Here is a 275,506-nt window from a genome sequence, read left to right as displayed (position 1 = left end):
ATAAGCAGATTTGCACCTCCCACATCACACTCTCCCCAGGGCATATGCACACTGAGTGAAATGGTGGGCAGTCCACGCACTTCCCTTAAATTGCATTTCTCTTTGTTTCTGTTTTGCCCAAGCACATGTAGTTGAATTCCTGTTTGTTGAGTGTGTATGATGCGATTCCACCACACCCCTGTATGAATGAACATTCACCAAAGGCTACCTATACCGAATATATATATATATATTTATTTGTTTGTTTGTTTTTAAACACAGAGCTCTGAAAAATGCTAGTCTGAGCTATATGTGACTGAATCAGTGCAATATCTATAAAGATTAAGCAATTCCTCTTTGAGAATGTATGTAAGATGGAAACCATGTATGTGGATCTCAATGCTCCCTGCTTCACATTTTTGACTGTGTGTAAAAATTAATTATTGGTGTTTAAAAAGTAAAAACTGGGTGTGTTTTTGGAATGTTTTCCTCCTACACTCATGTATTACTTCTCTTAACAATAGAGGCTGTACCAAGTAGTATTGTGATCTTTTTTCCTTCCAATTATATTTTATATTTTGATAAATAATACTTAAAAGAGGTTTGATTCCTGAAGGCACGCCAATGTGTTTGTTGCCTTCTGGCTAAAATGCATACAAGCACCCATGGGGTTAGGTTGACACATATGTCCCAAAATTTATTTCAGATAATCTATGGACTTCTAATTTATTATTATTTATAGTAATAATTGTGGACAATAATGAACAGGTTTTAAAAAAAACTTGTAAACCTTTTCTTTCAGGCCAGTTTTGGAAATGAAGCCTTGAATTTGAAGCCTGTCGTATAAACAGCTGCTGTTGATGGCACTTAAGCAATTGCCTTATATCAGGTTTTGTGATGCCTCTTTCAAAGACTGTTAACTTGTATCTCTCTTGTGTGATTTGTGTCCTTGGTTGGACATGCCATGATGCCAACACATGTACATGCTGTGTCTTTTTATTGAACAACTCAAGGACTGAACTGTCTCTTGAGGAAGGAAATGAGGAGGATGACAGACAAACCATAAAAGATAGACCATGAGAAGGCATGAACTTCCACTCTGCAAATATTGCAATAGGAAAAGATCACTTTGCACAGTTGGTGACTGCTGGTCCAACATGGGGGGCCCTAACTGAAGTGATTAAAAGACTAATGTTGACTATTCCAGTTCAAAGAATGGAATAGAATGTTACCATAGAAAAAGAGTAAATGTTCATATTTTCTTAATTAGATAATATATTGTGTTTGGACTTGTTTGTATTATAATAAATTCTAATATGGTACACCCTTGGTGTCCAGTATATGCATATATGTTCAAGCATTTGCAGAACTCTGATGAAGAATTTTTAAACCAGCATCTTACATATACTTTGTGCTGGTGCCGGACTGAGACCTAAGTCCCACCTGCCTCTTGGTTAGCTGGACATCTCAGAATTTAAGACCGCTGAGCTCTGCTTCCTATATTAGTGATTTCCTAATATAATTTACCTGATGCTTAATTAGGTAGCTTACTGGGTATAAATCTGAATTCTCTTCTGACTCCATCCTCGATATGTCTTTGAGACAGTGATGGCTGTAATCCTAAGTGGAACTCTAACCTAAAGGCTAAGAGCTTGGGCTTTTCCCCCCACGACTTATTTATAACTAGAAGTTTATACCTTTGGATTACCTTCACCCATTTTTCCCACCCCTTCACCCCTCATCTTCAGCAACCCCCAGTCTGTTCTCTGTATCAATGAGCTTGATTTTCTGTTTTGTTTTTTAAATTCCACTTATAAGTGAAATCATGCAGTATTTGTCTCTCTCTGTCTGGCTCATTTCACTTAGCATAACTCATTTCACTTAGCATGGACCTCAAGGTCCATCCATGTTGTTGCAAATGGTAAGATTTCATTCTTTTTTATAGCTAAATAGCATTCGTGTGTGTGTGTGTGTGTGTGTGTGTGTGTGTGTGTGTGTGTGTGTACCACATCTTTTTCCATTAATCCATCAGTGGACACAGGTTGTTTCCATATCTTGTGAAAGCTTGACTTTAAAATCAGACAGTCCTGGGTTTATGTCCCAGCTCCACCATTTACTAGATGTATTGAACAAGTCTCTAAAGATATTTCAAAGTCTGTCCTCAGGTAGAAAATTAAACAAAAGTTAATTTTTTCCAGCTGTCTCAAAATAAGTAGAAGCTCTTACAGTCAGGAAACCAAGGTTTTACATCAGGGCAAGCTATAACTTTGCAGACTCTGCCACTTCCTAGTTGTGTGCCCTTCAGAAATGCTCTCAGTCTCTCTGAGTCTCAAGTTCCTCTCCATAAAACAGGGCTAACCATAGTACCAATACATACATTATGGGGTGATTATTAATAGCAGAACTAAAAATAGCCTCCTATTGTACTTAATTTTACAGATAAGGATGCTGGGCCAATGAGATTAATGATTTTGTCCAGAGTAGAACCCAGGTCATCAAAGACTGCATCCTTTCCACTCTACCGCATTACCTTCTCTGCAAGATTCTGATTCATCTCCCCCAAAAGATCACATTATTTTTGTGCCCATTTTAGAGTTGAGTATATTGCATAGTTTTCCTACTCTTCAAGCCCAGGTCACACAAACATGGGATATAACAGAATCATAATTAAAATACTTGGTTTGACCTTTCCCTGTGAGGTAGAATTTTTTTAATTGACTATATCTCAAATCCTAACCACAGCTCTCAAACTAGCTATGCATTTCCCACACAAACCACCATCATTTCTGACAGCCACCCACAAACTCTTGTCATAGTCTATCTTTGCATCAACCTGGAGAATGAAGGTAACTTATAAGTTGGGAGGGAAGTACAGAAAAGCAAAGAATTGGCTGAGAAGGTTGCTGAGAATTTGCAAACACAAGCTGTTAGGCATGGCCACAGCATCCTCATTAATTTTGTTCACCAACTCAGGGAGGTAGGATAAAAGTGAGTTGATGAAGGTTGAACTGTTAAATAATAATCCTTTTATTAGTGCACTCAGCTAAATGTGGTGGCTCAGCCTCTGTGGAGGGTGTGTAATTAATCCACGCACTTGCCAGACACAACAAGGAGGGTAAGAGGCTTGTGTCTACTGGGATAAAAAGACACCGTGAATTTCCTGGGTTTATTGGGAGAATGTGTCATTGTCATGCCAGAAAAAGAAAAAGAAAACTTTTCTGGTTAAAAAGTTGCACAACAGGGCCAGAGGGAAGAATGATGGCTTCTCATCAATTCTCTGCATGAGGCGTTGCCATGTCTGTGGAGCTCAGCTACCTAGTGAATGCCAGTGTATTTCTCTCCACTGGAGATAGAACACTTAGCAAGTTAAGACTTAAACTGTAGTGTGAGGGATCCAGACCAAACCTACAGAAAGACTCTTCATAGTGATGTCTCTCTTAACTCCACATGCAATTTTCTGTGGGAATTCTTAGCATCTGCTTCTCTGGATATATTTCCAAATAGATTGTATATCAGACAGAGTCTTAGAGGGAAGTAAATCTCACTCAAATGGTTTCAGTGAAAAGCCTTTAAACAAGAGAGTGTTAAAAATGGTCTGAGCAAGATTAAGGGAACCAACAAAAGCTCTCAAGGCATCTAGGAACTAGAAATAACAGGAAGCCTCACCTCCCTAGGCCTGAAGGAGTGACAAGAGGAAACAGTGTTACTGCAGCTCAACGTGGGCTGTGCTTTGGAGGAGAGGCCTCCCAGAAAGCACAGACATGACGCCAGAGAGGAAGAGGAGGTACCCAGCCTCTCTCTCTCTTCCTTCCCTCTAACAACATGCTGATGTCCCCACTGGCGAGCTCACATAGAGGTCAGCCAGGAAGAGCGTAGGTGATGCAGTCCACAGTGGCCAGACCCCAAGGCACAAAACTTTAAGTGAGACAGGAAGCAACTGCAGAATAACCAGCAAAGGTTACAATCTGATTTTACTATCATTGAATGCTGGAGAGGATCTCACAGATTATTTTACTCAAATATCATAAAAATAAATTTAAGTCCCAAGAGTTCCCCTTGCTCAAGGTCAGACAACTTCCATGTACGTAGATCCTCTCTCCAATGATTTTCTAGCACATTCCCAGAAACATACAGTACAGACCATCACAAGTTTGCTTTCCAAACCTTCCTTTATGGTTAAAAATTTCTTTTATTAATCCCAGTAACAACCAGATTGCCAACTCAAACATGTCTAACAATAGAAAAGAAGAGGGTTAAGAGAGTGGGCACTCATTTAACAACCACACTATCCCAGGCACTCCAATGGTCATTTGTGTATTTGACAAATAAATGTTGAAATATCCTACGTGCCAAGATCTATTCTAAGCATAGTAATTCATTCATCCATGAACGAATCAGATAGAGCCCCTGTCCTTGTGGTACTTACATTCTAGTAGGAGAGACAATACACAAGGAAGAAAATAAGATAATTTCAGGTAGTGGTAAGTGCTAGGAAACAAATAATAGTAAATGACTGGGGTTGGATAGAAAGAACATTAATTCAGTCACTCAGAGAACGTCTTTTTGAGCATGTGACAATAGAAACTGGAACCCAAATTTTAAAAAGACAGCCATCAAGAGAACTCCAGGCAAAGGAAAGAGAAAGCACAAAGGCCTTGAAGTGGGAATAACCTCGAGTGCTCCTGGAACAAACAGAGGACTAGTACTGCTGAAGCACGGTGATGCAGGGAAAGAATGGCACTGAACAAGGCAGGGAGGGGCGGGCAGAAGAAACGTCATACGGGGCCTGAGGGCCCTGGTGAGGAACTTGGTGGGAGGCCACTGAAGAATTTTAAGTAAAAAATCGATGTGACCTTCTTACTTCATTTAATCATCACAACAATTCATGAAAAGGAATGTTCTTACCTCCATTTTTTCAGATGAGAAAACTTAAGTCCCATGGGGATTAAATTAAGCTTCCTCAAGGTCACTGTGAGTAATTTATGACTTGGCATTTGAGCCCAGTCCTATCTGGTTCCAAGAGCCACTGCATCAGGCCACTCTGACATGTTTTCCTTAACATCCCACACACTCTCTCCTGAATTAGCAGCTTGTTCCCATTAGCCTTTTCATCATATAAGGTTGATATTTAGGCTAAATCTACTCTGTAGTTCCAGTAATGAGGACTCAGAAATCATCAGGTCATAATATATGGTTCTACTTCATGACCTATTTCATGTGTTTGATGAAATCTGGCAGAGTGTCAGCCCCACAAGACTGCAGATGAAATAATTTAGACTCTACTAGCAGGTAAGGCAAAAAGGCATTTACTTTTTAGAACTTTCCTGCACAACTCTCAACAGTAATTCCAATGTTACTGTTTTGCAAATGCTCTTAGACACAGATTTCAGCTACTGGTCTTGCTCCAGCTTAGGTGCTGGCCCTCCAGAACAATTGACTGTGCTTCTGTCCAAGGTGCTGAAACCACTTGGCCACGACTTTGATTTGAGGAAGAAAGCAATTTCTTTATTATTTAAGAAAAATTTTATGTAGCTACATATTCCCCCCTCATTAAAAAGGAATTGGACAGCATTATTTACTTTATGAAACTAACACAGGATTTCTTACAGAAACAAGTTCCACTGGGGCCCTGCTCCCCAAATCATGGTCCACCAATCAGCAGCATCTCATTGGCATCATAAGGGAGTTTGTAAAGAATGTCACAGGCCACCCTAGCCTGCTGAACAAGAATCTGGACGTTAACAAGATCCCCAAGTGATTCATACACACATTAAACTGTGAGAAGCACTGTACTGCTGCACTTTAAAACAAAGGTTTCACACCCTTGGAAAGCTTTTGAAAATCCCAACACTCAAGATGAAATCCAGACAGCAGTATTTTTTAAAGTCCTTCAGAAGATTCCAGTGTGAAGCCAAAATGGGAAAACCACTGATTTTTTTAAGGAAAACTTTATATCAATACCATAAATGAAAAACCAGTATCAACCTGCCACAAATAGAAACCACTTTTTTAAGAAGACCAAAGATCATCAATAATTCTTGCCTTATACAACTGTCTGATATCTACTCTCTTTTTGTTTAAAAAAAAAAAGAAAAAATAGGGGTTAAGGGCCTACTATCACCCTACTGAGAATTTCTCCTTAACATAATCAGAAGGATTGATAGCAAATTAGAAAAGAAAAAATTTTTTCACAATGTGCTTCAATGTTATCAAAGCCAAGCCTTGTGTCATCTAAGGCCACTCACATACCTCTTGTTACAAGCACTATATTTTGGGAAACATTGATCTATTAAATAGGAAGCCTTCAACAGCTTCTTTAGTGATTCCCAACTTTAGTTGCAGTTTAGACTCAGCTGGAATTTTCTAAACCTACATCCAGACTCTACTTCTGTATTAATTAAATCAGAACCTCTGTGAATAGGCCCAAGGCATCAGAATTTTCTAAAACATTCCCAGGTGATTCTGATACAGGATTGAGGACCATCTGTCTACTTGGTAACACTTGGTTGGCTGTAGAAACTGAGAAATTACAATACTGTTTTCCCAAATAATTTGTCATTTGACAATTTCCCTAATTCAGATGCTCCACAATTAGTTGAGTAACACAGTGAATGAAGGTTTCACTTCTCACTGTTGAAGATTATGGGGCTGACAAATAATACCTATCTATTCCCTCACTCTGAGTGTGGAACTAGTTGAGAAACAGATTTAAGAAATGGACTGGTGGGGATCAATTACCAGCTCTATTACTGGAAGGGTGGGTTGGATAACCTCCATTGAACAGAAGGCCAATGGACTTCCTACCCAGTAAGTTTAGGTCTTGGCTCAAGCACCGATGAGAGAGCCTGCAGTTCCAGACTGGCAGAGAAACAGTTACCCAGAGAGCTGCAAGCAGAATTTCTGTCTGCCAAATAGAGTCCTATGAGAGAGAACAATTAAAGTGGACTTCTAGACCTTCCTTTGGAAGCCATACCTGGACTGCAACTCAGCTAGGGTTCCTGAATGGAAGATGGGAGCATAGGAAGAATTCCTCCATTTGGAGGCCTGAGAAATAGAGAGGGACGGGGGCTTCCTCACATATACTGTGTTCCTTCTTCGAGTCCTACAAACCAGTCAAGGCCTTTCTTCTTCATTGGGGTTGGAGTGAAAGAGAAGGGTTGAAAGCAGTTACCTTCCGAATATTTCTGAGAGTATGATTGAGTTCCTAAATTAGGGACTAAGAGAACAACCAGAAAAAGAGAATGGTTTCCCTACACTCACCTCCTCATGACCTAGGGAATTTTACAAATGTAGCTCTGGGAATTTCACAACCCACAAAGAGACAGTCAGGTGTGCTGTACAGTTAAAATAAAGAAAAGGCAAGAAAAGATCCTCCTGATCCTCTTGGGGCCTCAGTGTCCTCAAATTAGGGCTACTGAGTGCCTCCAAAGGTATAATTCTATCTTCAGGATCGACCTATCTCTCATAGCTGGCACACAGTTCTCTAAAAGCTCTAACATCAAAAATAATTTTAATCGATTTTAATTAAAATAAGGATATCAAACAGCACTTTTAGGAGGGAACAAAGGTGATGCCAAAATCAGACACCTTCACAGCATTGAAATTCCCAAAGGCAGGTGTCCTATGTGCAGGGATGCAGGTCATGTGGCTCTGTATTCAAATCCTGATGCCACCACCTTCTTGCTGAGTGACATCCCAGTCTCTGAGCTACTGTTGCATCATATGCAAGATGGGGACATCAAAAGTGGGTGGTGGGTAAGAGTCCATCCATAGGTGACTGGATAAAGAAGATGTTGTACATATACACAATGGAGTATTATTCAGCCATAAAAAAAAAGAAATCCTGCCATTTGCAACAACATGGATAGATCTAGAGGGTATTATGCTCAGTGAAATTAGCCAGGTAGAGAAAGACAAATACCATATGATTTCACTTTTTGGGGAGTATAAAAACAAAGCAAAACAGAAAGAACAAAACAGCTGTAGAGTTACAGACACTAAGAAGGGACTAATGATTACCAAAGGGGTGGGGTTGGGGCAGGTACAGAGAGAAGGTGAAGGGGATAAGGGGCACAGTAATTCACCATCACAATGTAAGTTGGTCACAGGGACAGTAGTACAGCATGGAGAATATAGTCAATGATTCTGTAACATCTTACTACATTGACAGATACTAACTGTTCTAGAGGAGGTGAAGATATAATAATACAGGCAACTGTTAAACCACTGTGTGGTGTCTTTGAAACTAACATAAGATTGTATATCAACAACACTTTAATTTTTAAAAAGAGGGGGTGGTGGGAACTATTTATTATATTTTAAAGTTTCTGGAACATATCAGTATTAAAATTTTTATTATCATTCTATAGTTTCCTGCATTACATATCTCAGGACCTCCCTGGGAAACTGGGTTACATTTACAATGACAAGGCCACTCCCAGGAAGAAATGGTTTAGCTATGTCATATTTCAGCTCCCTCTCTTTTCCAAAGTACAGAAAGCATATAATTCATTGCAGTCACTCAATAACAGTTTCTGAAAAAGACAGAACATCAAGGATTTGGAAGACTAGAGGCAGGCCATCAATCACTCCATAGTCAATTTCAATACCATGAAATGTGGCCTCCAGTTTTAGCCAAATTCTTTCCCTCAGTTTGCATCTACTGCTAATCTCCACAGCAGAACTGCCACCTTCAGGGTGATAGGATGGCAGCTGCAAAAAGGCCACTTGCCCATCTCATTAGGGTTGTTATCAGTTGGCTCCAGTGATGAGAAAAATGGAAATAGTCCTACTAGTGGGTGAGGGTTGATGCAGGTGACCTATCCCCAGGATGTTAGGTATGTCTCCAGGGCTCTGAGAGAGGACACCAATATTCCTCAGCTGGAGACAAGGGCCTCTTGTTATTGTAAATTAATCTTGTAAATATCTGATTTTTAAGAGGCTGTGAGACTCTTAGTGGATATGACTCCCTATGCTATATGTATGTGCCTCTTAGTGGATCTTATTGTTGGGGCATGGTGATGTGTTCTGACATTGCTGTCCCAGGGAGGTCTGCAAGGGAAAGGCCACAACTGTGAGGGGAAAGGACAGGGTCTTCCCCGTGAATGAAGTCATCTGTGCATCTGTCAACCAGGGAAAAAGCAGGTCATCAGACAGGGGAAAAAGAAATGGGCCTGGAAAGTGAGAGGGTTCAGCTTCTTTTCATCTTGACTTGGACAGTCTAGATGTCTACAGTAGTTTTCCTGGAGAGGAGACGCTAATGGTGGGGCTCAAAGAAGGAAAAAGACCGGGATGAGCCATTTTTCCTGAGATCTCTATTAATGAGATAGGTTCTACTTCAAATTTCACTATTTCCTTAAGGTTCTCTTTGCTGATTTCCTCCCACAGTCCCAGACCTTTAGCAAAATCCTATTTAAATATTCCATCTTGTCTTGGTGGAACTGAAATGTTAAATAAGTGTGTACACCCAACCAAGGCCAACATGGTTATAGAAGTGGGAACCCCCTTCCAAACAGAAAGTGGGTTAGGACCAGACTTGTGATGACAGACAGCCTGGGGAGGCAGCAATACCCCCAGGGGATTAACTTCTCCCTTCACTTTTACATATGCTGCTGGGGTTATACAAGGCTCTAACTGATGCTATATTGTCCCACAGCCCAGAAAAGGCTGAAATGTGTAATAATCCAATTTGTTCCTACCTCACCATCCTGTGGATAAAGAGCTACACTGAAAATGTTCTCTTAATCATAATGTCCCCAGAGTTTTGTATCTTGCCTCTGTGTGATCACAGAGATCTCTCTTCAATATTTCAAGCAGTTTCTGCAGTCATTTCCATGTTCTTAGTCTGCCACGACTGTATCCACATCGAGTCCTCCCTGTTCTTCCTCTCTTGTCCCAGGTCCTCCTTGTCGATGTCTAAGAACTTCGGGGGTCCTCACTGTTACCATCACTGACAGAGACCACTATGGAAAAGCCAGTGAGGAGCCAGAGCAGGGCCACATTCCAAACAGAAGTGGGGAACAGTTCCTCTACTAGGTCAAGTCACCTTGGCATACACTTGGGAAAACATCATGAAGGTTCTGATTATGAATAGACAGTTCATGGAAGAGGAAAAACAGATGGCTAATAAAAATAAAAACGGATGTTCACTGAAAATCAGGAATGTGAACATTAAAACATCAATGATTTCCGTGCTTATAATTGGCAATAATCAAAAGACATAGACAACCTCAAGTGTTGGGTGGATATGGAAAAAGATAAAGACCTTCGGTGAAAATGAAAACAGATACAACCAGTTTGAAGAGAAATTGAACAACATCTAGAAAAATCAGTGATGCATTACCTTACAACCAATTTTACTTCAGGTGTACACTTTAGGAATAAAAAAAATCTCACACATGTGCCTGGAGACATGGGCACAATGTTTAGTGACTCAACTGTCGCATTAGCAACAACTGAAAGTAACCTCTATGTCCATCAACAGGAGAGTGAATAAGTAAATAGAATACTATGTCACTAAGCAAATGAATGAACTAAAGCTACAGGGATCAACAAGGAGAAGCTTCAAAAGGGACTGTTCAAAGCTGACATCTATGTACAACATGATGCCATTTATATAAAATGTGTATACATGCATGCAAGCATTAGTAGAAATAGTACCAAATACGAATGGGGATGCTAAATTTCAAATTTTTGATGGTGAATACTTCTTAGACAAGAGGAAGAAAATAAGAAGGGGACAAACACAAAAGGATCTGCAATGCTACTGACATGTTTCATTACTTTAGGGAACTCTGAAACAAACAAGGCAAATGTCAAAGTATTACATAGATGAGTGTCCTTTTTGCTATTTTGATGACTTTCTGTGCATTTGCTATATTTTTTAATACTGTGGAAAATGCATTCTAAATTAATCCCCACTGAGGTCCTTACAGTCTCCTCCCTATGAATGCAGGGAGAACCTGTGACCTGATTCTAACCAATAGAATATGACAATGGTGATAGGATGTCATGTTTGTGATTGCATTTTGTTGTATAAGACTCTGCCTTAGCAGACTAGAGTGAGAGAGACTTTTCTGGCTTTGACATGTAAGTGCCATGCTGTGAGAGAGTCATATGGCAAGGAACCGTGGGTGGGCCTCTAGAACCTAAATGCCATCTCCCAGTGACACTCATAAGAAGGATGGGCCCTCAGTCATACAGCCACAAGGAAATATTTCTGGCAGCAACTTGACTGGGCTTGAGACTGAAATTTTCCCCAGTTAAGACTCCCAAAGAGAACAATGCCCAGCCAATTCCCTGATTACACCTCAGACTCTAGCAGAGGACCCAGGTAAACTATACCTGCACCCCTGATGCACAGAAACTGAGATCATAAAGGTGTGTTGTTTTAAGCCACTAAATTTGTGGTAACTTGTTAAATGGCAGAAAACTAATGCAAATAAAATACCCATGAAAATAATGTAGGGATTAAAGATGGCAGCGTGAGAGGTGAGACAGAGACCTCCTCCTAAAACCACATGTAATACAAAAATATAACTAATACAACTAATCCTGAAAGACCAATAGGAAAGAAGGTTGCACCAGATGGCATACACCTGGAGGAAAGAACAGACCTCACGGAACAGGGAAACGTACCAAAGCCATAACCTGGCAGGACCAAGCCCTTCCCCCACCCCAGCTCACCGAGAGGAGGAAGAGAAACAGAGTAGTGAGGGAATGGATGCCTGGACTGCTGAACACCTAGCTCTGGAGATCTGCTCTGGGAGGATGAACCTACATTGCATAGTGCTCTGGTGGTTAGTGGGATTGGAAAGCTAAGACAGGCGGAATACCTGGAGAGACTGAGATTCCAGCTACTTGTGGAAAACAGGGATTCACATCCAGCTGATCTGGGCAGGCAGTCTGGGAGACTTCCTAAAAGTGAGAGGGCTGCTAAAGGAGAAAGGATTGCACAGAGCTTAATACTCAGGAGAAAGGACAGGGAGAAAAAATTGTCTGGGTGCACTCTGCCCAGCAGGTTGAGAACTTAAAAGATCTTCCCCATGGCTGGCTACACAGCTCCAAGGCCCCCCACCATTATATACAGCCTTCTAACACCTTCCTCAGGGCTGGCCCACACTTGGCTCGCAAACGCAGCTCCAAGGCCCCCACCATGATACGCAGCCTGCTAACACCTTCCTCCCAGCTGGCCCACACTTGGCTCACAAACTGGCAGCCCCTGCCCTGGAGTCACATCAGCCAGAGGGAAGCTCCTCCTATGGCAGCTACAAACACAAAGCATAAAGGCTTACACCTGTGTGTTCAGCCCACTGGTTCTGGCAGTGGAGACAGGCATAGAAGCCTGGAAGCAGGAAACACCTCTTTCCTCCCCCCAGGCACCAGCACTACTCCCCTGTGACACCTCACTCCAGGAGCTGAGCAGCCCCAAAGACTAGAGCTTCTGAGCACTAAAGTGCACCACATACAAATATGAAACATCAAAGGAACCTGACTCAAAGCAAAATCTCAATACCAGAAGAAGGATTGAGTGAGACTGAACTAATAAATTTCCTAAAAGAGATTTCAAAATAAAAGTATAAACATACTCATGGAGGTACAGAAAAATATTCAAGAACTCAGGAATGAATTTAGGACAGAGATCCAATCATTGAGGAACACAATGGAGGGTACTAAAAGCAAATTCAATATGGTGAAGGAGACAATAAATGAAATAGAAATTAGGGAAGAGGAATACAAAGAAGCTGAGGCACACAGAGGAAAAAGGATCTCTAGGAATGAAAGAATACTGAGAGAACTGTGTGACCAAACCAAACAGAACAATTTTCATGTTATAGGGGTACCAGAAGAAGAAAAGAGAAAAAAAGGGAGAGAAAATGTCTTTGCATGAGTAATTGCTGAGAACTTCCCCAAACTGGGGAAGGAGATAGTCTCTCAGGCCATGGAGGTGCAAAGATCTCCTAACACAAGGGGGCCAAGGAGGACAACATCAAGATATATAATAATTAAAATGGCAAAGATCAAGGATAAGGACAGACTATTAAAAGCCACCAGAGAGAGAAATAAGATCACATACAAAGGAAAACCCATCAGGCTATCATCAGACTTCTCGGAAGAAACCCTACAGGCCAGAAGAGAGTAGCATGATGTATTTAATACAAAGAAACAGAAGGGCCTCGAACCAAGAATACTCTGTCTGGCAAGAATACCATTTAAATTTGAAGGAGGGATTAAACAATTTCCAGACAAGCAAAAGCTGAGAGAATTTAGCTCCGACAAACTATCTCTAGAGTGTATTTTGGAGGGACTGCTATAGATGGAAGTATTCCTGCAGTTAAATAGTTGTCACCAGAGGTAATAAAAAGGGAAAGACAAAGAGTACAGAACATGATACCTAATACATAAAGAATGGAGGAGGAAGAAAAGGAGGGGGGAAAAAAGAACGTTTAGACTGTGTTTGTAATAGCATACTAAGTGAGTTAAGTTAGACTCTTAGATAGTAAGGAACACACACATGAACCTTTGATAACCATGAATCTAAAGCCTGCACTGGCAATAAGTACATATCTATCAATAATCACTCTAAATGTAAATGGTCTGAATGCACCAATCAAAAGACATAGAGTCACTGAAAGGATAAAAAAACAAGACCCTACTATATGCTGCCTACAAGAGACTCACTTCAAACCCAAAGACATACACAGACTAAAAGTGAAGGGATGGAAAAGATATTTCATGCAACTAATAAGGAGAAAAGAGCAGGTGTTTTAGTACTTGTATCAGACAAAATAGACTTCAAAACAAAGAAAGTCACAAGAGACAAAGAAGGACATTACATAATGATAACAGGATAAATCCAACAAAAGGATATAACCATTACAAATATCTATGCACCCAACACAGGAGCACCAACATAGGTGAAATGAATACTAACAGAATTAAAAGGAGAAATAGAATTTAATGCATTCATTCTAGGAGACTTTGACACTCCACTCACTCCAAAGGACAGATCAACCAGACAGAAATAAGTAAGGAGACAGAGGCATTGAACAACACATTAGAACAGATGGATCTAACAGACATCTACAGAACTCTACACCCAAAAGCAACAGGATACACATTCTTCTCAAGTGCACATGGAACATTTTCCAGAATAGACAACATAACAAGGCCACAAAAAGAGCCTCAGTAAATTCAAAAAGATTGAAATTGTACCAACCAACTTCTCAGATCACAAGGGTATAAAACTAGAAATAAATTGTACAAAGAAAACAAAAAGGCTCACAAACACATGGAGGTTTAACAACATGCTCCTAAATAATCAATGGATCAATGACCAAATAAAAACAGAGATCAAGCAATATATGGAGATGAATGACAACAATAATTCAACACTGCAAAATCTGTGCGATGCAGCAAAGGCCGTGCCAAAAGGAAAGTATATTGCAATACAGGCCTACATCAGAACAGAAGAACAATCCCATCTGAACAGTCTAAACTCACAATTAATGAAACTAGAAAAAGAAAAAACAAATGAGGCCCAGTCAGTAGAAGGAGGGACATAATAAAGATTAGAGCAGAAATAAATGAAATCAAGAAGAAGAAAACAACAGAAAGAATCAATGAAAGCAGGAGCTGGTTCTTCAAGAAAATAAACGAAATAAGATAAATGCCTAATCAGACTTATCAAAAAAAAAAGAGAGTCTACACACATAAACAGAATCAGAAATGAGAAAGGAAAAATCACTACAGACACCACAGAAATACAAAGAATTATTAGAGAATACTATGAAAAATTATATACTAACAAACTGAATAACCTAGAAGAAATGGACAACTTTCTAGAAAAATACAATCTTCCAAGGCTGACCCACAAAGAAACAGAAAATCTAAACAGACCAATTACTAGCAATGAAATCGAATTGGTAATCAAAAAACTACCTAAGAACAAAACTCCTGGACCAGATGGCTTCACCACTGAATTTTATCAAACATTTAGTGAAGACCTAATACCCTTTCTCCTTAAAGTAAAGTAGAAGAGAAGGGAATACTTCCAGACTCATTCTATGAGACCAGCATCACCCTAATACCAAAACCAGGCAAAGACACCACAAAAAAGAAAATTACAGACCAATATCCCTGATGAACACAGATGCAAAAATACTCAACAAAATATTAGCAAACCGAATTCAAAAATACATCAAGAGGATCATACACAATGATCAAGTGGGATTCATCTCAGGGATGCAAGGATGGTACAATATTTGAAAATCCATCAACATCATCTACCACATCAACAAAAAGAAGGACCAAAACCACATGATCATCTCCATAGATGTTGAAAAAGTATTCAGTAAAATTCAATATCCATTCATGACAAAAACTCTCAACAAAATGGGTATAGAGGGCAAGTACCTCAACATAATAAAGGCCATATATGACAAACCCACAATCAACATCATACTTAACAGCAAGAAGCCGAAAGCCTTTCCTTTAAGATTGGGAACAAGACAAGGATACCCACTCTCTGTACTTCTATTCAACATAGTCTGGAGGTCTTCGCCACAGCAATCAGACCACACAAAGAAATAAAAGGCATCCAAATTGGTAAAGAAGAAGTTAAACTGTCACCGTTTGCAGATGACATGATATTGTACATTTAAAAACCCTAAAGAATCCATTACCAAACTACTAGATATAATATCTGAATTCTGCAAAGTTGGAGGATACAAAATTAATACACAGAAATTTGTTGCATTCCTATACACTAATGATGAACTAGCAGAAAGAGAAATCAGGAAAACAATTCCATTCACAACTGCATCAAAAAAAACAAAATACCTAGGAATAAACCTAATGAAGGAAATGAAAGACCCTTACACTGAAAATTACAAGACACTCATGAGAGAAATTGAAGAAGATACCAATAAATGGAAACACATCCCGTGCTTATGGATAGGAAGAATTAATATTGTCACAATGGCCATCCTGCCTAAAACATCTACAGATTCAGTGCAATCCCTACCAAAATAGCAACAGCATTCTTCAACGAACTAGAGAAAATACTTCTAAAATTCATATGGAACCACAAAAGACCCCAAATAGTCAAAGCAATCCTGAGAAGGAAGAATAAAGCAGGGGAGATTACACTCCCCTACTTCAAGCTCTACTACAAAGCCACAGTAATCAAGACAATTTGGTACTGGCACAAGAACAGACCCACAGACTAATGGAACAGACTAAAGAGCCCAGATATAAACCCACCCCTATATGGTCAATATACAATAAAGGAGCCATGGACATACAATGGGGAAATGACAGCCTCTTCAATAGATGGTGTTGGCAAAACTGGACAGCTACATGCAAGACAATGAAACTGGATTATTGTCTATCACCATACACAAAAGTAAACTCAAAATGGATCAAAGACCTGAATGTAAGTCATGAAACCATAAAACTCTTAGAAAATAACACAGGCAAAAATCTCCTGAATATAAACATGAGCACTTTTTTCTAAATGCACCTCCTTGAGTAAGGGAAACAAAAGCAAAAATTAACAAATAGGACTACATCAAACTAAAAATCTACTGTACTGCAAAGGACACCATCAACAGAACAAAAAGACATCCTACAGTATGGGAGAATATATTTGTAAACAACATATCTGACAAGGGGTTAACATCCAAAATATATAAGGAACTCACACACTTCAACACCCAAAAAGCAAATAACCTGATTAAAAAATAGGTGGAGGATATGGACAGACACTTCTCCAAAGAAGAAATTCAGATGGCCAACAGGCACATGAAAAGATGCTCCACATCACTAATTATCAGGGAAGTGCAAACAAAAACCACAATGAGGTATCACCTCACACCAGTTAGGATAGATAGTATTGAAAAGACTAAGAACAACAAATGCTAGTGAGGATGTGGAGAAAGGGGAACCCTCCTACATCACTGGTGGGAATGTAAGCTAGTTCAACCACTGTGGAAAGCAGTATGGAGGTTCCTCAAAAAACTAAAAATAGAAATATCATTTGACCCAAAAATTCCACTCCTAGGAATTTACCCAAAGAATATAATTTCTCAGATTCAGACATATGCATGCCTATGTTTATTGCAGCACTATTTACAATAGCTAAGATATGGAAGCAACCTAAGTGTCCATCAATAGATGAATGGATAAAGAAGATATGGTACATATACACAATGGAATACTATTCAGCCATAAGAAAGAAACAAATTCTACAATTTGCAACAACATGGATGGAGCTGGAGGATATTATGCTCAGTGAAATCAGCTAGGCAGAGAAAGACAAGTACCAAATGATTTCCTTCATTTGTGGAGTATAATAACAAAGCAAAACTGAAGGAACAAAACAACAACAGACTCACAGACTCCAAGAAGGGACCAGTGGTTGCCAAGGGGAGGGGTGGGAGAGGGTGGGCGGGATGGGGGGAGAAGGGCATTGAGGGGTATTATGATTGGCCCACATTGTGTGGGGCGATCATCGGGAAGACAGTATAGCACAGAGAGGGCAGGTGGTGACTCTAGCATTTTACTACACTGATGGGCGATATGGGGTATGGGGGGGCATGATAGTGTGGGTAAATGTAGTAACCACATTGTTTTTTCATGTGAAGGCTTCATAAGAGTGTATATCAATAATACCTGAATTTAAAAAAAGAAAAAAGAGAAAAGAAAAGAATGTAGGGAACAATGTTTACATAGACAAATCTATTAATGGATGTCAAATCAAAGAGAGAGGTGTTCAGTCTGCTTAAAGATAGAGGAGCGATGTCAACCCTATAGAAAAGGTGATCAAATGTGGTAAGTAAGTGGAATCTGAGCAGCCTGGGTTTAATTGTGGTTTCAGACACTTACCAACTAGGAGGGCTCAGCCTCACTGAGACTGTGTTCTCATCAGTAATGTGGGATTGACAGTAACAGTAACTTTGTGGAGTAGTTAGGAGTTTTAAATGACACTGGACACATAAAGTGCTCAACTCTGACCCAGCACAGGCTAAGTCCTTGAGACATGCAACTATTATATTGAAGGAGGAGGCAAGACCCACCAGTAGGAATGAAAAACATTAGTTTCCCTCTTCCCAGCAAAGCCCTGTGAATCCTGAAGGGGTTAACCCAAGACATGTGTGCACACACGCACGCACACGCACATCTCCATGCACTGCCCTGTGACTCCTCTCCCAAGGCAGGAATGGAGATGGAGTCTGCCAACTGTGCAGCCCTAATTACATTTTCTTCCTGAAAGAGGGTCTGGTGCAGAACACCTGTGGTCCAGAGCTACGTGACAGCAAGGCTGTCGTGCAGGCTGTGGTGACACAGACAGCGTGCAAATTTGAAGGCTCTGGGACTTGAGACACAGCCAGACCTGGAAGATCCTGAGGCACCCTCCCAATTGCTGCTCCCACCCCAGAAATGGAACTTCCCACACGAGGCTGGGGGCAGTTTGGAATTTGGCAACTAATCTCCTTCTCAAGGGCCCTCAGGATTTAGGGGCAGGGAAAGAGGGGTCCAGACATTTTCCTGATGCCCAGGGAGGCAGAATACTTAGCATGGTGCTGAGGACAGAGGGATTTAAAAAGCAGGAGCCAGGCCCAAAATCAAGGTCTGACGTCACTAGCAGGTGCCACGTGCTCTCTGAGAACTAATTTCCTCAGCTGTAAGCCCAAGATGGTAACATTTGGAAGAGTGGACAAATGATGTATCTAAAGTACTTGGGTAATACCTGGCACCTAGGAGGTGCCTGATAAACTGTAGCCCTTATAATTAAAATGATTTGTTCATTTGAGGGCAAACATTTATTGAGTGCTTACCATGTGTCAGGTACAGTCCCAGCTCGGAAGACATGGGTAAACCATTAAAACAAAGTCTCTGCCCTTGCAGAGCTTACAGTCTGGTTGGAGAGTAAGAAAGTAAACATGCAAACCAGCTAGATAAATTTAGCACAGGATAAGTGCTCTGCAGGAAATAACAGGATGACAGGACAGAGGGCTGAGGGTGCAAAGCCCTACTTTAAAGTCAAGCTGGTCAGGGAAGTCATATTGGCAACTATGGGAAGATGAAGAGTGGCAAAGGTAACAGCAGGTGCAAAGGCCCTGTGATGGCTTCTTAGTCACGGTGCGGAGAAGTGGCAAGGAAGGTTTCATAAACCATAGCTACCATCATTCATGCAGGTTCAAAAGAACTGGGTCAGGTTTTCAGCCGTTCCAAGGCTCCAAAGCCAAGAGCAGAAGGGGTAGATCAACACTGCATAAAAGGTGGATTAAGACTGCTTCATTCACTCTACATATTTACTGAACATCCTCCATGAACCAGGAAGTAGGCTGCCTACTGGGAGATAGACAGGCAAACTGGGATGGCTGTTACCCTTTGTGCCTGTGACCACCCTGTGCCCCAAGCTCCAAACTCCAAGTCTGGAAGACAGAAAGTGCTCAGAAAATATTTGTTGAGAGAGGCAACAAATAATATTTATGAAGCTCTTTCCTGGCTCCTCTATACTATTAACATATTAACTCACAACAAATCTACCATTAGGTCCTATCACTATCCCCATTTTACAGAAAGGGAAAGTAAAGATCAGAGTGATCAACTAATTTGCCCAGAATCACACAGCTATTAAGTGGCAGAGCTATTAACAGCCTGGTTCTATGTTCCATGCTCTGACCCACCAGCAGGGTACTGGTTTGCCTGGAGCTGTCCCAGTTTTAGGGCTGAAAGTCTCAGGTTCTTGGAAACACCTCAGTTCTGGGAAAACCAAGACAATTGGTTATTTTACCCAGTACTGCCTTTCTAACAGAGCACACTGTCAGGAAGTAACATGAATTCTAACATGATGAGGTAAGTACAATAATAAATACACGTATTTATGCATATGCAATAAATGGACCAGCCTAGTTGGGGACACAGGTAATTCAACTACCAAACACAATTAACTAACAAATTTAGAATTGTCAGAAACTATGAAAGAAACCAACAGGGTACTAAGGGAATCAAGGAAAGCCTCCTTGATTTGAACAATGACCAGCAGTTAGCCAGGTAAGTTAGGCAGGTGAGCATTCCAGGCAGAGGGAGTTGTGCAAGCAAAGGCCCTGAGGCAGGAAAATTCTCAGCATGTACCAGGGACTTCCAGAAGATGTAAGTGACTGGAGCAAAGTGATCAAGCCGATGAAAGGCATGAAGGAGAGCTGGCAAGGGGGCAGGAGTCAGATCATTGAGGGCTGTGTAGGCCTTGGCAAAGAACTTGGATTTCATTCTAAGTATAAAGGGAAAAGCCATGGGAGATTTAGTTAGAATACATAGTCAAGTGCTGGATGCAGGATGAATTGGAGATGAGCAACAGTGGCTGCAGGTGAAAAGGCAGCTACACTGGCCCAGGCAAGAGATGATGTGGGCCTGCACTAGGCTGGTGAGTGTGGACACAGTCAAGTGGGTGCAACAGAGAATTATTTGGGGGAAAGTTGAATCCACCTATTTTTAAAGATTACTTTCAGAGGAAGAACTTTACAAATGACACCACCATCCACACAGTTTCTTAAGCCAGAAACCCAAGACTTATCTTTTTCTTGAGCAGTGGCTCTCCATTAATCAGGAATTAATCACTGCTCACAGTCCCCTATGGCCCTGACTTCGATAGAAAAATCAAACCATTTCCTCAATATTGATCTTCCTTCCCTCCTGTAATGGGTTGAATTATGTCTTCCAAAAATATATGTTCAAATCCTAAACCCCAGAACCTGTGAAATGTGACACTGTTTGAAAATATGACCTGTGCAGATGTAATCAGGACATAAATTAGGATTAAGTTATACTGGATTAGGATGGGCCCTAAATCCAGTGACTGGCATCCTTCTAAGAGACACAGACACAGCCAATATCATGTGACTATGGACAAGGCAGAGATGCCCTTACAAGCGCAGGAAAGTGCGTAACCACCATTAGCCAGAAGAGATTTCCCTTTCACCCTCTTAGTTTGAAAACTGGCCCCAGAACACAGAGAGCAGGGGGAAACAGAAGAAAGAGGCAGGACACTCCAGATGGGCAGGTGGCAGGGTTAATAAGCAAGGGAACTTACTGACGAGGCTTGTCTTGGGCAGCCGAAGATGGATCTTCAAAGTTTATAGGGAAGCCTCAGTGGGGGTCCAGTCACATAGCCAATCCAGACAGTCTCAGCACCACATTGCTCTCTCAAAGCTGTGTCCTTGAAACAGCTCCTACTGTGGGAATAGAGGGCAGAAGGTACCCCACAGTCAGGGGAAGGGGGAGGAGTCTCCAGTTGCTTGGGACCAGCTCTCAGGTCAACCCAAGGTCATATCCCCTCCAGGATCTTCTCCTTCTCTTTCCCAGGATTCCAACTCCCAACGTCCCAATCAGCTTTTTTACAACACTGGGACCTTAAATCATGGCAGCTGGCACCCTCCTCATTTGCAAAACTTTTGCAGAAGTCTCCACGTCTCATCCTGCTCTCCCACCTTGTCTGCCAGCCTCGGAGCCAGCAGAGGTGGGGACACCCGCTCATCCATCTCTTCGCTTGGCCCTTCTGCCTAATTTCTAGCTCAGCTGCAGCCTCGAGGGGGCCCTGGGGCCAGGATGCTGCCCTCATGGAGGCCGCTCCTATGCAGCTCGCTGTCCCTCCTCTGCCTAGGCACGCTCTACACAGCTATTCAGACAGACACATCAGACCATCCCTCAAACACCAAAAATCAGGAATTTGGAGGGCTCCCCATATTCACACAGCAGTCCATACACATCCAACAGATGGGCCACCCATCCCCACAGAGAAGTCAGGGCCTATGCGACTTCACCCCCAGAAGCCTCTTTCCCAAGGCCTATTTCTTCAGTCTCTTGGCTGGCTCACTAACTGCTGGTTCAAAACCTGGACCCTGGACCCAGAGGGCAGGGAGAGACCACAGAAAGAGAAAAGTCACTTCAGATTGGCAGATGGCAGGGTTAATAAGCCAGGGAACTTATACAGGGCTTGTCATGGGTAGCCACAAGACAAGTGGATCTCCATACCGGCAAACCAGAATCCTAGAGGTTTCTAAAGAGGCTTCAATGGGGTTCAGTCCTGTACACCATCCAAATGGTCTCAACAACATCTTACTCTCCCAAGGCTTCTTGAAATGGCTTCCAGTACAGGAAGAGTGGGTGAAGTGTACATTTCAAGGACAGGGGAGGGTGTGTAGGTCCTCCAATTGTCTGGGACCAGCTCATGGGTCACTGGTGCTCAAGTCCTCTCAGTGACCTCCTTCAACACCCTCCAGAGATCAGAAGGGGCATCCCTTCCCCAGACATGAAATGTTAAGAAACTGAGGCAGAGAAAAGTTCTCATTAGGTATCTCACTGTCTCTCAAGGAAGTGATAGGATATACTATAATAGCTGCTGTTCGTTAGAGTCAGGGTCCAGTAAACTACAGCCAAATTCAGCTGGCTGCCTGTTTTTGAAAATAGTGTTCTTGGCACACAGCCAAGGGAGATGTTGTTTAAGGGTATAAACTTGCAATTAGAAGATACATTAAGTCCTGGAGATCTAATGCACAGCTTGGTGATTACAGTCAACAATGCTGTATTATAAACTTAGAAGTTGCTAAGAGACTAGATCTTAGTTGTTCTCACCACAAAAAAGAAATGATAATTATGTGATGTGGTAGAGGTGTTAGCTAGTGCTACAGTGCTAATCATATTGGAATACATAAAGGCATCAAATCAACACCTTGTATACCTTAAACTTATACCATGTTATATATCAATTATGTCTCAATAATATATATACGTGTGTGTGTGTGTGTGTGTGTGTGTGTGTGTGTGTGTGTGTGTATAAAGTAAATAGAAAAGTCCTTTCCCTCTGTCTCCAGAGTCAACCACATTTAACAGTTTCTCATTGGGCCTTCAAATCATTTTCTACACATAAATATCCTTTAAATACACACCCACTGTGCAAATGGTGGTGTACTATACCTGCTGACCTACATTTGCATTTTTCACAGAATATGTCCTAGATATTTTTCTATGTCAGCACAATATGAGGATGACCTCGTTGTTTTTCATCACTGCAAAATATTCAATAGTAGGAAGGTACCGTAATTTATTGCTGGACTTTCAGTAACTTTCAGTATTTTACTCTCCAAATGAATGCCACAATGAACATTCTTTTATAGATAAATTTTGATACATAGGATAGACTGGTTTTCTTCATGACCTTCATTCAATGGCATTCAGGCAAGAGCTAATATGACACCTGATATAAGCCAGGCACAATGTTAGTGTTATCCAGAGGTGAATAATCCATGATGCCCACCCTCAAAGAGGGCACAGCGTCATCCAGTGATGTGGATGCTGCTGAATTTAATGACATCTACCACGGGCCATTCACCATATAATGATATTTACATGCATCATCTCTCCCAGTCTTCACAACAGAAGCACCCTATGAAGCAGGTGTTCCTACCAGCCCCACTTTACAGACTAGACTGAAGCTCAGAGAGGTCAAATAACTTGCCTGAGGACACACAACTAATGATAGATTGAACTGGAATTTAAACCCAGGCTCTTAGTCACCTGCCTATACTCAAGAGACAGGATGAAAATTAGTGCAAGTGAGAATTCAGAGGGAAAAGGGGCTCAAATGGAGGAAACAGGGAAAGCTCCATGAACAAGGGACAGCTTAGTGACATCAGAAAGAACATGCTTCTTCCAACTGACAATGAAGGCGAGGAAACTCCAAGCAAAGAGAGCATCATGCACAAAGCCATGGAGCTGTGAAGCCATGGAATTTCTGGGAACGAATTTATGTAATTCAGCATAATTTGGGTTGAGAGAAAGGAGATGAGGCTGGAGAGACATGGCAGAATCTCAGATGTTTCTTACTCTATCTGGGGTGTCTGAACTTCACTCTAAGTTACAAGGAGCAACTGAAAGTCTTTGAAAGCAGGAAAATCAAGATCAAAGCTGCATTTTGAAAAGAGCATACTGGCTGTGGCACAGAAGACCAGGGGATGATATCGACAGGGAGACTGATTAGGAAGAGGCTGCCAAAGTGCTCCAAGACACATTTGGAGAGCTTGCCCTTCGCCATATAATAAAAGACAGCAGGGTGGAACCGAGGGCAGGACACACCAATCCAACAAGACCAGGAGCTCAGAAGCTCCTAAAAATGCCAAAGGCAGACTCAGTGCCTGTTTTTCCTTAGGATGCCGTGAAAGCTGATGGCTCACTGCCCAGTAGGGGAACCCGACTTAGCCCTGGGCCATTTCACTCCATGCCCAGAAAGCTTCCAGCAGCTGAGATGTCCTCAAGTCGCCCTGTCCTGCTGAGAGGAAGACATCTTGAGCAGTGGCCTGTCCACTTCCACCACCCCCTCAGCTGACAGCAAGAGGCTGTAGCCTGCAGAGAGCCAAGCCATGTGGTCACAGGATCGTGAGTCATCCCAGCTGGTTCCAGCTATTTTCCCCAGGTGGCAGAGGAGCCAGCGGAAGTGTTCTAGGGAGGCCAGGCAGGAGACAAGTGGCCAGCCTGCCAGGGGCTGCCAGGTGTGGCCATGGCCGATGGGCAGGATATATACCTACAGCCACCCTGCTGACCTTGGGAAGAGGCAGAGAGCTGCTGGGAAGGCCTCACTCACTTCCACAAGGCAGATCAGCTACAAGGTCTGGGTCTGAGACTCAGTGCCAAAGGACACTGACCAGGGCAGGAGCTTAAAGCACATGGGAATTGTGTCAGAGGTTGAAGTTGGCAAATAAAACAGCTAACTCTTTTTTTTTTGGTACCATTAATGTACAATTACATGAGCAACATTGTAGTTACTAGATTCCCCCCATTATCAAGTCCCCACTACATACCCCATTACAGTCACTGTCCATCAGCATAGTAAAATGCTGTAGAGTCACTACTTGTCTTCTCTGTGCTATACTGCCTTCCCCGTGCCCCCCCCCTACATTATGTGTGCTGATCCTAATGCCCCTTAATCCCCTTATTCCTCCGTTTCCCCCCACTCTCCCCAGTCCCTTTCCCTTTGGTAACTGTTAGTCCATTCCTGGGTTCTGTGAGTCTGCTGCTGTTTTTGTTCCTTCAGTTTTTGCTTTGTTCTTATACTCCACAGATGAGTGAAATCATTTGGTACTTGTCTTTCTCTGTCTGGCTTATTTCACTGAGCATAATACCCTCTAGCTCCATCCATGTTGTTGCAAATGGTAGGATTTGTTTTCTTATGGCTGAATAATATTCCATTGTGTATATGTACCACATCTTCTTTATCCATTCATCTACTGATGGACACTTAGGTTGCTTCCATTTCTTGGCTATTGTAAAGAGTGCTGCGATAAACATAGGGGTGCATATGTCTTTTTGAAACTGGGCTCCTGCATTCTTAGGGTAAATTCCTAGGAGTGGAATTTCTGGGTCAAATTGTATTTCTATTTTTAGTTTTTTGAGGAACCTCCATACTGTTTTCCACAATGGTTGAACTAGTTTACATTCCCACTAGCAGTATAGGAGGGTTCCCCTTTCTCCACATCCTCGCCAACATTTGTTGTTATTTGGCTTTTGGATGGTGGCCGTCCTAACATGTGAGGTGATATCTCATTCTGGTTTTAATTTGCATTTCTCTGATGATTAGCGATGTGGAGCATCTTTTCATGTGCCTATTGGCCATCTGAATTTCTTCTTTGGAGAAGTGTCAAAACAGCTAACTCCTTATTAAGCCCAGACGACTCAAGGTCTAGGAGCTGTGCTAAGCCCTTTATGTCATCATCATGTCTGTTAAAATATTTTATACCTATTATTTTATTGAATCTACTACAACAGGGGTCAGCCAAATTTGGCTTGTGGCTTCTCTTTGTATGACCCATGAATGGTTTTTACATTTTTAAAGGGTTTTAAGAAAAAGAAACAAAGAAAGCTATGTAATAGAGACCATTGTGCCCCACAAAACCTAAGATATTTACTATCTGGCCCTTTACTGAATACGTGTGCCAACTCCTGCACTAGAATATAAGCTCAAGGAGGGCAAGGAGAGAGAGAGAGAGTGTGTGTGTGTCTATTCCACTTCTGTATTCCCCAGTGCCTAAAAGAGGTCTTAGCACATAGTAAATGCTCAATAAATATTTGTCAAGTGAATGAATTAATGTATGCATGAATGAATGAATTTTTATTATCACCCAATGAGACAGATACTATGATGAGCCCCATTTTACTGAGGAGTAAACTGAGGCTCACAGTGATGAAACAACTTGCCCTAGTCATAAAGCTGGAAAGTCCCTGGGCTGTGACTCAAACTAAGGCAGTTTTTAATCTAAGGCTTGGGTTTTTAACTGCAGCAAAAAGGCCCAGGATCCTAAACCAAGCAGCTGGTCTATGTCTTGTAGTACTACAGCTCTTAAACTTCCCTGTGCACAAAACCATCTGAGACACTCGTGAAAATTCATGTTTCCAAACCCTACAGCCTTGTGACTCTGACTCCATAAATCAAAGCAGGGCCCAGGAATTTATGGACAGAAAATGAGATGGCTAACAGGGGCAAGGGACACTGAGGTGAAGAATAGGAGGAAATACAAATTTGCGATGTGTGCTGCACAATATAGACCCTGTTCCTCATCTCTCTACTGCTTTTTTGGTAAATGATTTGTGTTTCATAAGGACCTAGTGGGGCAGGCTCTCAAGAATGGGACACAGGGTGGCCTATGGCCTCCAGAGAAGACTTATTACATATGGGTTACAAAAATAACTACTGTAAGAATGAGCTCTGTTAATAATTTGAAAGAAAAATGAGAAGAACCCAATTGGATTTAGGTAGATTTAGGAGGCAGAAACAGTTGCCTAATTTTCTATCTTTCTGACTATCCTTTTTCAATCCACTTCTTCTCTGCCTACCTATTAAGTGGCTATGCCTTTTGAGTTCTTTCATTTCCTTCTACTCGTATTACATAAGAAAAAAACAAAGATTTTCGGGGGCTGGATCAAGAGCAGGCTGGAAGTCAGAAGCACAAGCTGAAGCCCATGCCAGTTCCCATTGCTTCTTGCCTTGGACCTCACCATGGAGGCGAACACACACACCTGCCCAGGAGAAGGAAAGACAGAGTAGGAACTGGGCAAGGGAGCCAGCTGCACACCTGGGCACTGCCTCACACCAAGGAGGTGACCCAGGAGATAAGCAGTAATGTGGGTAAGCCACAAAGTGTCTGCTGCTTCACTCCAGCCCTGCACATCCCCAACAATAATCGCTCTGTTGGCTTATCTTCCCAGGAAATATGGAGGGAGGATTCTGAGAAATGTAGGTCAGCCTACCCAGTAGACACATTACAAAACCACCACAGCCCCTTTAAGAAGTTCTTCTCATTTTGGGAGTTTGGATGGGAGAGTACTTGAGCTTTATGAAATGGAAAAAATAGCACCACCTCTTAAAGGATAATGTTTCTAAAACAGGCAAAATAGTGACTCTCATACAAATATAAACACATGTCAAGGATTTTATTAATTCATTCATTAATGAGAGAACCAGAAATATATTATAATTGGTTCAAAGGAGAAGTCAAACAATAGACACATATTGGGAATCGGGATTCCAGAAAGGAATTTGCTTAATGGATGCCATACAATAGTCAACAGCATTCTACTGGACATAATTCATTTGCATTTCTATGGTCAAGAATTATTTGCATTACCTGTTTTTTGCAACTTGCAAGAGTTGCAAAATAGCTCAAAGACGATGAAAGGTAAAGATAGCCCAGAAGGGGGTACTAGATAGATCATCTTTTTTGCTTATCCTAAGTCTTTGATAATGTCCCTGACAACATTTGTTAAGTGCTTACTTAACTGCTGCAAGCAAGTGGCAAGCATTAACTCATATAAACCTACCAACATGCCATGATGTTGTTCAGCTCACAATTTACAAGTGGAGAAACCAAAGTACAAAGAGTTGGAGTAACTCACCCAAGGTCAAACAACTAGTAAACATCAGAACTGAGATTCAGACCTGGCTGTCCCACCCCAGACTTGAACATTCTGCTATACTGTACTTAACAGGAGAGTATTTTATCACAGACTTGTTTAAAATCTCAGATGCTTAATGGGGAATCTGGTTGGGTTTCTGCAGAAAGGTGTATAATATGAACCACTTTCTCCACATCTATGAAATTGTCAAGAAAAAATGACATTGTTGTTCATGTACTGAGTAGTTGAATCTATCTGGGGGTGTACAGGGAACACAGGCCCCACTGGATGCCCCAGGAAGCTTCACAGAACTGGGGTGAAGATTCATGAGTTTCAATATCTAAAGCAGCTGGCCCAAAGCAAGCATTAAGTAAGAAGGGAGAATGGGAAGACAGGAAAACAGAAAGAGACCAGATGTAGGAACCAGACCTCCTAGGAAGTTATCTGTGGAGAAACATGAAGCAAAGGAAAACTCCCAGGTGACCTTCACAGTGGATACCCCTTCAGAGCAGACACCAGCCATCTTGTACTCTCCTGAATTTCACCCCAAGACCCAGCAAAAGACTTAACCCAGGGTTTACTTGAATTTTTTTTAAAAACATGGCTACTGTTAAAAAACAAAATTCAACTGTGTAAACTTAAAGATCTAGTTGGCTTTATTCAACAATTCATGAATCAAGCAGCATCCCCTCCAGCAGATGGAAAAGAGCTCTGAGAGGCTGGGCAAAATGGAAGACTTTTATGGCAGAGGGAGATGGAGCAAGGAAGTTTCTAGCAAACACTGGGTTGTTTCAGCCAGGGCCACCTTCCTTTGGGGAAGGCAGAGGTGTATTAGGCAGATTACCTGGACAGCTAATTCCAGATTGACTTGTTCAAGATTACGCTTCTGAGAGAGGCTGAAACTACAATTAGGTTAGGTAATAAGTCTTGGTTTGCTGACATGGGACTTAGCACAAGTGACTCCATTTTGGGGGTTGTTATTTCTTTTTTTTAAACACCATTTCCAAGAACACTTATAAACAAAGGGATTAAACTAAATGCATTAGAAATTCTGTTTGTATGGAGCTAGAAGGGGATGAAATAAAGGAGAATTAACTAATTGACAATAAAAAAGGGGTTTTTTGTCCAAATAAATTATGATAATCTGTTAGCAAGAAGGAGGATGAATAACTCAATCCATGGCTGCTGGGATCCAGAAAGAACAAAGACAGGGAGGAAGGAAAGAGGGAAGAAAAGGAGGTGAAGAAGGGAGGGAGGCTGATTGGTTGGTGAATAAATGACAAATTTCACCAAAAATGAGGCCTGGCTGCAGAGAGGGCTAGGGTAGGAGAGTTCTTGAAATGTTAAAGTCAGATAAGAGTTGGCCAAGGATAATGATAAACTGCCACCATCAGCTGCCTCAAAAGAAAGCAACTGAGTGTCTGGGGGACAGAAAAAAAAGGGAGGCTTGTCAATGAGAACCTTTCCATACCTTTTGAATTCTGAACCACATGGAAATGTTTCCCATTCAAATATAAAACATACATTCTTTTTAAGTTGGCCAGGCTAGTCATTTAGGGGAAGAGAATTTCCAAACAAATACATTCCCTTCTTTGCAAACACTTGGGAAATTCTATTTTCTTTCCTTGTGAAGAACCCAAAAGTCAGTGTTTGCCCCCTTCTCTGACTGAGAAGTAATTAATTGAGAGTTCAGTCCTTTAACTGAGAGGTAGTAGCTGTCCTGCTGCATGAAACCATTCCAGCTGAAAGCTGCACAGACCAAGGAGCTCCCAATCCCATCAGCTTTAACCTGAATGGATTGTTCAGTGCCCAACCTCCATAACCCTACATGATGAAACTCTTCTCCTCCAAAGCCCATCAAGTTCAAAATCCAAAACAGTCTCCAGCAAGAGCCTCTTTTCTTTCATCTAAGAAGGAGTTTATGAATGTTGTTTTCTCACTGGTGTTCAAAAGTTCAGAGAAGCAAGCAAGGCCTCCTCCCAATGAGCTCACCTTCCCTCTGGCTTAGCACTTGAGTTCCTCCTCCTTGTTACTGATCCCTCACCACAAGTGAATTGACTCTGCCCACAACAGCTAACAATGATCTGATGGTTTGTTTGCCTGCTCCAGGAATTCAATTTGAGGAGTGTGTTCAGACTAAGGAAGCTTGCATCATCCTGACCACTCAGGATGTTAGGTTATTATTGGAGGTCAGATACCAGCTGCTTCTCCTGAGACAAATAGGCAGACAGCACATTGTCCTCCTGCCTTGCTTTCTGTCTCTATAGTGTAAAAACGTCAGAGTGAGTCCAGCCTCACCCCTACCGCATTCCCAAGAAGACCCTTCCCTTACAAATATCTGTCCTGTGCCCAGGTGTCATGGTGTCTGCAAGTCTATCATTTAAGAGTAATTGTCCACTGGTGGCTGTCTGCCACAGATAAATCCCAAACCTTAACCAAGCTCATGGGGGTCTGATCCTGCTGAATAATAATTACAACCATTACCATTTATTGAGCATCTACTGTATGCCAGGTTTTCACACATATTATCCTGAATTCTCATAATAACTCTGAAAGTTAAGTTAATCATTATTATTGTGCATTTGAGAAAACTGCAATTCAGAGATGCAACAAAATTTACCCACAGTCACACAGCCAGTACCTTAAAGATCTGGGACTTAATCTATGTCTGACCCAAAGTCCATGTCCTTTCCATTGACACAATGCCTGATTACTCAGTTCCTTGTCTCTCTTGCCCTCACCCTCCTTCTAAAACAGGGAACACCTGGCTGTTTCAGTCAGGGTCTTGAATACTAGCTGCTATAACAAACATCCCCAAAATCTCAGTGGCTTAACAAACAAAGGTTCATGTCTTACACACATTACAGTGTGTAAGTGTTGAGAAGCTCTCCTGAGAAACTTTTTCAAGGGTTCTGACTCATTCCATTTTGTGGTACCATAAGCTTCAAAATGTGTACACACACATACACACACTACTCCCTTCACCTACCTCCATCTCCTCATCCTTCAGCTCTCGTTGTCAGCATCACTCCCACAGTGAAGTCCTCCAGTGGCTAGAGCCTAATTAGTCATAAGCACAGTGAAGGAAGGGGATACAGTCTAGGCCTTGTATGGAGATTTTAGCACCCTCCTTCTAGAAATGAATGACAAAATGAATCACCATTGGAGGCCACCTTACCCCTACAATGAGGCCAACTCCAGGAGGGCAAAGCAGAGAGATGCAGAGTCTGGGTCCTCATGACATCACTGATCAATCCTTGCTTAAAGCCCACCCTACATGAGGACTTTCAACTTTGAGTGATTGTTTATTCCTAAGCAAGTTTTAATCAATATTTTCTACCATTACAGCTAAAAAAACAGCCTACATCTATTCTAATTTTCAACACACTAATATTTGTGCTGGTTTAATTGCCTGCTGCCTCCAGATTTCCCCTCTAGATTATGTATTCCATGATGGCAGACTGTGTTCTTCACCTCAGACTTCCCAGGGCCTAGCAAAGTAACTGGCTCCTAGTAGGTGCTCAGGAAGTATTTGTGAATGAATGGATAACATCCTCTAGCTTCAAGAATGGGAGAGAAGGGAGTGGGCTTCCAACCAGCAGTGGGACATAACCCTCCCCATCCCAACGATGCTTCAGCCTCTATTAAATATTGTTTCTAACATACCTTAAGGGTGGCTGAAAACTGCAATTATGTTGTAGTTATGTGTATAGCAGACAAGTTAAAACTGACTGTTATTCCAGCTATGCCTCAATGAACCTCTGCGCAAACCTCTTCTAGCACTACACATGAAAGTTCAGCTTTCAGACTCTGAGGATTAACCCTATGATTCCACAAAGGCCATCCACAATTTGAATACAGTCTTCCCAACTGTCTTACATATTGTTGTGTAACCAACTACCCCAAAATTTAGCAGCTTTGAACAGCAAACATTCATTATTTCACAATTTTGAAGATCAGGAATATGGACAGGCTTAGGTTTGTGGTTCTGGCTCAAGGTCTCTGGTGAGATTACAGCCAAGTCATTGATTGCAGCTGCTTCTAAAGGGCTGGAGGATTCATTTCCAGGTTCAGTTACCTGAACTGTTGGCCATAGGGCTGCTCACCACTTGCCTTACCCTAGAGTGAATGATACAGGAGAGAGAAAGCACATGAATCCAAATGAGAGAAGCTACAGTCTTTTTGTAACCTTATCATTCTATTTATCAGAAGTTAGAGACACCAAACCTGTTCACACTCAAGGGGAGGGAGCTTAAGCTCTCTGTCTTGATGAGGGGAGTATCAAAGAATTTGTGGACATATTTTAAAGCTACAGGAACACTGAATCATTTCTCTCCCCACTGAATACTAGTATTCTGGGATAAGAGACCCACAGTTAACAACCTAAGTGCCCATCAGTAGATGAATGGATAAAGATGTGGTACATATACACAATGGAATATTATTCAACCATAAGAAGAAAACAAATCCTACCATTTGCAACAGCATGGATGGAGCTAGAGAGTATTATGCTCAGTGAAATAAGCCAGGCAGAGAAAGACAAGTACCAAATGATTTCACTCATCTGTGGAGTATAAGAACAAAGAAAAACTAAAGGAACAAAACAGCAGCAGAATCACAGAACCCAAAAATGGACTAACAGTTACCAAAGGGAAAGGAACTGGGGAGGATGGGTGGGAAGGGAGGGACAAGGGGAAAAAGGGGCATTATGATCAGCACACATAATGTAGAGTGGGGCACGGAGAAGGTAGTATAGCACAGAGAAGACAAGTAGTGACTCTATAGTATCTTACTACATGGATGGACAGTGACTGCAATGGGGTATGTGGTGGAGACTTGATAATAGGAGAAATCTAGTAACCACAATGTTGCTCATGTGATTATATATTAATGATACCGCAAAAAAAAAGAGAGCCACAGTTTAGGAAGCATTATGAGTGCTGCATCATCACCATCATCATCACCGTCATCACCATCATCACCATCACTGTCATCACCGTCATCATCACCATCATCATCATCATCACCGTCATCACTGTCATCATCACCATCATCACCATCATCATCATCACCATCATCACCATCATCGCTGTCATCACCATCATTATCCCCATCACTGTCATCATCATCATCACCATCACCATCGTCACCATCGTCACCATCATCATCACTGTCATCACCATCACCATCATCATCACTGTCATCACTGTCATCAACATCATCACTGTCATCACCGTCATCATCACCATCACCATCATCATCATCACCATCATCATCATCACCGTCATCACTGTCATCATCACCATCAACACAACAGAATGCCTATATTTTCATTGCTACCATTTTCTAAGCCATGTGTCAGGCAAATGCTTTATGTGCATTTAATCGCCCACAACACTATTAGGCAGGTATTATTATTATTACTCCCACTTATACTTCAGGAAATGAAGATTTGGGGCAGTAAAGTGACTTACTCAATACTGAACTGATAGTAAATGGGTAAACCAGGTTTTGGACCCAAATCTATCTGCAGTTTGAATTACCCACTACTCTGCACTGCCTCCCATTGGCCAGTAAAGGAAACTCCACCTGTTCCAGCAACCAGGTCAAATTCCCAAAGCCAACTGTCCCCCTATGGGGAATTTTTTTTTAATTTAAAGAAAAAACTTTTGAAATCAGAGTTTAATTAAGTCCAAATCAGACAATGGAAGGGTAGGTAGTTACAATATACAGAGCATTGATGCAAATGAATATGAAGAATCTAAGCACATCCCCAGTGAATACAAATGTATGCTGACGTACACAAATATATGCAAATCGTATGCCCATCTCTGTAAATGACCACGTCTTGAAAAACAAAGTTCGTGGGGAGGAGTCAGCTTTTCAGAAGGCAATACCCCCTGGTTTTGACTTCATTTGGTATAGGTGTCACCACTGGGCAAGAGGAAAATACCTCTAGAGTGAACTTTAAGAAAAGCTGTACAGGGGGTGTCATCCAGATCTTTGTAGTTCAGTCACCTGAGACGACGGAGACCAGGTTTATTCAGTTCCCAGTGAGCTGCCAGATTCAACAAATTAGTAAAAATCAGTAAGGAAAAATCCTGTTTGCAAACAAGTGCCCATTTTCTTGGCCCAAAGGTAAATTAGCAAAAGCTGAATTGGAAATCTATCTTTCCAGTGCAATCATTCTCAAACTTCGGTGTGCATTAGAATCACCAAGGATCCTTACTTAAAGCAGACATCCCTGTACCAGCTCTCAGACCTCCTGAGTCAGTGTTTGGAGGTGGGAAATGTACATTTTTCGAACACATCCCTGATTATTATGAATCAGGAAGGGCAGAGGATGCTTTTTTAGAAAACTGGCATTTTCAAAACAAGGGTTTGATAGCAGACCTAGATTTGAATCTCAGCCTGATGTTTACTGACTGTGGGACCTTGGCTTGTTGACAAGGTGTCACAGTCTCAGTACCCTCATTTGTAAAAAAGAGCTAAATTTATTCTCCATCTCAAAGGATTGCTGTAACAACTAAACAAGATAATTCATTTAAAGGGCTTGGCACAATGCCTGACACACTGTAAAAACTCAGTAAATATTTGGTATAATTATGATGATCACTCCTGATGAAAGGAGGGAATCGGAGTATCTTTCATCCAGTGTCCAGGCCGGCTCATAAAACAGGGACTTGAACTATTACTAGGTGAATAAGCTTTTACCTGTCTTTCCACCTCTCACTGACTCTTCGCCCCTGGGAGCCAGAGCAATGATCTGATTGGTTAACTGACAAGAGTCTGAGTGCCACTGGTTTACTGTTCCCTTTTTGTATGCCTGTCTCCTCTTCGTCCCCTTCTCTTCTTCCATTTCCTCTCTCTCCTGTCCTCCTTCACTCCCCACAAGAGGGTCTTAAGTTCAAGACCAGAAGAGAACCAGGAAGCTGACTAGGTCCGCAGATCCAAGTCATGTTCTCCAATCCGGATTAGCCAGCAACAGGCTTATTTTTTTCTCTGTCTCACTCCTGGGTCTCTTTTACTTCTCAATCGGTCCAAAATCCATAGGGCAAATGGGGCAACCATCTGCCTGACACCCCACTGCCTAGTGTGTGCCTCCTGGGTGCCTGTCCTCAGCCCACAGTGGGTATGTCCCTTGATATCCTTTGTCTAACTTGGCAATTTCCCACTGAGGCCAGTTATTCAGTCACAATTAACCATGGCAACCATACTCATGCACTAATTTCATGGCTGTCAAGATTTCCCCTCATGGAACATCCTTTATTTGCTTGAATTATGGCTTTTTTCCCATCAATTCTTAATCAAGAGGATTTGTGTGTGCAAAATCAACAAACAGAAAACAGCCACTATAAATGACATCTCAGAAGGAGCACCCCAGACTCAGCCCATTAACAATTAACAATTGGGTTTTGAAGAAGCTTCCAAACGAGCTTAATGCATGTTTATAAACAATGCTACTGCCCAACCAGCTCCTGTGAAGATCTCAGCTGCATCTGTGAGGTGCAGACTACGTGCTGAGCATTCTGAGTGACACTTTACATGCATTCCCTATGGCACCTAATCCTCACAACAACCCCATCTGCAGGTGAGAACACTGAGACTTGGGAGGATCACTGAAGGCAGTGCCCACGGCCACACACCCAGGTGTCACAGGGCTAGGATTCGAACTTAGACCTCTTGCCTCCAAAGTCCTCTTTTCTTTCCACCACACCGGGATGCCTCTTTGGAACTCTCTCATCATGTGCCCTTTGTATTTGAGAATATGTCAAGCCAAACCGCAGGACTAAATGGCCTGTTTTAATGCTTAAACTCAAACAGTAATCCCCACATCCACATCCTGGCTTTTCCTCTTGCTGGCTGTGTGATCTTAGGCAAATCACTTAAACTCTGAGTGATGCCCACTTTCTAATATTCACTCCTTACGTAAACTCCTCCCTTTGAGTGTGAATGGGACCAGTGAGTTGCTTCTAATCAAGAACACAACAGTGATGGGATGTCACTTCCACGATTAGGTTACAAAAGACTAGGACTCCTATTTGGCTTGTAGACTCTCTATTACCTTCTCACCTTGCACATTTTGATAAGGCAAAGAAGTGCCATGTTGGAGAGGCCCATGTGGCAATAGACAAGAACGGAGGCCCTCACTCCAACATGAGAAAGTAAATCCAACCATCAGCCATGAAAGTTTGAAAGCAGATCCTTCCCCGTCTGAGCCTGGAACCCAGGAAGCCCCACCGACACCCTGACTGCAGCCTGGGAAGGGATCCCTGGGAGAGCTCTGGCTGAATTCCTGATCCACCAAAACTGCACAGCAATAAATGTTTGTTCCTCTAAGTCGCTCAATTTTGTGGTAGTTTATTAAGCAGCCATAGAGAACAAATGCACCATGCAATCATTCATTCTAACATTTACTGAGCCCCTGTGACTTACCCAGGCACAATGTGAAGACTAGGAATACAGAAAGAATGGCCTGTATCCTCAGGTTGCTAAGTCAGGGCAGGATCAGACATGCATATAAATGAGAGCAAGATACACAGCCCAGAAGAAATGATGTACTATCTGCGCATGAGGATGCAGGGTCAATATGCACCACCACATCCTTTGTCAAAATGTAAATCCTACATGTTAAAAATGTAAGTTTTGAATTAGAATTGACAGGTAAAATTTAGTTTAAAATAAAAGAGATGGGAAAAATCTAAATGTGTCCATCATCAGAGAAATGACCCCCCCCAAAAAAACCCTAAAACACAATTATATTTGCAACCCATGAAATCCATGAAGTGTTTCAAAGTCATTAAAGATGAGGAAAAGTCTGTATCTACTGACATGGTAAAAATTCCAAGACATTGAAATTACAATTACATTGCTGGTTGAAACTGAAGGAAAAAAAAAAGCAATGTAAGAAAGAACTATTGAATATGATGCCATTTGTATTTTAAAAATAATCCACTCTAAACACACATAGATGTACACACACCCAAATGGCATTTATTTTCAATGAATATGTAAACATGTATGTAGAATGTTATGTACAACATAATGGTTAAAGGCAAGCCTCTCGACTCCCCTTCTGGTTATGCCATTTACTGGTTTTGCAACCTTGGGAACATTTCTGAAATCCTTTGAGCCTCAGTTTCTTCATCTGAGGGATGAAGGGATTATAAAATGGGATTGTTGTGATGATTAAATGAACTACTATAAGGCTGGTACATACTCAGTGCTCAATGAGTGTTCACTAGTATCAATATTAACACAATTATTATTATTACTCTTAACTAGTATTCATCTGGAAAGATAGACACAAAAATAAAAGCAATGATTGTCTTGAGAAGGTTACTGGGGATAGAAAGAAGGACAAAGGGGTCTTTAGACCTATCTGTAATTTTTTACAAGGACAATGTTTCAGGTATTGTGTAACCAACAACTGACATCAGTAAATAAATAGCCAAGCAGCAGAGTGACACAGTATGAGATTCTCAGGTATTGTGGAGCACAAAGCAGGAAGCAGTCTGTTTTCTCAAAGGTGGGGGGGATGTTGTCAAGGCAGGCTTCCTGAAACCTGACTTACTTCAGAGTCACCCCTCCCGCTGCTATTTTCTCTATGTATACATTTTCCTCTTTGTCATACTTGTCTAAAGAAGCAGACAAGGAGGCCCTCCTGGAGTCACCCACAGATTGATGGAGGTCCCCCTGACAGGCTGGGGAAGAGGTTCAGAGACTCCTTCCAAAGCTCCCCAGGGGCCCAGTGGGTTGGCTGGGCCAGTTGCCAGCCTAGACTGTCTGGGCCTTCCGGACACCCAGATAGTTCTTCCGGACACACTGACATGTCCACTAATAAACTCATAATAACCAGCAGTCTTCGGATTCAAGGATGTTCCTGCTGACTGCTGCCAGAACCTGTGTCTCGGAGGGGGTTGGCTAGTAATGGCAGAATCCTTCTGCCTTCCCTCTCATCTGCTCTGATCTGCCAGGTCCCTAGTTTGTGGACCAGAGAGGTAACCCACTGAGGGGCTTCAGAGTGGTCCCCCAACACCTTGGGGATCAAATCACAACTGGGATTTCATTAACTCTGCATCTTAACCAACTAGCTAAATGCCTCCTGTGAACCATGCTTCTCCTTTGGAAGCAACATTCACCCTCAAGAAGCGGTTAACCAGACCAATAAACGTAGGAGGGAGCAGAGTAGAAACATTTATCAACAGTCTCCTAATTACTTGCCTATTTTCCTTCCCATTTCATTTCCCCAAAAGCCTATTTTTTAAAAAATTTTACTACCCAGTAGTCTTATAATATCTTCACTATTATTAATCATTTTCTGGATGAGAAAAGTGAGGGTCAGAGGGGTTCTGTGACTTTCTGAATACTACACAGCTTAGAAGCTAATGAATTTGGTCCTTGTCACATTCTTATGTTCATTTTACAGATAAGGAAACTAAGGCTTGGGGGGTTAGGCTTTCCCAGGGAGGGGCCTGTGGCTGAGAAGTGATGTAGGCATTATTTATGAACTCAAGGATAGAGTTCTTTCCCCTCATCGGATACACGGAGAAGCAGCGCCTCATCCTCTTCGTCATTCACTTGGAGGCTTGGTTCAGACTTTCCCTAAACCACCCCCACCCCCACACATCACACTCCTCCTTGAAAGCTGGTCCTGGATTCATCCACAGCAGAATCGAACTGGGGCTCAATTACATATGTTAAAATGCATATTCCTGGGCTCTGTCCCTCGTCTTTGAATCAAATGCTCTCACCACAACATCAGGAGTCTGCATTTACACAAACACTTCTAAAAGAGTCTTATGCACACTGAAGCTTGAGACCCTAAAGCCTGGTACATCTTGATCCATGAAGGACACCAGCTTTTGAAAGAGTACTGTTTTACATTAGTGGTCCAAATCTTAAAATCCATCATCATTTTACATTTATAAAGTTCATTTATACCTTAATCAGAGGTCTAAAGCTGGCAGTCTTGAATCTTTCTTAGCAGCTCTTTATCCTCGCCACCCCCACTCCTTACCCAGGGTTTCGAAAAGAATCTGATGAAGGCCCTAAAGACAAACTCCCTGGCTCTGGGTTCAAATCCTGGGTCCTCCGGTCTCCAGCTGTGCCACTTACATACTCTGGGTCTCAGTTTCAACTGCCAAATGGAGTAATGACAGTGAACATACTTCACAGGTATGTGAGAGTATTAGACATGCTCATTGAGAGAGAGCTTAGAAAAGAGTATCTGACATAAATACTCAATAAGGGTTCACTATCCATGTTAAAATGTAGATTTCTAGATTTCCTTGCTCTTCCGTTGGCAACACTTAGCTGGATCCAGGTGCTGTCTGCCCACTTTGCACTTAGGGTGCTATCACCCACACTGTGCTTGGTCACCTGGCCGTCCCTCCTGGGGGTTCTTCAGCCAGCCCTGCAGGCCTCTGTGTTGGTGACACTGAGGGCTTAACTAAAAGTGCCTGTCCTCCACTGCTCCTCCCAGGAACCAGGGGTTTCAACACTCATCCCACAGCACCAGCCCGAGCCACACTCAGCCATTGACTCAGCACCCACATTCCTGGGGACGGACTTGGAGCAAGAGGCTCCTTTAAGCCCTGCAAGAAAACCCCTGCTTTCCTGTCCAGCCCCATGGCTCACTCTCTCCTTCTTCAGCTTCAACTCCAGCAGGATTCAAGGCCTCAGCGCTACTGTACCATCCCTGTTCCAGGTCGGTACAGGCTTAGCAGGAGTTGCAGGGACGGTCCTTCTAGATCTGTTCCCCTGGCCAACTCACCCTCTCTCCATTCTTAGCTTAAATGTCATTTTCCCCAGAAGGCCGCCTTGTCCAGCAGAGGTTGGGTTAGCTGTCCCCTGTGTGTTCCCACAGTCCCCTCAACTCCCTGCTTTCCCAGAATTTACCAAACTGAGTTTGAATTACCTATTTATTGTGTCTCCCTTATAGACTAAGAGATCTCCAAGACCAGCATCTGTGTCTTCTTCACCACTGAATCCTCAGCACCTAACAAAATACTTAGCACATAGCTGACGTTCAATAAGTATTCGTTGAATGGGTGACTAAAAAGAGGGATTCTACTGATGTTCAGGAAGAGGGACCAGAATTCTGTTTATAAAAGAAGGAAAGAGAGAGACAAAACAAACATTTACTAAACACCTACTATACGTGAAATTTCACAACCACCTTATGAAGCTGGCATTATAAGCACTTTTGCAAATCAGAAACTGAGGCTCCAAAAGGTTAAGAGATTTGTTCAAGGCTCTCGAGCAAAAGCAGGGGTCAGTAAAGTTTTTCTGTAAAGGGCTAGTTCACGGATATTTTAGGCTCATGGGCCATATGGTCTCTATTACAACTACTCACGTCGGCCACTGCTGTGCAAAAGCTACAAGGTGAAAACAAAGGGGCTTGATTTGTTCCAATAAAATTTTATTTACAAAACAGGCAATGGGGAACCATGAGGCCATAATTTGTGAACTCCTGAGCTAGGTATTGATCTAAGAAAGATTTGAAGCCATGTTTGTTCTTCAAACCTTTCATATAAAAAGTTGGAGAAAATAGCAGAAATGAGGAAGATTCAGGAAAGGGTGTTTGCCTGGGGAAAGGCCAGAGCAAATTTAGTCCATTTGGTCATGTAAGCTTACATCATTTATTCCTCAAGTAAACATTCAATGAGTACCTACTGTGTGCTGAGACTTTGCTAAGTATTCAGGGGACCCACACATGAAAGGCCAATTTGTGGTCTCTCTTAGCCTGTAAATGAAACGATATGTATGTACTTTCCTTTAGTCGTTAAATATTTATGGAGCACCTACTATGCACTGGGGATAAAACAACAGCAGTGAACAAAGCAAGGCTTGGTCTGCTGCTCTTGGGCAGATTACAGCCCAGCTGCAGAAAGGAACATAAAATAATAATCACACAGATAAATATTTAATTGCAAATTAGGATAAATGCCACAAAGGAAAAGAACATGATGCTATGAAAGAGAATAACAAGGGAAAATCCATTTAGGTTAAGGGGCTAGGGGCTGGTCAGGGAAGAACTCTCTGGAAGAATGGAAAATGCCCCAAAACTGAGAGAGCAAAAGGTAGAGACAGTTCAAAAAGCAGTTAGTTAGGAGAGGCTTCTGGAAGGCTGTGACATCTGAACACTATATGGAAGGATGAGTAGGACTTGGAAGTGCAGGAACTAGGCCCCCATGTGCAGCTGTATAGACTGTGCACTGCAGAGGTCCAGGGGATAACATCATATAGACACAGTGGGAAGGGCACCCCCTGTGGTTGTGCAGTTTTACAACTGCATGCAACAACGTGTGCTGGGATGGGGAGAGAAAGCATTCCTGATGAAGGGAACAGGGAGCAAGGTGATGGTCAGGAGCCCCTGAATTTGCCAGGACCAGGGACAAATGGCCCTGGCTTAAATGCTTCATGCTCTGTATTCTGCCTCCTCCTCCTCCTCCTCCTCCTCCTCAGGCAGCAATCACGGGGCATTCTCAGGCCTCCTCAGCAGCTGTGATGAATGCCCTCTTGTTGCCTGTATCGATTCCCCCAGTGAGGCCCTTGCCTGGTTCCTCATCAACCCTCCTTCTGGCTGCAGTGTGTTAAGTGGGCACTCAGGCCCATACTTATTACTGTAGTTTAATGAGCTGGTAGCAAAAACTTGCTGATATAAAATTCATATTTATTGAATTTGATTGTCCCCGAGCCTGCTCCTGCAGGTCTAACCTGCTTGTCCTGGTGGCTGGGACCACTCTGGATTATTGTTACAGTTTTATTGATGGGCAGCCCATTTGCTCATTTCTTTGGTTGGGAAGTCACCCACATACACACACATGCACACACACACACACACACACACCAATCTATGCTGATTGAGTATAACAGGGTTTTGTGCCTGCCAACTCTCTGAGTAAGAGACAGAGTAGGGATCCAAATTCACATACCTTTCAGGACCAGGCTAAATGAGGGAATTGTGCTGGATAACACGTAGGGGTGATGAATTTGAGCACAGGAACTATCTTCTAAAGGGGATGGCCCTACCAAGCCTATATCCATTGCTGCCATGTGCAAATGGGACCCCAGTGTGAACAGATCTTCAATGTTTCAGGAAGTTGGATAAAGAAGGTTTGGGTGTGTGCAAAATCTCTCAATTTTAAATAACTTCAGTTAATCATTAAGAATGTTTTTATGCTCAGTGAAATAAGCCAGGCAGAGAATGACAAGTACCAAATGATTTCAGTCATCTGTGGAGTATAAAAACAAAGCAAAAAAAAACTGAAGAAACAAAACAGCAGCAGACTCACAGAATCCAAGAATGGACTAACAGTTGCCAAAGGGAAAGGGACTGGGGAGGGGGTGGTTGGAAGGGAGGGAGAAGGGGAATAAGGGGCATGACGATCATTACACATGATGTAGGGGGTGGGGCACAGGGAGGGCAGTACAGCACACAGAGAAGACAAGTAGTGATTCTATAGCATCTTACTACACTGATGGACAGTGACTGTAATGGGGTATGTGGTGGGGACTTGATAATGGGGGGCACCTAGTAACCACAATGTTGCTTATGTAAGTGTATATAAATGATACCAAAACAAAAAGAAAATAATGTTTTTAACACTTGTGTGAGCCAAAAATTTACCACTAGAGGTCAAATCCAAGCCTTGGCCCACCAATTTTCAATTTCTGAGGAAGAGGAAGCTGAAAGTCTGAAAATAATACTGCTTCTACCGGTGGAAACCACAGGTACTCTGACCTGAAAGAAACCAACTTGTGCAAAGTAGTAGGAATTAGGTCTGTCTGACTTCAAAGGCTGTTTTTGTAACTACTGAGTTCACTACAAGATCCACCCCCTTGTGTGCCCTTGAGCATGTCCTTCACCTGCTGAGCTCAGATACCTCATCTGTGAATTAGAGAGAATCCCACCTGCTTTGCAGGGTTGCCATGTGAAATTAAGATAACCCTTTGAGATTGGGCATGACCAGGTGGCTTGCCTTGAGCAATGAAACATGAGCACAATGATGTCTATCACTTTGAGAAAGAATCTTCAAGAGCCAATGCACAATTTGCTATATGTCCTTTCCTAGATTGTGACCACATGTCACTATGAAGCCTCCATCACCCTAGGTCCCTCAGTAACAATGAGGAGCAGACTTTCCTGATGACCTCCAGGAGACACACAGCATTAGTCAAAAAATAAGTTCTTGTGGGACCATTGAATATTTGGGGGATTTTGTTACTGCAGCAAAACCTACCTTATCCTGACTGGTGTGTATCTCAAAAAGTCATTTTAAGAGTTAAATAAGTAAGTAAATAAATACACAAAGAACACTGCCTGCCAACAACAGTAAGCCCTTGCATTAATCATCTTTGCTGTATATCCAATAACCCCAAAATTTCAGAGACTTACATTCCCAGAAGTTTACCTCCTGGTCTCATGATGAAGGGTGGCCCCTATCTGGAACAAGCCCTGAGATGTGCTGTTCTTGTGGCAGAGGGAAAAGAACAAGGGAGCTGGCAGATGCAGGGAACAGCTTTAAAGCTTTGGGTCAGACACATCCACTTTCATGTCATTGGCCAAAGAAAATCACATGGTCAAGCCCAATGTCAACAGGGCAGGCATGCTGTCCTCCCCTTGGGAGGCATATCAAGCATGTGGCTTTGGGCAGTAATGTATAATCCTCTTTTTGGCAAAAATAATTGGGGAAAAATATAAAATCAACCACAGCCCTCAGTAAAAGTTAGCTCTTATGTGGCAGAAAGGATCAAGAAGGAGATGTTTGGGCTTTTAGGGGTGAAGACAATATATATGGAAGGACGGAGAGGATGGGTTGGCATCTGTCCCTGAATGATGCCTTGGAGACAGGGCTGCAGGCATTAACCAAAGGAGCCAGTTTCAAACTGGGTCTCGGTCCAAAGATCCAAGCACAGTTTCAGATTAAATATGTTGCAGAGTAACTGAGAAATATCTTCTCCTCTCATTGTGACCAGGATACAGCAGGAATGGACTCAGATGCAGTGCTATTTCAACACCACCTTGAGGATTTGTGTTTTGTGGGAGGGGAGCAACAGTTCCATGACCTGGGGCTGCCATAGAGGTATCAGCCCAGAGGCCACAGTCAATGTGCTGCTCTCCTGCCTTGTCAGTGAGCCAAGATCAGCCAGAAGACACTGAGTGGCAGCCCAGAGGACTGGTCAGGATACCCCGAGATTCAGGAACATTGGGAGAGGACTCAGGGAAAGGCCCACTGGGGCTCTGCTCTAGGCAAGTAAAGAGCCATGAGCCAGCACAAGCTGAACTGTTACAGCAAATAAGGCCCCAAAAGCTGCTGAGCTCTGTAAAATCAGCTCATTAATAAAGGGAAAGGTATACATAAATGAAAAAATTTGCTCTGGGCAGGAAAATACAGAGAACATCACTTGACACGCGTAAGGCTTTCCTCGCTCGCCTTGGCAGGCCTGCGGGATGGGGCATGCTGCCAAAGGTCAGGCCAGGGCTGCAGCTGGGACTGCTGGCTGGGGTCAGACGGGGTGAGGAAAGAAGTAAAGGGATGGTGACTTTCCCCTGATGGAGCCCTCTGGAGGTAGCCCATGATAAGGAGATGAGTAACTCAGATCTGGAAATGAGGGTTAAGATCATTATTCAGTAACAATTATTAAAACGATTTTAAAAGCTTGTTATTAAGTTGAACCATATGAAATTGCTGTTATCTGATCACTTCTGACCTCTAAGAACAGCAATTTCATACAGTTCAACCTGACACATGCCAGGCATTATGCTAAGCACTTAACATGTATCATTCAGTACTCATTCCGGCCCTTTGAGGTGGGTCCCATTATTATCTCCATTTTATAGAGCAGGAGTCTGAGACCAGCAAGGTCAAATTATTTTCTCAAAATAAAAAAATTATAGATCTAAGATATAAACTCAGGGGGATGTGAATTCAGGGCCTAGCCCCTTAACCACTAGACCCTGGCTACTCAGGTAGGTCTGTGAACCAGCAGCAATTGCATCTCTGGGAGCCTGTTTAAAATGCAGTCTCATTTGCACACCCATGTCCAGAGCAGCATTTTTCACAATAACCAAAAGATAGAAAAAATCCAAATGTCCATCAACAGATGACTGTATAAACAAAAGTGATATATCCATACAATGGAATATTACTCCTCCTTGAAAAGGAAGAAATTCTGACACATGCTGCCATCTCGATGAACCTTGAAAGCACTATGCCAAGTGAAATAAGTCAGACACAAAGAGAAAAATACTGAGTCCACATACATGAGGTACTTAGAGCAGTCAAATTCCTAGAGACAGAAAGTAGAATGGTGGTCTGCAGGGATGGGGAGGACAGGAGATGGAGAGTTGTTTAATGTCATTTAATGCAAATTTCAGTTTTGGAGGATGAAAAGTTCTGAAGATGGTGGTGATGGCTGTACAACAATGTGAATATACTTACGGCCTTGAACTGTACACCTACAGATGGTAAATTTTATGTTATGTGTATTTAACTACAGTAAAATAATAATAATTTCTCCCCCCAAAAAAGCTGTATTGGGCCACACCTAAGACTAATGCAGGCCTTGCCTTTTTAACAAGATGCCCAGGTACACATGTGCACATTAAAGTTTGAGGGGCACTGCCACTAGAATATTCTGCCACAGATGCACAGAAGCACTTGCAGGGAGGCTGTGGGAATAACAGGGACACAAACAGCACAAGGTCGACCTCATGCAGAAAATAAGGGGAGGAGCTCTGAGCATCACCTCCCCTCAGCAGGCCTCCTCCCACCCTCAGGAACCGATTTCGGTCAACACTCTTCCCAGGTTGGCCCCGCCCTGGGGAAAGTGCTTGTGACTAATGGGGTCTTGGCATGCCAGCCATCAGCTGCGACAACAGCACTCACCTCCCTACCATGTTTAGCTTGGCTGTTTGGAGCCCCTTGGCTGCCAACAGAAATCACTGTGGTGCCTCTGAGCTCTGCTACAGATGAAATTAATTCCTCCTGAGCTGAGGGAGCCGGACGGGCAGGGGGCACTCACAGGGCTGGTGGAGCAAACTGCTTTGGCAGCAGCTGTTCCATTTGGGGGGACTAATGAGACTCGAGGAAAAACCTGCCGAGGGATGCCAAATACTTGTTTGCTTGCGGAGCTGATACAGCCTTGGCCAAATTGGACAGTGATGCAAGTATGTCCATCATTTTTTGTTCAATTTTGCAGCTCTGTCTTGCTTTTCAGAAGAAGGATTAAAACTTTATCTGTCCCCAGGCTACCCCTCGATTCAACAAAGATTCAGGGGAGACCTTACAATGTTGGGTATTACTAAAGATTATTTCTCTGGACCCCCTACTGACTCCCCAGCCACCAAGCCCTGACCTTCTCTCTTCCAAATTGTTGGGCTCTGTGCTGCCTTTTGTAGCCAATGCATCTCTCTTGGCAGTTAGTATAAAAAGTAAAAGCCACAAACCCAGGTGAGCAAAAATACAATCTTGATTTCCTTCTAACTGAATGTTGTGATTTTTCCAGAGCCCCCACTCTATCTGGCTGCAGTAAACCTAATCCTGTACAACTGAGGATAAACATGGACAATTCAGGAAGAACTCGGCAAATTCAAGGCTTCATTGGTTATTTCATGGTCTAGTCCCTCTGCCTTCTCCTTGAAATGACATCAGATTTCTGGGAGGCTCTCACAGCATCATGGCACTGGTGGAAGAACTATCTGGTCCTTGGGCAGCCCTTTAGTATCCACTGAGAAATAATTTGTCTTATCTTGTCATTATTCAACATCATTCCTCCTTGCTGACATCAGGGACTTCCTAAAGCCTTCTGGTCTCTAATCAATGATGGCCATTCCCTCCCATTCCCACTGCAAGACCCAGTGCCCCAACCATGATGACCTTGGGTGACCTTGGGTACAAAGGACTGTATTCTCTTCTACCAGCTAGGGATGATGAAAACTCAGTGAGCCTGCCTCTGACCCATCTGCTCAGACAACACTCACAGCCACTTCTTAGCCCCATTCCAAGCTGGGCTGGGCAGGAGCTTCTCTATGCTGCTTGACAGCTAAGTCTCAGATCCCCTCTGCTCCTGGACCTATCTAGAGTTTATTCAGTCTCTTGCCCCTTGAGACTCAGTTGGAGAGGAAGCAGAAGACAAAGCCCCTTGTAAAAAATACTTGTAGCAGATCAGCTTTCCAAAGATGGCAACAATAAAGTCTCTCATCCCACATCTCTTCTTACAGTGTGACCTTTCCATTCCATCTATTGAGTAGTGGTGTCTATGTTCCCTTCCCTTGAACCTCAGAAGAAAGTTAGGAGTGCCCCGACCAATAGAGAAGGCAGAAGCAATGTTATGTGACTTCCAATGTTAGACCATTTAAATGCCATGCATTTCTACCTTCCTCTCTTGGGACAGTTGCTCTTGGGAACCCAGACCCCACGCAATGAAAAGTCCAAGCACCCAGTGAAGAGGCCTGTGAAAGGAATGAAGATCCCTGGGCATTGTCCCATCCAAGCTCCCCACCAATAGCCAGCACCAACCTGCCAGCTATATGCATGAACTACCTGGAAAATGGATCCTCCTGACCGCCCCCAAGCCTGAAGCCCCCAAGCCATCCCAGCTCTGGAGCCTCCAACATCGAACTCTGACCTAACTGCAGAGCAGTGAACAAAACTGATGAGTGCTGTTGTTCTAAGCCACTAAGTTTGGGGATGATTTGTTAGATCGCAATAAATAACTGATAAAATACTTATCAGAACCTAATTCTCTTGTTTCTCCCTCCCAGGAAGATTTTTATCACTTCTGTAATGATAAAACTGCCTCTTCATCTGCCCTTCCCAATTTTTTTATTATGGCATAAACTTTATACCCTAAGCTCTTCAGGACTTCAGCTTTTGAAACCATAAAACACCTGACTCCTATACAGCAAGAGCCTTGGCTTTCAAAATTACTGTTAGGTGCCAGGAGTTTCAAAAGCCTGTTTTGAAACTCAAAAGCTGAGCATTGTCTTTTTTCCTTCCGTGCATTCCAGCTCTTACAGCCTTGCCCTGAGGGGACAGTATACTGCAGTCTGAGGTAGGCAAGACAATGATACAAGGCACTTCCAGGAGTGGTGAAATGTGCTGAATAGTTATTTTATACTCATGTAATTTTTACCAAGGCAGATGCAAATATCCAGTGCACAAGATCATTCCAGTCCTTTATTTTCCTTAAGTCAACATAAATCCACCTCTGGGTCCCCATCCTACTGTAGTAGCAGGCAAGTAGATGCCAGTCATTCTCAGAACACCTTCCCAGAGCACGGCAGCCCACTACCCTGATGGTGATATGAAAATCCTGAGGTCTTACTCAGCCCAAGCTCCTCAGGTAGTACTAGTGGTTTGGCCCCTGCTATCACTGCTGAGATGTACACTGTTTAAGTCAGTCAGCAAAGATTTTTGTGAAAGGCTACATAGTAAATATTTTTTATTTTGTGGAACACATAGTCACTGTTGCAAGTACTCAGCTCTCTCCTTTTGTTGCAAAAGCAACTACAGGCTGGATAAATGAGTGGTTGTGGCTGTGTTCCAATAAAACTATTCACACAAATAGGCTGCAGGCCTTAGTCCGCTGACCCAGGGTCTAAGCCAACATAGTCCCTTGAATTCCTGTGTTTCTCTGACTATACCCCAGACAGAGGCATAGAAGTCTTTGCCAAGGCTGGAAACCCTGATTCTTGGGATTCAGAATCCCAGATGAATTGTGCATCTACAAGGTGTTGCTTTGGAGTGAGATGCAGGGAACCAAGAGTATTAGGATTCTCCACAGAAACAGAATCAACAGGCTATATAGAGATATACTAGATATATATTTAATAGGATATAGGAAGATATTTACTAGAAAGATTGGTTTATGAGATTATGCAGGCTGAGGAATCCCATGACCTGCCTGCTATCTGCAAGCTGGAGACCCAGGAAAGCCAGTCTAAACCCAAAGGCCAGCAATCCAAGAGCGCTGATGTCCAGGGAGAGAAAACCAATGTCTCAACTCAAGCAGCGAGCAAATTCCCCCTCCTCCACTCTGTGTTTTACTCAGGCCCTCAATGGATTTATTGATGCCCCCCTGCATTGGTAAGGATGCTCTTCTGTATTCAGCCAAACAGTTCAGGTGTTCATCTCTTCCAGAAACACCCACACAGGTACACCCAGACATAATGTTTTCCCCGCTATCTGAGCATCCCTTAGCCCAGTCACGCTGACACATAAAATTGACCACCATGCCAACTAATCAAATGACCTACCAACCTTCAACCTTCCCATGACTCTAGGGTCATGTCTTTCCTCTGACCTAGCCCTCCACTGGCCTCCCTTCCTCCTTATATCTTCTGTGAGTTTAGGCATTTTATAAAAGACAGGAAGAACCACTGACTCTAATCAGATACTTCTTTCAATCCTGTAAACACCCCCAAGGGTTAGGAAATGCAATGTCTAGCAATCTGTTTGAAACAGGAAAAGGGAAACACTGAAGGTACAATGAACACGAATTAACATACCAATACATTATCCTGCCAGATACTGTATTCCACTTATCTCTTTAGTTGACTTTGTTACACACACTGTGAGCTTTTGGAGGGCAGAGACCAAATCTTACCCAATGCTGTCATTCAGCTCAGTCCTGGCACATCCTTTAAGTGCTCCATAAATATTTCTTGAATTAAATAAAGGGATTTGTAGTGGTTGAATTCCCAAAGTCATTCTCAATAGCTTATTTAACACTGAAGTAACTGAAGTCCTCCATATTTGCAATTTTTTAAGTGATAGAAAGCAATTCTGGTGAATGCCAGTAATTAAAATATTAAATGAGACAGTCTTAGGTTAGTGGCAGATGCCCTGCACACAGTAGGATGAGCATCAGTGAGGAAGATGGAAAGCAAGTTTCATTCACAAGATGACAGAGAAATCAAGAGAGGTATTTATATAGACAACCCTGGCCCCTTCAATGGCTTCTGAGGTTAACAGGATGGTTCTCCATGATATTGCTGAAGGCAAATTCTGGCACGCCAAGACCCCCACCCCTTAAGATCCAATCACCAACAACCAGATGGTCACCCACCCCTTAAGATCCAATCACCAACGCAGAACATACCCTACCCCTACTCCTTAAAAACGCACTTCCTCACCCACAAGCTGCTGCTCCCTCTGTCTGGGGGCAGCCATTTTCTCCTTCAGATAATAAAAAGCTCTTGCATGGGCCCGTATCTCCAGAGTCGTTCTGGGGTAAGGAGGGTCACTGCAAGATACCCTTTCAATTGCTACTGCCAGTTCAAAACTAGAATTCTTTATAGAACTCACAGAAACCAAGTATAGAATGGTGGTGCCAAGGGTAGAGGCTGGCTGAAATGAGGAGACGCCAGTCACAGGGCCCAAGCCTTCATTATACAATGAATAAGCTCTGGGGAGCTCATCTGCAGCATGCTGACTACAGTTAATAATACAATGTTCTGTACTCAAAATTTGCTAAGAGAATAATCTTAAGCATTCCCGCCACACACACACACACACACACACACACACACACACATGAAAGGTAACCTGATCATGGTAATCATTTCACAAAGTATACATATGTCAAATCATTACGTTTATACTTTAAATACATACAATTTTGTCAATTACATCTCAATAAAGCTGAAGCAAAAATTTTTAAACTAGATCTTTTCCTTCACCTTAATACGGACATATCACCCAAACTACTCTGTCGTTTTGTTTATGACCCTTCGGGGATTTTAGCGGAAATGGAGAGAATAAAAGGAAAGAAAGGAAGAGATGTGCCTAAAGTGGATGAGTTGGGAAAAGAGAGGTGGTTAAAGGAGCACTTGTGTGCTGTGGGCATGAGTGGAATTCCTGAAGTAAAACAAAGACTGGTTTTCAAAGACAGAGGCCAAGGCTGCCCCTTGCCGCTGGGCCCAGATCTCAGCCCTGTCACATACTCTGCCAAAGTATTTATGTCCCTAAGCCAGTTGCTGTCATCTCTTGCTTGAGCTGTTTCAGCAGCCTCTTTATCAGTCTCTCTGCTTTCACTCTTGCCCTCCACTCTCCAAGTATCAGCCAGAGTGATATCTTAAAAAGCAAAATTAGATGTTTAAAACTTCCCAGTGACCCCCTATTACAATTAGAATAAAAATGAACATCTTTACCATGGCCCCTGGGTCCCCAGATTACCTGGACCCTGATCACATCTTTGCCACTCTGCCATTTTTTTCTGTCCTCAGATTATGCCAGGTTAGTTCCCACCTCAAGGCTTTTTCCTGAGTCAGACTTGATCCTGGACCTTACTTGACTCCCATGGGACACATCTCTGGCCCAATAAAGCTCCTATGGTTCTGCTGGCCAATGGTCTCTACATTAACTTAGTACCTTTCCCTGAGGACCCTGGAGGACCCACTGGAAGACAGCGTCCTTAGGAATAGGGACTCATCTGGGAACCAGTGATCCTGCAACAAGCTGAGTCATTAGTACCTTCGCCCTGAGCTACTCGGCAATTCCAATCACCACACCTGCACCTTGGCTTTCATGAGGCATGTACCTCCCACCTCCTCTGACTCCTGAGTATATTCGTAACACTGATGCGTGTCAAACCTTTCAGCACCACTCAGTTAGAAAGGAGGGAAGGCAAGAAGTTGGATTGTGGGACAAGGGGCTGCAGTAAACCAAGGAAAGATGAAATTACAGATGCTGTCCTCAGAATTATTTCTCCTGGGCTCCAGAAAAGGTCTGTCAGCTTGTCCTGCCAAGCTCTTTGCACCACCTGGGCATAAACATTTTCCAGGGAGGGGAAGGTGAAGCTGAGAGAGAGAGACCCCTGCAATGATGGTCCAGGGAATGCACTATTTGACCTTTGCCCTTTGGTTACCTCTACTCCAATCTGTGAGCCCAAGAAATGAGCATTGGTGGCTGTCTGCCCAGTCCCTTTTCTTCTTCCAAAAACAACAATCTCATCTTTTCAGAACAATCTCCCCCCAGTTGTTAAAAACTAGACAAAAGGCCCCAAATGGAGTTGCTTATGCTAAGCCCCACAAAACCAAACTCAGACTTAGCTACAGTTCCAGCTCCCAAAGAAAAGGAATCTTAAGCCAGTCCATCAGGAATGGCCTGATCAGCACTGGTTAGGCCATCTGCCTCACAGGCCCTGGAGGAGAGTAACTTGCAATAAGCAACCAGCCTTTTTGTCTGGTACAACTTTCTTGTTCCTGCCTCTTCCACCTAGAAAAGCCCTCATTTTGTACAGCTCCTCAGAGCTCCTTTCTATCTGCTAGATGGTATGAATGTTGCCCAATTCATGAATCACTGAATAAAACCAATAAGATCTTTAAAATTTACTCAGTTTAATTTTGTTTTTTAACACCTTAAAACTCATTCTTTTCATGAGACCATAAAGCCATAGTCTCCAAAGTTTTTTACTGCACACCCCATTAATAAAATGTTTTTGAGCATGCACCCCCAGTACCAACATACATGTATATATAGATCATATTTATGACTTATTATATGGAAATATGAGATGATTATATAACATCCATGGGGGGAGGAGTGTTTAAGGATGAATGAAAAATAAAGAGAAAGAAAAGTCTAAGGGATGTCTCTACTTACAAGTCCATTGCCCTAAACAATGAAGATCTCCAAAAGAGAATCTGAATAAGTTATTTATGAAAAACAATATTCCCCAAGGGGATTCATAATTACCTAATATTCGATGAATAACCTACACAAATCAGCATCTCCTTAAATCTCTAGCTCCCGATACACCACTCCTGCAAGTTCATGTATCCTTAAGGACCCAATAGTTTGGCAGCTGCAGCTCTGTCCCGGGACCACATTAGAAATGCAGAACCTTAGGCCCCATTCAGATGTGTGGAATCAGCATCTTCAGGTGAAAGAGAGATCCAGATGCATCTTGACAAGTGTCTTGACTGACCTAACACATGGCTTCCCCAAATTCCCTAACTGTAAGAATCAACCCTGATGTGTGAACAAATTTACAGTCCCCATACAGCTTTCCTGAACCAGAACCTTCTGTGGAGGAGCTGAGGATCTGTATTTTTATGAGACAGCTACTTCTCAGACCACCCAAGTTGGGAACAGCTGCCTTTAGGGGGTCTAGCTACAATGAAGCCTCTTCCTTTTTCAGAATCAAGAGCCTAAAGGTGCAGGTAAGTAGGTATCAAGCCAGTCAGGCAAAAAGTACCGTCTTACCTGTGCACACACCTGGCAAAGCCTAAGGCTACAAGGTGGGAGACTCGGATGGTGAGGTGTGGATACCCTCAAACCTCGGCATCTACTGCAGCCTCGCTTCAGTGATTACCTTCATTTCCACAGGGGGAAAAGGTTGTTTTTTCTTGTAATCGCTGACTAGTAGAACATAAAATGGATATGATATGAGTTTTATGTAAAGTATCTGCCCTATCTTAAAGGTAATGAAATCACAAATAGGGGCTTGAAAGGAAAATGGAATAAATTATTCACAAGGGAAACATCAGCTTCAGAAATCTGAACTGGGATCTGTGATTGAGTGGGCTGGATCAGTGAGTCTGTGCTGTTCGTTTGCTCTAATTGGATACACTGTATCTTCCTTGGACACACTGCTATTTAGACTAAAATAATTCAAGTGGATAAAGTAAACTCCAAGTAAGCCACAGTCTGAAATAGCGCTCAACCACCGCTGTGCTGAAAAACTTCAGGATTTCCCACTAGTGAGCTTTGGGGTTTGGGGAAATGTTTCCTCTGAACAATTTCTTGCTTGGTTTCTTCTCTCAGTTTTACTGAGCAGTAGCATCCCCATTTGACAAAAAAGAAAAAATGAGGAAAGGTTAAACATCTGGAAATCATAATAGTAACCATTTACTGGGTGCCTGCTATATGCCAGGCATTGTGCTATTGCGTGCAGAAGATACTATTACCACCCCCACCCCCATTTTAACTACTGAAGCTCAGACAGGGTAAGTAACTTGCCCAAGGTCATGAGGCTGGCAAGTGGCAGAGCCAGAACTGGAATCCACATTTGCTGATCCCAAAGTTTGGATTTTTAGCCCTTACGTTATGCTGCCTCCTTGTCCCCAAACCCCTACACCTGGAAATGCCAAATGCTATCCTTGCATGATGACAGCTCTCTGGAAGCCCTCCCTGCAATCAGCAAGGATGTACTGAGTGTTTGCTATATGAGCACAGTGCCAACTGCTGGGTACCCCTACCTCCACCCTCAAAGTGTTCACAGCGTAGATGGGGAGATACATAAACACATGAGTAAATTAATGTGTATGTAGGCTATAAGTATCACTTAAACGCTAAGGCACAAAAAAGGCAGACAACGCTTTCAACTGGGGGATTGAGACAGCTTGGTGGAAAAGATAAGCCTGCAAAATGAGAACATGAGAGCTGGGTAGAACACAGACTACATTTAGCAATCAACTATGCCAAAGTCTGGGCCTCACAAGAGCTCAAGAGGCTCTTTGTGCTATAATATCTGGGTAGAGGAGCAGCAGTGACCATGGCTAACAAGTCCACTGTAGAGGGTAACTACTGTTTTGTCTCCCCCAGAGCTCTCTCTTTCCGTGGTAACTGGTCCTTCCCAAGCTCTATCCATAACATTTCCAAGAGAGCTCCAAGTTCGCTGACCTCAAACCACAACTGATTGGTGGGATGGGCACTTGGCCCAAGCTGGGTCAGTCGGAGGCCCAGAGGTGGTGGCCTCTCTCTAGCTGAAGTGACCATGATTTGAGAAAGTCAACACTTGCGACCGCCATGTTTCCTACCATATGGAGAAAACTCGTCCATCATGACAGAAGGAAGCTAACACTTAGAGAGAAGCAGAAAACAGGAGAACAATGGTTCTGCTTCCATGGTTTATCAGGCCCATGATAAACTGTTTAGCTACCTGTGGCCATGTAACCCTTGCCTGGATTCTTATTGACAGACCCCTTATTGATCCTTTATTGGCCCAGGCAACTTTGAGTTGCATTCCCATCAGTTTCAACCAGACCAATACATTTGTGCTTCTTAGTTTTGAATCAATTGGTACCAATTCTGGATTCTTTTGTTCCCTATAAATTTGAATCCATTCTCAATCTGTTGAGTATCTAACATGTGTCAGACCAAGCTGTAACTAGGCCGAGTGATTGAGACTTGCCCCAGGGCACTGAAACTTAGCTTTGAATATCAATAGATTGAGAGAGCCTTGGAAAAATGGGTGAGGCTGTCAAACTTGGGGAAAAAAATACCCTTGATGATGGTATTGTCAGTCAAATATGAAGGGAAGGATGTCACATCATGCTGTTGCTTAATTTTGGTGGAAAAATAAGTGCAAAAAAAGGTGACTCATTTTTTATTATCCTGAGATTCAGTGTAGAGTTTAGTATAACCCAAATTATAATAAATATTTCAAATGTAATTCAAAACTCAGCTTTTCCAATTTTATAACTCCATCTTTCCATTTTGCTCTTCTTTTTTGCCCCCAGTGCCTGCGAAGAAATCTTGGTCCCCTTTTAAAGAAGATTCACTTTCAGTGGGCTGACCCTAGCACACATTATCTTTGGATAACAAGGACTTCCTGGAGTTAAAATAAGCTGTTGCCAGATGGTGCACGATGGGAACATTCGGGGTCTGCTCCTCAGAACAAATGATGAGTGCAGCCAATGCTAGTGGACCCTGGGGGTAAGTCCTGCCCTCATAGAGCTCTCAGTCTGACTGGAAGATTTAAACCCCTTCAATTCAAATGACTCCTTCTGTGGCCAAAGCTAGTGAGAGAGGAAGAGATCCTCTCAGGCCTCCCACCGTGTCATTCATCCTTTCTCTGCCCTCCTCCACAAGTCCCCAAGCCTAGCAGATGCCCTCACAAATAAGAGGGCCATATAGCAGGACATGCTGGGAGCTCCTAGCATGCCATGGGGAGGCATATAGATACCTTCCTCTAGAATAGGAATCTGCAAACTTTGTCTGTAACGGGACAGATAATAAATATTTTAGACTTTGCAGGCCATCTGGTCTCTGCTGCATCTGTCCAACTCTGCTATTGCAGCACAAATGCAGTCACAGACAGACAACAGAGAAAGGAATTGTGTGGCTGTGTGCCAATAAAACTTTATTTACAAAAACAGAGTTGGTCCTTGGGCCATAGTTTGCTGACCTTGTTGTAGGTCATTTTAGAGACAGGGGTGTGTTTGCCCTAGAACAATTTGTCACTGAGAGGCTCCTGCCCTTCCCCCTGCTCACAGTGGTGCCAACCCCTGCAAGGGTGTGTTTCCCAGGCTTCTGAATCAGTTAGCAGCAGGCCTGGGTTGGCAGGACACTGGATGGTGGGAGGGAGAGCAAAGCCAGGATATTTCTCCTGTCCTGCACCCCAGATTTGGTCAGCCTCTCTGGCAGTAGCTCTGACTTCCCCAAGAATCCAGCCCCCATGGGATATATATATGCCACAGGCAGTTCAAGTTTCTTCTAGAAGACCCTAGCCCTGGGCCCTGTAACCCCTACTTCCTTTCTTTGTCTTTCCAGCCCTGCCAGCGCTGGTGGCTTTCCACTTTGGGCTACATCACAGTCCTCTGCTTGGCTCCCCCAGCTCTCCCTTCTCATGTGCTCCCAACCACCTGTATACATCAATTTCCCCAGTTTAAAAAAGATAGAGTCATTTCTTCTTTTCTTTTTTCGTGATTGGCCCCTGGCTGATCCAGGAGGCAATGATTATACCTTTGCTCTCCAAAAGCAAACTGTGCTGAGAAACATTGCTGGCTGAGCCCGAGTGGGTTTAAGGATGATATCCTTTCCTGGCTCTGTTGGAAGAAATTATAAGTTTAGCAGGGAAAGTACTTCACTTTGAGAGTGAATCTTTCCGCAGTGCTTGACCTGAGCTGATGGATGGTGTGTGCGTGGAAAGCTGCACTGTTCGGCTGCCATGGAAGGGACTCAGTAAAGCGGTGGGAAGGGAGAGGAGGGGTGGGTGGGATACCCTATCCATGGGAGACTGCATGGACACCTCACCACAGGCAAGTTCTGTTCAATGCAGTAACTATGATAATAAATAGTATCTATGGTATATGATAAAAAATAGTAACTATGATAATGCCATGTGCCTTGCACTATAATTATTAAAATGAAAACAAATACAGGGAAAGCTAAGAGCTTTGCATACTTATCTGGTGTTTTCCAAACTTGCTTATTAAAATTACCCATTCCTATAGCCCACCCCTGATTTTTTGACGCAGATAAAGCTGAGAAGCTCTGTTTTGATCAACAGCAGAGTGATCCACTGACGAGGTAAGTTAGGAGCAACCTGTACCATCTCATTTCATTTTACATCATACTTATGAAATAAATGCTCTTATCCCCAGTTTATAAATGAGGAAACACAGGTACGGAAAGGCACAGGGGCTTCAGAAGGGCCACACAGCTAGGAAATGGCAGGGCTTGACTCAAATCCTGGGCTGTTTGGCTCCAGAGCCAAGAGTACAAGTCCTAGTTCATCCACCACCTTGGATGAGCCATTTGCTTTTCACACATCCTACCCTCATGACAGCCCTGTGGGGTAGGGCTTATCCTAGAAACAGCTAGGAAGCAAACAGGGATTTGAATCTGCTCCATGCAGCCTCCTGCCCATGCTCTTGCCCAAACTACTTTTGGTCTCTGCATACACTGCTTCTCTACACTTTCAGGTCAAATCTGGCATCTATGGGAACATGTCCTATAAACGAAATCACACAGTTTGTGTCTTTTCTGTCTGGCTTCTTTCATTTAGCATCCAGCTTTTGGGATTTGTGCATGTTGTAGCATGTGTCAGCAGTTCATCCCTTTTCCTTGCTGAGTAATTGTCCAGGGCCCCTCCCTCTCTGGGTCTAGATCCTGGGGCAGGAGATGAAGCAAACACAAATGAGAGGATGTATGTCAGGTGCTAAATCTTAGCCCTGCCGCATGCACAGTCATATCCAATCCTCAGAAGCCCAGGAAGGAAGCTCTATCGGGCATCTCATTTCACAAACGAGGAAACAGAGGCTTAATCTTTAAGCCACTTACCCAGGGTCACACAGCTGGGGCTGAAACATGGGCAGACTAGCTCCTGAGCCCACTCTAAGGTAGGATGCCTTGGGAAAGGGGATGCAGGGCCAGGCCAAGTGCTCCAGAACACCATGCTAAAAAAGGGAAACTGAGGCCACTCTTCAGGCTCCCTCCATGTCTGTCTTTGTTGTGGTTCTGAGCCTCTCATAAAATCTCTCCCAAATAATCTGGGCTCATCTCAGCCACACTACTGAGGGTTTTAGGATAAGGGCCTCCTGGGTAGCCATGCAAAAGAAATGAATACAACACATCCACACAAAGACTTCAAGTGAATGTGTGTAGCAGCATTATTCATACCGACCAAGACATGGAAATGATGGAAATGCCCATCAAGTGGTAAATAGATAAACTAAGTCACACAATGGAAAACTACTCAGAATAAAAAGGAACAAACTGCTGACACATGCCACAACATGTGGCAATCCAAAAAGCATGATGTTAAGTGAAAGAAGCCAGATGCAGGAAAGGCACATACTGTGTGATATTATATGAAATGTCCAAAAAGGGCAGATCTATGGTGACTGAAGACATATCAGTGGTAGCTGGAGCTGGAGGTGAGGATGAGGATTAACTGGAAATGAACATGAAAGATCTTTCTAGGATGGTAAAAACTATCTAAAACTGAATTGTCTTAAATTATTTTAAATTCTAAATTTATTAAAAATTATTGAATTGTATACTTAAAATGGGCAAACTTTACAGTATATCGATGATGCCTCAATAAAACCCTTTTTAAAAAACAAGCAAGAAGAATCAGTGAACTAGACTGCATATTAGGTATAGTCTTGCTCTCTGCAGCAGATTGCCTCTGTGCAGACCCTCAGTGGTCCACCTCCTGGTATTACGACATGGGGTTATAATGTTGAGCAGTCAGCCAAGTTCTTGCTGAAAAGGGAGCATCTGAGTAAAGAGTGAAGGAGGTGATGGCAGGAGCCTGGCTAAAATCTGCAGACAGCCTTCCCAGCAGAGGAAATAGCAAGTGCAAAGGCCCTGGGGTAGAGCAGGATTGGAGTGTTCAGGACCATCAAGGAGGCTGGACTGGAAAGAGGACAGGGTGACAAGAGGTGGTTCCAGAGAGGCAGTGGGAGGCCAGCTCACACTGGCCTGGTGGGTGAGACAGCAGTTGCTACAGGGTGCTGAGAAGGGCAGCAAGCAGGTGCTGGGTGAAGCACCACCATGGGAAACCCTGGAGTTCTCCTGCTCCATTCCACCTCTCACTCCTGCTGGGAAGGACAGCAGGAAAGAATGGCCGAAGTCCAGACAACGAGCTGAGGTCAGGCAGACAGGGCTTGTGCTGGACCACACACTTCCAGAGGTGGCCTCAGTTGCCTTGGCAACAGGGGCTTCCAAAAGCCTCCCCAGGGAGGCAGCAGGCTGGCTCATTTCTTGTAATCCAGCAGAATGAGAACATAAAGAAATCAATTTATTGGCACAAACAGTCCTCCAGGCTCCCACTCTCACTCTCCCTAGAATTTGTTCAGTGCAGAGCTCACCAGATCTCAGTGTGGAGTGGACTGGTGAGTTACCTGTGTAGGAATGGGCCTCTCGTGAAAGAGACTGAGTGGTATTCTGATACTTTGTGGAGTACAGAACCACGGCTATGCGGTGATATCTGCCACCTGCTGGCTGTATGACCTCAGGCAAGTCACTTAACCTCCCAGAGCCCCACACGCCTCAGTCCAGTTTGGTAGGATTAAAGAAGCTGAAGCATGCCTTGTGCCCACTGCCTCCTCCCATGTAGGACAGAGACCCCTGTGTGCCCGAGATCCTGACCCCTCCCTTTTTCCTGAACCATCTTCCTCATTTCCTTCAAATCTTTTCTCAAATGTCACCTCCTCAGTGAGGCTTACCCTGCACTCCCATTATAAACTGCAGCTTCTGGAGTATCCAAACGGCCTATCAAATGTGGAAAAGAAGCTCAACTTCAATAGTGACTAGGGACATGCAGAATAAAACCATAAGGTGCATTGCCTCTTTGCAGCCAAGCTTCTCAGAAATAGCCCTTCGTGAAGAGCGCCTGTGATAGCCAAGGTTGCCCAAAGCTCCTGAGTCAAGTTTGAACCCAGTTTACATTCTGCCTTCCTTTATCCCCATGTGGTACCGTAAGATACAAGCTCTACAAATGCTTCTCAAGGAATCTCTTCCCAAGGCCAAAGTGAAAGCATGTAAGGTCATAAGCAACGCATTTGGGACCTTCCAAAATCTCTCCTGCTCAAGCCCACGCCACACGCACCCCTGCCCGGGCACATGCACGCACACACACACACAGAGTTCTCAGCCCTGCATGAAGGTGAATGTCTCTGGCTGGGGCTGACACCCCAGATATCCTCCAGCGGGCTGTACCCTCCACCAGACACCTCCAGTGGAGCTTCATAAACCTCCATTGCTGCTATCTGGTTGGGTCTCGCCAGACAGCTCTTCATTAACACTCACACAGTGGGCTGGCCTCCGCTGGGGGCTCTCTGCCTCTGAGCCCCACTTTCTTAGCTTGTGACCCTCAAAATCTCACTTAGCTCTTCATCCAGTTGCTCACAATGGATGACACAGGGCACACATAAACCCCAGGACTGAAGGCAACCTGTCACTCAGCAGCACACCCCATCAGGCCCAGGACAGGTACAGAGTGAACTCCAGAAATGGACCCAATCCAAGCCCCTCTGCCTCAGTTTCTCTGTACGAAAGTGGGACTAATGATAGTGCTTGCCTCAGAGAGCCACAGTGAAGATTAGATGAGATCATGCATCTAGCACAATACCCTGCACAAAGTAGGTGCTCAATAAACTGAAGTCCTGATATTTATATTCTTAGAGGGCCTGGTCTGCATCACTTACACTTTCTCACAGGGTACCAGCCAAGGCTAAAGGCACCCGTGGGCAGCAAAGCCCCTCCACCTTAGCAAAAAGGGCTCCCACCAGGTTCAAATGCAGTATTATGTACCAACTGGACTGCATGGGGTTGAGCACTAGTCATTGTTTTACTACTATTGCTATGACTTTTAACTTTTATTATGCACACTTGACTAGTACTGTTCTTATCACTCTATGTATATTAACCCACTTTATCAACAAACAACCCTATGAGGTGAGTATTGTTTATTTTATTTTTTAATATTACCACAATCTTCCCCATTTACAGATATGGAACTGGAAACACAAATAGCTTAACTTGTCTATGGTATATGACAGAGCACGGATTTGAACCCAGGCAGTCTGACTTTCAAACTGTGTTCTTAAAGCCATACTCACTATTATGATCACTTTTATACACTCTACTTACCTCACTAGGTTGGGCAAGAATCAAATAGGACATAGTAAAATCATCACCTGGATGTTCAGTTGAAAAATTGGAAAGTCAGAATTTAAGGCAAAACTCATGCATAATCCAAAATTCATCTTGAAAAATCCCTTATGTCATCCACAAAGTAAGCATGGTTCTGAGTAGTGCTCTACTACTTCTCCCAGCCAGTTTTTCCTCCCACATCAAAACAAAATGCTGATCCTTCAGTGAAACATCCTAAAAAATACCTGGTTGGGGACTTTTGCTGGGTGACATTTTGGTCAAGGTTGCATGGTTTAATTCCCAACAAATTAAATAGGTGAGTGATGTGGTCCCACCATAATGTGTGTGGATATGCTATACAAAACAGTCAGGCATCACTCCCTGTGTTTTACATGTATGGATATACTTAATCCTCCCAACAGCCAGAAGAGCCAGGTACTGCTGTTATCATTCTCATCTTACAGATGGGGAAACTGAGGCCTGGGGTTTCAAGCAGTTGCCTGACATCACCCAACTGGACTTGACCCCAAATTCTCTGGTACCAGGGGTCATGTGCCATGCCATCTCTCCAAGGATCCTAAGGCAGGGTGATTATAACTCTCCTCTCCTCCCTCCCTGCCCCCAGCCAGCTTTCTCCACGATCCAGCTGCCTCCAAAGAGCCTGTCGGTCTCTGGGAAGAAACAGTCTTGTTGAATCCCTTCTGAAAGCTAATTCAGCCATTTACTCTCAATTTGTAGCGGATGCTGTCGTCTCTCAGATTTCAAAGAAGATGAATGCATGGGTCAAATTGAATTAAAAAATTTAATTGAATAAGACAGAACCAGACAGCTTGATGGAAGACTTTGATCCGATAAAGGGAGAGTGGATATGCGTGCTCCTGAGGCCGGGGTGTGATGGGGAACTGTCTGGACCTCGTCTAGCCTCTTCTCATCTGCAGGAAAACCAGTTATGCCAATTACGGGTGACACTGCCCCAGGGTGATATGGGGAAGACTGTTCCAAGGCCTCTTCCAGATTACCATGTCCTAAATAGGCTGACAGCACGCCCACCTTCCTGTCCGTCACTGCCTCCAGACCAACCCAACTCTGAGCTCCTGAAAGGCAGGGACCTTGTCTCAGACCTCACAGGACCCCTGTGTCCTGGCCACAAGAACCATACAAATGAGGTATTAAGAGAGAAAGAGAGAGAGAGAGCGAGAGAGAGTGAGCAATGCATTAAACCAGTGGCCTACAGGGAGATCTGACCCACAGATTAGTTTCATATACACAATGGTTTGCTTTCTAATTATGAAATTTCCCACTTTAAAATCTGCATCTGCAGCTTCTCTTTAAACACTGCTGCTCAAAGTGAGGCCCACAGACCAGCAGCACCAGCACTAGCTGGGAGTTTGTCAGAAATGCAGAATCTCATGTCCCACTCTAGACATTCCAGATCAGAATTCACATTTTAATATTAAAGTTTGAGAAGGACTTGCTTTAAGACAATGGTTCTCATCACTGGCTGCACATCAGAATCACCTGAAGAAGTTTTTAAAAATCCTGATACTCAAGTCACACTCCATCCCTTTCATTCAGGATCTGTGGGAGTGGGACTCAGGCATCAGCATTTTTTAAAGCTCCCAGATGATTCCTGTAAGTGGCCAAGGTTGAGAACCAATAGATCAAAGTCATAGTATCTGGCAGCACTGGATTCCCTATTGCCAAATGGCAAGAAGTGGCAGGGACCAAAGGGCTGTTCTCCAACCCAACATGGCCTCAGCATGCATGTTTACAACCTGCCGGGTGCCACCTGCCTATGGTCCCCAAATTACAGGCTGAAAGTCCCTGAAGCTCTCCTCCCAGAATCTTGTCCCTACATTCTCCATCTCCCGCTCTTTTAGGGGGCCCTTAGCAAGAAGCATCCAAGCAATTTCTAATAAAGTAGATGTGCATGTAATAGATGCCCCAGCGATTCCACTCTTCAGTTTACACCCAACATAAATGAATACACATGTCCACAGAAAGACCTGCATGAGAACATTCGTGATAGCGTTATTCATAATGGCCAAAACTGGAAACAATCTAAACGACCATCCACAGAAGAAAGGATAAACAGTTATACATCCATCCAATGGAACACATCTTGGCAATAAAAAAACAAACTATTGATCCATGCAAAACATCGATGAATCTCAAAAACCTTATGATGAGAGGAAGAAGTCAAACACAAACGCCTACATGTATATGATTTCATTTCTATGAAATTCTTTTAAAATGCAAAACAAAGATATGATGATAGAAATTAGAATAATGGTTGCCTGTGAGATGAGAAGGGACACTGACTGGCAAGAGTCATGAGACAACTTTCTAGAATAATGTGAATGTTCTATATCTCGATCTGGGTGGTGGTTAGATGGGGGTATATATTTGTCAGAACTCATCGAACTGTACTATTGAAATCTGTGCATTTTACTCTATGTAAAATTTGCCTCATTACATTTTTAACTACAAATTTTTTTTAAAAAGCTGTCAAGAGGAAGTGTGGGCTGGTGGAATGTGTGTGAGTTTAGGAAATGGAGTCTTGACTCCTTTACTTTCAACCTGAGAGATTTCAGGCAAGGGAGGCAGGAATCAGGCCTATAAAAATGAGAACAGATGGCCAACAGGCACATGAAAAGATGCTCCACATAGCTAATCATCAGGGAAATGTAAATCAAAACCACAATGAGGCATAACCTCACACCAATCAGAACCGCCACTATCTAAAAGACAAGAAAAAACAAGTGTTGGTGAGGATATGGAGAAAAGGGAACCCTCCTTCACTGTTGGTGGGAATGTAAATTGATGTAAATGTTATGGAAAGCAGTATGGAGTTTCCTCAAAAAACTAAAAATAGAAATACAATACAACCCCGTAATTCACTTCTAAAAATTTACCTGAAAACGAAATTTCTGATTAAAAAAGATATATGCACCACTATGTTTATTGCCACATTATTTACAATAGCCAAGATATGGAAGCAACCAAGGGGTCCATCAGTAGATGAATGGATAAAGGAGATGTGGTACATATACACAATGGAATATTTTTCAACCATGAAAAAAGAAAGAAATCCTGCCATTTGCAACAACATGGATGGAGCTAGAGGGTATTATGCTCAATGAAATGAGCCAGGCAGAGAAAGACAAACACCATATGATTTCACTTATATGTGTAATCTAAAAACACAAAACAGCAATAGACTCACAGACAGTGGTGATTACCATGGGGGAGTGGAGGGAATGGGTGGGAGAGGAGGATAAAGAGGTACATGATTTCAATCGTAATGTAAATTAGTCATGGGAATTAAAGTATAGCATAGAGAATATAGTCAGTAGTTCTGTAACATATATGTTGACAAATAGTAACTACACTAGTTTGCGTGAACATTTAATAATATATATAACTGTCAAATCACTATGTTGTATACTTGAAAACAATCTAATATTGTATATCAACTATACTTCAATTAAAAAAGTGAGAACAATAACACTCTGGTAAACACAGTTGCTTAGTTACCCAATTCCTCTTTCTCCCTTGCTGATTCTGAGTAATGAGAGATGAAAACCAAATATTCACTTTCGCAGCCTTCACTGGAGCTATGAGTGGCCATATGACCAAATATCATAATATGTAGATAGATGTCTGGGAGAGATTTTGCATTTCTGATTAAAAGGTGAAGGGGCTCAAGAAGTACAATCTTCCAGTTATAAAATAAGTTAACTCAGAGGGATGGAAAGTACAGCATAGAGAATACAGTCAATAATGTTGTAATAACTTTGTAGGTGACCAATGGTAACTATACTTATTGTTGTGACCATTTTGTAGTGTATATAAATGTTGAATCACTAGGTTGTACACCTGAAACGAACATAATATTATATCCACTATACTTTAATTTAAAAATAAATAAACAAAAGGAACAATTGTAGCTGGTGCCATTCTTCCTTCTCTGTACTTTTTGCTTAAAAAGAGATAATGCCTGGAGCAGGGGCAGCCCTATTTTGACCATGAGGCAATAAGCAGTTAAAAAAAGCCAAGGATACTCAGAGATACTGGCCCTGACACTGCTGAGTTTTTAAACCAACATCAGCAGCTACCACCTCCAGAATTCTTCTTCTGTGGGAGAAATAACCCTGTTTATGCTACTGTAAATCAGGCTCCAACTTTCTTGCAGTCAAAAGCATCCCTAACTACCCACCACCAGGGACTGGCAGAAGAAATAAGTGAGATAATCTTGGCGAAATCACAAAACTATGTACCAGACACACATTTGGTGCTCCGTACATGTAAGTTCTCTCATCCCAAACCCCTTTGCAGGAGGAATCCAGACTGCCAGGCAGTGAAAACAGTATAATGGGTTGAGATGGATATTTTTTCCCCTAATTAGTGAACAAGTAATATAGGCATGTGTGGTAGCCAGAATAATGTCTCCCTCCCAAAGATGTTCACATCCTAGTTCCCAAAATCTCTTTAATGGCAAAGGAGGATTAGTATTGCAGATGGAAATAAACAACTAAATAAACAATGGAAATAAATAAATAAACAACAAGGTTGCTAAACAACTGAATGTGAAATGGGGAGATGATCCTGGATTATCTGGGAGAGTCCACTGTAATCACAAGGGTCCTTAAGCGTGAAAGAGGGAGGCTGGAAAGTGAGTATCAGAGGGATACAATGTGAGAGAGAGCCTACTGGGCATTGCTGGTTGGAAAACAGAAGGGGCCATGAGCCAAGTAATGTGGGCAAAGCTGGAAAAGGCAAGGCAACAACTCTCTCCTAGATTCTCCACAAGGACACAACCCTGCTGCTACCCTGAGTTTAGCTCAGTGAGACCCATTTCAGACTTCTGACTTGCAGAACTGTAAAATAATAAAGCTGAGTAATCTTACATCACTAAGTTTGTGGTCATGTTACAGTAGCCATAGGAAACTAACGCAGCGTGATCGGGAGGCTGAAGTGAACACAGCAAACAACCCCTTCTCCCAGCCAGATTAAAGACCTTCAAACGTTCCAGCCAGAAAATCATGTTAAGTCTTGATCTGGCTAGTGGCATATGCAAATGTAAATGTATGTAAATTTTCTGTACATTATATGTGTATTATACATCAATTAAAAAGTCAAAAAGGTGCAGTGAATGTCAGGACCATACCTTTTCAGAAAAATCCCCTTAAGTGCAGCCTAGTCAGCAGGCTGGAAGAGGGCAGGGTGCTGCCTGTAGCAGAGGCCGTAGGGACTTGGAGCAGAAGCTAGCTCAATTAGGAAGCTCCCACCCTCTGACTGTGCTCTCTTGGCAAGACACATCTGTCAGTCTTGCTCTAACATCTTTCCACAAGCGTGTCGCCACTCTTACCTAGGATGATTCTGCAGCTCCATGTGCCCAGTAAAATCTTTATCTGCACCTTTTGTCCCGGAGTAATTATTAAATGTGTCCAGATTTGGACAACACATCATATAGCTACCCACCTTGAACAAATTGTTGGAAAAGTAGTATTTGCAGAGAATGTAGCCAGGGGAAGAAATCACTGCCCTCACTACACCCATGCAAAGCTTCTTACTGAGTTATAGCCAACAGAGGCACAAGAAATCTCCCTCACTGTCTGGGTCTGACCACACTCACACCCTCTGCCCCACTGACCACACCAGCCCCATCAGCACAAGCATGAGCTCAGATCAGCCAGCTGGGGATGTGGGTCTATAAAACCTCACTCACGTCCTGCTCCTGGCCCAAACCAAACTGCCCACTCCATCCTCCCTGGGCAAAATCCATGTGCTTAAAAGCATCACGTGGGACTCATTCAAGGTAATTAAAAACCTGTTTGATGTCATAAACTGGCCCCATTCCCTGGATCTTTCCCCAACCTTGGGACTTTAATAAAAGGCAGACAAATTTGGTCTCCACTTATATTTGGGCTGAAATTTTTTTCTCAAGCTGGCTAAATGACTTCCTGCTTTCTCAGGATCAAAAAAAACAGTCTATTTTGTGTTCAGTGACTCTGGAGTCCCTGTGAAAGTCACCTTGCAGGAGTGGTCTCATGAATTCAGCCCAGTGAGGGCTGGTTTCCCAGTGGTGGAAGTGTGATTAGACTCTGGTCTGTGGCTCAGCCAAAATACACAACAAAGTCCCATTAGGCTCAACTGACAGCCAGCATCGACAACCAGACATACTGGGGGATGAACTGTCAGATGACTCCAGGCCTCAGCCTTCCAGTCTTCCAGCTGAGCACACACACATCATAGAATGGGAACAGTCCATCCCACTATGCCCTGTGTGAAATTCTGGCCTGCAGAAACTGTGACAGATAGTAAACACTACTGTTATTTAAGCTGCCGTGCTCTGGGGTAATTTGTTATGCAGCAGATGGTAACTTATGCAGAAAGAACCTAAATGATGCCATCACATGCAGTATGCAGATAAAATCCTATGAAAGGAGTGGGATTGGTATTCTCTGAGGTTATACAGCCACCTCTGGACCAATCACTGAATCGAGGAGAAAGCTATACTGATTGGCCCAGCCAATGGCCAAACCAGGACACCATGATGGACAAGTCCACTTGGAGGAGGGACAGAGGGATCGTTTCAAGACAATAATGTTGACAGACAAAATCAATGTCAAATACAGTGACCTCATTACTTGTCGATCCCCCACTCCTGCCTTTCCTGCTCAGTTAGTGTAGTGGTATCTAACTGATATAGAAACGATTAGCCCAGTACTATTAAAGCTATCTCCACCGATGGTTCCTACAGGTAACTGCTAGGACCACGGATGCCAATGCTATTGTCAAGGTCAGTCTTTGGTGGAAGCTGGAAGTCTCAACCCACTGACACCCTGAGCTACCATCTTATGGCCATTTTATTTCACTTCTGGTCTTAGGAATCAAGTGTTGCTCTGGATGGGATATGACAGAGCCTGGGCTGTACCATTAAATCACTCAACTTCTGTTCTAATTGCTGTGGTGGAAACTAACACATGCTCCTCAGTAATCCTTTTACTTAAAAAAAGTGGTTCTCAACCTTGGATGCGTATTAGAATTACCTGGGGATCTTTTACAAACAATACAGATGCCCACGCTCCAATCCAAGCCAATTATATTAGATTCCCAAGGAGGGAGGCTGAGTATTTGTATTTTTTGATGCTTCTATGTAAGCTTCCAGAGTCACAGGCAGAGTTGAGATCACAGGTTTGGAGTGGATCACTTTCAGTCCCTGAAGGTCAGTGAGGCCATTCTCACGGCCATGCAGCTACCTCCCTGTCACCACTAAGAGCAGGTTCTGTCAGCTCGCCTTCCAAATGTCTCCAGTTTCTGTCCATTTCAATCCAGCTTCATCAGCACAACTCCTCACAAGCCACCATCATCACTTGCCTGGACCACTCTGGAAACTTCCTAATTAGCCATCCCCTTTTCTCTCTCACCCTACTCCCCACTTCCATTTTTGCCTCCTTGCAATGCTTCTTCACACAGTGGCCAGAGTGACCCTTTTAAAATAAATAAGGCAATGTCAAGCCCTTGCTTAAAAACCATCAATGACTTCCAGCAGACTTAAAACCCAAACTCCTTACCCAGACACCCCCACAGGGATATACATGGTCTCCTCCTTGCTCCCCTCTCCAGTCCCACCTCCTGACGTGCCCCTGATCACTAACCTCCAGTTATGTTAGACCAGCCCTATCCAACAGAACTCTGTGATTATGGAAGTGTCCTGTATCCACACTATCCAACATGGGACCACGTCCCCAGACACATGTGGCTATTGAGCACTTCAAATATGGATAGAATAAGGAACTAAACGTTCTATGTAATTTTCATTCATTTAAACTTAAATAGCCACATGTGGATATCAGCTACCATACTGAACAGTGCAGTACCTGGATTTCCAGCATGCCAAGTTCTTTAGCCACTCAGGATTTTAGAAAAATTCTCTCTGCTTGAAAGTGGACATGAGAGGGAAGTGGTTCCCCAAAGGAAAACCAAGGGGAGATATTTCCAGACAAGGGATGATATAGATGTAAAAAGCAACAGGTATCCACCTCCATGAGGGAGAAATCAGGGATGACTCAGAGCAAATGATAGGGAATGGTGAGGGGACAGTACAAAATTCAGAGTACAAGTTAGAGCAGTGCTCAAATGTGAATATGCTAATGTATAAGACGGAAACACAAGTTGCAGAGAAATAAATACATTTTGGGTCCATTGACCAAAGTTCAAAATCGACACAAATTAGCAACACATTATTTATAGCTACAAACATATTAACAAACATATTAGGCAAAACCAAAGAAAACCAATAGAATGATAAACACAAATTTTGTAACAGCAGTGACTTCTGCAGGAAGAGAGGAGGAGAAAGGACCAGGGAGGGAGAGTGTAGTCCACCCTGGGCACAGGTAATACGGGATTCATTTCTGTAGAGAAATTTAAAACAACTTGGAAATCAGTCGGTCTATTTTTTACTTTCACCAAGCTCTAGCAATTTGAACAGTGTCAGTGATAAAATAATCCTCCCCTATGGACGGCAAGGGACGGAGGCGGGGGAGAAGAAAGGGGGCCTTACAATTAGCATGCATAATGTGGTGGGAGGCACGGGGAGGGCTGTGCAACACAGAGAAGACAAGTAGTGACTCTACAGCATCTTACTACGCTGATGGACAGTGACTAATGGGGTATGTGGGGGGGGGACTTGGTGAACGGGGGAGTCTAGTAAACATAATGTTCCTCGTGTAATTATAGATTAATGATACCAAAATAAAAATAATGATAATAACAATAATCCTCCCCTAAAAAAAGCTTTTGTTGACTTAGGTTCTAAAAATTGCTAAAATTACTAGATATATACATACACATATGTGTAAATGTGCAAACTCAAAATTGTGCTATTTTGTTGATTATCCTTTGTGCCAGTTATCAATTTTTTTGTCCATCGGCTCCAAATTTATCCCTCTCTGACCTGCTTTCAGTTACTGGAGCTGTACCCTGTAAACATTTCTCCTTTGCCAACTTGTGTAATGTTAGGTTATGTCAGTATAGGGCACTGGAGGGATGCTGCAAAAGAAAGTGACTTCTTGAGAGGAGCCAAGATGGCGGCGTGCGTAGGGCAGCAGAAATCTCCTCCCACAACGATATATATTTTTGAAAATACAACAAATACAACTATTTCTAAAAGAGAAACCAGAGGTTACAGTACAACAGCCAGGCTACATCCACATCTGAGAGAACACAGCATCTCATGAAGGGGGTAAGATAGAAGCGGTGGCCCGACGGGACCCGAGTGCTCCCCTGACCCCAGCTCACCAGCGGAAGGAGAGGATTTGGACTGGGGAGGGTGTGGGAGCCCAGGACTGCTAAATACCCAGCCCCAGTGATCTGCACTGGGATTGCAGACACACATTGCATGGTGTGCTGGATATTAGGGAAACAGAAAAGTAAAATCTGTGAGCGGGTCCCCGCAGCTGGTTCCCCTGAGATAAAAGAAAAGCAAGTTCTTTTTGAAAGTCTTAAAGGGACAGGGGCTTCACAGCTGGACGGAATCGTCCCGGCACACTCGGCCCAGCAGGCTGGGAATTCTGAGGAGCTTCAGGCACCCGAGCCACCTGGGAGGCAGCACAGCTTTGAAGTCCCTCGTGACGATAAACAGCCTGCGGTTCATTCCCCCTCCAGAACGACCCGCTACAGTGGCCAAGCAGCCTGAGAGCATCTGTGCCCACAGTAGCCACCCAGAGCCTCCTCCCATCACGCAGCCACCCGGGTCAGTCCCGGGGCGGCCGCCAGCAAGCGGCTGCCCAGAGCAGACAAAGGAAGTTGTGGCAGAGCGCAAAGGGGTGCCGTTCTCTCAGGAGAGCATGCCGGGTACACCTGCCACACCCTGCAGGGCTCTGGATGACCCTGAGGACTGCTCTCGGTGTGTGGGTTACCGACAGAGTCAGCGGAGAGGGGCAGGGCGACCAGCAAGCAGGAAAGGACTTTGTTCTCCCAGCTGATACATGCACCACCTGCCTATGACTACCTCTGTCACCACAAAAAGGCAGAAGAATTTGGTCCAGTCCAGAATCACCCAGACAACCCCTGAGAGAGGACCTGGGGAGATAGATACAACTAGTCTTCCTGAAAAAGAATTCAAAACAAAAGTCATAACCATGCTGGTGAACCTGCAGAGAAGCATGCAAGAGCTAAAGGATCAAGTTACGATGGAGAATACAGAAATAAAACAATCTCTGGAAGGACTTAAGAGCAGACTGGATGAGGTGCAAGAGACCATTAATGGAACAGAAATCAGAGAACAGAAATACAGAGAAGCTGAGGCAGAGAGAGATAAAAGGATCTCCAGGAATGAAACAATATTAAGAGAACTGTGTGACCAATCCAAATGCAGCAATATTCACATTATACAGGAACCAGAAGAAGAAGAGATAGAAAAAGGGATAGAAAGTGTCTTTGAAGAAATAATTGCTGAAAACTTCCCCAAACTGGGGGAGGAAATAGTCTCTCAGACCATGGAAGCCCGCAGATCTCCCAACACAAGGGACCCAAGGAGGACAACACCAAGACATATAATAATTAAAATGGCAAAGATCAAAGACAAGAACAGAGTATTAAAGGCAGCCAGAGAGAGAAAAAAAGGTCACCTACAAAGGAAAACCCATCAGGCTATCATCAGACTTCTCAGCAGAAATGTTACAGGTCAGAAGAGAATGGCATGATATATTTAATGCAATGAAACAGAAGGGCCTTGAACCAAGAACACTGTATCCAGGACAATAATTATTTAAATATGAAGGAGGGATTAAACAATTCCCAGACAAGCAAAAGTTGAGGGAATTTGCCACCCACAAACCACCTCTACAGGATATTTTAAAGGGACTGCCCTAGATGGAAGCACTCCTAAGGTGAAATAGACGTCACTAGAGAAAATAAAATCACAGCAAAGAAAGCAGACCAACCAAATACTAACTAAAGGCAAAAAATAAAATCAGCTACTCACAAAAGCATTGAAAGGAAACACAAAAGAGTACAGAATAAAACACCTAACATATAAAGAATGGAGGAGGAGGAATAAGAACGGAGAGAAATAAAGAATCATCAGACTGTGTTTATAATAGCTTAATAAGCGAGTTAAGTTATACGGTTAGATAGTAGAAAATCTACCCTTGAACCTTTGGTAACGATGAATCTAAAGCCTGCAATGGCAATAAGTACATATCTTTCAATAATCACCCTAAATGTAAATAGACTGAATGCACCAATTAAAAGACACAGAGTAATAGAATGGATAAAAAAGCAAGACCCCCTAAACTATGTTTTCTACCTTTATCTTGCATCTACCTACCACTTCAGCATTTTATTAAAAATAATAATAATAATAATAATAATAATAATAATAATAATAAAGGGAGAAATGTGGGATCCACATATAAATCAAGTATAAAAATCAAATGAATATTCATATTTGACCTGATTGTTTATAGTTCACAATGCGTGATCAAAACTGAAAGTTTCTGTGATGACTGCCCTTGTACTGTTCACCATGTAAGAACTTATTCACTATGTAAGAATTTGTTCACCATGTAAGAACTTGTTCGTTATGCTTCAGAAGATTGGAGACTGACGAGAATTAGGCTTGGGGTGGATTAATGATTGTGCATTGATCATTGACTCCCCTATACAGAATTTTATTGTTGTTAACAACCATTTGATCAATAAATATGAGAGATGCCCTCTCAAAAAAAAAAAAAAAGCAAGACCCATCTATATGCTGCTTACAAGAGACTCACCTCAAACCCAAAGACATACACAGACTAAAAGTCAAGGGATGGAAAAAGATATTTCATGCAAACAATAGGGAGAAAAAAGCAGGTGTTGCAGTACTTGTATCAGACAAAATAGACTTCAAGACAAAGAAAGTAACAAGAGATAAAGAAGGACATTACGTAATGATAAAGGGCTCAGTCCAACAAGAGGATATAACCATTATAAATATATATGCACCCAATACAGGAGCACCAACATATGTGAAAGAAATAGTAATAGAATTAAAGGAGGAAATAGAATGCAATGCATTCATTTTAGGAGACTTCAACACACCACTCATTCCAAAGGACAGATCCACCAGACAGAAAATAAGTAAGGACACAGAGGCACTGAACAACACACTAGAAGAGATGGACCTAACAGACATCTACAGAACTCTACATCCAAAAGCAGCAGGATACACATTCTTCTCAAGGGCACATGGAACATTTTCCAGAATAGACCACATACTAGGCCAAAAAAAAGAGCCTCAGTCAATTTAAAAAGATTGAAATTGTACCAACCAACTTCTTAGACCACAAAGGTATAAAACTACAAATAAATTGTATGAAGAAAACAAAAAGGCTCACAAACACATGGAGGCTTAACAACATGCTCGTATATAATCAATGCATCAATGACCAAATTAAAATAGAGATCAAGCAATATATGGAGACAAATGACAACAACAGCATAAAGCCCCAATTTCTGTGGGACGCAACAAAGGCAGTTCTAAGAGGAAAGTATATACTAATCCAGGCCTTTTTAAAAAAGAAAGAACAATCCCAAATGAATAGTCTAAAGTCACAAATATTGAAACGTGAAAAAGAAGAACAAATGAGGCCCAAAGTCAGCAGAAGGAGGGACATAATGAAGATCAGAGAAAAAATAAATAAAATTGAGAAGAATAAACAATATAAAAAAATCAATGAAACCAAGACCTGGTTCTTTGAGAAAATAAACAAAATAGATAAATCCCTAGCCGAACTTATTAAAAGAAAAAGAGAATGTATACACATCAACAGAATCAGAAATGAGAAAGGAAAAATCACGATGGACCCCACAGAAATACAAAGAATTATCAGAGAATACTATGAAAATCTGTATGCTAACAAGCTGGAAAACCTAGAAGAAATGGACAACTTCCTAGAAAAATACAACCTTCCAAGACTGACCAAGGAAGAAACAGAAAATCTAAACAGACCAATTACCAGCAAAGAAATTGAATCAGTAATCAAAAAACTAACTAAGAATAAAACCCCCGGGCCAGATGGATTCACCTCTGAATTTTATCAGAAATATAGAGAAGACATAATACCGATTCTCCTTAAAGTTTTTTAAAAAAAATAGAAGAGGAGGGAATACTTCCAAACTCATTCTATGAAGCCAGGATCTAATACCAAAACCAGGCAAAGACCCCACCAAAAAAGAAAATTACAGACCAACATCCCTGATGGACATAGATGCAAAAATACTCAACAAAATATTAGCAAACCAAATTCAAAAATACATCAAGAGGATCATACACCATGATTAAGTGGGATTCATCTCAGGGATGCAAGGATGGTACAACATTCAAAAATCCATCAACATCATCCACCACATCAACAAAAAGGACAAAAACCACATGATCTTCTCCATAGGTGCTGAAAAACCATTAGACAAAATTCAACATCCATTCATGATAAAAACTCTCAACAAAATGGGTAGAGAGGGCAAGTAACTCAACATAATAAAGGCCATATATGACAAACCTACAGCCAACATCATACTTAACAGCGAGAAGCTCAAAGCTTTTCCTCTAAGCTTGGAAACAAGACAGGGATGCCCACTCTCTCCACTATTATTCAACATAGTACTGGAGATCCTAGCCATGGCAATCAGACAAAACAAAGAAATACAAGGCATCCAGATAGGTAAAGAAGAAGTCAAACTGTCATTATTTGCAGATGACATGATATTGTACATAAAAACCCCAAAAGACTCCACTCTAAAACTACTAGAACAAATATCTGAATTCAGCAAAGTTGCAGGATACAAAATGAACACACAGAAATCTGTGACATTCCTATATAATAACGATGAACTAGCAGAAAGAGAAAAATCAGGAAAACAATTCCATTCACAATTGCATCAAAAAGAAATACCTAGGAATAAACCTAACTGAGGAAGTGAAAGATCTATACCCTGAAAACTACAAGACACTCTTAAGGGACATTAAAGAGGACATTAACAAATGAAAACTCATCCCATGCTCTTGGCTAGGAAGATTTAATATTGACAAAATGGCCATCCTGCCTAAAGCAATCTACAGATTCCATGCAATCCCTATCAAAATACCAAGAGCATTCTTCAATGAACTGGAACAAATAGTTCTAAAATTCATATGGAACCACAAAAGATCCTGAATAGCCAAAGCAATCACGAGAAGGAAGAATAAAGCAGGGGGATCTCGCTTCCCAACTTCAAGCTCTACTACAAAGCCACAGTACTCAAGACAATTTGGTACAGGCACAAGAACAGACCCACAGACCAGTGGAACAGAATAGAGAGTCCAGATATTAACCAATCATATATGGTCAATTAATATACGATAAAGGAGCCATGGACATACAATGGGGAAATGACAGCCTCTTCAACAGCTGGTGTTGGCAAAACTGGACAGCTACATGTAAGAGAATGAAACTGGATCATTGTCTAACCCCATACACAAAAGTAAATTCAAAATGGATTAAAGACCTGAATGTAAGTCATGAAACCATAAAACTCTTAGAAAAAGCCATAGGAAAAACCTCTTGGACATAAACATGAGCAACTTCTTCATGAACATAATCTCCCTGGGCAAGGAAAACAAAAGCAAAAATGAACAAGTGGGTCTACATCAAGCTGAAAAGCTTCTGTACAGCAAAGGGCACCACCAATAGAATAAAAAGCCATTCTACAGTATGGGAGAATATATTCATAAGCGACAGATCCAATAAAGGGTTGACATCCAAAATACATAAAGAGCTCACGCACCTCAACAAACAAAAAGAAAATAATCTAATTAAAAAATGGGCACAAGATCTGAACAGACACTTCTCCAAAGAAGAAATTCAGATAGCCAACAGACACATGAAAAGATGCTCCACATGGCTAGTTATCAGAGAAATGCAAATTAAAACCACAATGAGATATTACCTCACACCAGTAAGGATCACCACCATCCAAAAGACAAACAACAACAAATGTTGGTGAGGTTGCGGAGAAACGGGAACCCTCCTGCACTGCTGGTGGGAATGTAAACTAGTTCAACCATTCTGGAAAACAGTATGGAGGTTCCTCAAAAAACTCAAAATAGAAATACCATTTGACCCAGGAACTCCACTCCTAGGAATTTACCCTAAGAATGCAGCAGCCCAGTTTGAAAAAGACAGATGCACCCCTATGTTTATCGCAGCACTCTTTACAATAGCCAAGAAATGGAAGCAACCTAAGTGTCCATCAGTAGATGAATGGATAAAGAAGATGTGGTACATATACACAATGGAATATTATTCAGCCGTAAGAAGAAAACAAATCCTACCATTTGCAACAACATGGATGGAATTAGAGGGTATTATGCTCAGTGAAATAAGCCAGGTGGAGAAAGACAAGTATCAAATGATTTCACTCATCTGTGGAGTATAAGAACAAAGAAAAAAACTGAAGGAGCAAAACAGCAGCAGACTCACAGAACCCAAGAATGGACTAACAGTTACCAAAGGGAAAGGGACTGGGGAGGATGCGTGGGAAGAGAGGGATAAAGGGGGGCGGTGAAAGAAAGGGGGCATTATGATTAGCATGTATAATGGGGTGGGTCACGGGGAGGGCTGTACAACACAGAGAAGACAAGTAGTGATTCTATAGCATCTTACTACGCTGATGGACAGTGACTGTAATGGGGTATGTGGGGGGGGATTTGGTGATGGGGGGAGTCTAGTAAGCATAATGTTCCTCATGTAATTGTAGATTAATGATACCAAAATTTAAAAAATACAAAAATAAAAAATAAAGGAAATTATTTCTGTTTCTAATTGCAATGTTTTTCCTCCTGCTCCTATGGCCTGGCAGCCATCAGGTGGCTTTGCAGAGTTTCAACATCTGCCCAAGGAGAGGCTTTCTAGTGAGTTTCACAGCCATCCCAATAGATTGTTCTCTGGCCTGCAGTACTTCAGTGAACTTCACCTTTACACCAGGAACCACAGCTCTTCCTTTCCCACAAGGTCTAAGTCTCAGCCTCGGGGAGGCAGCATCTTCCAATCTGTTCCTTCCTTGGTGGGGCAGGCAGACTTTTCAGATGGCTTCCAAGGATGTCTCCTGGTGTACATGCCCTATATAACCCCGAGGACTGAGAACATGAGGAATTCTAATTCTGTGATGAGATGTTTTATGGCATAGTTGACTTTAAGAAAGAGAGATTATCTGGGTGAGCCTGACCTAATTACATGAGTCTTTATGTCCGGTTCCAGAGGTCAGACACAGGAAAAGGGAGAGATTCAAAGCTTGAAGGGTTTGATGTTCCACTGCTGGCATGAAGATAGAGGGGACCACATGGCAAGGCATGTGGTTGGCAGCTAGGAGTTGAGGGCTGCCCCCAGCAAACAGCCATCAGGAAATGAAGACCTCAGTCCTACAACCACAAGGAACTAAACTCTGACAACAAGAATGAGCTTGGAAGCCAATTTTTCCCCAGAGCCTCTGTATAAGAACTCAGTCCAGCTGACATCTTGATTTCATCTTGTCATAGACCCTGAGCAAAGAAAGGCTAATGTACAGAACTATGAGCTAATGAGGTGGGGGATGGGGGGAGAGTTAATGTTAATATTTTTTACTGTGGTAAATTACACATAAAATTTACCACTTTAACCATTTTTATGTGGCATTGTGTACATTCACATCATTGTGCAACCACCACCCCATCTCCAGAATTCTATTCATCAGCCCAAAATGAAACTCTGTATTCATTAAATAATAAATCCCCATGCCTTCTCCCCTAGCTGCTGGCAACCAATATTCTACTTTCTGTCTTTGTGAACTTGACTATTCTAGGTACCTCATATAAGTGGTATCACATAGTATTTGTCCTTCTGTGACTGGCTCATTTCACTTAGCACGTTTTCAGGGTTGAATCATATGTCAGAATTTCCTTCCTTTTAAGGCTAAAGAATATTCCATTACATAGACGTACCACATGTCTTTATCCATTCATTCATCAATGGACACTTGGGTTGCTTCCACCTTTTGGCTATGGTGAATAATGCTGCTATGAACACAGGTGTACAAATATCTCTTCAAGTCCCTGTTTTCAATTATGTTCGGCAGATACCCAGAAATAGAACTCCTGGATCATATGGCAAGTCTGTGTTTACTTTTTTGAGGAACTACCATACTGTTTTCCATAACAGCTAAATAGGTATTGTTTTAAAATGGTAAATTCGTGCTAATCTGTTGCTCAGCAATAGAAAACTAATACACTTGAGTAGTCTCTCTCAGCCCTAGAGACAGTAACTGCTTCCTACATCTGGTAGTTCCATACTGTTAAGACTTTTCTTTACCTCTCTTGGTAGCTAATCCCCTCTACTAGTTAATAATTCTTTATAAAATTTTCCCTATTCAAGTTACTGGTGAGGTTTGTGTCTCCTGAGAGGTAACCTGATGGATAGAATCTTTAATAAACTTTGCATTCTACATGGAAGTTAATCTGCAGAACTAGTGACACACTAAGCTCTTGACACACACAGCAGATTCACTGACATCTACTCGTTTTCAATCGTGAATTCATAACAGTTTGAATTTGTTTGGGTTTGTTTGGGGCACAATTCCTGTCTCCAACCCCCATGATGCTACATATCTTTGTGTTTAAATAGTATGTTGGAAATAAAAACAGCATAGTGATCTAAAGAAAAAGAAAGAGAACATGAGTTTCATAATTTCTGTCACTCTATTTGGCCACTTGAAGTTTTTGTGTTTAAAATGTAAGATAGTGGAAAGGTATGAACTACAAGGTGCAAATTTCTTTGGTAGGTCCAAATTTTTATTCACGTATTAAATATTCTGAATATGTTTAAAATAGAAATTAATACTTTTAAAATTGTTTATCTTAAATTGAAGTGTGAATCAAGAAAATAATGATTACTTCTGAACATTAAAATAGTCCTTGCTGAAAACAATTATTTTGTATAAAAGAGGGAGGTATTAAAAAATAACCTACCCTTGGTATAAATTCTAGGTGTACTTCTGAAGAGTACACTCAGCAAGGTAACATTAGGTTTGTACTTATTATATTGTTATAAATATTACTTTGTCTTTATTCAATATATTAAAACAATTTTAAATCAAACAACACAAAAAAATATATAGACTAGGTTCAAATCTGTCTTCTAAATTCCCTTATCTAATCTTGTCTTTCCTAACTTAATTTCCTTCAACCTTTCTGTACAGACTTTGTTTCAGGCTTTGCTCTTAAGATAAAACAGCAATACTTGGATTTCACATTTCCTAAACTTTCCTTTTCTTGGCTGCTTCTTCTAAAATAAAAATGATCGAAGCACTGAATTCCCCCAAAGAGAAAGAGAAGGCAACTTGAGGGACCTTTTCCTTCACAGAGTTTCTGGCCATGGTTCCTTTGACCTAGACTCTCCCTTCCCAAATCTGTCCTCTAAGACCTCTGTGCCTTTCTGAAGACCCAGCTGTCTGTCAAAACCACCCCCTCCTCCCCGTCCTCAGGCCACGAACCCCAGAGCAGGCACACAGAGACACTGATTCCCAAACCGAATGCCCACTATTGACTGGCTACCATGGCAACGAGACTGAGCCACATTAGCCCCTGAGCTGTTCCATCTGCAAGCCCTACTAGATTCCCCAGCAAGGAGGGTTATTGATTATTGATTCTCTCCCTTCATGACTCTCCTCCTTCCTGACACTGCTGCATAATTACTCCAGAGCAATACTGAGCAGGAGAGGGCCCCTGGATCACCGATGCCCGTCAGCCATAAAGGAGGGAGCACATCTGAATCAGCAAGGGTGCTCTTTCGCGCCCTGCCCCACTGCACTAGAATCCCCAGGCTGAGAGCTGCATTCAAGTACTGTAAAGCAGTCCCACCAGGTGATCTTCACATGCAAGGCCAGTGAGGAACCACTGCTGTCTAGAGCATGAGCAAAGTTTACAGAAGGAAATCCCAATGGGTTTCAAACACAAGATGCTAACCTCACCCAGAGACACAGACCCTACAACATGGCACTATTTCTTATGGTACTATTTCTTACCTATCAGATGAGCAAAGATAAAAAATTTGGCAATCATAGACAAAGGGCTAATCCCCCTACTTTATAAAGTGTGTCTACACATGGATAATGAAAATACCAATAATTCAATCCAACAGAAAAAGGGCAGGGAGATGAACAGATGGTTGACATAAAAATACAAATGATTCTGAATAATATAAAAAGATGATTCCTTCATTCACAATAAGAAAATCTAATATACGACCCATCCAAATATTTGGCAATATACTAATAAGGTCATGGGGGAACAAGCTGGTGGGAAGACAAACTGGTACAGCGGCACACAGGCAGTATCTATGAAAATTACAAGCGCTTGTAATCTTACTCATCAATTCGACTCCTAGGAATTTAACCAGCTGAAAAAAATTGCACGTGAAAAGATTGAAGTACAAGGATATTCATCAGCCGCATTGTCTATATCAGCAAAAGATCAGAAATAACCTACTGCCCAACAGGAGACCAGCTAAATCAATTATATATAGTACAACCATATAGTACAATACTCTACTAGACACCATTTAAATAAAAGAAGGGGCCAGATCTCACAACATTTTATTAAATGAAAAAAATTACAGAGTATAAAATAATATATGATTAATGACATTTTTCCAGTAATGATCACTGAATAATCAGTAATAATCATTATTTTCTCAACTCGTACTTTATATTTAAATAACTTTTAAAAGAATAAATTTCTGTTTTAAAGATATTCAAATTTAATACACACATACATAGCATATGTATACTTGTATTATACTTGTGTGCAAAGATTCTTACATGCAAAAAAACTGGTTACAAGGCAAGAAGATTTGAAGAGACATTTTTGTGGAGAAGACACAGAGATGGTCAACAGATAAGTGAAAAGGTGCTCAGTAACACTAATGATTAGGGAAATGCAAATCAAAACCATAATGAGATATTACCTCACACAGATTAGAATGGCTAATATCAAAAAGACAAGAAATAACAAGTATTGGTGAGAATGTAGAGAAAAGGGAACCCTTCTGCACTGTCAGTGGGAATGTAAATTGGTGCAGCCACTGTGGAAAGCAGCATAGAGGTTCCTTAAAAAATTAAAAATAGAAATACCATATCATTCAGTAGTCCCACTTCTGTGCATTTATCCAAAGAAATTGAAAACACTTATCTGAAAACATACATGCCCCCCATGTTCATTGCAGCATTATTTACAATAGCCAAGACATGGAAACAACCTAAGTGTCCACTGATGGATGAATGGATAAAGAAAATGAGGTATATTTATACAGCAAAATACTATTCAGCCATAAAAAAAGAAGAAATCTTGCCATTTGCAATAACATGGATGGACCTTAGGGGCAATATGCTAAGTTAAATAAGTCAGACAGAGAAAGACAAACACCGTATGATCTCACTTAAATGTGGAATCTAAAGAAAAGAAAAACAAACAAGCTCAATAACAGAGAACAGACTGGCAGCTGCCCCAGGTGGGGAGTAGGTGGGTAAGGGAAATGGGTGAAAGGAATTAAAAGGTACAAACCTCCAGTTATAAAATAAGTCATGGGGATGTAATGTACAGCCTGGTGACTGTAGTTAATTTTGCTCTATTGCATATTTGAAAGTTGCTAAGAGAGTAGATCTTAAAAGTTCTCATCAAAAGCAAAAAATGTTTTTAACTATACAGGATGACAGACGTTAACTAGACTCATTATGGTGACCATTTCACAATATATAAAAATATTGAGTCATTATGTTGTACACCTCAAACTAGTATAATGTTAATGTCAATTATAGGTCAATTTAAAAAGAAAATAAATAAAATGGAAGGGTTAAAAGCATAACGGCAGAAAAATATAGTTACAGGAAGGATGATTAATTTCCAAATTCAACAGGAAAGAAATGTGATCATGACTTAAAGAAAGATGTTTTCTAAGCAAGGACACAATAGATTGGAGATGCTGGGGATCGAACCCAGGACCTCATGCATGCTAAGCATGCGCTCTACCACTGAGCTACATCCCCTCCCCACAGTAAGGTTGTTCCCTAAGCCACTGTGTTTTCATGAAATAAAACAAATTTACTCCCTAGAAAAAATTAGTCTCAGTGGTAGCCAATTTTTTTGGTGGGGGATAGGGGTGGCTAGGATGCAACACAGAAGGTACAGTGTGTAAGGTCCTACAAGTTCAGAGTGAAAAGAAATCTACTTTTCTCCCTATGCCTTTTGTACTATTTGAGTCTTTTACCATGTAAGCATTGCCTATTTAAAACAAATATATAAAATTAAAAAGAAAATAAAGGTTAAATGAAACCACTTTTCTGCAATGATGCCCCTACTTTACAGATGGAAAACTGAGGCCAAATAAGAGAAGGACCTCCTTTGTCCAGAAAGCATCCACTTCTGTAAGCAGTGGGGCCATCTCCCTCTGTGCCCCAGAATCCTTTATTCTTCTATGGGTGAGCACTGATCACACCTTGTGGCCATCATTTCCATGCCTCGTCCATCTCTGGGCCCTCAGTACCCAGCTGAGGGCACCCACTATTTTTATTCATCTTGCAACCAATATTTGTTGAGGACTGACCATGGTCCAAACATTATACTAAGTGCCAGGAATACACTGACAGCCTCATGGTCAAGGTCCCTCCTGACCTTGCAGACAGGGCTACCATATACAGTCACACAGACTGTGCACTACACAATTTCAGGAAGTGCCATTAACAAAGACTATTATTTAATTGGTGCCCCCTGGATTTGTGCAGTGCACAACTTTTCTAACTATATACCCAGTGGCCTTGCCCATATGTCCAATAGCCCACTGGAGAACATAAATAAAGCAGTATATATTTATTTTAATTAGAATCAGCACAGTGAAAGAAACGAACCAGGCATTATGAGAAAGAACAAAAGGAAGGACCTACGCTGAGTTACACAATATAAGCCATTCTGAGAAAGTGGTATTTAAGCCAAGAAGTTGTATTAGTTAGGAATTTTATTTAGTTGCTAGTAAGAGAGACCCAACTTAGTAACTTTAGCAAAACAGAGCTTCCTTTTTCTTTCATCCCATAAGAAGGGACATCCCAGGACTGATCCGGCAGCTCCACCAGTTAACAGGAGGCCAGCCTCTTTCTGTCTTTCTGTTCCACATTCCTTAGCACGTGGCTTCCATTCTCAAAGTTACCTCCTGGTCCAAAATGGTTGCTAGAGCTCCAGGCACCACATCTGCCTCCCAGACCAGCAGGCTGGGCAAGGACATTAGAGAAATGAGGGAATACACCCCCAACTATTTAAGGAACTGACTGTATCCTACAAAATATTCTACTACCATCTCATTGGACAGAAACTGATCACATGAACATACCTTCCAGCTACAAGAGAGGCTAAAAAATGTAGACTCTAAGGCATCACCCAGAGTTGTTACTAAGAAGGGGGAATTGTTTTTGAGGGGCCATGAACAGCCTCTGCTATGGACTGGGAGAATAAGAGGAGTTAAGTGAAAGAGATGTCTTGGGAGCAGTTCTCCTAGAAGGGGGAACATGAGAACAAAGCCTCCAAGAAAAAAAGGAGGTCGGTGTCTTCTCAGAAATGAAAGCCGGCATGGACGGTCAGAGCACACTAACTAGGAGGAGATAAGGAACCAGGAGAAGAAAGACCCAGCCCCTTTATGCACATCAGCAAACCCAGGTGTCTACCGTCCACTCTGAGCAAAGCCCTGGAGTCAAACAGATTCATGTCCATATTCCAATTTCACTTCTTATTCACCAAGTGCCTTTGGGGAAGTCTTTTACCTTGCCTAAGCCTGTTTCCTTGCTTACAAAATAAGAATTATATGGAAACAACCTATAGATATAATATGTGATTTAAATGAGATAATGCGTGCAAAGAAGTCAGTACAGCACCTAACACATACTTAGCACCATTATTATTTAGTTACATCTTTGACTAAAAAGACTCTCAGAACTGTGACACAGTCAACGTGAAGGTTGTATCGTTAGACTCAAACATATTAGCTGGTATATAGTTGGTGCTCAAAAATTGGCAGCTGTCTTATTGTGACTATTGCCAAGGACAGTAGACAGCTCATCAGAATTTCTTCCAGCCTTTTTCACTCCTCTCCCAGTGCCAGCCAATCACAGATCTATCCAATCTTTGGATTAACTACCTCAATGGCAAATAGAAATGAGTGTGCCAGGGTGGGATGCGCCATTCCAGGGAGCTAACAAACCCTCAGGTGCCCGGTTAGAGCCCCAATCAATCTCTCTACTTTGCTTAGACTCTCAGAGTAAATCAGCTAGGCCCCACTGCAGAAATGCTTACTGCATTGAACTTTAATAAAACCCACACTTAGACTCCAGGAACCAACGCCATTTATATCTCCATCGATTTTATAAGCCTGTTTCTATTATTCCTCTTCCCGGTGAGGGCTGTATGTATTTGGGGGCTGCATTCCTTTCATAAATAAGTAAATATGCAGGTAAATACTAATAAGAGCTAACATTTATTAAGTGCTTGGCATGGTGCCAGGGATGGTGCTGTGGTGCTTTGTCTTCATTATTTTATTCCACCATCACAACAACCCAGTGAGGCTGGCACTCCAATGGTCCCCATTCAACAGAGGAGGAAACCGAAGCTCACAAAGGTGATGTCACTTCCCCCAAAAAGGAGTAGATGCTATGGCAACCTTCTGTCAGCTCCACTCAAAAAGTTCAACATGAAGTTGTCATATTCCCAGCATGTTCACAGCAGCATTAGTCACTGTAGTCAAAAGTGGGAAAAATCCAAATGCCTACCAACAAATGAAGGGATAAGCAAAATGGGATATATCTACACAATGAAATATAGCTTAGCCGTAAAAAGGGCTGCAAAATAGACTCATGCTACATAACATGGGTGGACCTTGAAAACATGATGCTAAGGGAAAGAAGCCAGACACAAAAGGCCACATACTGTAGGGATTCCATTGATATGAAATGCCCAGGTTATTCAAATCCACAGACAGAAAGCAGACTGGGGGTTGCCAAGGGTTCAGGGCAGAGGGGAATGAAGCATGATTGCAAATGGAAGCAGAGTTTCTTTGGGGTATGATGAAAATGTTCAGGAATCAGAGAGTGCTGACTGCTGCACAACTCTAGAAATATTCTAAAGCCCACTGAATCATACACTTTAACATCATAAATTTTATGGTAAGTGAATTATCTCAAATTTTTTTTTTTTTAGGAGGCAGAGCAGGGATTTAACCTCAAAGCCCACCTGATCCAACACCTCAATTACCTCAGCCTGAGCAGCTCATGTGGACACAAACCCAACTCCACATCACTTGCTAAGTGCCTTCCTTCCCTAGTCCCCCTACTAGCCAGGCTTCTGGAGTCAATGCCAGGCCGACAGGGAGACACTACGTGCCTGGACCAAGCTGATGGTTTGAAAATGCCAGCATTCTTCATGTCTGCTGACACCCTGGGACTGGGGCCCAGCTCCCTCCCAAGCCTGGGACTCAGAGCAGCATCACAGAGGAGCTGCATTAAGCAATGCTTTATGGCATTTGGGAGCAACTGGAGCTTAGAAAATCTCAGCGGTCAGCAAGTTAATTACAACTGCCCTAATGAGACCTGTTTGCCCATTAACACCAATGTGCCAGTTCCAGAAGGAGGCGGCAAGGTGGCTGGTGCTCATTAAGTCTAGCTAATCACAGGTGCCAACAACTACAGTGGCCTGATCACCCACACTACATGTTCATTGATATACAATAATTTGTATTTCTGCACATGTCCCCTGTGTCCCCTCCACCCCCGCCTAAAGGAGTGCCCAAGCCAAAGACAACGTGGCCTAGCACAAAGGACATGGGCTTAAAAGCTTGACAGTCTGGATTCAGATCCTGGCTCTGCCTCTTACAGAGTGTTCTTAAATGGGTCAGTTCATTTCTCTGAGCCTCAGTTTCCACATCTGTCAAATAGGTTTAATAACTTCCACCTCTTTCATGGTTATACTGGGAGCTAGAAGATGCTACATCTGAATGTTCCAACTTGCAGTGGGGGCTCAGAACATAGCAACTGTTATTATTAACATTATTAACTGTATTATTAAATGACATGGGTCATTTCCACACATTTCCTCCCCACCCTGAAGTTTGGGGAAGGGCAGCAACCACGTGGCCAGAGAATGATTCTCAGATTTCAGTGCACCTGGAATGCTTGTTTAAAATGCAAGGATTCCCAGCCGCGGTGTTCTGATTCAGGCGGGCAGCTGCCGGTGCTGCAACTTCAATAACCAGCTCAGGGTTTAAGACCTGGAGTTATATAACAGTTCTCAGTCCTGCCAACACGTTGGAATCACCTGGAAAGGGTTGTTTTGGATTTTGTTTTGTTTCTTTTAATGCTTGGATCCTACCCCCTAGAGAGTCTGATGTTGTGGGGCTCTTGTGTAGCCAGGACATTGGGGATTTTTAAAGCTCCTAGATGACTCTAACACGTACCCAGGGCTTCTAAGAATGTGGTCCAGGGACACACAGCATCAGCAGCTAAGCATTTAAAGATGCAAATCCCCTGTTTTTTCCCAACCTACTGAACGGAAACTCCAGGGATGGGACCCAGAGCACTGTAGTTTAATATGCCCTCCGGGAGCTTCTGGGGCACCCTCAGTTTTAACCCCTCACCCCCACTGTAAGCTGTGGTGACCCCTAAATTGTATGATGACAAGAATCATGTGGGGTGTGCTTGTCCCCAGGCCCCTGGACCCAGCATCCCACCATCCAGATTCTGATTCCGAGAGGCTGGAATGGGGCGTGAGTTGTGCATTTGTAACAAGTACCCCTTACTCTCCTTCTCAAACTACCAAAGGCTCTCGCAGCCCTTGGAATTGAATCCAAAGTCCTCTCCTCAGCCCACCTGTTCTGAGCCTCAGGCAAGTCACTGGCTTAAAAGAGACAAAAGCCCCACCCACCCCCCTCTTACCTCCACCACCAGTCTAAAGAGTCGTGGTTTTTATTAATTAGTTACAGAGACTGTTTGAAGAACCACAGAATGCTGCACACAGTTTATCTGAAGTGCTCCTCGGACTAAACACAGTGGTCCCCACTCATTGGCGGGGAATACCATCCACGACCCCCAGGGGATGCCTGAAACCGTGGACAGTACCGAACTTTGTATATACTGTTTTTTATAACACCTGTGGTAAACACCTGTGGTAAAGTTTAATTTATAAACTAGGCACATTAAGAGGTTAACAATAACAATAGAACAGTTGTAACGATATTCCGTAGTAAAAATAAGGTGAATTGGTCTCAAAATTATCTTACTGCACTGTACTCACCCTTCTTTTGATGACACGAAACAAAAAACTGCCTACGTGATGAGAGGAAGTGCGGTGAATGACGCGGAGCCGTGATGTAGCTATCGGTGACCTCTGATGCTCCGTGAGGAGGGGCATCATCTGCTTCCGGGCCACACGCGGGTGGCCATGGGGAACTGAAGCCACCGGAAGTAGGAGCCACGGAAGCCTCCTCCCTGGTGGAGGCACTGCCGTACTTATTTTTGCATCCAAGTCACCATTATCTCTGTCACCTGTTTAGAGAATAACCTTAATTGGAGAAGATTTATATATATATATTATACACACACACACACACACCACACATATATATGTACACCTACCATATATGCATATTCCCACACAAATAACTTACTGAAAACTAGCTCCCTGCCCCTGCTCTGCACTCATTCACACATTCTACCCACCTACAACCCGTATACTCCATTGTCAGAAGCTTTGCTCTTTTGCAGCCACCCTGGGGTCCAGAATCTTGCTGAGACCCTGGAACCCATGATCAGGTGTCTCCTAACCACCAGCAGCCCCCCTTCCTCCTTGCCAACAGCTCCCCCATCTTGTAGTCAAGCTCTCAGGGAAGGTGCCCCATCTCCAGGGGATCCAGGCTAAGGGGTCACAACATTTCAGACCCAATGGTTCCTTTTTTTTTTTTACTTTTTATTTTATTTTATTTTTATTTTGGTATCATTAATATACAATTACATGAGCAACATTGTGGTTACTAGATTCCCCCCATTATCAAGTTCCCACCACATATCCCATTACAGTCATCAGCGTAGTAAGATGCTATAGAGTCACTACTTGTCTTCCCTGTGTTATATACTGCCCTCCCCGTGCCCACCCCCTACATTATGTGTGCTGATGCTAATGGCCCTTATTCCCCTTCTCCCTCCATTCCCACCCATCCTCCCCAGTCCCTTTCCCTTTGGTAACTGTTAGTCCATTCTTGGGTTCTGTGAGTCTGCTGCTGTTTTTGTTCCTTCAGTTTTTGCTTTGTTCTTATACTCCACAGATGAGTGAAATCACTTGGCACTTGTCTTTCTCCACCTGACTTATTTCACTGAGCATAATACCCTCTAGCTCCATCCATGTTGTTGCAAATGGTAGGATTTGTTTTCTTCTTATGGCTGAATAATATTCCACTGTGTATATGTACCACATCTTCTTTATCCATTCATCTACTGATGGACACTTAGGTTGCTTCCATTTCTTGGCTATTGTAAATAGTGTTGCAATCAACATAGGGGTGCATCTGTCTTTTTCAAACTGGGCTCCTGCATTATTAGGGCAAATTCCTGGGAGTGGAATTCCTGGGTCAAATGGTATTTCTATTTTGAGTTTTTTGATGAACCTCCATATTGCTTTCCACAATGGTTGAACTAGTTTTATTCCCACCAGCAGTGTAGGAGGGTTCCTCTTCCTCCATATCCTTGCCAGCATTTGTTGTTCCTATTCTTTTTTATGTTGGCCATCCTAACTGGTGTGAGGTGGTATCTTGCATTTCCCTAATAATTAGTGATGTGGAGCATCTTTTCATGTGCCTGTTGGCCATCTGAATTTCTTCTTTGGAGAAGTGTCTGTTCATATCCTGTGCCCATTTTTTAATAGGGTTATTTGCTTTTTGAGTGTTGAGGCATGTGAGTTCTTTATATATTTTGGTTGTTAAACCCTTGTTGGATATGTCATTTACAAATATATTCTCCCATACTGTAGGATGCCTTTTTGTTCTGCTGATGGTGTCCTTTGCTGTACAGAAGCTTTTTAGCATGATGTAGTCCCATTTGTTCATTTTTTATTTTGTTCTAATGGTTCCTTTTGTATAATAAAAATATTTGTAATCCCCTGTAACTCTCCCTGAAAGGAAATCCAAAGATACCCACACACAGAATGTTTTTGTTAAGTCAATATAAAGACCTCATTGTAATATAAAGAAAAAAAATGAAAGGATATCTCTACTAAAAATATAGGTGTTTTGATATAATAAAAGCTCAGACACCAGTATCCATAAGAAATCAGGATGAAGCACCATATGTTTATAGCTAGACTTAAAATCTCCATAAAAGCAATAGCCACTACCAGCAATGGGCATGGGCCTGCTGATGTTCCCTCAGACACCACCAAGCTAGTTGCCCCAGTGATGTGAGCTTCTGAAATAGAAAGGGAACAACTCTTGTTAACATTTTTAACAAAACAAATTAGAGTCTTCCTCTGTTACAAACGGTAGGGCATAACTGGAAAAACTGGTCAATATTAAAACCCTCAAAGCATGTTGTGTTTATATGCAAAGTGGAGCTAGGCTCTAGGCTCAATCATTATTATGAATGTCTAGTGGGGACATTCTTCACTGGGGGAACTGCATTGCAGGATATATAACATCTCTGGTCCCCACACTCTTAAGTGTCTCTGGCACCCTCTGATCATTACAACAACAAAAATGTCCCCATACCTTTCCAAAAATACCCCTGGGATCAGTACCATTCCTGTGGAAAACTTTGGGTTCGAACAAAGAGTTGACCCTCTTGTTCCCTTCCTGCCACCTTTTCTGTTTTGAATGCTATTGTATGAGAAAATGATGCTCAGAAGTTTGGCAGCCACCTTGAGGTCATGAGGTAAAAACCCAGACTTCACAGAGACACTAACCTAAGTGCCTAGTGATCACTGAGTATCTTCCCCAACCCTCTAACTGCCTACTTCCAGATTTCCCATTACACAAATTAATCAAAGGCCTTTATAGTTTAATTATTTGAATCTTACTTGCAATTGAACACATCTTTACTGAGAAGGGAAGTCCAACCGGTCAGTATGGGTAATAGAACAAATTTAGAAGATCCAGGTCAAAAAAATGATATGATGTCTGGGGTTTTACTTTAAACACTCCCAGCAAAAACAAAACAAAATTTAAAAATTGACTTTTAGTTATAAGATGAATAATTTCTGGAGATATAATGTATAGCGTGGGGATATAGTTAACCGTAATGTATTATATGCTTGAAAGTTGCTAAGAAAATAGATTTTTTAAGTTCTCACCACAAAAAAAAATTATAACTATGTGAGGTGATGGTGGTAATGATTTTGCAATATATACATACAGCAAATCATTACACTATACACCTTAAAGTTACACGCATTGTATGTCAAATATATCCCAATAAAGCTGGGGAAAAATTGTGTGGAGGGAGAAGTAGGGTGGATTTGACAAGTTTTTTGTTGTTGTTGTTAAATCTGAGAAATCCCTCTTCAGAAAAAATTTGAATTTTAGCAGTGGGGATGGATGAAACAAGATGGCAAATGTTGATGACCATTGAAGCTGGGCAATGGATATATTAATTACACACCTACTGTATATGATTGCAGAACTTATAAAAAAAAGAAAATTAATAAAAATTTTTAAAGTCTGTTTGAAAAAAAGTTGATTCACTTCTTTTCCGGAGTCAAGCTACAATTCTTATTTTGTGTTTTGTTTTTTAGAAGAATTGGAGGAGATCTGTGAGGGTCAGTGGTCAGAATCTGCATCACAAAATTGGTCCCTGTAAATATGATCATCCGGAGAGTACAGGTTAGTGCAGTGGGATATTAGGGAAGCTGGGAGACAGACCCAGTGGCTGAGCCCAGTGGCTTTGACATCCGAAAGTTCAAGCCCTGCTACTTACCAGCTGTGCAAATGTAGGCGAGTTACTAACCTCTCAGCCTCAGCCACCACTGCTGTAAAATGGGTTAAAAATAGTGTCCACCCTTGGATGGTTGTAAGAAACAAAGGAAATAACATTTGTACTTAAGAAATAGTAGCTGCTCTGGTTATTAGGTTATCTTTATGTCTAGTTCAAAGCCTAGATGCCCCGCCTATTCTCACCCACCCAGGGAAATGACTAGGTGTTCTCAAGCTCTTTACCTGACCATATTTCTGAGCTCTGCAAACCCATTCTGATCTTAATTACCCTCCCTCCCCACTCCAACCCAGAAATAATACGGTGTGGACACTTCTAACATGCCAAGGACTGGGTCAGGTTCTTTACCTGGATATCTCATTTAATCCATGATATCATTAGACCCATTCCACAGAGGAGGGGACTGGGGCTCAGAGAGGTTAAGATCACACAGCTAGAAAGGGAGCTCTGAAACCAGGTGTATCTGAGTCCCCCAGATTGGAGCCATTTTAAAAGTTCTCCCACAACAACAAATGTTGGCGAGGATGTGGAGAAAGGGGAGCCCTCCTGCACGGCTAGTAGGAATGTAAACTAGTTCAACCATTGTAGAAAACAGTATGGAGATTCCTTAAAAAACTCAAAATAGAAATACCATTTGACCCAGGAATTCCACTCCTAGGAATTTACCCTAAGAATGCAGGAGCCCAGTTTGAAAAAGATCCACCCCTATATTTATCACAGCACTATTTACAACAGCCAAGAAATGGAAGCAATCTAAGTGTCCATCAGTAGATGAATGGATAAAGAAGATGTGGTACATATACACAATGGAATATTATTCAGCCATAAGAAGAAGACAAATCCTACCATTTGCAACAACATGGATGGAGCTAGAGGGTATTATGCTCAGTGAAATAAGCCAGGTGGAGAAAGACAAGTACCAAATGATTTCACTCACCTGTGAAGTATAAGAACAAAGAAAAACTGAAGGAACAAAATAGCAGCAGACTCAACAGAACCCAAGAATGGACTAACAGTTACCAAAGGGAAAGGGACTGAGAAGGATGGGTGGGAAGGGAGGAATAAGGGGGAAAAGGGGGCACTACGATTAGCACACATAATGTAGCAGGGAGGGGACATGGGAAAGGCAGTATATACAGAGAAGACAAGTAATGATCCTTTTCTATATAGCATCTTACTATGCTGAAGAACAGTGACTGTAATGGGGTATGTGGGGGGGGGACTTGATAATAGGAGGAGTCCAGTAACCATAATGTTGTTCAAGTAATTGTACATTAATGATATCAAAATAAAAAATAAAAAATGAAAAAATAAATGTTCTCTCAACATAGGTATGGAGGGGTTGGAATACAGGTGTCACAACACTAGCCCACATTTGGTCTCTACACACAGATACTGATTTTTAATTTCCATTTTACAGATAAGAAAACTGAGTCTTGAGGTGTACCCCAGCAGCAGTGATAGAGCACCTTTCTGATTCCAGTTCTCGTGAGCTGGGTGTGAAGGCTCACATCTGTGGACTCCAGATCCAGTGCTTATACCACTCTCTCCCACCTTCCCCCCACCCCCGCCGGCTCAATCTGATTCCCAGGCCTAGGGGAGCAGGTGGAGTGGCACAGCGGGCAAGAATCAGAAGGTGCAGTTCTAGCATCACTCAGCTGTGTGACCTGGTTACTCACTTCCCCTCTCTGAGCCCCAGGTTCCTCATCCAACCCCAAGCCTACATCTCAACAACCCGCAGGCCAAGTCCCACTCCCCTCTTACACTTTGACCCCCGCCCCCCATTTCTCACCCTCATCTTCAGAAGGTGGTGACACAAGAGCCATAAAACTCAAAGAAGCCTGTTCCTTGGAGCCAAAAGTTGCAGTGCTTTCAAGGACACAGAGCAACAGACCTGCATTAACTGCTTACGAGAGCTGGGTGCAGGGCCAAATCTGTGGGAGCACTGCCACCCTGTGGCCACTTGGCTCCACTGCAGGCCACCTCCAGGGCGCTTGCAAGAGCAAGTTCTCTATCAGCTCAGAGGCTGTAAGATTCGAAGGTATCTTACATCCCCTTGGGGGATGGCAAAATTCAACTAGACCTAGAGAGAAGAGACAGGGCGACATGGCAGGATGGGAGGCGCAAAGGCTGTTCCACTGGTCAGAACGCTCTTCCCCAAGAAGATATGGCCCCCTGTCTCAGCCTCCAAGCCTCAGCGTTTAACATGGCAACGCCAGCTTGCCCCACTGCCCTGGGCTCTGTATGTTTCTCCGTAGCCCTCATCCGCATCCACAGGTTTCTCTTCCCCAACCGGAACTCTCTCCCCCAATCAGTTCTGACGGGACATGAATTTTTGTCTGTCTTGCTGCCGTGTTCCAGCACCTAGGACAGTGTCTGGTCCATATCGCATTTATTCATTAAGTGAATGAATGAATGAATGAATGTACGGTTCAGTGGCTTGGGCAAGCTAAAGTCTCCCTGGGTCTAAGTTTCCTCAATTGTAAAATAAGGATAAAAACAATCCCTTCCTCATCTGCTTCATGGGATTACAGTGATGATTAATGAGTTTATTCAGTGGGCTCTGTAGTGGGTTGAATAATTTTCCCTTGAAAATTCATGCCCACTTAGAACCTCAGAAGGTGATCTTATTTGGAAATATGGTCTATGTAGATGTAAAGAGTTAAAGTGAAGTCATACAGAGTAAGAGTGGGACCTAAATCCAATGACTGGTGTCCTCACAAGCCAAGGAGAGGCACAGAGGGACACACAGGCACAGGGGAAAGAAGGCCAGGAGGAGATGGAGGCAGAGACTGAAGTCCTGCTGCCACAAGTCAGGAACACCTGGGGGCGTGAGCAGCTGGCTGAGGCAGGATGCACTCCTCCATGCTCCTGCCACCTTGATTCTGGACTTCTAACCTCCTCCAGAACTGTGAGAGAATCCATTTCTGCTGCCACCTACTTTTTGGTAATCATCAGAAACTCACACAGGTTCCTGTGTAACACACTGGAAAACGTGAAGCAAGTGTCTGTGATTAATTACACATATATTCTGTTCACCACGAGCAGCAGAGATCCATTGTAACAGTATTTTTCATAATATTGCAGACACTCTCCTTCTCTTTGTTCCTCAAACGCATGAAACGCATTTCCACCTCAAGCCCTTTGCACTTGCTGTTTCCACTGTGTGAACTGCTTCTGCCTCTCATCTTCCATGTGCATTATTAGGCCTCTGCGTCAGAGCCCCCACTCATGACCACTACCTTCATCACATCATTTTATTGTTTTCTTTATAGCACTTACCACTATCTGAAGTCATCTCCGTTACCTTATTTATTTGTCTCCTGTCTGTAATGAAGGTTAAGCTCCATGAGACCAGGAACCTCTCCATCTTTGCTGCTGCATCTCCAGTGCCTTGAATGGTGCTTGGCTAGTAGGAAGTGCTTGTTAATGACTTGTTGCATCGGTGAATCCTGCAGAAAATAATAGTTATAAGTAATATACTTGCATTACTTTAATTATTTATCAAATAAGTAATACACATGACTTTGAATATATAGATATAATAAGTATAAATAATCATATACTTAAGTAGTATTACTTATAATAAGAGCTATATTTTTTTTCTTTCTTCTGTTGGTATCATTGATATACAATCACATGAGCAACATTGTGGTTACTAGATTACCCCCATTATCAAGTCACCACAATATACACCATTACAGTCACTGTCCATTAGCGTAGTAAGATGCTATAGAATCACTACTGGTCTTCTCTGTGCTATACTGCCTTCCCCATGCCCCCCACTACATTATGTGTGTTAATCATAATGCCCCTTATTCCTCTTATCACTCCCTTCCCAACCACCCCCAAGTCCCTTTCCCTTCAGTAACTGTTAGTCCATTCTTGGGTTCTGTGAGTCTGCTGCTGTTTTGTTCCTTCAGTTTTTGCTTTGTTCTTATACTCCACAGGTGAGTGAAATCACCTGGTACTTGTCTTTCTCCACCTGGCTTATTTCACTGAGCATAATACCCTCTAGCTCCATCCATGTTGTTGCAAATGGTAGGATTTGTTTTCTTCTTATGGCTGAATAATATTCCACTGTGTATATGTACCACATCTTCTTTATCCATTCATCTACTGATGGACACTTAGGTTGCTTCCATTTCTTGGCTATTGTAAATAGTGTTGCAATCAACATAGGGGTGCATATGTCTTTTTCAAACTGGGCTGCTGCATTTTTAGGGCAAATTCCTAGGAATGGAATTCCTGGGCCAAATGGTATTTCTATTTTGAGTTTTTGAGGAACTTCCATATTGCTTTCCACAATGGTTGAACTAGCTTACATTCCCACCAGCAGTGTAGGAGGGTTCCCCTTTCTCCACATCCTCGCCAACATTTGTTGTTGTTTGTCTTTTGGATGGTAGCGATCCTAACTGGTGTGAAGTGATATCTCACTGTGGTTTTAATTTGCATTTCTCTGATGATTAGCGATGTGGAGCATTTTTTCATGTGCCTGTTGGCCATCTGAATTTCTTCTTTGGAGAAGTGTCTGTTCAGATTCTGTGCCCATTTTTCAATTGGATTATTTGCTTTTTGTTTGTTGAGGCATGTGAGCTCTTTGTATATTTTGGATGTCAACCCCTTATCGGATATGTCATTTATGAATATATTCTCCCATACTGTAGGGTATCTTTTTGTTCTACTGATGGTGTCCTTTGCTGTACAGAAGCCTTTTAGTTTGATATAATCCTACTTGTTCATTTTTGCTTTTGTTTCCCTTGCCTGGGGGAATATGTTCATGAAGAAGTTGCTCATGTTTATATTCAAGAGAGTTTTGCCTATGTTTTCTTCTAAGAGTTTTATGGTTTCATAACTTACATTCAGGTCTTTGATTCATTTCGAGTTTACTTTTGTGTCTGGGGATGGACAGTAATCCAGTTTCATTCTCTTACAAGTAGCTGTCCAGTTTTGCCAATACCAGCTGTTGAAGAATAAGAGCTACATTTATAATTCTTATACCATATAATACAATATGCAATCTGATAAACACAATATAATATATACAATATATGGAGGAGAAAGTTGAGGTACAGAGAAGTTCTTAACTTGTCCAAGGTCACAGACCAATGGATAGGCTTCCTAGGACCGTTATAACAAAGCACTACCAACTGGATGGCTTAAACAACTGAAATTATCTTCATAGTTTTGAAAGCCAGGAGCCCAAGGTGTTGGCAGAGTTGGTTCCTTTGGGGGGCTGTGCAGGAAGGGTCTTCTCCAAGCCTCTGTCCATGGCTTGTGCATGGTGGTCTCCTCCCTGTGTCTGTGCACATTGTCCTCCCTCTGTGGGTGTGTGTCCAAATTCCCCCTTTTTATAAGGGCACCAGTCAGATTGGATGAGGGCCCACCCTAATAACCTTGCTTCAATTTGATTGCCTCTGTATAAAACCCATCTCCAAACAGATCACATTCTGAGGTCCTGGAGGTTAGGACTTCAACGTAGGAATTTGCAGGCAAACCCAATTCAACCCACTCAAAGCTAGCATGTGGCAGAGGCAGGACTCAGACCCCTGTCTGTCTGACATGATAACATTGCAAGAAGGTGACTCTAGTGGGTGGTGCCATTGGTGGCCCCCAATGGACTACTCCCGATAACATGCCCTTATGAGGTCCCCTCCCACACTGACTTGGCCTGGCCACATGACATGCTGTGGCCCGCAGGACACTAGCAAGCATGGCGCTAGCCTGTCTTGCCAGAACTCCTGGCTTGTTTCCTCCTAGAACCCAGCTATCACGGTGTAAGGAAGTCTAACTCCCCAGCTGAAGAGAAAATCCACAAGAAGAGTGGTTGCGGAGCCTGAGAGGCCACCTGGGACCTGCCAGCCCCAGCTGACGCTGTACGCAGAGCCCAGACAAGCACATCTGCATCTCACAGCTATGAGCAAATCAATGGCTGTATTTGAAGCCACTGCCTTTTGGAGTTGTTTATTGTGCAGCACTCATAACTCAGACCTCAAGCAAATTCAGCCACAAGCATACTCTGATTTGTTTACGTTTACAATGTGGTTCACTAAGTACTAGGCCTACTTGGTTCTTTGTGGAATAGAACTGAGAATGAATGAGTCATTGAGTAAATTAATGAACAAACATATATATGCATACACACTGTAAATAAGATTATTAATGCTCAGAAAATCATGTTCTCACACACCTTTAAGAATGTGTCCCATGTCATGTCAGACCCCAGGGACCCAAGGGCCTCAGGAGAGCCCAGAGGCGTGCAAAGGCTGTTGGTTCGAAAAGCGCCAGAGGTATTGACTTCTTCCACTAAGTTCCTTCTCTTCATTTATAACAAAGCCCAAAGTATGGGATCTGCCACAGACAAAACTTTAAAAATGAGATTTCTGATCAAAGACCAATGTAACTGGACAGAGACATCTCCCCCAAGTGGAAACTGCAGGAGATGCTGCTGGAGAGAAAGGAGCAAAGGGAGCCTCTGAATGAGAAGGTGAAAGTGGGGCTGGACAACAGCCACTACCTCGTCCGGCGCTGTGAACTCAAGTGGCTCCTGGGGCAGGCAGGCAGGGGATGGCCACGGGGTGGCATGCTCAGGGGGAAGTGGACAGAGTTCCAGCCCTCTGTGGCAGGGCAGCCACCCCTTCAGTGGCAACTCTGGGCTCTGTGGGGTCTTGGTTCCCAGAGGGGAAATAGCTCCACTTCACCAGGGACACAGAAAATACCCCATTAAACTTCATGCTACAGCTGCCATCTAGTCCCTTTTGGCTCTTCGTGGTGCAAGGTGAACAGGCAACAAAGGTTGCTATCATCCTGGAAGGAAGAATTGCCTGGGATCAGCCGGGGGAGACAGGACTGCTTTCCCAAAAGGGACCAGGGACGAAGATGGTTTGCATTCAGATGATTCCACCTGGGCATCTCTTGCCCAATTCTGATAGTATCTTAGTCAGTTCAAGCTGCATAACAAAGTAGTCAGAGGTAAAAATCCTTCCTCCTGGCACCTGGGCCCCTGCGGCCTGTCTCAGAGCAGGCGCTACATCTATTACGTCTGTTAATGGCTGTATGAGTCAGAGTCACAACAGAAGAGATGACATTCTCAAAATAGGACAATGCAGTAAATGTTGTTGTGGTGAGGATTGCTGGGTAACAAAGAACTCCAGAACTCAGGGACTTAAAAACAGCAACAAACTGTATTTATCTCTTCTGATTCTGGGGTTGACTGGGTTTAGCTGGTGATTCTTCTTCTCTGTGTGGTGTTGGCTCGGGCTGCCATTGCCTGAAGGCTCGGCTGAGCTGGCGGTCCAGGTGACTCACTCGCACGGCTGTCGGCTGCCTGATCCGCTGAGACTGTCAGCCAGAGCACCTCAGTTCTCCAACATATGGTCTCGCCGTGTGACTTCCGGTTGTCACAGCTCGGGGGCTGAGTTAGAACGGAAGGTCCCAGGCACGTGAAGGCAGGTGATGCAGGTCCATCCCTCGAAGTTATACAGCATTACTTCCACCACATTCCTTTGGTCAAAGAGATGCACTAGGCCAGCTTGACTCAAGAGGAAAGGAAATAGATTTTACCTCTTGACCGGAGGAATAGCTGCAATTTACAGCTCACCTTTCTTTTAAATTGAAATCTATTTTACATATAACAATGTATAAATCGAAGGTGAATAACATGCTAATTTGATATACCTCATAATGTGATTACCGTTGTAGAGGTAATTAGTACCTCTATCACATTACATAATTTTCATGTCTTTTGAGTGGTTGGAACAATTAAGTTCTAGTCTTCTGGCAAGTTCCATGATTATAGCACAATGTTTATGTTCACTCTACTGTGTATGAGGCCTCTAGGGCTTATTTACTACCTGCTGCAAATTTATACCCTTAACTAACTTCTGTCCTATACCCCACCCCAGCCCACCCATCTCCTAGTAGCCACCATTTTACTCTCCACTTTCACAAATTTGGCTTTTTTACATTCCACATACAAGTGATTTGATCATATAATATTTGTCTTTCTCTGTCTGATTTATCTCACTTAGTGTAACATCCTTCTGTTTCTTAATCGTTACAAGGGTTTGTTTACAAAGGGGCTGGTTACAAAGATGTAGGGGGCAGGAGAGTCACACGGGATGGGTAGTCACCTGGGGTTAGTGGCAGCTGAGTTGTTGCCACCCCAGGCTTGAAGGATCCCAGGGAAGGAGTGGTTAGCAGAACCCAAAGAGAGTGTGATTTGCATAGAAATGGCTGTCTCACAAAGAGGGGTGACTTTCAGTTGAGGGACAGGGCCAGCCCAAGGACAAGGAGAGAGCAAAGGATGGAATGCCCTGAACTCAGTCTCCTCTCTCTCTCTGATCTCCTGCCAGGGCTTCCCAGTGGCCAAATCCAACAAGAAGCCAGAGGGCAAGGAGCCCACTGAGGCAATCCACACAGCTGAGCTCCCTGAAGCAAAGAGGTGCGTGAAGGGTTGATCTGGGAGTCAGATAGAGATGAAGCACCTGTGTCCACCTTCTCTGTGGGACTATAAACTCCTTGAAGAACTGGCACCATTTAGTCAGTCAGAAGAGGCCAGGCTATGCTGCAGAAACAAACAACCCTCCATGCTCAGCTGCATAAGAGAACAAAGTTTATTTCTTATTCATGCATTATCTCCCTTATGGGTCTCTGCTCACCACAGTCAACCAACCCCCTCAAGAGGGTCCCAAGGCTGGCAGGAAAGCCACCATTTTGAATGGGACCAAAGGGAAGAGAGCCTGGGAGGGTCTTGTGCCAATCACTTCTTTTTCCTGGAAGTGACATCAACCACTATAGGTAGTAATGGTCACAGACCCACCCACCCACAGAGCCTGTCGGTGCAGTCCTACCACATCCATGAGGCAGCAGGCAGGAAATCTCAGGTCCATCCCTGGAAGTTATACAGCATTTTAGAGTTATACCAACATCCTATTTCCAGTTGCATCCCTGGCACTTAGCACCGTGCCTTGGTAATGTTCGTTGACTGACTAAATGACTAAATAACTATCATAGCAGGACCATTCTCCTGTTGGCAACCTACTGGACTACCTGCCCACCAAAATGATCCTCAGGTAGAAAAAAATATGACAGTTATAACTACTATAGGACAATGCATAAATATCCATTGTTTACTTATTCACTCAACATGCGCATATTGAGTACTTACAATGCACCTTGGAGTTTCCCCAGCCCAGTGCATTCCAGTGTTTGAGCAGGAAAAGGCTCTGTATCACTCAAGGTCCTTGTTTGCAATCAACTAAAACTGACTCTAATTAAGCAGTAAAGGTGTTTGGTTGAAAGATATTCGGAGCAGCGGGGAGGGCTTCTGCAGTCGTCTGTCCCCAATGGGGCGTGGGTCCAGAGAAGCTGGAGTCTCGCAGGGCAGGGGCACTGGGGCGGTGACAGGCCAGAGGAAGCCTCACTGTTGGCCTTTCCTCATGCCGGCGTTGGCCACGTTGCCTCTGCTCTGCCCTCTTTCTCCTCCCGGGCTCCTGCTTCCTTCCCTCGCCCTGACTCACTTCACTATCCCTGCCTGCACCCCCCTCACCCATTACATAACTGTCCCCCATCCCAGGGGCCCTTACGTAACCCCAGACACCTCAGGCTCCCGCCCCCACCTCGGCCTCGCCTGTCTGGTACAATCTTTCACAGTTGGCTGGGCCAAGCCCTCGGCAAAAGATGTGAAGAAAGGAAGGAGGAGCTTGGGGTGGGGAGCAGGGGACATCCCCCATCTCAGCAGCAGGGCTGAACAAGGCTCTACTGGCAGGAACCAACTCGGGAGGAGCCCCTTCTGCTCATGAAGCCCTGGCCGTGGCCTGTTGTCAGGGAACTCAAGCTAGCTTTTATGCCTCAACTTCCACTTCTGTAAAATGGGGGTAGAGATAGCTACACTCAAATGGTCATGGCAGCATTATTCACAACAACCAAGACATGGAAGCAACCTAAGTGTCCTGTGAGAGGTGAACGGATAAAGAAGATGTGGAATAATATTCAGCCTTTTAAAAGAAGAAAGTCCTGCAATTCATGACAACATGGATGAAACTGGAGGGCATAATGCTAAGCGATCTGAGCCAGACACAGAAAGACAAATCCTGTATGATCTCATGTATACGTCCCTGTGCCTTGATCCGTGGTTCTCAAACTTTACAGTCTCAGGGAAGTCTAAAAAAACTGAAATCACAGAAGTGGAGAGTAGATCAGTGGTCATAGAAGCTGGGAGATAGGGGTAATAGGAAGATGTTGGTCAAAGCATACAAACTTTCAGTAATAAGATGAGTAAGTTTTGGGAATCTAATGTACATGGTGACGATAGTTAGTAATACTGTGCTGTATACTTGAAATTTGCTAAGACAATAGTTCTTAATATTTTGACCACACACACACACACACACACACACACACACACAATACCTATGTAAGGTAGTGGATGTGTTAATTAGCTTGATTCTGGCCATCTTTCATGTTTATATATATATCTAATCATCACATTGTATACCTTAAATATACATAATTTTTAGTGCCAATTTTACCTCAATAAAGTTGGAAAAAAAATTTAAAATAAAATAGAGACATAATATACCTCACAGGATTGTCATGAGAATCAGAAAAGCTTATATGTACAAACTATATATATATATATATATAGTTTAGAACAGTACCTGGCACACATAACTACTACAGAAAAGTTGGCTATTCTTTTAGGCAAGATGGTTCAAGGTAAGTGTGCCTTGATCCATGGTTCTCAAACTTTACAGTCTCAGAATCCCTTTACACTCTTAAAATTGATAGAAAACTTCAAAGAGCTTTTGCGTAGGTGGGTTACACCTACCAACCTTTACCATATTTTAAATCAAAGCCAAGGAATTTTTAAAACTACTTTTGTTCATTCATCTAAAAATAACAGTAAAAATCTCATTACGTGTTATTATGAAATATTTTTATGAAAAGTAATTGTCTTCTCCTAAACAAAAAGCACTTAGTGAGATACGCATGCTGGTATTCCACATTTTTAAAAATCTCTGTCCTGTCTGACTGAATAGAAGGCAGCTGGCTGCTGCATCTGCTATTGCATGCAGCCTGCTACAAACTGTGTGTCTTGAAGCAGGTGAAAATTCCACTGTATGTCGTTGCGAGGAGAACAGTGGAAAGGGCCGATAAGGTCCTAGCAGTATCATGAAAATGGTTTTGATCTCGCAGACTCCGAGAGGGCTCCTGGACCACACTTTGAGAACCACTTGGTCGACTAAGGCAAGGAAGAGAGCAGAGAGAAATGAGCATGTTTTCATGTGTTCACCCAACTTGCATTCACCAAATAAATAATGAGGAAGACTTAATAAAGATCAGATTTTCTCTCTTGACCCAAATCTCCAGTCTTTTTAAATTAAAACAACACCTAACCACTACTGGGCACTGATTCTGTCTACCCATCATGCAAAGTGCTGAAACACCAGCTCAGTTACCACTCCCTCAAACCAAATGGCTGGGAGCCATTACGATCACCCCATTACACAGATTCAGAGACACAGACAGATTACAATTCTGGGTCTTATTTTGGGGATTTTTTTTTCTGCATTTTTTTTCAGTTGTATTGAGATATAATTGACATGCGGCACTGCATAAGTTTAAGGTGTACAGCATAATGACTTGACTTACATATATTGCAAAATGATTACCATAAGTTTAGTGAACCTCTGTCAAATCATACAGACACAGGGAAAAAAAGAAAAAGGAAAGAAAAAACTTTTCCTTTGTGATGAACACTTTAAGGATCCACTCTCTTAGCAGCTCTCAAATATGCCACACAGCTGTGTTAACTATAGCTATCATATGGTACATTTAATCTCTAGTACTGATTTGTCTTGTAACTGAAAGTGTGTACCTTTTGACTGCCTCCACCCAATTCCTTTACCCTCCATTCTGGTAACCACAAATCTGATCTCTTTTTCTAGGAGCTGTTTTTTTTTTTTTTAATTCCACATATAAGTGAGATCATACAGTATTTGTCAATTTGTTTTATATAGAGGTGGAGACTTGAATTCACCTTCAGGGGCAAACAGTTCCTTTGTTTGAGGGACATAGCAAGGAGACTTCTAGTAGTGAAAGGGTAAAGCAGAAATCTTTTATTGAAAGAAGAGAGTTGCTTCTGTGGAGATGAAGTTGCTTCAGGAGAAACTGAAGGGAAAAATGGAGGGAGAGGCCACCTGTCCAGCCCTGGGATGGGGTTTGCTCTCTCTGAGACACAGTAGTGACTGTCAGAAGCCCCCTTCCTGGGTGGCTAGGTGGGACTGTGGACATGCACATTGCTACTTCAGGCCCCAGTCCCTGTCCACTCAGAGGAGGGGCTCCTGGGGCAGACACTGAAGTTCCTGCCTCAACCACCTTCCCCTCACTGTCCTTCTTTGCTGAGTCTCTGTGTGCCGAGTGCTCACTTCCCAGCCTCTCTTGCACTAAGGGAAGCTAGGTAATCCAGTTCTGGCCAATGAAATAGAAGGGGAAATCTGCAACTGGGAGAAGAAGGGAAGAGGAAACAGTTCTAGGACTGATTTCCTTCCTGGTTAACAAGGAGGCTCATGAGTAGAGCTTTCTTCCCTGAAAACTTTCTTTCCCACATTTGGAGACTATGAAGTGGAGACTTGATGCTTGGTGCTGTGGCAACCATCTTGTACCATGAGGTGCCAGACTGAGTATGGCAGAGGGGGGCCCTCCAGGAACAAGAGGCTTATCTGTGTTGATGTCTGACCTTGCAACAAATGACACTAGTTTAGCCACTAGTTAAGAGAAATGGCCTGGGCTGGACCCTAGTTATGGGCCAGTAATTAATCTCTCTGGGCCTTAGTGTCTCCATCTGTAACATGGGGTGAATAATAGTAGCTGGCCTAGAGGATTGCTGGGAAGAGTAAATACTTTAAAGAATATAAAGCACTTAGAACAGGACCTGGCACACAGTAAGCACTAACTTATCATCAGTTATCATGATGATAATTATTATCCATAGGTCCTTGAACTTTTGTGGGGGGAATGCACCTGCCACTCAATAGTCTCCTTCATTTTCACCTCTTTGCTTCCCAAAGTAGCATTACTCAAAGCTAAACAGATATCATAGTCAGGGTCCCTCTCTGTAAAATAAACCAGGAAAGGGAATATAACCGTAACTATAATATTAAGCAACTCACCCTAACGGCTTTTCACGTGCCAGACTCTACGTGAAGCACTTTACATATATTATGTGCTTAATCTTCACAACCACCCCAATAGGCAGGTACTAACTACTAAAATTATCTCCATTTTGCATAGGAGGAAATTGAGGCTTAGAAAGGTGAACTTGTCAACGTTTACAAAGCTGGAGGGAAAGAAAAGGATCCTGGCGGCAGTTCCCCAGATACCGCCAGGCGGCAGTGCCCATCCATTTTCCAATTCCGCAGTCTGGCGGTAACATTGAGCAGCGATTGTCCCGCTAATATTTAATGATCTGCCTACCATGTGCCAGGCTCTGTTCTAGGCGCTGAAGATACGTCGGCAAATAAAACAGGAAAGACTGTCTGCCGTTCCCTTCCATTTTTCCTTAAGAATAATAAGAGGTATTTGCGGCGATGCGTACTTGGCCTGACCCGGAGAAAATAGGCTTGCCTGGGTGGCAGCTGGGAGGCCGGAGGCTGACAGGAAGGGATGAGGGTATCTGAAATATCTGTGGTCCCCAAAACTCAGAGCATGCAACTACCCCTAGAAGGGAGTGTTATTCTGCAATCCACCCTCCTGCTTCCCCATCCCATCTCCACCCCCGACCTCCACCGCAGAGAGGTGGGGAACAGGGGATCATCTCTCGTTTCCTGTAGGACCGGAATGGAGGGCGCGGGTCTCACCCTGAGAAACCGGACAGGTTAGTCCTCAAAATCAGAGAGTGGTTTTTGGCGGGGAAGGGAGGGACCCGAGGAAGCTGGTCTGAAGGTGTCCCAGGTGGAACCAGCCCCGTGGGAGTGCTGGCGCGCAACTGCCGACCTGGGAGAGCAGGGTGAACAAGGAGCCAGACTCTGCCTAGATGTGCGGCTGCCCTGACCCTTCCCGCGCTCCCGCAGCCGCCTGGTGGGCGCATATCCCAGCTGTGACCTGAGCGTCTGCGGAGAGCAAGGCCAGTGGTCCCCAGCCCCTGACTGTGCGCCCGGGAGAGTAGCGGACGTGTGTACGTGGGTGACGTCGTGGGGCGTTGGTGGAGGAGATTCTACGTATGGACCCACGTGAGGGGTGCACCGAGTGGACGTGTGAGTTGTGTTTGGAGTGGGAAGGACGTGGGTGCGGAGCTCAGTGTGCGCAAAGGGACAAGGACACGCGGGGCGGGCGGGAGCGGTGTGTGCCCAGGTGGGAAGGCTCTGCGTTCCACCAGCTTAGAGGAGGCCAAACCGCTCGTGCGTCTTCGTGGTACACAGGGGCAGGGGCGTTGGTAACTTTGGAACGTGCTGCGGGACGGTGTGTGTGTCCTGGGCCGCGTGCGAGTGTGTTGTGGGGAAGTTACCTGTGTGGGGCCCGCGTTGGAGAGTGTCCTGGGCGGGAAAAAGCCCCTGCACTAGGACCCCCTTGAGAGTATCTGTCCGTGTGTGTTCCCACAAACGGACCAATCTGGGGGTGCGCCCAGAGGGTCTGGACTGCTTGTGGGCGCACTGTCGATGTGGTGGGAGTGTCCCCGAACCTGGGACACGGGAGCAGGATCTTCCCAGGGCTTCGGGCCGGGAGCTAGGAACCAGAGGCTGTGAGTGCGCGCAATTAGCTCTGCGCCAAAAGCTCCGTCGGCCGGGGCGGGGGCGGGGCTGGAGGGGGCGGGGCCGGGGGCGGGGCGCGGCGTCTGCAGCGGCGGCGGCCGGGCCAGGGGGCGCCTCGCGCGGCGGCGGCTTTCCACCGCGATGCAGTGAGGCCGGACCGGCAGGCGGGCGCGCGCGGGGCGGGGGCCGCTGCCGTGCTGCGGAGATGTGACTCGGGCCGCGGGCCAGCGGGAGCGTCGGCGCTGCGAGGCCGCGGGGGTCGGTGAGTCAGAGTCGCGCCGATGGGGTGCAAAGGGGCCGCGGGGACCCCAGAAACTTTTCCCAGCGTATACTTGGGAGAACTGGGAAGTCTGCTTCTTGTGTTTTTTTAGTACCCCAAGGGGTTAGTCTGCTGGGGGAAGTGGGGGATCCGGGTGGGGGGAACCACAGTGCAGAGGGAGGGGAGCCGCAGAGGGCGGGCGCGGGCGGTGGTTGGGGACCGTGGAGTCGGGGAAGCTGTTACCCGGACCAGATGGAACTCCAAGTCTCTGAGAAGGGTCTGGGGGCGACCGACCACAGGTGAAGGGCAGCTGGGAGTGGAGTAAAGGAGTCCAGCCGTGCCCGAGGACTCGTCGTGTGAGGGAAGCCGCGGGCAGGTCTGGGGGCCGCGTGGCAACCGGTGGGGGTTGACAACAGACAGGGCAAAGGAGCCGGGGCATAAGGGCAGGCTTTGGGGGTGAGCTGCCGCACCTGCCGCAGGCACTGGGGCCAAGCTCTGAGCCGACCGTGGCTGCCCACTATGGGACAAGGCGGACGGGGGTGGGGGATACAGTGCGGGCAACAAGCGGTAGAGCTGAGATCTGGGGCTGGGGAACAGATGAGGGGTGGCTGTACACAATGGCAGGGATTGGCGTTTCCTTTCCGCCCAGAGTCGTGGTGAGGACTAGCCCTGTGACGCGTGCCCTCTCCTGGAGAACATGGTTCCCAGCCCCGCGCGTCCTGGGATCCCTGCCGCCCGCACACGTCTCGGCCGGGGGCGCTGGTTAAGCAGCCGGAGAGCAGGGCACCGACCTTGCCACAGAGGACAGCCCCAGCGCAGCTCGCGGATTCATCCCCCCGCCTTTGCTCTGTCACGCCCAGGCCTGGTCAGCCTCCCTGCCCAACTTGTCCCCTTTTGCTAAGGGGGCGGCTTCTCCGAGCGCGGACAAAGGCCCCTGGAGTGTGGCGGGCAGCGGCGTCCCTGTCTGGGGCCCCGGCCCACGCGCCACATTGGCTGCCAAACTGCGCCAGAATGGGGGGCACTTGAGCAGAGCCCAGGAGGAACTGGGGGTCCTCCCAAAGACGAGAGAAGTGGAGGAGGGACCTGGCACGAAAGCCACAGAACTTCAGCCAAGAAACCTGGATTCAGAAGTTTCCGCGGTGGGGTGGAGGCGTTGGGAGGATTCAAACTTTGAGTTAAACTGCGAGCGAATAGCATGTAAATAAAATGCAAATTGGCATCTGTAGTTGGGCGCCCTCCACTAAGCCAGTTTCGTATCTAGACTGTGGAGTGAACATTTCTAATGCTCTAAGTCTCAAAAGGGGTCAGCTGAGTTGGGAAGGGAAAAGATGGAAAGGGTAAGGAGATGCCATTTGGGGCACAAGCAGCAAGCAGTCTTTTTAGAAGGAGCTAAAAAATATTCGTTGTATAATTTCTTATTTCAGTAAGTGTGCCAGCTACAGAACTGGGTCTGGGGCTCTACCCTGCATAAAATCGACAAGCCCCTTATTTCTCTGCGCTGGTGAGGTGGGTGAACCAATATTAAATTTAAAAACTAAATAGTTAAGTAGATACGTTTTCCGATTGGGAAAGGGGCCTCCAGGAAAATAAAACAGTGTGATGTCAAAGAAAGTGACAAGGCTATGTGTACATAAGGGAAGACTGTTCTGGGGAGTAACATTTTTGTGGAGCTCCACGAGAAGGGGAGCCCACCACTGGGAGATCTCAGGGGGGAGAGACAACCAGGTGGAGGGCTCTGCAAGTGTAAAGGCTTGGAGGTGGGAATAAGCTTAGAGGAACTGAACAAAGGCCATTGTGGCTGGAGCTGTTAGGCAGATGTGGAGGGGAGACTAGAAGAGGGAATGGCAGCGACCAGCCAGGCCATCTTTGGGATCCCAGAAAGGAGTGCAGGTTTTATTCTCCTTGGGCCAGTGGACCCTTGGAAGGCTTTGAGCCAGAAGCCACAGGATCTTATTTTCAATAGCTCCCCTGACCTCAACACTGAGACAGAAAGCAGCTTCCTATTTATTCTGCCTCTGGGGCTGGTGGGGCTCTGGGAGTCTCTGAGCTCTGACCAACCTTGTGGCTTCACTCAAGGGATGGCTCAGCCTTTCTGATCCACTCCTTGCTTAGGGGCAGTTCTTGTCTACTCTAAGCGACCCCCACCTGGATGGCCCCCTAAATACTGCCTTGCAGAGCTCCCTGGAGGTCCTGAGTTAGTCACATTGTCTTCTTGGAATTACAGCCCAAGGGAAACCATCCACCCGGGAACAGGCAGCAGAGGATATAATTTGCATTTAAATGATTGCTTTTATTTACAGGATTGTGGCTGCTTTGTATATTCATGCATCACGGAGCTTGTGCTCTGGCAACCCTATTTACTAACCTATGAGGGTTATTAAATTTGAAGGCCCCCAAATAGGACAGTGGTCTGGGCAGCATTGAGAAATGAAGATTATGAGATACTGTAACTTGGAAAATATATCAGAGGGAGAGATTGTGGGTCTGGTAAAGAATTTAAAGTCAGGAAACCTTGTAACAGTTCAATCTCTCCTAGCAGGAAATCACCAGCGGTTTGGGAGTGGGCTAGGACAGAGTGTAATGCTGGGGTGTGTGGGGAGACTGGCTCTGCAACCTCATCCTGAGCCCCTGCCAAATGTGGGGGGTTGGGGGCTTACAGTAGAAAAGGCCTTGGGGTCAGGAGTTGGGAGTGACGGCTTCTAGTTTGAGCCTGGCCCATAAATTCCAGGAAGCCTCTGGCTAAACTGCCTTACCCTCTCTACCTTCATTTTCCCAGTGAGACAATGGGGATCATGATTGTCTTTTTCATAAGCAGAAACCTTGTACTCTCCGCATGCTGGGCACCATGCTTAGTACTTTTGGTGTACTTTTCACACCAGCCTTGTGAAGGCAACACTATCTCATTATCTTCATTTTACAGACAATGAGATTGAGGGTCGGACATTAAGTAATGTCCACTGTCACATAGTTCTGTATGACTTCCTGCCACCGATGGCTTCCACGCTAGAGGAAACTGATGGGAGTGTAAATTCATCTGGGTACCGAACTACTAAATATGCCCTGGACTTGGAAAGTCTTTCCCTTTTCCCACCTGTTCATTTTTTCTTTCCCTTCTACTCTTGCACCACTGCCCCATCTTTAGAGAAAGTGGGTTTAAGATGCTTCCAATTTTCTGGGCGCTGGGAGGGGATGTTGGGGTGGAGGACCAGTGGCCTAAGGCGAGGCAGCTGAGCATGGCATGTTCCAGAGAGATTTTGTACATCCTGTATCTCCTTTCACATGGGTGGGTGGGAAGGTGGGGATGCTGGTTCCCAAGAGAATAGGTGTCTGGTCTAAGAGACATCGGTGTTGAGGCACCCAGCCTGGCCTCGGGTCCTCTAGCTCCCACCTTCACAGTGAGGCTCCCACTCAGAGTACCTACTGTGGGAAAAAGAATTTAGGGGTTCCCAGGGCAGACCACCCCCCAAAGCAATTCTTCGCATCCACTCAGGGACATCTTTGCTTGGTGTGTAATGGGGGAGACTGGAAACCAGTGGTGGACAAATACCTGGGGGAGCCCCCTTCCAACCCCATCTCCATGGCAACCACCCCTCATGGAAAAGCAGTCAGAAAAGTTCATAACCCTGGGCAAGGGAGCATTTACCAAGGTTTTCTGTATTTAACAGACACTTTATGTAAGTGCTTCCCCTATGTTAACTACTGTCCTAAAACTTTCTCACCCTGCCCCACATGATGGGTACTGTTATCACCTGTATTTTGCAGATGAGGAAACTGAGGCAAGAAAGGTTAGATCAGCTGCCCAGGGTCACAGGGCGCCAGCAAGTGGCAGGGGCAGGATTTGAAACCGGAAGGTCTCACTCAGAAGTTCATGCAGCTGGGTGAGGAGCAGGGCCGGGAGAACCAGCGGTGTGTGTGGCCTTCAGGCAGGCGCTGCTGTGCTTCTCACACAAGGAGTCTTGCCTGCATCCTTTCCAGCCTCTGCAGGCCCCAGCTCGTGGAGAAATGGAGCGTGCTGCTGCACCACCTGCCGGAGGCTTCTGGCTCCTCTGTGGGGTGGGGGGGGGGGGGGAGAGAGAGAGAGAGAGAGAGAGAGAGAGAGAGAGAGAGAGAGAGAGAGAGAGAGAGAGAGAGAGAGAGAGATGGAATGTGTATGTGTACACTTAAGAGCCTCTGAATGAGTCACATTTCTGGGAGCCCGGCTGGCAGCAAAGGTAATTAGTATGTGAGCCGGGTCTCGCACATTCGTTCACATTCATTTGTTATTCCTTTTGAGGAGCCGCATGCCTTCATCCCATGGGTTTGCTGCCATATATTCATCCCATCCCAATCAGCCTCAGCTTGTGGCTGACTCAGAACCTCTAATCTGGTTTTGCTCAGGTTGGGATTCCCAGAGAAATGCTCCACTGTTGGTGCTGAAGGCAGCGGGTGGCTAATGCTGCCGGGTGGGGCTCACCTGACGGGGGTGCAGGGGTGCTCCAGTGGGCACCCTCACTTGGCCATGGGTAGGGGCGGGGAGGCAGAAGGTGCCGGGGCCGTGGGTCCTGGCTCCCCTGCTGTGTATGTCCACCTTCAAACCTTGGTGTGCACAGGCGTCAGCGCCCACGTGGGGCTTGTTGCAGTGCTTGTAGCAACACGGGTGGCTGAGCCCACCCACTGGGAGGCTGCGGGTCTAACAAGCTCCCAGGCCATACTGCTGCTGGTGTCAGTCCAAGTATCAAACTTGGACTCAGCCCTCTCAGGCCCTCAGTTTTCTCCTCTATAAGATGGCAATGAGACCAATGAGACCCTCTGCCCTGCCCAGGTGATGTGAGGTTGGGCACCACATTTATTAAGTCATTCATTCAGCAGGTGGGCAGTGAGCCCTGCCCATGTGCCGGGCACTGGGGAATTAGTGCAGAACAAGACAGACGAGGGCCTGAGCGTGGGGTCCAGGTGGGGGTGGACAGACCAAAAGGGTAATAAAATATTTGAAAATTATAGTACATTCTACAATAACAAAGAACAAAAGTACTGCAATAAAGCATAATGGGGGCAGGGAGAGCCTAATTTAGATAGACTGGCCAGCATGCACTCATTGGGTGACATTTCCAGAGCTCTGGTCCGTAGTAAAAGCCCAGTAACAATAGTATAATTGTTTGTCTCTTGGCTCCCCGGCTCTTTAGCTGTGTGACCTTGGACAAGCCAGCTGACCTCCCTGTTTTATTTCTTGTAAAATGGAGATAGTAATAGTGCTTGCCTTGTGCAGATTATAAAGCATAAATATACGTGACTTGCAGAGAAGGGTGTCTGGAGCATAGTAAGCCCTGTGAGTTAAGTTATTGTCATCACTATGGCAGGAACAGAAAATTCTCCAGGGCAATTCTGCACCCCCAGGAATCCTAGGAGAGCCAGACTCAGCTTCAGTCTGTGAGGTGGTGTGTGGCCCTCCTCCTGTTCATCCTGGACATCGTTCTGTAGACTGGGGTGGCTATCACGTCAGGGGCAGCCTTATCAATAATGACCCATTTGAGACAGCTGGACCCCACTAAAGCCCCGGGCTGTCATCATTTGCATCCGTATGTCTAGATGTTGGGTAGAGAGGACTTCCTAGAAGAAACGGGCGACATTATGTGGGAAGAATAATAGAACTAATCTGTTAGCAAGTGACACAAATCCAGGTGAAACTGGCTTTACCCAGAAAGGGGAAGTTAATTGGCTGCTGGAGCTTCAAAGACCAGTGCATCTGACTTCAGGCATAGCTGGATCCAGCCATTCAATGTATTAGGACTGTAGTCCATTGCTTGGCCATTTCCTCTGGGTCAGCTTTACTGTGGAGCAGGTTCTCTCCCTGCAATGGTAAATGTGTTCTCTCCAGCCCCAGGTCTATATCCTTCTAGCATATCAACCCCAGCAGTAAGAGAGGATCTCTTCCCAGTTAATTCTAGCACATATCCTAAGGCTGATTCTCACGGGTCTGGTCTGGGCCACGTGCTTGTCCACAAACCAATCAATGTAGCCAAAGGGCAAAGTAAATGTTTTGATTGGCCAGGCCTGGGTCAGGTGCTCACGCTCAGCGCTAGGGATTGAGGTGACTCCCCCGGGGTAGAATCAGGAGTTCTTTTCCAAAATGGGAGAAATGGATGCTGGCAACGAAAACAATGACTGTTTGGGAAAGAGAGGGTTCCTCACTCAGGATCAAAAGCAAAAAGCAAGAGTGTATCCATTTTCCATGTCAGAAGGGAGTGGGAACTTCTGGACCAACACCAGAAGAACACGGTACACAGTTTGAGAGACTCGGTCACCATCCCGGTGTTTTCATCATCCCCCCTGGTTTCTTTTGTGGTTGGAAGGCCAATCAGGAAGGGGGAAGAACTGGGGAAACCAAATCCTGATTTGGTGACCAGGCCTGAAGAGAGGAGATCCGCCGAGAGAGTGAGCAGAGGCAGCTGAAGAAGGCCAAGTTCTTGCAGGGAAGGGACAAGGGGTGCAGGCCTATGGGTGCGAGGCCAGGTTTCCTGATATCTTCCCCACCAACTCTGTCCTCAACTGTATAAGCCAGGCTCTCTCAACCTCAGGCCGGGACCTGAAGACATTTGGGGCTGGATAAATTTTTGCAGGGGAGGCAGTCCTGTGCATTGGGGGGCGCTAAGCAGCATCCCTGGCCTCTACCTACTGGGTGCCAGTTGCAACTGCCTCCCCAGCTGTGGTTGCCAAAAATGTCTCCTGGGGTCAGAATCACCCCTGTTTGAGAACCACTGGCCTAGGGGCTATTTGGGGAGCTGGGAAGAAGGGTGGTGGTCAGGACTCCAGAAGCACATTCCCGCTCATCATCTGTTGGCTGCTCTGTGACCTCGAGAGGCTGAATGGGATGTGATCTGTTGTTTGCTGAGAAGTCTCTTGACTGTGTTTGCCATTGATGAGCGGTCTTGGGGAAACCCACTGGGGGGCCCCTCCACTGTGAAGGGGGGCTGGTGGCACTTCCTTCTGAGACATCTTGTCCATAAATTTTGATTCCAGCATGCTTACAGGACCTTGTGATAAGCTGCTGTGGCTAGAACAATATTTTTCTAAAAGGTGGTATATTGAGATATGCCATCAGTAAGTGAGCAGTTTTAAAATTGCATGAGATAAGTATTTCAGTGTGTTAAGTTTTCTTTTAAATGAGTCCGTTTCAAAGACTCATTGAGTCAAATAAATAACTGCACAGGTGGTGTGTAAACAAGGTGGTGTGTAAAATAGCTGAGGTGGTACTCCACGACTGACGTGAGAGGGCTGCGAATAGTGGCTGGACGATGGGCCTGATTGCCAATGTCTGGGGTGCATCGTCACCCCTTGTTTGTTGAGTGGGGTACATTTTGCCAGTTGTCTTCTGTTCCAAGCCTGCCTTCTCTCATCTGTGGGCAAAGGTGACAGTCCCTATAGCACCAGGCTCCTTCTCCTTAGCATCAATAATTTATCCCAGTCGATGGCCTGCCTCATGGCCAAGGCACAATCAGAGTTGCTCATGGGATCCCATAAAGGAGCAGAGAGAGAGGTGGTCGATACTGCATTTACTTAAGGAAACCCCAGGGACATGCTGGAGCTGCCTGGAGGTGGCCGGTTACAGCCCCACATGTGGGCGGAGCTAAGACTGGCGGTCTGAGTGTGCACCGCCCCTCTGGGCATCACAGCAAGGCGGGGCTTCCTGAAAGCAGGCTCCCTTCAAAACCGGGGAGCAGGCGGGAGTGGCATAGAGTCCTGATGAATGAGCCTCTCGTTCATTCGGTATTTACTAAGCAACTTTTTTGTGCAGTACTGTGTGCCAGTTAGTACTTGAGTCTACAGCAGTGGTGCTGAGCTCAGCGATTTCGTACCCCCCACCGCGCACCCCTCCCCCGCCAAGGGGACATTTGGCAGTGTCTAAAAGATCTTTTGGGTCGTCACAATTGGGGAAGCGGGTTTGCTACGGGAACCTAGTGGGTAGAGGCCAGGGATGCTGGTAAACATCCTAAGTGCACAGGACGGCCTCCACAGCAAAGAATGATCAGGCCCCAAATGTCGATGATTCTAGGTTGAGAAACCCGGGTCTTTGCTGAGGAACACGACGGTGTGCCTGGCCTTTTGCATCTCGCAGCGGAGACAGACAGGAAGGGAGGCGAGGAGGAAGGGACAGGAGACACAAACAGGTCAAAAAAAGAAAAAAAGGCCAGACAGGATTAGAGCTAAAAAGAAACAGACAAGAGACTCTAAGTGATAGAAATGGGAGTGTAACCTTGGCCAAGGTCGGCCTGGATGACATTAGAGCTGAGACCAGCTGGAGGGAGGGGCAGTTTTCTGTGCAAGGATGGGAGTGTTGGAGCAGAGGGGACGCAGAGGCAGCAGGACAGTGGGGTTTAGCCCATCCGTGGAGATGCTGTGTGGAGTCCCAACTTGTTTGGGGAACAGAGAGAGTAGCAAGGAGAATCCTGCAGAAACCCCCGGGGAGATGGACTGCGGAGGTGTGGGAGGATGGCTTCTTGGAGGTCTTCGGAGGAGGGCAGTGGGGGAGAGTGGAAGCCAGGAAGGCAGTCCACTTTGGATAGACTACGTTTGAAATGAAGGGATGCTTCTAGGAGCTTGGTGGTGTGACCTTGGGCAAGTGACCTAACATCCTGCATCTCCAGCGTGAGAACTGTATGTGCCCACTGCCAGCTTAGAGTGAGTCATCGGTGATGTGCGCTATTACCATTAAGAAGTTGAAACAGAGTGATGTGGGCCATTCTCTCAGCATGTGCAAGTACATGGCCCATGGCTGTCTCTTTAGAGTTTCTTTTTATTCCCTTATTTTTGAAGAGGACAGACATGGCACAGAACAGAAAATTCAAAGAATCTACGAATATACAGAGAAAGTGGGTCTCCCTCCCAGCCTGCCGTCCAGCCATGAGTGCAAGTGGGAACTGAAATCCCTGCCCCACCCCACCCCACAGCATCCCCTATTCCCCGCTACCTGGAAAAAGTGCATTTTCCTGATGTGTCCAGAGGCGCCATATGGGCTAGCAAGTTTGAAGTGAGGTGGGTCTTGAAGTGAGGAGAGTGGGAGTCTTAAAATGAATTGATCTTTTTTCTCCTCTGACCATCTCCCCATCCCTACTTTGCCATAATGTCTGTGGTGTCAGAGAGAAAGATGAGAACCCGCCAGGTACTCGCCTTCCTCTTGCTCTTCGTGATCGCCTCCGGGGCCTCTGAGAACGCCAGCACGTCCCGGGGCTGTGGGCTGGACCTCCTCCCTCAGTACGTGTCCCTGTGCGACCTGGACACCATCTGGGGCATCGTGGTGGAGGCAGTGGCCGGGGCGGGCGCCCTGATCACGCTGCTCCTGATGCTTATCCTGCTGGTGCGGCTGCCATTTGTTAAGGACAAGGAGAAGAAGGACCCTGTGGGCCTCCACTTCCTCTTCCTCATGGGCACCCTGGGCCTCTTCGGGCTGACGTTTGCCTTCATCATCCGGGAGGATGAGACCATCTGCTCAGTCCGCCGGTTCCTCTGGGGTGTCCTCTTCGCACTCTGCTTCTCTTGCCTGCTGAGCCAGGCGTGGCGCGTGCGGAGCCTGGTGCGCCACGGCAAGAGCCCTTCAGGCTGGCAGCTGGTGGGCCTGGCACTGTGCCTGATGCTGGTGCAGGTCATCATCGCCATCGAGTGGCTGGTGCTGACCGTGTTGCGGGACGCGAAGCCAGCCTGCACCTACGAGTCCATGGACTTTGTGATGGCCCTCATCTATGACATGATTCTGCTCATGGCCACTCTGGGGCTGGCCCTCTTCACGCTGTGCGGCAAGTTCAAGAAGTGGAAGCAGAATGGGGCCTGCATCCTGGTTACAGCCTTCCTCTCCATGCTCATCTGGGTGGCCTGGATGACCATGTACCTCTTTGGCAACACCAGGCTGCAGCAGGGAGAAGCCTGGGGTGACCCCACCTTGGCCATTACACTGGTGGCCAGTGGCTGGGTCTTCGTCATCTTCCATGCCATCCCTGAGATCCACTGCACCATTCTGCCGGCCCCGCAGGAGAACACACCCAACTACTTTGACACATCCCAGCCGAGGATGCGGGAGACGGCGTTTGAGGAGGATGTGCAGCTACCGCGGACCTATATGGAGAACAAGGCCTTCTCGATGGATGAACACAATGCAGGTAAAGTGGTCACTACCCCCTGGGTTAGGCTTTGGGGCCATTTGTCCCAAAGAGACCTTTCCTTCTCTCCAGTTGAGATGGCTGGTCCTGGGGCAGTCCCACAGATCAGAGCCCGCAAATGCTGGCCTCTGTGCTACAGCTGGCCCAGAGATGGATTTTTATTTAGCAGTATTATCTGTGGCCAGCTAATTGAAAAATCCATGTTTCTCACCCCTCACTGGGTTATGGCTGCTCCTTTAGGGGGGATCTACTTTTTCTGTTTACCATACTCCCCACCACTACCTATTGCTCCCTGGCCTAGCTACTATAATATATTAACAACACTTGATCCTCACTGGGAGCTCAGAGGGCCTTCCAGGGGATGTGATGAGCAGAGACCAGGAGGCTGGCTAGTTCCTGGGTCCTGGTGGAGCCGTCTCTTCCCTGGCTCCTGGAATGCAGTTAATCTTGTTTAATCCCATACAGTAACCCAACGAGGTCCATTTCTGCAGACAGGAAACTAAGGCACAGATAAGTTAAGCAACTTGCCCAGGATGCAAAGCCAGAGTTTGAACCCAGGCAGGTGGGCTCTAGAGCTTATCCACTCTGCCCCAGAATTATTCTCTTCTTAAAGCATTTCAGTGTCCTGCACCTCACTGACTGTCAGGACAACTCTGTGCATTAGGAAGACAGGGATGGCCCATGCCATTCTATAGAACAGGAAACTGAGGTCCAGAGGGGTCAGGCTCCTGGTTCAAGCTCACACTAAGTGCACAGCAGAGCAGAGAGCAGGAGAGTTGGTTTTCTGAGTCCCATTACATGCATCCTTTCTTGTTAACGTGCAGCCAATGCTTCATATTCACAAGATCCAGAGATCAAAGGGGTCTGGGACCCAGGGTAGCACCAGCAGTACCAGGGCTGACACAGTGGGGGGGGGCATCTAGGGGAGCCCCACACCCCCATCTGTTTCACAGTCTGACCCATTCCACAGCCAAGAGGTTGTCTTTCTGTCCCCACTTTTTCTTCCAAAACAAAAACAGCTTTACCATTTCTCTCTGATGACAACAGATCACCAGTAATCATGTAGAAGGGTCAGTAAGTAAAAATAACAAAAGTCGCTTGAAATCCCATTGCCCAAAGGCCAGTACCACTGCCTGCTTGGTCCCATCTTGCCAGACATCTCCCAGTGCGCATACACAGTCTCTGTGCCTCGCAGCATCTCTCTCTCACTCTCTCTCCGTCTCTCACACACACACACACACACACGCACACACACAGGCACCTACACGCTCATACACAACAATCCCATAGAACAAACAGTTCTTAACCTGGCTTCACATGAGATCACTTGGAGAGCTTAAAAAAATTACAAATACCTGCCCCCTCCTTCTGATTGAAGTCTGTTTAGGCTGAGGTGTTTTTTAAGCTCTCCCAGCGATTCTAAGATGCAGCCAGGCTGAGAGCACTGGCCTAAGTGGTGTTCTGCAGTGTGCTTTGCTTCAGTCAATACTGTGTCATGGATGGAGGCCTTTCCGGGCCAGTGACTGCAGAGCTACCGTATCCTTTTCATGATGCACAGTTTTCCATTAGGCACCGTGATATATTTTATTTTTTTATTGTCAGTATACAATAGCACCAAAATTTGTTTTTCTGATTTTTAGCTGGTGAATATTCTGCTTGTTTCCGACTTTCCATGAAAGTAATGCTGTGATTAACATTCTTACCCATTCATCCTTAGGCCCTTGATCAATTAACTCCTTGCAAAAAAAAAAAAAATTCCTAGACATGCATCAAAGAGTCTACCCCTTTAAATCCTGATATATGCTGCCAGACGGCCCCCACTTGAAAGGTAAATCCATTCACTGCCCCCTCCTTAATTGTATGACAGCCCTATTTCTCCTCTTCTTTGCCAATCTAGGATGTTGTCAGACTTCTTTAATAGCCCTGTTTTGGATCATCTCGAATGTGTATCCACCAAGATTCACATGGGACCAGGCAGGGCAGGCTCTAGGCAAAGCCATTTTCCTCAGAAAGCTCACAGGCCGAACTGAGAGTCCTGGCCAGGGTTGCCTTTGTTTTGGAAACCCTGGCTTTGCTGGCTGGGGAACCCCTGAGCACACGTCCTTGTCATGGGGAGGACAGCTGGTGTGGTGTTTGTTACTGCTGGCAGCCAGTTTGTATTTTAGGGAACCGGGACCCCAAGGGCCTTGCCCAGAAGCAGCATTTGGCCTTGTTTCTTTTACATTTTAGCCAGCCTGCCTTTGGGGCTGTCTCACCCTGAGAGTCTGTCCCTGACATCTTCAAGAGAAAGGAAGGGCATTCCCCAGGCTGACATGTGGTTCAGCCAAGCCCCAGCAGCCTCCACACCTTTATTTCTTTCCACAACGTGAGACCCTAGGTCTGTACAACTTCATCAGCCTCCCACTTATTAGCAAGTATGAACAAGACATGAGGTATGTGATAAAAGATTAAAATACACTGAAGGATGTAGCACCTCAGATCACATCTTGGAAAGTGTTAACAAGGCTCATTAAATGTTCACCTTTCAAAGGAGCAGTAAAGAAAAGTGTTCTTTCTTCTGTTAGGGGATTTGGACTCTCTGATCTCATTAGGGCCAAGAGCTATTTAAATTCTGACCCTTAGTTTCCCAGGGGAAGGCCCTGAGTCAGCTTTGGGGGCAGGGCCAATCTAGCCTCATTTGCAGAGTCTGCACAAGAGAAGACTGGAATTCAGCCCATGAATTTTGATTCCTGTGGGGAACCCCCTTACGGCAGAGCCCTGCTGCCCTTTCGTGGATGACCCTTATCAGAGTTGGATGTTAGCTGGGATTCTTGAAGTTGCAAGTAATAAAAACTCTGATTGAAAACAACATCCAAAAAAACCTACTATAGCATGTGCAGGCTTCAGGAACAGTTAGATCAAGGAGACTCAAGCAATGACTAGATGTGCTCTTTCACCATCTCTTGGCTCTGTTAGCACCATGGTAGCCCACAGCTCTAGGCTTACACAGAATCCTATAAAAAAAAAAAGAGAGATAAACATTTCCTAGAAGGTTTAAGCAAAAATCCCCAAGTTAGCTCTGATTGTACTTGATTGCCTTTTCCTGAACCAAACAGTGTGGCTGGGGAGATGTTCTGCCCTGATGGCCCAGGCTTAAATCATATGCCCACCTCAAGGCCAGGAGAAAAGGCACTTACTGCCAGCTCAGGAGCCTAAAATGTGGGGGGGATGTTTACCAGAGGAGAGCCCCAAATAACCTACAGAGAGAGGCTCTCAGGCCAAGACACACTACGGATGGCCGGCAGACAAGAGCCTTTGCTTTTCTGAGGAGAATGTGCCGGAGCCAGAGTCCTCCAGCACCGCTGACCTGGGTCTCTGCATTACAAGGAAAGCTGTGCTGTTTGGTCTTCCCTCTCTTCAAGCAGGTGTAGGCTAGGGACTGAGACTGGTTAGAGTCCGTGGACTCTCTCCTGCATGCCCTGGTGCTGCTCCCAGGCACCCCCTTCTCTGCTTCCGGGGAAAGACATCTCCTTGCTCAGCGTGAGCATGACAAGCTGCTTGTAGCCTTGGTGTTGCTGCATCAGAAGGGGTCTTCATAAGTATGTCTTAGAACATGAGCTCCCCACCCTGCCTCAGTTTCTTTGGTTCAGTCTTGGCTGAGTTGCCCCCAATGTCACGTAAATTCAAGTCGCTTCCAAGTGTGATGGTTAAAAACAGTATCTGGAGCCAATAGAGTGTGATGGCTCTGTCATAGTCTCTGCCTGGGTTTGAATGCTCTTTCTGCCACTTAACCAGCTGTGTGGCCTTGGGCAAGTTACTTAATCTCTCTGTGCCCCACATACATGGAAATAATAGAACAACTATCATGCTATGCAAATTAAATAAGTTAACATATACAAAGTACTGTTCAAGTACCTGGCTCCTGGTTAGCACTTAATGGTTAACTATATTACTAGGGTGATTTTGCTCCCTGCCCCAAGTAATTTTTAAAAATCCAAAACTCTCCTGCTACTTTTTAGCCAGAAAAATGACATCCTTCAGGCTTTTCCAACAAAGCACAATTAGTGCCTTCAATGAGAATAAAGATAATGAAAATACTGTCTCACAGTTGAAACAGACTTTTGTATTAGTTTGGTTTTATAGTGCTTCTAGTTTCTCTCATTTTTTAATAAACTATTTTTTAGAGCACATTTAGGTTTACAGAAAATTTGAGAAGGAAGTACAAGGAGTTCCCACATGGTCCTTTCCCCAGTTTCCCCTTTTATTAATTAACTACTTGTATTACTGTCATATTTGTTGCAGTTGGTGGAATCAATATTGATATATTATTATTAACTGACGTCCATAATTTACATTTTAGAGGTCACTTGCTGTTTGTACAGTTCTGTGGCTTGGGACAAATGTGGGAATGTCATGTATCCACCATGAAAGTGTCAAACAGAATAGTGTCACTGCCCTAAAAAAATGTCCTGTCCTCCACCCATTCATCACTACCCTCCCACCCCTGAGAACCACTGATCTTTTCACTGTCTCCATAGTTTTGCATACCAGAATATTATAGTTGGAATCACACAGTCTGTAGCTTTTACAGATTAGCGTCTTTCACTTTGTGATATATATCTGAATTTCCTCCATGTCTTTTTGTGTAATTTGTTTTTTCTTTACAAAAAAGGGGAAATTTAGATCTCTAAAAATACACAGCACACCTTTCAGAGGTAAAAACTGCTGGCGTGTTTTGCCGTCTTTGCTTTAGGTTTCCCTGTTTAGAAATAACCCTACCCCTGTGCTTGGAGTCTGTTCTCCTCCCTGTCACTCTCCCTCTGTCATGTACTTGATGTCCACCTTCTTAGGGTTGTCCGCCTCTGTGTATCCAGAAATAGCAAACAGTGTGATGTTGAACTTGACACAAATGGCGTTCGTGGCAAGGAGGTCTTTTGTCAAAGGAGACCTTCAGAGGGATGCACAGGGACCCTCGTTGCCCTGCAGGGGTTGGGGGTGGCCAGAGGAGCAGCGCTAGGCTCCCTCTGCCTGTGTGCCTGGATTCTCCCAACTTCCCAACCCCACTGAGCCGGGTCAAGCTCCAAGGGAGCCAGAGAACAAAGCCCCTTTGTGACTTTTGTTTTGCATCAGGCTTGTGACAAAAGGGGAGGACTGGGGAGGGGTGGGGGGGGATGTGTGCCGGGAGCAGTGTTGATGCAGAGGAAGAAAACAAAATTGTGTCTTTTTTTCCTTTTTGCTGGTTTTGTGTTGCCGCCCCTCCCTCCGTAGCTCTGCGAACGGCAGGATTTCGCAATGGCAGCTTGGGAAACAGACCCAGCGCTCCATTCAGAAGCAATGTGTATCAGCCAACTGAGATGGCTGTTGTACTCAACGGTGGGACTGTAAGTATCAAGAGGTGATGTTTGGCAGGAAGCCTAAGAGCGGCTGGAGTTGGGGGCAGCTTCAACCAGGGACACACCGCTCTGTGGAGGCTGCAAACGGGGCCTGCAAAGACACCCCTTGCAGCTAGAATGCATGTGATGCTTCCATTTTTCTTTCCCTCTCTGCCCTCTTTCTCCACGCACAGAAGACCCCACTGTGTGTAGTTAACCATCCATAGATTTGTTTGAGAGGCCCTATTTCTTGGGCTCTTAGACCCAGTGAATTCTCTGGCTTTCATTCTACAGAAGGTATATATGGGAGGTGACTTGTAGGAAAAGCCCAGAGTTTCAAAAGCCTGGCAGATTTTACTGACATCCAGACTGGTTTAGCCCCCTCTCTCCTCTCCCCCTTTTCTGTGCCTCAGCAGGGGACCAGGTACCCCCCCAACTCCTTAAGAGACTCTTAAGAAGCAATTATCTTTTCTCTCCCACCAACACAAAAAAGACCAGGTTTACTATCTGATGCCAAACAGACCTTCAGCAGAATTGCCACTGTTTACATTTTGCCTCTGTGGAATTGCATCATTTTGTTTCTCCACCAATCCAAAGACACTCTCATTCCCACATTTAATTTTCAGACATAGCTACATGCTTCTTTCAGAATCAGCTGCATGAGCCAGTTTACATATGTAAATTGAGTTTCCATTCTTCTATCATGTGCCAGTTCCATACTCAACAGGAGCTTTTTTTTTTTTTTAAGTAATGTAAGTCAGGGATGGTCTTTGATCTCTAGAGGGAACTTCGGTTTTTCTGGCCTTTGAATGGTATGCTAGCATTGGTTTGCATGGGTTTAGAACAGGCTCAAAGACAAATAGACTCACACACACACACACACACACACACACAGACTCACAGATTTGCTTTCAGAAGACCCCCTGCCTTCCATTGGGCTGTTTTATTGTTGGGTGCCAAGAAAAGCCTGACTCCAAGCATTCAGCTTGGGCATTATAATAAATATGGTTAAAAAATAGCCCTATTGGTTACTCTTAAGCCCTCCTGGCTCCTTCAAGCCCACTGTGCATAAAAACACCCTGGACCCAGACAGTGAAGTGTGTTTCTGGGTAAAGGAACATTCATTTGGGGTACATGGTTCCAGAAAAAAAGAGATGGCCTTGCCTTCCCAAGAACAGAGCGGCATAACACACAGTTGTTGCTGTTTTTCTAACTCTTCAGCCTGTTAGGAAAAATCAAGGTAACTTATCTTTGGCACGGTGTTAACAAATTGGTTTCTGACGTTGACTTTGCAAAGCACAGACTTCTCAGTGTGTTATCCTTGTTTCCAGATCCCAACTGCTCCGCCAAGTTACACTGGAAGACACCTCTGGTGAAAGACTTTAAGTTCCAGAGAATAAGAATCTCTCTTACTGATTTTATTCCCTGGCTGTGTCTTTCTTGAGGGAGAAATCAGTTAACTGTAGCTGAACAAGGCCGCCTCACAGCCAGGGGATTTGAAAATCCTAGACAATGGGATTTTGTGTACATGTGAACACTGCTGAACCGAAAAGCTAACACCAACTGCCCTCCGCTCCCCTGCCACACACACACACACAACCACGTAATACCAAACCAACCTCAGTCCCTGCAGACTAAAGCAAAGCTAATTGCAAATAGTATTAGGCTCACTCGAAAAGGTGGCTGGGAAGACTTGCTTTGTCCTTTGGGGGTGGAACAGAACCCGATTTGCAGCTGGTGGGCCGGGCTGGTGTTGGAGGAAAATAGAGGTCCTCCGCTGTAGCCCTTCCCCAGCAAGTGCTGGGCCCCTTGGTCCAGCAAGGTGGCCTCTCGGAGATAACTGTCCTTGAGGAGGACGAATGGGGACTTTTCCACTGGCTTGCCTGTTGATTTGCACATTTCAAGGGGGGCTCAGGAACAGTTAAGAGGATTGTAGCTGTGACTCCAAGGTGAGGCCCCACTGAGTTGTGGGGTGAGCTTTATAACCAGTAGTGGTAGAGGGGCCCTGGCATGTGCCAAAGAAGAGAAGGCTATCTGGGAACTGAAGTGACCATCACATTTAGAAAGTGGTGACCAACCACTGTTCTTTCTATGGGCTTCTGGCTCTGGGCCTCGGGCGGGAAAGCAAGGCTGCCTGCCCCCAGGAACTTGGAGCAACTCTCCTCTTCCCTTGCCCTCCACTCCCGATTCCAGTGCTCCTCCAGGCCCTTTTCCCAGTCTTACTCCCATGTTCATTTTGAAAGCTCTAATGGGGCCATTACAGCTTAAAGCCCCCTGGGTTGGCAGGCTGGAAAGCAGGTGCCAAACAGAGTTTCCATGATGATGGCACGTGGCAGGGCACCCCAGCAGAGCCCTCCGGGCTGGAGAGGTGACGCTCTGATGCCTAGTGTGCAGCAGGTAGTCAAAGTCCCGGGGTTGGGGGGTGGCGTGGCGTGCACATGCGAGGGTTTCTTGCTGCTCCTGGAGGGTGTGTGGGACATTTGTGACCTGGTTTTCTGCAAGCTCCACGGAAATGGTTCTCTTCCAAGCCCATTGTCTCTGTCACAGTTTCCATCATGGTTTCCAAAAATCATTCCTTTGTTATTGTTATTTGGCATTTCAAACATCTTGGCCATTAAAAGCCCCATGTTCTCTGCACTGTTTGGCCAGCATAATCAATAGCAATGGATTCCAAGCAAAGAGTTAACCCGATGGCAAGGAATGTAGAAATGAGGGTGGATCTTTTTGCATATACTCTAATCACAATTTCGCTTTTTTCTATCAAACAACCTATAAGCCTTTATCCTTTAAAGAGAATGAAAAAGGTTAGTGTTTGGTGGGGAGCTGACCTGACCTCTTTATAAGCCAATATGTCTGAGCTGAGTATGTTCTAATAAACCTTTCTGATTTTTCTCGAGGCCCTAGTCTCTGCTGTGTCCCGTCCTCACCACCCCCACCCCCATCCCTGCTCAGCACTGGGATCAACAAGGCCAGTCTGGCTATCCCTGTGGGGCCCTCCTCCGAGTTTCCCCCCTGGCTCGCACATTTCCTTGGGTCACCACGCATGGGGAAGGGAAAGCATGCACCAGAATGCCGCCTCTACCTGACCTTCGGGAGGCCCGCCTGCCCCTGCCCAGAGCATGTGCTTGCTTCTAGAATCAGATTCCCATCCTCTGTGTGAGGAGCATCATTGGGTGCCCTGAAAACTTGGAGAAGTGGGGAGGGGTGGGAGAGAAAGAAGCTAGGACCTGGGGTGGGGGTGGTGCCAGTTGCATGCAGAACCCAGCATTGTGAAAACACAGAAATCTCCAAACATCTTGGGGCAGTCCAGTGAAAAACGACAGCATTACACATTCTCGTGCCAGGAAATGGTGGCTCACCCCCGTTCTCTGGAGTCCTTTGGAGCTCTCTGATCTCACCTGGGTCTGCAAGAGCCCTCCCTTGCAGAAGGGAGCAAGTCACATGACCTTTTTCTCTCTCAATTCTTGGTGGTCCCGGCGTGTAAGGTGAGCACTGCATGAAAGGCCACAAGTGGGAAGTGATGTTTTGCCACCAGGAAAATGGGACCAGCTTTGAGCCACCAGAAACCTCACTTAATGAGACCTTTACTTCTTTTCTCTTTTTAAATCTCTGATACGTAATTGCGCTTCTGGGTTTTGCTTTATTTTGGCTTTAAGGTCAAGAGTGGGCGGAAAGCCCTTCCAATGGGGTGAAGGCGGGAGCCAGGGGAGAGGGCAGAGCCTGTTATTTTTCTAATGACTTCACCTGAAGGGTACAAAGAGACATCTTTGCCAAGAGACTGGCCACCAGCTGCCCCCACGGAGCAGTTTAAATGCAAAATCAAATGGCACCTCTGTTAAGATCTATTTATGTAAACATGGCTTGTCAGTCGCGGGGGGAGGAAATGACCTGGAAGGAGAGCATCTGTGATCAAAATATCTCATTGTAAGCACAAATCTTTCCATGTCCGGTTATTAAAACTCACTTTGGGACTATAACAGCCACTTTCGTCTCCCCTTTTAGTAGAAAATGGTCATTCTACTCCTGGATTGCTCTGCTGGAGATGTAGGGTGGGGAATGAGAGAATCACCTGGGAGAATGGACAACCTGGGGTGTTCTCTGCATCTGGAAGGTTTCAGATCAGGCTGTTGAAAGCTGGGCATCTGGTACTTTTAGCACAGAGTCTGTCAGGGCCACTGAGAACCATCACGTTGGGGTGGCCTTCTGTCTTCTACATTGGCCAAGGCTGAGTCAGGTCCCAGAGGGAAAGGGAGCATTGTGGCTTTTATAATCCAATGATGCAATGATTATACCAGCTTACAGGAGTTCTCAGCAGGTGCTTTTTATTAATTGATAAAGAGCTAAGGCTCATTTTTGATAGATAATATATATTTATTAAATGTATTAATGTGTGTTTTATAATGTATCTTTATCCTCCCCTGGCTGACTATTGCATACTTAAAAAAGAATCTGGTAAGGAAATTTCAAGACAATCAATATGTACCATAAATGGCTGTATATAAATGTCACAAATTTAAAAGGTTGTAAAGCATGGGCAGATAGGTTTTATTTTCAAAATGCTGTTCTTAACACAAAAATAAAGGCTTTACTATTTACATAAGATGTGTGGTAGCTTGTTGAAAACCACCCAATACAGTAAGTAGGCTTTCGGATCCGCCTGGAGGTGAAGTCTGGGGTGTTTGAATGTGAGAATCCTGGTAACAGCCACCTGCCAAACAAATGCCCACTAAGTGAGAAATTTCCTGTGATATTCTGGGGTTTTGACAACAAAAATCCTTAGTCTGTTATTGTCATCTGGGTTTAAGTGTGTCTCATCTTTTGGGTTTGCAGTCAAAGGGAAGGGTCAATTTCATTTGGGAACAATCACAAGCAGTAATGAAGAGGACTCACAGACGAAGTTAAAACCCACTGCAAAGGCTTGGGGCTTAAATTTAAATGTGTATCTTTGCAAAGACGGCCAAAAGTGGGAATCTGGTACCTCGAACATTTCAACATCCCTTGGAACTAGAGTTCATTGTGTATTTGAATGGAGGTTGGGTAGACAATACTCCTGAAGTACTGGAGAAATACACGGATGAAAGAATAAAATTTGAGGATCATGCAGAAAGCTAACACCTTCTCATGATAAACTGTTTGCACGAAAGCTGGTTTGCAATAAATCCTCTTATGCCCAAAAGATCCCATATTCACATGTATCAAGCCTGGTGGTTAAATCACAATAGAGGAAGCACGATTTGGACATTTTCCTCCAGTGGCGTCACTGGAGCTCAGAAGGGAAAAGAGAGCAACAGGGGTTAAGGTAGTGGAGCCTTGGCTATAGCCTCCTTATCATCCTCCATTTTGCATTTCACTGCAAAGAAATGAGAGAGAAAGTCAGGATCAATTTGCAGACCTAGACAACCTGTCATTTTAGAAGCCACAAATTCTGATGCATGCATGGAGGTCAGCCACACCAAAACCCACTGAGCGCCAACAATCGTTCTGGCCCCGTGGACTCGCTGGGGAAAAACCCAGGGCCACGTTCTCCAAGGACAGCACCTGAAATCTCAAAACCACATAACGTTTGTGGCCATTCTTTTCTGTTTTTTTCCAGTTTATTAAAAAACAATTGGCATACGTCACTGTATAAGTTTAGGGTATACACCATGGTGGTCTAATTAGCGTGTATTGGGAAATGATTACCACAATAGGTTCAGCTAACATCCATCTTCTTATGTAGATAACAATTAAAAGGAAGAAGAAAAGGAAAAAAGATTTCTCCTTCTTGTGATGAGAACTCTGAGGACTGACCCTCTGAATAGCTTTCCTATATATGCTGCACAGCAGGGTTAGCTACAGCCCTCATGGTGCACATTACATCCCTACTACTTTTTTGTCGTCTAACTGGAGTGTGTACCTCTGACCACCTTCCACCACCCCACTCCCACTCCTCCGCCTCTGAGACCCACAGGTCTGATCCCTTTCTGAGTGGAGGTTTTTGCCTTTTTTTTTTTTTCAGATTCCACATAGAAGATTGTGCAGTACTTGACTTTCTCTGTCTGACTTATTTCACTTAACATAATGCCTTCAAGGTCCATCATGGCCGTCCCTAATTCAGTTCAGGTCAAAAGTGTGCACTGCAGTCAAGAGAAGTGAAGTTTTACTAAAGATGACAGATTCCATGCTCTCGACTCAGCTGCCTGTCACCGCTCACCTTGTTTTCCAAATTAAAAACTCAGGGTAACACTGGGGTCAGTACAAGAGCAGAAGAGAATCTTTCCTGGTCTTTCACAGTTTGGACAGGAATGTGATCCAGGTGACTTTCTGCATCAGCCAAACAGGAAAGTGAGCTAAGCACAGGGCGTGGTACTATTTGTAAAGGAAATTGTCCCAAAAGATAAAAAAAAACCTCCCCTGAAAACAGAGAAACACAGTCCCCTGGGGGGATGAGGAATCATTTTGGAAAGACCTTCTCCTTTTTGGTTCTAGTGTGCTTGTGCTGGATGTTAATGCCTAAAAGGTTATTCTGAGCCAGGTCGTGGGCCCTGGTGGCTTGCGGAGAGCCATTGTTAGAAACAGTGTTGGTCATTGTTGCCAGGTAGGGCAGAGGATTCCATTGGGCCTGCATCCTGGTCCTGAGCTCCCCTTGACTAGGGGCACATGCTGGCCAGGCCCAACCAGGGGAGGTGTGGACACCATCACTGCACAGTAGTTTTTGCCCACAGAAGCAGACTGAAGGCTTTCAGCACAGGCCACGCCGGCAATCTTCAAGCTGAAGCCACACCAAGACTTTACAAGGATTCTCGGCCACAGCTCATTACCAGAAAGTCAGGCTCCAAATCTTCCACTTCCATGTCTGGACTTGGCAGTTGGTGGGGTTTATATCTCTGCCCCTCTCCTACCTGTCCCCCTCCCAGCATTATCCATTGTGTAAAACATCCCCAGGGGCCAAACGGCAGTTTGAAGTGTTGGTGCCCTGCCCCTCCCCGCCAGTTTCCCTTCCTTTCAATGTTTATTAACTGTCAAAATGCATCATGTATTTGGCTTTGTGAACTACTGAAAGTTGCATTAATAACTCAAACCAGAAAAAAAATTTTTAATACTTGGAAGCTGTGGTCACTGGAAATTAAAAAAATTGTTTTCAACGTTGTACCTTTTTGTTTCATACACACACACACATATATATATATACACACACATATGGAAGCTTTATAGGCAGCCATGGGGAATACCCCTATATAAGCAACTAGACCCTACTGATGATGACAGTGGTAGGTCCTTCATAGCCGAAGATGCTTCCCATTTCAGTAGGTTCTCCCCCAGTATCCCACTGATCCACGATGTGACCCAGGATGTGAGTGTTCAGCAGTTGACTGGTGGTGGCAGAATCCTGATTTGTATCAATTTCCATAGTCAATTTCAAGCTACCAACGTGACCACAGAATAGAGTTGGGAAGAGGCTCGCACAACCAGATGGGAGCACCAAGCACAGCTGCTGTGGGTCCCCAAGGTGAGGAATGCAGGGAGACCTCCAGCTGTGGGTGCAGGACCGACAACATTTGCATCACTAGGAACCTGTTAGAAACACAAGCCCAGGAGCTTCATCCAAGACCTACAGAATCAGAAACTGGGGCTGGAGCCCAGCCAACTGTTTTTAACAAGCCACCCAGGTGATTCTGAAGGACATTAACGTTTGTGACCCACTGACCACTGGTTCTCTACCCTGGCTGCATCTAAGAATCACCGGGGCAGCTTCTGACGTCTGTTGGTGCCTGGGTCTCACCCCAGACATTCTGAATGTAATTCGCCTGAGGCCTGGGCATCAGCATTTATTCACAGCTCCAGTATGTTGCTAATGTTCAGGCAGGGTTGAGAAGCCCAAGGTGCAGTTAGAGTCCTTTTAAAGAACCATGGCCATAAAGACCCTCAGAGCAGTTCAGAGGAGTCAAGACATCCCTTCAACATCTCAAAATTAAAGCTGTTTGAATGACCTCTCTGGCCTCCAACTAGCAGGCAGATGCTCAAGGCCACGGACAGAAGGAAGGATAGGCTTCTGGAAGAATCCCCAACCCTTGGATTTTCTTAGTTCCTCAACCCTGCATGAAGGAAGAATTCCCCTGTGTGCATTTGTCCCGGCCTTTTAGCCAATTCCTGTCCTGTCCTGATAACCTCACTTAGCCAGCCCTACACTTTGACCTTGTCTGGGAAAAAGCCCTTACGTCTTTCAGGTTACACAAAAGTCCTGACTGAGGAAGGAGAGTTTGGGGTGCTATGAACACTCCTTCGAACTGAAGAGTCAAAATACCATCTCCTGGAAACAAAGGTGGATGTGGAGCCTCGTGGTGGGATGACTCGGGGATCTTTGAGCACTCCCAGTGCCCCGCCCCATGCTAGCCAATCATGTCAGACTCTCTGGCAGGGGGGACTGTCCCCTGGTGCAACTACCCTGGAAAACTGGCTCAAGTGAAACTGAGCACGCATGTTCTCTGCAGCACAGCCATCCCATTCCTGCATCCGTGCCTTGAAGGAACCCTTGCACATGTACTGGCAGACATCAATCAGGATGTTCGTAAGAGCAGAATACTGCAAACCACCCCATGTCCATCAACAGCGATGGGATAAATAAATCACAGTCAGCTTGAATGGGGAGTATGCAGCTGTGAACACAAATGAAACCACAGGTACACGGGTTAGATTAGCTTACCAGTGTTGGAGGAAAAGTAGAGTATATTGTGATTCTATGTATAGCAAACCTAAGTGCTCAGGGGTGCATATAAAGATGAGACTAACTCTCAAGAGGGGAAAGGGAATAATTATCACAAAAGTTATAGTAAGTGGCTGAATGTTTGCTTTACAGCTCTATGTACTGGATAGTCACTACAGTATGTGTATGTCACCACCATCACCACCCCCCAAAAAAGGTAAAAAGAAATAAAGATGGTAGTGTTTTACTTGAAATTACAAAGTCAACCAACAAAGGAACAGGAAAGAGCCATTTCACCATTTTGGGAGGGTGGGAATGGGTATGAGTCAGTCCTCATCTGCCATAGCAGGAAGTAAGTAGAATGCTACCATCTGTTAGAGGTATAGAAGTCACTACCCAGAGAAACAGCTAAGAGCTCAAATTGATTGCCATGGAAGGGATGACACAGACAATGCTTGTTCCATCTTCCTGTTCTGTCCTGTATTTTTTTTAAGTGTTCTTTTTTAAAATTATTATTAAGTTATCATTTATATACACTCTTATGAAGGTTTCACAAGAAAAACAATGTGGTTACTATATTCACCCTTATTATCGAGTCCCCCCCCATACCCCATTGCAGTCACTGCCCATCAGCGTAGTAAGATGCCACAGAATCACTACTTGTCTTTTCTGTGCTACACTGTCTTCCCTGTGTCTGACCTGTATCTTTTTAATATGGGAGCCATGTGCAAGGATTCTTTGCTAAAAATTAAATAGATTGAGTCTCTCCCTAGTGGTGTTCCTCTTCCTGGTCCTGCCAGAAGAGAGGCTTGTACAGGTAGGTGCTCAGTAAAAGGAGGGGCTGCATGGGAAGAGCAGGCAGGGATGGTGAATGACAGAACCCTGCTTCCACCTTAGTTTAGAGCCGTGTCGTGGTTGGCTTCCAACACCAACAAACAGATGCCTCTGTGTCCCTGTGCCGTCCTTGTCCCCCTTGGCAGGCTGGGGCTCAGCCAGTTCCGGAAGGGCTGGGAGAGCGGAAAATCCCGGAGAGATGCGCCAGCCCTTCAGCTTCAATTAAAGGCAATGTGACAAGAAAGGCCTTGCATGCTAATGAGACTCATGGTCTCCTCGTCCTGGTCTCCCGCATCCTCTCCTATTCCAGTCAGTAACAGGGCTGAGAACTCTGGACAGTTGGAGAAGCTGCCTAAGGCTCGAGACGTAGGAAATTCAGGACCAGAGGGTCATCCAGCCACTCATTCGGGTTGCCTAGACATGGTCTCAGCAGAAAGGATCACCTGGGGCAAAAATATAGATTCCCAGGCCCACCCAGCCCTTTGGAACCAGAATCTCCAGGAGCGAGGCCTGGGAATCAGCATGTCCCCCACCCCCGCTCTGGGCTTTGAGTGATCCTTTGGATGCCACAGGTTTGGGAAGGAGTGCCTGCTCCCTGAGGGCCCAGATCTGAGGATGGCACATGCCTCCTAAGGGTGCTGGCGGGAGCAAACAAGGCCAGGCAGCCCAAGTGCTTAGGCCTGAGTCTCATCCAGAGTTAAGCACTCAATATATATTACCTATTATTATTTTAAGACATACTCTTTGACCTTAAGGAACTCATAGTCTAGAGGAGGAGGCAGAAAAATAAACAGGGAATTTTAAGAACCAAGAGATGTTCATATACCATAGAGAGAAATTGCTTCAATAAATGCTTGTCTACCACACAGCCATGGACCTGCAACAGTGCTGCATCCTGAGTTACAAAGAGAAGACCATTCACACTCTCATATCAGTGATACATATAAGAGATGCTGAAATATTTTTTTTATCCAATTAGCACCTGAAGTTACACTATGCATTCAGGCACTTAACCTCTGCAAGCTCATGGTCTCACACGTGTCTCTCATCTGGGAGATGAAGATTTCTGTAACCAAAGAGACAATGATGCACGCAGATAAAGATGTTCACTACTGCAGCATTCACCACATAAAAAGTTGGGAAACAACCCTAAACCCTGTGTAAATCAGGGAATGATTAGGTATCTGATAATTTATAAACTTGGTATCAAGCCATTAAAAACATGGTGGCTTTTGCAAAGTTTGAAGGAACACAGAAAAATGCAGAAGGGAAAAGATAGTAAGGCATATGTCCTATAAATTTCGATGAGGCAAATTTGAAATTGCCCAATACCAAAAGTTAGCATGTCTCCAAAGGTGACCCCAAGGCTCCCACTAATAGTGCTAGAAGCCAGCCATGATGGGGCCACTACAGATAAGATAAAACCGAGTTCTTTCATTTAGTCATCTTTGCCCAATTCTTCCCTCCTGCCTTTTGGAAAAAAAATTTTTTTGAGACCAAGTGACTCCTATTTTACATTCATTCCTGGTTGATGCCTTCACAGTACATCCTTTAAATGTGACTGTGTTGTACAAAAATCATATCCATTCCCTCCAAAATCACATCCATGAGCTCAACTAAGTTACGGCCCAGCATCTCAATTATGTTTAAAAACAAAACAAAAACAAACTAAAAACTAAACACAGATAAAATGACTGAAAGAAAATGGGTGAGTTTTTGTTTTCCCAAATGCCTGCAATGTACATGAATTGCCATACAATTGGGAGAAGCTTTCTTTCTAAAACAATTATCAGAAAAATACACCAGACAGAAGAAAAAAGACTACCAGGAGACTCAATACCTTGAATACCTACACCGTGACACTGCAGTCCGCCAGAGCCAAAGATGTGGAAGTGGGGCAGGGTAAGACATGGAGCTGACTGGGGGCTGCAAGAGTCCTGGAGGGGGTGACCTGCCAGTGTGGCAGACCCAGGACTGGGAGACCCTGAAAAAGAGGCACCAAAGGTGAAGTTGCCTTAGTTGATGTGAACATGCCAAAAATATTAATGAAATATATGCTCCAGGAAAAGTGTCTGAGTGGAGAATTTCTAGAAAAATAAAGTTTCCTCCTCAGTATGCTTGTTCACAAAAGGGTAGACTTGGAAGTCAGGCAGACCCAGCCTTCAAATCTCGGCTTTGTCACTGAATAGCTGGGGAACCCCTACCTCCAGCCACAAGCTCCTCGTGTGAACTGTGAGTGTGACTTTGACCTCACTGAGTCCTGAAGATGAAAGGAGACAGTGTATTCAAATCACTGGATGCAGGGACAGACATGCAGTAGCTATTCAACATGGGTGACTTCTTTTCCCCAAGAAAGGAAGTCACTGTAGAAATATAAGCTGATGGGCTGCTAAAGAGTTCAATCAGCATCTTTTAACATTCATGACCTATCATTCAGTTGCAAGCTATGTATCTTGCAAGCTTGGCTATCAAACACAGCCAAGAACTTGAAAGTAAGAAGCCAATACAGATGTTCTGAAATGTGTGCCAAAAACTCTGGTATCTTAGTACTTGGAGAGCCTTGACACCTCTCACAGAGCATGTGTGTGCATTCTTTATACATTGCTCTGGCAAGCTGAGCTACCAGATATCACAAGAGTACAACTGAGTTTAGGAATCAAATGGTGTCCCAATGGCTGATAAGCCATAAAAAGTGTGCAACATCATTAATCATCTAGGAAATTAAAGCCATATAAGAAAACTACTACACATCTGACCAGGATGGTTCAAATGAAAGAGACTCATCATACCAAGTGTTGGTGTGGATTCAGAGCAACTGGGATGCTCATGCATCACTAGCTCATGAAATGGTGCAACTACTTTAGAAAATCATTTGGCGGTATCTTTTCTGAAATTAAATATAGATATACTCTCAGACCCACCAATTCCAATCCTGGGTAATCTGTAAATGAAGTATTTAGATCCACCAAAAAACATATAAAAGAACATTCATAACAGCATTTTTCTTAGTAGCCAAAACTGGATACAACCCAATTAATTATCCATCAATAAGTGAATGGGTATACAAGTTGTGATAATATTCATTCAAAAGAATACTACTCATCAATGGAAAAGAACAAGTGACTGCTGCCCTCAACAATGTGTTTACATCTCGCAGCAAAAGAAGCCAAGCACAAATGAGTTTGTACTGCGTTTTCCATTTATATGAAGTTTGAGAATAAGCACAGCTCTTCTATGGTGTGACAGAAGTCAAAACAGAGTTTACCTCAGGGTGGCAGCTGCTGACCTGGCGGGGGCCTGAGCGTGGCTGCAGGCGGGGTACATACATACAAGTTCTCTTAGGACCAGTACACCCTACTGTATTTAAGTCTTACTCCAACAACAAATAAAACAGGAAAATGAGAAGGAAGAGAATTGGCACAAAGATCTGAGGACCTTTTAAATCAGATCCAGGGCAAAGAGTCTCAGGTGCCTCAGTGGTCCCTAAGGCCACTTACACACTGGCAACAGATATAAACAATCAGGAAATTTTCATTTACTGAATGCTGGACGTTATGCTTATTTATCATCTCATTTAATGCTCCCAGCCCTTATGGGAGGTAGATGCTATCACTACAGTTGACCCTTGAACAATGCAAGAGTTAGAGGCCCTGACCTCTGCACAGACACAAATCTGTGTATAATTTTGACTTCCCAAAAACTCAACTGCTAATAGCCTACTACTGACTGGAAGCCTTACCTATAACATAAAGAGTCAATCAACACATACTTTATATGTTATATGTACTGTACACTGTATTCTTACAATAAAGTAAGCTAGAGAATAGAGAATGTTTTCTCAATTGTCACAAATCTGCAAAACTTCTGATACATTTATTGAAAAAAGTCTGCATATAAGTGGACCTGCACAGGTCAAACCTGTATTGTTCAAGGGCCAGTTGTATTTTCATTTTACTAATGAGGAAATTAAGGCTCAGAGACACTAAGTAACTTGCCCAAGGTCACAGAGCTGAGTAAACAGCCATGCAAAGATTCTAAGCCTGGTCTGTCTTAGTCCAAAGTCCATGGTCTTAACCATCACATCATACCACTGCAAAGTAAGAACTGGGGCCCCTGATCCTGACTCAGAATCAGCCAGTGAGCTTAAAGCCATCCAAAGTGTGCCACACTTTCCAGTCAAGGAGGCAGGGGAGTATACAATATATATTATCAAGATTTCATTTCTTTTCTATCTTACTGTACTGAATTTTAAAAATCAGATTACTTTTCCATTATAAAAACAGAACATAGTCATTAACAGAAAATATGAAGAACATGGACAAACATGAAAACAAAAACAAAGAACTCCATGTGTCCCCATTGGAAGAACAAATGGTGCAAGACTGATTTTCTAAAAAGAAATAAATGTTGGCATTCAGGGCTTAAATATCAGCAATCTGGCAAGTTTATCTCCCTTCTTGACAGTGCCAGATGTTGGGTTGCATTATTTTGATGCAACTTGAGCCCACGTGGCAGCCACAAGGCATGGGGGTGAATTTGACAGTCATGAATGTACAATAATTACAGCTTTCGGTGGTTGACTTCTAAACAATGTTACTAAAGTAAACGCAGTGAGGTCTGTTTGAAGGCAGCATTTTAAAGGAGAACATTCGGTGCTGGAAATGACGTCATCTGTTATACTGAGACCCAAACATGGGATTATCAAGTTGTAACATGGAAAGGGAGAAATTAAACAAAGGGCTTTCTTTTTAACAGGTGAGGGAAACTGAGGTCCAGTGGGGGAAGGAAGGCACCAAAGCAAAGGCGGCATCAGGGCTGCTGGAGCAGAGCTTAACTGCTCAGGACACACCTTCTGGTGCCAGAATCCCTCCATCATGTAGAGCGGGGGACCTGAACGAGTCTCTTTAGCCCTTTGAAGCCTCAGCTCCCGCATCCATAAAATGGGGACAGCAAGACCTTTCAGTAGAGTGAAAGGCAGAAATGAGATGGTACTCACTGCTCAGCACATGGTAGATGCTCAATAAAATTACTTCTTAATTATACAAGTAACATGGAGACTGTAGAAAAATGGGAAAATACGCTATTTTTAAACAAATATTTAAACATATTTTCTTTAAATCATGTACCTAAACTTTAGAAAAATGCCATTCATGTCTGTTTCTCTATCTACTAGTATGTTTTTTTTACCTCTCAGTTTACAAGCATAGCTCCATTTTGCAGTTGGCTGATGTTTAAGCACAACAGTTTAAACAGCCACCATCTATGAGGCTTTCCTTCAAAATTTTGTGTCTTCAAAAGCCTAATGAGTCACGGGTGTGAAAGAACACAGACGCACCCCATCAGCCGTGTCTTATGGCTTTTTCATTTATCTCTGCATTCTCAGCTGCCACCGCCAAGACGGAACCTTTACAAATATCCCAGGCATTCTGAATGTGCTTGGGGTATAATCAGTTCTCATCCAGTTCAGACTGGCTGAAGGTCTGTATACTAAATGCTGCCTTTAAGTGAAAAGGAAACAAATCCACCAGTATATTTTTAAACAGCTGGTCTTCTGGTGTAACAAGTTAATAACTAATTGGGAAATTATTTTAGCCTGTGCTGAGAGATGGGGCAGTAGTCACGCATTATCTTGGTGGTTTGGTCTGGCACCCAGGGCAGACAGGGCTGGAGTCAGAAATTCGAAGGACTAAGAAACAACTTATGAAACATTAAAAGACGGTCTGGGAATTAACATCTCAAGAGTTTCAACCATAGGATTCTTTCTAATGGTAAGCCCTCTAGTATATGGGAAAAGTGACTGTTTTCAACCACTGCCATTGGTGAGAAATGCATTTGCCTCCAAACAAAACTACAGAAGGATCACTCATACCACCTGAGTTATTTTTACCCCATACACGTCTCCTAAATCCATCCCCTTCGTCCATTCCATTGCCACCAGGTCATCTAATGTCTCTCCCACCTGCACCCACACTCATCTTTAAGCCCATCTGATGCTGCCATTGCCTGGCTACAACCCTACAAACGCTCCTCTCACAATCAAAGCCACTGTCTTTACCAAGGCCCATGTGGCCACGCTCTCTCCTGGCTCCCCTGTCACCTTGCACCCTGCCTTTGTCACCTGGGCCTTCTTTCAGCCCCCTCTCCAGGCTTGGGGTCTCTGCTGAGGTCCTTGTCTGATCCTGGAAAGCCCTTCCTGCCACTCATATCTAGTTAATTCCTGATCTCAGCCTAGGAGAATCTATTCAATGCCCCTGCTGAAGACTCTCATGGACCCTGAACTTCTTCAAAGCACTCCTCAGTTTGTAATCAAGTATCTGCGTGATCACTGGAATAGCATCTGGCTTCCCCACTAGACTTCAGGTACCAGCAGAACAAGGTGTTGGCTTGTGGTCACTGCTGTATCCCCAGCACCTGGCACGGTACAGTACCATGTCCAGAGCAGGTACCCGAGCAATCTTTGTTGAACCAATGAACAGAATCCTATTCTAGCTTTTACTGTACACACACATAAACACACACACAGAACAAAAACTTCACCAATTAGCATTTGCCTTACTATTAGCAATACATACTGATATTTTCTATCTCTATTCTATTTCATTTTTAAAATGCCTATGGCAACCTACTAATTGATTTCACCATCCACGGTGAGAAAAACTGCTCCAACATGACTCAAAAGTGTATGGCTTACAGTAGTCACTGACCTTTACTGAGCACCTAATGTGTGAGAGCCATTGGACTATGTGTGTTCCAAGCATTGTCTCATACGGGTCTCTCTGGGATCTGGTGAGGGCAGTACTTTTTATTATTTCCATTGTATAGATGTAAAGACTTAAATACAGAGGCTAGGTAACTTAAGATTACACAGCCAGTAAGAATGTGTAGGTGAACATTAACTCAAGTCTTGTTTAACTCAAATAACTTTATTTCCCAGTTTGGCTTTTATGAGGGGTTAATTTCATTTTACAGTTAAAAGATGGAAGATTAGGAAGGTTAAGTGCCTTAATCAAAGACACACAGCTAGAAGCTTCCAAACAGGGTTTGAATTTACATCTTGGGACTCCAAACTCATGACTCCCTGCCATTATTAGCTGCTCACACTGGACCACTTCAAATGTCACTTTGTAACCTCTTAAATGACAAATCTCTAGATGCCACAAAGAGCAAATGAGGACAACTCCAATGTGCATGGCAACAACAGAATGTATGCAAATGACTCCATCTCCTCTACCTCTCTCCTACTCAAAAGGGACAAAATAGGGCACTTTTAAAAAGTTTTATCAGTGGACGATGTGGTGGGTAACTCTTTTGGATCTCTTGATACTTTTCTGTATTTTCATAATGAGAATGTAAGTACTTGGAAGGGGACAATATTTAATTTTAAAAGGAATCAGCGTGTTCTTCTTAACATGTAGCCTCTATACCTTTAAATTTTTCCATGTCCTGGACTAATGGAGAGTTGAATCTCAAAGTTGGCAAGACACTTAGTCACTCAGATCCTAAATTTAGATCCTAAGGGTGAATACCATGTGTCAACAAGATTGGACTGTTGCTCACAGAGAGAAGGTGGGACAGTTAGATGGAGGGACCATTACCCTTTAAACCAGGCTAACAGGCATCAAGGAACATGTGCTTCATACCCTCAGCAGTTTAATCAGAGGTTAGGTCCTGAGGATTCTCTATGAAACCAAATACCAGCAGATTTCTCCTGAGCACTTTAACTCCATAAATAACATCTGTGCATTGCAGCATGTGGCAAGGAAGAGGAAGGACTCTGGAGTCAGGCTGCCTGATTCTGCTACTTCCTTGCTGTGTGGCCCTGGGTACACCGTTCAACCTCTCTGTGCCTCCGTTTCTTCATCTATAGCATAGAGACCATGTGGTATTGACTTCAAAGGGCTGCAGTGAAGACAGAGCTCCTGGTAGGAAAGTGTCCCTACCACACTCTCCATTCCCCTGTTCTCTGGCCCTAGACAGCTATGAATCTACTTCTGTCTCTGTAGATTTGCCTGTTCTGGACATTTTGTATAAACAGAGTCACACAATATGTGCTCTTTGGTGTCTGGCTTCTTATACTTGGCACAGTGCTTTCCAGGTTCATCCACGTTGGGGCAGGCATTGATCCACCCTTTTCATCATGTGGCCTTCATTTCTATATGGACTCCTCCTTTTAGAGTGTGTGAATCCAGGCCTTGCCCTCCGCCTCCCAGTCCACGGACTGGCAGAGGGGAAGGCTGCGAGAACAGCAAGGCAGTGTGAGGCTGGGGAAGGCTCTGCCGCCAAGCGCTCTGTGACCAAAGGTGACTGATCTAACCTCTGACACACAGCGTACTCCCCTGAAAGATGGGGTAATACCCAATTTGCTGTGAAGATTAGACAATATATGTAAGGTGCCCGGCATGTAGTGGGCACTCAATAAATCAGAGCTTTCATGAGGACCATGGATCTTTGCAGGTTCCTGGGTTTGGCAGCTGAGGGTATCGGCAGTGCTGTCCTTCAGGCTGGGACACCACACAGCAGGTTTCCCACTGCCCTCCTTGTGTGAGCTCCAGTGTCAGGCAGAGAAGGTCGCCCCTGGGTGTGACAGACCCCAGTGTGGTGATAGGAAAGGCCCTCAATCTAGGATATATGCTTCCACTCCTCCAATATATGATCAAACAAAAATCTCCCTTAAACATCCACACTCTTGCCCCCAAACTCCTCAATTGCCAAATACCCAGTCCACCCTTCCCCCTTCCCTCTCAGCATCTGAACCTCCCCAGTTACCCGCAGGTCCTATTCTACCCCACCCTCCCCAACAAAAGCCCAGAAGGTTCCCTGTCTATTGTTCTTGCCTTCAACCTTGAGACCAAATTCCCAAACCCAATAACAACCACCAAGATACAACTTTCTAAAGTTTGGATTTGCCCAAAACATTGGCCACTTGCCCAAGGGGCCAGAGATTCTAAAGCAAGCACCTATCAGATTTCCTATCCATAGAGATTTCCTGGTTCACCCCTTCTGTTTCCAAAGGAGAAAGCAAGGTCCATATGGCTGGTAAATAATTGCAGAGTTGGGCTAGGAACTTGGGTCTCCTAAATTTTAATCCAAGTGAAACTGCATCAATGAGAAGGGCCTCAAAAGGGGAGATTTGAGTCCAAAAACATTACTGGGATCTTCCAGCTAACTCATAGTATTAGGATTTTGCTGATGTGGTCACAACACATTCTCTACTAAGAATAAACCCACGTAATCACTTTCTCTGGCCTCTAGCCTGACGCAGCCTTATAAATTTCCCCCCAGGGGATTCTACTCTGCAACCAGGACTGAGAACAACTGCTGTAGGTACATTAGCAGGAATAAAAATATTTTGCACATTTTTCTTGACAGTTTAAAGAAACTGCTAAAACCAGCCACCAGGTATTTGACCAATCACTTTGCCAGGGACCTGTTTAATAGCATACATGGTATTTAATTTTATTTAATCCTCACAGGAACCCAAATCGTCCCCATTCAACAGAGGAGAAAACTGGGCATTCAGGGGATGAGCAACTTGCCCATGACCACACTGTGGCCAGAGGCAGGTCCCCGGTTCTGTCAGACCCCAGAGCCAAGAGTCCTTTTTTTAAAAATTAAAGTATCACTGATACACAGTCTTTTGAAGGTTTCATATGAGCAACATTGTGGTTTTAACATTCACCCATATTATCAAGTCTCCCCCCACCCCATTGCAATCAGTGTCCATCAGCATAGTAAGAGGCAAAGCCAATACTCTTAATAACAACATATATTAACCATATGTTGAACATTCATGTTACTAATAATAGTTACCATTGATTGTTCACTTATTATTATGAGTCAGGCATGATTCCAGTTCATGTAATCCTCACGAAAACCCTCTCGGGTGGTTGCCACTATTAGTGTTCCCATTTTATTGTTTTGCAAACTGAGTTACAGAGATGGTAAGCAACCTGCACAAGGTTACACAGTAGATAAATGGGAAACTTAATCCACTCCGGGTCCGTGAGCCTTCCCGGAGGATTTCTCTTAACCAACTTTTAATCTCTTCTACAGGTTAAAATAAAGAAGGAACTAAGGTTTGAGGAGATTGGAGAGAAAAAAATTAAAATGAAAGTGACACCTTAGATTTACAGATATATTTCTTCTTAAAGAGCCATCCTATTATCAAAGCAATGACCTCATCAGAATATGCCTGAGGCATAATCATTCTCATTGTACAAAGAGGGAAGATGAAGCACAGAGATTACATCACCTGTCAAAATTTCCAAAGTGGGGTGGTGGCATTAACTATAAATTGGTGCAATATTTTTGGCTGGCAATGTGGTAATCACTGTCTAAACTAAATATACACATGTCTTTTGAGTCAGTAATTCCATTTCTAGGAATTTATCCTACAGAAATGCTTCTATAAGTAAGCAACAAAAATGCTTATGGAATTCTGGTTTATAATACAAGCCAAATTACTCATTCATAGGGACTGGTTTTTAAAAAGTATGGTACAGATTCATAATTGTTATGGAACCACAAAAAAATAATGAAATAGATCTAATAGATCTATATATACTGACATGTGTGACAATGTGATTTATATTGAGCAATGTGTATTTGGTCTTACTCCCCATTTGGGGTGCAAAGCTCCTAAAACCCCCTTAAGTGAAGAGAGCAGAAGGTGTCTTTTGTTATGTTAATGAGGTGACATTTGGGTCTTACCTAGGGATGGGGTCTGGGTGCCAGGTCAACCAGCCAGGTGATTAGAAGATTGAACTTTGCAGTACAAGGCAAGGGAGCAGGGCTGGGGATTGAGCTCTATCATCCAATGGCCAATGATTTCATCAGTTGTGCCTTTCTAATGAAGCCTCCATTAAAACCCTAAAGGATGGGGTTTGGAGAGCTTCCATATAGGGAGCTACCAGAATGCTTCCAGGTGCCACCAGGCCAGGCCCCCAACTCCAGGGGGTAGGGGCTCTTTTGTTCAGGATCTCTCTTTACATATCTCTTCGTCCGGCTGTTAAACTGTATCCTTTAATAAATCCTTGGTAATGAACCAGTCATCTAGTGAGTAAACTAGTTTCCAGAGCTCTCTGAGCTGCTGTAGCAAATCAACCAACCCCTGGGACCTCTAATCTGCAGCTTACTGGTTAGAAGCACAGGTTTTGGATTGCTCTCTGAAGTGGAGGGTAATCCTGTGGGACCCAAGCCCCTAACCTGTAGAATCTGATGCCATCTCCAGTTAGACAATGTCAGATTAAGTAGAATTATAGGACACCCAGCTGGTGTCAGAGAATTGCTTCTTGATGGGTGGAAAACCCCCCAGCACACATTAGAATTGGTATCAGAATTTTAGCATGAAAAGATGTCAACAATACATTGCCAAGTGAAGAAAGAAGCCAATTGCAGTGCAGTATATGTAATATGGTTCCATGCCTATGAATATATATGTGTACATATATTTTTTATATATTAATAGATGGATGAAGAGACTATGGGTTGACACACTGAACAGTGGTTGTCCCTGGAAAATAAGTCACTGATTATTTTAACATGTATCATGATTATATGGTAAATTGTTATACTGTATATATATTGTTATATTGTCGTTACATGGTAGATGGTGTTTGTTAGTCACAAGGGGTCACAGCTAATGCCAGAACCCACCTCCTGAGCCACAGGCTAGAGTATTCTCTGCACCTGAGTGCCTTCTTTGGTGGTGAAACCCTTCCCTGATCCTCATGTGTAGTTGGGCAGGGAATTTGGAAAGAGAGAGAACATCCTCATCCTTTTCCACTTACTCTTGGTTTCCTACTCTAACAGAAATGCCTTCCAGAAACACATGTATGGATTGTGCAGCCTTTAGACTGGGGACTCAGCCTCCCCTATCCCCATACCTCCCCTATTCCAGCAGCCTGTGGTCATTTCAGTGTTAGTCATCGGGGGTAGTATCCTGCCCACTGTCTAGCCTAGGAATCCTAGTCCCCTGCTGGGCAGACCTACTGAGTACACAGATCAAGGTAATTGGACAATATGGCATGAGATTTAGGTTCCCAAGCAGATCTGGGTTGAAGTCCCTGGTCTCTACTGGCTGTGTGATTTTGTGTGAGTCATGGATCCTCCCAGCCTTGTTTTCTTATCCATACACTGGAGGTAATATCCTCTCTCTCAGAGAGTATGTGCAGGAACTTCATGGAAACATAAGGTACTTGGTACAGTGCCTGGCACATGGCATATGCTTGATAAGCTACAGCTACTCCTTAGTTCCTGACCTCCTCCTCTGCCATAAGGGCTAAATTCCAGGGGCATCTTAAGGTCACAAGCCCACGGTGGGGCCCAGATGAGGTTAGATAAGGTTTGTTATCATAGCCTAAATGTAGAATACTAGATTTAAAATCAGGAGAAGAAACTTCCCTAGTTTCTACCTCCACACCCACCCCAGGCCTTCATCTTTTCCCTCCAGAAGGAAGTGCTATTCTAAGAAACTTATTCTTATATTTAGGGAAAGGATGGTGTCCACCACATTACAGTGTCCTCTTATGAAAGAAAAATCTCAGCTCCAGGAATAAGTGTGCTTCCAAGAAACTCCTTAATCTTGAGGACACAACACACAATGTAATGATGCTGTTTCCTTCACTGTTGTGGCTTCTAGGAAGCTTAGAGGCACATTTCTATTTACTGTGGGAACATTTTCTTTTTTTTTGTATCATTAATCTACAATTACATGAGGAACATTATGTTAACTAGACTTCCCCCATCACCAAGTCGTCCCCATGTACCTCATTACTGTCACTGTCCATCAGCATAGTAAGATGCTATAGAATCACTACTTGTCTTCTCTGTGTTCTACAGCCCTCTCCGTGCCCCACCCCCTATATTATGTCTGCTAATAGTAATGCCCCCCTTTCTTTCCCCCCCTTGTCCCTCCCTTCCCACCCATCCTCCCCAGTCCCTTTCCCTTTGGTAACTGTTAGTCCATTCATGGGTTCTTGAGTCAGCTGTTGGTTTGTTCCTTCAGTTTTTTTCTTTGTTCTTATGCTCCACAGATGAGTGAAATCACCTGGTACCTGTCTTTCTCCGCCTGGCTTATTTCACTGAGCATAATACCCTCTAGCTCCATCCATGTTGTTGCAAATGGTAGGATTTGTTTTCTTCATATGGCTGAATAATATTCCATTGTGTATATGTACCACATCTTCTTTATCCATTCATCTACTGATGGACACTTAGGTTGCTTCCATTTCTTGGCTATTGTAAAGAGTGCTGTGATAAACATAGGGGTGGATCTGTCTTTTTCAAACTGGGCTGCTGCATTCTTAGGGTAAATTCCTAGAAGTGGAATTCCTGGGTCAAATGGTATTTCTATTTTTAGTTTTTTGAGGAACCTCCATACTGCTTTCCACAATGGTTGAACTAATTTACATTCCCACCAGCAGTGTAGGAGGGTTCCCCTTTCTCCACAACCTTGCCAACATTTGTTGTTGTTTGTCTTTTGGGTGCAATCCTTACTGGTGTGAGGTGATATCTCATTGTGGTTTTAATTTGTATTTCCCTGATGATTAGCGATGTGGAGCATCTTTTCATGTGCCTGTTGCCATCTGAATTTCTTCTTTGGAGAAGTGTCTGTTCAGATCCTGTGCCCATTTTTTAATTGGATTATTTGCTTTTTGTTTGTTGAGGTATGTGAGCTCTTTATATATTTTGGATGTCAACCTTTTATTGGATCTATCATTTATGAGTATATTCTCCCACACTGTAGGATACCTTTTTGTTCTATTGATAGTGTCCTTTGCTGTACAGAAGCTTTTCAGCTTGATATAGTTCCACTTGGTCATTTTCGCTTTTGTTTCCCTTGCCCAGGAAGATATGTTCATGAAGAAGTTGCTCATGTGTATGTCCAAGAGATTTTTGCCTATGTTTTTTCCTAAGAGTTTTATGGTTTCATGACTTACATTCAGGTCTTTGATCCATTTTGAATTTACTTTTGTGTATGGGGTTAGACAATGTTCCAGTTTCATTCTCTTACATGTAGCTGTCCAGTTTTGCCAACAACAGTTGTTGAAGAGGCTGTCATTTCCCCACTGTATGTCCATGGCTCCTTTATCATATGTTAATTGACCGTATATGTTTGGTTTAATATCTGGACTCTCTATTCTGTTCTACTCGTCTGTGGGTCTGTTCTTGTGCCAGTATCAAATTTCTTCATTACTGTGGCTTTGTAGTAGAGCTTGAAATTGTGAAGCGAGATCCCCCCTGCTTTATTCTTCCTTCTCAGGATTGCTTTGGCTATTCAGTTTCTTTTGTGGTTCCATATGAATTTAAAACTATTTGTTCCAGTTCGTTGAAGAATGTAGTTGGTATTTTGATAGGCATTGTATTGAATCTATAGATTGCTTTAGGCAGGATGGCCATTTTAACAATATTAATTCTTCCAAGCCAAGAGCATGGGATGAGTTTCCATTTGTTAGTGTCCTTTTTAATTTCTCTTAAGAATGTCTTATAGTTTTCAGGGTATAGGTCTTTCACTTCCTTGGTTAGGTTTATTCCTAGGTATTTTTTTCTTTTTGATGCAATTGTGAATGGAATTGTTTTCCTGATTTCTCTTTCTGCTAGTTCATTGTTAGTGTATAGGAAAGCATGTGGGAATATTTTTGAGGTACTTATTTACCTTGCAGAATGTATGAGGGAAAGGTCCAGTGTTTCCTGAACAACTGGCTTGTCTTTTTCTTGTGCACACTGAATTCCACAACAGATCTTACTCCCCTCTTTGCTTTGTCTCTAAGAAATCTCTGGCAAGCATAAGCCTTGTAATACTGCATTTAGTGGCTTTATTTTTTCCCTACTCTTAATTTTTCCTTAACCCAATTACCACATTTACCTATAAATGTTATGTGTACTTCTGTAAGCTGCTACAAACTGCTCTTGGGATGGGGTCAGGAATAAACAGGTAAGTAAGCAAAAGTAAATAATCTATTTCCTTTGACAGGTCAACTTTCTCCACCCATTTCTTTAAAATACCAAGAAGTGATAAAGTCAAAGTCATTTAAAGAGTATTTACACACGTAAAAGAAGGCACGCATATAAGAGAAATGTGATTTGATATTGCATATAATATATATGTGTGTGTATACACACACACACACACACACACACACACACACACACACACATACTTGGAATGTAATCTGATGTTATGGGACAACTTCCATGGCTTCTTTCTCCCTACTCACACCAAATTTCCAAACAAAATATGAATATTCAATTATAAAACACATTTGAAAACAGTTACCAACTATATGAAGCTAAAAATATATTATAAATCGAGAAAGGATTTTTGACATCTCAAACATGACTTAGGCATCTTTTTGGATTATATTGGCTACAGTTCTTGTCACCCACATTCAGAAATAATTCCTGCAACTGTCCCCGATGGATAGAGACGATAACTTCCCACCATTTCTGTTCTAGAAGAACGTCCTGTTTGTGATGGCCTCTGACTCAGTGTAACATGAGACAGGCTATACATGACCAAGATTCTGCCCCGACAGCTGACACTGCTTTCCCTCAGACCTCCTGTCTGCACTAAGGTCACTCCAAGAAGTGAACTTGGCAACATTTATTCTTACTATAAATACTAGAAAACAAAATGGCATCCGCTCAGAAAGTATGTTTGCTGGATTTGTATGTAGATGAGTTTGTGAGTTTTTTTAGATGAAGTTTAGAAACCATTTTTATTGGCAATTGCTCCGCTTTTTTTCTTTTCTGCAAATAAAGGAGAACTAGCATGTGTTTAACATTCATTTTTAAACCTCTTCACCAGAGCTCTTTGGGGTCTAATTCAGCATGATTTTGGCTGGGGGGATTTATTTTCTAAATCTCTACACTACCCAGATTCATAAGGTTTAAAACAGGAAGTAACTCTGTAGTACATGAGCTTAAGAAAATTAATTAGCTTGGCGACACTTCAGGGGAACAAAAAGTCCTACTTCCGTTGGTGGGCAGCAGGTTGGTATCCAGCTCCTTGTAATTCAGCCCTGACACACAGAACAAGACCCCGAAGCCCAGGATGTGATGTGTCACATTCAGGAGGACTCCCGAGAGGGCGGGGTCTGATGGGAGAATTCAAGAGGGCGTCTTGTCCATCTGTGTCTCTCCTCTGAACACTGGACAGAAAAAGGGAAGGCCTGGGCCCCATCACGAGGCCCTGTACTGGCTGTGTGACCTTGGGCAACTTGTTTGACCTTCCTGGGCCTCTAGCTACTCATCTGTAGAATGAAGCCCAGAGCTCCAGCCACCAAATATGCAGAGTATGCATGCTCTGCACCAGGTTCTGTACTAGGCATGGGGGCACCATGAAGAGTGAGATGAACCCCATGCAGCTTGGAGACCCTGCGGGAAAGCCACACAAAATCGTTTAAAGGCCCACAGATGTTTTAACAATACTAATCATGACAATAACCAACATTTAGCACAACTATGTGCCAGGACTTGTTCTAAAGATCATCTCCTATAATCTTACAACCACCATATGAGACACATAATTAGTATTAATCTCCTTTGGTAAATGGAAAAATGGAGGCTTAATGAAGTTAACCTAGATCAGGGTCACACAGATAAAAGTGAAAGGGCCCCATGAGCAGGTCTGGCTGATTCTAAAACCCAGTCTTCTCCCATTGCACTGTACTGACTTCCTTCTTAACTGACCACAGATCTGAGACAGTGTGTAGAACTGTCTTTTTTACCCAAAGGCCACCTTACAGTCTCATGGTAAAGGACACATTTACCCATGAGCTCACATTGGGGCATTTACTGAAGACCCACCCTCATTTGGAAAGCACTGCTCCTTCTGGAGCCTTTCTTCCATGGCTTCTTTCTCCCTATTCACACGGGTAGTTTGAAAGGCAGCATGAGGCACGAGCAGCAGGTGATGGAGATGGCACTGCTTCCCCTCTGCCCCTCGGCCGCTGGCTGGATTACCCGCATTACCTCCCATCTGCCCTCCCTGCTACACGGCAAGCCAAATCAGTCAGTAAACCAACACCAAGTCAACTCAGAGGAGTAACTACGGAAATAAATAGACACACTGCACTTTCCCTGATCTTTAAACTGATTACAGCCTTGATGGTCTTCCAATTTTGAAGCAAAATGAAACAGTAGTTGTGTATAGAAAAGAGTCCTGTGTTGGGCCTGCCAAACAGTTATAGCGCAGGCTGCTTCCTGACCAGGGACACTCAATGGCCAATCTGATGAGCTCCCTCTCTGTGCCAAGCACTGTCCACACGCTGGCTCATGTAAGCTCAGAACCCATCCATCCACCCACCCATCCACGCACCCATCCACGCACCCATCCATTCATCCATCCATCCACCCAGCCATCCATCCATCCATCCACCCATCCATCCACCCATCCATCCACCCATCCATCCATCCATCCATCCATCCATCCATCCATCCATTCATCCATTTATTCACTCACTCACTCATACAACCAGTATTTTATCTCCTGCTCACTCTGCAGTAGGCACTGTATAGGACGAGGTTTTTCTCCTCATGGAGCTTACACTCTAGAGGGGAAGACTTAGAACTGCCAAGTAAATAACAGAAGTGCGATCACAGGTCAGCAGGACTTCTCTTGTCCAGAGCTCAGGACATGCAGGTCTAGAGAACTCCATGTTTTAAGGTCAGCACAAAACAACACAGGATCCGGCATCTCTTTAGGGTCTCCACTCTGGCTGACTGTTACAACTGGGGAAACTTGACATTAACACAGTTGTGCTTGGGGCCCATCCCCAAACCATCAAGTCAGATACTCTGGAGGTGAGGCACTGCTGTTTTTTTTTAGCTTATAATTTTGAACTTACATAAAATTGTAATAATCATTCAAAGAACTCTCAGATTCACTGGCTATTTATCGTTTGCTATATTTATTTCATCATATTCTGTGTGTATGCATTTGTGTGCATGAGTGTTCCACATTATTTTTTTCTGAGTCGTTTGAGCTTAAGCCTCTTATCATATCCCTTGATCCTTAAAACTTTCAGCAGTGTGGGATGAATGGGATTAATACATAAATCAAGTAATATAGAAATCAAATGTACAAATACACATGACTTGATTGTTTTTCCTACAACTCGTGACCGCCCTCACATGGTTTCAGTATCCTTGAGGAGCATCACGTCCTTGGACTAGACTCAAGGCCAGATAATGACGTTTAAGTTCATTTTAAGTTCATTTGCTCAATAAATATGAGAAGTGCCTTTTAAGCACTACTCTTGCGCTGTTAAGCCTAGAGTCCCCTGGCTGGTCCTTTCAGATCTTCGATATCTCATCGCGTCTCCTCCCTTGTCTGTGGGTCAGAGGCAGGGAGGGGCCGACACAGCAGGTATCTTAAGAATGAGTAGGTTTTTTGTACAGCCCCAAAACTTTGATCAAAATCAGGATATTTAATCGTGCCATGTACTATTATCTAATATAAAGCCCATATTCATAGTTTGCTAAATGTCTCAGTATTGTCTTTCATAGAATTTTTTCCCATCCAGGATCCAATCTAAGGTGATGAGCTGCATTTAGCAATCATGTCTCTGTTTTCCTTTAATCTTGCTCTTTCTTGACATGGACATTTTTTTAAGCGTCCAAATTGTTTATTTTGGAACACGTCCTGCAATTTGGGTGCGTCTGATGTTTCCTCACAATTAGATTCAGGTCATATGTTTTGACAGGAATAGTGCACCAGCAGATGTGATATGTGTCGCTCTCAGGATCTCCTACCAGGAGGCACATGATGTCAGTTTGTCCCGTTATTGGTGAGATTAATTTTGAACACTTGGTTAAGGTGGGTGTGCCAGGGTCTGCCAGGCTTCTCTAATGCACAGTTGTTATTTTCCCTTCCCTTTATGCTAATGACTATTTTGAGACTCTAAATATCACCAAGCTTTCAATGGTTAAGCAACTACTGATGGTTCTTGCCTGAGTCAATTAGTCACTAGTATAGTTACAAAATGGTGACTTTTTAATTTCATTACACCTTTCAGCATATTAGTTGGCATTCTAGTGGAAAGAAAAGCTTCCTCTTCTTTGCTGTTTGTTTGTTTGTTCCTTTAACTTACTTTGTATCCATATGGACATTTTGATTTGTATTTTAGTCAGTGAGTTATAATTCATTTCTGTCACTGTTAATTTTGAGGCTTAAATCGTCTCAGATTTGCTCAGGGCGACTCCCCTCAAGCTGGAGCCTGGATTCTTTCCCAGGTCTCCACATTTTTTGAGCCTTATTTTCTGGCATAAGATGTTCTAGGCTCATCTTCTACTTTGCCTACCCCAGCCGTGGACTCAGCCATTAATGCAAAGAACCCTCAGTGGTTGGAATGAGGATCCCCACACAGCCATTAAACATCACAGCACCACTCTCTAGTTGTTGGCTGGAATGACATTGTATGTCCAGTGACAAGGTAGATTACATAACAGAATGTAGAGACATACATGTGACAGAAAGTAACATCCCACTTTAAAGAAACTGTGAATATATGCTTATTTGCATATTTTTGTACTGGAGAAAGTATAGCAGGAAGTGTACCAAAATATTAATAGTGGTGGGATGTTTCCCTTTTTGGCTACTGTTCTTCTAATTTTCCTATGATTAACAGGTAGTAACTTAAAGTTTAAAAATAAAAAAGGAGGAAAGAAAATAGGACAAATTGGTGATACTTGACTACGACAGGTGAAAGGTACTTGTTATGTGATTCTTTGTGCTTTAGGGTGTGTGTGTTAATTTCTCACAAAAGGAGAGAGGGTGAGTGTAAGACACCATTTAAGTTTAGACTCATAATCAACAACTTCAGAGAATAACTACCCATCACATTGCTAGACACCGTGTTTCCAAAATGATGGGTTATTCTTGTCTTGGAGCTTAAACAAAAAGAGACCTGCAGACACAGGATGACACTCAATTTGTCTCTGACTGAGGGGAATGGCCATGAAAATTACATCACATTACCTCTGTCATTCCAGAGCAGAATCTCAATAAGCAGCCACTTCCGTACACAAATCGAGTTCCTTGCAAACACAAGGACCCTATAAAAGCTCAGAGGGCATCCTTCTTAAGCCTGGGATAAGATTTTAGCTTTTCCTGAACAAACTGAGGACTGTGACTTAAGCCACTGACCTTTCTGCTCTTGTTTGGCCCAGAAAATTTTGACTCTCTGGCGAATATGCTTTTCCTCATGCAGTTTCTTCTGCCACTGACGCAATTCTTGAATCTCAGGATCACACCGAACCTGGAAAATTCCGCAAAGCTTTAGTTCCCTTTTTACATACTTTTTTGCATTAGGTTGTTAACCCTACAAGGAAAATCCTTCAGAAACCAATTGGTTGTACTTTTGATTCTAAGTGAATCATTGTTCTAAATTAATTGTCTATATTCTTTAAGTTTATGTACTATTTGAGCATAGAGGAGGATGTGATAATTTGCTATACTACGGATAGGATGAGAACATTCTAGATCTGTGCTACCCAACAGAAATCTAATGTAGCCACATGTGTAATTTTAAGTTTCATTACAGTCTCATTTTAAAAAGTAAAAATAAGTTGATGAGATTATTTTTAAGACTCGATTTTATTTAACCTAAAGGATCCAGAATATTACCATTAAGATTATTTATGAGATATTTTACTTTCTGTTTTCCATACTAAGTCTTCAACATCCAGTGTGTATTTTACACTTAGGGCACATCTCAGTTTAAACTAGACACATTTCAAGTGCTCAAAAGCCACATAAACTGATGGCTACTGTACTGGATAGCACAGTTCTAGATAATCATAGTTTCATTTAACACTGATGATTAAGTGCCTACTGCATACTGGGCTTTGTGCCAGACACTGGAAATAAAGAAATTATTAATGACAATTTTAATTATTTTTATTTTATAGTATTACTATAGCTAATAATTTTAAGCACTTATGTCCCAGGCATTGTTTAAGTGTTTTACAAATTTTAACCACCAAAATAACCCAATAAGGTAGGAGTGATTATCCCCATTTTACAGATGAGAAAACTGAGTTTCAGCAGCTTGCTGAGTTGCAGAGCTGGGAAATAGTGGAGCTGGGATTCAAACATGTTCCAGCTGTGCTGAGGGACTCAGAGTCTAGTAGGAGACACAGTGAATACAGGAGTAAGGTCACTACAGTGTGGTTAAAAGTGAGGATATAAGTGAGTACAAGGGAACACAAAGGGAGCACTGAACTCAGCCTGGAGTGGTCAGGAAACACTCGATGGAGGAGTTGACCTTTGGGCTGAGTTTTGAAAGATGAACTAGAGTTAGTCATGGAGAGAAGGTGGGTGGAGTGTATGGTGTTCTAGTTCTGCTCATCAAGGTCAGGCCATGAAGCCAGGGCCAACCCTCCTGCTTTTTCAGACCATCACTGGATCTTGAGGCTTCCTACTCTGGTCTTTGGGATCCAGGCTTCCTACTGTGATCACTGCAGTTCTTTGAGTTTCCACTATTTAGAGTCACCCACACAACTACGCACCAGGACACACAGTCACCCAGGAAGCTAAACTGAGTCAGGTTTCACTGTCAACTACCTTATAGCCCCACCAAAGCTGGACTGAAAAGGTATTTGGAAAATGCAGCATGTTGTTTAGGTGAGTATACCATATAAGGCTGCTGGACATCCCAAGAGATTTGCCCTTTGTGGAATCTGAAACAAAAGACCAAGCAGCAAAAGTTATTTAGATCCAGACCCACCACCAAAATATGAAAGCACTTAATTTTTTTAGTTTCCAAGCAGGAATATCCATATTGAAGTGATGGGGAGCCCAGTCTTGACAAACTTGCAATCATGGACATCCTTTAACTTTTTTACCTTCCTGGATTAGTTTCCAAAGAGTCCTGTTTCCTCTAGAAGGGTCCTCTCATGGGTTTTTATAACTAGAAATCTTGGAGAAAAATGGGGGTAATCGCAACTCCTTCCCTTCCAGAAAATTCCTGGGTTCATTATGCAAATTGATTCAATGCACACCAAAGCCCTACTCACCATGAGGAATTTAGAGAGATGGCTTTATCAAACTCAAGAAAAATAAAGTCTTTCCTATTACTTCCTTTCCCAGGGCATGGGCTGCTCTGCTTGTCTTAAGAAAACTACTCGAGTGACTTTTTTTTTTTTTTTTCTAAAGAACACTGTTTCCTGTTGAATTTATAAATGGAAGCTACTCTTGCCTGAAGAAAAAGAAAATACACAACTTATCCATAAATGTATTTTTTAAAATTATACATATATATAAAGTACTGTATATGAATATACATATACAGTTATGCAAATTTTAGAATAAAAGCAGCCCTATATTGGTGTCATAGAACATAAGGTAACCCCCAAAATCTTTTAAATTACAAACCGATGTCTTTACAGTGTTGCCTAAATTCTTATGTTCATAGGATTAGGCACCTTCCACATCTCTCTCTTCTGGGTAGGAGGGTTATCCGCTGAGCTCTGAGCAAACCCAAGCTGCCCTGGGGGCTGAAAAGGGATTATCCACAACTTTCTCATGAGCTTCTGTTTATCAGGATCCAAGCTCCCAGAAATCCCCACATTTCTGCACTGTGACCACTGATACCCGTATTAATGACAAAGCCAAAGGATCTTCTGAATCAATCACTATAGAGAGTTCAACACTAATTATAATCAGCAAAGTTTTCTTATAGTCAAATTCTTCCTTTATAATAGTTGTTGTTAAAAGTTCCGAAGGATACACAGGGAGTGTGGGTTCCTCTAGGGAGGAAGTGGCACTGGAGGGGGAGGAAGGGCTTAAAAGTGAAATTTCTGGATTGGATTGTTTGGGATGTTTATTATAACCATATATTGTACAAACACAAGTGTTTAAATTTTAAGTAACAGACTGCTGAGAGAAAAATAATGAATTTTTCCTACAATCCCTTGAACTCTCAATTGCCCAAATATTCAACAAACAGAAACACCCATTTCCCCATCATTCTGGAAGCCTGCGATTGTTCTCAGGGTTCTGCTGAGCAGTTTGAGTGATTTTCTTCTGCTTGGCCAGAGATCCTTCATTTTTTCCTTGATTTCCTTCATTTCAAAACGAGGACTATTTACTTACACTAGCCTTGTGAGTTAACTTGTCATTACCAGGAAAGCCTGGATCCCTAGGAAAGGCTTTTGTGAGCCCTGGGGAAAGCATGCACCCATTGAACTGGGGTAACCCTGGTCATTCTTGTCATGATTAGGGCATCAGTTTAAATGGCAGTGGTTGTGCCAATCAGCAAATACCACAGAGTGCAGTGTAATGTTTAATGCACAACCAAAGTTTAATGGTTTTGGCTTTCCATAGACTTCACTGCTTTTAAAACAAAGGCTCTGTTATGAATGGCTTTCTTCTTTTACTTCTTTAAATAACCTGGACTCCATCTGCTCTTCTAAGACAAGATACACAGAGTACTATACACATTATTGTATATTTGACTTTGGGGTTAAGACAAGGAAGAAAACTACTATGCGGATGTGAATTTTTTAAAAAGTGCCCACGAACCAAATTCTAATTATATGTAACTCCAATGAAAGCCAAAACAAGGTACCATTTTGGTTAAGAAAGCCAACTCTGGATCAGAAAGCCTGGAGTTAAATCTCAAATCTGCAATTTACCAGCTGAGGAACCTTAAGCAAGTTACTTGAGCCTTCTGAGCCTTGATTTCCTCATCTGTGAAATGGGGATAATACAAATACTTCCTTCACTGGATGGAAAAACAAGATGATACATCATCTGGCACATAGGAAGCTCTCACTGTGTTAGCAATTCTTTAAATAAAAATGATGAGAATAAGAGGGAGAGCGAAGTAGCATCATGTGGGCTGTGTTATCCCTCATTTAACTTTGGACAACAGTGCCTTACATTAAAGTTTTTTAATGAACTCTAAAAAAAAAATGATGAGAATAATCTGAATTCAGCTCTGAAGCTGCATTTTACCACTGCTGGTAGGACCCAGAGCCAACTGGATGAAGAGTCAGTGATTCATACAATTGTAAGTGATGCTTCCTCCCAAGGGGTTACAAATTATTGAGTACATAAATGGTTGTAGAACTGTGTGACTTTAGGCGTTGGTCAGCTGGTAGAGAAGTATCAGGATGTGAGGTGGTGACTGTGGGGAGGGAAGGAAAGAGAGGCTGCTGCCTGGAACTCTGAAATTCTTCATACTTTGAACTCCTCTTAGCTTGCAGTTGTTTTCCCTGCTTCTTGGCAAAACAGAAAGAAACATCGCATCAGCTCTCCTCTCTGGATGGTTCCCTGGAGTTTTTCTAACTGCCCTGGAGGAGCAAGATGCTGGAGAAGCAACACAGTGGACAGCCTTTCGGGAGGGCTCACCAGAGTGAGCCTCCAGCTCAGTGCCCCTGAAAAGGACCTTCCCACATCTTTGCTATGACTTGACATAACAATGATTATACTGAAGGATTTTATACTCAAGAAAAGCAGACCTCAACATAAAGGGAATATATGCCTGCAAAACCTCTTTCAATTACCTAATGAAATATTCAGAGTTCCCAGCTCTCTCATGAATTCAATTTTCTCTCTGTAAGCAAGCTTTGTGATTTCTTTTCAGACCTTTGGCAAAAGGAAAGTTGGTTTCTCGTTCTGGTGGTTATGAGTGATCCTTACTGCCTTTAGGAACTAATTATAAAAACCTGTAGATAACATGTATTTCCCGATGTCATAGAGGCATTGCAGACACTCATCTGCAGTATGACAGTTCGCCTCTTAGGGGTTACTTGGGGCTTTCAGGGAAGATAGAAGTGTGTTCTAGAGCAGCACTTTTTAAATGGTGGGTTGTACCACAATAGTGAGCAGTAAATTCAATGGACTAGGTTGTGAATAACATTGTTTCAAAGTCTAATCCAATGGAAAACACAGAATTTAAATTACTCCTTTATCATTAATAACTTAATTACTTATCTTAATCTCCAATAATGCCTTTTGCCTCAAAGTTGATTTTATCTGATATTAACAATGCAAGATCACTTTCTTTTTGGTTGGTATTTGTGTTGTATGTCTTTTTCCACCTCTTTGTTTTCAACTATTCTGGATCATTTTGGGTTACTGTACCTCTAGCATAGAGACAGGTTTCTTTTTAATCCAATCTGAAAATCAAAGATCTTATCTTACTTAACATTTATTGTGATCAGTGACATATTTGTATTGATCTCACTCACATTGTTTTTTATTTATCATGCTTTTATGTCTTGTTTTCCTTTCCTGCCTTCTATTGCATTGGATTTTCTGTATTCCATTTTTTCCCCTTCTACTGATTAGTTCACATTTTATTACCTTTATATGTTTTTATAATATAATAAACAACTTAAAGTAAAAAACTAATCTGTCTAGGCTCCTCTCAATTACAAGGACTTTAGATGTTTTAATTCCAGTCTTCCCACTCTTAACTTTCATGATTGCCATCTAGTATTTGTTTCCCCACATTTATGCCCTACTAGTGTGTGTATGTGTGCATGTGTATATATGTATGCACGTACCTACATATGTATGAATGCATATAAATGTAGTCAATGTCTATTTAGATCAATCAGCTTCTCATTACCATTGTTTCCTGCATCCCACTCCCTTCCTTCCTTATAGGTTCAATTTCCTTCTAACTGAATGTCTTGCCTGAGGGTTTCAGCCCCTGGCAAATTCACTATGGATTCAGTGAGACTGAGAAATGACAATGGAACATTCTTGGGCTAAAAGGGTTTATACCTGGCTTTATTCTCATGGCAGGGTAGGTAGAGCACTTGAATCACGTGTGCATCCAGCAGTCTCAGGTCAGTAATCCACCTCCAACTCTTCCTCCGCCCAGAACACTGGGCAGAGCTCTTTACACAGTGACTCATTCAATAATAGCTTATTGCCTACAGGTGTGGAAGCAGTAGCCTAGGGATAGGCCAATTACTTTATCAAGTAGTTTAGGGTCAGGTGAGGAACCTGGCCATAGGAACTTCCATTTTCCCCAAACTGAAGTACATTATTTAGTAGTTCTTTCAGTGAGAGATGTCTTTGAACATTTAGCCCTTGCTCTTGAATGATAATGTAGTGTGCATATAATTCTAGGCTGAATGCTCTTTCCCTTGGGATTAGAAGATAGTGCACTGACTGTTTTCTGTCTTATACCACTGCTGAATGGAAGTCTTGGTCACTCTCACTGTTTTCCTTTTGTAGGTAATCCTTCATTATGGTTTTAAGGCTTCTTTGGTTTTGGCTTTCCATAGTTTCACTATGTAGTATTTTGGGATGGTTTCATCTTTATTTATCTAAGTTCAGGATTCATGTTTCTTCAGCTTTGGAAAATTCATACTCAGTATCTCTGTAAACATTGCCTCTCCTTCATTTTCTGTTGTTGGTCTCTGAACTTCCTATTAGATTTATATTGGACCTTCTTATTCTGTCTTTGTCTCACCTGCTTTTCCACACTTATCTCTATCTGCTACACTCTATCTCCCAGATCTACCTGCCAGTTTACTAATTACTCCTCCAGCTATGTCTACCTGCTATTTAACTCATACCCAAAACATGGCCCATATATCAGCAACATCAGCATTCTTTAGGAGCCTGTTAGAAATGCAAATTCATGGGCTCCACCTAAGACCTATTAAGTCAGAATTGAATACAGAAGGTGTCTTGCCAATGGGTTTCAGCCCCGGGCAAGTTTGCTATGGATTCAGTGTGACCAAAGAAAATGATAGCAAAATGTTCTTGGGGTGAAAGGGTTATACCCAACTTTATTTCCAGGTGTCAGGTCAGTCACTAAGATCCCATTCACTCAGAGCGAGTCTGCATGCAGCAAGCCAGTCTCTGCCTCTGGGCCCCTCTGTCTGCACAGTCATCCTTCAGGCCTATCTGCACAGTCGTCCCACACAGCCATCCTCTGGGCCTCTGTCCTCAGCGCTGCCACCACTCCAGCCTCTGCTCTGCTCTCCTGCAGCCTTGCAGCCCTGCCACCGTGTCACGCCCAGAGCACTGGGCAGAATTCTTTTTATAGAGTCAACAGCTGTGTATTGCCCACAGGTGTGCAGTGAGCTAGTCAGCCATGGCCAGGTGAGAATCCTGGCCACAGGAACTCTCATTTTATCCACAGAAGGGGACCCAGTGTTTTAACAAACTCTCCAGGCAATTGGGAAACTCCCTTAAACTTGAGAAGCACTGATTTAGCCCATTCACTAAATTGTTTTCTAGAAGTAAGCTGTTTCTCAAATTGATTTTTTTCTTACTGGCCTGTTCTTTCAGCAAGGTTTACATTCTTCTTAAAAATTATTAATTCTCTAAATAATCATCTAATACCTACTTATTTCACAGTCTCAAACTGCCACTCTTGAGGTCTAGATTCTCCAGTTGATTGTATTAACTGGCAACCCCCTCCCTTGTTTGCTTATTTTTTATTATGAGCTCATAATAACTGAGGGCCTTAGTTCTAATTCCAAATTTGTCCAGGTGTGGGGAAGTTGGGGTTCCTATGGCCAAGATCCTCACTGAACTTAAATCACCGATGATGTAACTGGCCTGTTGCTGGGCTGCCTCTTCCACACCTTTAGGCAATAAGCTATTATTGTGCTATATAGAGAGCTTGGTCCAGCACTCTGGGCAGAGACAGAGATGCTAGTGCTCAATCTACCACCGGGAAACAAGCTGGGTAATAAACCCTTTCACCCCAAAGAACATTTTGCTTTCAGTTTCTTTGGTCACACTGAATCCATAGCAAACTTGCCTGGGGCTGAAACCCATTGGCAAGACAATTGGCGTAGTCGGCAGGATTCACTGTTGACCAAGAAAAAAGATAGGCTGCCATTATGTGAGGGGTACTTCAGCGGGCTGCCCCTGTGAATGGGGAAAAAGTGGATCATCCCCCAATGGGTATGTGGTCTGAGTTGGCTTGCCTCCTAGAGGACTGGGCCCCACCCCAGGACTGGAGGCAAGTGGAGGTGACACCTGAGACAGTAGGGGTGGCTCTTGGTACAGTAAGCAGATCCTTTGAGAAGGAGAGTGCCCGGGAGGCAGCGGGGACTGTGGGTTGGCTGCTTCTCACAGTCTTAAAAAGGTCTATAGAAGAGACCCAAGAAATGGCAGTGTGAAAACAGGAGCTGCAAACTTCAGTAGATTCCCTGAGGAGAGAAATGGCATTGATGCAAGAGGTGGCATGAGAACGCGAGCTGCAGACTTCTGTGGATGCCCTGAGGAGGGAATTGGTATTGATAAGGGAGGAGGTGGCATGAGAGCACGGGCTGCAAACCTCTGTAGATGCCCTGAGGAAGGAGATGGCCTTGATGCAGGAGGAGGCAGCACGAGAGCACTGGCAGCAAGGTACCATTGGAGACGAGACGGCAGCACTGCCAGGTGTTCTGAAGGAGGAAGAGGCCATCAAGGAAAAAGATGAACTCCTGAGGTAAGCACAGGCAGAGGTGGCATGAGAACATCAGCTATGAAGCATTGAGCTGAAGGTAAGAGACCTTCTGAACACTGAGGTAGCATTGCTGTGAAGCACAGTAGAAAAGGTAAAGGTTGTGGCAGAGGAGGCACTCGGGGGAGGGGAGAGAAAGGTGCCATCAGCCCCGGAAATGGAGGAGCTGGAGAAGGATGAAGGGGTGGTGCCAGAGGCACTGGTGCCTCCTGTATTGAAAGCACGCCCAGTGGTTGTGGAGAAAATAAAGACCCAGCAACTGAAAGTTCCTCAAGAAGAGGAGCAGCCCCCTCCCCAGGTCATGGAGCACTCTATGGTCCGCCCCTATACTCAGGCTGAGCTGGTGGATTTGGGCTCCTGGTTGAGGCAGAAGCCCTCAGAGTCAATATTAGCTTGGCTCCTGCGTCTGTGGGACTTAGAGGTGGATGGAATTGTTCTGTTGGGATCAGAGATGGGAAAGCTGTCTTCCCTGACAGTGCAGCCTGCCTTGAGGCAGCGATTACAAAATGCACATTAGACCCCAGGGAGTCACTCCCTCCTTGATTGGCTTATGGCCACACTTTGTGCTGTGTGGCCCAATCAGGGTGATCTACCATCCTCACCTATTAGATGGCAGACATATGCTGAACTCCAACAGGTGCTACGAGAGCTAGGCATAAGAAATGCCATCTACAGTCCAGAGAATTATAACCCAGATGAAGAGATTTTCACTACTGGAGTGAGAAATATTGTACTTCTAATGGCTCCTACATCCCTCTTTGGGTCTCTAATGGCCAATCTCTTCCCTCACTTAGGGCAGCCCATAAGCAAGGTGACACGTACAGTAGCAGACTTAGGAGAGGCAGAAGCAACGAGAATCTGGAAAGAAATAAGACCTGTTACTCGCAAGAAGAACTTACAGGGCCCTATAAAGGTTACGAGGACCCAGATGTGGGTTGATTTAATACAGGCAGGAGCAGATGGAAGGAAATTAGATGGAAAGTCCAATAGGATCTTACTAGAGCTATGGCAACAGCTGAAACCAGAGCAGCAGTTCCAGCCATTAAGACCAAAGAGGCAGAGGTCAGAGACAGAGCCACGAGTTCGGCCTGTGTGTTTGCAAGAATTCCTGCTAGAGAACAAGCCAACCTCACTTGAGCCCACACAGGAAGGTGATTGGGGAACATGGTTTGACTGAGGGAAAGGTCAAGGTATCTTCCCTGAGGGACCAGGGGGGGACCAGAGGCCACATGTTGAAATAGCTATCCATTGGTCCCCGGTGAACATACGTGTCCTGGCTCTGGTGGACACAGGGGCTGACTGTTCGCTGATTCATGGTAACTCTGAGCAGTTCCCTGAGACCCCCACTATCATAGATGGATACGGGGGGAAGGCTATCAGAGTAAAAGCCCAAATCCCTTCGGGAATAGGGCGTTTACCCCCCAAAGAGTATACCGTGTATATATCTCCTATTCCTGAGTATATTTTGGGGATTGATATCCTGCAGGGTCTATGGTTGCAGACCACTGCAGGTGAGTTCAGACTGAGAGTATGTGTGGTGAAGGCAGTTCTGAGGGGACATGCTAGGCACCTGCCCATAGCTTTGCCTATGTCTTGGTGGGTGACTAATACCAAATGCAAACTGCCTGGAGGGCATAAAGAGATTGGAGCAACTCTCCAGGAGCTGGAAAAGGTGGATATTATAAAGCTCACCCATAGTCCTTTTGATTCCCCAGTGTGGCCTGTAAAAAAGCCAGATGGCTCCTGGCGTATGACTGTGGATTACAGAGAACTGAATAAAGTCATACCCCCTATGCATGCTGCTGTCCCCTCTATTGCAGCCTTGATGGATACCCTCAGCCATGAACTAGGAACATACTGTTATGTGGTAGATCTTACTAATGCCTTCTTTTCCATTGACATTGAGCAGGAAAGTCAGGAACAGTTTGCCTTCACATGGGAGGGACAGCAATGGACTTTCACCATCCTTCCACAGGGATACCTCCACAGCCCCACCATCTGTCATCAACTTGTAGCCCAGGACTTGGCTACATGGGAGAAACTGCCAACGGTGTGGCTGTACCATTATATTGATGATGTCATGCTCACGTCCGATTCTTTTTCAGATCTAGAAGATGCAGCACCTAGACTGCTGCAACATTTACAGGAGAAAGGATGGGCTGTGAATAGCACCAAGGCTCAGGGACCTGGTTTGTCTGTTAAATTCTTGGGGGTCATCTGGTAGGGTAAGACCAAAGTTATACCAGAAGCAATTATAGACAAAGTCCAGTCCTTTCCTACTTCCACAACTGTAGCATTGCTACAGGAGTTTCTGGGTCTTCTAGGCTACTGGAGAGTGTTTATCCCGCACTTGGCACAAATTCTGAAGCCCTTATACCGGTTGGTACAAAAGGGCATCAGGTGGGACTGGGATGAGACATGTGCATCTGCCTTTACTACAGCAAAAAGGGCAGTCAAGGCCATGCCGGCCTTGAATGTGATAGACCCATCAGCGCCCTGTGAGCTGGATGTTCATGTCACTGAAGATGGTTATGGCTGGGGTCTCTGGCAGCGGTTTGAATGAACTCGCCAACTCATTGGATTCTGGTCACAACTCTGGAAAGGGGCAGAGGTACGATACACTTTGATAGAAAAACAACTGGCTGCTGTGTATCACGCCTTGCTGGCTACAGAACCCATCACTGGAATGGCCCCCATAAAGGTAAAAGACCTATGCCATCTTGAGGTGGGTACAAAACTGGACCCAAAAGCTAAGGAGTGGTGTGGCACAAACACCCACACAAGCCAAGTGGGTTGCTTACCTACAGCAGCATAGTGCCCTCTCTAGTAGCCCCTTGAGTGAAGAACTCCAACGCTTGTTGGGGCCGGTGACATATACTAGTGAAAAACGTGAAAAACTTGCTTTTAAACCATTAGTAGCAGAGAGTCCCTATCAGGAGGGAAGAGCCCCTATACCTGAAGATGCATGGTACACAGATGGCTCCAGCCATGGGCAGCCCCCAAAATGGAGGACCATAGCTTTCCATCCTAAGACTGAGACAATATGGATGGAAGATGGTGAGGGAAAGAGCAGTCAATGGGCAGAGTTGCGGTCTGTGTGGCTTGTGATCAGCCAGTAGCCCTCCCCTATAGTTGTCTGCACTGACAAGTTGGGCTATCGGGGCTTGACCCTGTGGCTACCAACCTGGTACCATGCCAACTTGCTGGTTGGTCACTGACCCCTTTGGAGGCAAGAATTATGGCAAGACTTATGGGCCTGTGGTCAGACTAAAATAATTACAGTATACCATGTGACAGGTTATTTGCCACTGGCATCCCCAGTAAATAATGAGGCAGATAAATTGGCCCAGATACGTTGGTTAGAAGGAAAGCCTGCCTCTGATGTAGCCCAATGGCTACATCAGTGCTTGTTGCATGCAGGGCAAAAGACAATGTGGGCTGTAGCCCATCGGTGGGGCTTGCCTTTGACCTTTGAAGAAGTTAGTAAAGCCTGGCAGGAGTGTGTCATGTGCTCCAAAAGGGACTTACACTGAGTTTCACAGCAACATGGAACAATAGCTAAGGGGCCTATACCCCTTGTCAGGTGGCAGACAGACTATATTGGGCCTCTACCTGTGTCAAAAGGATAGAGGTATGCGATGACTGGTGTGAACTCAGCTACTGGACTTTTGGTTGCTTTTCCTACCCATTGTGCAGACCAGCAGGTGACCAAAAGAGGCCTGGAGCGTCTCTTTGCTGCCTATGGCCGACCACAGGTGATTGAGAGTGATCAGGGCACCCATTTTACTGGACATACACTGCAAGAATGGGTACGACAGCTGGGAATCTAGTGGAAGTTTCAGGTGCCATACAATCCTACCACAGCAGGCATGACAGAGAGGCACAATGGCTTGTTAAATCCGGACTAAAGTCAGATACCAATAGTCTGCGGGGATGGTCATTCCGCTTATGGACCGTGCTACGGCATTTAAATGAGAGACCCTGAAAGGGAGTTCTGAGTCCTGTAGACATGTTAACACATATGGCTGCCTCCCCTATACAACTGCAAGTACAAACCAAGGAAAAATCACAGAAGCTGAGGTTTGGCTACCAGAATAACCTCTTGCTGCCAGCACCAGCTGCACTGAACCCCAGAGACTCCATTGAGTGGACGTGGCCTTGGACCTTTCAACACATGGACCAACGATGGCTGGCTGTCCCGGCACCTTGGGGACAAGGCCTGGAAGCTGGCCTCCTGTGTATTCCTGGAATAACAGCAGAGTGGCCGCCAAAGGTCACAGTAGTATATCCTAAACGACCAGAAGGTAAGAGCATCTTACCGGGGAGTTTTGTTTTATCACTGTGGCCAGTGCATGCACCTCCATAGCACTATATATAGACCCTTCAGTAACCCCCACGGGGAAAGGAGTAAAAGTATGGTATACTAGACCTGGAAGGGACCCCCTTCCTGCTACAGTCCTATCACAGGAGTACTCTCTTGCATGCATCCTACCTGATGGACAAGATTTACCTATGTTGGTGACATTAAAACATGTGTCCTATCGCCCCTAAAGTCTTTGTGGATTGGGAACTTCCTCTGGCTTGAGGATTATTATAATTTTTGTATCAAAATCTTGCTGTGTCTTTATTTTTATTATCTCTAAGTTGTTATCCTCTGTTGCTATTGTGGAATCTGGTTACAGTGCTCCAGCTTTCTTGCACAGGGACCATTGCGGAAGATTGGAAGTGTGTAGATTGTAAGGCAAGTATCCTGGAGAGGTGGGGTGTGGGGAAGTTGGGGTTCCTATGGCCAGGATCCTCACTGAACTTAAACCACCTGATGATGTAACTGGCCTGTTGCTGGGCTGCCGCTTCCACACCGTTAGGCAATAAGCTTTTATTGCGCTATTCAGAGAGCTCGGCCCAGTGCTCGGGCTGAAGCAGAGACACTAGTGCTCGACCTACCACTGGAGAACAAGCTGGGTAACAAACCCTTTCACCCCAAAGAACGTTTTGCTCCTAATTTCTTTGGTCACACTGAATCCATAGTGAACTTGTCCAGGGCTGAAACCCATTGGCAAGACACCAGGTCTGAGGTCATATCTTTTATCCAAGGGTCAGTGTCTTGCCAATGGATCTCAGCCCCAGACAAGTTCACTATGGATTCAATGTGACCAAAGAAATGACAGTAGAACGTTCTTGGGGTGAAAGGGTTATACCCAACTTTATTTCCACAGTGGCAGGTCAATCACTAGAATCTCGTCCACTCAGAGCAAGTGTGCATGCAGAAGCCAGTCTCTGCCTCTGGGCCTTTCTACTCCCACAGCCATCTCAGTCTCTGTCCTCAGCATTGCCAACTCTTGCTCTTATCCATGAATGGGGATTAGAATTGTAGTCCCCAACTTCCCTTATTGCCTCTTCCATCTTGCTATATGTATTATAAATATTAAGACAATTTCCTAAACTTACCTGATGATATTGAGGTCACTTAAGGTACTTGTTAAAAACAGAACCCCAGGCTCTTCCCTTGTAGGTTCTGATTCAGCCCTTGGAGGGTAGAGCCAAGACAGTAGTAAATTTAGCAAGAATCCTAGGTGCTTCTAATGATCTGAAAAGCTTGGGAAATCCTGCTCCATTGGAAGAGAATGTGAAGAATGACCCTAATGTTACAAGATTTACTACCCTAACATCTGTACAAGTTTGTCTCAGTTCTTATTTATATTAAGTTATGTTGATTATTGCAAATCCTTAAAATCAGAACTGCTCAGGCTATTACTGTGTAGTCAGGAGGCAAATCAGTGTGACTCATGAACAGCAGCTGCTTTGTGGAGTAGTCTTTTCAGTGCAGTTCTAGAAAGGCCCTCTCCCAGGAAGCTGCACCTATTTTTTAATCAAGTCCCTTTAATAAAGCCAAATCATTGTAAATATGTGGAAAAAACAGAACTTCCCCCAACAGCTCAGTGATGACAGTTGAGATAAAGTTCATCCAACATTTCTTGGTACTTGTTTACCCAAATAATCAAGGAATGATTAAGTTGCAAAAGCATTTAAGGTATTCAGTGAACTTTCCAATGATTTATAGGGTTACATTACAGTAATATTTGCTATGCCAAAGACCATATTATTGCACAATGCTTTGCTCTCTTCCTTACCATTACTACCCAGAGCTGACATTTATGTAGTTATAGCTGCCCAGACATTTCCAATGTGCAGTCAAGCTCGAGAGCCTCTGCTCTAAAGTGTGGGCATCGAGTCCCTTCCATCAGTGACTCTCAAATTGTGGTCCCCAAACTAGCAGCATGAGTATCACCTGAGAACTAGTTTGCAATGCAAATTCTCAGGCCTCACTCCAGTCCTCCAAATCAGGCACTCTGGGATTGGGACCCAGCGACCTGTGTGTTAACAGGCCTTCCAGATAATTCTGATGCAGGCTGAAGTTTGAGAACTGTTGCCCTATATTCCCAGTGAATCACAGCTTCCTGAATCCTTACCCCTCTCTTCATTAAGTTGGGGGGGGGGGCTTTCCCCCTCTTTGAATCTAGGTGAGCCTTGTGACTTGTTTTGACCAACAGAAGGTCACTGAAGTGTTGCTGTGCAAGTCCCATGGTCTAGGCCTCAAAGAGGCTCAAAGCTTCTCTCTTTGTCCCCTTTGAATGTTTCTTTCATCATGTATGGAAGCTGGTCTGACTTACTGGAGAATGATAGGCCATGTGGAGAGAACCTAAGTGCCCAGCCAACAGCCAGCACTGAGGCCCCAGACATGTGCAGGAGGCCAGCTTGGACCTTCCAGCCCAGCCCAGATGGTCCAGGTGAAGAATCCCATCATGCTGCTGGAATGCCTCATCATGGCCAAGGAGTGCCCACTGAAGGTGATGCAGATGAGTCTGGAGGGCGCAACTCAGATCCCCATCGTGGAGCTGGGCAGGGACCCCCATAGCTGATGCTACTGAATGCATCAAATGCACTAACTGAATGCAGCCACATGAGTGAGTTCAGGAGAAATTAGCAGAGGAATTCTCCAGTTAACCTGCAGAATCATGAAAAATAACCAGTATTCTGTGGTTTTAAGTCACTTAGATTTAGTGGTAGAATTTACTTGTGCAATTTATGTAAACTTTGCCTTGAAGGGAAACTGGTTAGCCTGTAAAACTCCAGCAAAGTTGGGAATTTGGCTGCTACCAATTGCCAGACAGAGCCCTAGGTGCCTCATACGTGGGCCAGCTTTGTGGCCTTTGTCCTATGCGGTCACCCAAGTTCTGGGCTTAGAAGGGCCTCACACTTGTTTGAATGCTCTGTGGACACCATCTAGTAGCTCTTAATAACTTTGGATAACAGGCCCTGCAGATTATGTTGCCAGTCCTGCCAATCGACAATTTCCTCATTTTTTCCTCACAAAAAACCTCTAGGAGCTTGGTTTCTCAGTTGCCATCACATACCTGGGGTACACTGTGATTGGGCAAATAAGAAGGCAGGCTTTACAGACAGTCTGGTAATGTGACAAGCACTGTCTGGCCATATTGAGGAAAATCCACTTGCAGATAAAACCCAGAGTATATGGAAGTAACCAGAGGACCAGGCAGGGGAAGGGAAAGGGGCCAGCCTGGGAAGCTAGGTCCCAAGCAGCCCAAACTCACTATTTATAGTGCTGTGGCCTATTTTGGTCTGCCGGGTGGCCCTGAGAACTGGGCCTGGAAACTTGAGTGATGGAAACTGGGCATCTCCATTCTGGGGTATGACTGGAGTCATGCTGGGCACAGACAAAGATCTTTCTTTGTCCCTTTCATTGAGGGCTTGGATATTTTGAAAAACAGGATTTTCTTTGATGCAGGATTTTAAAAAATTAAGGAAAACCATAAGGAAATGATCAGGAATATATACTTAGGGAAGAAAACGCATGGATCAGGTCAAGTCAATAAAGAGCCAATGGCCATAAAAAATTTAAAAATCTTGCTATTTTCAACAACATGGATGGACCCAGAGGGTTATACTAAGTGAAATAAGCCAGGCAGAGAAAGACAAACAGCGTATGATTCCAGTTATTGTGAAATCTTAAACAAGACCAAACAAACAAACAAAACAAAACAGAAACAGACTCATAGACACAGAGAAGAGCCTGGTGGTTACCATGGAAAAGGGGTTGCAGTGGGTGGGTGAAATAGATGAAGGGGATAAAGAGGCACAAAAATCTCAATTATAATACAAATTAGTCATGGGGATGAAAAGTACAGCATACAGAATACAGTCAATAATAATATTGTAATGATATCTACAACAATACTGTAATATCTTCTATGTTGATAATAACTACACTTACTGGGGTGAGCATTTAATAATGTAGATAACTCTTGAATCACTATGCTGTATTCTTGAAACCAATATAATATTGTGTATTAATTATACTTCGATTTAAAAAAAGAGCTAATGATTATGCAGCCCTAACTGTGTACCAGGCACAGCACTAAGCACCTGACACGCACCATTTATTTCATTTATACCCTCGCATTTAACTCTAGGACGGCAGCACCATTGTTTTTCCCATTTTACAGGGAAGGAAACTGAGGCTTGGGAAAATTAAGTAATTTACTGAAGGTCACTGGGTTGGAAAGGCAGGATTCAAACCCACACCGTGGCTCTCCATCTGTCACCTCCAGCGCTGCTTCTCAAGGTTTAGCATGCAAGGCTCACCTGGGAGCTTCTGATTCAGGTGCAGATTCTGATTCAGGATGTCTGGGGTGGGGTCTAGATTCTGTGTTTCCAACCAGTTGCCATGTGAAGATGCTACCACTGGTCCACGGACAACAATTCAAGTAGCAAGGGTATAGTTACCCTAACAGTTTTCTTGGTTCAACTTTCATGCTCCTACCGCCACCTCTCTGGTATAGCCTCCTGAGTACTGTGTTTCACTTCCACTGCCTCCCTGCCACATAGTAGGCACTCAGTAAATACTAGTGACCAAGTATCAGCAAAAGCACTGAAATAATTGTAGAGCCTGCTCTCTTAACCTTCAAATTAGCCTGAAATTAATCCTCCAATTTGCCTGAAAAAACTGCAAAGAATCAAGAGAAACTTGTCTTGAGCAGGAGGTCTAGGCAGCATTACACTTCACAAGGAAAATGTGACTCACACCACACTTTCTGCCATTGTCCGTGTGTCACATGCCATCCCTCTTCACCTGGGCAGTACCAGAAGTCATCCAGAAACTACAACCAGCCCTGCCTGAGAACAGAAATACTGCTTTAAATGACACCGGCTCACCTGGTTGGGTGGCTGTCCCCAAAGGAAAGCCAGAGAGATGGCGAGTGACACACACAAAGGGAGGAAATGCACCCCCAGCCCCTGCCTGGAACAGCAGTGCCAGGAGACACCCCTCTCTGGGAAGGAGGAAGAGGAAGTCAGGAGAGCTGTAAAGCTGACCAACAATCTGGGGAAGCCAACACAACAAGCACAAGAAAGTAGAAGGAAAAAAGAAGATGACTTTTAAATCATTGACTGTTTGAATTTGGCTGAGAAAATAAAAATCAACACTCATTCCTAAAGGTTTCCTCCGAGACTTGCCTCTCAGAGCTCACTTTGGGTAGTGAGTATTTTGAATGAGAAAATGGCCAAATTCCTACCTGCCAACTACATTAGAAGTGCATCTTCCTTCAAATACAAATGCTCTGAGGAGATCTACAGGTGCTGATGTGGAAAGTTAGCCTCAGTGCTAAATGAAAAGGCAAGAGGCAGTCAGAGTGTGAGCCCATATTTATAAAAATACATATATCCCATATTTATAATATGCATTAATGTTCATATATACCAAGGGAAAACATTGAGAAGACACCTTGCAGTGGTTCTATCTGGGAAACACGTTTAGAATAGGATGGGAATGCCACTTTCCATGTTTTACTTAAAACACCTTGTTAGGGATTGTATGTTGGTGTTCCCCAAAATTCGTAGGTGGAAGCCCTCACCCCCAGTGTAATGGCATTGGGGGTGGGGCCTTTGAGAGTGACTAGGGTTAGATGAGGTCACCTGGGTGGGGTCTTTATAATGGGATTAGTGCCCTTATAAGAAGAAATCAGAGAGCTTGTTCTTTTCCTCTCTGCCACGAGTGGACCCAGCAAGAAGGCAGCTACCTGCCAGCCAGGAAAAGAGGGGGCCCTAATGAGACACCAAGTCTGCCAGCACCTTGATCTTGGACCTCACAGCCTCCAGAACTGTGAGACATAAATGTTTGTTGTTTAAGCCACAGTCTGTGGTATTCTGTGGTAGCAGCCCAAACTAGGACATGATTTCTCTATGGTGTGATTTTTGTTTACAATGAGTACCTGCTCTCTTACAATAAAAATATCAATGAAAGACTTTTTCATACACAGAATAGTCATTTTTTTCCATACACAGACTGATACATTACTCCTTGCAGTATTTTCAGAGGTGGTCAAATGCGGCTGTAAAATGACCTCTTGTTTCATATGATGTTTACCGTCATAAGGGACCATATCTCACCCACTCTGAGGTGAACCACGAGCTGCTGTTACTGTATCCCTGGTGCCACAGCTCTGTCTGCCTGTCCTTCCAGTTACATCATTGTTTACTTTCTGCAAATATGCTGACTTAACCCATCCTGCCAGAGATCAGAGCGTGTTCTATAGCGGTGCCCAGTTCCGCCAGCAGCACACGGACTCAGAAGGGAGTGTGTTTTTCTACTTCTGGTCTGCATCTGTTTGTTGCATTCCAGTTACTTCCCTACATCAAGCAATTTTCTAATTGCACACATAAAACTGACATAGAAAGATTACTCTTTCCATTTGGTCTTTCAAACCCCTCTCATTTGTTTAGGAAACAGGACCTCTGACACTTTTGAAAAAGGAAAGACACTGATATATAATTATTATGTCCATACTGATACTGTTCATTTCTGCAACTACAGTTCATGGAACACTTTCTCACACGTTCCCGCTGAAAAACACTTGATCCTTATGATGACCTGGTGAGCTAGACTGGGTGGCTGTTATTATTCTCAACTTAAAGAGAAAGAAGCTGAGATTCTGAGTGTAGTGATTTGCCCAGGATCATAGATGTGGTAGGCAGCAAAGGTGATTCCAATTCATCAGTGGGTCTTAACCGTGACTGCATGTTAGAGTCACCTGGGGGCTTTTAAAAATGCCCATCTCCTGTAATCACCATGGCCAGTTGAACAAGAATCTCAGGGAAATGAGGTCCTGGGCATTAGAATTAAAAATTAAATATTTCTATGGTGACCTTGACATATGGTGAGGCCTGCGACCATTGCAATCCACACTTAAAAATCGGACAGTCTTACATTACACCCATGTATTTATTCATCATTAGGATTAAGAACTCCCTCTTAGAGGGGTTCCACAGGTGAGTACTGCCCAACAATAAAAAAGGAAGACGCTACTAATACATGCAACCACATGGAAGAACTTAAAATCATCAAGCCCAATGAAAGAAGCCAGACTCAAAGGCTACATATTTTAGAATTCCATTTGACTCTACTGCTTATCATTGGGTGATACTGGGCAAGTCACTTAGGATTTGTAAGGCCTTGGTTGGTTCACTATATGTGAGATCACAGTGGCACACACCTGCCTGATTTATGGGATCAGCATAAGGCATAGGATTACAAGGATTATGTATTGTAATGCTTGTAATGCTTAGGGCGGTGCCAGGCACCTAGCAAGTGACCAATACTACTAGATGTTTGCTCTTCTCAGTATTATAATTCTTCTCGATATGGTCTCATCTGAGCTCATCAAGGGATGGATGAGCTCTGTTCCTAAAGCACCCAGCACTGCTCTTGACAAGTAGAAGGTGCTCAATATGTGTTTGTCAAAAGGAAGGATAACAAATGTAGTCACATGTCAATGGCAGGCGTAAGGTCTCCATTTGAGTGGAATGGCACAGGGCTGGCAGCAGCCACCCTTGGGAGCATTTCACTTCAAATGACAGAGGTCTAATGTCTGAATTGTCAGCTTGAAACCAAGACCTCTACTTCGTTAATATCAGGAGTTTTGTTCCATTTTCCAGGGGAGCTTGTACAGGTGGCCTTGACCTCCCTAACAGCTTATAATTATTAGAGAATGCTCAAAAGCAACATCCAGTATATGGATTTCACAAATACCTCTGAGATAACTTAAAGGAAAAGCCTCTTTGGGATTGAATCTTCTGGTTGGGAAGGTAATGTGTTGGCAATAATGGAGTGAAACTGTATTCATGAGCGAACACCAAGGAGATCCCACAGAGAAGATAAATCTTTGAATGGGGAGTTCCCATTCAAGAAGCCCTGGGCAGAGATTGCTCCTCAAATCGTGAAGGGTATACCAGCCCTCTGAGGCTGGGGAGAGATGGCTGTGCACCATCATGAGGGAACTGGTGGTAATTTGATGCAATGCCTCATTTTTAGCATTCCTTTTGCACAATACAATGTCTGACTTTTGCTAGCAATGTCTGCCCACCTGCCAGCAGATATCAGCAATAAGAAGAGAAATTCCAAATGTAGAAAACCTATTCTGTCCAATACCCAGATGAACTGAACATACCCAGCATGCCTTCAGCTGATGCTCTCCTTTCAGGCCTGCTTGGGGGATCACAATTTCCCACAACACACTTCATTTCTTCACATTATGAGGCTTGGGGCAGAGGTGATTCACAAAGGCCAATTATGAAATGAATACACTTTTCTCAAGTGTGGTCTCTGGGGGATTAGCAGCACAGCTGCTGAGTTCAAGGATCCTTGTGCATAAGCAACTGCCCACAAAAGCCCATGTTTAAAGTGCCTGCGTATATCGCAGAGAAGGGCTTAGCCAATGGAACAATATCTCTTCATTATTTTCAAATGCCCTCATTAGAGAGACCATTTAAGGGATTCGGTTATTCATGAAAATATTTATTTAGTGACTAATATGTGCTAGGTAGTATCCTAGGGACTGGGGATACCCGATGAACAGTCAAGCAACATCAGCCCTCAGGGAGCTCACATTCTATCTAGTCAGGGTGACAGGCAATAGATGAACAAGTGACTATCTGGTATCTAATCACAAGTAATTGATAATTGACAGGCAGAAAATAAAGCATAGTAAGAGGCTGGAGAGTGATGAATGGGGCTTTATTAGAAAGAGTGACTGGGAGAGACATCCAAGAACTTCTTCCCAAATGCACAAAACCTATTCTGTCCAATACCCAGACAAACTAAACATACCCAATGCTAATATGCGCTGGGAAGGGAGCAAGGAAAGGCACCATGACTGACAGTTCAAGTGCGAAGAATAAACAGCAAATACTAAGGCCCTGAAATGGGAATGTGCTTGGTGTCCCTGAGGAATTACAAGCAGGCCACTAGCTTGGTTTTTAAAAAGATGCCCTATTAAGGAAATCAGAACCAATGATAATGGTAATAACAGCTAATATTAATTGTGGGTGTACTATGTACCTGGCACTGTGCCAAGCCCCATAAGTGGACTAACCCCTTGATTCAATTTTCATAGGCAGGAACTATTATTATTCCCATTTTACAGACAGAAATCTGTGGTTCAGAAGGTAAATAACCTACTCAAATTCATCAATAGCATGACATACCAGGATTCAAACAGATCTATTAGAACCCACATTATTAACAAGATGCCATACAGCATGCTTTACATAAAAAAAACAAAATGAGTCTTTTCATTAAGCACAACACTCAAGAACAAGAAAGCTAAGGCAAATAATAAGAACTTTAAATGATTTTAAAAAAAATTTGTCATGCTTACTACCCATCCAGCTGCCTGAAATGGAGAAAACTTTCTCTTCCTCTTAAGAGCAAAGCCTCAAGTTGGAATTTCTACTTTCTACAGCAAAAAAATATGGAAGGAACTACAAAACCTTTTCTCTGTATTCCTGAAGAGCCTTTCATAGTTGCTAGGTTTTTATACTGGGCAGTTTTCAACATCTATTTTCTATCTAACTATATAGGCCATCTCTAAATAGAAAGGAGTTGTTTTTCAGGGGGGGAAAAAATCAAGTTAAATCAAATCAAACACACTTGAACACCCATCTTTTTAAAAACCACTGTGCTAAAATACATGTAACAAAATTTACCATCTGAACCATTTTTAAGCATATAGTTCAAACTTACTAAGTACTTTCATAATGTCCTGCAACTACCACCACCACCCATCTCCTGAACTCCTTTTATCTTGTAAAACTGAAACCCTGCACCCATTAACCACTAACTCCCCATTTTTCCCTCTCTCAGTGCCCAGCAACCATCATTCTACTTTCTGTCTTTTCGAGTTTGACTACTCTAGACGCCTCATACAAGTAGAATCATACAGTATTTATCTTTTGGTGTCTGGCTTATTACACTTAGCATATCCTTAAGTTCATCCATATGGTAGCATACTGCAGATTTCCTTCCTTTTTAAGGCTGAATAATATTCCATTGTATGGATATCCCGCCTTTCGTTTATCCAATCATCTGTCAATGGACACCTGAGCTGCTTCCACCTTTTAGTAATGGTGAATGATGTCACTATGAGCACAGGTGTACAAATATTTATTCAAGTCCCTGCTTTTAATTCTTTTGGAACACCACTACTTTTCATTTAAAGTCTTCAAAATTCTCTGAAGGGGGAAATGCAACTATTTCTCCCTTGCCTTTTGGACTGCTGGCTGATGGAAAGGGCTTTTTCTAGTCAAGTCTAACACATGCGCTGTGAAAGGCTTTCTTTCTTGGTGAAATCAAACCACTTTCTACATGACTTGTGGTCTGTTATTTCTCATCAATTAAGACTGTAACAGGAGAGCTATAGGCAAAAAATAAACTTCCTTGCAACTTAAAATATTAATACTTATTTTCTGTACACACACATACACACATGTGTGCAAGCACACATGCAGGCAGCTCAAACCAGAAACACTATTAAGAAGACTATGGAAAAAAAAAACAAGATTATGAAATTTCAGAATGAACTGAGCATGTTAACGATTGGATTAAAATAAAACAAAGAATGCTCTCTGAATATTATTGTTTCAAAATCTTTTTGTATGTTTAGACAATTGTCTTAAATATATACGTCGGAGGGGGATTGTTAGGTCACAGAGTGGTTAACTCAAAGCTTAGCTTTTCAAGGAATTGCTAAAATGCTTTCCCAAGTGTCTGCACTATTTTATATTCTCACCCACAGTGGATGAGACTTCAGAGTTGCTACCTTCTCACCAACATTTGTGATTGTCTTCTTAATTATAGACAAGCTAGTGGGGGTGAAGTGGCATCTCACTGTGGCTCTGCTTGGCATCCTTTCATGTGCTTATTGGCCATTTGTATATCTTCTTTAGAGAAGTGTCTATTCAAGTCCTTTGCCCATTTTGTAATTGGATTGTCTGGTGGTGAGAATTCCTTATATATTCTGGATATTACATTCTTATCTGATATATGATTTGCAAATATCTCCTATTCTGTGGACTGTCTTTGCATTCACTTGGTGTTCTTAGGACCCTGAAGTGTTTAATTTTGATGAAATCCAGTTTAGTTGTTTTTTACTGTTGCTTGTGCTTTTTGTGATGTAAACTGTTACTTAATCCAAGGCCTTGGAAATTAACCTGTTTTCAGACTTTTATAGTTTTAGCATTTTCATTTAGGTCTGATTAATTCTGAATTAATTTTTGTGTATGGAATGAGGTAGAGGCTAACTTCATTCATTTGCATGTAGATATCCAGATGTGCCAGAACCACTTGTTGGAAAGACTATGTTGAAAACTGGCCATCAATGTAAGGGCTTATTTCTGGACTCTCAGTTCTATTCCATTCATTTCTATGTCTGCCCTTATGCCACCACTTGATTATTGTAGCTTTGTAGTAAGTTTTGAAGGAGGGAAGTGTGAGTCCTCCAACTTTGTTCCTTTTCAAGACTAGTTTGGCTCTTTTGGGTCTTTTACATCTTCTTCTGAATTTCAGGATTTGCTTGTCAATTTCTGTGCAAAAAAAAAAAATGAGTGGGATTTTGACAGAATCTGATCCAGATACTGAATGTGGGGAGTATCATCATCTTTATAATATCAGGTCTTCCAAGCAATGAACACAGATGTTTAGGTCTTTTAAAATTTGTTTAAGTCTTCTAAAATTTCTTTCAACAACCATGTAGTTTTCAGTATACATGTCTCACATTTTCATTTTACAATTTATTCCTAAGTATATTATTATTTATGATGCTATTGAAAATTGAATTGTTTTCTCAATTTCATTTTCATTCAGATGGTTCATTGCCAAGTGTAGATAAATACAACTGATTTTTGCATATTGATCTTGTATCCTGAAAACCCGCTGAACTTGTTCCTTAGTTCTAATTTTTTTTTTTAGTGAATTACTTAGGATTTTCTATACAGAGGGTCATGTCCTCTGTGAATAGAGATGGTTTGACTTCTTCCTTTCCGATCTGAGGGCCTCTTCTTTCTTTTTGTTGCCTAACTTCCTTGGCTAGAACCTCTTATGCTAAACTAAAGGAGAAAGGACATCTTTGCCTTGCTCCCAATCTTAGGGGGAAAACATCCAGTCTTTTCACTATTAAATATGTTAGCTGTGGAGTTTCTGTAGCCACCCTTTATCAGGGTGAAGTTCCTTGTGTTCCTCGTTGTTTTTAAACAACATGAAAGCCTGTTGAATTTTGTCAAATGTTTTTTCTGCATCCATCAAGATGATTACAAGGTTTAAATTAATTTCTAATTAATGAAAATCATACTATTCTTTTTGTAAAACAATTGTTCAGCATATATAAGGCTAGAGTCTCCCTAATTCTTTCCCAGCCACCCCAAGTTATCCACTATTGTCAGATTGCTCTGTTTCCTTTCAGATATTTTCCTATGCATGTCTGTGTGTGTATATCTGTTGAAAATACATGTTTCAATAAAAAAATATTATATTATATATACACTGTCTCATCTGCCTGTGAGCTCAGCTGACACTCCAGTGCCCCAGCTTTCTTTTAAGGCTGAGATCAAGGCCCTCTCTTCTGTGGGAACTCCTTAGGTCATCCTGTACCTCAGGCATCTTTTCCTTCTAGCCACAACTTAGGATCTTTCCCATCTTGGCACCCTTTGGATATGTTTAGCACAAGAGGTGTTCAGATTTGAACAGCCCGACTTTCAGGTGGTATACCCTGACACCCTAAACTTCTTTTGTACCTTCAGGAGCATTTCTAGATATTGCGTGATGATGGTACTAGAGCCACAGTTAAATTTTGAGCTATTCTGATATCTTTCCATGTGGCAGTGCTGGGGTGATGGGCTGAATTCAGCTGTCTTACACACTACAGACAGTCCCTGGCTTATGATGGTTTGACTTACAATCTTTTGACTTTACAATCATGCCAAAGTGATATGCATTCAGTAGAAATGGTACTTCAAAGTTTGAATTTGGATCTCTTTCTGAGCTCATGGCACTTGGCATAACCCTCATGCTACTGAGCAGTGGCAGGAGCCACAGCCTCACAGTTAGCCAGGTGATGACAAGGGTCAACAACCAATACACTCACAACCCCTCTGTTTTGCACTGTCAGTGAAGTACTCAATAAATTACATGAGATATTTGACACTTTATTATAAAATAGGCTTTGGGCTAGATAATTTTGCCCAGCTGTAAGCTAATGTAAGTAAGTGTTCTGAGCATGTTTGAGGTAGGCTCTGCTAAGCTCTGATGTCCAGTAGGTCAGGTGTATTAAAAGGATATTCACAAGTTGGAATGGGGTTATCTAGACATAATCCCTTTGTAAGCCAAGGAAGCTCTGTATGTTTTTTCATGCTGTGCCTGTGATACAGGCCTCCAGTGGGTGGAAGGGTGGGAGTCTCATTGCACGGGAGAATCAGGAATGACACGCCCTCTTTACTGCTGTGTGCTGCTTACACACCAGGCTTCTGGGTATGACTGGATTTGAAGAAAGGGCTTTGCTGTTTTAAAGTACCAAAACCTGAAAATCCCAATTTTGCCGTATTTTGCCCTTATTGTTTCATTAAAAGGAACAGAAAATAGGAGAGCAAAATAGCTGATTCTGGTGTAACAAGTACATCTCCCAAAAGAAATACACTGACGACAAAGGTTGGACTCAAAAAGCACACGGAAGCCAGGAATCTTCTGCCTTGGTCGGACATGACTAGACTTAAGCTAACCCTCTGTGTTCAGTTACAAAGGAAAAAGAACATATTTATAATATGTATGACATGTTGAAAACCTGTGTCACAAAAGATTATATCTAAATAGGTGTGGGGTATAAAAGAGGGTTTTGTAACTAACTTGTTCTTAACTCTTTGGGAGCAGACTGCTCCTTATAATGTGCACATCTATTATTAACTTTCACACTGGACCTCGTCCCTTGTGTTCAGGAATGTATCATGTACAGAAGGAGTGGAATGACTGAACAATGTCACCTCATTTAGCTCCTTGTGATAAAGGAGAGTTCCATTTAATGGCCATGTAACAAATATTTTGCTGATGGATTAATTAATTGTATCTCGTTAATCTAGCATCTTGATGGATAATTGTTTACCGGTATGTTCACCACAGTCTGTTTCTCCTACAGCAGTTCTGAGGAGTGTATCAATACGGGAGTCTTTAGCCTCCATAGTGGGACCTTTTCCTGTGGCAATGTTTGCCACTGCTGACATCAAACCTAAACTCATTCCATGGATGTCTGACACTCGGACTTGGGTACAGCCACGCTGTTATCTAGAATGGGAGCTTCACGTCTACCTGTAAGCTTCTATACTCTAATCACCAACTAATCAGAGAGGTGGCACACATTTTAGCACAAAATACACATGCCATTCTCATATGTATTTCGTAAGAATTTTTTAAAGTACATCCTTCCTCGAGGCCATATAACAACATGGATCAGGAGCTTTAGAAAGGCACTCACCTGTGGACCTACTTCTAGAAATTCTACTTCTAGAATTCCTCTTATATAAACAACCAACCAAATACACAAAGATAGCTGCACAAAGGTTGTATATTGAAGCAATTATTATAACAGTGATAAATTGAAAGCAACCAGTAGGAAAATGGTTAGAAAAGACAAGTTTTAAAAGAAAATGTTATATCTAGTCTATGTTAAGTATATATACAAACGTTATTCTATGAATTAAGATTTTCAAGGTTTGGAAAGTTTTACATCAAAATGTCAACACTGATTATCTTTAGGTGACAGAGTTATCAATGACTCAAAAATGTACATTTGCTTTATCTGAATTACCTGAGTTTTCTATTTTTTTGTATTGCTCTATGTATGTAATATTATTTTTTAGGTAATATAGGCCAGGCAACCCAACTTTAAAAAGCTGGAGGATACTTTTAATGAAAATTGGAAAGTAAGTTTTGGTAAAAACTCCAAATCACTCTGAGACCTATATTACAGAGAATCCTATTTCCGAGGTCTGGATATTAGCTGTAATAGCTTGTTTCAAATTCATCTGAGGGTTTTCCCATGGGCCCTCCACATCACAAAAACTCCCCATCAGGCCAAATGCTGTAATCGCACATGACTCTTACCAGATAGGCTCTCCAGAAGGATTGAATGATCAGGGCTGCCTCCTCTTCTGTCAGCAGGAGGGAGAGTGGGATTGGTGGCCGCGGGCTGAAAGCAATAAAATAGTCATATGCCCATGAGAATGCATCCTTCAGCTTCAGCAAGGCCTTTGACAACATAATGGCCTCTCTGATTAAATGCCTCAACCATTCCCATTCCTAGAAAGCAACCATGTCATTTTTGATACAAGAATTTAGGCTTGAGTTAGCATGTTTTATTTTAAAATCTGGGACAGATTTTTTTGTTCTTAACCAGAATAATCTTAAATCACTGTTAGCCTGCTCTGCATTGAAGGGCTAGGTTGCATGTTAGTCCTGAAGGTGCAACATAAGTTACTGACATAAAGGCATGTGGACAAAACACAAGCAATGTTTATTATATGCTGCATTGTGGCTGAGACATAATACAGGGCTCTTTTTCCAGCTTTCTCCTGAAGGGAAATTAAGTAGTCCATCTCTTGCCTGAAAGCAAAATATTGGACTTGATCTCTGATAAATTGTGTGCACATTCCAGTTTAATGTGGTTTAAATTCAAGCATATTTTAAAGTTACATTCTAGGACTACATAAGCAATTTTAATAAGCAATAAAATATCTCAAGTGCTAGGTCTTGACAGTGTCTGCTTTCCTGGGGTTTTCAGCTTGTGATAGGATTTTTGGTCATAGATAACACATTTAAAAATCATGTCTAAGTGCTCTTTTCTCTTTTCCCGCTAAAAGTTTTATAGAGATATTAGCTGCTGATGAGATCTTACAAATCTGGTTTCTTATGCTTCTCCCAAGCACAGTCATTATCTTAGACTTTTCATAAATAAACCTCTGAAAGAATGTGGGTCACACGGAAGCTGCTCCCAGGGTAGGATCTCAGAAAAACTTTGCAAGTGAGGGATTCCCAAGTGCCCTGGCCTCAGAGCTCTCCCTAATGACAGCCATCATTTGAGTTTATAGTCACTCCCATTGTGCAGAGAGGTTGACTAATCTACCCAAGGTCACACAGCTTGTAGGTGGTCTCCCCAGGATCTGGGCTTGACCCATCCAATCCCAAAGCCCAGGCTTCCCTCAATGCCATGCTGACACCAGTTCTCAACTGGGCAAACACTTGCAAATGCCCAGCCTGGCACAGGCTGCAAAGCTAACTGGTAACAATGCATGATTCTCCAGGATCTTTTTCTATTTCTGTTGTTTTTTTATTTTAATTTTATTTTTTGTTTTTTTTATCTTATTTCATTCTTTATTATTGTTTTAATTATTTAACAACAGCCACAACAACAAAAGCCCCACCCTTGATAAAGTATATTTGTTTGAATGAATGAATGCCCTTTTGAATTATTCCCAAATCAAAGTAACCAAAGCTAGGAAGAATTTTGGGGGCATTGAGACCACTTCTGGCAAGTTCAGAGTTGCCAGTTCTAGGTCTCTGGCTGGCCAGTAAAGGAGATTCTTCTACTTCTTTGGAGAGATAATTATACCCTCAAAATGATAGCATTGTTAGAACCCTCTCCCTAATGTTCTGTTTCCATTTTTATTTGCATGATGTGGTGGCTTTTTTTGTTGTTGTTGTTCTGTTTTTGTTTTCACTTCTTCTTGCCTAATGCCCAGTTTTCTAGGCTGTAACAGAGCATCGGAGCATCAGTATCTTGTGGGAGGCCTGCCCCTGGAGGCGCATCACCTTCATGCCTTCCACATTGAATGTCTCTCCTCATCCATTGTCTTTATTCTTTAAGGCTCCATTGTGTGACGTCAACAAATCACACCCCTGAAATAATTCTCCCTCACTAGTTAAAAACCAGTGGCTTCTAGAGAGACCTTGGAATTTTGAAAGAGACCTTGGTGTGCTGGCAGTGAATTTAGGAGGATTTATGAGAATCACGCATTAATATTACTGAGCGGTGTGGACTCCCCTCCTACCAGCTGGCTCCTTGTGGTTCACCACGCTGCCCCTCAAATGTGCCCTCCTACCTCAGGGCCTTTGCTTCCTCTGCCTCCAATATCTTCCTGCCCCCAGCCCAGGGCACCCTGCACGGCTGCCCAGGTTGCTGCCTAAGGGCACCCCACAGATGGGCCAGAGGCCTCTGAACCCCAGCCCAAGCTCTGCTCACTTAGCCACCCTCAGGGGCATGGGGCTGCATGTGCCCTAGGGTAGGGGCCCTTTTCCTAACTTGCTTAAGGCACCTTAGCGTTGGGGGTGGGGCAGCGAGCAGGAGGGGTGACTGCTGCCTCTTCTTCCCGGTTCTTCCCAGCTCCACTCAAATGTTAGGGATGGTGTTCTTTGATTAGGTTAGGGCCCAATGGTGCTCTGTGTAATTTTCCTGCCTAGTCCTCGGCCTAGTCCTATTTGGAGATAGGACTCTGTATGATGATCTAATTAATGCCCCAATCCTCAACTGGACTGAAAGCACCATGAGGCCAGAGACTACGTGCAGGACCAGAAACTTGGCCTGTGTGTGCTCCTCTTGGTATTCCCAGCACTCAGACTAATGCCTGGCACGTGGTAGGAGCTCATTAAGCACTGGTGGGATGAGCCTCTTGGCCTGGCAGTGTGCCAAGCACTTTCCACACATTTAATTCAATCCTCACAACAACAACAGTGAGCGATTGTCATCCGTTTGGAGTAAAGAAACCCAGGCAAAGAGGGGTGCAGTGACTCGCTCAAGGTCGCCATTTCCTGCTGAGAAAGCAAATTGCCCAGGAAACAGGGAGTGGTCCAAGGACAAGAGGAATGCAGCTTACAAGGTCACTAGAATGGAATTCAAGGTCTCGCAGCTGTGTTAAATAGAAAAAAACACAGTCGTTTGCCTCAAAGAAAAATAAAAACGGGGAGAAAAGCCTTAATCATAGAAAATGCCCTTTTCATTAATCCTCACAATAATAACTTGGCAGGTATTCATTTGTCTGAAGCTGTATGGGGAAATCCGATGTCAGGACAGCAGAACAAAGTGGAGTTTGTCACTTGGATCTGAGGGGAGATTTGATGGTGCCTTTCTGTTCAGCAGCAATTTTCCTGATTTAAGTATGTTTTTCTCTACTGATGTCATGAAATCTGCTCAAAATAACAATATTCCTGTTTCAGAACAGCGATAGGAAAAGAGAGCTGCGAATCTGGGGACACAACAGGCTGGGCCAGCCCAACAAAGGGCTTTCACCAGTAATGAAACCCTGGGCCACTTGGCGTCACAATAACATCTCCAGAAAGCGAAATGAGATTTCTAATAGGCCCTTAGGCATCATATGAGGCCATTGTTAGTGACATCCCTGCTTTCAGGGCTAAGTAATGGGGGGCTGTTTAGTTCCCACACCCAGAATGAGTATGAGAAAGCCAGTGTAAATCAGGCCAAATGAAAAGGACTTAATCTTCGGAGAGTACTCCCTGGCAGTTATCAATCATGTCAGCAGGCCAGCTGGAGAGGATAGAAGGCACTCCAGACCCTTTTCTCTCTTTTGGAATCAGTGCAACTGGCTGTAGGTCAAATAAAAATAGAGATGGAGCAGAGGCGACTGCTCATCACTGGGGAGCTGGAGGGGGGAGAGGAGGGAAGACAAGCATGTCAATCACAGAAGGCAGCTGAGGCTCGCTCCTCCAGGACTTCAGCTGGACCTCCCCAGAGCAGATGGGGCTGCGTGTTCCAACAGGCAAAACAGCCTGCTGAGTATGTTTCCAGGAAGACTTGTCGGGTTGGTAATGCTCATTTGTCATGTCCTTCGTCTTTTCTCAAATGTGAATTAAATGTATTTGAATCTCAAGAACTGATGCTGTAATTCTGAGGAGGAAAAGCATTTATTTTTTTCTGACTGTATGTGCATGTGTGTACGTCCAAATGCATATGCTAACACACACACAATTTTTTCCCCTTTCTTGGATGCTAAGTAAGAGAGGTGCAGGACCTAAACAAGACATAGCATGCTTATAAAATTCCTAAGAGAATCTGAGAAGTCAGTCTTTACCAATTTCTCCACCCAGTTCTAAGACAAGAGGTACCATCCAAAGTGGTATTATTTAAGCAGAATTAAGCAGAAAGAAAAAGTTTGCTTTATATTGAAAACTGAATCTTGGACTCCAAATTCTATCCACTTTGCATTAGGTAAGAGATTGTTTTCTTGGAACCTGAGAGCACAACCCAGATGTGAAGCCATTTACAAAATGACACAGATCTGAAATCAACCATCAGTGCTAAAGCTTTTCCAGAGCCCAGTATTTGGTAAGGGCTATCAGTCATATACAGCAAAGGCGATTACTCAGTGTCTGACCTTAGCCTTAACTGTTTTCCCAAACATTCTGTGTTGTAGGCATGAACTTCATATATTTAGAAGTACAGTAGAGGTTACCTGGAATGGTACTTCCAGACATAAGGTGACTAGCCATCAGGATGGAATCTCATAGGATTCTGTCAATTCCAGCCTACTATTGTGGGACGAGCAGCTCTGAAATCAGAAAGGGGGAGCCAGCTGCATTTCTCTCTAGCAGCCCTTAAAACGTGTTTAGAAATCGTGGTTACTAGGTTGTGATCTTGCTTTCGCCCCCTCATGAACTCCACCCAGGGAGGCCAGCAAACAGTTATTACCCCAGCAGCAGGCTGAATCACTCTCCTAAGTTAAACACAGAGTCAACTCCCATTTTTCCAACCCCACCACTGAAAGCTGCATAGAAGGTCAAGTTAACAGTAATCACTGAACAACATGCTGCGAGGCCATGTGCTCCCCTGTGGTTCTTAAAATATGCATATTCTAACAACCACCTTAAAAATCAAGGCTGCCACACTTGATGCTCTCAGATGATTATGGCCAGATTGCTGTTACTTAGTCTCTTTGTAATTGATGACATGTTATCTCTAATGTGACTAAAGGAAATATTTCAGGAGGCTTGCCACCCCTCCATCCTACCCCCACAGGTAAGAGGGTGTGTGGGGGTGGGGCAGATCCCCCTCCCTCCTCACTCCTTCCAAACCTCATGACAAGGATCTTAACTCATTTTGTGCCATGGAAACTTTTCTTCTTTGACAGCTTGGATTCCTTCTCTCAATAACGTTTTTAAAAATATTAAATACACAAGATTTCAAAGCAAACCAATTATACTGAAAAACAGTTATCAAAGTATTAAAAAAAACTGTTGGCAATATAGTAATATTATGTGCTTCTTAAGTATGTAGTGAAGAAGAAAAACTAATGGCAGGTTAATTTACGACTGTAATCTGAAAGGAGTGACAAGTGTATATGATATTTCAACATTACTGCAACAGGTGGAATGAAGCATGACAAGATCTCTCTTATTAGTGACCAAGTCCCAGATAGGTACTGTGGGTACCACTGAGGTTTATAATTAAAAGAGAGGCTAGATGGAGAAGACAAGTAGTGACTCTGTGGCATCGTACTACACTGATGGACAGTGATTGCAATGGGGTGGAGGGGGACTTGATAATATGGATGAGTGGTGAAACCACAATGTTGCCCATGTGAAACCTTCATAAGATTGTGTATCAGTGATACCTTAATTTAAAAAAAAGAGAGAGAGGCTAGCTTTCCATTAGAAACTAGTGAAAATACAGAATTTTCCTGCCTACCAAGTTCAGAGACTCCTGAATCATAGACAGTTGTAGCTAGCTGTGGAAAGGCGGGAAGATGGGGTTTATGTGTCAGGATGAGATTGAGAGCTAAAGACTCAAAAATAAAAAAGACGAATCCAAACAGTGAAAGGAGACTATCAAAAAATACAGTGACTACTAAGTTATGAAATGTGACCAAAAAGTTATTAAAGGGCTGCTTCCCAGACAGAAGAGTCACTGTCATATAGTTAGGTAGTCACTATATAGGGGGTAAAAAACAAAGTTTCATACTTTTATTCCCTATAAGTTGCAATTCTTCAGTAACACATTAAAATTTCAAAACAGAACTCTAACTTCCCCTGTTCCATTCCACTCAGTGGCTCCCCATTCAGCCAGTTGCTCAGGCCTGAAATCTCCAAGCCATCTAGCACTGCTCTCTCTTGCTCACCCTTCAACCAATCCATCCAGTCTTCTTCGCTCTGACATCAAAATATATTCCAAATCCAGCCTCTTCTTGCCTCTTTTCCACTCTGAGCTGCCATCACCTCCTGCTGTAGCTGCCTCCTCACTGGGCCTTCCTGCTTCTACTGATAGAGCTGACTTCAGTCATCTCCCCATCTGGCCACCAGAGTGATCTTTTTAAAAAATAAATCAGATTGCCTTGATCTTCACTCAAAACCCTCCAATAGTTTTCTATCACACTAAGAAGAAAAAAGATAAACCATATTCTTCGCCATGGCCTCTGAGGCCCCACCCACCCTTTCTGGCTTCATTTTCTACTGCTCTCCACCTCCCTCAACAACTCTTGCCTCACTGGCCAAGTGTGTGCCTTCACAGTGGCTGTTCCCTCTGCCTGGAACAAACTTTCTTCTGATTTTTGTAAGGCTGGCTCCCTCTGCTTGTCACTCAGGCCACTGTGCAAACATTATTTAGAGAAGGGAACCTTTTAGTGTCTCTTAACATCTTAGCCCAAGCCCTGGGGCTCTCTATCCACTTACTCTGCTTTAGTTTTCTTCAAGGCACCTGGGGCTTCTTTACATTATACAGTCTGTCAGTTTAGTTACTGTCTGTCTTCCCACCACAATGTAAACTCCACAGGGGCCTAGATGTTCTCTCTCTCATTCTCTACTCCATCTACGGAACCTAGAAAAGTGCCTGGAAAAGGGCAGGCTTTCAATAACTATTTTTTAATGAATGAATACTATTGTAGATAAGGAAACGGAGAACTTTCTGTAACGTCAGAATTTATCAGAAGCATAGCAAATATTTGGTCTTTCTCTTACTTGGTCATTCTGCTACCCATGTTTCATCTTGCTAGACAGCAGTGGCTTCTTTTAAAATTGAGGATGAAATTAAGCTGCTGTTCTCTGAATGCCTAGTATGAGCCTGCTGAGGTGGGTATCTTTACTTGCTTTCTGCTCATCACCCCACCCCCCTTCTTGCGCTATCAGTACTCACATTTTGCTTTGATAGCACCCACTCCCTGTATTGGGGGGGAACATGGGTCACAGTGCCTTGCCCTCCCGTGGCTGAACAGTGCACTGAAGACCTAAGCTTAGCCAAGCAGATGCTGCTTCCCTATAAAGGACATCTTGGGCAGACTGGCAGAGACTAGAGGATTCTTCCAGCATTGGTGTCCTGAAAACTTGGGTCTGTGTTCCCTGAATCCTTCTACCTGCTCTATAAGACCAGATCCTCATCTTTGCCTTTAGGCTTGTGAATTATCTTTTTTTCTTCAAATATACAGCCTTTTTCTTAAGTAGCCCTTTCATTTCTGTTGCTTGCAACAGAGAACTCTGATACCATCTGTAACACTCCCAGCAATGCTGCAACGTAGGTGTTCATTCCATCCATGGCACAGAAGAGAGGAGCAAGGCTCTGGTGAGAAGGGGTTAGTTTCAGGTTCTCCAATGGTGGCAGGCTGCACAGTGGTCCTCCAAGATGTCCACATCCAACTCCAGATTTGGTGAATATATATGCCCCCTTACATGGCAAAAAGGATTTTGTAGATGTGATAAGGATCTTGAGAGTATCCTGGATCACCCAGGTGAGCCAAAGATGTAATCACACACATACTTACGAGGGAAGCAGAGGGAGATACTATCACAGAATAGATGTGACAATGGAAGCTAGGGGGTCAGAGTGATGCAAAGAAGGGGTGCAAAGCCTGCCAGCATATAGGGAGCCTCCAGAAACTAGAAAAGGCAAGAAAATGAATTTTCCCCTCTAGCCTCCGAGGGGACTGATTCTGGAGCCTTCAAAATCTAGTCTCCAGAGCTCTAAGAACTATAAGGGAATAAATTTGTGTGGTTTTGAGCCACCAATTCTGTGGTGTTTTGTTAAGCAGCCATAGGAAACTAATACACCAGTTAGTAAAGGGCAGAGCTAAGACCAGGACCCCTGTGAGTCTGCCATGCTGCCTCCCACAAGTCACATGCAGACAACAGGAAGGAGGAAGGAAGCAGTTTCACGTGCCCCTGAGAAAGGGCCACCCACGTGCCAAGGCTTCAGCTTGAGGGAGGATTTATGCATCCCAGCATGTCCCAAATTCCGGAAACAGCTTTCCTTCCAGTTGGAGAACAAATGCTCACATGAAGAACAAAGATGATATATTAACCTCATGAGATGCTCTGGCCTCTGAAATGACCAAGACAAAAGTCTACCCTTCTATAAAACAAAACAAATTAAAAGGATTCTTTCCTTCCGACAGAGCATGATGGTACATTTTCTGCTGTGCCACCACTTAATTGCGATCTTTAGTGCAAAATGCATGCCGGTTCCTGTGTCATTTTAGAGGCATGAGCGTTTCAGGGCCACTGTTAACCTCAGTACAGACAGACCATCCCGAGGCTGGTGCTTGTCCTCAAACGGCATGGTGACACTTTTCTTTCCACCTCAGTTTTTGGTCATGAGATACCTTCCACCCACATGAAAGTATCCTGGACTTCTTTTCTTTTTTTTGTTCAAGGGTAGAACTTAACTGAAAAGACATTTCACCCAAAGTAGGCTTTTCTTTTCTCTTCTAAAACACAATCTTTGTTTGATTGAAGGTCTCGGCTTTAAGATGTCTTTCATGAGCCTTCTCCCTTGGGACGTGGGACCAGATAGGCAGCAGTATGCTTTTGTTCCTTGTGCTTCTTTAGTGATTTATTTTTGCAAATGAATCCAATCAATTCTTTTCTTTCAAAACAGAAAGTGAAACTTTCCCTGTTTTTAGTAATAATTTCTTAGCAAATAATTTCATTGCTTCTGACTGACTGATTGAGTCAGGATGATTTACCACAAAAGATGGTGCTGGACTCATAAATAGGAGTAAAGTTAACAGCAGGTATGACATAATCCATTGTTGCTAAAAGGTGGGGAAGAAAACACCCTCACCTAGCTCTGATTAGAGCATATGGTAAATTGTTTTTCTTTAATTGACGTATCAGTGATACACAATCTTATGTTGGTTTCAAATCTATAACACAGTGGTTCAACAGTTTCCCCTATTATTAGATCCTCACCCCCACTAGTGCAGTTACTATCTGTCAACATAGGAAGATGTTACAGAATCACTGACTATATTCTCCATGCTGTATTACTATCCCTGGGCTCAACTTATATTATGATTGAGAATTTTTGTGCCCCTTTACCCCCTCATCCTCCCCATCCAGCTACCCCAACCCCTTCCCCATGGTAACCAACAGTCATTTCTCAGTGTCTATAAGCCTACTGCTATTTTGTTCATTTTGTTTTGTTTTTAGATTCCATAAGTAAGTGAAATAACAAGTATTTGTCCTCCTCCACCTGGTTTATTTCACTTAGTGTAATACCTTCTAGGTCCATCCATGTTGTTGCTAATGGCAGGATTTCTTTCTTTTTTATGGCAGGATAATATTCAATTGTGTGTATGTACCACATCTTCTTTACCCATTCATCTGTTGATGGATACTTTGGTTGCTTCCCTACCTTGGCTGTTGTAAATAATGCAGCAATAAACATAGAGGTGTATATATCTTTTAGAATCATAGAATCAGGGATTTTATTTTCTTTGGGTAAATTCCTAGAAGTGGGATTACTGGGTCATATGGTATTTCTATTTTTAATCTTTTGAAGAACCTCCATACTGCTTTCCACAGTGGCTGTACCAATTTACATTCCCACCAACAGTGTAGGATGGTTTTTCTCCACAATCTTGCCAACACTTGTTATCTCTTGTCTTTTGGATAGTGGTCATTCTAACTGGTGTGAGGCGATATCTCATTGTGGTTTTGATTTGCATTTCCTTGATGATTAGTGATGTGGAGCATCTTTTCATACAACTGTATTTCATCTTTGGAAAAATGTCTGTTCAGATTCTCTGCCCATTTTTTAATCAGGTTATTTGTTTTCTCAGTGTTGAGGCATGTGAATTCTTTATATATTTTGGATATTAACCCCTCATCAAATAAATCACTTACGAATATATTCTCCCATACTGTCACCTTTTTGTTGTGCTGTTGGTGTCCTCTGATGTACAGAAGGTTTTTATTTTTTATTTTTTACAGAAGCTTTTTAATTTGATGTAGTCCCACTTGTTCATTTTTAAATTTTGTTTCCTTTGCCCAAGGAGATGTGTCCAGTAAAAAAATTGCTTACGCTTACATTCAAGAGATATTTGCCTATGTTTTCTTCTAAGAGTTTTATGGTTTCATGTCTTATATTTAGGTTTTTGATCCATTATAAGTTTACTTTTGTGTATGGAGTAGACAGTAATCCAGTTTCATTCTCTTGCATGTAACTGTCCACTTTTCCCAACACCAGTTATTGAAGAGACTGTCTTTCATGGTGAAACTGTTTTCATTCCCAATTATTACTCTTTTCCCTGTAAGAGAACTGTGCATCCCTACTTTTTGCCATATGCCTTGGAGTCTGTCAATTTTCCTATAGTACTGATATTGAGCTTGGCCATGGGACTTGTATTGGCCAATGAAATATGAGCAGAAGCAATGTTTGCCATTCGTGGATTGGCCAATGCTCTTCTACCTCTGCCATGAGACTAAGGGTGGGGGCTGCTCCTTCATTCTGGCTCTCAGAATGAACAGAGCTATGGAGTAGAGCTGAAGGTGACATGCAGCCACTATACAATGGACTGAAGAATAAAACTTTGTTATACATCTTAGTACATTGATAGACAGTGACCGCAATGGAGGGGGTGAGGACTTGATAATATGGGTGAATGCTAAAACCACTGTGTTGTTTATGTGAAAACATCATAAGATTGTATATCAATGATACCTCAATTAAAAAAAAAGAAATGGATGATGCTAAAATTAAAAAAAAAATCTTTGTTATAAGGCACTGAGATTTGAGGGTTGTTATCGCAACAAAACCTAGAGAAAGCTGACAGAATACTGCAGGAATTTGGGCAATAGCATGGAAGAGCACATATTAATTGGGAGTCTTTAATTTGCAAGTATCAGAAACCTAACTTAAACTGGCTTAAACAAAAAAAAAAAAAAAAAAAGGAAAGAAAAAGGTACTTATTGGTTCACTTAACTCAGAGGGGCAGACTTGGCTTTGAGCATGGCCACACAGAGAGGCTCCAAACAATGCCCTGGGATGCAGGCCCCAGTGGCCTCTCAGGTCTGCTGTCAGCTCAGACACAGCCCCTTCAGGTGGTTGCCTTCAGAAGCTCAAGGCCTATAACATCAAAGCTCCAAATGCTTCCTGAAAAATCTTAGGATTATCTCTGATGGAACATTTTGGGAGTAACATGATGGTCAGAGGGATTCACTGCTCTGATTGGCCAGTCCTGGGTTCCACACCAGCCCCATGCCACAGGTAGAATCAGCTCATTGTCTACACGGACAGTGTAGAAGGGAGAAATCAGTGCAGTGCTGGAAAAAAACATAAATGTCTTCCACAGAAAGCCAAAAAATGGAATAAAAAGAAAAATAATACTGTAAGTTGGTCATGGGCATAATAGTACAGTACAGAGAATATAGTCAATGATTGTATAATACCTTTCTGTGTTGATAGTAACTGCACTTGAGGGGGTGAAGAGTTAATAATACAGGTAACTGTTGAATCACTGTGCTGTATATCTGAAACCAATATAAGATTGTATATCAACAATACTGCAATAAAAATCATATATAAAAAATATTTCAAAAAGAAAAAAAAAAGAAATAGAATAAATATCCTTTGTTCTACAATTGTCTTAATTCTCAAGGTAATTACAGATTATATAAAAACCATAAAATAATATAGAGGAGAAAATTAAAGCCATGTTCTTGCCATTTGGGGTAAAACATTCTTTTGAAAGACTTTTTAGATCTAGAGTTAAGTTTATGATGATCCTTGATTTTAAAAATTTCCCTTTCACCTCATTGTTCATTTTATAAATATGTATCTCTCATATATGATATATCTTAGTTATTTTTATAGACCTAAGAGAATTCTTAAGGGTTGTCAATGTCTATATAAAATGGCTACATAAAATGCAGTGATTTAAAAAAATAGTCATGGAAAATAGGTAACTTCGAAGGGACAGAAAGGGTGAAGAATAAGGTTAATTATAGGGAACTTGTAGGAGAAGGGCCCATCATTTATGTGATAAGCAATCCGCAGCCACCCGTGACAAATGATCCCAACCTACCAGCTGTGATCTGACAATATAATGACATCATGCATCAAAGATGGCTTGGCAGAATTTATCTCACCAAGAACATTAAAATGAACCAATCTTATGTTTTAGATGGCTCCCGCAGGTAGTAGGTACGATAATCTGAGGTACTAAAGGTTAACACATACACAATATACAGAGGTGTTGCATCTCACACAGGGGTTGTAATATGAACTCAGGACATCAGATGAAAATCACATTTAGTCAAAACTTCCCCTGAACATACCTTACATTACCCATATAAAGATGTAGCATCTTTCAATCTGCCTCTCATAGCCAGTTTTCTTCTGGTCTTAGTACTGATTGCTCTAAGTTCCAGGTGATGTAAGGGGCAGTAGAGCAGAGCAATTCACTATGCTCTTAATAGCGGGGACTCTGCAGCAAGGCTGCCTGAGTTCACATTCTGCCTCTGCTGTTACTAGCTAGTGACCTTGGCCTCAGTTGTTTCTCTGGGATATGGCTGTTGCTGGGATAGCTCGTACTCATGGAATTTGCAGTGTCCCTTTCCATAACAGCCTCCCTTGCAGCTGGCTTGGTGCCATGCTCTGTGAGAAGCAGTGAGAAGGTTAAGACATAGTGTGCCTCCTCCACTCTTTTCATCCTTTGCTTCAGTGACATCAAGGCCACATGTTCCAAACAGCCATGACTTATAAGGGACTGTCCGACCTGTATCTGTCTTTGTATGAGTATTTCGGTATTATTTATAACTGCAGCCTTGCCTGGCTTAGCTTGACTAATATAATGGGGACAATAATATGTCCTACTTTGTGGGTCATTACATGAGTTAAATTAGGTAACATTTGTAAGATTTTCAGAATAGTACCTGAGTAAACACTACGTTAAGTGCTTGGCTGGCTGGCTGGTAGGTAGGCAGGAAGGTAGGCAGATAGGTATGCAAGTGGACAGACAGAAAGCAGCTGTTGCCTTATGGGCTGCTCAAGTCACACTTGTTACAAGTGGCATGTAAAATTGAGAACAAGAAAGGAAAATGCTGAGTCATGTGTCCTGTTTCATGCTTCCTTTCCAGAGTGGAATGGCTTGCATTTTTAAATTCTTCTTTCTCTGTCTTTCCCCCAGAAGCATATCACTGAATGAACATAAATTAAGTACACATATACTGCAACCCAACTATACACAAAATCCGGGCATAAAGACAGTTTAACTGCGTCAAGTTCCATGGCACATAGTAAGTATCCAATAGATGGTAGCCAGCTAGCTTGTGAATTATGTCTGCTCCATAATGTTAGGGCACATGTGCAATGAAAAATAAATTAAATAATCCCCTTTAAACAGCTGGAACACACCTGCTTGGTGTATGTATCAATACTGGAAAAAAAAATCCCTTAACAGCTGGAACAAGAATTCCTCCTAGGTAAGGAAACAGCTTTGCTTCTACGAAAGACTATTTTACCGATGGAAAAATGGAGGCTCAAAGAAGTTAAGTCATCTGTGTCCAGAATCACATAGCTGGAAATGGTGGAGCTGGTTTCAAGTTGTGATTCCAGAGTCCAAGATCCTAAAGCCTATGCTACATTGTTGCCACGTCTTTGAGTTCCAGAACATTCTTACACAGCCCTGAGAGTTGCGGGATTTGACTTACTGTCATCTTCCACCCATCCCCAAGCAGCCTTCTCAGACACGCCCATCATACATACTGATGACACCTCCAACATGATGACCCCCTGTCCACATGATTCCAGGGCACCCATCTTCCCTTGGGTCAGTCACTCAAGAGAATAGTCACATCTGAGAATGGGTTGTCCCTGAACACGGTCAGTCTTGATTTCCCAAATTCCTGGTCTGATCATAAGCTTCTCTGTCCTCCATCTTTCCCACCTATTCAGTTCTATTTATATTATTATTATTCAGTTCTATTCACATTATTATTTGCCCTTATGTGAAACTATGATTTGGGAAGGTTATTGGTGCCTACCTAGAACAGGTGTCAGCAAATTATAGCCCATTGGTCAAATCTACCCATTGCCTATTTCATAAATAAACTTGTATTGGAATACAGCTGTGCCTGTTCACAATATTGTCTATAGCTGCTTTCATGCCACAGCAGTGGAGCTGAATTCTTGTAAGAGACCATATGTGGCCTGCAAAGCCTGAAAGATACACTACGCTTTACAGAAAAAGTTTCTGACCTGACCTAGGAAGTCATTTCCTTATTCCCCAGGAACTCTGAGATTATTGAAGCCATGTTCTAAGGGCAAGCCCAGGTTCTGATTACTTTAATCCTTCTCCTCATTGCTACTGGGGAGACTGCATTTGGCATTGGAGGCTGACAGGAGGGAACTGGTTTGTGAGTTGTGCACTCCCAGAGCCAGGCCTTGGGCGGGGTGACCATGGCTTCCCAACCGCTTCCCAATGAGGCCCGCACCTACAGCTCTCTGCTCTCTCCGTGCCTCAGGGCCACTTTCCTCCCATGCCTTTTGAGCTTCTCAGCGTGATCACATGAAAACTCAGTTTCCCCCACCGTCTCACTCCAGTCACCTCCAATGGAGAGCAGCCCTCAGCCTTCCCAGTTGACTGCCAGTCAGTGGATAATACCTTGCCTGCAGCATATTCACCATTCAATCAGGTGCTCTCAGGGAGCTTTGAAAAATCTCATTGTTTCTTTTCTCTTTAATTTTTTATTATGGAAAATGTCAAAGATATAAAAAAGTTAAAAAAAAGGAAAAACCCATGACATCATCATGGCTAGCTTCAGTCATACTGTTGTCCGCATCAGTCGCTCAATGTTAACTTCCCACAACCCCATCCATGGGCATCATTTCATTTGTCATTCATAAATATTTCAGCATGTTTCTAAAAATGTTTTAAACTCATGAGTATAAAATCATTATTATCACCCCTAAATAAAATAACAATAATTCTTCATAACATCAACCATTTATTAAGTGTTCAAATTTCTAGTCATCTCCTTATTTTTCTTCTTAGTTTGTTTCTTTGAATCAGGACCTAAGTAAAATCTACACACTGATGTTTCAAAAACCATATGGACTCTACTATCCCCATTTTAGATGTTTCTGAGTTTGGTATGTTTCTTACTTCCAATGTGAACACATTAAATGTAGTATTTCTTTCTCTTCCTGAAAATTGGTTGTTAAATTGTTAACACAATTTATAGAACATGATAATTTGTGAGAAAAATGTTAAGATATTATTAGAGAAGTTAACAATGCTTTCCCTTGTATTTAAGATCCCCTGGGCCCAGTCTAGACCTTTCACTATATTACTTTGCCAGTCTTCAACCCTGATTTTATCCAACCACCTATGTTCACCACCCGTTTCCAGGGTTACAGGAGGCAGATGGACGTAATCACTTAAACAGGTTGTTTATATGCATCACAAATTCAGGCCATCAGCTAGGCCATCCCTATTTATTCCTACTTGATTCCCTATGGGTTTCACCATAGCAGCTGGTGCAACCCCTTCCCTCCCCTACAGGTTTCCAGAACCTGCCTGGGCCTCCCTCTCAGCAGATGCCTTCACACCTACATGAACCATCAGAACAACAGTGCCTACCACGAACTTTCTCAGCTTTTCTCCCTTCCACCTCAAATTTCCTCTCACTTTTAGCTCTAGTCTCAGAGGAAGAAATACATTATCTTCTTATATCTATAGATGCACACATATGCAGAGAAGTCTCTAAAATCAAGTTCACTAAAATGTCAACAATGGCTATATGGGGAGACAGACTTTTAGGTGATATATACCTTTTTCTTTTTCTTTTGTTTGTTTTCACTGAAAAGGTATCATTTTCATAAAACCTATCATACCATTTTAAAATGTAAGTGACCCCCAGTAAAATGTAGATGGTCCCTAGGAGTGAGAGACTTCTAGTTTCCCCACATTCTCCCTTACTCTTTGTGGTAGGCAGAATAATGGAACCCAAAGACATCCACATCATAATTCCTAGAGCCTATGTTACCTCACAATGACAAAAGGGACTCTGTAGATGTGATTAATTAAGGACCCTGAGATAGGGAGATTATTCTGTATTGTTTGGCTGAGCCAATGTAATCAGAGGGGCAAAAGGGAGTCAGGGAGATGGGCCTAAGGAAGCAGGGGCAGAGATGTGCAATGTTGCTGGCTTTGAAGATGTAGGAAGGGGCCTCCAGGCAAGAATTATGGGCACCCTCTAGAAGCTGGAAAAGGCAGGTACATGAATTCCCCCCCTACAGCCTCCAGAAAAGAATGCAGCCCTATCAACACCTTGATTTTAGCCCAATGAGACCGATGTCAGGCATCTGACCTCTAGACCTATAAGATACTAACTCTGTATTGTTTAAAGCCACAGCATTTGTAGCAGTTTGTTATGGTAGCAATAGAAAATGAACACCCCCCCCTACTTCAAATCAACATAGAATCTTAGGAGAAACAATAGCTTGCTTTGCAAACACAACTATGAGGCAAGCCATGGTCCTGCAGCCAGCCACAGGTCTAAGAGTAAGTACCTCCTTTGCTGAGCTTCTGGAACCAACTCTGGGCTACTCCAAAGCTCTGCCTTTGCCCATCTTGGTTTGATTGGTACATTGAACATGGGGATCTTGATTTCAGAATCAACATTTCTTTCCGGACCCTACTTCTGAGCTCTGGGTCAATGTTTCCAATATGGATATCCTAGAGGCATCTTAATCTCAATGTGGCCCCAGGAATCATCACCTTTCCCCTTAAACCTGCTTTTCTGGCTAGATGTCTGTGCTTTTATTATGGGATCCCATTTACCCAGCAAATCTTACCTTTTCAGGCATACCCCTTTTCCACCCCAAACTCATCCTGTGTCATGCACTCTACCCATTCCGTGTCCCTCCTATTCCTATTTGTTGTCCTAGCTCAAGACCTGAGGACTGTGACCATAGCCTTGGCACCGGCAGCCCCAACCCAACCCCAACAGCCCCAGCTCCCTCAATCTCACACATCCCCTGCACTCTTGGGAGTCACCTTGCCAATGCAGACTGATCACATAACAAATACTCCAAAACCTTTTAATGCTCTCTCTTGCTCATGGAGTAATGCCCCAATGTCATGCTCTCACCGAGAGCCAAAACACACTCCCTAAATCTCCTCCAGCCGTAGCACCCATCACATCCCTGTATCCTGGCATTCTCTATGAGCCTGGGATGCTGGTCTCCTGAGCCTGGACTAAGTCTTGCCTTTTCCCACCTTTGCACCTTTGGCCTTGAATGCACATTTCTGCTGTATCTCCTTCCTAAGCCCACAATGTCCCCCAATGGCAAGAGTAGCTGCTGTTTACCACTAAGTCACATGCTCCTACGGGCTGGGCCTGTTCATGATGTCATTTGTAGAGACATCATTTCACTGCATCTTCATAACCACCATATTTTACTGATGAGGAAGTGGAGGCGTAGAGAGTGACTTGCTGTGGTGCTTTTAAAATATGTCCACACATGCTTTGATACACCTCTTTTCAAAAGGTGGAACCTAATTGTTCTCCCTATAAATGTGGTACTCCAGCCATGCTTAGTGATTCACTTCTCTCAGACAGAATGTGGTAGAAGTAGGGGTTTTTGCCTTCCAAGAGTGGGTCATAAGAGGCACAGCAGCTACATTCTTGGGCTTGAGTCTCTCACCCTGAAAGAGGCCAGTCACCATGTCATGAGGACACTCAAGCAGCCTATGGAAAGGCCATGTGGAGGAACGGAGGCCTTCAGCCACCACTGTGTGTGAGCCGACTTGAAAGTGGTCCTGTAGGCTCAGACAAGCCTCTGGATGACGGTGGCCCTTGCAACCTCTTCACTACAACCCAAGAAAGACTCCAAACCAGAACCACCCAGCTAAGCTGCACCCAAATTCCTGATCCACAGAAACTGTGAGGTAATAAATATTCATTTATTGTTTTAAGTCACTATGTTTGGGCTAATTCATTACAGAGTAATAGACAGCTAAACACTTACCCAGGGTCATGCCCTGGGTAAGTGGCAGAGTAGGAATTCTGAACACTGGTTTTTCTGTCCCCAAAGCTCAGGCTTTTAACCCCAAGCCAATACTGCCTAAAGTACTAGTTTATATTCTGCTTCCTTTAAAAAGCCTTAACTGAGTCTCTCCCTCAAAATTCACCTTCCTCCTCTCTGTACCTTTAAGCCCTACTCAAAATGCCCAAGCGTGGGCTCCTTCCCCAACAATCACCACATTTGCCTAATAGCCACCTCATTTCATTTTCAACTTCCCAGCTCTAGGCTCTCAGCTTTAGTATCTACATTTCAGTGTTGCCATGAAGACTAAATGAGATAATATGCGTAAAAGTGCTTAGCAGAGAAATGGCTCCATTACACTCTTTATTAATAGTCGGCTACGATTATACTATCTATTTCTACCTGTGGGTGAGCTCTCAACTCCAGCTGTATCTTCTAATCACCTAGGAAACTATTTTAAGAAAATTAAAAAACACCAATGCTTGGACTAACCCTGAGTTAGTAGGTCTGATTTTAAAGGTTTTGGGTGAAGCCAGAAAACAAAAGTTCCCCAGATGATTTTAAAGTGCAGCAGGTAAAACACCGCTGGGTTAGATCAGAGGTTCTCAGCAGGGGGGATCTTGCTGTCCTTTCCTCTGCCCTGATGCCCCCACCCCCGCCCCACCACCTCCCTGACATTTGGCCAGTGTCTGGAGACATTCTTGATAGTGATGCCTACAGGGGGTGCTATTGGCATCTAGTGGGAAGAGGCCAGAGATTCTGCTAACTGTCCTACAGTGCACAGGCCAGCCCCACAAATCTATCTGCTGCTAAGTGTCAATAGTGCCAAAGATTGGGAAACCTGGGTTAGATATTGTTTCCCAGCTCCTGCCCTTGTTCTCTTGAAGAACACTGGTTCCTGCTTGCCTCTCTGACTCTCCCTGTTCACTAGTATCTTTGAGAAGGAAATAGCACCTGAGGTCCTGCCTCTCAAAACCAAATGTGGGCACCGACAAACTTGGCCGCTGCCCTGGCGGGGCTGGCTCCAAGACTGCCAGGAGGGCCTAGGGATGGTTTTATGCTTCTCCATTTCCCTTTTGTGTGTTAACATCTGTATGACAACGCTCACAACAGAAACTACAGCTAGTTGTACATGTCTCTCTCGCGTATTTCATTCATCTCTGTTTTCTCTGCACCTCCAAGCTCTGTGCCTTGTACTTGTTAAGTATTCAATAAATATTTACTGCATTGAATTAGACTGATATCACTTTAAGTTTTATCATGCTTCCTGGCATCTCTTTGAAAGGTGATGGAAATAGAGAATATAAGTGTCAGTTAAGGCAAGAGCTTGTAACTCTTCTTCTTGTTACACTTATGTGTGCTGCCAGTGGAAGTTAGCAACCATTTTAAATTAAGTTATTTGTATAATAAATGACTAAGGATTTGAGAAGACCCTTCATTTAGAGACGCTCTCATATCTTTAAGAATCTCTTTCATTGGTTATTGTAAGTGGGGAAGCATTTCATTTTCAAAGTAAAGCACCAACTTGGAGGATGATACTGAAAAAACCTTGTCTTAGAAAAACATGCAAATCTTTCATTTATTAATCATTTATAATCAATAAATTATGGGCCTTCCATTTTCATAGCTGACGAAACTAAGCACAGGTTTAGAAGTTAAATAAGAAACAAGGTTTGCTAATATCATTAGCCTTTGAATACGTAGTTTCAGATTCTTAAAAAACTAGTAATATCTGGGGTGTTTTTAATGCTCAGAATTGAGAAAGTCAGCCAAGAGTCTATTGAACTTCGAATTCTCAAGAAGGGTAGGTTTTAGCAACATGTGACATTTGAAGGCTCAGGGTGTAATTTAAGGTCTTCCATTCTGTTTAATATGGAGTTTTGCAAGCCTTACTTAATTTCCTAGTGCCTCAGTTTCCTGATACTATTCTTGTAAAGGGCTCGCATGAAAACATTCTCAAAGCAACAGGTTAAATATATATTATTTTCTGTAAATTGAGTTCTATCTTCCACCTGGCTTAAAATAAAGGACCATTGCTTAAATGTCATCCTCCAAGTGAGATCTTTTCAGACCCCTGACTACTCTGTATTCCCCCACCCCCTGCTTTATTTTTTCCTCTAGCACTTACTTGATTACTGTTTGCCTGTTTGCCCTCCTCCACTAGAATATAAGCTCCATTGAGGCAGGGACTTGGGGTTACCTTGTTCATCACTTTATCTCCAGCACTAGAATGATGCTTGGTACCTCGTAATACTCAATAAATACTTATTGTATGAATGAATGAATTATGCAAATCTAGAAATGAAATAAATATACTGTAACAGCACTGAAGGCATGAATTAGATGTGATTGAATCAGCATGGCTAGATCTCAAAAGCATGAGTGAAATAAAAACAAACTGCAGAATAACACACATATTTTCCTCATTGCAAAATAGGTAATAGTATCACTATCAGGATCAAGTTAGTTCATTAGTGTTAAATGCTGAGAACAATGATAATCAGTGAATGTTAGTTGCTATCATCATCATCACTATCACTGGTAAAAAATAGCTCACATAAAATAATACTTCTAATTTTATATAGTTAAATAGCTAATTTAAGAGCTCAGGAAGGATGCACTGTAGACCAAACTGATTATTTCTGTGAGGAGAGAAGAGATCAGACTAGAATGATGGTCAAAAAGATTTTACTTTGATCTGTTATGTCCTGATAATTTAAATGTAAAATTGATGCATATGACTAAAAGTTAGTATTTAGAAAAGTTCAGTCATATTTCCTAAGACATATGACCTATAGCGAGAAAGAGAGAGAATGAAGAGATGAATTACTTCGGATAAGAATTTCAAAAGTTTTTCTATTTTATTTCTAGTGCTTCTTGAATAACCCATAGTTAGGATTGAAAATAACCAGAGACAAGAGCCACAAATGTAACTGACCTGAAGTCCTGGGTGGATTGCATGAGCTAGTTCTCTTAGATTGGAGAAAAGTATCATTAACACAATCTTAAAATTAGGAATAAGTTATCTGAAACACTGTGTTGGTACTTACTGAATCTTGAGCCACTGCTCCACAAATGGAATGGAGAAGAATTCTGTGAAAGGCTCGCCTGCCCTCTTTGGATTTTGACTGCTCAGGATGCCATATATTTGATTGACAAGAGAACAATAAGCAAGAATTCAAGTTAGTTGTTGCTATTTTGCTTGCAAATTAACACTATTGAATCCTTAGGGTCATTGGATATTCAAAGATGGGAAAAACTTACTTGTATAACCACTCGGTCAGGAAGTCACAGGCAATAAATTTGGTTTTTTTTCTCTGAAGAGAGAAGAGAGAATTAAATGACATTTTTTGCCCCCAAGTGTGAGTAGGACAAAGGAAGAAAGGTTAATTGGTTGCTTGTGGTAGATGAAATATGCATGGGTCCTTTACGAGGTTTAACAGCACATTAACACACGGTCGGGTGACATACAGAATTCTGAAGACATTTCTCCAGTAATCTTTAGATAAGCCAATTTCTGATAGCAGGGACTAATTAAAGACAGTACAGGTTATAGGGAGCTTACTACCTGCTTTTGGAATTATCTCAGAAGGATTTTATTTAAATCTAGACCTTGATTCTAAGTAACTGTATTTATTGCCTTTCTCCTGTCCACTCAGATCCTCAGGACAGCAGTACTTCTGATCTGGGTACTACTTTCAAACATGGAAGCCAAGAACACAGTTGCCATTGGCCAGTGTGGTTGATCCTGCCAGCTGTCCACCCAATAGCCACACTCCACTTAATCCTTATTAATAGAAACCCGATTGACAATCAGCCCAGAGGAAAAAAAAACACATTTCCCAGCCTCCCATGCAGCAAGGACAGCCAGGACACAGTTCTGCCTTATGAAATAGAAATGAACATGCCCTGTGGATTTCTGAGAATGTTCTGCTTTTTTGACTTCTGCTCCCCCTTCTTCCTTGAAGTTCCCTTCTAATTCTTTGAGTCTGGAAGACAGATGTGGGGCTGGAAATGCAGCAGCACCTTTTGGCCATGAGGCCCAAAGCCACATGCAAGGAATGATAGACAGAGAGTTGGAATGAGCCTTGGCCTTTGATGACTTCCTTAAGCCACTGCCCCAGCATGGACTGACCTACTCTGGACCTCTTGATATGGAAGGAAAAATAAACTTCATTTGGTTTATTACCACTGGTCTTGAGTTTTCATTACATGCAGTTCAATTCAGTCCCTAGAAGATAACTAGAGAGCTAGTAAGCCACAAGGGGAAAAACATGTCCTGGAGCCCTGGGGGAGAAGATGTGCTGAGAACAGCAGTGGGGTGGAGCACCAGGTGCCCTGTCTCTGAGACCCACTTAAAGTCTCTTATAACCAAAACAGAACTAGTCAATGCCTTCTAGAAGACTGTTATAGAAACTGGGAAATAGAGGGTTGCTTACTGCCTTTTCAAGAAAGCAGGCACTAAGAACCACTAAGTCCTGAGGTGTGTTGCCATGTGAAGAGATCCTTCCCAAGATGAAGGCAATACAGTCTGCTGGAAATTCTCTTTGCCCCTCCAGGACTGTCCTTCTCCACCTTGCTCTGTGCCTCCTCATGAGGCTGATTTTACAGTTCACACCAACCAGGCTCTCTTACTGTCTAGTTGGGTCCAGCCAATGGGAGGTGCCAGCAGGAGATCTGAGACAGGGAGGAGAGAAAGACAGGGTGTTATGGGTTGAATTGTGCCCCCACCCCACCGAATTTGTATATTGAAGTCCTGACCCCCAGTACTTCAGGATGTGACCTTGTTTGGAAATAGGATCATTACAAACATATAGTTAAGCCCAGGCACTCCTGAAGGACACAGCAGCTCTAGTGAGAGTGAACAAATCTGGCATTCTTATTAGCAAGGAAGAAGGGAGATACAATTGGGTAGACCACCAGTGGAAGCTTCCTAATGACAATGTACAAGGCCCTGGATCCAGCCACGCCTAGAGTCAAAATCCCCTGGACCTTTCAGGTACATGAGCCAATATATTCCCTTCTTTTAATTAAACCAGTTTACATTGAATTGGTTAATGCTTGCAACAGCAAGAGTTTTCACTACTATCCCTTCTTCTCCAATCAGCTAACCCCATTTGTCCTTCAAGATACCTCCAGGAAGACTTTCTGAGCATCCTCACCTTCTTCAGCTTAGTAGCACCACCCACCAAGTTCTCTGTGTGTCCCTCTGCCAAGCACCTAACATAACTATTGGCCCATATATCTATCTTCCCTGCTGAACTATAAATTCTGAGGGTAGGATATACATCTCTTTCCTTTATATTCCCAGCGTGATTGAGTGCCTTGTGCAGAGCAGGTGATGAATGAGAGCTGAGTGAATGAATGACCAGCTCACCAGCCAATTCTCAAGCATCAAAGGAGGAGAGAGATTATGTACAAGAATCCTGACATTTAAAAAGAGGAATTGCAAATATTTTCTGTACAATTTCTCTTCACTTTCTTCCCGTTTTATTATGAAAATGTTTCCTTCTTTTTTTCTTTGTTCCCCTTTACTTTGAAATAGCTGACTCAGCTTTATAATCTTAGATAAGGTTGAAAAGATTGTTGTGAAATTGATTCTCACCAAAAAGTAAAGTGCTTAAGATTTTTTCCTGAAAGCTTTATTACAAGCCATTAGTAAACAAAATACAGTGGTGCCTGGGTTGCTGGAGATTGTTTGCAGTCTCTTACTTCATCACTAATAGCCTTTTATTAAAAAATTGAAACACTGCCAGCCAGGGAAATAAAATTAAATGTACTAGACCATGTAATGGGGTTTTCTAAGTCTGCATTGCAAGCATAGGATTCCCTTTAGAAAACCATCTTTAATCAAAATAAGAAAATACATGTGCAACAATGCCAATATGTATCTAGCACAAATTGCTGTATAATAATTTAAACAATCCAGCAATTGTATGAAGGCAGTGTCTCTCTTTTCCCCCTACAAAAGATTCATTGTTTCCTTGGCATTTACTGTACCGTTTGGTGGTAAGGATTCTTTCTACAAAGGGAATGCAGCTTGACTTACTCTATTAAATAGACTTAAAACGGCCAAATGGTCTGATATATGAAGGTCATGCAGACAGATTTAATCACTTTTGATGCAAAGAAATAAAATGAAAGAAATTGTGTTTTCCTTCTGTTCTGGGCAAGCATGGACGTGCCGTGCATACTCAGACACAAGGAACAGTGGGGATATTGTTCAGCTGTTGTTTAGTTTAAAAATTATCTGCCAGGGAGCTGAAAGGGAGAAGGGAGAGCAAACGAAAAGTTGAGTGAACAGATAAGGGAGGAAGTAATAGAAAAATGAGAGCAAGATGAAGAAAGTGTGGGCACCCAGGGGTTAGATAATGCCGAAGAATAGAGTTAACAGTGGTTAGAGGGTGAATATGTGGAGTTTGGGTGAGCAGAGGAAATAGTTAAGACAAACTCAAACATGGTTAAAAAGCAATTAAAAAAAAATTCAGAACTAAAAGGAAAAAGGCTAAATGTCAAGGGTGAAAACACCATCACAACATCATGAGTCTTTCTTCGAAATGTGTCCACAAAAAACAAAATAGATGGACAGAGGGGCAGATTAATGGATTGGTGGATAGACTGGATGGATTTATTTGTGATGAGGCAAATAAAGCAAAATGGTAACTGTGAATCTAGGTGGTAAATACATGGGTGTTCGCTCTGAAAAGTCTTCCAATTCTTCCAAATATGGGACAAAAGTTTTATAATAAAATTGAAGGAGGGGCAGGGGAAGAGAACATCATCATAAAAGACCCAAACCTTTAAAGAGAGAAAAAGCAGAAATTAGGGTTCAATCCAGTGTTTTGTGCTAATTTTTATGTTATTAATAAACATAATAATGTCCTGTACAGACAGACGTACAGGAGGCAGACGGAAGGGCCGATGACTGGGAAGAGAAACACCTAGCCCTGGAAAGTCCCTGCATCTATATCAGGTGACTAATGCAATTCTACCCCAGAAAGGTCAAATGCACATGCGCTGAGGTCAGTGATCTGAAGCGTGGCTGGCTATGGCACTGTGTTGGTTGAGACTCTCTGGGTTTACAAATGATAGAAATAGGCTTGGGTTACCTTGGTTACTGGGTTTTAAAAAAAATCTGTTTAGGCTAGATTTTGCTGGAACAAACACCCCTAAATCTGAGAAGCTTACATCATTGATGGTTTACTTCTTACTCATGTTACGTCAACACTGCCATAAGTGGTGGCTCTTTGCTCCACGTTGTCTTTACTGTGGGACTCAGGCTGACAGAGCAGCCTCTCTCTGAAATACTGATAGCATCATAGCAGATGAAAGGAATATGGTAAACCATGTTTTGACTCTTAAATTGTGTGCTTGGAAATGACACTGGTCATGTCCACTCATTCCTTTTACCAAAGCAGGCACATGGTCAAGCCTCCCTTAGGGAAAGGACACAAATACTTCTGAACAATAATATATTCTAGCACAGGGGGTTACTGTAAAGACAGAAGGAGAGGAAGGGAAGTGAGAATTCCTCCAAGTGGGGCAGAGTCAAGTCTCAGGAGGAGGCAGACCAGTGTCCCCAGCTCTCCAGGACCCAGGCCAGGCCAGCCACAGCTGTCATCAGCAGCTCCGCAACCCACCAGAAGTCTGGATCCGGTTGTCGTGTGGCTCAGCTCTGTGGCCTGGCTTCTCCCCGACTTACTCCTGCTTCTGCTGTTGCCCTTTCCTGATCCTTTCTCCTCCTCTCTCTGCTCCAAGGCCTGCGAATTCATGGATTTTCAAGCCTTTGCCCCGTCTCTGGCGTCTCTGCCTTTGTACCCACACTGCAGCCTGTCTGTTCTCTGTGGAGTCTGACACCCTGACTCTCCAGAAGGGACACTGATTGGGTTGGTGAGAAAATACCCAGGACAGGCCACCCCTGTTGGGCAGAGCAATTTTACCAGACCATTTCCTGTCCACTTGCCCTCCCAGAGTGGCTGCCCACAGGGCCTAACACTTAACCCTGATTCAATCACTGGTGGCCACAGTTATGGGGACGTGGACAAAGCAGGGACAAAGCGCTGAAGTTAAGGCTGCAGGCATGGCATGCACTTAGAATGTCACTGCCTCCTCTCCCACAACAGACTTTCAGACATCTGAGACCTCCCAGACATGACAAAAGTGATGAACAACTGATCTTAGAAGCGAACACACACTCGGACTTTAACCAGGTGCCAAATGACTATCATACAAAACTTCAAACAGGGTTTTTTTTTTCCTGCTGCATTAGAATTTTATTACAGAAAAATAAATACTTCTCAATAGAAGTTAAAAATACGCAGCCATAACATAAAATGCTAAGACTTCCAGCATGGGCCACATGGTCATTTCTAAAAATGTTCTTGATTAAAAGGAGTAATGCAAAAATAATTTACCACACCTTTCCTGCAAGGAGCTATTTTTTCCACTCCTTAGAAATTATTTTCCAATAAAAGCTGATGGTATTTCTAATTTCCTTTATTGGTCGAGGCCAACAAATTGAGTTTCTTCCCTCACTGACCAGAGCCCTTGTACTTTAAAAAAGATATTCAGGTATTTGAATTAAAAAAATAAAACTATACTAAATGACTATGAGATGGGCAAGAATGTAAAAAGAAAAAAAGAGATCTTGTTTTACTGAATTATTCATAGTAGCAAATTTTAATGTCATGAGATCATCAGAGGACTTATCAGGAGTAAGAAACAGTTTCCTGATACCAACTGTTGTTTATAGTACTTTTCATTGTAATGGAATTTGATGAGCAACCAAAAGCCAAAAGGGAAAATTTTATGTTGCATGGGATAGGAAAAGAGGTGGAAAGTCTTAGTGCTTCTGTCAGACTCTTTGTAATCCATATTTAAAGCTGAGATAAGATTTATCTTCAGCCATCATTTTACTCATGCATAAAACTCCAGATTTCTGTTCAAATTACACAAGGTGCACTGATCCACTTTGGCCCTGTTCAGTAAATATTTACTGAGGACCTACTATGTGCCAAGCCCTGTGCTAAACACTAGAGATAAAGAAATGAGTAAGACAGGACCCCACTGGGGTTATTAATTCAACATCCAGCAACCAACCTCAGCTGGATAGGAGCTCTGATGATTGTAGAGAATTAACTCTGTGTCCAGTTCCAGGGTGACCCCTGGTAAAGCAGTCCAGATAATGCCACCTCACCTGTCATCTACACCTAAACCTATCTGGGACACATTTATCCTGGCCCAGGGGATTCATTGAGTGAGGAACGGGCAAGAAATCAATTTCAGAGTGAGAAGATGTGAGGGGCAATTTATGGGGCTTCAGGGTAATGATTTCCTTTGCTTTGCTGAACGAGCTTGGCCATCCTCTCCTCCTCCTGGCTGTTGTCGCAGGTGGAGGCAAAGCCTAGGCCAGTGGCAGTAGCTGTTTTGCCACTCAGAGGGAAGCCAGCCTAAGGATGAAACTGACTCTGCACAAATAAATCCTGTCAACACGACAAGAGGTAACAAGTGTTGGAGAGGATGTGAAGAAAAGGGAACTCTCATACACTGCTGGTGGGATTTTGCAAATTGGGGCAGCCACTAGGGAAAACAGAATGGAGGTTTCTCAAAAAACTGAAAATATGACCCAGCAATTCCACTTCTGGGAATTTCCCAGAGAACAAAATTGCTAATCCAAAAAGATATGTGCATTCCTATGTTTTTTTAAAGCAGGTATCATTTACAATAGCCAAGTACAGAAGCCACCTAAGTGTCCATCGACAGATGTGGTACATATACAAGGGAATATTACTCAGCCATAAAAAAAGAATGAAATCTGCTGATTGTGACAAAATGGATGGACCTAGAGGTCATTATGCTAAGTGAAATAAGCCAGAGAAAGACAAATACCATAGGACTTCACTTAGATGTGGAATTTAAAGAGGAAAACAAATCAATGAACAATCAAACAAAACTGAAATAGACTCATAAACAGAGAAGAGAGGTGGTTACCCTTGGTGGGTAGAGAATGGGTGAAATAGGTGAAGGAAAAAAAATGAGAATGTCTGATATCTTGATCTGGGCAATAGTTACATGAGACTATACACATGTCAAAATTCACCAAGCTATACACTAAGATTTGTGCATTTTATTGTGTGTACCTCAGACTCTGCAAGAGGCCAAGCAGAGAGGCAGAAGAGAACCAAGTCCTCAGTGATAGCACTGAACTCTTGAATCAAGCCAATCCTGAAGCCTTTCTTCTCTACCTCAGATCCTCCAAGTTTCCTGAGCCAATAAATGCCCTTCATTATGTAGGCCAGTTTTCCGCTAGCTGCAGCACAGCGAGTCCTAGTCAACAAAGCTGCCCAAGATATCTTCTACCTTCTTTCGGTAACAGCTCCCTGAGTTCCTTCTGGGGAATCTACCCTTCCCCAACTCTAAAGCTATGTGCACTGGGTAGGGCTCCTTCCCTGTGCCCAACAGCCCATGAATTCCCCTAGTTCCAAGGACTGGTTCCAAAGTAGGCACTGGACCTGAGTCAATTCAATTACAGAGAAACTCAGGGAGAGACTTTCTTTTCTCTGCTACACGTGAGCCTTATGAGGTGCAGGATGGCCCCACAAGGAGAGGGTCCATTTGAGGGTATAGGCATGCCAGAGGATACAGAATCAAGAGAAGGAGAGGGAACCAGTTGGGTCAGGAAGACAGTGTCTGAGCCAGAGGAAGCTGCCAGAAGGTCTCTCCAGGGGCCTGTCACCTATATAAACAAACAAAACAAAAGATTAAGTGAATTTAAATAGGGTTTTCTCTGACGTGCAGGGCCTGTCCTCAAAGAGTTAACTCTGGCAAATATGGGAACATTAGCTCTGTATAGTTAACACATCCAGCTGAAAAAACTCTTGAGTTCATACTACTTTTTACTGCTAATGATATAAACCTTTGTCAAAAATTGCTTACAGCAAAAATCATTAACTTTACGCTGAGTGTCCAGAATATTTTCAGACATGCATTGGAAAGAATCTCCAAGTAAAGTTTTCAACACAGTCACTAAACTGATTCTGTTTAATATAGCAGTCCAATTTAACTCTGAATTCTGATCGCTCATGTTCTAATTAAGCTAATCCAAAGGCATGGTTGGATGTCAGGGGATTGCCTAAGAACACTAGGCCAGCAGTAATGTCTCATCTTTATAATGATATTTACACGTCTCAAACTTAATTTGCTCCAGTGGAATGTAGTCCAGGTCATGACAGAACAGGAATAGTTATCATGGCCTTTTAATTAAACTTCAGTCTAAGGAGGATGCTCAAGATCTGTCTCAACAACTGCACGGTTGATTGACTTCCTTAAAACCTCCGTTCCAAATCACATAGATTCTGGGCGGCCCAGGGGCACCAGGGAAGGCAGCTATAACTATAAATGGAAGATCAGGAAGATCAATGTCAACAAAGACACAGTAAGGCACTGGCAAGCCTTTGTGAAAATTCTACTCCCAGAAAAACTCCTGTCTCATTATTGAAATTATTTGTAAACCTAGATTCACAGGCATGCCTCCAAAAGACCAAGGGGTTGGGAGTATTCCTTTAAGGAATGAAAAGATGGAAAAGACATGTCAGGGCGTGCGCAAAAGAAAGCTTCTGGCAGAGGTCTGATGATATGCCTGTCCCGACCTATCTCACTATCCCCGCCTGAAACTGGATTTATTCCTTCTTTCACTGTCAGTCTGGACCCATCTCTCCTCCCTCTGGTTGTTCACTTGTGCTGACATCTGCCTCTCCTCCTTCCAGCAGAGTTCTTCATCCTGAGTCCGTCCTTCCAATACAGTCCTTAGGAACAATGGCTACCCCTACTGAGCACTCAGTGTGCTAAGTGCTCGCTGCACTAAGGGCTGTGCACATCTCATCCAACAGCCCTGGTGAGGCGCATGCTGTGATATCATCACTTAACAGCTAAGAAAACTGAGGCTCACAAAGTTAAGGAAACTTCCTAGGGACCCAGAGCTAGCAAAAGTTGCAGGGCGGAATGCATTCAAACCTACCTGCTTGACCCCAGCACCCCCATCCCACCCTTCATGACTGTATCTCCCCAGAGCCCTTCACATTTGAGTCTTTCCTCCCACTATTCAACCCCCACATGGCCAGACTCAGCCCACTTTATTCCTTGCATACTGCCCTCATTTTCACTCTTCCATTCTGGGTTGAATTTCCCAATTTAGTTTTGTATCTATTTTATTGCTACTTTTCACTATAGCTGGGTCAATCACTGAGCTAAATGCTTTAAATGTATTATCTTATACATAATCTCATAAACTCCCTTACTAATGATAGTTACTATTGCCATTACTTCCATTTTACAGAGGAGGAAACTGAGGCTTAGGAAGGTTAATGTTACAAGGATACAATGCTAGCAAGATCCAAGGTCATATATCTTGAAGGAGGTACAACTGGGCCCTAAATTGTGGTGAGCATGACTCCAAATTCTATGCTTAACTATTAGGCTTCCCTTATATTGCCTCCCACAAAATAAGAGCACCAGCTGTTACTATAAATACCTGGGCAGTTCCAGGATTTTAGAACAAAGGATAACAAATTTTTTCTTAAAGGGCTAGATAGTAGATGTTGGGACTTGTGTCACAACTATTTCACTTTGCCATTTGTCTTGCCAATGGGTTTCAGCCCCGGACAAATTCGCTATGGATTCAGTGTGACCAAAGAAAATGACAACAAAACGTTCTTGGGGTGAAAGGGTTATACCCAACTTTATTTCCAGGTGGCAGGTCAGTCAGTAACATCCCACTGACTCAGAGCAAGTCTGCATACAGCAAGCCAGTCTCTGCCTCTGGGCCCCTCTGTCTGCACAGCCGTCCTCTGGGACCCTCTGTCCTCACAGCCGTCCCACAGAGCCATCCTCTGGGCCTCTCTGCACAGTCGTCCCACACAGCCGGCCTCTGGGCCTCTGTCCTCGGCGCTGCCACAACTCCAGCCTCTGCTCTGCTCTCCTGCAGCCTTGCAGCCCTGCCACTGTGTTGTGCGCAGAGCACTGGGCGGAGCTCTTTATAGAGAATCAAATTGCCCACAGGTGTGCAGTGAGCTAGTCAGCCAGGGCCAGGTGAGAATCCTGGCCACAGGAATTCTCATTTTATCCACACCATTATAGTGCAAAAATGGCCATAATGTAAAGGAATGGGTGTGAATGTGTCCCAGTAAAAGTTAATTTACAAAAACAGGTAGACAGCCCCAGAAGCCAGTTTGCAGAGCCCTGCTTCCCAACAGTTATCATTCACTGATAGACTATCTTGCATGTGGGAGCATAGTGAAATCTGTAGTACTTGATTTCAGACACAGAAGTTTGAATTCATGAAAGCTCTGTTTCACCTCTCTTCTCTGTTTCCTGGATAACGCTTTATTATTCTGAAGGATTAACAAGTTAAACATCTTTTGGATCTGGGACTAGTTTATGACTTGGGTTTTCCTGTTCCTGGAAAGTAGGAGAAATGGTTTCTCTAAACCAACAGGGTCAATGACCTATTCTAAGATATGTTCTTTTAAAAATGAATCAGTTGCAACTTATTTTCATCAATTAAAAAAAAAATGGTTTCCATCCTTTAAACATGAATTCTCAAGAGAAGTCTGGGATACAGGAGATCTTTCTTTCTTTTCTGTAGTCACTACAGCTGTGGTTCCAGCAACTCCTTCACCCTTGGGGGCCCCTTTGTACTGCATTCTCAGGTTCTGAGCTCATGGTTATTTCTAAGAGTTATGTTTAGATTTTTAACAATACATATCGTTTCAAGGCCCTAGCATTTTTAGAATGATGAGCAAAATATGTCGCTGGCCATCTGTAACATCCAGAGAGCAGAGGCATGGATATTACCTTCCATTCATTCTAGCAACAACTGGCCACCCAGAGGGGCTGTGGGAGAATAACATTCCCTTTACAGGTGTGCTATTTTCCAAGTATGTTAACAGTGTTAACAACACCTAACATTTATTGAGAGCTTTCTATGTGCCATGCACTCTTAAATTTTACTTAATTCATTTCTCCTCACAACAGCTACATATTATTAGGTTATGATTATTATTGTTGTTCGCAATTTGCAGATTAGGAAACGGGGGCACAGAAAGGCTAACCACCTTGCCCAAAGTCATGTAATAGTAATAGGGAGAGTCAGAATTTGAGCCCAGTTCGATTCCAGAACTAGGCCCTTCACACCTTACCCCCATTTAATCTTCTTGATAATCCTGCCTGTGGTTTACAAATGAGGACAGGAGGGAGTTGCATATAAGTAACTCCCTGAAGTCACCAGGTTACAGCCAGAAGTCAAACCTGCCATCTGCTGCCACATCCATACAATTTCTATTACAGTGAATGAGGTAAAGTGCAAAAAGGGCCACGGTTCTCCATCCTTCCCTGTATCCACTTCTTTAGCAATGACCTCATAGTTCTTCCCATCAGGGGGTGGAGTCTATTTCCTTACTCTATGAGGGGGCTGGCCTGGGGACTTGCTTTGGCCAAAATCATGCAGTGAATGTGATTATGTGCCAGTTCTAACCCTCAGGCTCAAAGACCTTGAGGACATCTACTGAGTCCTTGCAACCCTTCCCAGCTACCATGTGAACAATCCAGGGCTAATCTGATGCATGATGAAAGAGCAAGTGCAATAGAGGTGATCCATCCCAGCTGAGGCCATCCTAGACCAGCCAGCACCCGGCCCACCAGGAACCTGACCACAGCCTCATAAACGAACCCAGCTAAGGCCAGAAGAACCTTTCACCTGCACCCAGTCCAAACTGTAGACTTGCAGAACAGTGAACTAAATAAATTATTATTGTTTTAAGCCACTAACTTTTGAAGTAGTTTGTTCTGTAGCAAAAAGCAAACTGATGCTGGGTATAATAACTGAAATGCAAGTTTATAGCCAAATGGTCATGTGCACCCTATTTAGCAGCCAATCAAGACTGCTACTACAGCCACCTGGCACAAAGCCATGCCCCCAAAAGCAAGAGGACAAAGCTTCAGAGCAGAGAAGGAAAATCCTGTCACAAAGCCACTGCCCTTTATTTTGTAAGACAACCATGGGGTCACCCTCAGGTCAGAGCCTGTCGACTTTCTTTTTAAAGCCTTGCCTTTTGAGGATGACATTGATTTTTAGAAACAAAAGCAACTCGTAGCCAAGTTGGGGAATGCAGTGATCAATGCTGCCTTTGTTAAGAAGAAGTAAGAAAAGAATCCCAACTCTAGAGTTATAAGATATTTTTGCATGGTTTACAAACTGGATCTGACAGCAATTCCAAGAGCTGCAAAGAGAAGTATTTTCGATGCTAACAGCTTATTGGCATACAGTGGTCCCCCCTTATCTGCAGGGTATATGTTCCAAGACCCCCAGGGGATGCCTGAAACCACAGGTAATACTGAACCCTATACATACTGTTTTTTCCCTATACATGCATACCTATGATAAAAGTTTAGTTTATAAATTAGGTCTAGTAAGAGATTAACAATAATTAATAAGAGAACAATTGTAACAATATACTATAATAAAAGTTATTTGAATGTGTTCTTTTTCTCTCTCAAAATACCTTATTGTACTGGTCTCACTCTTCTTGTGATAATGTGAGATGATAAAATGCCTACAAGATGAGATGAGGTAAGATGAATGACACAGGCATAGTGACATAGCATTAGGCTACTATGGATGCACTGCCAGGAGGACCACCTGCTTCTGGATCCTGGCTGATTATGGGTAACCAAAACTGTGGAAACGAAGCCATGGATAAGGGGGCACTACTGTAGTAGAACTAAGTGCCTGGCTCTTAAGCCAGACTCCTGGGTTCAAACCCTGGCTCTTCCTCTTAGCAGCCAGGTGAACTTGGGTACTTCTCAAACCTCAGTTTCTTCATCCACAAAATGGGGGCAATGAAACCACCCATTCAAAGGGTTTTTGTGATGGCTCAATAAGATCACAATGTGAAACAGTGCCAGGCATATAGGAAGTACTATAAATGATGGTCATTAATCACATTGATTAATCACTTAGACAGTAACTGGTGATGAGAGATCATCATTATGAAATAGCCCTTAGCTTTAAGTTGTATTTCATATCTAGACACTAAATTCCAAAATGGGAAATTGAGATCTGTTGTTTGGACCCATTTAAATGCTATGCTATTCAATTAAATGCACTAAGGTCAAGTGAAAACTGAGTTTCCTCTACTCCTAGGTATCTACCAAAGAGAAGTAAAAACATTTCTACACAAAAACTTGTATGCAAATGTTCATAGCAGCATTATTCTTAGTAGCCAAAAAGTGGGAACAAACCTCAAACAAAAGTGGTCTATCCATACACTGAAATATTATTCAGCAGCAAAAATGAAGCACTGATACCCATCACAACATAGATGAACCTCAGAAACACTGTACTAAGAGAAATAAGCCAGATGTGGAAGACCATCTACCATACAATTCTGTTTATATGAAATGTCCAGGAAGAAAGGTAAATCTATAGAGATGAGCAGCAGATTAGTCATTGCCTGGAGATAAGAGTGGGAATAAAGAGTGACTGCAATGGCTTCCTAGAGATGTGAGGGGATTATGGAAATGTCCTAAAATTAGATTGGGGTGATGGTTGCACAACTCTGTACATTCGTTTCACTTAAAATGAGTGGATTTGGACGGGAGCCAAGATGGTGGTGTGAGTAGAGCAGCGGAAATCTCCTCCCAAAACCACATATATTTTTGAAAATACAACAAAGACAACTCTTGATTGAGGGGCGGAAGATGGCGGCGTGAGTAGAGCAGCAGAAATCTCCTCCCAAAACAACATATATCTATGAAAATATAACAAAGACAACCCTTCCTAGAATAAAGACCAGAGGACACAGGACAATATACAGACCACATCCGCACCTGAGAGAACCCAGCGCCTCGCGAAGGGGATAAGATACAAGCCCCGGCCCCGCGGGAGCCGAGCGCCCCTCCCCCCAGCTCCCGGCGGGAGAAGAGCAGGCAGAGCGGGAGGGAGACGGAGCCCAGGGCTGCCGAGCACCCAGCCCCCGCCATCCGGGCCAGAGTGGAGGGCCCTCGATACTGGGAAAACAGGGCAGCAAGAACAGTGAGCGGGCACTGGAGGCTGGGCGACAGAGGACATAAGAAAAGCGCGCGACCATTTTTTTTTTTTTGCTTTTTTGCTGCTTTGTTTTGGCGAGCGCTTTTTGGAAGTCTTAAAGGGACAGGGACCCCAATACTAGGGAAACAGGGCAGAAAGACCGGTGAGCAGAGGCCTGAGGCTGGCACTGGAGAATAAAGAAAAACGAACGACCACCTTTTTTTTTTAATTAAAAAAATTTTTTTTTTTTCTTTTTCTTGTTTTTTTTGTGGTCGTTGCTTTGTTTTGGCGGGTGCTTTTTGGAAGTCTTAAAGGGGCAGGGCGGGTCACTTAATCCAGAGGTAGGGAATCCGGGATCTCTGGGCACCCTAACCCCTGGGCTGCAGGGAGCAGGGAGGCCCCTTACGGAGATAAATAGCCTCCCAGCAGCTCCTGCTCCAACACGACTCCACCATTTTGGAGCAGCTGCCCGAGCCAGGCCACGCCCACAGCAATAGCGGAGATTAACTCCATAGCTGCCGGGCAGGAAGCAGAAACCCTGTCTGCACGCAGTTGCGCAGCACAAGCCACTAAAGGCCGCTGTTCTCCCAGGAGAGGAGGGCCACAAACCAACAAGAAAGGAAGTCCTTCCAGCCGTCACTCGTCCCAGTTCTGCAGACTATTCCTATCACCATGAAAAGGCAAAGCTACAGGCAGACAAAGATTACAGAGACAACACCAGAGAAGGAGACAGACCTAACCAGTCTTCCTGACAAAGAATTCAAAATAAGAATCATAAACATGCTGACAGAGATGCAGAGAAATACGCAAGAAAAATGGGATGAAGTCCGGAAAGAAATCACAGATGCCAGAAAGGAGATCGCAGAAATGAAACAAACTCTGGAAGGGTTTATAAGCAGAATGGATAGAATGCAAGAGGCCATTGATGGAATTGAAATCAGAGAACAGGAACGCATAGAAGCTGACATAGAGAGAGACAAAAGGATCTCCAGGAATGAAACAATATTAAGAGAACTGTGTGACCAATCTAAAAGGAACAATATCCGTATTATAGGGGTCCCAGAAGAAGAAGAGAGAGGAAAAGAGATGGAAAGTATCTTAGAAGAAATAATTGCTGAAAACTTCCCCACACTGGGGGAGGAAGTAATCAAACAGACCACAGAAATACACAGAACCCCCAACAGAAAGGATCCAAGAAGGGCAACACCAAGACACATAATAATTAAAATGGCAAAGATCAAGGACAAGGAAAGAGTGTTAAAGGCAGCTAGAGAGAAAAAGGTCACCTATAAAGGGAAACCCATCAGGCTAACGTCAGATTTCTCAACAGAAACCCTACAGGCCAGAAGAGAATGGCATGATATATTTAATACAATGAAACAGAAGGGCGTTGAACCAAGGATACTGTATCCAGCACGACTATCATTCAAATATGACGGTGGGATTAAACAATTCCCAGACAAACAAAAGCTGAGGGAATTTGCTTTCCACAAACCACCTCTACAGAACATCTTACAGGGACTGCTCTAGATGGGAGCACTCCTAGAAGGAGCACAGCACAAAACACCCAACATATGAAGAATCGAGGAGGAGGAACAAGAAGGGAGAGAAGAAAAGAATCTCCAGACAGTGTATATAACAGCTCAATAAGCGAGCTAAGTTAGGCAGTAAGATACTAAAGAGGCTAACCTTGAACCTTTGGTAACCACGAATTTAAAGCCTGCAATGGCAATAAGTACATATCTTTCAATAGTCACCCTAAATGTTAATGGGTTGAATGCACCAATCAAAAGACACAGAGTAACAGAATGGATAAAAAAGCAAGACCCATCTATATGCTGCTTACAAGAAACTCACCTCAAACCCAAAGACATGTACAGACTAAAAGTCAAGGGATGGAAAAACATATTTCAAGCAAACAACAGTGAGAAGAAAGCAGGGGTTGCAGTACTAATATCAGACAAAATAGACTTCAAAACAAAGAAAGTAACAAGAGATAAAGAAGGACACTACATAATGATAAAGGGCTCAGTCAAACAAGAGGATATAACCATTCTAAATATATATGCACCCAACACAGGAGCACCAGCATATGTGAAACAAATACTAACAGAACTAAAGGGGGATATAGACTGCAATGCATTCATTCTAGGAGACTTCAACACACCACTCACCCCAAAGGATAGATCCACTGGGCAGAAAATAAGTAAGGACACGGAAGCACTGAACAACACAGTAGAGCAGATGGACCTAATAGACATCTATAGAACTCTACATCCAAAAGCAGCGGGATATACATTCTTCTCAAGTGCACATGGAACATTCTCCAGAATAGACCACATACTAGGCCACAAAAAGAGCCTCAGAAAATTCCAAAAGATTGAAATCCTACCAACCAACTTTTCAGACCACAAAGGCATAAAACTAGAAATAAACTGTACAAAGAAAGCAAAGAGGCTCACAAACACATGGAGGCTTAACAACACGCTCCTAAATAATCAATGGATCAATGACCAAATCAAAATGGAGATCCAGCAATATATGGAAACAAATGACAACAACAACACTAAGCCCCAGCTTCTGTGGGACACAGCAAAAGCAGTCTTAAGAGGAAAGTATATAGCAATCCAAGCATATTTAAAAAAGGAAGAGCAATCCCAAATGAATGGTCTAATGTCACAATTATCGAAATTGGAAAAAGAAGAACAGATGAGGCCTAAGGTCAGCAGAAGGAGGGACATAATAAAGATCAGAGAAGAAATAAATAAAATTGAGAAGAATAAAACAATAGCAAAAATCAATGAAACCAAGAGCTGGTTCTTCGAGAAAATAAACAAAATAGATAAGCCTCTAGCCAGACTTATTAAGAAGAAAAGAGAGTCAACACAAATCAACAGTATCAGAAACGAGAAAGGAAAAATCACGACGGACCCCACGGAAATGCAAAGAATTATTGGAGAATACTATGAAAACCTATATGCTAACAAGCTGGGAAACCTAGGAGAAATGGACAACTTCCTAGAAAAATATAACCTTCCAAGATTGACCCAGGAAGAAACAGAAAATCTAAACAGACCAATTACCAGCAACGAAATTGAAGAGGTAATCAAAAAACTACCAAAGAACAAAACCCCCAGGCCAGATGGATTTACCTCGGAATTTTATCAGACATACAGGGAAGACATAATACCCATTCACCTTAAAGTTTTCCAAAAAATAGAGGAGGAGGGGATACTCCCAAACTCATTCTATGAAGCTAACATCACCCTAATACCAAAACCAGGCAAAGACCCCACCAAAAAAGAAAACTACAGACCAATATCCCTGATGAACGTAGATGCAAAAATACTCAACAAAATATTAGCAAACCGAATTCAAAAATACATCAAAAGGATCATACACCATGACCAAGTGGGATTCATTCCAGGGATGCAAGGATGGTACAACATTCGAAAGTCCATCAACATCATCCACCACATCAACAAAAAGAAAGACAAAAACCACATGATCATCTCCATAGATGCTGAAAAAGCATTTGACAAAGTTCAACATCCATTCATGTTAAAAACTCTCAGCAAAATGGGAATAGAGGGCAAGTACCTCAACATAATAAAGGCCATCTATGATAAACCCACAGCCAACATTATATTGAACAGCGAGAAGCTGAAAGCATTTCCTCTGAGATCGGGAACTAGACAGGGATGCCCACTCTCTCCACTGTTATTTAACATAGTACTGGAGGTCCTAGCCACGGCAATCAGACAAAATAAAGAAATACAAGGAATCCAGATTGGTAAAGAAGAAGTTAAACTGTCACTATTTGCAGATGACATGATACTGTACATAAAAAACCCTAAAGACTCCACCCCAAAACTACTAGAACTGATATCGGAATACAGCAAAGTTGCAGGATACAAAATCAACACACAGAAATCTGTGGCTTTCCTATATACTAACAATGAACCAACAGAAAGAGAAATCAGGAAAACAACTCCATTCACAATTGCATCAAAAAAAATAAAATACCTAGGAATAAACCTAACCAAAGAAGTGAAAGACTTATACACTGAAAACTACAAGTCACTCTTAAGAGAAATTAAAGGGGACACTAACAGATGGAAACTCATCCCATGCTCGTGGCTAGGAAGAATTAATATCGTCAAAATGGCCATCCTGCCCAAAGCAATATACAGATTTGATGCAATCCCTATGAAACTACCAGCAACATTCTTCAATGAACTGGAACAAATAATTCAAAAATTCATATGGAAACACCAAAGACCCCGAATAGCCAAAGCAATCCTGAGAAAGAAGAATAAAGTAGGGGGGACCTCACTCCCCAACTTCAAGCTCTACTATAAAGCCATAGTAATCAAGACAATTTGGTACTGGCACAAGAGCAGAGCCACAGACCAATGGAACAGACTAGAGAATCCAGACATTAACCCAGACATATATGGTCAATTAATATTTGATAAAGGAGCCATGGACATACAATGGCGAAATGACAGTCTCTTCAACAGGTGGTGCTGGCAAAACTGGACAGCTACATGTAGGAGAATGAAACTGGACCATTGTCTAACCCCATATACAAAAGTAAACTCAAAATGGATCAAAGACTTGAATGTAAGTCATGAAACCATTAAACTCTTGGAAGAAAACATAGGCAAAAACCTCTTAGACATAAACATGAGTGACCTCTTCTTGAACATATCTCCCCGGGCAAGGAAAACAACAGCAAAAATGAGTAAGTGGGACTATATTAAGCTGAAAAGCTTCTGTACAGCAAAAGACACCATCAATAGAACAAGAAGGATCCCTACAGTATGGGAGAATATATTTGAAAATGACACATCCGATAAAGGCTTGACGTCCAGAATATATAAGGAGCTCTCACGCCTCAACAAACAAAAACAAATAACCCAATTAAAAAATGGGCAGAGGAACTGAAGAGACAGTTCTCCAAAAAAGAAATACAGATGGCCAACAGACACATGAAAAGATGCTCCACATCGCTAATTATCAGAGAAATGCAAATTAAAACTACAATGAGGTATCACCTCACACCAGTAAGGATGGCTGCCATCCAAAAGACAAACAACAACAAATGTTGGCGAGGCTGTGGAGAAAGGGGAACCCTCCTACACTGCTGGTGGGAATGTAAGTTAGTTCAACCATTGTGGAAAGCAGTATGGAGGTACATCAAAATGCTCAAAACAGACTTACCATTTGACCCAGGAATTCCACTCCTAGGAATCTACCCTAAGAACGCAGCAATCAAGTTTGAGAAAGACAGATGCACCCCTATGTTTATTGCAGCACTATTTACAATAGCCAAGAATTGGAAGCAACCTAAATGTCCATCAATAGATGAATGGATAAAGAAGATGTGGTACATATACACAATGGAATACTACTCAGCCATAAGAAAAGGGGAAATCCAATCATTTGCAGCAACATGGATGGAGCTGGAGGGTATTATGCTCAGTGAAACAAGCCAAGCGGAGAAAGAGAAATACCAAATGATTTCACTTATCTGTGGAATATAAGAACAAAGGAAAAACTGAAGGAACAAAACAGCAGCAGAATCACAGAACTCAAGAATGGACTAACAGGTACCAAAGGGAAAGGGACTGGGGAGGATGGGTGGGTAGGGAGGGATAAGGGGGGGAGAAGTAGGGGGGTATTAAGATTAACATGCATGGGGGGGGTAGGAGAAAAGGGAGGGCTGTACAACACAGAGAAGGCAAGTAGTGATTCTACAACATTTTGCTATGCTGATGGACAGTGACTGTAAAGGGGTTTATAGGGGAGACCTGGTATAGGGGAGAGTTATTCGTCATGTAAGTGTAGATTAGTGATAGCAAAAAAAAAAAAAAAAAAGGGCAGTTCCTGTGTGGTAACCTCCAACGAGTTCTACACAAGGGTATAAAGGGCATATAAAAGTGTAGGCAAAGGGTCTGTTTGTGTTTATACAGAGGATCAAAGCCTAATTGGGCTACCCCGAAAATGAACTAAGATACGATATGAAAAAGAACTTCCAACATCAGCACTCTGGGGAAGACTCATGGCAGAAGATGATCATCAAAAAACCCCAACAAAGATCCACGCACTGCTACAGCTGTAGATGCACTCATCCCACCAGTTCCTGGACTTGCCATGGGAATGAGGAAGGAGATATCTAAGCTGACCTGTACATACAGTAAAACAACAAAATTGGACTGGATCTATACTGTTGGAACTCAACCAAGAATTTGGTGAAGTGCAAATTGTAGCGCTCCAAAGTCTTACAACTACAAACTATTTACTGTTAAAAGAACATAAGGGATGTGAACAGTCCCCAGGAATGGGTTGTTTTAATTTGTCTGATTTCTCTCAGACTGTTCAAGTTCAGTTGGACAATATCCACCACATCATAGATAAGTTTTCACAAATGCCTAAGGTGCCTAACTGGTTTTCTTGGTTTCACTGCAGATGGCTGGTAATTACAGATATGCTTTGGTTATGTAACTATACTCCTATTATGTTAATGTGTGTGTGCAATTTAAGTAGTAGCTTAAAACCTATACATGCTGAAGTTACTCTACAAGAAGATATGTCAAAGAAATAATCAATCTTCACATGTTTTCTTCCGCCTGCTACTTCTATAGCTTTTCTTCTTCCTTCCTAATTACAACCCTTAAATAGAATTCGTGCCTCATATCAAATTTACCGAGTATCATAATTCTTCCAAGTGGTAAAGATACCTCAAGACAAATGCTGGGCATAGAAGCCACAGGGCATAAATATGCAAAGAAGTAAAAAGCTAACTTTTTCAAACAATAAGGCTTCTCTCTCACTTACCAACTTCACATTTCCCTGTATGGCCCCGGAAGATGACTGGTTAGCCAGAGACGGGTAAGATTCCTCAAGGGAGGAACAACCTAAGACAGGCACAGTCGCAGGGGGGCCATCAGGTGAGAAATTGGGGATCAACAGAGGTGAGGCTTAGAACCTCACCCCCCCGTTCTGAGAGAAATCTTCTGCATACGTGGATGTTTTATTGCCCTGGTCTAGCTTGGATTAACACATAGTCTACAGGCACACACCTGATCATCTACATGTGCTCTCTTACAACACTAAACTATGTTTTCTACCTTTATCTTGTATCTACCTACCACTTCAGCATTTTATTAAAAATAATAATAATAAAGAGAGAAATGTGGTATCCACATATAAATCAAGTATAAAAACCAAATCAGTATTCATATTTGAACTGACTGTTTATAGTTCATAATGTATGAGCAAAACCGAAAGTTTCTGTGATGACTGCCCTTGTACTGTTCACTATGTAACTTATTCATTATGTAAGAATTTGTTCTACATGTAAAAACTTGTTTGTTATGCCTCAGAAGATTGGAGACTGACAAAAATTAGGCTTGGGGTGGAATAATGATTGTGCATTGAGCATTGACTCCCCTATACAGAATTTTATTGTCGTTAACAACCATTTGATCAATAAATAAGAGAGATGCCCTCACAAAAAAAAAAAAAAAAAAAAAAAAAGGACAGACTTCCAATGGTAAAATAAATTAGTAACCGGGATGTAATGTATAGCATAAGGAATATAGTCAAGATATTGTAACAGCCTGGTAGGGTGATAGCTGGAACCTAGAATTATGTATATAAATGTTCTACCACTGTGTTGTACACTTGAAACTCATGTAATGTAATACTGTGTGTCAACTACCCTTCAATAAAAAATAATTATTAAAAAAATAATAATAATAATAATAATAATAATAAAGAGAGAAATGTGGTATCCACATATAAATCAAGTATAAAAACCAAATGAATATTCATATTTGAACTGACTGTTTAGAGTTCATAATGCATGAGCAAAACCGAAAGTTTCTGTGATGACTGCCCTTGTACTGCTCACTATGTAACTTATTCATTATGTAAGAATTTGTTCTCCATGTAAAAACTTGTTTGTTATGCCTCAGAAGATTGGAGACTGACAAAAATTAGGCTTGGGGTGGAATAATGATTGTGCATTGAGCATTGACTCCCCTATACAGAATTTTATTGTCGTTAACAACCATTTGATCAATAAATATGAGAGATGCCCTCACAAAAAAAAAAAAAAAAATGGACAGACTTCCAATGGTAAAATAAAAACCGGGATGTAATGTATAGCATAAGGAATATAGTCAAGATATTGTAACAGCCTGGTAGGGTGATAGCTGGAACCTAGAATTATGTATATAAATGTTCTACCACTGTGTTGTACACTTGAAACTCATGTAATGTAATACTGTGTGTCAACTACCCTTCAATAAAAAATAATAATTAAAAAAAAAAAAAAAAAAAAAAAAAGACAACTCTTCCTAAAAGAGAGACCAGAAGACACAGGACAACAGCCAGACTACATCCACACCTGTGAGAACCCAGCATCTCGCAAAGGAGGGTGTCGCATGATCAGCTATGGAAGTACATTTTTCTGATAATATTCCTTTCTCTTAAAAAAAAAAAAAGCAGTTCCTGTGTGGTGATCTCCAATAGGTTCTTCACAATGGTATAAAGGTCATCTCAAAGTGTGGGCAAAGGGTTTGTTTGTGTTTATACAGAGGATCGAAGCCTAATTTGGCTACCCAGAAAATGAATTAAGATACAATATGAAGAAGAACTTCCAACATCAACATCCTCTGGAAGAGTCATTCCAGAAGATGATCATCAAAAAACTTCAATAAAGATCCTGGCGCTGTTGCAGTTGTAGCTGCAGTCATCCCACCGGTTCCTGGACTTGCCATTGGAATGAAGAAGGAGATATCTAAGCTGGCCCGTGCATACAGTAAAACAACAAATTTGACTGGATCTATACTGTCAGAACTCAACCAAGAATTAGAAGAAGTTCAAGTTGCAGTGTTCCAAAATCATGCGACTATAGACTATCTACTGTTAAAAGAACATATGGGATGTGAACAGTTCCCAGGAATGTGTTGTTTTAATTTGTCTGATTTTTCTCAAACTATTCAAATTCAGTTAGACAATATCCATCATATCATTGATAAGTTTTCACAAATGCCTATGGTACCTAACTGGTTTTCTTGGTTTCACTGGATATAGCTGGTAATTGTAGGTCTGCTTTGGTTATGTATCTGTATTCCTATTCTGTTAATGTGTGTACCCAATTTCATTAGTAGTTTGTTAAAACCTATACATGCTTATGTTACTCTACAAGAAGATATGTCAAAGAAATAATCAATCTTCCCATGTTTTCTTCTGTCTGCTACTTCTATACCTTTTCTTCTTCCTTCCTAATTATAACTCTTAAGTAGAATTCGTACCTCATATAGAAAATTACCGAGTATCATAATTCTTCCAAGTGGTAAAGATACCTCAAGACAAATGCTGGGCAAAGAAGCCACAGGGAATAAATCTGCAAAGAAGTAAGAAGGTAACCTTTTCAAACAATATTGCTTCTCTCTCACTTACCAACTTTACATTTCCCTGTATGGCCCCGGAAGATGACTGGTTAGCCAGAGACGGGTAAGATTCCTCAAGGGAGGAACAACCTAAGACAGGCATAGTCACAGGGGGACCATCAGGTGAGAAACTGGGGATCAACAGAGGTGAGGCTTAGAACCTCACCCCCCCTGTTGTGAGAGAAATCTTCTGCATCCGTGGATGTTTTGTTGCCCTTGTCTAGCTTGGATTAATACTTAGTCTATAGGCACAGACCTGATCATCTACATTTGCCCTCTTACAGCACTAAATTATGTTTTCTACCTTTATCTTGCATCTACCTACCACTTCAGCATTTTATTAAAAATAATAATAATAATAAGGGAGAAATGTGGGATTCACATATAAATCAAGTATAAAAATCAAATGAATAATCATATCTGACTTGATTGTTTATAGTTCATGATGCGTGATCAAAACCGAAAGTTTCTGTGATATGACTGCTCTTGCACTGTTCACCATGTAAGAACTTATTCACTATGTAAGAACTTGTTCGTTATGCTTCAGAAGATTGGAGACTGTTGAGAATTAGGCTTGGGGTTGATGAATGATTGTGCATTGAGTCCCCTATACAGAATTTTACTGTTGTTAACAACCATTTGATCAACAAATATGAGAGATGCTGTCTCAAAAAAAAAAAATGAGTGGATTTGTTGAAATCATTTTTTTAATTGTGAGAAAATAATATATAACAAAGTTTCCCACCTTCACTACTTAATGTACAATTCTGTACTGTTAGGTGTGTTCATGTTGCGTGACCCATCTCCAGAACCCTTCTCATCTTGCAAAACTGAAACTCGATCCCTTAAATGTTAAAGTCTATCCCCACCCCCCACAGTCCCTTACAACCACCACTACACTTTCTATCTCTATTATAGGTACCTCTGTAAGTGGAATCCTACAGTATTTGTCTTTTTGTGACTGGCTTTTTTCACTTTGCACAGTGTCCTCAAAGTTCACCCATGTGGTAGCATGAGACAGGAGTTCCTTTTTAAGGCTGATTGGACATATTATATGGACATAATAATAATAATAAGGGAGAATAAGTTACTCAGCTGTGTGGACAGACCACATTTTATCCATTCAACCATGACAGACACTTGGTAAAATGAGTGGATTTTATGGTATGTAAATTATACTCCAATAAAGCTGTCTTTTAAAAAACTCTATTTAAATATCCTTTATATAAATATACTTTATATATTGCTAAGTATATATTTCTAATAGACTTTAAGGTCACTTCCATTTCTTTATATTTCAAACATTGCATTATTGTCTTTCTTCAGAGCTCCTTGTATACAAGGGCTTTTCCAGTCATCGTACAGAGTTAGAAGTGAAATTTCTAGGTTATAGAGTATGTGTATTTTTTATTTTATGAGGTTATGCCAAATTTCTCTCCAGAAGGGTGGTGCCAATTATACACTAGAATATGTAAGTTCCCTTCTCCATAGCTTTGTGCATTCCTCGTATTGCCACATTTTTACATTTTTAATGATCTGTGCGATTGAACATCTTTTGATTTGCTTTTGGCTCTCTGGGATTCCCCTTTTTTGAACTTTCTGATCATATCCTTTGTTTGTTTTTCTATTTCATATTTCTACTGTGGCATTCTCTTGTGTTCTTATTGATATATAGGAATCTCTTAGAGTCTGGATACTAAGCTGTTATATATGTTGAAAGCATGCGGAACAGATTAGTGGATAAATAGCCAAGTCAACTAAAGGCAGAGATCAATAGGAGATGGAAAGTGCCTGGACTAGGAAATTAACAGGGCTTTGGGATAGTCTGAGATCAGGGCCACTGTGATATTATTGCTGTTATTCTGTATGTGCTTACAATAGAGCATAATAATAATAATAACGTTACTTATAGAGCACTTGTATGTGCCAGGTGCAGTGCTAAACAATTTCTCACATGACCTTGATGCTTGATGCTCAGAATGAACCAGTGAGGTAGATATTATTATGTCTCTTTTATGTATGAGAAAACTGAGACTCAGGGAGATGCAGCCATTCACCTAAGTAGCCTAGCTGAGACTCTAGCCCAGCTCTACCTGATTCTAATACCTTTTTTTAGTTTTTTAAAAAATTTTATCTAACAATATCTATGCATAAAGAATCAAATAATATCAAAATACCCCTTGCTGTTAACTACATTATGAATTCTTATATAATCAGAGTCCAAAAATTATTTGTTGAATGGATGAACCAAAGAATCATTGCCAAAGACACACATCCACAAGATTTAGCAGCTGAATCCTGGTGTCAGGGGAGGGAAAGTGTTCCTACCCACGGCAGTCTGAAGACAGATGAAGAAGCTCACAAGGAGAATCCTAAGCGCATAGAGAAATGTAAGCAAGGCTTTTCACTGAAGTATTGTTTAGAGTACTGAGAAATCTGAAATGTATATGTCCAGCAACAGATGATCGCCCAATATATCAAGACGAAAGCCCATGATCACCAAGAAAGCCCACGTGGCTGTTCCAAATGTTATAAGAAAACATGTTCCTGATACAGTGCTAAGTAGAAAAAGCAAGTTACAAACAATGGATGTAATATTAAAAACAGCATTGAAATGTAGTAAATACGTAAATATGAGCATATGTCAATTTTAAAAAGCCCACAAAGATATTAAACATTTTAACAGAGCTAGTATTATGAATGATGTGGTGTTTGTTTTCATTTTTTCCTTATTGCTAGTTTCTAATTTTTCTACAATGAACAAGTATCACTTGTATAATAACAATTCTTTCTTATCTCTAAAAAAATAAAGGGCAAAACCTAAGAGTCCTTTAAAGGAGCTGGAGTCCAGAGCAAAGGATCTCAAGGCCATGTGAGGCGGGATCAGCCAGTGGATCCACGGTGAGTTAACTCAGCACAGGTGGGAGGAGAGTGCCCAGCCTGCAAGGGCACTGGGAACAAGGCTTGCACACAGCCCTGGGGTGTGCACAGGTGGATTTCAGCCTCCACCACTTGGGCCAAGAGCCGATTTCCTGGAGTGGTTAAGAGCTGAGGCTGACAGCTGGAAGGCCTGGCTGGTATCCTGGCTCTGCCACTGACTGACTCAGTGACTTTGTGTATGCAAGTAAGTTGTTCATTTTTTCTAGACTGCAGTTTCCACATTTAAAAACTTAACAACTAATACTATTGACTGGAAGCCTTACAGATAACATAAACAGTTGATAAACACACATTTTGTATGTTAAATATATTTTAAACTATTTTTACAATAAGTTAGAGAAATGAAAAGCTTTTTTCAAGTTGTTGAAAATCTCCAAAAATTTTTCCAATATATTTGATGACAAAAAGATCTGCACTTAAGTGGGCCCATGAAGTTCAAACCAGTATTGTTCAAGCATCAACTGAAGCTGTGTTTGTTCCCAAGGGTGTGGTAAGAGGGGTGCTTTGCTTTGATGGGCCTGAGGCAGGGTGACAGACAGCAAACAGCTGAAAAATGCACACCAGAAACTCATAGGGGACAGCACAGGTCACCGGTTGGGGAGAACTGCCTGGTCAGACTACAGAAATAAGAAATCATTGTTGTTTTAAGCCATGAAGTTTTCAGGTAGTTTATCATACAACAACACAGCAATCAGGTAACTGATAAATAGATTTTTCTGCCAGTAGAAAATAAAACTTTCTAAGCATTTCAGTTCAGTATAGTAAAGGGGAACCATAGAATGTGATGACAAGGGGGCACTGGACCCAGCAGGGGTGAAAGCCCCTGCCCTGATCATTTCTGCCACTGCTCTTAGAATAAAACCCACGCTCTTTACTGGCCTGCGTGATATGGCTGCTGCAGAGAAATTTTGCTAAGCTCTCCTTCCAACTCATTTGTCCTTCCCTTTCAGCCATGCTGGCCTCCTTTTTGTCCCTGGAATAGTACTGATTTGGCAGTACTGGGTCATTAAGGAAACTTAAGAAGAGTTGTACCAGAGGATTTCTATGCCAGAGTGCTGTGCACTAGAGAGATGAATGGAGAAAAGATGGAGGGGAGGTGATTTACTCAGTATGTCAGTAAAAATGCAGGAGGAAGACAACCACCTGAGGGGGTGGCAAAGGTCAAATGGATGGGCTTGAGAATGTCATTTGTTACAACTTCTATTTTTTTATGATTACAAAAGTAATTCATGGTAATTAAAAAAATTTTAAATATTACTCAAGTAGTGGAATATAATATAGTAGAGCAAGGCCACAAAGCTGTCATCTCTCTCCCAACTAACATGTGATTTTTTTGTTCATTGTATAACAGATTCAGATACTGTTATCTGTATTCATTTACCTTTGGCTTGGTCAGCATACTGCATACATCAGTGTACACACAGGAAATGCCTGTTCAATATCTATTGTCAGCCACAGAGGTACTTTCACCAGCTATTTGTACAAGGTAATCATTTTCCATTCTTTTTCTTTCACAGAGCGTATTTGTTTAACACAATATAAAATACTGCTAGCACCCACCTAACTTCAGAGCAAAACTAAAAGGCCCACTGACTTCATTTATAGTCACTTTAATGCCATACAGATGTCACTTAAATCTTCCCTATGACCTTTTCACATAGGTGAAAACAAGTATCTGGAGAAAGGGTTAAATACAAATATTTCACTACTTAAATTCACCTAATGAAATGCACAGGATCTTCTAATTCTAAGACTGAGATAATTCATGGAAATTATTCATTTAATTTCCCACTTGTATAATCTCCTCCAAAAATTAAGGATTAAAGAATTATCTGCTTATTAAATAAATAGAATTTTATTCTGAGCATTTAAAAGATTTAAATATCTAATGATACACAAACTATGTGATTAGGATCTTTATGAACTCTGTCAGAGTTCAATTCATAACATTTAAAATGCCATATGTAAAGGAATTGAATTATTAATGAATCAAAATCAAAATCATCAAGCTTGCACAGCTTGCCCTGGGCAGAGTCAGGTTGGCAGCAAAATCTGCCTGATTCTGGAGGCAGGGTTCTGAACCCCTGGATCATGTACCATAGCCTGACTCACTCATGTATGTGCGTGCGCACACACACACACACACACACATAGTTGGCCAAGTGCTCTATGACATAGTGGTTAGGCATCAATTCTTGCTCTCTCTCTCTCTGCTTTATGCCCTCTGGTTTTTCTTGGAGTGTCATAGGATACTTTCCTTTCCTTGGTACTCACAGGATATCTAAATAAAGGGCTCTGCCCCCAGAGGCCTGCGGGAGGGCCTAGCCTGGGTGGCTTTTCCAGACCTGCCTATCTTTTCACTCCTCTTCTCCAGAGCCTCCAGGCCCATCTTTCATATCAGAACCCGGCCTCTGCTTTCAGCAAGCTATTAGACTGACCAGCAGCTTGGCCTAGTGGTTGAACTGCTAGACTCAGGAATCAGACTGCCTGATTTGAGTGTTGCTCTGCCACTTACTACTTGTTCCCTTGAACTTGTTGGTTAACCTTGGTGTTACACAACCCTTATCAGTAAGATGGTGATAAGAGTACTCACACTGGAGGACTGCTGGAAGGATTAAATGAGTTCCTGCAGGTAAAGTGTTTAGAACAATGTCTGGCACAAAGTGAAGGCTCTAAACATGTTAGAAACTAGTATTCTTGAATTCTAGCTCTGTTCAACTCTCTGCATCTCCATCGACTGGGAGGCCTCTTCAATTTCAGATGTGCCCCTTACTCAGTGCTGGCTCCAGGGGACCCAGAAGACCTGGGCAGCCTCCCCTACATTCTACCTCCCTCCAGAGGGGGTAAATCCATACATTGTTCTTCGCTCCTCTTTACCAGGTACGTTTACTTTACCAGGTACAGTTAATAAATTATCTCCTGCATTTAACAGCTAGGGCAAACTGACAAGTGCTCCCATAACTTAACTGCTGTCTTAAAAGTAGGCCCTGACTTTTAAGGAACCACGTTCATCCAACAAATATCTAGTGGGTCCCTAGCATGTTCTAGGTACTGCTGGGGCTATGTCACAGAACAGGACAGAAAATAAAGCAAGGAAACGTAACTAGAAGTCAGCATTCTAAGGCAAAATCAAATCAGCAATTATTCTTGGGTGACCTAATATATAAACGCTGTCTCAAAATACAATTTGAATGGCCCCAATAAACAATGAACTACACTGCTGATTAAGAGCCATTTGGATTCAAGTTCCACTGCAGCTGACAGATAAGAATGCTCCAGTTATATAATTTTGGCTGGAGGCCGGTTATCATTCAGTTTAAACATGTATTTCCAATGACAGAATATGAGGAACAGCTGCATTGAGAAAATGCAAATCTATTGTACAGATCTTGAAAAAGAAGTTCCACTGGGGTCTGACTAATGTTGATGTAATTTTCAAGCCTTCAAAAATGACCCACAAAAGACCGAGTGACCAAGGGGAATCAGATTTAATCAAGGAATCCTAAATCGAGAAAGGAAAGAAGTTAATGGTAATTCACCCACCTTGCCTATTTGTAGCATTCAAACTACGGAGCTTCCTAGCAAAGCCCGAGGAAGGAAGGGCAGGAAGCGAACCATTCCATGTTGCCTTAGAGCATCACTAAATATTTCCCCTCATCCTCCCAGCAATAGGAGCCCCCCTTCCATCCCTTTAAAAGTAAGGAAACTGAGGCTCACGGATTACTTAGGACCCCGCTGTGAGGAAGAAGATTTTGGACTCAGTGTGCCTGGCTGACTTTGAAATTTATCAATCCTTGCAATTGTAAGAACCTATGCTTTATAAATTCCTCGATTATTCATTATAGCATTTAAACTTTAATGCTCCATTCTTGCACCCTGCAGCATGTGATGCTTAGACCATTTCCATTTAGTCCCGGGGCAGCTCATCTGTGGGATGTCAAAGATGAAATATGAGTTGGCACAAGGATGCCTCATTAATCTCTAATACAAATAGAAATTTCTGATTCTTTCAAAGCATTTTATCATTTCCCGGAGGAGGGAATCTGTGCCTAGATCCCTCGTTACAAAATTATTTATGGGCAGACATTAGATATGCATCCCTCGATGTAAAAATCTTAATTACTGCCCTCTTAGCTGATTTTTGTGCCCTCTGAAGGGGTATAAATTAGAAGAGTAACAGCTGAATAAATCAGAGTGAAGCTGCACAACTGAATACAGCTGCAGTAAGATCCAGACGTGAATTCCCAGCATCTAGATCCACTCTTGCTGTTTCTCCACATTCCTTCTTATTTCAGAGGAGCAAAAGAACAAATACAAAGGGGAGAAAAAAATTAAAACGACCTTAGTTCACCGTTATCCTTCAGCTACTGAAGGCTCTGCTACTAGTCTGTGGTTTTCTTGAGGATGGGGCCATATCTCCTCCTTCTGGGTCCCTCCTCAGAGCACTCCCCCATCATCAGCACAGTAGGGCTTAATGTTTTTGAATGGAACTGAACTTGGGTGACTTAATCTGTTTGCAGATGTCCCTTACACACATTCAAAAAAGGTTATTCCACTGTGCCCATTTCATTATTTAACCATTGTATTCCTTCCTTTGTTAGGCTAATGAAAGGCAGGGCACGTTGCATGCACTCTGGCCAATAGCAAAATTAAAAAGAAAAATTCCTGAAATGTGATTTGCGAGAGGGTCTAGGCCCCTTCATTTAGAAGCACGACCAGCAGCCAGACAGAAAAGCCACCAGCAGGCCAGGCTGGGTAACAGCAGGGCCAGGCTGAGGGCTCTGCTTTCCAGCCCCTGGCCTCACTACCGTTCCAGCCACAGCACCTTGCACCTGTTTAATGCCACAGGGAGGAAGAGAAGGTCAATCCCAAATAGGGGACAAGAATTAAGTCCTCAGGGGAAGCCAAATGAGGAAATGAAAAATACACAAGGATTAGAAGCCATGTAAGGCAAGTAACAATCTGTTCTCCAGAAAAAGCTATGAATGAAAACGATCAGTATTTCCTGGAGCTATTTAGAGGACAGCCACCAAGTCCCATTTTGGGGGAGGGATGAAGGGCTCTAGGACCATCTGGGCTTTGGTGGACGATGTGCTCCATAGCTTACTAACTAGGTGAACTTAGGGAATGCTCAACTCCTCTGAGTTCCAGGGGCATCCTCTGTAAAAAGGGATCTGGCTGAGAGGGTGATAGGAAGAATGAAATAAGACAAGTCATCTAAAGCACTTTGACCAGTGCCAATGTATGGACAACTACTCAGGGCAACAGCCTCTCTGACCACGAATACTCTTACTGTTATAGCAGCGGTCAAACCACAGGGGAGAGGAGAGCTATGACCTGGGCTGGAGAGTCGGGACTGAAGTGCTGACATTTACTTTACCAGCTCCTTCTGGTTACAGTCTCCTTCAGCAGAGTGCCTTATTGTGTTAATGAAAATGGACATTTGAACACTGTGGTTCTTCCTGGTTCAATCAGAACAACCAGTCTGTACCGCATGTCGCACAGACAGCTGGCTTCAGGGTGATAATAAGAAGTATCTGCTGAGTGCTCACTGTGTACCAAGCCTCTCCCAAAGCAAGTAACATGCATGGCATTTGGCATGACGTGGAGCAGGGGGAGGCCAGAGGCAAAGGTCAATCCAAAGCTAGATAAGAGGCCAGGACAGCTTTCATCTGCACATGCAAGAAACAGGAGCAGAAGATGCAAGAGACAAGAGCAGAAGACTCAAGACACTTGGTAGATGCCACCTGCCTGGGAGAAGGGTGGCAGGGAGGCCAAGCAAGGCAGAAAACCTCTCCGGTGCAGAGCAGCCAGACAGATGGCTGTGCAGTGGCTGGAGTTAGGTAAGTAAGCAAACATAGGCTTTCCCTCTCAGCGGCATCACTCTGAGGACAACCACTGGATAGTGCTGAGATAGTGAGCTACCATCTGAAGAAAATGGATTATTGCACATTTGGAAATAAATAAACCCTCCAAAGCAACTAACCTCAAAACATTTTCCTTTCTTTGCTTGGTGAAGCAGGCTAGCCATTCCAGGAAGCAGCACTGGAAAAATGAACATTTCCAAATATTCTTTGGGGGGACCTAAAACAAACAAGACAACCCCCACTGAAAAATCCCTAGTGGCCCAAGTTAATCTGGGAGAATCATTTGCTTCAGAACCAAAAAAAGGTACTGTCCATGAAATAACATGACCTTAAATGTTACATCTCCCTTCAGATTGCTGAGCCGAGCTCTATTATTAAAGGAACTTAAAATATCTCTGTGAGCCTCTGTAGTCTGGTGAGGATGTAGGCCGAGGTCTGCACAGGGCCAGAGCCAGAGGCACAGCAAGGAGGCCAGAGTGGTTGGAGGGAAACAGGCAAGGGGAGCGTGATAGGAAGAGAGGCCAGAGAGGAACAGGGTGGGGGTACAGTGTGCAGGGCCTTGCAGCCACAGTGGTGGTGGTGGTGGTGGTGGCTGCCAAGGCCCAAAGTGCATGAGCAGAGAGAACAGAACAGAGCAGCAAGCAAGGGCCTGGCACCGGGCACAGCCCGAGGAACTGGGGCTCAGGGAGGAAGGTGTCAAGAGCCTACACCTCTGGTTAAACGCTGGCAGCATGACATTTTCTTCCACTTCTTAGGTGTTTCCCCCTTCATATTTAATGTAGAATCAAAGTACGTTTGTTGTTATTTATCATCTTTACTACATTTCACCCTTAAAGACCAATCAGTGGAATAAATGGTACTTCTCTTAAAAATTAAAATTAAAACAAGAACACATTCTTTCTTATGGGATCACCCTAAGGTCTCTCTGTCTACTCCATCCCCACCCTGTGATTTTGCTACGTTACAAGCTCCAAAACTTAAAAGAAGAAATCTTACTTCCTTACTTACATGTTTTTGGATTAACTGTTTCAGATTTAACTCGAGGACAGGGAGCAGGTGAGCCCACAGCCGAACGAGGAACTGCATAAAGGCGTTCTGTGTCAACGCTGGTTTCCCTGAGTGGTGAAACCTGGTCGAGGGTGGGGGAGAGAATCAGTGCATATGAATAGTTTACACAATTGTATTTTCTTTCATAATCTAGAAAAGGATAAAATTCTGTATCAGCCTTTAGGTTCAAGGGGCATAATGAGCACAAATCTTTGTCTCTATTCCCTCCTGAGAAACCTATAAATGGCAACCCAGGAATAAACCCCTAATAGAGAAAAGAGGAGGGGGAGCAACAGCGGATGAGAGATTTGCAGACATTTCCAAAAGAAACAGAGATGAAGCCTGTTGCCCTGTAAGAGAGGAGGGAAATGGCAGCCCAGGATCCGCGAGAGGAAATTGCCCCAGAGGATGGGCTTCACCATCTACAGAATTACAAAGGGCTTCGATGCTCAGGGCTCAACCGCTCGGAGGGTGGGAATGAGAAAGGCAATGACAACAGGAGGGAAAGGGGCTGGGGCTCTGCTAGCCGGATGTCCACACCCCACTCCTCCCACTCCTGCCCTCTTCAATATATAAAAGCTATGGCCACACCAGCATTGTATATCCAGCTCTCCCTCCTTCCCAGTGACTCTTCTAGAAGCAAATTAAACTACTCAGTGTGCCATGCTGGTAGCCAAAAGGAACAACAAAGACTTCACGATAGATTTGGAGGCTCCCTGCCCACTGATCCTGAAGTAAAGTCTCCCAGTAGACAGTCATTCCCCTTGAGCTCCCCATCAGTGCTTCTCCTCAGAGAGACCAGAAAACAAGCCCACATGTACGACAGAAGAAAACCATACCAGCTATGTAGAAAAATCCACTCAGGCCTCCTGTTTAAATTTTGGATAAACCAAGCTCCCTACACAGTTAAATAACATCAACAGCATAAAAGGCAATGAGCAAGACCTATAAAGAACAGCTGACCCTGGAAGAAGCATGAATAATTCAAGGAAGGAAACTAATTAGTATCTGCAGAGAATTTGAAAGAGCATCCATAAAGCAAGAACAGGGTGCTATGAAAAAAGAATCATCACAGGTCTAGAAAGTTCTAGACACAAGAATCACTAACAGTGGCAGCTGCAGTAATGTGCCGTAAGTCTAATGACAGGTTTTGGTCCCTTTACTGTGACCCTGCATGAGTCCTTGAGTCTCTCAGAGCCCTGCTTTTTTTAAACTTCATTAAGTCCCTATTTTACTCCAAGATTACTGTCTCAGGGCCTCCCTTCCTGGCCACCCTGTACTTGGCCCTCTTTCTTTGACACAGTGTTCATCTTGTCCATCTTGGCATGACTGGAGAAATCCACTCTGTCTGCAACTGTCCCTAACATAGGTGTGGTGTCAGCTCCACTGTAAAGGTCTTTTCACCCAGGATGCCATCTGAGCCCCCAGAGGCCCTGTGATTTACGCAAGGGTTATCTGTTCCATTTAAAAGATGTAGAAACTGAGGCTCAAAGAGGTTATGTGATGCCCTTTAAGCCACACCCTGGGTAGGAGAGCCAGGACTGGCCCAAATTCCAGCACCTTCCCTTTCCCACCTCCTGACTCAGCACACTATCTGATGTTCACCAGCCATCAGTGCTGTTCCCAGGTCAGAGCCTTTCATTTAGGCTGAAGCAGGGGTGATACTCACAGTAATCATAGCTGCTTGTTTGACTTTATATTCCTCTGGAAAGGGAGGCAGCTCAGCTTCATACTCTAAAGGGAATGGAGAGGGAAAAAAAAAAATCCTCAATTCCATACTCCATTGCAGTTTGTGATGTAATTTCCTTTCTCTGAATAAACACTCACGAAGTATATTTTGGTTGGTGGTTTACAGAAATCAAAATCAACTGGCCATTACAGGTTAATAATTAATGTGAACTGCCTTATTTCAGAAGGACAAGAGACAACTGTTCTCTTGCAGGAAAAGTCAAGCAAGGCTTTATCTAAATTGAAGCCTCTTTTCCTGAGGGTGCAACATTAGATTTTGCCCTCAAATTATGATAACTACAAGAATAAAAGGACGAGGAGAATGGATAGGAAGGCTAAGGGAAGGAAGGCACCAGTAGCATACGGGGAGGCAAGGGGAGAAAAGGAAGAAGAGGGGACTGTGATGGAAGAGTAGAATGAAAAAGCAGCGGCCCCTTGCAGCCATGGGGATGGGCGTAAGGTTAAGAGCACCCGACCAGGCTACATGGCTGCAGGGCAATCCCGTAACTCTTGCTACTCAGAGTACTGCCAGAGTACCAGCTGCAGCAGAACCCCAGGCCCCGGACCTGGACTGCATCAGCATTTTAATGAGATCCCTGATGACTTTAAGCACAAAATATCTGGAGAAGTTCTGCTGTAAACTCCAGGCTGGCTGCACATCAGAATCACCAGGGAGCTTCTTGAAAATACTAACGTCTGGGCCCAACCCTAGAAATTCTGACTCAATGGATCTGGGGCAGGAGCCTGGGAATCAGTATTTTTTAAGGTTCTCCAGATGATCCTAATGTGTAGTGAGATGAGGAACTATTTCCAGCTTTCAAGATTGATCACGGTCAACCTGTTGAAAAGCCTAATGCAAAAAGCACTCCCACAGCTCTATAGGGTAACAACTACTGCTGAGAGAGGGCAGAAATGCTTGTGGACTACATACATTAGTTACATCCCTAAAGGAAAGACTGCTGAAAATATTCTGAAAAGGTTGTTTTCAAGGCAATCGCATAGTTGCTTTGCAGCAATAAAGAAAACAAAATTTCTGGGCAAGATGATATTAATGGAATACAACTGTGTTGGACACAAATTTTATTCAATTACCTAGTTTCTTACCAGGTAGTAGGGCATCTCTCAACCTTTTTTTTTTTAACTCCTAGGTATCAGGCTGAGGATACGTCCAACAGGCTGCAGGTTACAAGCAATTCTGATTGCCTATACTAAGTATATTCATCTTCTATTGCTGTGTAACAATTACCACAAAATTAGCAACTTAACACAGATTTATTATCTCACAGCTCCTGTGAATCAGGAGTCCGAGTGTGGGTCAGTGTGTCATCAAGCTGAAATCAATGTTGGCCATGGCTGTGATCTCATCTGAAGGTTGGGATCTTCTTCCAAGCTCACTGGTTGTTGGCAGGATCCAGACTTTTTTGTGATTTTGTATCTGAAGCCCTCACTTTCTTTCTGGTTGTTGGTGAGGACTGCTCTCGGCAGCTAGAGGCCACCCTCCAGTTCTTGTCATGGACAGTACACACGTGGTCATTCGCCACTTCAAAGCAAGCAGAAGTCTTACTTGTTTTCATCTCTCTGACTTCTTTTAAGGGTTAACCTGATTAAGTCAGGACCACCTACAATAATTTACCTAATTTAAAGACAATTGATTACAGACTTTAATTTTGTCTAGAATATCCCTTGACAGCAATGCGTAGATAAGTGTTTGAATAACCGGGAGGTGAGTGCACTAGGGGGCAGGAATCCTGGGGGCCATTTTAGAATTCTGCCCAACACAGCAGCCCTAGCTCTACCACTTTTTTTCCCTCTCAAACAAGCATGTAAATTCAACCTTCTTCTTGCAACACTTTGAGAATCACCAATATAGTGTTAAAACTATTTATTTGGATTAAGATACATATACTTAGGGCTTTGCCTGGTTATAAAAGCAATACATGCTTATTGTGAGAAAATTCCAAATAATTCAGAGATGTCTTATGTAGACAGTGTGAAATCACACTTAATCCCATTACAACTCATAGCCATTGTTAGGTCTGGCATAGATCCAACCAAATCTTTTTCAATGCATGTACTACATATGTACATATGTACAAATACCTTTATTTTGGATTGCTTAGAGTAAGTCAAATCATCCAAGTACAAACCTTGTAACACTGTCCTTTTTCTTCATAACTCACTTTAGTTTTACCCACTTGAAATTTGTAAAAATTAATGATTATATCTTCTAACAGACTCACCATCACAATCCCATAATACTTACAGAATGTAGGAATGAATGAATGAACACAACACACAGTAGAGCAAGTTACCTGGACTCTATCAATTTGTTCATTTGCATTTATGGAGAACTCACTATGTGTAGGGACAATTCTAGGTGTTGAATCTTGGACGTCTTTCAATGGTGATACGTTAGTGATGTGCCTCATTTATTTAACCAGTGGACTCTTAGTGGGCATTTAGGTTGTTTCTAATTTTTCATTATTACAAACAAGGCTGCTGAGGGCATCTTTATATACACATCATTGATCAGAAAGGAGGTATTGTTGTAGGATTCTTAGATATGGAAATGTTCTGTCAAAGAAAAAAAAAATTCAAACTTTGGGCTAAATTGCCAAATTTTCCTCCAAAAGTTTACAATAATTTATATTCCTAATAGTAAGACTACCTGTTTCTCTAGGGTATTGGCAATTTGATACATATTTAAAATGATACTTTATTTACATTTATTATTTATTTGCCATTTATATTTTTCCCAAGGAGATCTCTAAGGAGGTCACTTAAATTTGATGGGAATGGTATAAAATTTTTAATCATATAACCATAAAAAATATATAGTTTCAATGATTATGAAGAAGTATGGGAAAATATATTAGATTAGAACAATCTGATGTGTTCGTTGTTTCAAGATTCTATGTTAAGGAGAATCTGGCATATTGAGTATTTGTCACTCTGTGATTTCAATTTAAAATATTTGTGATTTCAATTTAAAATATTTGATTACAGACTGATGCTTTTTACATGAAAGCCATGTGAATTTGTGCGAATTTGATTAAGTTAGTGAAGAGTATTGAATCATTAAAACAACTTAATTTACCATGGTTTAATTTGATTTCTAAGAGAGGCTTTGGTGCTCAGAAAACTTTGTCTATTTAGCATTAGAAATGCTTAAGACAATCATGTATATTAACAAATGTTTACAATCTTTTAAATTATTTATTAAATAATAAAAAAGTAATAAATGTTTACAATCTTTTAGTTACCTAAGCTTAATTGATTAGCAGAATTCATGTTATATGCAAATTAAATTAACATTAATCTAAGAACAAGTAAAGGTGGTTGTTCATTTTATACAATAAAGGCAACGTTCTCCAAGAGGCAGAGCGGAAAGGATCTGTAACCCACTGGGCAGAAAGGAGCCCTTGTGCCCAAGCTGGAACTCTTCCCTCCACGCTCCAGGTGTGCCCAAGTCCAAACTCACACCGCTCGCTGCACGACATGCCAGTAAGTTGAGAGACAAGATGTTGGAACAAGGAAAATGACTTTATTTGGAAAGCCAGCAGATTGAGAAGATGGCAGACTCATGTCTCAAAGAACCATCTTAACTTAGGGTTGATTTCAAGCTTCTTTTATTTTAGGGAAGGCAGGAACAGAAGGGAGTTTGAGGACAGGAAGCGATGATCAATCTCAGACATCTGGACATCAGCAAGGACCTGAGACAGGTTGTGAAACTCCTTGTCCTTGGTTAGTTGACTACAGCCACTTCTTTGATGTGGGTCTGGCCACGATGTTCCAGTAAGTCCTTGACAATCCAGTCCTCATTTTGTACACACTTCTTTATCTCCTTGGCAGAGGAGACTTTTGGGTTAAGGGGCTGGTTGCATTTTAAGTTATGAGCAAAATTCCTTTGATGATTTACATGCCTATGTTCAGGGCTGCAGGGCGGAGCAGAATTTTTACCCAAATATTAAGCAGCAAAGGAGACAGAGACAATATGAAGCAAAGATGCCAGCTTTTTCACTCAGTTACCTGGGGACACGAGGTAATGAAATGTCTATTGCTCAGGCCACTATAAGCTGGGCTTTCTGTGATTTGCAGCTGAACGTCCCTAACTGAAACAGCAATTAAAATGTAATGTTTACCAAGTGGCCTACTGGAAAGGGATGGAGAAAGAAGGTGAAAGAGGCTGGAAGTGAATCTAATGGACACTTAGCCAGCATACACTATGGAGAGGGGTGTATAAAGAGCTGGAGGGACAGCTCATGCTCTGGTGAAAGGATGGGGGTAAACCAGTGGTTATTCGATGTCAAAGCTCTGGTAGCACTGGAGAGAAGTGGCATCAAAATCAGTGTAAGGGATTATAGGCTTTCTAGAAGAGGGTGAGTCTTGAAAGATAAAGGACAAGGAGGCAGAGGTGTTCCAGTGAGAGGCAAAGCATGGACAAAGGTGTGGAGGAATGCAACAGCATGGCACACTGCAGGAAGAGTTACTTGTGGCCAGAAGTACACAGTATGGGACAGTGGTGCTGTGCCTAATACCTTGCCTAGAGAGCTCATTTAAAATGCCCCAGGGAGTCTGACTTATCAGGTCCAGGACACAGCACAGGAATCTACATTTGAACAAGTAGCCAGGAAATTCTGATGCAAGTGCTCCCAATCTGCACTTTGAAGCATGCTGAAGTTGCCTAAGGGCTTGTACTTGAGTATCGCACACAGGAGTTTGAGCTGGTTCTGCGGCTTATTTAGGTTAGGTGTCCTAACCTCTGTGCCTCAATTTCCTCATCCATCACAAGTTGTTGTGAGGTTTAAATGAGGAAAAGCACCTAGCACAGTGCCTGGCACATAAAGAGCAGCTCAATAAATGGTAGCCATTAGGGTGGTTTGGGCAAATGGCAGGTGATGAACCTAAAAATATATAGGGGTCAGATCATTAAGATGCTTCGGTGTTCAAGAGTTTATGTTTATCATGAAAGCTATGAAAATCACTGTAAGTCATGGCATGATATAATCAGTTTGAATTTCAGAGAGGTTCCTGTGGAAGATTATCTGGAAGGAGGATTTCCCTGATAAAAAGCTACAGCAGCCAACAATTGGTGCTTGGAAAACTGGTCAGCGACATGCAAGAGAATGTCTAACTCCATACACAAAACTAAACTTGAAATGGATCAAATAACTAATGTAAGACATGAAACCATAAAAATCTTAGAAGAAAACAGACAAAAATCTACTGAACATGTGCAAATTTTTTCCCAGATACATCTCCCCGGGCAAGGGAAACAAAACCAAAAATAAACAAATGGGACTACATCAAACTGAAAAGCTTCTGAACAGAAAGGACACCATAAGCAGAACAAAAAGGCAACCTACAGTATGGGAGAATATATTCATAAATGATTTATTTGATAAAGGGTTAATATTCAAAATATATAAAGAACTCATATGCCTCAACACCAAAAAAACAAATAACCTAATTAAAAAATGGGCAGAGGACCTGAACATTTCCCCAAAGATACACAGATGGCCAACAGGCACATGAAAAGACTCCACATCGCTAATTATCAGGGAGATGTAAATCAAGACCACAATGAGGTATCACCACACCAGTTAGAATGGCCACCATACAAGATCATGTGTTGATGAGATAATAACAAGTGTTGATGAGGATGTTGAGAAAAAGGAACCCTCCTATACTGTTGGTGGGAATGTAAATTGGTGCAGCCTCTGTGGAAAGCAGTATGGAGGTTCCTCAAAAAACTAAAAATAGAAATACCATACGACCCAGTAATCCTACTTCTAGGAATTTACCCAAAGAGGAAAAAATCCCTGATTCAAAAAGATGTATGCACCCCTATTTTTATTGCTGCATTATTTACAATAGCCAAGATATGGAAGCAACTGAAGTGTTCATCAGTAGATGAATGGATAAAGAAGATGTGGAACATGCATACAATGGAATATTACTCAGCCATAAAAAAGAAATCTTGTCATTTGTAACAATGTGGATGGACCTAGAGGGTACTATGCTCAGTGAAATAAGTCGGGCAGAGAAAAGACAAATGCCATATGATTTCACTTACTTGTGGAATACAAAAACAAAACAAAACAGGAATAAAATAGCAGTAAACTCATAGACACTGAGAAGTGACTGGTGGTTGGGGTGGGTGGCTGGGTAGGGTGAGGAGGATAAAGGGGCACAAAAATTCTCAATCACATAAGCTGGTCATGGGGATGGTAGTACAGCATGGAGAACATAGTCAGTGATTCTGTAACATCTTTCTATCTTGAAAGATAGTAACTGCACTAGTGGGGGTGAGGATTTATTTTTTAATTTTTAATTTTGATATTGTTAATGCACAATTACTTGAACAACATTATGGTTACTAGATTCTGAAGGGCCCCCACACATAAGATGGCGAAATTCCTGCTTCTCTTCCAGGTCCTCGGTTCCCGCCGGTGCCACCTGAACCCCAATCACCCCTCGCCCCCCTAATCCCAGCACCTAACCAATAGCCACCAGCCCCGTAGAAGTGACACCACAATCACCCCATGCCCCTTCCTATATAACCCAACACCTTTCCCTAATAAAGCGGAATTCTCCGGTGAATTGCTGCTGTGTCGCTCCTTTCCTTTCATTGGTGCCGAAACCCGGGAGACGGGACACCCCAACTGGGCCCCGTCTTCCCCCCGACACCAGCAGCAGCTTGCCCTTGTCCTCCTTTTCTGGCGCTGGCTCCTCACACTCACCACTCCTCTTCGGCCTTTGGGTAAGTTTTCCCCCGGAGTGGGCCGCTCTTCCCCGACGAGGAGGGAACTCTCCCCGCCTCAGGCCTTCACGGCTGCGGCGGACCCTCAGGTCCCTCCTCCAACAGCCATAAACGAGGTGACTCCTTTGTGGATGAGAACGCTCCCTTCCCCCCCCTTCCGTTCCTTCTGCCAAAAATTCCTTTTGCCGAAAATTCCTAGTAGTAGGTACCTCGTGACTCCGGCACTCTGCCTTCTTAGAGAAGTCTGGGTGACGACCCACACTTCCTAAGAAACTGACTCGTATACGCGTTTCTGCAGACCACCAAGGATCATCGGGGACGCCCTTTGTCTCCTTGCGGTCTGCTCCCAGTCCGAGGATCTCCGTTCGTCTTCCCCTGTTTGTCTCCTTCTCTGTCCTTTAGCCATGGGAGCCTCCTCATCCCTCCCTGAAAGTTCACCTCTTGAATGCCTGCTCAAGCATCTAACTACCCTCTCCCTGACAACTGATATAAAACCAAAACTTCTCTGTAAATACTGCTCCCAAGATTGGCCGACATACCCCCTAGACAATAACAACGAATGGCCCACAGGGGGAAATCCTGATCCTAACATCACTCGCGATCTCTTTAACTACTGCCAGCGCCTGAAAAAATGGAGATTCCCTATACCGAAGCTTTCCACCTCCTCCCCCCGCCTCCCCCCAAGTTCTCCTAGCCTGCAAGCCGTATCTCCCGCAGAAGCCTCCCGCCCACTCCCTTCCCCTCCTCTCCAACAGCCCCTGCCCCTTGCTCCACCACCATCTCCTCCCCCACCTCACCCCCCTGCAGATCAAGCCTGAGCCTTTCAGCCCCCCTCTAAGTCCCAAGAGCCTCTTCCATCTTTGCCCCCATCACCTGTTTCTCCCCCACAGACTGAGCCAGAACCCTTCAGTCCCCCACTGCCGTGTGTCTCCGCTCTCGAGATATCTTCGCCTGCTGCTTAATAGCAGGTCTGAAAAACGCAGCTCGTAAAGTAGTCAATTTTCAAAAGCTCCAAGACATAATTCAAAGGAGTGAGGAGACTCCCTCCGAGTTCTTAGACAGACTCACTCAAGCCCTATTACAGTATACCAGCCTGGACCCAGAAATGCCTGACGGAAGACATGTCCTTATGACATACTTCCTAGCTCAAAGCTACCCCGACATTAAAGCTAAATTCAAAAAGTTACAACAGGGCCCCGCTACCCCACAGACTGAGATCCTAACAGTGGCCTTTAAAGTCTTCCATAACCAGGAGGAGAAGAAAGAACGCCATAAACAAAAGGCTGATCAGGCCAATTTCCAAATGTTGGCCTAGCAGATAAAACCACAACCTGGGTGCCCCTTTACAAACAAGCCCCCCCCAGGAGCTTGTCTCAAGTGCGGAAAAGAAGAACATTGGTCAAGGGCGTGCTCCTCCACCAGATCTCCTACCACCCCATGCCCCAGATGCCACAAAAAGGGCCACTGGGGGTCTGATTGCCCAGCCACCCGAAGGGGAGGCTGGACGAACAACCCCCATCCTAAGCCCACTGTAGTGGGGCTGGCAGAAGAAGATTGACGGGGCCCAGGGGCTTCTCGCCTGACCATTTACATTACCAAACAGGAGCCCAGGGTTACCTTAATAGTAGACGGCCGCCCCATCTCCTTCCTCCTAGATACAGGAGCCACCTTCTCAGTCTTGCGAGAATACCGGGGCCCTACCACGCCTGCCATTACTCCTATAGTCGGGGTAGGAGGTAAACAGATTTTCCCACCAACCCCCCCCCCCTTTATGCACAATCCAAGACAATCCCATACCTTTCTCCCAGTCCTTCCTGGTTATGCCCCAGTGTCCCATCCCCTTACTAGGACGGGACATCCTTTCTCTCCTCCATGTCTCCATAACTATATCCACTCCCACAGCCCCCAGTACTCCCTTTCTGATGGCCCTCATAGCTGACGTCCCCCCTCTACCCAATGAAAGCTCCAGTTCTGCCCTCATACACCCTATAAATCCCAAAGTTTGGGACATTACAAGCCCCTCTGTGGCTCTATGTCCTCCTGCCTCTATCAAATTATGTAACCCCTCTCAGTATATCGGTCAGGCCCAATACCCCCTAACCACTTCAGCCCTCATAGGCCTCCAACCCATCATTCAAAATCTTGTAAACAAAAATTACCTCAGACCCACTCACTCCCCGTTTAATAATACCCCCATATTAGCTGTTAAAAAAACCAACAGATCTTTCCGCCTCGTCCAAGACCTTCGCCTCATCAACATGGCCATCGTCCCTATCCATCCCTTAGTCCCAAATCCATACACCCTTTTATCGCAGATCCCTGCCTCGGCCTCCCACTTCTCAGTCCTAGATCTCAAGGACGCATTTTTTTTTCTATCCCTCTAGACAGACCCCTCCTCCCAAGATTTTTTCGCCTTCACCTGGACGGACCCATACACAAGACATTCTGAACAACTCACTTGGACAGTTTTGCCACAAGGCTTCCGAGTCGACCTTATTACAATATGTGGATGATCTTCTCCTCTGCAGTCCCTCGTGGGAACAGTCTCAATTTGACACTGCCTCCCTACTTAACCTTCTAGCTTCCAGAGGTTACTGGGTATCCCCTGTCAAAGCTCAAATCTCTTCCCCTTCTGTCACTTACCTCGGATTTCTTCTATCTCAACAAAGAAAGTCCATTACCTTAGACAGAAAACGGCTCCTCTCTGACCTGCCCGTTCCCAAAACCAAGACAGAAATCCTTTCCTTTCTAAGCCTGGCTGGGTATTTTAGAGCGTAGATCCCTAACTTCTCCCTGTTGGCAAGACCCCTATACAACCTCAGCAAGGGCCCCCCTGAAGAACCATTATCCTCCTCACCCCAACACTCCTTCATTAAGCTCCGTCAAGCCCTTGTGGAAGCCCCAGCTCTCCATCTTCCTGATTTGTGGAAGCCCTTCTCATTATACATTCATGAGAGGTCCAGTCAAGCTCTAGGAGTCCTAGGCCAACATTATGGCCCATCCTTTGCCCCAGTAGCTTATCTTTCCAAGCAATTAGACCCCACAGTTCGGGGATGGGCCCCCTGCCTACGGCCATTAGCCGCTGGACAGCTCTTGCAGAAGGAAGCTCATAAACTGACATTCGGGGCGCCCCTTACCATTCTGTCCCCACATCACCTAAAGGATCTCTTAACCTACAAAAGTTTACAGACTCTCCCTCCCTCCAGACTCCTGACCTTACTGTCCTCTTTTCTCCAAAATCCCGTTCGCCCCCTTTGCCATTCATACCCGAATCATGACTTTTTCCTCCTTTACTGCTCCCTCGCTCTCTCTCGCTTTTTTTCCTCATTCCTATTGTCTTCCCCGCCACCCCAGCCTCCTTTGTATGGCGATTCAAAGTCAGACAGACTTACACACAGCATCAAACAAAAATTACTGCCCTCATTGCCACATCAGACTGCCCTCTGAAAGGCTGCTCCGAGCCTTTATACCTCCACTTTCCTCCCTCCACCGAAGTGTTCACTAGCAGCTACCTTTATTCTCCCTACCTCTGCTTCCTCTATGACCAAAAGCAAGCCTGTTGCAGGCGATGGCCAGACACCTACGGGGATGTCCCTACTGGTCTTGCGCCATTCACTACATGGGTAACTCCCGGTACCCACAGTATTACTCCTCCAACCCATTCTCTTCAATACTAATAAACCCCTTCCTTACCTGGCTTTGGCCCATTGCAGGCCCTATAATAATCATTCTCCTCGCCTGTCTCTTCTTGCCTTGTAAAGTTTATCAAATCCCAAGTTGGTAAAATCTCTAATCAAACTTCCAACCAGCTTTTACTCAAGAACTACCAGCTTTTAGCCACAGAAGATCCCTCACCCTCACGTAACCTCCTCACCACACGCTGAGATGGACCCCTCTCTCCGCTGGAAACTGTTCCTGGAAACAATGGCCGCAGACACCTAGCTTCTAGCACCCGGATCCTCTTAGCACCATTAGAATCAACAAGTCCTCGACCTATGGTTACAGGGAACCTTCATTGATTTCCAACCTGACGAAGTCCACATCTACTCGTCCTTACTGTGGGGAGTCCTATCAACCCTTTCCTCCCAGTCCTCAAGCCCTCACTCCCTTCTCTGCCCCCGTTCAGCAGGAAGCAGTCAGAGAGAAAGCAACGTCCACAACCCCATAGAGGAGAAAGGGGGGAATGAAGGGCCCCCACCCATAAGATGGCGAACCTCCTGCTTCTCTTCTGGGTCCTCGGTTCCCGCCGGTGCCACCTGAACCCCAATTACCCCTCGCCCCCCCTAATCCCAGCACCTAGCCAATAGCCACCAGCCCCATAGAAGTGACACCACAATCACCCCATGCCCCTTCCTATATAACCCAGCACCTTTCCCTAATAAAGCGGAATTCTCCGGTGAATTGTTGCTGTGTGTCGCTCCTTTCCTTTCAGATTCCCCTATTATCAAGTCCCCCCACATACCCCATTACAGTCACTGTCCATCAGGGTAATAAGATGCTATAGAATCATTACTTGTCTTCTCTGTATATATTGCCTTCCCCATGTCCCCAATCCCCTACATTATGTGTGCTAATCATAATGCCCCGTTTTCCCCCTTTTCCCTCCCTTCCCACCCATCCTCCCCAGTCCCTTTTCCTTTGGTAACTGTTAGTCCATTCTTGGGATCTGTGAGTCTGCTGCTGTTTTGCTCCTTCAGTTTTTTCTTTGTTGTTATACTCCACAGATGAGTGAAATCATTTGATTCTTGTCTTTCTCCACCTAGCTTATTTCACTGAGCATAATACCCTCTAGCTCCATCCATGTTGTTGCAAATGGTAGGATTTGTTTTCTTCTTATGGCTGAATAATATTCCATTGGGCATATGCACCACATCTTTTTTATCCATTCATCTACTGATGGACATTTAGGTTGCTTCCATTTCTTGGCTATTGTAAATAGTGCTGTGATAAACATAGGAGTGCATATGTCTTTTTCAAACTGGGCTGCTGCATTATTAGGGTAAATTCCTAAGAGTGGAATTCCTGGGTCAAATGGTATTTCTATTTTGAATTTTTTAAGGAGCCTCCATACTGCTTTCCACAATGGTTGAACTAGTTTAGATTCCCACCAGCAGTGTAGGAGGGTTTTGCTTTCTCCACATCTTCACCAACATTTGTTGTTGTTTGTCTTTTGGATGTTAGCCATCCTAACTGGTGTGAGGTGATATCTCATTGTGGTTTTAATTTGCATTTCCCTGATGACTAGTGATGTGGAGCATCTTTTCTTGTGTCTGTTGGCCACTTGTGTCTGTTGTGTCTGTCTGAATTTCTTCTTTGGAGAACTGTTCAGATCCTGTGCCCATTTTTTTATTGGATTATTTGCTTTTTGTTTGTTGAGGTGTGTGAGCTCTTTATATATTTTGGATGTCAACCCTTTATCAGATCTGTCATTTATGAATATATTCTCCCATACTGTAGGATGTCTTTTTGTTCTACTGATGGTATCCTTTGCTGTACAGAAGCTTTTCAGCTTGATATAGTCCCACTTGTTCATTTTCACTTTTGTTTCCCTTGCCTGTGGAGATATGTTCATGAAGAAGTTGCTCATGTTTATGTCCAAGAGATTTTTGCCTATATTTTTTCCTAACAGTTTTATGGTTCATGACTTACATTCAGGTCTTTGATCCATTTTGAGTTTACTTTTGTGTACAGGGTTAGATAATAATCCAGTTTCATTCTCTTACATGTAGCTGTCCAGTTTGCCAACACCAGCTGTTGAAGAGGCTGTCATTTCCCCATTGTATATCCATGGCTACTTTATCGTATATTAATTGACCATATATGCTTGGGTTTATATCTGGACTCTCTATTCTGTTCCACTGGTCTATAGGTCTGTTCTTGTGCCAGTACCAAATTGTCTTGATTACTGTAGCTTTGTAGTAGAGCTTGAAGTCAGGGAGTATAATTCCCTCTGTTTTATTCTTCCTTCTCAGGACTGCTTTGGCTATTCGGGGTCTTTTGGGGTTCCATATGAATTTCAGAACTATTTGCTCTAGTTCATTGAAGAGTGCTGTAGGTATTTTGATAGGGATTGCATTGAATCTGTAGATGGTTTTAGGCAGGATGGCCATTTTGACAATATTAATTCTTCCTAGCCAAGAGCATGGGATGAATTTCCATTTATTAGTGTCTGTGGGGGTGAGGATTTAATAATATGGGTAACTGTTTAACCACTATGTTGTATACTTGAAACCAATATAAGATTGTATATTAATGATATTTCAATTTAAAAAATCTATAGCAGCAATCCAAAGAGGCCATGGTAAAACCTGGTATAAAGCAGTAGCCATGGGAATGACAGGCTGAGGAGTTCAGGGTTACAGACATTAAGCAGGTAGAATTTATAGGACTGGAGAATGAATGTGGAGACCATGGAACGTGGAAGGGAAGATATAAGACGAATCTCTGATTTCTGGACTGTGCAGCTGTGTGAATGATGGCAACATTCAGGGAGATGGAGTAAGCTGGTGTCTAGAATAGTACATGGGGTCATGCCTGGCACAAAACTTAAAACAAGCATGGGTAGATATGTTGACTGAATTTATCAGGATAATTTCACTGGAGCCATGAGGTAGGTAGGAGCTGGTCTGCAAAGGTTGATAAGGGAATGGGAATAACAGTGGTGTGAACAAGGGCAGTGTGTTCTTTCCAGAAGCTTGGCTGTGAAGGCAAGACAGATAGAAAAGACCCAGCTGACAGAGGTCAAAGGAGATGTCTTACCAGGGTGACAGACCAGAGGATGTATGGAGGGGAAAAAGCCAGCAGAGAAATTAAGGATGTAAGAGAGGGAGTGAGTGAGAGAGCAGGTGAGGAGGGAAGTACGAGCTTGAGATAAGGTGATGCAGCAATGGGAGAAGGCACTATGAATGTTCGTGATAAACACTGCTGAGAGCTGCCTGTTGTCATTTTTCTACAACTGTGCTCTGTTGCTGTTGGGGGAACAAGCATTGATTCAGAACCAGTCCATGTTGGTATCTGGCAGGTGGGATGGAGGGACCTGATTTTATGACAGCTTTGAGGGTTGAGGGCAGAGTGTTAGGGGTGATAGACCAGTGGCAATGATGAGGATGCTGATACAGGAACTACAGCAATATCCAAAGAGAGGACTGTAAGCCCAAGTACTTAAGACTCAGTCTTGGTTAAAACTATAGTTAAAAATCACAAGCAATGATACAATTCAATTAGAAGCCTTGGCAGGAAACAGTAATACAAGTGCTTTTGAGAACACAAAGCCCGGAGTTAGTCGTCACTGGAAAGATGAGGGTGAAAACTGAAGAACATTTACAAATACTATAAAGTTATAAAGGCATATGCGCGCGCACACACACACACACACACACACACACACACACACACACACACACACACAGGAGCGGCAGCCACGTAGGTAAAGGTCCTGTTGAAGCTAGATATTTACGTACTCTGTATCTCATCTTCCTGAAACTGAGTTTCTGACAGGTCTGTTTGCAGTGATAATTTGCTTTTTAAATGGCGATATCCTAATAGAATGTAATACTTAACCTCAAACATAGGATTACAACAAAGCTTGCTTTTCATGTTTGTTGTGAGAAGCTAAATTTATTCATTATGTTTGTATAGAAAATTACAATGTTAGAATGTTTAAGAAATTTGGTTTACTTGTCAAGTTATAATAATCATCTTAGTGCCTGTGTGTATAATTCACCATCTTTGACCTCATTAACTTCATGTTGTAACTCTTATCATTTTGTAGGTGACATCAACACCCTTGCTTTTCAGAGAGCACCAGAACCCTCTGTCTTTGCTTTCTCCCTACAGGCCTGTTTGACAAAAATAAATTTCAGGATTTTAAAACACAATGCAAAGCATGTTTCTTTGTTAACAATAATGAACATTTATCGAGCACTTTCTACATGCCAGGCCCTGTGCTAAGCACTGTCACGTGTATTCTTACTCCATCCTCACAACAGCTTTGTGAGGTGGGTACAAGGATTACCTCCCTCTTACAGATGAAGTTGAGCAGCTTCCCGAAAAACACACCAGCAGTAAATTGTATTATGAAAAGGTGTTTGACTTGAAGAAGTCAAAGTTGTCTTTTGCTTTCCTGCGGATAAAGCCACAATAACCACCTTCAAATATGTGAGTGGATTCTTTAGGGTACAGTGATTAGCAGCTTGGGTCATAGCACCAAGGATGTGAGGAGCAACGGGTAGAAGTTACAAGAACATGTAAGATGAAACAGACCTTTCTGGTCATAATGTGACGCTGGAGAAGTAATTGAAGCACTGGATGGGAGGTGAAATAACAGCCTTTGAGGGGATATATCAACTCTGAGGCCATTATTCTCTTCCTCCTCTGTATTTCCCACATCTTTCAACAAATCACTCTTTCTTCTTCTACCTAGTTCCATGTATTGGTACGTTCATTCTTTTATCCATTCAAGAAACATCTGCTGACCTATCATGTCCCATACAATAGCCACTAAGTACATGTAGCTACCTGAAGTTGTTAAAACTTAAGTAAAATTAAAAACTCAGTCCCAAAGCTGCACTAACCACATTTCAAGTGCTCAATAACCATATATGGCTAGGGGCTGCCAAATTTTCTTTATTAAGATATAATTGACATATAATAGTTTCAGCATACAGTATAACTGAATGTGATTACCATACTTGAAAGTTCTATTGGTAGCCACAAAAATGAAAACTCTTAATTCTTAACTTCGAGGAGCTTACAGTGGCCTAGAGGAGGAACAGAACCACCCTACAGTAGATCGGATAGTTTGCTAAGCATTTTCTGTGACTATCTGCCTCCTCCTAACACCGTAAAATAGATGTCATTATTATGCTTACTTTACAGAGTTACAAGTTAAATAACTTGTCCAACGTGTGTGAAAAGTATTGTAAGGCCTGGGGACACAAAAGGTGAGCTAAACTCCGTTTGGGATTTTAAGGAAGATTAGAAGTGGAGAGGGATTTAAACCCAGTCTACATAGACCATGCTTGCCCAACGTGCGGATCATGAACTATCTACGTTAGAATTACCCGGGTGCTCGTTAAACAAGTGCAAGATTCCCGGCACCTAGTTAGCCGCTCTGAGGGCGGGGCGTAGGAACCCACATTTTAAATAGGCTCCCATCTCTATCCCAGCGGTTCTTTCCTGTTCGCTGAGGTTTGAGCACCACTGGTGCAACACCACCTGGTCACCTTTATTTCGCTTTCCTTGCCTTTGCCTGACTACGGGGCAAGCCTCTCGGGGCCTCAGCTCCCCGGTGCGTAGCATGGGAGACCGGAGGCCCTGGCGCGTTAGCCGCCTGACGCACAGTAGGTCCCCGTCCGCGGGGCCCCAAGGCCCGGCTCTCCTCGCCCGCCGGGCGGCCTACCCTGGCAGATCTGCTCCCACAGGTTCTTTCCCCGCACCGCGCCCTGCCCCGAGGAGACAGGCAGCTCGGGGGACACGGTGGGCAATGGCGTCGGGGTGACGACCGAGGATTCCGCTGAGCCGGCGGGCTCCTCGCGCGCGGCTATGCGGCTGCTCACCGCCCCCGGGGCCGCCATGGCCGCAGTTTCCACGGTAACCGCGCTCCCCACACGCCCCCTGCGACCTGGAAGGAGCCGGAAGTCACGGGGTCGAGCCAGCGATTTGCTATTAATTTCCGGGTCACTGTGGAACGAACTTTCACGTGGAGGTGGGGAAGTTTGGTCTGCGGGTGAGTGTGGGGGACGCGACGCAGTGGGGACGGTGCGGGGTCTGGAGAGTGGGCCTGGGGATGAGCGCGACGAACAGGGAAAAGCGGGCGGCCTGCGTTCTCCTATCCACGCCTCTCGATCGCCGGTGTGCTCTTGCCCCGGCTGAGGCCGCCGCCTCCAGGAAGTTCTTCCGCCTTGGAGCGGGGCCCGGAACTGTGCGTAATACCTGTGTGTGTTTGTGCGGAAGCTGTGGCTCGGCGGAGGCTCTCAGGGACAGTTCTCGTCTCCAGGCTCCCTTGCGGGGAAACTGGGGTGTTAGTGCCATTCTGTAGAGCGTAGTCCTTTGGGCTGGGATCAAATCTCAGTTTTGCCACTTGCACACGTTAGTACTAATTGTAAGTGAACTAAAGTCTGCAAGCATCAATCAGTAACTGTTTGAGATGGGGTATTCACGGACTACCGCCAGAATTTAACAGCTTTTGGAGAAAGCGTTTGCATTTGCAGGAGACGCGCTGTAAGGGCCTTCTTTCCATATCGGGAGAGTGAATGTATTTGGAGTTGCATGTGAATAATCCCCATTTGGCTTCTTTGTTTTTCTCAGTTCTTTTGACCGCTGCCCCATCGAAGCACTCCTGGCTTTCTTGACTCCACCCTCTCCAGGTTCGCACCTTATCCCTCGCCTTTGCAAGCTGAGGTTCGTTCTGTTCAAGCCTTAATTACGATCCATCTATTTCTACATTTTTGTCATCCATGTCAGCTCAGTCACCCCAAGCCTCAGACCCACATGCACATCTGTCCCCAGAACACTTCCACTTGGATTATCTCCAGCCTGTCTCCCAGCCCCCCAGCCACCCCGCCTTCAGTTCCTTTTCCTCAGAGATTAGCACCACCTGCAGAGTTACCCAAGATGGAATCCTCTGAGAAACTTTCCTGATAATAGGCCAGGTTGGATGACGTCCGTTATCCTGACCTTACCACTATTCTTGCTCTTATCACTTGCACCGTCAGTTATTACACCTCTTTCCCTTTCACAACTACCTGCTCATTGTTGGCAAGTGTTTTATCTTGTTCATCTGTGTATCGCTGTATTCACTCAGTATTTATTGAGTTCATGCTGTGTGTACAGAGCTAGGCTGTAGGAATATAGCAAAAAACAGAAGTAAATAAAGGGTGTTTCCTCAATGCTCCAAGTGCTGCTAGAGTGGGTTATGAATGAACCTGAGCCATAAATGCAGTCCTGGCCTGGTTCTTTGAAGCTGCTGGTAGTAAACCAGGTCCAGTATGGCTCTCCTGGGCTCCGAGGCTAAGGGGAGCTGCAGGATGGAGAAGCTTCTGGCCTTTCCCTCCCTCTGTATAAACCTCTCGTGGGGGCTATCTCACCTGAGGGAGAGTGCTCTCTGGGCAAGTTCACTGTGGATTCAGTCTCAATGGAATGTTACAGATAAAAGGGGTTATACCAAGCTTTACTCTCATGGTGGCAGGTTGAGTGCTAGAATCATGTCTTCTACTGGGAAGCCGGCACTCCATCTCAGTCTCTGCCTGCAGGAGCCAGCCAGGAGCCCAGGGCAGAGCTCTTTATATAGCACACAGACAATAATGGCTCATTGCCAACAGGTGGGTAGGTTAGCTTACGTAGTAGGCCCATTACATCTTTGAGTGGTTTAGGGTCAGGTGAGGAACTTGGCCATAGGAACTTTCTCCTACAGAGGGTGTATTTTGTTTATGGATTCCTTGAGTGTCTCTGTCTCCTGGTTCAGGGAGCAGCAGGAACTGGGCTGGTGACTGGAGTAAAAGAAGTGGTCCAGCTAGAAGTTGAAATGTACTTGAGGGCTCCAGCCCCTTCTCACAAGTGCCTTCATGACATTTTCCAAAAACAAAGAACAAAAAAAGCTGGCCATTCTAGGTGGTTCTGTGTCATTACCTTCAGTCAATAAATGTTGGCAATTACAGTTGACCCTTGAACAACACATGTTTGAACTGCATGGGTCAACTTGCATTCAGATTTTTTTCAATAAATACATTGGAAAATTTTGGGGGACTTGGCAACAACCTGAAAAAATTTTTCTCTAGCTTTATTGTGTGAATACTTTATGTAATGCAACATATGAAATATGTGTTAACTTTTTGGTAAAGTTTCCAGTCAATACCAGGATATTAGTAGTTAAGTTTTGGGTAGTTATAAATTATAGGTGGACTACAGCAGGGGGGTTGGTGTCCCTAACCCCTGCATTATTCAAGGTTCAACTATATTTTGAAATTTAAAACTGAAACAGACTTGTAGGCTCTATGTGGCCCCTAAAACCTCCCCTCTCCTTGACAATGTCTTATCTGGTTCAATCCCTCTTATGGATGGGGAAACTGAGGCCAGAGAAGCCAGTGCTATGCAGCAAGAGTGTGTCAGAGTCACCTTCTGAACCCAGGTCCTGTCAGTACTACCCTTTACTGTAGCTTGCCGCTCCTCTTGTTACTAGCTTCATGGGAAGGTAATTAGGAGGGTAAGTTATGCAGGGTGCAGATGGGAGGAGTTAAATTTCCAGACCCCAAAGCAGAAGAGCTACTGAGATGGAGCAAGGTAAGGGATTAATTGTGCCACAATTACTGCCACTTGTGAGACTCAGCAAGAAGGCCTTCGTCCTGTAAAAGATAAGCCCCGAGGGCAGCAGCTGGTCTGTCTGGCTTGACTGCAGTGGTGCCCTCAGTGACAGGCACAGGGTAGGCAGCCGATAAAGTCTGCTGAATGGATGACTAGGCTCAGAGACTTATCAGCAAGGTACCAAGCACCCTCCATGGATTATCGTTTATTCTTTCTAACAGCCCTTTGGGAAGGAAGTGTTATTTTCCAGATGGGGAAATTAAGACTCAGGGCAGATCGGTGATTGGCTAGAGGGAGAAGTTTGGATGTGAACCTCGGGCTGTCCAAATTTCAACTCTATTCTATTTTGATCCTGTTTCCCTTTGCTCCACAGGAATCATGCCCATCCCGTAGCATTTCAGACTCTCCACTCAAAGAAACATGGGTCTTGACAATACCTAGTCGAATTGTGTACAGGGCACCTTGGCATGGGGATAACTTGTACCTTTTTGGTTTTTTTGCCCCCAGGAATGATCACCAAGACCCACAAAGGAGACCTGGGCCTTGGGCTGCCAGAGAAAAAGAAGAAAAAGAAGAAAGTGGTCAAAGAACCAGAGACTCAATACTCAGTTTTAAACAGTGACAATTATTTCAGTGAGGTCTATCCCACAGGAGCCACATCCCCCTTGAAAAATGTGGTCCAAGGGAAGGCACCTGAGATGTCTCTAGTGAAGAAGAAAAAGAAGGGCCACAGCACCGTCTGTGAGGAGCAGCTAGGATCTGAGGTCATGTTACACGCCAGACCAAAGGAGAGGTCGCCTAGCCCCAGGAAGCAGGCGCTCGGCTTATCTGAGTTCCTCAGTGGGGAGAAGAAAAAGAAGAGTAGGAAGTCCTTGTGGCCTCTGGCCATGTCCCCTGGCTCGAAGGTGAAGACCTCCCCAGACCACAGACGTGGTGAGGAGGTGACAGGAGTTGGCAAGAAGCTCAAAAAACACAAGAAGAAGAAGACCCAGGAGGCTGCAGCCTTCTCAGCCAGAAACCCTTGGCCGGAGGCTGGGGATGCTCTGTATGCAGGGTCTGTGGGGAAGGGCCGGGTGGAGCAGGCAGCCTCAGGGCAGAAACTGAAGCACAGGAGCCCCACGGAGCACAGCATGAAAATAAAAAAGAAAAAGAAAACCCATCAGGAGGGAGACACCCCCCTAGGACACCCAGAGTTCTCCAAGTCTACGGAGAACAACCTTAGGAAAGGAAGTAAAAAGAAGCTAATCAAAGTTGAGGCTCCAGAATACATCCCACTAGGACATGGCTCCAAGCTCCCTGCAAAGAAGAAAATGACGTCCAAAAGCGCACAGCAGCCAGGCATTGAGGAGCCAGCTTTGAAAAGTAAGAAGAAGAGGAAGGAGAGCAGAGTAGCAGATCCTTGGAAGGAGGTAGGCTTTCCTTAAGAACTACACTCTGCTTTGGGAGCATAAGGGTGGATGTCGGGAAGGATGTATGTGCATGTGTGCACACAAAGGCAGTCAGCTTCATCGCTGCCAGAATCCTGATTACACTGACTTCTGCCACAATGGGGGATTTTTGGACACATGTAACTGGAAAGATTAAGTGATGGCTTCAGGTATGGCTGGGTCCAGGTGCTTGTGCAGTTATCAATACAAGGATACCCTGCAATCAAAACTCCACCTGAGTTCTCACTGCACTCAGGATTTGAGTAAATTGAGATAAGTCTTTCAGAGGAATCCTTCTCTTTCTGACTCGCCATTTGCTGTCTAAAACTCAGGAACAAGATCGTTTGAGATAACATGGTCTCTAGCAATCTGAGCTTACTTTCTGAGCTCAGGATGCATGATTTAGGGATCAGCTAGATTTGGATCACAGGAGATGCCTTTAAGGCTTTCCTCAGCTCTGGGCTTTGTATTTTTCTATGTTGGTTTTAGTCCTAGACCCACTTCCCCTTCCCCCTTCCCCTCCCCCTCCCCCCATGGCAAAATGGTCCTCGCAGCCCCATTCTAGTAGTTCAGCCACCCTCAAAGGGAGAAGGGTGGCTGGCCCCTTCAAGAACGATTACACGAAATGTCCCAGGGCTGTTCTCACAGGCCCTGATCTGAAGCTGGAGGGGAGGGGTAGCTGAGGATAACAGTCCCATCTGAACCCTACTGTGTGAGTTGGGGAGAAGGCAGTTTCTGAGAGGAAATGGCATGCTGTTAACCAGGAGGAAGGGAATGGATGGTGGCCTGGTGAAGACAGCAGAGCCACTGTCTATCCCGAGGGGCTTCCTTGAGTAGGGGAGGTAAGGGAGGTGAGAGCACTGGAGTCCCCAGCCTTCATTGGTACCACCGCCAGGTCCAGGCTAGCATTCCTGTCCTCAGGGTGTGTGCACAGACATGGGAGGACACAAAATGGTCCAGGTCCTGCTCTGAGCAGATGTCTGGCGTGTAAAGTGGCTGGTGGCTGATGTTTCTTGAACACTTACTGTGTGCCTGGCACTAGGCTAATGTCCACATGTTATCCATCTTGTCTCTAGCCACATCTGGGGAGATAGCGGCTATGGTTTTCCCCATTTAACAGATGAGGAAACTGAGATTCAAGGGAGTTAATACCTTGTTGAGGATCACCCACCTGGTAAGGTGTGGGGCTGGGCTTTAAACCCAGTCTGACTCCAAACTTGAGGTTTTATCCTTTCTCAGAAGCCACCTGTATAACCTCTCATAGGTGTTGGTATCATTACAGCCCAAGGAACGACTGACTGCTTCTCTGAACAAGCCCTGGGTTTTCTTCCCAACTCTGTTCTTCCCTCCACGTCAGGGCCTGCCACAGCTAGTTCTGCTTCCTGGGTCTCTCCCAGCTTCGCCCTAGTCCATCGGACTTGGTGTCACTGGTCACCTTCTCTTCTCACATTCTCGGAGCTCAGAGGAGCCCCTTGAGAATCTGGAACCTGCCTCCCAGAAGCCCAGAGGAAGGCAGTGCCCTCTGCTTACCGTCTCCTGGGACGGGGCCTCTGCCTCCTGGAGCAGCCCACTGGCTCAGGAAACGCAAGTGTGTCTTCAGGGCCCAGCCAGGTGATGCGAGTGAACAGGGCCGTCCAGGGAGCATTACCCACGACCCTGGGTACCAGGCAGAGCATACCCAAAGCAAGGATGCAGGAAACGCGCAGCTGTCATCACGGAGGGGAAAGCGGCTGGCCTGAGGGCTCACTGCCAGGGTCCCTTGGGGCTGAGGCGTGACAGTGGGATCTGTGTAAGCCTGGCCAGGCCCTGTGAGGATGCCACGTGGGAGTTGAGCCCGGTGAGGGGCCGTGGCTGTCCGCGTGGAGGAGGCAGCAGGCGCAGAGGCCCTGTGGGGAGCAGAGAGGCTGAGGTGGCGGGAGCTGGAGGCGCTGGGGGGGTCACATGACAGAATGTAGAGGTCATAGGAGTCTGGATCTTCATGAAACGACATGGGAGCCCCCAGAGGGTTTGTGGGGGGTGATGTGTAGTGATTGAGTTTTAAAATTTTGGTTTACTTTTTCAGCTATAATTATGTAACTTTAAGGTGTATAACATATTCTAATTGAGTTTTTAAATCTGACCCAAGTTTCTGTGTGGAATGGATCAGGGTTGGGAGTCTAGTGGGGAAGCAGGAGGTAGAGACTGTCATGGTCACCCAGGCAGGAGAGAAGGGGGATGACCAGGGCATGCGTGTGTGTAGGAGGCAGTTGGGTGATTTGCTGGCAGAGTCGTCCCCCCACCCCACCCCACTCTCGCGGGACCCGAGCCCACCTCTGCATTCCCCAGGCCCTGCCAGCCCCTCCATCTGCATCAGCATCAGTGGGGCACTTGGCCTCTTTCCTCTTGCTGGGTTGGTGTGGCTGGGGGAGGTGAGATGACACCTGGCCGGAAGGGTCGTGCACCAAGCCTGAGTCAGGAGGCCTGCGTTAGTGCCAGCCCCCCTGTCTCTGACCTGCTGGGGTGACTCACCCTCACTTCTCTAAGCCTTAGGTCAGTGCCATGGGTTTGGGGGGAGAATTGCAGAAGAGGACAGATGCTAAATGTTCCGTAGGTGGCAGGGGTGGGACGGTTTTGTGGTTTTAGGTCTTTCCTGGACTGTCATGATCTTACCTGGCTGAGCTGCTGGAGCAGAGGCCAATGTGTGCTGGACTTTTCTCCCTCTGCCTCTTGTGCAGGAGCCTGACACAGACCTAGAGGTGGTGTTGGAAAAGAAAGGCAACATGGACGAGGCGCACATAGACCAGGTATGGCCCAGGTCCTCGTACCCTGCCGTGCATCTTGCCACCCGCCGCAAGACACACACTTGCCTCCTACCCGGCCACAAGATCCTGGTCCCATAGGGGTCAGGGACTCCCAAGGCCACCTGGGCGGCCTCTGGCTCACCTCCAGCAGCAGGGGACTTGTGGTCCCCCCACTTCGTGCTGGGAGGCCCTTCACTGCCGCAGCTTTGGCCACAGGGCCACCTGTGCACTCAGAATCCCATGCTGAGTTTCTCCTCCTTGTTCCGCTGTAGGGCCGTAGGGGTTGACGAGGGCGTGTCCGTGGGCCACCCAGCAGGGACAGGAAATGGGCTCAGCCAGGCCCACACCACACCATGCCACCTTCTGGCCTCAACTGGGGAGCATTTAGAGTTGTTCTGCTGTGGACCAGCTTCTGCTTCTGTTGTGCCCATATCCCCAGGCAAATGCTTCCTATATAGGAGTTGGACTTGTTAGAATTGGGGTATTTTTATAATCCTAGACCCTAAGTCTTGGCAGGACAGCATGGTAACTGCATAGGCTTGGCCTTGGACCATTATTAATGAGGTGGTCCTGGGCAGTCACTAACCTCAGTGACCCTCATGGCACCTGTGAAGACCATTGAGGCCATTTGTGTAAGGTGCTCAGCAGGGCCTGCCTCCGACCTGTCCTGATGAGTTGCAGCCATTACCCTGACAGCACGCCCATGCTTTGTTAGCAAGTAATTGCTGAGGAGAAGCAATGGTGGGTGACATGGAGATGGACCCTGTGTCATGGCCCTTCTACTCTGGGAGAGAGAGAAATCCAGTGATTTCAGTGATTTCTGGATCATACTCCAGGTGAGCTGAGTATGAGGAGGGAGGCCTGCAAGATGCCATAGAAGTTCCAAACCTAGGGTCTCTGGGGACTGTCCCTGGAGGGGGAGCATCGTGGTGGGGCCGAGAGGGTCAGCGAGATGCTGCTGACACAGCCCAGGCACCCTGGAATGGGAGTGCCCCAGTCTCCTGAAGGTTGCTGTGTGGCTGGCCAGGCCCCAGGAACAGGCTGAGCAGCCACACAGGAAGCTGAGAGTGTTCCTTACTCATCCAGGCCCCAGGCCCCTTCCTGCAGCTCATTTCCCTGGGACTCCAAGGGTCCCCATTCCTGTGCACTGCACCAGGGCAAGCCTACCAGTGACCCCTTCTCATCTGTGCCTATTGAGTACTTCACAGTTTTTAAGAAACTTTATAACCACTTGGGATGACAGACTGCCTCAGTGACTGAAGCTTTTAGTCCTACCTCTCCTGGTTTTCCTGTAAGTACTAAAAGTTCATGATGTTAAAAAATTCAGGGGAAAAAACAACTTAAAATCCTACCATCTAGTAACAATCACTGTTAACTTGTTTATATTCTTCCAGGTTTTTCCTTTGCATATACGTTTGTAATTTTAAAGCAGTGTACAATCACACTGTGTATTCCCTTTTCTTGACTTATATCATTTACCTGGTGACTTTAAGTTCAGTAAGTGCCATCGATACCATCCCGCATCTGTAGCATGATCTGCTTAAGGAATATACCATCATTTTCTTGCTCATTCCTACAGCTGTCACTTTGATTTGTTTTATGTAGTTCTGACTATATAAATGGTCGTCTTGTTTTGAGGCCCGTGGCAGATTAGAAGGGAGGAAGAAAGGGCAACCAAGTGGGACAACAAAGTTATGCCTGAACTTTGGGAGAGAGAACAAGACCCTGGGCACTTTCATATCCACAGCAGGGTCAGTGGTGCAGTAATAGTGGCCCTGAGCCATACCAGCAATGGTGTGTATAATGTACCTACTGTGTGCCAGGTGCTCTGTTGGGGTCTTACGTTCTGCACCCAGCAACTTAATGTGGAGTAGAGGGTTTTCCTATACCAACAAGCAGTTTTCCAACACTAGGTAGGTGCCCCACAGTTCAGCTCAATTCTGATGTATCTACCTGGAGTTAACATCCGATCCCACAGGCTAAGGGCTCAGTGCCACCACACTGCCCCCACCCCATCCCTCTTCAGGCACCAGTCACATGACCAGCTGGGCATGGATGTGAGGTTTCAGGGACCACTTTCTGGGGCTTGATTAATTTGCTAGAGCAACTCACAGAATTCAGAGAAACATTTTACCTTATCAGGTTGCCAGTTTGTTATAAAATGATGTAACTCAGGAAGAGGCAGCTGGTAGCAGTACACAGGGAAAGGTATGGGAAAAGGGCACGGAGCTTCCATATCCTCTCCCAGCATGCCACTTATCAAATCGCCACCCGGAATCTCTCCAGACTCCCTCCTTTGGGGCTTCATTACATAGGCATGATTGACTAAATCATTAGCCATTTGGTGCATGAGCTCAATCTCCAGCCCCTCTCCCTTCCCTGGAGGTTGGGGCCCCATGTTTAGGCTCTCCTGAAAGTCACTCATAAACAACAAAAGACACCTTGGTCACTCACAGCACTTAAGAAATTCCAAGGGTTTCAGGAGCTCTGTGCCAGAGACTGATGAAGACCAAATATGTCTGTCTTACAAATCATAAAGTTGCAGTTCTTTTTCTCCCATTTATCCTCCAAGGTTGCTGATACTTCTCTCTGCAGGTAAACAGACCAAGGTACAGAAAGGTTAAGTGCCTGACCCAAGGCTATACGACTAGGTAATGGCAGTGTTAGGATTCAAACCAGCGTGTGACTAACTCCACAGTCTGTTCTTTCTAGAAAATGATGCTGGTACTACATTATCCTCTGTATGGGAAAGCAGCACTTCAGACAGTGTGGTTTGGGAAAACTTTTACCCCAAACCACTATTACATACCAAAAGCGTTCTAAAGCTTAAGGTGGGTAATTTAGTTTCTGAGAAAATTCTTTCTTACGGAATGGCAAAATGAAGATACATGAGGCCTGCCTGTTTTGGGCCAGGGGTGTGCAGCCCTGGGGCCTATAGAGGATGCTTTGGACAAATGCCTGCCCCAGTTTGCAGCAGAGAAAGCTGCTCTCATTTCTGTTACCCTCTGTAGAGTCCCTGCCCCCTTATGGTCCTGAGTTTTAAGCTCAGAAAACTTCTGTGTCTCATTTCCCTTTTTTTTTTGCCTCCCTTTTGCTCAGGAAAGGCGAAAGGCCTTGCAAGAAGAGATTGATCGTGAGTCAGGCAAGACAGAAGCTTCTGAAAGCAGGAAGTGCACAGTAAGTTTGGTGCTAGGGCTCCCCAGGGTGGCATGTTCCAGCAGCCTGACCACTCCCTCCTGGCCTTGTGGTGGGGGCAGCAGAGTGATAGGAGACCAAGTTAGACCAGGTCACAGGGGCTGCCCTGGTCTGCCAGCTGGCTCCCTCTGCCACACACCTTGTCCTGAGCTGATTTCCTTTCTTCTGAAAGGGGTGCTTGCCTCTCCCCTGGAGAGCTGGCCAAGTGAGATAAGCAGCCTGAACCTTTGTCTCTGGCAAATGATGTTGAGGCTTTTCCAGCCATGGATGGTGCCCTAAGCAGGCTGCTGGGATGGAGGCAGGAGGCAGAGGTGAGAGGGTGGTGGCTGGCCTCTCAGGACCAGCTCCAAGGATTCCAAACCAGGCCCAAGGAGATGGGACAGGAGGACAGTGCAAGGACCATGACATCAGGCTAAAGGTTCAGGGCAGTGTGGGCAGGGTAGCGGCCATGCCAGGCCAGCTTTAGCAGCCAGGTAGGGAGCTTGTACTGGGCTCTAAATGCAGTGGGAGCTGCTGGAGGGCATTTGGGTAGCAGAAGCAGGGGGCCGTGTTAGCAGGCTCAGTCTGCAGGCCTGAGTCCTGGGATGGTAGCAGAGGGTAGAGGAGAGAACACCTTCATAATCCAACAGGACTTGTTAATAGACTGGATTTGGGGGAGAGGGAAAGAAGGATCCGGGTAATGGGAAAGACTTATCTTAAACCTTCACAATATAATACAGAAAAGAATAGTTGATTTGGATCAAAAGACTTGAGACCAGTTCCTGGCTTTACCGCTTTCCAGTTGTGAGATTCTAGGCAAGTAACTTCACTTCTCTGCCTCAGTACCCCCGTACCCCGGAAAGTGGGACTCATACCCTGGCCCTGTGGGGTATGGAGTGGGGCTTTGTTAGTGTCTTTACTTTCAGTACCTCCTGTCTGTCCATCCTGTGGAGCTGCACAGAGCTGACGGGACACCCTGATTGAGCAGAGGAAGGCAAGAAGCAGGGTGGTGTCATTTAGAGATAGTGCCCCAGGGGCTACAGCTTGGAAGGACCCGATGTGTGGAGGTTCATCCTGGGGTACAGATGCTGGGATCTGCCAGGGACACTTTAGGTGGCACTGCCTCCCAGGACCTAGGACCACTTGACCGTTGAGGCATGTGGGGAGGATTCCAGACTGGTCATGGGCACCTCTGGGAGGTCCCCTCTGAGTGAGTTAGCAGCACTCAGAGGGGCCAGGTCAGCCTGTGGCACTGCTCTGCCCCGGACTCTGTGTGGGGCTGTCAGAAGCAGCCTTTCATTCTAGAAATTGCTGGTCTGGGAAGCTGTAAGTATGCTTGTATCTGAGCTATGGTGAAGCTGGGAAAATTTGTCTCCAATTCACTCAGGGCAGCTGTAGCCACGACTGATTCTTACTGTTCTCTCAAAACTGACCTAGAAATAAGTGCTAGGCTAGCATTTGGCTCACAAGTGGAAAATTCCCGGGCAGTTTGGAGGTCAGCAGTTGGGGTGGGGTGGGGTGGCGTGGGAAGAACGACCAGTTATCAAGGACTTAAAGTGTGACAAGGATCATGTTCCTGGTTGTTGGTATAAAATCTGATTTGAGTCTCCCTTAAGCCCTGGGAGTAGATGTTACACCCCCAGTTTATGCTGAGGACAGTGAAGCTCAGAGAGGTTAGGTGGCTTGACCAGGTCACACAGGTGGGGCTTGATCCTGGCTCTCTGTAACTTCAGGTCAGAGTCATCTTGGGGAGCTGAGTGTCCTGCCTGTCCCAAGATGTGAAAGGGAAGGGGGTCCTTTCTTAGGCCACTTCCCTGGGGCTTTCTTGCATTTTCTTGAACATGGGTGATTGGTGCCTGCATTTTCTGGACAGGAATTGGGACCCCTGAGTTCTTGGGTTGGCTCAGCCTAAGACTTGGCTGTGTGACTCTTTCTGTCTCTGGGCCTCTACTCTCTACTCTGAAATGCATTGCTTCTGCAAAGAGAAATTCATTTCAGATTCCCACTTGCCCCCTACCTTCCAACTGACAGAAATCTCTGGCTGATGGATGAGTGGCCAGCTGGTGAGGTGAGGTGGGACATGCTGTGTTGGGGTTAGGCGTGCTGTATTGTGAGGTGTGCCATTCTCTGCTATGAGTTGGGGAGGGATAAAGCAGACAGGCAACCCTGTGTATACACATGGGCTTCAGCATTGGCCAGACGTGGGGTAGAATTCTCGCAGGGTTACTCATTAGGCTGTGCCCTCCATTTCCTCCACCATGAGATGGGAATGCTAACAGTATTCCTCATAGGGCCCTGGTTAGAATTAAGACAATCTCATGAGCCCTGTGCTTGGTCCACAGCAAGCACTTAATCAGCTGGATCCTCCCTGGTGAGGCTGGGGTCTGGGAAAGGAAAGGGCTTTGGAAACCAGGACAGTAACCACCATTTTTCTCCTAACACAGGGAACTCAGTTTGGCCAGTGGGATACTGCTGGTTTTGAAAATGAGGAACAGAAACTGAAATTTCTTAAACTAATGGGTGGCTTTAAAAACTTGTCCCCTTCGTTCAGCCGCCCTGCTAACACGGTCAGCAGGCCCAACATGGCTCTCAGCAAGAAGGCCGCCGACACCCTGCAGCAGAGCCTGCAGCAGGACTACGACCGGGCCATGAGCTGGAAGTACCGCCGCGGCACCGGCCTCGGCTTCTCCACTGCCCCAGGCAAAATCTTCTGTATTGACACAAGTGCTTCCAAGTCCATCAAATTTGAAGATTAAACTCAGTTGTCTTGTCCCTCGAAACAGCCAGAATTGCTTCTGTTACTCAGTTATGCAGATGAACGTCACCTGACAGTGGTCTGTAATCAAGCTCCTGCAGATTAAGCACAGTTATGTTGATGTGCTGGGACAAACTGCTGTGGGGGCAGCTCATGTTTCAGGAGCCAAGAGAACATTTGAATGACTAAGACCTCCTATTTTCTGTATTAAGCATCCCGTCCCTGTTTGAAGACATCGGTGTACATAAAAAATAATAGCTAACCTTTCCTTGAGTGCTTAGTAAGTGTTTCCTTGCATTCATATATTTAATCTTCATGATTATGAAATAGGTGCTATTACTAACCTCATCTTACTGATGGGGAAACGGAGGTTCAGGGATGAGGTTACAAAAATTGCATTGGGTCACCCAGCAAATGCCAAGTAGTGTATATTTGTACCACAAGCCCTGTATCACTGTTCACTACTCTTAAGAGTCCCACTAGGGAATTCCACTAGGAATATTCAGTGGGGGTTAAAGTCTTTTGACTGAAGAATCAGAAGTGTTATTATATGTCTAAATCTCAAATATGAAGTAGAATAACTGATAGGGAGGAGCAAGTTCATTGTCCTTTCCCTTGGAGTAGCTGCAGGCAAAGAGGCATCTGAATTGCCACCAAGCAGGTGTGGCTGAGCTTTCTCTGATGTGGGGAAATGTGTTTCTAAACCAGTCTTGCCTTTTCTGGCTGTCTGCCTTCCATCAGTGCTGAGCTTGGATTTAGTCTTTTTGTGCTTTAACCCAGTTCTAACAAAGGCATTTTAGAGAGGTTAGTCCTCCAAATGAATCCGTGGCAAATTCTCAGGTTCGTGTCTTAGATTCTTTGCTATCACAAGCAATCGAATCCCAGGTGACCTCTGATGGAGGGCATGTGGGATGACACAGGAAGTTGCCTCCTCAGCTTTGGGATCAGTGATTCCAAGCCTGGACTCTACAACCAGCCTCCCGAGAGCTCCAGGAGCACATGACCACTTTATCTCCACCTCATTTTGCCTCTCAAAATACAGGATCTGAGTGGGACTTTTTTTTATATCAGGTGCCTTCCATAGACATCCCAGTTCAGGCAGGCCTCACTAGACAGCCAGGAAAGTCAATCCCTTACATGGCATGAAGTCCTGATGTGTAGAGGTTGATTTAGCAGCTCACCAAGCAAACTCTGCCCCTCTGCTCCACCATTCTCAGTGTTGGCTTCAGGCTGGTGGGAGGAATGCTGCAGCAATCCCAGGGGGCCTACTGAGACACTAGGACATTCCAGAGGAAGAAGAAAATCCTTGTGGCTCAAGGAAACTTTCAGAAGAGACCTTTCATCATAAGTCATTGCTTAACAGTGGGTCATACACCTATTCCTGCACCAGTCCCAGGTGTGTCAAAGGAGAGGCTCCTCAGGCCAGTCAGAAAGAGTGTGAAGAACAGATACTGGCAAGGCAAACGGGGCCCACTGCTGCCCCCCTGGGTGAGGGGGTGAGGCAGGCCTGCCCAGGCCCTGACTGACAAGCCTGGCCACGTCGGGAGTCCTGCAAGTCTGCACTCGCATGACAGGTGGGCCACTTCCCTCAGAACGTGAGCTTGGCCTTTGATGAATTCAGCCTTGAGATATGTAAGGAAGAGGCCATCTAAATGCTGTAAGGGAAGGTTCTGCATTTCGAGTTCTGCCTCTGGAGCACTTCCTCCTCTGACATGGGAGTGACCCCTTCCTGGCCTTGACCACCTCCGCTGGAATCCACTCTGAACAAGGAACCATGTGACTGCCCCTCTAATCGTTCCATCTTGCTGAGAGCCCAGGCTACAGCTTGGAGCTGCCCCAGCTCTTCAGGAAGGATTGCGCTCAGCCATCTCCTCGGTGAATCTGGAGGGTGGCTGGTTGATCACCGTCTGTTCCCTGTAGTGGTAGCTCTCATTAGGGTGTGATGGGCAGGTCTTTTCCCTTCCTGCCATTTAGTGAAAGTCTGTATAATAGGATTTGATTTTTGAACTCATTGTATAGCCATTGGCTGAAGAGTTCCACTTGCTCAGAGAAAGGTTTATTAAAGTCTGTCAGAGAGGCAAGGTTTACCCAGTGAAAGTTGGGCAGCCAAAACAGCAAGATGCCTAGTATCCTCCGAACAGACTTAACAACCTTGTTTCTGTTGTTCTCAGAGGTATAGACCACCGATGCTCAACTGAGCAGGCCCCTGTGTGCAGCAGTCTGCAGTCCTGGGAGGATTTACTCTGAGCTTGTGATCTTAGCTGGGCTCCTGTGAATTAAACTATGTTGTCTTGTGCCATCCCTGCCCCTTGCCTCTATGGCCATCCTCAAGTTGCAAGGTTTTTTGGTATGATTTCCCGTGTAGTTTATTCCTTGATTACATGTAGAACACTACCTGTGTCCACAGGTATAAGGTGGTTTTTAAGTTTTTACTCTGAATCTGGGCAAGATGGGTAGGGGAAGTCTGGCATACAACATGGCCAGTCTTAGTTGAATAAGACTTTCTCAAACTTGGCTGTTTTTCCCTTGGGGATTTTTAATTGATTTGCCGTCCTTCAATGGCAAGGTCTTCCTTCCTAACAGTTGCCCTTATCCAGCTGTCCCTGACACCATGATTTTTAACCACTTTATTCCTTGGGGTGATTTCCTGTTGTTCCTCCCTTAGCCCACTAGACCCTGCCATGAGACCACCTTTGCACAGCTAGACTGGCCCATCAAAGGTATTTCCCAAATACATAGTTCTTAGTTCTCTCCTAAAAGAAAATTTGAGTTCGGCTCTGTAAACGTAGGATTATTCAGGTTGGCAGAACAGTGGCGCACCCCAAAGATGTCCACAGCCTAATCACTGGAACCTGTGAATATGTTAGGATACAAAACAAAGGAATCTAGGGTAGCAGGTGGAATTAAGTTTGCTTATCAGCTGACTTTAAAATACGATTATCCTGGATTACCTGGCTAGGCCCAATCTAATCATAGGTCCTTAGATGGAGGCAAAGAGTCTAAGACTTGTAAGAAGACTAGACAAGCTGTCTTTGGTTTTAAAGATGGAAGAAAGGGCCACACACCAAGGAATGCAAGTGGCCTCTAAAAACAGGAAGAAAACAACAAAATTGATTATCCTGTAGAGCCTCCAGAAGGAATGCAGCCCTGCCGACACCTTCCTTTTGAAGGTAAGACCATTGAGACCATTTGGACTTCTGATCAATAGAACCATAAGGTGATAAAATTGTGTTAAACCACTAAGTTTGTGGTAATTTGCTGAAGCAGCAAAAGAAAACAAATGTAGGTTTTATGCAGTTTTCCTTATTTTTACCATTTCAATTACTAAAATCGAATTTTTTTCCTTCATAATGACAATAAACTTCATCCCACTTAGGCTGTGGTTTTCAGAGATAGGCTAATTGATTTAGTAATGCGCTGGGGAAAAACCATGCAAGAATGTGGAAAATCTAAGCCTTTTCCTGGGCCAGGCAACAGATAATTCAGAAGCTCCTTTGGTGTAATGTGTACCTTAACATGAAAGGTCAAGTTCAGGTTAATGTATGAGCATTAAGAATTCACTGACTCAGGCTTTGTAACTAATACTGGCCAATGTGTGTAGCCTCAAAGTAAAAGAAATGCATAATTTGTGAATGTGCCCATTGTTTTTCATTTAAATAGTATAGTAAAAATGGTATATGGAATAATTCTAATGGAACTAAGTTTTTAAAATAAAGGCCACTTGGGACTATTTCGGCAATACTACCATGCTTCCAGAATCTGTGTTTTTGTTGTTCAGGGAAAGGAAAAGGGTTATTTTTAACTACCTGCTGTTCTTTAATGGAGGCCATTTTCTCAGAATTCCTGGAGTGAGGGTTAACTGTTAAGTTGGTCAGAAATCTGTAGCATATTCTTGGTATTAAACTATCCAGTTAAAACATGGGTTTATATGACTTCATTCTATTTAATTATTTTAGTCACTTGTACTGAGATTAACTGTGTGAACTGTAATCATGCATTTCACAGGGTAGAGATGTAATCTTTGCTCAGTGTACAGCTTCCAAAACACAATGATTCAACATTCATATACATTATGAAATGTTTACCACGATAAGTGTGGTTACCATTTCTCACCATACAAGTTATGACTATTATTGACTATATTCCCTATGCTGTACTTTACATCCCTTAATTTTTTTAATAATCACGTTTGTACCTCTTAATCCCCTTTATCTACTTTGCTCATTCCCCCCAACCCTTCTCTCCTCTTGCAGCCACTAGTTCTCTGTATGAGTCTATTTCTCTCATCTGTTTTTTAGATTCCACATATAAGTGAATACAGGGTATTTGTCTTTCTCTGAATTATTTCACTTACCATAACTTCCTTTAGGTCCATACGTGTTGCAGAGCGCAAGACTTCATTCTTTTGTATGGCATGGTAATATTCCATTACATGATACTACATTTTCTTTATCCATTCATCTATCAGTGTACACTTAAGTTGCTTCTGTATCTTGACTACTGTAAATAATGCTGCAATAAATATAGGGGTGCACAAATCTTTTTGCATTTGTGTTTTTGTTTTTTTCAGGTAAATATCCAGAAGTGGAATTACTAGATTGTATGGGATTTCTGTTTTTAATTTTCTGAGGAACCACCATACTTTTTTTTTTTTTTAACCATAGTGGCTGTGCCAATTTGCAATCCTACCAGCAATACATGAGGGTTCTGTTTTCTCCACATCCTTGCCAGATCTTCTTTCTTTCCTTTTTGATAGCCATTCTCACAGGTGTAAGGTGATACCTTACTGTAGTTTTGATTGCATTTCCCTGATGATTAGCAATGTTGAGTATTTTTTCAGGTGCCTCTTGGTTGTACATCACCTTTGGAAAAGTATCTGTGCAGGTCCTGTGCCCATTTTTAATCAGACTATTTGTTTTTTTGGTGTGGAGTTGTATGTGTTCTTTGTATATTTACATATTTTGGATATTTACCACTTACTGAATTTACCACTTACTGAATATACCACTTGCAAACATGTTCCCCCATTCAATAGGCTGCCTTTTCATTTTGTCGATAGGTTCCTTCACTGCGCAAAAGCTTTTTTTTGGTTGATGTAGTCCCAGTTGTTTATTTTCACTTCGGTTGCCCTTGCCTGAGGAGACAGGTCCAAAAATACACTGTCCAAGAATTAACTGTCCGTGTTTACTTTTAGGAGTTTGATGGTTTCAGGTCGTTGGTGTCTTTAATTCACTTTGGGCTTGCTTTAGTGTATGGTATAAGCACTAATTTTCATTCTTTTGCTAAAGATTAATTTTACCTTTTCAAAGAACAAGCCCTTAGTTTTACTGATCTTTTCTATAGTTTTTTGTTTGTTTCTATTTCATTTATTTCTTCCCTGATCTTTATTTTCTTCCTCCTTCTAGCTTTTGGCTTCATTGTTTTTCTGGTTTCTTTAGGCGTAAGGTTAGATTGAGATTTTTCTTGTTTGTTGAGGTAAGCGTTTATCACTATAAACGTCCTTCTTTGGGCTGTGTCCCAAAGCTTTTGGAACATTGTGTTTCTATTTCCATTGGTCTCAAAGTATTTTTTTTTTTTTAATTTCCTCTTTGACACATAGGTTGTTTAGTAACATGCCATTGTTTAGCCTCCATGTGTCTGTTTTTTCCTTTTTTTTTTTTTCATTGTAATGATTTCTAGTTTCATACTGTTGTCATTGGAGAAGATGCTTAGTATGATTTCAATCTTAGATTTATTGAGGCTTGTTTAGTGGCCTAACATAGGATCTCATCTGGAGAATGTCCCATGTGCACTTGAGAAGAATGTGTATTCTCTTTTTGGTTGGAATTTCTGTATCTGTTAAGTCCATCTAGTCTGGTGTGTTGGTCAAAGCCACTGTTGCCTTATTGATTGTCTGGATGATTTATCCATTGGTGTAACAGGGAGTGAAAGTCCCCTACCATCATTGTATTACTGTTTCTCCCTTTATATCTCAGTATTTACTTTTTATATTTTAGGTGCTGCTCTGTTGGGTGCACAAATTATTGGAATTGTTAACACGCTTGTTGCCTCAATCCCTTTATCACTATGTAATGTCCTTATCTCCTGCTACACTCTTTTGTTTCAGTCTGTGTGCCACCTCGATTTTTTTTTTTCATTTCTATTTGCATGGCATATTTTTTTCCATTCCTTCAGTTTCAATCTGTGTCTTTAGGTCTAAAGTGAATCTTTTATAGGCAGCATATAGAAAGGTTCATTTTTTAATCCATTCAGTCACCTGTCTTTAAACATTTTAAGTAATTATTGATAGGTGTTTCCTGCCATTTTGTTTCTGGTTATTTTTATAGTTCTCTGTTCCTTCTCTTGCTCTTTCCTTGTGAGTTGATGACTTTTAATAATTGTGTTTGGATTCATCTTCTATTTTTTGTGTATCTGTGTTAGATTTATGGTTTGTGATGACCATGAGGTTCAAATATAAAACCTAGTGTATATAGCAATCCATTTAAGTAAATTGTTACTTAAGTTCAGACATATTCTAAAGGCATGTTTTTAATCCCTTCCTCATGTTTTTTCTGTATTTGATGTTAAATTTACATGTTTTTATTTTGTGTTATCTCTTAACTATTGTAGATATGATTAATTTTACTGCTTTTGTTTTTTTACCTTCATACTAACTTTTAAGCGATTGGTCTGCTAACTTTACTATATAATTTATCATTAAAATTTTTTCTATCCTAATTTTCTTACCTCTAGTTTTGGCCTTTCTTTTCTGCTTAAAGAAGTCCCTTTAACTGATTCACCATTAAGGCCGATTTGTTTAGTGGTGGTGAACTCCTTTAACTTTTGTCTGTCTGGGAAACTGTCTCTCCTTCAGTTCTGAAAGATAACCCTCCCTGGCAAAGTATTCTTAGTTGTAGATTTTTTCCTTTCAGCATTTTGAATATATGCCATTCCCTTCTGGTTGGTCTACAGATTATTTGCTGAAAAATGAGCTGACAGCCTTAAGTGGAATGGTGTACCCTCGTATGTAACTAGTTTTTCTCTTGCTGCTTTTAAGATTCTCTGTTTAATAAATGACACTTTAATTATGTGTCTTGGTGTGGCTCTCCTTGGGTTCATACTGTGTGGGCCTCTCTGTGCTTCCTGACCTGGATGTCTTTCCTTCTTCATGTTAGGGAAGTTTTTATTCTTTCAGGTAAGTTTTCTACCCCTTTCTCTCTTCTCTTTCTGGGACCTCTAACACAAATGTGAATATACCTGGTATTGTCCCAGAGATCCCCCACCCTTTTTTTTACTGAGTTACATACAATAAAATGCACAAATCTTAGTATACTACTTGATGAATTTTAACATATATACACTCATGTTAACTATTGCCCCAGTCAAGGTACCAAACTTTCTACTAATTTCCTTCCCCTTATTATTTTACCCATCTCTTTATTCCCTTCCCCTGTGGTAACCACCAGTCTGTTCTCTGTGTTTGTATTTGTTTTGTCTTTTAGATTCTACATATAAATGAAATCATATGGTATTTGCCTATGACTTAATTTCACTCAGCATAGCACCTTCTAGGTTCATCCATGTTGTTGCAAGTGCCAATATTTGATTTTTCATGGTTAATATTCCACTGTATATATGTACCCCATGTTTGTTATTCCTCTATTAATGGACATTTAGGTTGTTCCCATATTTTGGCTTCTAGAAATAGTGCTGAAATAAACAGTGCATATTTATTTCCAGATTAGTGATTTTGTTTTCTTCAGGTAAAAGTCCCAAAAGTAGAAATAAATGGGTTGTATGCCACTTCTATTTTCAGTTTTTTGAGAAACCTCCATAATGACTGTACAATTTGCAATTCCACCAGCAGGGCATGAGTGTTCCCTTTTCTCTACATACTTGTCAACACTTGTTACATCTTGTCTTCGTGATATTAGTCATTCTGACTGGTGTAAGGTGACATCTCATTGTATTTCCTGATGATTTGCATTTCCCTGATGATTAATGATGTTGAGCATCTTTTCATGTGCCTGTTGCTTTTATGTCATGTCTATTTAGGTCCTCTGCTCATTTTTTAGTTGTATTTTTTTGGGGGTTGATTTAGTTGTATGAGTTTTTTATATATTTAAGATATTAGTCCTTTTATAATCTGCAAATATATTCTCAATACAGTAAGTTTGCTTTTCATCTTGTTTTCCTTTGCTATACAAAAGCTTTTAGTTTCTGTAGTTCCACTTGTTTTTGTTTCTCTTCTGCAGAGACTTCCAGAAAATACTAAAGCTTATGTTCAAGAATTTATTGCCTATATTTTCTTTTAGTAGTTTTATAGTTTCATGTCTTATAATTAGGTCTTTAATCCATTTTGAGTGTATGTACAGTGTAAGAGAGTGATCCCATTTCATTCTTTTACATGTAGCTGTCCAGTTTTTCCAACACCATTGTCATGTTAATTGACCATATAGGCATAAGTTTAGTTCTGTTCCATTGCAGTGTTATGCCAATACCATACTGTTTTGAATACTGTAGTTCTGTAGTATAGTGTGAAATCAGGGTGTGTGATACCTTCCCTGCCCCCAGCTTTCTTGTTCCTTCTCCAGATTGCTTGAGCCATTGAGGGTTTTCTGTGGTTCCATAAAATTTTAGGGTTATTTTCTCTAGTATTCTGAAAAATGCTATTGGTGTTTTGATAGGAATTGCTTTGAATCTGTAGATTGCTTTGGGTCAGTATGAGCATTTTAACAATATTCTTCCTATCCATGGGCATTGAATAGCTTTCCACTTATGTGTTGTTGGTTTCTCTCATTGACTTAACAGTTTTCAGAGTACAGGTTTCTTACCTCCTTTGTTAAATTTATTCCTAAGTATTTTATTCTCTTTAATGTAATTAGAAGTGGGATTGGTTTCTTAATTTCTCTTTCTGCTAGTTCATTAATAATGTATAGAAACACAGAACAGATTTCTGTATGTTGATTTTGTATCCTGTGACTTTACTGAATTCACTTATCAATTCTAGCTTTCTGGTGGAGCCTTTAGAGTTTTCTATATATAGTTATGTTATCTGCAAAATAGTGACAAGTTTTACTTTCTCCTTACTAGTTTGGATGCCTTTTTCTTGTCTGATTAATGTGGCTGGGACCTCCAGTATTATGTTGAATAAAAGTGGCAAGAATAGGCATCCTTGTCTTGTTCCTTTTCACCTTTGAGTATGATGTTAGTTGTGGGTTTGTAATATGACATGCTGAGGTATGTTCCCACCATAGCCACTTTGTTGAGAGGCAACCAGTCCAGGGAGCTTCCAAGCGGGCAGTGGGCTAGGCCCTCTCTGGTTGGGTGACAGGGTGGAGGAATACTGTCTGGGAGTGTCTCCTGGATGGGTGCCAGCCATGGTCATGCTAATGGCATGGCTCGGTGCAGTCTGGGAGTCTCCCAGGTTGGCATCAAGCTGGGGCCATGCAAACAGGGTGGCTGGAGACCAGGGTGTGGGTAGAGTGAATCCACCTGAGTGTTGTACTGGAACCACCTTGGTGGAACTTCCACATCTCTTGATAGGTGTGTTTGGGTGTGGGCAAGGGCCAGGAGGCCACCTCTTTCACATCTGGAGCTGGTGTATTCACCCTGACCCTGCTCTTATCTGCAATGTTATTGTGTGTGGGAAACATATGTAGTGGCACTCACCTTGTTCCCATCTGCACTAGTGATGTGCAAGGCCAGCATAAACTATGCAGTCTTATCACCCTGTCCCTGTCTGCACTGACACTGTGTGTGTGTGTGTGGGGGGCCATAAACCGTGCTGCTCACCAGCTTTCCAGTCCCAAAGAGTTCCAGCAGTTTCCCTGCCAAATCCATTTGGCAGTCAGGTTTAAACCCTCCAACTTAGCAGTTTTTCTGTGGCCCAGGGCAGGGGAATCTGTGCTCCCGTAGCTCAGCAATATCCTTCCCCACTGCAGGGCTGCTCTGGGGGTGGGGCTCCCTCTGTCACCTTGTCTCCATTTCTCCTGATGTTTTCATGTGGTCTTTTTCTCTCTTGTGCAGAAGGTGTTCACTCAGGCCTCCATTCTTCCTTGGGATGAATTTCTCTGTGTAGGCATGGATTGCTGTGTACATGGGAGGAGGTGGGTTCAGGCTCTCTGTGCGACCACCTTGCACTCACCTCCATATCCTCTTTCTTAAAAATTTTTTTGTGTTCAGCTTGGATGATTTCCATTACCCTTTTCTGCAGATTGCTGATTTGTTCTTGATCCTCTTATCTGCTGTTGATTTCCTCTAGTGTATGCTTCATTTCAGTTACTATATTCGGCTCTCTAGTTCTCTTTTTTGTATTTTCTTTGTTCAAGTTCTCACTGAACTTACTCTTCTTTCAAATCCACAGAGCATCTTATGACCATTACTTTGAACTCTAACAGGTAGGTTGCTTATCTCCATTTTTTTACTGAGGTTTTCTCTTGTTCCTTTGTTTGGAACATATCTCACTATCTCTTCAATGTTATCAGGTAAGTTAGCTATGTTTCCTGGTTTTGAAGGTAGTGGCCTTATTTAGGTGTCCTGTGGGGCCCAGTAGTGTAGGCACTTTTCAAACTGCTGCTTCTATTGGGTCCCTGGAGTGACACTGTGCCTGGCCCCTTTAAGAGCAGAGGCGGCTTGGTTTTCTATAGCCCTCTGGCTCTCCCAGAGTTAAGCTCCACTGACTTTCAAAACCAGAAGTTATGGAACTCACAGCAGCTTATCTTCCTGATATAGGGCAAGGGTTGCCTGATGTGGGTC

General features: G+C 43.5%; 3 protein-coding genes and 1 non-coding gene across 15 annotated transcripts; 2 read left to right on the top strand and 2 right to left on the bottom strand.

The window, feature by feature from the left end:
* Window positions 1-82,307: 82,307 nt before the first annotated feature.
* TRNAA-AGC (transfer RNA alanine (anticodon AGC)) lies at window positions 82,308-82,379 on the bottom strand. The gene has a single exon. It is a non-coding gene; the product is annotated as a tRNA-Ala (tRNA).
* Window positions 82,380-106,200: 23,821 nt separating this feature from the next.
* On the top strand, window positions 106,201-128,951 carry GPRC5B (G protein-coupled receptor class C group 5 member B). Of its 4 annotated transcripts, none has more exons than XM_036917052.2 (4): window positions 106,201-106,352; window positions 115,463-116,476; window positions 121,724-121,836; window positions 123,159-123,243. In XM_036917052.2, exons 2-4 carry the CDS (start codon window positions 115,471-115,473, stop codon window positions 123,201-123,203), a joined length of 1,164 nt encoding a protein of 387 aa, XP_036772947.1. In that variant the 5' UTR covers window positions 106,201-106,352; window positions 115,463-115,470; the 3' UTR covers window positions 123,204-123,243. The 4 variants fall into 4 exon arrangements, with proteins under 4 accessions (XP_036772947.1, XP_057342974.1, XP_057342973.1 ...); XM_057486991.1 differs by lacking the exons at window positions 106,201-106,352; window positions 123,159-123,243 and adding exons at window positions 110,452-110,560; window positions 127,826-128,951; XM_057486990.1 differs by lacking the exon at window positions 106,201-106,352 and adding an exon at window positions 110,509-110,560.
* Window positions 117,729-251,908, bottom strand: IQCK (IQ motif containing K). Of its 6 annotated transcripts, none has more exons than XM_057486992.1 (9): window positions 251,734-251,908; window positions 235,512-235,576; window positions 233,804-233,924; window positions 232,915-233,012; window positions 200,703-200,755; window positions 200,489-200,566; window positions 179,276-179,360; window positions 151,494-151,605; window positions 117,729-119,469 (listed from the first exon to the last, which is right to left on the bottom strand). In XM_057486992.1, exons 1-9 carry the CDS (start codon window positions 251,906-251,908, stop codon window positions 119,384-119,386), a joined length of 873 nt encoding a protein of 290 aa, XP_057342975.1. In that variant the 3' UTR covers window positions 117,729-119,383. The 6 variants fall into 6 exon arrangements, with proteins under 6 accessions (XP_057342975.1, XP_036772949.2, XP_057342978.1 ...); XM_036917054.2 differs by lacking the exon at window positions 117,729-119,469 and adding an exon at window positions 126,877-127,177; XM_057486993.1 differs by lacking the exon at window positions 117,729-119,469 and adding an exon at window positions 130,396-130,463.
* KNOP1 (lysine rich nucleolar protein 1) lies at window positions 251,505-268,499 on the top strand. 4 transcript variants are annotated; one of them, XM_036917049.2, is made up of 5 exons: window positions 251,505-251,622; window positions 255,141-256,042; window positions 258,775-258,843; window positions 261,940-262,017; window positions 264,459-268,499. In XM_036917049.2, exons 2-5 carry the CDS (start codon window positions 255,143-255,145, stop codon window positions 264,768-264,770), a joined length of 1,359 nt encoding a protein of 452 aa, XP_036772944.2. In that variant the 5' UTR covers window positions 251,505-251,622; window positions 255,141-255,142; the 3' UTR covers window positions 264,771-268,499. The 4 variants fall into 4 exon arrangements, with proteins under 4 accessions (XP_036772944.2, XP_036772939.2, XP_057342971.1 ...); XM_036917044.2 differs by lacking the exon at window positions 251,505-251,622 and adding an exon at window positions 251,877-252,060; XM_057486988.1 differs by lacking the exon at window positions 251,505-251,622 and adding an exon at window positions 252,016-252,060 and having other exon boundaries at window positions 255,007-256,042.
* The last annotated feature ends 7,007 nt before the right edge of the window (window positions 268,500-275,506 follow it).

The sequence above is a fragment of the Manis pentadactyla genome, chromosome 10, assembly GCF_030020395.1.
Source record: "Manis pentadactyla isolate mManPen7 chromosome 10, mManPen7.hap1, whole genome shotgun sequence".
NCBI classification, from domain to species: Eukaryota; Metazoa; Chordata; class Mammalia; order Pholidota; family Manidae; genus Manis; species Manis pentadactyla.
This window is presented reverse-complemented; position numbering and strand designations above follow the sequence as displayed.

What these genes read in the sequence shown, in the direction of transcription:
- GPRC5B (XM_057486990.1), top strand. Translation starts at nt 110,524, where the DNA reads ATGAGTCACATTTCTGGGAGCCCGGCTGGCAGCAAAG. An exon ending in GAGCCCGGCTGGCAGCAAAG is followed by an intron (nt 110,561 to 115,462) that starts GTAATTAGTATG and finishes CTGTGGTGTCAG; the next exon opens with AGAGAAAGATGAGAACCCGC. An exon ending in TTGTACTCAACGGTGGGACT is followed by an intron (nt 121,837 to 123,158) that starts GTAAGTATCAAG and finishes CCTTGTTTCCAG; the next exon opens with ATCCCAACTGCTCCGCCAAG.
- KNOP1 (XM_036917044.2), top strand. Translation starts at nt 251,877, where the DNA reads ATGCGGCTGCTCACCGCCCCCGGGGCCGCCATGGCCGCAGTTTCCACG. An exon ending in TAGCAGATCCTTGGAAGGAG is followed by an intron (nt 256,043 to 258,774) that starts GTAGGCTTTCCT and finishes CCTCTTGTGCAG; the next exon opens with GAGCCTGACACAGACCTAGA. An exon ending in ACGAGGCGCACATAGACCAG is followed by an intron (nt 258,844 to 261,939) that starts GTATGGCCCAGG and finishes CCTTTTGCTCAG; the next exon opens with GAAAGGCGAAAGGCCTTGCA.
- IQCK (XM_057486992.1), bottom strand. Translation starts at nt 251,908, where the DNA reads ATGGCGGCCCCGGGGGCGGTGAGCAGCCGCATAGCCGCGCGCGAGGAG. An exon ending in AGAAAGGAAAATGTTTTGAG is followed by an intron (nt 200,756 to 232,914) that starts GTTAGTTGCTTT and finishes TTCTCTCTTCAG; the next exon opens with AGAAAAAAAACCAAATTTAT. An exon ending in CCTTCTGGAGAGCCTATCTG is followed by an intron (nt 151,606 to 179,275) that starts GTAAGAGTCATG and finishes GGAATTTTCCAG; the next exon opens with GTTCGGTGTGATCCTGAGAT.